This window comes from Macaca thibetana, chromosome 4, assembly GCF_024542745.1.
Source record: "Macaca thibetana thibetana isolate TM-01 chromosome 4, ASM2454274v1, whole genome shotgun sequence".
In the NCBI taxonomy this organism is placed as follows: Eukaryota; Metazoa; Chordata; class Mammalia; order Primates; family Cercopithecidae; genus Macaca; species Macaca thibetana.
Window position 1 is genome coordinate 135,085,091 of NC_065581.1, and position 288,358 is coordinate 135,373,448.

The 288,358-nt window shown below is 39.3% G+C and overlaps 2 protein-coding genes across 5 annotated transcripts; one reads left to right on the forward strand and one right to left on the reverse strand.

Annotated features, from left to right (window-relative positions):
* The first annotated feature begins 21,556 nt into the window (after positions 1 to 21,556).
* Positions 21,557 to 87,176, forward strand: SAMD3 (sterile alpha motif domain containing 3). Of its 2 annotated transcripts, XM_050786371.1 has the most exons (11): positions 21,576 to 21,724; positions 21,897 to 21,996; positions 22,668 to 22,857; positions 28,188 to 28,295; positions 47,115 to 47,300; positions 47,553 to 47,637; positions 54,628 to 54,795; positions 76,342 to 76,542; positions 85,306 to 85,477; positions 86,062 to 86,144; positions 86,687 to 87,176. In XM_050786371.1, the coding sequence occupies exons 2-11, from the start codon at positions 21,918 to 21,920 to the stop codon at positions 86,969 to 86,971; spliced, it is 1,557 nt and encodes a 518-aa protein (XP_050642328.1). In that variant the 5' UTR covers positions 21,576 to 21,724; positions 21,897 to 21,917; the 3' UTR covers positions 86,972 to 87,176. The 2 variants fall into 2 exon arrangements, with proteins under 2 accessions (XP_050642327.1, XP_050642328.1); XM_050786370.1 differs by having other exon boundaries at positions 21,557 to 21,996.
* Positions 87,177 to 90,018: 2,842 nt separating this feature from the next.
* Positions 90,019 to 214,037, reverse strand: L3MBTL3 (L3MBTL histone methyl-lysine binding protein 3). Of its 3 annotated transcripts, none has more exons than XM_050786367.1 (23): positions 213,926 to 214,037; positions 210,280 to 210,358; positions 189,714 to 189,830; positions 183,177 to 183,288; positions 182,742 to 182,816; positions 181,161 to 181,320; positions 179,586 to 179,718; positions 177,637 to 177,721; positions 175,062 to 175,153; positions 172,743 to 172,847; positions 166,387 to 166,522; positions 164,447 to 164,538; positions 161,695 to 161,846; positions 154,236 to 154,312; positions 149,781 to 149,866; positions 147,198 to 147,308; positions 140,331 to 140,445; positions 138,823 to 138,925; positions 128,766 to 128,915; positions 111,904 to 111,983; positions 97,888 to 98,057; positions 97,605 to 97,667; positions 90,019 to 91,857 (listed from the first exon to the last, which is right to left on the reverse strand). In XM_050786367.1, exons 3-23 carry the CDS (start codon positions 189,813 to 189,815, stop codon positions 91,714 to 91,716), a joined length of 2,343 nt encoding a protein of 780 aa, XP_050642324.1. In that variant the 5' UTR covers positions 189,816 to 189,830; positions 210,280 to 210,358; positions 213,926 to 214,037; the 3' UTR covers positions 90,019 to 91,713. The 3 variants fall into 3 exon arrangements, with proteins under 3 accessions (XP_050642324.1, XP_050642325.1, XP_050642326.1); XM_050786368.1 differs by lacking the exon at positions 213,926 to 214,037 and adding an exon at positions 211,922 to 212,188; XM_050786369.1 differs by lacking the exon at positions 182,742 to 182,816 and having other exon boundaries at positions 213,926 to 214,036.
* Positions 214,038 to 288,358: the final 74,321 nt, after the last annotated feature.

A 288,358-nucleotide genomic window follows, 5' to 3' on the forward strand; every position in this document is an offset into this window, starting at 1 on the left:
ATGTAATGCAAATGGCTGAATCTTTTCTTAGTTTTCTGTTTGTAACTATATGAAGTTGATACAAGGGAAAAATCTTTCAAAATAAAAAGCCTATAGTCAAAAGGAAAATTATAAAACATAACAGAGAAAGTTAAAACTTTAACAGACTAAAATTCCTGGATTAATGCAAATGACAAAACGCCAATATTTTCATCTAATGAAATAGACAAGTAACCAGAACTACTAATTCCATAATATAAACTGGCCATGATAACTTGGGTAATATAAAAAGTCAATCATGGCCTGTCACGGTGGCTCACGCCTGTAATCCCAGCACTTTGGGAGGCCAAGGTGAGTGGATCACGAGGTCAGGAGTTTGAGACCAGCCTGGCCAACATGGTGAAACCCCATCTCTACTAAAAATACAAAAATTAGCCAGTTGCAGTGGTGGGTGCCTATAATCCCAGCTACTTAGGAGGCTGAGGTGGAAGAATTGCTTCAACCCAGGAGGCGGGGGTTGCAGTGAGCCGAGATCACATTGCACTCCAGCCTAAGTGACAGAGCATGACTCCGTCTCAAAAAAAAAAAGTCAATCATTTTCTTGCTGTTTTCTTAACTATAATTTACTTAGGACAGGGAAAGTGACCTGAGGTCTAACTTCCACTGTCTTTGTCAGTTCATTCTGTACAACAAAACAGCACAGACTATTTTGCAGAGATTAACACATATGTGTAATCCACCATATTTAATCAAAACTTCCACAAAATTCCTTTTAAAATTAAATAGTTTGAAGTGTTTTGCTATTAAATAAAATTCATAAATAATTTGTATACAAAGACTTGGAGAAATAAAATCAATGCACTCATTTAAAAATCTGTAATAGATTTATCTAATCTTTATTAACATCTTGATAGTATTATTAAAATCTAATGATTTAATAATTTGTTAGGTTATGTGTATTGGGTGTTTGACCTCTAGGTTCAAAAACCAGCAGCTTTCTTTATTAATATTAAGTTGTTTTTCTACATCTCTGCATCTCAACTACAGAGGGAACATAACAATAGTGCTACCACACAGAGGAGTAAATGATATAATATCTGTAAATCATTTGCACAGTTCTTGAGACATATAAATTGCTCAGTAAATGTTACTGTTTTTATTCTCATTGTACTTAAATACAAATTGAAAAATTTAGCCTCTACTACATAATTTGAACATAAAACCATATGTTATACTTACTTGTTTCTTAAACATTTTTGAATACTGAGAAGCAATTACTCTATTATAACTTTTGAGGAAGCAATTGACTTAGACTCAACACAATGTCTTTTTACCTAAAGTTTGAGAGTCTAAAAGCATATCATTTTAGCTATATGTTTTGAAAACCTCAGGCTGTGATCCAGGTAGAAAATCTTCCTTTTAGTTTTTTTAACTGCTGATACTTTGTGTTCAATCTAATAACAGTGACCTTATACTTAATGATCTAGATTTCCAATCTATGAAAAGGAATTTAAAAGAAAAATTACATCATTGAAGAAGCCACTATCAAATTCAAAACTCACTACAATGCTCAAGCACTGCAGGGAATAAAATTATTATTTTCAAACTCAGTGCAAAGACTTGGAATTGATTTGTAAAAAAGGACTTGCAAAAGTAAGTTTTACATTAGAGTTGAATGATGAGAGTACTACACACAATATCATTTAGTTGTGCCAGAAGACAATATGATTACATTTAAGCAAGTTACATCAGAGAAAAACTTAATTGTTTTCATATTACCTTATAAAGTCAAAATATAAATTCAATTTGTCAATTTAAAGAACTACAATTTCCCTATTTCCTTTTTTTTTTGAGACAGGGTTATGCTCTGTAGCCCAGGCTGGAGTGCAGTGTCACGATCACCACTCACAGCAGCCTTGACCTCCCAAGCTAAAGCGATCCTCCCACTTCAGCCTCCTGAGTAGCTGGGACCACAGGTGCACACCACCATGCCTGGCTAATTTATTTTTATTTCTAGTAGAAACAGGGTCTCCCTATGTTGCCCAGACTGGTCTCGAACTCCTGGGCTCAAGTAATCCTCCCAGAATGCTGGGATTACTGGCATGAGCCATGGTGCCTGTCCCTCTATTTCCTTTTAAAGTTTATTGTGTATTCAAACAGTTTAGAAAAAATGTATAAAGATTAGAGTGTAAAGAAAAACTAGTTTTCAATTTTTGACATGACAAGTGAATATTAAAACATGGATCACCCATTTCCTATCTGTAGGGTAGGAAACCAGTGGTAGGCTGAACTCTGAACAGAGCTCTGTATGTGGTCAAGGACAACCATCATCTTACACATTAGGTCAAATTTGCTATGCAGATTTGGCAGTGATCTGGGACATGTAACTTCTGGGGTGATGGAAATGTTCATTATCTTGATTATGATAATCGTTTTATGAAAATACAGATATAGATATATATGAATGGATAGCCATATATTCATGGATATATACGTGTGTGTCAAAATGTATCATATTGTCCCCTTTACATGTGTGTCATTTGTTGAACATGAATTAAACATTAATTAATTAATAAGAAACCTCTTATTGATATTGGGAAGAAATAGTCAAACAACCTAATAGAGAAATATGCACTTTATATAAAAATAAATAATTGCACTTCAGCCTGGGTGACAAGAGTGAAACTCCATTTCAAACAAACAAATAAATAAATAAATAAATAAGGATTTTGAACATATGAAGAAATAATTAACTTTACACATAAGAGAAGCAAAAATTAAGCCTCAGCTAACTACATACGAGTGACAAAAACTCCATAGTTTGGCGACTTCCAATGAATGACAAGGAAGGATGAGAGTTAGAAACCACTCTTCTACGTTGCTAACAGCAGTGAAAACATAAATGATAAATCCCTATGGAGGGCAGTTTGGCAGTATCTACCAAAATTTCTGCAAAAATGACAAATGCATTTAATTTTAACCTGGTGTTCGTTCTCTGGGAAATTCATTCTACAAATTGTGATACTTGTAATAAATGACATATGCAGCATTGTATGGGGCTATATTCAGGTTGCAGAGGTATATGAAAAGATTATCCATAAACCTCACTTTTTAAAAGGAAGTAATTTGGTCTTAACTGCAAAAGCCACTAGTTTGTATTAGAGAGAATGTTTCATAAGATTAATTTTTAAAATAAAGTTGATTTCTACACCTTGAACACTAGATTAATCTTATAAATTCAGCCCATAAGCTTCCACGATGATAGAATTCAAGTGATTCTCCTTCAGGGTTTGGATTTAAAAAGAGAAACCAACTTACCCCCAAGAACAAATATCGCTTTTCAGCCTGTCTTGTTTTTTAAAGTGATTCCTTCCTAAAAAATCGCTGTTGAATGGAAGCTCAACCAGACGCTTGACAGTTTTTCCTCCATTCAGCTGGGGTTCCTTGATGACCTCATTTGCTTTTCATTCACATTGCTGGACTGCTGGGAGGACAGTGTGAAGCTTCTGTTCATCTGAAATTTAAATCAAATCCTTTCCATTTTTAGTGTGAAATCCAAAGCCTCAATGATCACTAACAATCAAGGCAGAGAGTTAAAAGTTGTCTAATAAGATTGATGGGTGCAGCAAAGCACCATGGCACGTGTATACCTACGTAACAAACCTGCACGTTCTGCACATGTATCCCCGAACTTAAAGTATAATCATAACTGTGATAGTAAGTACAGCACTTAAATGAGCTCTGTGAGTCTTTCTGGTGAATTATTGGACCTAGGGGGGTCATGGAAATCCACAAATTTGTAGCCACCCAGCTAGCCAGAAGTAAGGGTAGCCCTGGAGACCCCTGAACTTGCAGTTGGTGCCTGAAGTAGGGGAAGCCCTATGGGAGACTGTGCCTTCAGACTTTGCAGTTTGGAAAACTCGTTGTGCTGTCCTTCCTGAAGGACAGCCAGCCTTGTCTCTGCCGATCAGAAGCTTGGCACAGTAATCTCAGCTTGTGTCACGCAGCAAATGACCTGAAACTTGTGCCATATCTCTGAAATGCTCCCTTTATCTTCCCACTGGCCAGTTCCTTCAAAAAGCATCTTGAAAAATATTGTAATTTTTTCATTAAAAATACTGGTTTCTCAGCAAATAATATCAAGTGCCCCTTTCAAGTCATACCATTAGTAAAAGAAATAATAAAGGAGCAATAAATGCTAAGTACTAGCATTTGCTAATAGCTTTTTTGTGATACCTCAGTTTTATGAACCAAGTACAGTTATGATCTTTCTTTTCGCAGATGAGGAAAAGGAGGTTTAGGTTATGTAACTTGTCCAAAGTCATACATCCAGAAAGGAGGAAAACCAACATATAAACCTCACTTTTTTTACTCCATCACTTGAACTTGTAAGCTGTATACTCTCAGAACATAGTGTTTCCAATTGTGCTGACAGGTAGATGCATTATTGGAATGAGTAGCACTCTTAATTTTGGTTTTCCAAGAAGTGGATCCTGAGAGACCTTGGATGCAAATAAATACTAGGAAAGGAACAGAAAAATGAAACAGGATAGTAAGACAGCCTGTAAAGAGTGAATTAATTAGCCCATTAACGCCATCGGTAACTGGACTCAATCCTGCTTGGGAACTCTCAAAGTCTGAGTAGAAGTTGTGCCTCTGAGAAATCTATAATGGCCTTGTCCAATCCTTTGGGGTCTTTTAAACACCAATCAGTCTGATGTAAGACTGTTCCTTTCCAGCCTATCCTGGGCAGCATGGTCTCTAGTTGCAATGGAATCCCCCAGACAGTGGACAAAGGCCTTTCCTACACTGTATTGGCTAGGCCTGTGAGGCTGTGGGTGGACACTGACAAGTTCCTGGGTCACTATCGATCCAGGAACTGTCTATCTGTAATGTCTACTACAGTAGCCACATGTGGTTATTTGAATTTAACTTAATTAAAATTAAATAAAATTAAAATTTGTATCCCCAATCATATTATTCACATTTCAAATGCTCAATAACCATGGGGTAGGAGCCACAAAACTGACTAATGCAGATATAGAACGCTTCCATCAAAACAGAGAGTTCTGCTGTTCAGTGCTAGTTTATGCTATGTAGGATCATTTTTGGAACGTTCCTTCAAGAAAACAGTTTGGAAAAAAAAATCCAAACTATAATTGTTCATACCCTTTGAATGAATATTCCTGATCGCTAAAGGAAATAATCCTTGAACTACCTATGAGCCGCCTATGAAAAACGGGGATCAGCATAGCATTGTTTTCAATAACACACATACACACACACGGAAACAATTTAAACACCCAGCATTTAAAAGGGATATCTAATTAATTCATACTTCTGCAAATTGAAATGCTGTCACTAAAAATTACTTTTTTATTTCTATTTTTTTTATTTCTTTTTTTTGAGACGGAGTTTCACTCTTGTCACCCAGGCTGTAGTGCAATGGTGCGATCTTGGCTCATGGCAACCTCAGCCTCACAGGTTCAGGTGGATCTCCTACCTCAGCCTCCCCAGTAGCTGGGATTACAGGCACCCATTGCCACACCTGGCTAATGTTTTGTATTTTTAGTAGAGACAGGGTTTCACCATGTTGGCCAGGCTGGTCACGAACTCCTGACCTTAAGTGATCTGCCTGCCTCAGCCTCCCAAAGAGCTAGGATTACAGGTGTGAGCCTCTGTGCCTGGCCTAAAAATTACATTTTAGAAAGTTGAATAATGTGTGAAAAAATTTTATATCAGGCAAAATAACAGAAGTATGAAATAAATATAAATTTAAAAAATAAACTGTGTATTATCTTAACCATTAAAATATATGTTATAAGATTTAAATATTTTTCCTTATATATTTTCCATATTTGCTATCATGATAATGTTATTTCTATTATAATTAAAAATATGTTGTACCCATGCACACAATTTTTAGGTCTTTGAAACCTTTATTTTCTTATTTAAGTCATTAATAGCACTGTTGAGCAGAACATGACTAAAGGCTAAACTGAGGGGCAAGACACTGAGAATCTTCCCCCAGGTGAAACGTAGCTGCCTCAGAACTTTTCAGGTGTAAGTATTCAACCAATTTTAACTCTTCCTTACTGTCTTAGCACCCAACCCATATTTCTTCATCTTGACTACAAGATGTTAATAAGAGTTCTGTAAGCATGTCTGAATATGTTTGCTCATTCAATTTATTCAACAAATATTTATTGAGGAACCACTCTGTCCCAAGCTAAACAGGAAAGGTCCAAGGACTGTGCATAGAAGAGGCGAAGAGGCTGGGCGTAGTGGCTCATGCCTATAATCCCAGTACTTTGGGAGGCTGAGACAGGTGGATCACCTCGGTCAGGAGTTCAAGATCAGCCTGGACAACATGGTGAAACCCATCTCTACAGAAAAGTACAAAAATTAGCTGGGTGTGGTGGCAGGTGCCTGTAATCCCAGCTACTCGGGAGGCTGAGGCAGGAGAATCGCTTGAACCCAGGAGGCAGAGGTTTCAATGAGCTGAGATTGTACCATTGCACTCCAGCCTGGGAGACAGAGCAAGACTCTGTTTCAAAAAAAAAAAAAAAAAAAAAAAAAAAGAGGAAGAAGAAGAGGCGAACAAACCTAGCCTTACCTTTAAGGACAGCAGACCACCATGTTCTGGGCATGAATTGAACAGCACAACCAAGTCTCCCTGCCCAGCAATTACTGCTGGGCTTCCCAACCTGCTGAACATTCACATTATATACTTTGGATTGTGATGTAGACCCTCTAGGTGCAAAGAGTTCCAACGTAATACCATTCTCCTGATAGGCTCGAAGTAATAGCTTCAATTGTTTAGGAACTCTTAAGGGCACTCTGTGCAAATAAATCTATGTTATTTTCTTTAACCATTTTATCATCAGACCTGTTCTGCACCACAAATTATATTACATAAGATATAATACTGTACATCAAATTTGCTGTAAAACATCTTATAATATTTGTATGAGCAGGTAATTGTTTTACGAATTATGACTGGAGAAAGATAATTTCTCCAGCTGTGAAAATTGCCTGTATTTCAGAGTCTGTAGTTATCTGTTTGACAGCCATTAAAACTGGTTGCTGTGGTGAGGTTTGCTGACTCTCTTTTGCTTTGAGCTTCCTTCCCTTCCTAGCTCCTCCCTATGCAGTTCATTTACTCATTATGAATTGATGACTTCCTTCGTGCCACTAAGCACTAAAAATACAAAGTTGGATAGGAAACAACCCTTGCTCTCAAATAACACAAAGTCTAATGGGGGAAAACACAGGTCTGTAATCAATTTTATTCCTAGGTGACAAATGTCATAATGGAAGCATAACATGATGTTATGGTGCACCTAATTCATGTTTACTGGCCTCCAGTTTCTCTTAATACCTTATGACTTACCTCACTGTTTAAGAAAGTGTCAGCACACAGGTATAAATCTCAGTCCAATAGCTCAGGAGCACAAGACATGAATCTTCCACTGTTCCATGGGAATTTATATTCCCATGAATACTAAGTTCATGGCTCTGAGCCCCACTTCCACCAGGGTAAGGAGAAAGATAAGCAACCTCAGTCCTTCCTGGGGATCTCCCGCTCTTACTTCCTAGGGCTGTGCCATGAAGTCTACGACATGGGCGCTGCTAAGGCATTGGGAATGAATGGGTGCTCTAGTGGGGAATCTTGCCTTTGGTCATCGGACATGTAGTTTTCTATCAAAATATCCACTGTCCCTGTCGACACAGTCCTCAGGACCAGAGGCTCACTACTACATCTGGGCCATGCTTGGGCACAAGAAATTGGTCAAGGCCTCCGGGGCTCCCGTTTGTGCAAACTCACAGCACAGCATTGCTTTCTTGGGCATTGCTGTCTTCTCAGCAGTGCTACCAAGAAGGCAGGCCAAGGTCCTTCTCTCTCAAACGACTTTCTCTCCGGTCTAGGCCTCCTGTCTTTATGTTTCACCAGAACACACTCTCTAAACCTGGGAAGCACCTACATTTCCCTTAAGGCTCAAGCTTTTGTTTATAAAAACCAGAAACACCTGTAATAATTTATTGTTTCCACACTGCCCTGTTCCTTCCCAATGGCAAGGAGCCCAGAGCCCACTTGGGAGAGAGGTGGCAGTGAGGAAGAAGGAATGTGGGCTCGGGAATGATCCCAGACACACATAGAAATCCCTCTGCCCAGTACTGTCTGCTTACAGCTCCCACATGCTGACTTCCATCAGGGTCCACGTTGAGTCCATTGCATGCAGTTCAAGAGAAGACTCAAGAAGGAGGAACACGCATGAAAACATCTTTCCTTGTTTCTGGATGTCTGTTTTCCTTTCTGCCTTGCTTAACACCCACGGCTCCCAGCCCTGACCACACATTGGAATCACAGAGGAGAGCTTTAAAAAAATACCTATGATCCACCCTCTTGAAATGCTTATGGAATTGGACTGATATGGAAGCTGGATATCAGCTTTTTTTAAGCTCCCCTGGAGATTAACTTGCAACCAGAAGTATGAATCAAACCATTCCTGTGTCCATCCGTTTCCGGTTCTCCCAAATTCCATTGTGTTAGCCCAGCCCTGCATTTTTTGAACTTTCAGGTTCATCATGACATGCAGGAAAAAACAATTTTTAATGCACAGTGGGTTAAACAAGTGAGGCTGCTTGAAGCCTCTGGACACGTCGAAGAAGCTCTAGCTGCAGCAAAGAGAACAATCAAGTTATCACAACCCGTCAACAGACTGGAAGTCACCAATGTGCTGAGACACTGGAGTTGTGAACTCTTTGTTAAGATATCCATCTGGCTTTGTATATACAACATGTATATCATATTATAATGCTCAGCACAGGGAATACAAGGATGGAAACACACAATTGTCATCATGCATGGGCTTCTGGTTTATATTAAGATGAAAATACCTTATAGGCTGGTATCCTTAAGTATAACTAGTTTTACTTGCTTTGCTAGACCTGATTTTTTTTACAAAGGGTATCCTTATTCAACTAGCTGTGTGTCCTTGGGCAAGTCACTTGGCTTTTCTGAAATTTCTTGTTCCCATTTAGGAAATGAGAGGATTTTACCAGATGTGGAAGATCCACATAGGTCTCCGTGTCTGCTGATGATGCAGCAGGAAATCAGAGGACATTGAATGATTCCTTCGATTTTTCTTTTCTTTTCTTTTTTTCTTTTTCTTTTTTTTTTAGATGGAGCTTTGCTTTTGTTGCACAGGCTAGAGTGTGGTTGCACAATCTTGGCTCGCTGCAACCTCTGCCTACCAGGTTCAAGCGATTCTCCTGCTTCAGCCTCCCAAGTAGCTGGGACTATAGGCACATGCCACCATGCCCAGCTAATGTTTGTATTTCTGGTAGAGATGAGGTTTCACCATGTTGGCCAGGCTGGCCTTGAACCCTTGGCCTCAAGCAATCCACCCACCTTGGCCTCCCAAAGTGCTGGGATTACAGGCATGAGCCATCATGCCTAGCAAGATTCCTCTGAAATTTTGAACTATCAAAAGCAGATCACTAAAGCAGAGATTTGAGCAGCTGCTTGCACACCCCTATGTTCATATCAGCATTATTCAAAATAGTCAAAAGATTGGAAAAGCCCAAATGGACGAGTTAATGGGTGCAGCATGCCAACATGGCACATGTATACATATGTAACAAAACTGTACGTTGTGCACATGTACCCTAGAGCTTAAAGTATAATTAAAAAAAAAAAAGAAAAAGCCCAATATCCACTGTCAAGTGAATGAATAAACAAAATGTGGTATGTACATCAAAAGGAATATTATTCAGCCTTAAAAATGAAGGCGGCCGGGCGCGGTGGCTCAAGCCTGTAATCCCAGCACTTTGGGAGGCCGAGACGGGCGGATCACGAGGTCAGGAGATCGAGACCATCCTGGCTAACACAGTGAAACCCCGTCTCTACTAAAAATACAAAAAACTTAGCCGGGCGAGGTGGCAGGCGCCTGTAGTCCCAGCTACTCGGGAGGCTGAGGCAGGAGAATGGCGTAAACCCGGGAGGCGGAGGTTGCCATGAGCCAAGATCGCACCATTGCACTCCAGCCTGGGTGACAGAGCGAGACTCCGTCTCAAAAAAAAAAAAAAAAAAAAAAAAAGAAGGCTATTCTCACACAAGCTACAAGATGAATGAACCTTGAAAATATTATACTGAGAGAAATAATCCAGATATAAAAGAACAAATATTGTATGATTTCACTTACATGGCATACCTAAAATAGTCAAATTAATGGAGATAGAAAGCAAAATAATGGTTACCAGGTACTAGGACTGCAGGGTGAATATGGGAGTTATTGTTCCATGAGTACAGAGTTTCATTTTGGGGATGATGAAAAAGTTCTGGAAATGGATAATAGTGATGATTGCACAATAATGTGAATATACTTATTGCCACTGAATTGTACCCCTCACAAAGGGTTAAGATGGTAAATTTTACATTATGTATATTTTTGCACAATTTATTTAAATGTAAAAAGATCAGGTTACTGTATTTATTGTACATCCTTAGCTTTATGAAAAATCCTTGTAAACACAATATTACTACATTAATTTCAGTGATGTAAACAATTTTTTTTTTTTTTTTTTGAGACGGAGTTTCACTCTTGTCACCCAGGCTGGAGTGCAATGGTGCGATCTTGGCTCACTGCAGCCTCCGCCTTCTGGGTTCAAGTGATTCTCCTGCCTCAGCCTCCTAAATAGCTGGGATTACAGGCGCCCACCACCATACTCAGCTAATTTTTTTATTTTTAGTAGAGACGGGGTTTCACCATGTTGGCCAGGCTGGTCTTCAACTCCTGACCTCAGGTGATCCACCCACCTTGGCCTCCCAAAGTGCTGGGATTACAGGAGTGAGCCACCATGCCCAGCCCCTCATAATTATTTTTTAAGGTGTTATACAAATTTATCAAAGGTATAATTTGCGCATAGTGACATTTGGGGATGATTTGCAAACTTTGACCTATAGGGCTCTGTACATTGGAAATAAATCATAATAAATCTTTCAATTGCTCCTCAAACTTGGCTGATCATAAGAATCAATGGTAATGATTAGAAATACTATGGGAACTCACTCCACCCACCTGAATCAGAATCTTCTAAGAAAGGACTTAGAAATCAATATTTTCATGAAGTACACCCGTTGCTCTTATATTAGGTAAGTTGGAAAATACATTTTTAAAAATCAAATTCTGAATTCTGAGTTCAACAGAGAGAAACACAGGAGATCAGCAGCAACCTCTGCACCCTTCAGTACCACTTCAAGCTCCAATCTGCCCATCAGGCCCTCCAGAAAGGTAGAATGACAGCTTCACTAATGCCCTTTCCTGGGAAAACCTGTGCTGTCCTGAATTACTGCAGATACTTCTGCAACAGTGGATAGAAAACTGTACCAGAAAGAGAACAACTAGATGAGATAACTCAACAAGTGATCGGATCAATTCGATAAGAAGGGTGATGTGATCAGAAGACAATGGAGCCAGGATTAAGCCAACAGCAGGCTGACCGCTCAATTTCCTTAGGCGTCTCTCCTTCGCACTTTACCAGGAACAAGTGCCCAGGCAAGCATTTTTCAAGCTGCCAAATGCCAAGGAGTTTGAAATGACAAGTTAGTTTTTGGCCTGGTTATAGAAATACTGACTTTTCTCATATCTTAAGCTTTGTGGATAACCTAATATATGAATAATTTTTTTTCCTCTTCTTCCAACTTATCTTGGTGTACCACATTTGTTCCCAAATGTAATCAAAGAATGGTAGCAGTGAGTAGGCAACAGTTAAGATTGAAATGTAAGGATTTTTAAAAATAAGTTTACCATGGAACAATCTAAAGAGGAAAGCTATATGTTTTTATAATCCTTACGGTCTTTATTTCTAATATGCCTATCTTACTGAAACTGATCCAGTCATCCCATAGATAATTTTTCTTAATAAACATAGAAATTAACCCTTCTGGTTTTAAAGCTTGAAACTCACCAGATCCAGACAATGAAATACCAGCCTCTCATTCATCTACTTGCTCCCTTACCCCTTCCACATTCCTGTTTTCCCATACATAGTTAACATTTCTCCCCCGCTATATAGACCTCTAATTTTAGTTGATCAGGAAGAGGGATTTGAGACTGAGCTCCCATCTCCTGGACTGCAGCACCTGATTAAAGCCTTCTTCCTTGGCAATACTTGTTGTCTCAGTCATTGGCTTTCTATGCAGCAAATAGCAGGACCTAGACTAAACCCCTTGTGTTTCGGTAATATTATTTTTTACTTGTTATCATTCACATAACCTTTTCCTTTCCTCCTTACTTTCTTCCCCATGCGCATTCACTCTCTTGCTCAGTACTGCTCTCTGTCTCTGTCTGTCTCTCTTTATCTCTCTCTCTCTAACACACACACACACACACACACACACACAAATTCAAACACACAGACTCATATTGAATAATGGACTATAGCCTACAAATTGGTATGAATTTTACCTTTTGGGCAAACTCTAAAAAGAGTGCTTCAGGCTGGGCGCGGTGGCTCATGCCTGTAATCCCAGCACTTTGGGAGGCCGAGGCGGGCAGATCATGAGGTCAGGAGATCGAGACCATCCTGGCTAACACAGTGAAACCCCGTCTCTACTAAAAATACAAAAAAAATTAGCTGGGCATGGTGGCACGCGCCTTTAGTCCCAGCTATTCAGGAGGCTAAGACAGGAGAATCGCTTGAACCCAGGAGGTGGAGGTTGCAGTGAGCTGAGATCACACCACTGCACTCCAGCCTGGGTGACAGAGAGAGACTCCATCTCAAAATAATAATAATAATAATGATAAATAAAGTGCTTTTGTAACAACAAAAGTTTGAATATTCTGGCCTGTCCTCACATGAACCTAGGGCCGGCAGAAGCATGAGCATTTGTCACTCATGAGAAACACAGGGTCCCATGCCTTTTTTTGTCTCCACACCTCCCATCTGTGCTTTTGATACGGGAGGCGGGCAGGGAAGTGCTGCGTAGAGAAGAGTGGGGTCCCTGGCTCCACCCTCGGGCCTGTACCCATGGACATAAGTGAGGATGGACACTCCTATTTTCATGCCAAAATATTGAATTTTCCAAGAGCACCCTGGCCCACCACACCCCCATCCTGTGCCTATAAAAAACCCTGAGACCCTAGTGGGCACAGACACAAGTGGCTGGATGTCAAGAGGAACACACTGGCAGAACACACTGACAGACTCTGGCAGGCCGTCGATAGCAGTACGATGTGGACCACGTGGAATTTGGGGATGGCTGGGGACGGTTGGAGGAGAGTCGGGCCACTGAGAGGCCTGACTCCAGGGGAAGACCACCTTCCCATCCCATCCCCCTTGTAGATCCCATCCATCTGCTGAGAGCTACTTCCACCATTCAATAAAACTGTGCACTCATTCTCCAAGCCCATATGTGATTCAATTTTTCTGGTACATTAAGGCAAGAACCCTGTGATACAGAAAGCCTTCTGTCCTTGTGATAAGGCAGAGGATCTAATTGAGCTGATTAACACATGACACCTGCGGACAGCTAAGCTGAAAGAGTGCACTGTGACACACTCCCACTAGAGCTTCAGGAGCTGTAAACACTCAACCCTAGGTGCTGCCATGGGGTCGGAGCCCACGCTCCCCATGACCTACCCATCTGCATGCTCCCCCTAGGGGTTTGAGCTGCAGGGAACCAAAGAAGGGAGTCACACCTATCGCCTGATCTGTGAGGGCGTGTCCAAGTTTCACTTTGAGTCACACTGCATTAAGAAGACCCACTACCTTGTGTCCTCTTCTTCCTGTAGAGGTCTACAAAGTCAGACCAGCACTTAATGTAACAGATTAAGAGAGCCCAGCTTGACTGTACCAGCTGAGCAATATAGGCGGATACAGAAATCACCTTTCATGTGTTCTAACAAATGAGTACGTCCAAAAAAAAAAAATAGTTTAATAGCTGTAATAGTTTAATATTGTAAGTTCTTGCCACCACTCAGAGCTATAAAACATTCAACTATCACCTGCACTATCACGTACACACTGAGCTATGTAACAGGAATTACATTCAGTCAATGTGTCTGCTAAATAAAGGTTTGTGCATTTTAGTTCAATGATGTAGCTACAAAGAAAATGAAGCCTGGAGACACTAGAACCTTCTGAGATACAAAGCTTTGAGTCCTTGACTTTGAATTCAACGTCTAAATTCCAATACATTATTATTATATCTGCCTTAAGATTGATATAGCAAATTTTTTTCTGGTTAGTGTTATTTCTTCTAGGAGCTTCAGAAAGGTAACTAAGGGAGAAAAAGATATATTATTGTGAACATATATGTACATACATGGGTATTTGTCACACTTGTCAGAACCTTCTTCCTTTGAGAGGTGCAAACATTAGCTGTCTGAGATCTATCCTGTTTCAAACTTACCTTATGTGTACTGTGAGGCTCCCAGTCTCGCTGCCTTTCAATGGGGCAGCCACTACTCAGTTGCTGCCATTGAGAAATATGGACCCAGTATCACCAGAACTTTTGATTTTTCAAGAGAAACCAAGATTCCAGATTTGTAGGTGATATCTTCCATTTTTCAGATAAAACAAAGTAACCAGAACCATACCCACTAATCAGATTTGCCTGGAGGAGGAGAAGGTGCTCTCTCCTTTGATCTTCTGATCTCGAAGAGATGGACCAAAAGCCTCTCCAGCAGTAATCTGTAAATATCACTTTTTACCTTTTCTCTATAAAACTCTAACTTTTCTGATATTAAGATAAAATTCTTTCATTGAGAAAAATTTAAGAGTAGCAGATTACAAACAAAAAACATTAATTCCTCCAAATAGAGGTTGCTACTTCTGCCATCTAGTACATGCTTTCCCAGTCTTTGTGTAACTAAGCATTTCATTCTACTTTTATTTTATTCTTTCCACAAAACTGAATCATACTGTTTTAAATCTATTTTCATTTAACCACATCCATGACTGTTTCTCTCTATATTGTTATTTTTCTAGATAAAATTTTTAATTACTACATAGTATTTTATTTTAAATATAAATTACTGTATTTCATTGGCCAATTCCTATTGTGGAAATTTTGTCTGTCCAATTTCTTCGCTATTCTGACCATTGCTATGGCAAACATCTTTTGTGTTCATTTCTGTTAATGTCTCTAGGCACATTCTTAGAAATGCTATTTTGGGGTCAGAATGTAGAAATATTTTTAATGTTTTTGGCTTGCATTAGTACCCTTTGAAGTTGGATAGATTGGACTCAAATCACTTTTGCCTTTACAAGCAAAGGAACCTTAGGCGAGTTACCTTGTAAACTCCAGGACTTTCATCTATAAAATGGGAATAATATGACAGGGCAAGTTGTGCCACTTTATACTCCCCTTAGTAATGTGTAAGATAACATTTGACCTTGCACTCTTGCTAATTTTCACATTTTCCAATGGAATAAATGGAGATGGTATTTAATTCTTTTTATTGCAAATAATGTAGATTTTCAGATACTGGTTTAAAATTTTGTGCAAGGGTTACCTATTCCTATTTTTTTCTATTGGTATATTAAATTTTTAGTTGGTTTTATGGATTATAGAGTTGACCCTTGAACAACATGTGTTGGAACCTCTCAGGTTCACTTACATGCAGATTTTCTTCTGCCTCTGCCACCCCTGAGACAGCAAGACCAACTCTCCTCTTCCTCCTCCTCCTCCTCAGCCTACTCACCTCAAGAAGACGAGAAGACGGGTGTGAAGATCTTTATGATAATCCACTTCCACCCACATCGTAAATAGTAAATATGCTTTCTCTTCCTTGTTATTTGCTTAATAACATTTTCTTTTCTCTAACACATTTTATTGTAACAGTACTGTATATAATACATATAACATACAAAATATGTGTTAATTGACTATGTTATCAGTTAAGATTTGGATCAGCAGTAGGCTATTAGTAGTTAAGTTTGGGGGTAGTCAAAAGTTATATGCAAATTTTCAACTGCATAGCGGAGTCAGCGTCCCAACCCCTGTGTCGCACAAGGGTCACAAGGGTCATGTGACCCATGAGTTTTTCCTTTTTAGTCAAATCTATCAATATTTTATTTTATTATGTAATCTTAGATTATTTTAAACCCTTTTTAATTTTTCATATTTACATATTTAACTTATCTGAGGAATTTATTGTGTAGGTGTTATAAGACATTTTCCCAACAAAATGTATTGACTAATCCCTTCTTTGTCACCAATTTTAAAGATCTTTTCAGTACTTCCATATGAATATTTATGTTTCTAAGTTTCTATTCTGTTTCAATATCTGTTCTCTTTTCCTCCAGAACCATGCTGTTAATAGTATAACACTTTTTAACGTCTGGAAGTGCAAGTCCTTTTGCCAAGCATTTTTAGTTATTTTTACCTATTTATTCTTCCACATGAAAACTAGTCTCATAGTAAGTAAAACATATAACCATGCATGATTATTAATTGGAATTTATAAATTAATCCAAGGGTAAATGACATCTTCAAACTATCAGGACTTCTCAGTCACACATCCAGCTTTTGATAAAATTCAATAGCACAGTTCACAGTTACCATCTCTGGCAAAACCCCCTAGGATTGTTATCTGTGTTGCTGAACCATAAGCTTTGGCTGTCAATGAGGCAGAAGCAGGGATAAACCATAAGTTTGACTCAAAGGCCAAAACACCAGGGCGTTTGTGACTCAAAGGTTCCAGAGTTCTGGGACTCTGGCTCATTGCTATTTTTGTTCATTAATTTAACTAAACCCCCCAGGTAAGTGGCTGTTTAGTTTCTTTGAAAATACGAAAATTGGCTGGGCACGGTGGCTCACGCCTGTAATCCCAGCACTTTGGGGGACCGAGGCAGGCAGATCACAAGTTCAGCAGTTCGAGATCCGCCTGGCCAACATGGTGAAACCCCGTTTCTACTAAAAACACAAAAATTAGCCCAGCATGGTGGCACGCCTGTAATCTCAGCTACTCAGGAGGCTAAGGCAAAAGAATGGCTTGAATCCGGGAGGTGGAGGTTGCAATGAGCTGAGATTGTGCCACTGCATTCCACACTTCAACCTGGGTGACGGAGCGAGACTCCATCTCAAAAAAAAAAAAAAAAAGAAGAAAGAAAGAAAAAGAAAAAAAAAGAAAAATATGAAACTTAAGTTACTATGACTGTGCTCACCACTTTTTCCTTCAAATTTATTGGAGGTGTTGTGAATTACAGACAACGCTGGTAAGTCTTGCTAGATAAAAAGAACCAACAGAGACACTAATCTTTATAAAAGTAAGATTTTAATAACTTAAGCCATAGGAAATTACTGATCTTGAATTCTTATATGTACAAAAATGGCTGTTTCAGCAGAATTCTCAATTGCAAAAATGTGGGACCAACCCAAATCCCCATCAATCAACAAGTGGATAAAGAAACTGCGGTATATATATGATGGAATACTACTCAACCACAAAAAGGAATGAATTAATGGCATTTGCAGTGACCTGGATGATATTGGAGACTATTATTCTAAGTGAAGTAGCTCGGGAATGGAAAACCAAATATCATATGCTCTCACTCATAAGTGGGAGTTAAGTTATAAGGATGAAAAGGCATAGGAACGACACAGTGGACTTTGGGGACTTTTGGGGACTCAGGAAAAGGTGGAGAAAAGGGTGAGGGATAAAAGACTACAAATTGGGTGCAGTGAATACTGCTCCAGTGATGTATGCACCAAAATCTCACAAATTACCACTAAAGAACTTACGCACATAACCAAACACCACTTGTTCCCCAATAACCTATGGGAATAAAAATTTTAAAAAAATAAAATAAAAATAAATCCTTATAATTAAAAAAATGACTGTTTCATATGCTTTAGCATAATGGATACAGACAGCCCCTTTTGGTGTGTTTCACCTGCTTGGTGTCTGCAAGCTTTATAGATGTCACTCCCTTTCAGACCAGGATGTATGAAAAAAATTAATAGTTTTGTTCCTTAAATGTTTAAAACATTAATATAAATATCTATGTTTTCAAAAACGAAGGAAAATTGGTGCATGTATGAATGTTTAGTAAAGGCTAAGGCCTTCCATCTCATACACAATTTGCTTCAAGAAAGAATGCTTTTCTGTCATTTATTTGACTCAGCTGCCTAAATAATCTTTCCAAAGCATGGAACATACTCTCAGTTCAATGACTCTCCCAAGCTTAGGCATATCTATAAACTCTTAACATTCTAAGCCTTTCTGCAATCTTCAGACCCTGTCTCCTGTGGTTCCCTACCATGTGGTGCCTATTCCAAGCAGCATGGTCCTCCCTGAGGTTCCAAAACATGACTCGTTTATTTCTGGTTTTTTACTTTGAGTTCATTACATTGGTCCTGCTTTCTCCAGTTTTTTTGCTATCTAAACTATGTCCATTATTTAGATTCCAAATCAAGATCCATTTGCTTCCAGGACACTGTGGGAAAATCCAGCCCCAGGGTGCTTTCTAAAGCATCCATCATAATTGGCTGTATATCATATTCTGCTTATCTATGTATCTTATCTTCTTAGTAAGGCTTCTAACTTCTTTAGTGTATCATCATCCACCCCACTTTGGGCTAGCTATCTAGTCAGTAAACATCTTGGTGACTAACATATGCAAAGTATTTGAGTTGAATATTTCAGTGTTTATTTCATGTGGTCTGGCGATGGTTGGAAGAACATCATCAGGCCATAGTGGATGAGATGTTATGTTCCATTGGAACATCATGCTGCTATTGAGACACCGGAGTACGAAGAGGTCCCTGGAGAACCTCCAACCAGCCTGCGCACTAAGAGAATGGCATGGAGCCACGGAAGTTCACGCAGTTTGCAGCAAGGAGGACCTGGCCTCTCTTATCCTGGTGTGGGAACTTGGAATTCAATCTGTGAGATGAGAAGCATATACTAGCAGGACTCTCGCTCTGCTGAGAGTCAGTTTCCCCTTATTTTCCTTTTCGCCCAATAAATTCCTTTTTTCTCACCCTTCAAAGTGAATGTGAGCCTTATGTTTCATGGCTGTGTGACAAGAACCCAACTCTTAGCTGAACTAAAGAGAGAGTCCTACAACACTATCACCTCCCATGGTAGCAAGGCTGCTACCCAAGAGAATTGCCCCGACATTGTTGTATGTGACAGCCACATCCTTATTTTTGTACCTCAATTTTCCTTCTTTTATACACGCGCAGCCTGGAACTGATTTTTGATAAATGTTTCGTCCCTTCAAGTTCAGCCATGGTAGGAGATACTTTTTCTCAGGGCAGAATGAGGTATTGATCCAGGAGACGGCATATGCTGCCAGCAAAACTTTTAGGAATCTTTTATTGTCTCAGCTTTTGGACTTCAGAGGAATAAAACTAAAAATGCAAATAGAAAGAAAGATGACAAAAAGTGTTCATAGTTTCTTAAAAAGTGCTCTTTGGTGGTTGATGTTTTTATGTTAGATTGCCCCTTGAAGATTATAAATCACATTCACAGCAGATGACCCTATAATCTTCCTTTGTAGTTTTAACAAATTTATTAAATAAAGCTTACCCATATTCAGGCTGCTTTAGCTAAAGTCTTACCTCTTCTTGGCTTTAGTTAGATGAAGCCCTGTAATATTTAATACAAATTTATTTTCTTGATTTTTAATTCAATCAAATAATGGAATGGTTTAGCAGGAGCATTCATACATAATTCTTCTTAAAAATTATTAATTTTTAATTATTAATTCTTCTTAAAGAATTATTAATTCTTTAAGTATTAAAGAATTATTTTATTAAAGAATACTTTAATTAGTAAAGTATTATTAATTCTTCTTAAAAATTATTGTGCCTTCAACTATTTAGGGTTAATGCTTGCCTTCACATTTTGAAATATTTTCAGATGTTTCTGAAGCTCAGAATAAAGCTACCAGATATATCTTTTCTCATTTGATATATAGTTTATGCCTTCATGGTGTAGAAGATCATAAATAACATATCCATAATTTATGTGAGAAGAAGTTGTAACATTACTACTCAAAAGATGTTACATTGTTTAGTCAGTGATACCGTTTTATAAACTCTCCAGAAAAACTACTGGGCAAAAACTATATGCTTTTTAATGTTATTATGTTTGTATGACGTTATAATTTAACCTGTTTTCTTTTTCCCAGAAGTAGAATTGTGGTAAAAATCTGCAAATTTAAAAATACGTGACCATTTCCAAGTACTCATTTTATTTTCAAATCTCCTTTTATCCATAGATGACTATAAGGCAGTATCTTCTGCTCTGCATACCTTTTTATCGTAGAGCTTAGAGAATTGTTTTATTTTTTCTTTATTTTCTATTTTTTCCCTAAGTCCTAATCTTCGCAAGGAAGCCAGAAGTGTGACAGAAAGGTGTGATTTTTAATTTACACCAGAGTCTCGCAAATAATGACTTTTCACACCCTGCTATTGCTGCTTAGCCTAGGGGAGGAGTTCTATGGCTACTGTTTGTCATAGCAAATTAAATCCACTGCTGAAATTCAGAAAGATGTTCTTCTATATTTAACCCTTGTTTTCAATTTTTCAAGTTGGTGTTTGTGAATACTTATGAGTATGAGGCTTAATACTTTGAAGTCTACCTGTTTTCTAGGAAATGATTCTTGAAGACTATCTTTCCAGCTTGTCACATATGCAAGGTAAACATCTTTCCCCTTTTCCACTATTTTAACTATAATGTTCGTAATTGTAACTTATTTAAATATACAAAAATGAAAAATACAACAATAGTTCTATTTAAAACTTCCATCAATAAAATTTAAATTCACGACTAATAAACATTTTTATCTTTCCTTATGATTCCATTTCTCCAAGAGTAGCTTTTTCCTTGGTCTTTATAGAATAGTCAGTATCTTAATGTACAAGTAAATCTATATCATTTAGATTGAGATTTCAAATTGACAAGTAATGATAAAAGGTTAAAATGTTTTAAATTTATTTCAGTTCCCTCCCCACCCACCCCGCCTCCAAGTCCATCAGAAGTCCTTTGGATTTAATTACAAAAATCAGAAATAAGCTTCCTTAGGGAAATAGCTTTAAGTTTTCTAAGTGGTTGGAGACAAGCGGCATGCAAAAATAACTGAAATAGTTAAAGAATGTATCTTGCAAACTTTGCCTACGCTTCTTTCACAATAATTATTAACATATTTAATTATTTTCCAATTTTGAATATGCCCAATTAAGTAAAAAATTTTCAGTCAGAGTGGTAGTTTATCCTAGTTATCTCACCAATCATAACAGTGTCCAATAGAGTTCTAGAACTCAGAGGGATATGTAAGAGTAGTATTGGAAGGAAGGACAGAAACATTCAGATTCTCCTGAGAAATTTGGGTCCTACTTCCTCCTCTTGCTAAAGGAAAACAATGAGAAGCAGTAAGTTACAATCTCCTTCTCCTAGCTAGGAGAAGCAAGGGGTTAACCAGTCTTGGTTTACTAAGTATCTCTGTCAGGCTTTTATCTGATCCTTCCTCCCTTCCTCCCCTGCCCCCCCCCTTCTGTAAATGTCAACCACTTCCTGAGGAGCCTGGTACTGGTGAATTTCACACCTTTCTTTTCTTTGTGAAGAAACCTGGGTGTTAATGGTACAGGATTGGGTACCATTGTGTGTCTCTGGCTGTCTGTTAGTAAAGCTTAGGATGCCTGTGGAAAAAAAGTAGGAGAAGGTGAAGAAATCTGAGAAATGAGATACTAGGAAATAGTTTTAAATCAGGTCTTATTTTTAAAGTGAGTGTGTGTTTTGTTAGCAATTTTTAAATGTACATTGTAAAAATCGTAATTTTTAAAAAGCTTAACATTGAGAGTATAAAGGAGTCTAGCAAAGGAAGAGGCTATTAAAAAAAATTAAGGCACAATCAGAAAGAAAAGCTGGAGAATTCTCTGACCTTTTGCTCTACAGGTGTATTTACAGGAGACAGCAATGGAAACTTGGTCAGTTGAGCAGGTCTGCAGTTGGTTGGTGGAGAAAAATTTAGGCGAGCTAGTTCATAGGTTTCAAGGTGAGTTTTTTATACTTTCCAAAAATTTTAATTGAGCAACCTAGATATTCTGATGTCCTCTCTTACTGAAAATTACTTTTGTTGCCAAATGTCTGTGTGCATGTAAATGTGGATGTGGGGTTGCTGCAGTAGAGAACTTTACATTTCTTTATGGACTGTAGCAGAGTTTCCACTTGAAAGTAACATCCACAGGAGAATATAGTGTTTCAAGAACTCAAATAAAATAAAGTCTTACGGGTCATTTAAAATACATATTTGATATATGCATTTAATATTGCTTTTGTTCTTAAGTAATACAGTATGTACTTTTTGTAGTGTTGGGTTTATAAGGTTGAATACCGGCTAGGAGGTATTACGAAGAATAATTTCCTAAGGTTTTTTTCTTTATAAAAACAATACCAGTTAGAGAGAACTAGAATGGGGAGGGTGTTAATGTGGAAATAATAAGTTTTTTATTGTGATTCCATGTTCTGGTGCTTTCTTAGGACCAGGCATTGATTTGGAATTATGCAACATTGGAGTTCTGTCTTTGTCAAAAATATGGATACATTTATAATGGCAGGGGACAAGTTTAGATGATCCTTTTATCACTAGAGGGAATTTTGCCTCTTCAGAATGCCTGTGTTTTGCCAGAAAGCCATGTAGAAACTAATTTTTTTTCTTTTTCCCAGAGGAAGAAGTAAGTGGGGCCGCTCTTCTCGCACTTAATGATCGGATGGTTCAGCAACTGGTAAAGAAAATTGGGCACCAGGCTGTTCTGATGGATTTAATTAAAAAATACAAGCAGAACACTCAAGGACTGAAGTCCCCAGAAAACCCCAAAGAGGCAGCCCTGGTCATGCAAACAGAAGCAGCCCGAGAGTGAGTATGTTCATAAATGGCCTTAATTTTTTTTTTTCCCAAGTTTTCCCAATGGTGTCTAGAGCATGACGTTTGGGTTTAAAGCCCTTTGAAAATTGTGATCATTTTCTGCTAGACTGTATGTACAGTATTTCTAATATTTGAGCAAAGGACGTTGTAAAATTTTAAGAGTCAAGAAACTTTCTTATACACCATTTTTTAAACACTGATTCCAATCATTAGGGAAGTCCTATTAGCAAGGAGTTTCTATGTAAAATGCTGTGGAACAAGCAGGTGAAATAGACATGTAACAGAAGGAGAAACGGATCCTGAAGCTCTGGTTTTAAGATCAGGCTTTGGAAAAGGCATCTTGATTGCTCCTTTGCTTTTCCCAAAACTGTTTATTTATTAATCTAGTTATTTATTTTCCTAGGATTTCTTAGAGTAATGAACTTATACTCTCCTCTAGTTGCCTTTACGATGTAATTTGCTAAACACATTATTGTCACATGAGTTTTCTAATTTTTTAAGAGTATCCTTATGATAATGAATACTATGAAACACTCCAAAAAATCATGTAGAAAAAGTAGTGGTGGCAGATAAAAGCTCTGAAGTTTGGGGATGGTTTTATCTGTTTGTTTTTTAATCACTGACTTCTGCAATGGAAAGAAATGATAACAGGATTTATAAGGCTGAAATTTTCATTCTACACATCCATCTATGCCCTGGGATCATTTCAGCCATTCTGATTTGATTTTTCCATTTTCAAGATTTTTTTGTAAGGTTTCTAAGATTAAATAAATTTTAAAGATTTTGATGATTGATAAAATCTATTCTATGTTTTTACTTTAATTTTTTGAGATTAGATTGGTAATAATAAAGATTTCTCTCTTTCTCCTTGATAAGTAATATAATGGTAGAGACCTGACATAAGCAAGTTTATTTCTAGAATATTTGAATATTTGGGACATGGAGGGGAATAGGTAGCCTTGAAGGGATGGTATAGAGCTGGACTGGAAATTCTACTAATTGATTTTTTTTAAAAAAAAGCTTTTTGGTTTTTTTGGAGATGGATCTCAGTCTGACCCCCAGGCTGGAATGCTGTGGCAGGATCATAGCTCACAGCAGCTTCGAATTCCTGGGCTCAAGCAATCCTCCTGCTTCCGCCTCCCAAGTAGTTGGGATTACAGGCACTCAACACCATGCCTGGCTAATCTATTTTTATTTTTTTAAACAAATGGTGGTCTCACTATGTTGCCCAGGTTGGTCTCCAACTCCTGGCCTCAAGCCATCCTCCCACCTCAGCCTCCTAAAGCGCTGGGATTACAGGCAAGAGCTGCTTCGCCCGGTCCCCAGCTGATTTATTTGAAGGATTTCTAAACATTGTTTTGGCATATCTGTGTAAAAGAGGACACTCTTGAACATGTAAGTTTTGATGAAGTTCCCATTGCAAGCTTTTACTCCTTCCCAGCAAGGGAAGGGTAGGAACCTGAAAGAGAGATCAGGGTAATTTCCTTGTATTTTGGGATGAGTAGGACTTTTGAGCTGGAAGTTCCCTTCCATTGAGTGGAATCTTGATATTGCCTTAGGCACAGCTTAGAAGAAAACAGGCAGTCTTGTTTCCACTGCAAATCAGTTTGTAATGTTCTCAAGCAAAAGAGAACTGGCTGGACTGCCAGGAAACCTGGGCTTCCTTCCTCGTTCTACCACTGACTTGGATTGATTATATTAAATGTTGGCATTCCTGCTTCTTCATCTGTACATTGTGAAAAGTAATATGGTACTTACCTCCTCTTTAATTCACACTGATGTTAGGAGTATCACAATCTTTGAGCAAATCTGTCCTTTTTCTCCTAGACTAAAATAGTCCTGTGTTAAATATGAAACTTTGTTAACCGGGTTAAGAAAGCTAGTTTCAAACATGGCCAAGACTGGGACCACTGTTTGTCTGGGGATTTATGAGTGGGGACTTTGCACTCTACCCACAAGCAGCTGACTCACCTTAGGGATTTGTTTGTCTTGTATTTAGATTAAATTCTTCTGGTGCAGAATTACAATTGCATGTGAGAAGAGAAAACTTACTGCTTTATATTTGATTAAAATGCTTGTTGGTTGTATTTGCTTATTGTCAAATATATTTATTAACTATGTTGTCACTTGACAATCATCAAGTGAGAATGATAGTAGAAAGAGGTATGAGAATACGCTGTGTAATTAAACCCCCTTAGAGAGTGTTTAATAAAGATAGGAGACTTGGTGTACAGAAGAACCCTGAAGCTAGCTATCAAGACACCTGATTTCAACCCCCTGTCATGATATTAGCCCTTCATCCAGCCTTGGAAATTTGTCTGACCCCTTTTAGTTTTAGCTTCTTCAATTGTAAAATGAAGTAGGTAGAATAAGTGATACTTTAGGTCCCTTCTAAAGAGTCTGTGATGGCATTCTAGATCTGAGATAGCTGATAGGTTTCCGTTTGAGTAGATTCCCATTAATGGCTAGTGGTTGCCTGTGTGAACCCAAAAGTCTCTGAGACAGGTCTCAATCAATTTAGAAAGTTTATTTTGCCAAGGTTAAGGATGCATCCATGACACGGCTTCAGAAGGTCCTGATGACATGTGCCCAATGTAGTCAGGTACAGCTTGCTTTTATACATTTTAGGGAGACATAACACATTAGTCAGTGTAAGATTTACATTTGTTTGAACTAGAAGCACAGAACAACTCAAAGCTGGGGCTTCCAGATCACAGGTGGATTTAAAATTTTTCTGATTGGCAGCTCAGTGCAGTGGGTCACGCCTGTAATCTCAGCACTTTGGGAGACCAAGGCGGGCAGATCACTTGAGGTCAGGAGTTCGAGACCAGCCTGACCAACATGGTGAAACCCCGTCTCTACTAAAAATACAAAAATTAGCCAGGCATGGTGGTGGGTGTCTGTAATCCCAGCTACTCAGGAGGCTGAGGCAGGAGAATTGCTTGAACCTGGGAGGCAGAGTTTGCAGTGAGCCGAGATCATATCATTGTACTCCAGCCTGAGTGACAGAGCGAGACTCTGTCTCAAAAAAAAAAAAAAAAGCCAGGGGTGGTGGCTCACGCCTGTAATCCCAGCACTTTGGGAGGCAGAGGCAGGCGAATCACGAGGTCAGGAGATTGAGACCATCCTGGCTAACACGGCGAAACCCCGTCTCTACTAAAATTAGCTGGGCGTGGTGGCGGGCACCTGTAATCCCAGCTGCTCAGGAGGCTGAGGCAGGAGAATGGCGTGAACCCAGGAGGCAAAGGTTGCAGTGAGCCGAGATCCGGCCACTGCACTCCAGCCTGGGTGACAAAGCAAGACTCCGTCTCAAAAAAAAAAAAAAAAAAATTCTGATTGGCAATTGATTGAAAGAGTTATTATCAATAGAAATGTCTGGGTTATAAGGGGTTGTGGAGACTAAGGTTTTCTCATGCAGATGAAGCCTCCAGGTAGCAGGCTTCAGAGAGAATAGATCATAAATGTATCTCTTTTTCGTTTGAAATGGAGTCTTGCTTTGTCTTCCAGGCTGGAATGCAGTGGTGCTGTCTCGGCTGACTGCAACCTCTGCCTCCCAGGTTCAAGCGATTCTCCTGCCTCAGCCTCCTGAGTAGCTGGGCTATAGGCGCCAGCCACCACGCCTGGCTAATTTTTTGTATTTTTAGTAGAGATAGGGTTTCACTGTGTTAGCCAGGATGGTCTTGATCTCCTGACCTCGTGGTCCACCTGCCTCGGCCTCCCAAAATGCTGGGATTACAGGCATGATCTACCATGCCTGGCCCATAAATGTTTCTTATTAGACTTAATGTCTGTGTTGATGTTAATGCTGGTCAACTTTTCCTGAATTCTAAAAGGGAGGAGGGTATAATGAAGCATGTCCAACCTTCCCTTCCCATCATGGCCTGAACTAGTTTTTCAGGTTAATTTTGGAGTGCCTTTAGCTGAGAGGAGGGGTCCATTCAAATGGTTGGGGGCCTTAGAATTTTATTTTTGGTTTACACCTGGCTTTTTTTTTTTTTTTTTTAATGGAGTTTCACTCTTGTTGCCCAGGCTACAGTGCAATGGCACGATCTCAGCTCACTGCAACCTCCACCTCCCAGGTTCAAGTGATTCTCCTGCCTCAGTCTCCCGAGTAGCTGAGATTACAGGTGCCTGCCACCATGTCCAGCTGATTTTTGTGTTTTAAGTAGAGACAGGGCTTTGTCATCTTGGCCAGGCTGGCCTCAAAATCCTGACGTAAGGTGATCCACCTGCCTTGGCCTCCCAAAATGCTGGGATTACAGATGTGAGCCACCATACCCGGCCTGGCACGTTATTTTAAAAAGGATTTGTAGGCCACTTCTGGGCAGGATATTTAGCATCTTGTTGATACCTCAGCAAATGATGGGGATATGAAATAGGCGGGCATATTTGCAGTTGCTTTTTGGTTGTTGTTCTTGTTGAAACTGGTAGAAAAATCATTGGTCAGGAAGGTGAAAAACTGAGTTCAAATCCTGGCACTGCTACTGAGTAGCTCACCAGGAGTTGCTTTGCCTTCTAGGCTTCAGTTGCTTTACTTGGAAAATGAGGGAGTTAGTAGAGTGTGTTTCTAAGATCATGAGGTTTCACAGATAATAAAATGTCTCCCAAAGTGGCAGAAAGCAGAGTAGGGATCTGAGAGTTTACCATTTAATTTTGCCAGACAAGAATATTAGCTAAAAAAGAAACATTCTACAATCACCATCATTTCATAAAGGAAAATATTGTCTTTTTTTTTTTTTTTTTTTTTTTTTTTTTTTGAGATGGGGTCTCGCTCTGTAGCCCAGGCTGGAGTGCAGTGGTGAGATCTCGACTCACTGCAAGCTCCGCCTCCCGGGTTTATGCCATTCTCCTGCCTCAGCCTCCCGAGTAGCTGGGACTACGGGCGCCTGCCACCACGCCTGGCTAATTTTTTGTATTTTTAGTAGACTCGGGATTTCACCGTGTTATCCAGGATGGTCTCGATCTCCTGACCTCGTGATCCGCCTGCCTCAGCCTCCCAAAGTGCTGGGATTACAGGTGTGAGCCACCGCGCCCGGCTGGAAAATATTGTCTTAATGCCATTTCAAAATAGGATAGATCGGTGAAAACAGCATTATGAACTGGCAGCAGTCTGCCTCCTGGCACGTAGAACCAATTAATTAAATGACGCCAGAGGGGCCTTCTTTCCGTTCTCTTACTCATGAGTCTAATGTGGAACTTGGAAGTGGACACAGACCATGATATTTACTCTGGGCTGGTGCTACCCTCTGAACTGCTGTGAGATCAATGGTCATGTCAGCTGTTGAATAGTGCCTGACCCACCTCTTCTTTCTTCGTTACAGGGATGAAGAGTCCTCTAGTCCAGCCAGCCATGGGGAGCGAATGCCATCTTTCTATCCAGCTGAAAACTTTGATAATGGACTAATTGACCAAAGAGTGTTGAAACAGAGGTGGGGATACCAACTTTAAGACAGTTTGAAGCCAAATAACATTCTTCTCTATTTCTTCTTGATAAAGTTTCATATGTTTAGATGTATTTCTAATTTGAAACTTTTTGTTTTCCTGGAAGGGAATATATTTTTATCCAGTGATAAAGATATTTGGTAAAAGATGAAGATTAAATTTCCTGATCTTTGTACTGTAAAAGTGAAGTTTTAGAATGATAGTGTACATGTTTCAAGTGTACATTTTTAAGGAAAAAGAGGATTTCTCTGTGATAAACTCTTCAAGGTGATTGGCAGTAGTCACAAAGATGAAATTTATTCAGTGAATAATGTTCTATAGAGTATCCCTTGGTGGAGTTTGAGTTTTGAATTTTGTAGTTGTTGCTTTAACTTGACTCTCCCGTTAGGGGGAGGTACGCATTTGCTTTATATTCCAGTTGTTTTGGTAAACATTTCCTCCATGTTCCTACACTGGGTTTTACATAGTGTAATATTTCAATATATGGATTACAGCAGAACAAAGGAAAACGGTAGACTTAGAGAACCACATGTAGGATTTGGTGCTGAGATGGTCATAGGTAAGATGTGATACGGAGGTCACAGCATCCCCTAGAACAGTGGTTCCCAATCTTTTCGACACCAGAGACTGATTTCATGGAAAACAGTTTTTCCGAGGACTGGGGTCAGGGGGATGGTTTGGGGATGAGTCAAGCACATCCCATTTATTGTGCACTTTATTTCTATTATTATATTCTAATATATAATGAAATAATCATACAACTCACCATAACATAGAATCAGTGAGGGCCCTGAGCTTATTTTTCTGCAACTAGACAGTCCCATCTTGGGGTGATGGGAGACAGTGACAGATCATCAGGCATCAGATTCTCAGAAGGAGTGCGCAAGCTAGATCCTTCACATGCACAGTTCACAATAGGGTTTGCGCTCCTATGAGCATCTAATGCTCACTGATCTGACAGGAGGCGGAGCTCAGGTGGTAATGCCAGTGATGGGAAGTGGCTATAAATATAGGTGAAGCTTCGCTCGCTCACCTGCTGCTCACCTCCTGCTGTGTGGCTTGGTTCCTAACAGGCCATGAACCAGTACTGGTATGTGGCCTGGGGGTTAAGAACTCCTGTCCTAGAGCATTTCACAGCCATCCCACCCAGGCAATCCGTGCATCCATAACTCAGATTACCTATTGTCTCCAGCCACTAACAAGCAAATGCAATGCCTTAAACGTAGTTCATTGAAAAGAGAGACTGTCAGCTTGCACAGAAAGAATAATCGGGCAATAGACAAGAAAGGATGTAGTTTTCACAAACCATTTACACCATCAGCTCGTTTTGCCCACACAGCAGTTCAGAAAGGTGGGCATTATTCTCTCCTTTTTGTAAATGAGTACAAACGAGATTTAGAGCAGTCAAAGGGTTTCTAGCTATTTTTTCGAAGTGGGCTGTTACTGCCTCAGCACAGGACCTAGCCACCCTCAGCATGAGAGCTCAGGGGACTGGGCAATAACCTCTGACTCAGGCCTGCAAGGTCCCAGCAGCCCTATGAGCGCAGAGAAGAGCAGCAGCTTTGATGAGGAGCTCCTGCAAATGGGCTTTGGCTCTGGGCTGTCCTTTCTGCTCTCTTTCCCTCTCTTCAACCTTGGACCCCACCTCCAGCCCCATAGCCTCGGTGCCTCAAGATCTCCCAGTGTAAGGGCCCACTGACTCTTGTTTGGGGTGGCGACGAAGAAGGTGGAAGGGCATGTCCTACGTGTGAAATTCATTGCCTTGGTCTTCCTGGATTGAACTACGATTCAGAAAGTGGAAATCCATTTGTAAAGTGGCTTCATTCCCCTCCTTCCCACTCATGGGTGCTTGCTGATTCCTAGAGCTTGCCTGTGATTGGCTCCAGGTGCACGGAGTAAGCCATGAGCTCTCCACTACCCCTTCCAACAGGAAGCTGCTAATTGCAGCCAGTCCACATGTCTACAACTGTGGAAGTGTGAGTAGAGTTGGGGAGAACTGTGATTAGCCCCAGTGCTACCTACCCTGGTAGCACTGTCTCTGTATCCTCATCTGCAAAATGGAAATAATAATGATACTTTCTCATGGTGCTGTTTTGAGCATTAAGAATAGAGAATGCCTGCCAAGTTCCAAGCAGAGTGGAAGCACACAGAGGACACTCGGTGTACAACCATTTCTCCAGCCCTGCTCCTGGAGGTGTTCCTACTTTCCTTAGGGTGTCTTTTCTCTGCCTACTTAACACAGCAGATGAGGATGCAACCTTCTATACCTGTAGTTCTTCTTTTTTCTTTTCTTTCTTTTTTTTTTTTTTTTTTTTTTTTTTTTGATGACATGGGGTCTCACTCTATCACCCAGGCTGGAGTGCAGTGATGCAATCAGGGCTCACTGCAGCCTTGACCTTCCAGGCTCCGGCAGTCCTCCCGCCTTAACCTTTGGAGTAGCTGGGACCACAGGTGTGCACTACCAGGCCCAGCTACTTTTTTTAATGATGTGTAGAGATGAGATCTCGGTGTGTTGCCCAGGCTATCTTTCCTCCTTTCTAAGCCCTCTGACATTTGGTCCTCATCATGCTCCTGTGATACTGGCTGGGCAGGATTATTCCAATTGTTTTCACATGGCTCACTTAATGGCATTTCACATTCTTCATAACACCTGGCAAGGGGGAGGAGAAAAATAGGACTGGCTAAGAAATTGAGAGAAGTAGAAGGGTTTGGAAACTAGAAGTGACACTCCCCTATCTTTATCTCTGGTCGTAAAGTCTCTCCTAAGCCCTTTACTTCTCTGTTTACCACCAGCTGCCCATCTCTGCATGCTGTACCTTGGGGTTAATGTTTCAAAAAGTAAACTTATCTTTCCTGCCTTCGTATGTATTTGGCAGTAAGAAACAAAATTCCTCTCACAGTAAAGACAACGGGAGTTTATGGTAAGCAAAGCATTTCCCAGCGTCTAAGGGCAGAACAAGTAAGTTCCCGAGCATGAAGAAACAGGCGCTGGAAAGCCAGGCAGAGAAGTGGTCCCTTCCTTTCTCACAGGTCGTCTCTGTCTCCATTCTGCTTCCCTGTCTAGTCGGCCTCATTTCCTTGCTTCTCCCTACGAGGACAGATTTATCATACTACTTCTGGCTGTTCTGCTTCCCTCAAACTGCCTGGCATACGACTGCCTTGCCCTAGTACTAACTCCAATGGAAATTCTCCCTATAAACAGCTCAGGTCCTCCCAGCCAACTGACTCTGTCTTTCAGTGTTGCTTTGTTCATGGGCCCAGCTTGAATCAAGTGTCCTCTCCTGGGCAATCAGCTGTGTGGGAGGAGTGGCCCATAAAGGCAGGGTGAAGTACCTATTTTAAATATTTCCCCTGTGGCCCTGCCGTTTATCCAGGGCTGTGGATTGAGAGGGGGCAGAAGATTCTCTCCCCTCCAATGTCCTATCTCAGATGGTGGCTCCACCATCCAACCCTGTGAGCCAGATTGTTGGAGCCACTCTTGGTCCCTTTCTCCTGCCCCTCTGCCTAGGGCACTATCCAGTCGACAGTTGTTGATTAAGGGCCTCCTGTATGATTTTTGTGTCATGGTGTGTAGTTCCCTTCCTCTGCTCAACATCCTTCTACAGAAAGCCTCTGGTGACATTCCAGGCCAGGCACGGAGCCCTTCCTCTGTGTATAGTACCATCTACTTATCTCATGCTTGACTTGTAAACTAGCTAATGAAATTGATCACTTTAAAGTTTGTATTCTCTCATTAGACTATAAGTGCTTCAAGGACAATGACCATTTTTTTGGCTATTGTAAACCTGGCATTTAGCTTGGCTGCTTGCACATAGAGGCTCAATAGGAGCTTTAAAATGGAACTTGGGGCCGGGCATGGTGGCTCATGCTTATAATCCCAGCACTTTGGGAGGCTGAGGCAGGTGGATGACCTGAGGTCAGGAGTTTGAGAGCAGTCTGGCCAACACGGTAAAACCCTGTCTCTACTAAAAATACAAAAATTAGCCTGGCATGGTGTCGTGCACCTGTAATCCCAGCTACTCAAGAGGCTGAGGCAGTAGAATCACTTGAATCCAGCAGGCAGAGGTTACAGTGAGCTGAGATCATGCCATTGCACTCCAGCCTAGGTGACATAGTGAGACTCTGTTAAAATAAAATAAAATAAAATAAAATAAAATAAAATAATCTTGGGATGTGTGAGCCAATGAAAGACTGAATACACTTTCATAGGAAGGGATAAATATTTGAATAACATCAATTTTTTTAGATATTTTAATACAATCCATATGTTAATTTTTTTTTTTTTTTTTAACAGAGCCAAACTCCAGGGGTCTATAAGCCATTCATCCATAACAGGCTAGAAATCCGAAGGTGTTTGACCACAGGGCTTTCTTGAAGCCAGCCTTTTTCAAGAGGTAGAGAGGGATGGGGAATAAGTGCCAGCTTTTGGAGTCTCACATATTGGGTTCAAATCTTGACTCCTCCATTTGCCCACCAAATGGTTTCTGAACCATGTCTCCTGAACCTCAATATGTAGTCCTATGAGGTCCCAATGATAGAACGTATTAAAGCACCTGGCAGCTGTTACCACACCTCACAAGCTGGCAGTTACCATTCTTGTGGGGTTTTTTTTTCCTGTTTTCCCTGAAGTGAACATGTCCATTCCATCCAGATTGTTTGCTGACCAAAAAAAAAAAAAAAAAAAAAAAAAAAGCCTGGAAACTCACCTGACTCTAGCTCTTGGAATGGCTCTAACAGTAGTGCAAATGAGATGTGTGTTCCAGTGGGTGAATTGGGTGTCCAAGCAAACGCTAGAGTGCTGTGGCACATTGCATTTTTCTCCAGTGACAGCAGATACTGTGCTCTTTTAAAAATTTTTTTTGATACAGGGTCTCACTCTGTCACCCAGGCTGGGGTGCAGTGGCACTATCTCAGCTCATTGCAACCTCCACTTCCCAGGCTCAAACAATTCTCCCACCTCAGTCTCCTCACTGCAAGCATGCACTGCCACACCCAGCTAATTTTTGTATTTTTTGTAGAGAGAGGGTTTCAACATGTAGCCCAGGCTGGTCATGAAGATACTGTGCTCTTTACTGAATTGCTTAAATGCCCTTTCTGGAAGAAGAGATTAATAGGTCCCATATTCATCATGTGCTGGTGATTTTTGGGAAGAGCATTTTTTTACAATGTTATTCTTTGTTTTTTTTTTTTTGTGTCTATCCTATTTGAAACTGTTCACCTCTCTTTTATAGCTAATAAGGCATGAAATCAGATAAACAGGTAGAGGCTTCCTAAATGCTACTTTCAAGACTGCTCACTTGAATTTTAAATATATGTGTCCAGATGTTTTGCTTCTGTTTTTGGGTATAATTATAAATTAGTCATGGTTTCATGCATATGTAAAAATTATTTTAATGACAAACTTTCTTTTTGTTCTCGGTCTGGCCACTGCAATGAAATGGTGTAGAATAAGCTAATCCTTCTGCCTTTGCTCAGTGATTAAGGCAAATGTCAATGGATTTCAACACATCTGATGTATTGTTTGCAGGCTCTTCCACACGGGTAGTTCAGGCAAGAGGCCACACAGTTGGGTGTGCATCCAATACCAGTGTGCAATAAAGGGAAGCTGCAATGAAGTGTGCCAGCCTAGTTATGGGTTCATTAATGCAGGTTCCAATTAGATGTGTGATTTATCTACTCAATTCCTACTCCTCAATTCCTTGGTCCCCTAGGCCAAGAGCTCTGGGTGAGGGAATGATGAGAGGAACCAGTCTTATTCATCTATCCAGTCCCTGACACAGGTGATCAACAAATGTTCATTGCATGAAGGAACAGATGTATTGAGCATTTTCTGTAGGCTCTTGTTAATTGAAATATATGTGACCACAATAGATAATGCAAGAGCCTTGTAGGAAGACACGGGGGTGAGATGCAATATCTTGAGATCCATTGTCACTCATGGTGATTCAATTATAGAGCTAAAGGGCAGATGGTCTGGGAGAGCAATAAGTATAGATATTAGACCAGGATGTCAACCTGCTAATAGCCAGGGTTGGTAAGTCTGGAGATGAAGATAGGCAAGTATTTGAGTTTAGTTTTAAACCCTAGCTCTGTCATTTACCAGCTGAGTAATCTTGGACAAGTTATATAACCTCACTAGGTCTTACTTTTCTTATCTGTAAAATAAATAGAAGAATGAATTAATTTATGAAAAAAACTTAGGAGCTCATTAGTTTTACCTATTGTTGTTCTTGTCTGGGCAGTCACTAAGACACAGGGTCCAAAGAGATTTAAAAAAAAAATTCTGCTCTCAATTCTAACAAGTGGTGCCAAAGCAGAAGCAGCTCTAGGAACGGCAGGTAGACCAGCAGTATCTGGAAGCCTTCCCAGGACTCGGGGCTCCAGGCAAGAGGAGGGTATGCTTCAGGCCTCCCAGAAGGCCTGGGACACCTGTTGGTTGTTGCTGTAGAAAACAAAACAGAAACAAGGTCTATGAACCAATATGTACCATGAGGTGAAGAGGGAAGTTTCAAGAATCTGATTAGAGAAGCCAGTTACCACTGAGACGGTGGGGTGGGGGGGGGGTGGGCATCAAAGACCACACAGGTGTTGAATTGACATGTTTAGATCTGAGTCCCAGGGCAGTGGAGCAAGGATCTGAGAGTGAAATGCAAGATCCCATCATTTTGTACCACTTGCATGTGTATAACCTTATGCCTAAAGGTTCTGTGTTGTGGAAATATTACATACTAACTCTATTCCTTGATTAGAGATTCCCAGCATACAGTAATGTAGTAATGTAGGCTTTGAGAAGTCCTATAGTAAAGCAAACAAACAAAAAAACCGACTTAACTTTGTTTAACCCGGGATTCTCTTTGTGTAACATCTATTAACATTACAACAAAACACCTTAGGAAATACTTATTTAAAGATTCCTTACCTAAATCAGGATTCATTCATTCATTCAATATGTAAATCCTTACTGAGTGCTTACTATGTGTGAGGCACTGTTGTAGGTACTGAGGATACAGTAGGGAAAAAAGACTGACCAAGCCTCCCACTTTGCAGAGCTCACCTTCTAATGTGGGGAGAAAAATAAATAAATATAACATGAGATGATAAACGTGCTTAAATGCTATGAAGACCAGTGATGCAGAAAAGCAGGAGTAGGAACAGAGAGTGAGCAGTGTGTGTGTACATGTATGTGTCAGTGTCCAGGAGGGCTCTGTTTCAGATGGGGTTCTCAGGGAAGTCCTTTCAGCTTTGACTAGGTGATATTTGAGCAGGGACCCTAATGATGTGAGGAATATTGGCTTTGAGCTAGAACCAAACTTTCTCTCAGGGGAGGATATCTGTGGACCCAGCCAAACAGGAATTACAGAATCAGGGGAGATTGGGCTGACATGATTGATAAAGAACCCTGACTCCTGGTCATTTCTGTTAAATGTATTATTAAGTCTTTATAGAGGTCCAAAATAATCTTGATTTCTAATCCTGTTTTTCTTTCGTTCAGTCCAAATTACTGACTATACCCCATGCGCTAGGTACTATGTAGACATGGAGTTGGGGGTGGACACTTTATTCCTTTCCTTGGGGAATTTAGAGTCTGGTAGGCAAGACAGATATGTAAGCGAGTACCTGCAACACAGAAAAATATGCCGAAAGAGAAATGCAGACGTAACACAGAGAGAGGGAGAAGTAAGACTTTCTGGGAAGTAAGCGTGGCAAAGACCCTTGGGGAAAGGCCCACAAATACTGAAGAGGGATTTTGAAAGATGATTAGAAATTTATCTTAAGGAAAATGAAGCTGTTGAAGAAAAGGATGTTTACAGTATGTGCAAGGTTACAAACACCTGAAATCGCATGGAGGATTCTGTTTGGATTATTTTCAGAATGTGACAGAGACAGAGAAAATGGAGTTGCTGCAAATGGTGATATTTTGATAGAGAGGTAAGGAGGGGAGTTCTATGCCATGCTAAGCATCTCTTAACTTTGCATATTAGATTCATCTAGTGGACTTGCAGGAAAAATACCAATGCCCTAAACTGATGATTCTCAAATTCTAATGTACTTATAAAACACGGAGGAATCTTGGTAAAACACAGACTCTGATTTAGTGGGTTGGGGTGGGGGCTGGGATTCCACAATTCTTAACGCCAGTGCTGTTTTAAGACCATTTTTTGTTTTTGTTTTTGTTTTGAGAAGAAGTCTCACACTTTTGCCCAGGCTGGAGTGCACAAGAATTGATGAAGGTCTAAACTAAGATGGTGGTAATGGCCATAAAAAGGATGCTTAAATATAAAATCAACAGGACATGGTGAGTCTGTTAATGAGGAGAAGGGGAGAGTTTGCTAGGTGGTAAACTTTCTCCTGTACTTCTGGCTTGTGTAACTAGCGGTGCTATCAACCAATATGAGAAACCAAACATGAGTATAGCATTGCGAAGAATATGACCAACAGTTTATTCAATAGAACTTAGTGGGATGAAAAATAGGGATTCTGATAAAGCTACAGCTTCTGCTCACTCTTTTCCATATTAACATTTCATATAAGAAAACACTCAACAGAGTAAGTCTAAACAGTTCAATAATGCCACCACCTCCCAAAGAGAGGCCCTCATCATTTTTGTTTAAAGACCCAATTTTCTGTATTCCTCAGTAGCTACCAAATGTCCTTGCTCACTTTGATTGTTGGTGATAAATTAAACACATTTTAATACTTATGAACTGCAAAAATAGCACTACTGAACCATTTTGCAACAACTGAGTATGTCATGCCTCATTACTTTTTTTTTTGGCGGGGGAGGTGTGGGGACGGAGTCTCACTCTGTTGCCCAGGCTGGAGTGCAGTGGTGTGATCTCAGCTCACTGCAACCTCTGCCTCCCAGGTTCAAGCGATTCTCCTGCCTCACCCTCCCAAGTAGCTGGGACTACAGGCATGTTCCACCAAGCCCAGCTAATTTTTTTTGTATTTTCAGTACAGATGGGGTTTCACCATGTTAGTCAGGATTAACTCTATCTCCTGACCTTGTGATACACCCACCTCGGTCTCCCAAAGTGCTGGGATTACAGGCGTATGAATGAGGAAGAAAAAAGGAAAAGAAGGACTCAGAGGTGATAGCTCTGTGAGACTTGTTGATATATGTGTCATGGTGGTAGATAAGATAAAGGCTGAGTTTCTGAAACTTTACATTTCTGTCAATACCAAGAGGAATTGGGGAATGGGAAGATTTTTTAAAAACTTTTCTTTTTTTAAAAACTTTTGATTTTTGCTTCATTTTTGATGAAGAAGGGCTTGTGGGACTGTCTAACCCGATGGTGCCTGATGCTGGTCACATCTCTCTTTTCTTTGGGCTTGATTATAGATTCATTTGAAGTGACACTGTTCAATATTTTCAGAGACAGCATCTCACCTTGTTCATTGGCATGTGTCTCTCTATTGGGCTCTTCAAAACTTCTTGTTTACTTTGTTTTTTTAGCAGTAGCTACTCTTGCCAAGGTAAAGCAGGAAATTCCCAGGTTACTGGCATAATTAACTCAGAAGCAGAATTTCTGGTTCATCTGTAATTTGGTAAAATTTGTTCCCTGTTTGGAAGGGGTGTGCACCATAATATCTTCTGTCCTAGGATAAAATGACAGCAAATTCTTTAAATAGATATCTAAGCCTCCACTGGCTTCTTCCTATTCTATGCCCCCAAAACATTTCAGGTTTGGGATGTTGCAGAGATCACATGCCATTTAGCTTCAGAGTTGATAACATAAACTGGGTATCCCAATCTATACCATTTTCAGTGTATAAAGTCTGCATTTAGAGAGGAATTAAATGAAAATGGGATGCCACAATACACCTACTTGTGGGACACAATTTCTTTCAGTTCAGTCCCTGGAGAGCAGCATAGTTTCACTGCTTTCTCTCCCAGTGGTGGGAGTACTAATAGTACTGCAGGTGGCACTTGAGATGAGAAGACCAAGCCCTGTAGCCAGGATGTGTGTTCTTCAAGGCAAAGGATTCTGCTCGTCCCTTATTCTCCTCCCTGGAGGACCAGAAAGCAATACCATTTTACAAGACTAGGAAAGTATCACAGTTCCTCAAAGCAGGAGATTGTCTCCAAGTGGGTGCCCTTGGAGAAAGGTACAATTTGCGCCCCGAAATTTGGGAAAACAGGGATGATTTATGAGCTATGACTCTAAAGGTCAACCAGGGTTCAGCTGAGTGCGATATGAACTCTCTCCTGGTTCCCATAAAGCCACATGGGGTGCGACTGAAGCCTGGTGAGATGCTGAGAAAACAGCTTTCGGAGGGTTTATTTTTGGTGTGTTTGACCTTTTTGTAATTCTCCACAGTCACAGTCTAGTTCTCAGATACCTTTTGTGTTTCCAGAGGATTCCACCTCAATCCCCAGATCTGCCTCTCTAGCCTGCCTCACTGGTTTTCGTATCTCAAATTTATGGGCTTAGTGACCTGGCACTTCTCTTCACTCACCACTTGACTTGGTGCCTTGCTAGTGAGTGGTTTCTTTGTCATGAGTGGGCTGTTTTAGCATAACAGAGAGCTCCTTTTTGAAAGGGAACAATATTACGTCTGAAAACACAAATTTAGGCTAGATGTGGTGGTTCACATCTCTAATTCCAACACTTTGGGAAGCCAGGGCAGGAGAATCACTTGAGGCCAGGAGTTTGCGACTAGCCTGGGCAACACAGCAAGACCTCATTTCTACAAAAACAAATTTAAAAAATTAGCTGGGTGTGGTGGTGCATGCTTGTAGTCCTAGCTACTCAGGAGGCTAAGGTGGGAGGCTCCCGTTGAGCCCAGGACTTTGAGGTTACAGTGAGTCATGATTGTGCCACTGCACTCCTGCCTGGATAACAGAGAGAGACCCTGTCTCTTAAAAAAGAAAAGAAAACACAAGTTTATAGAACTACAGACTATCTTTATCAGTCATAGAATGTTTTCTTTGATATTTTTTATCTTTCTCAAACATTCTGAAATCTTTCTACAATATTTTTGTCACAGACTATTTCATTCAACAAGGACATAGGAAAATCAAGACAGATAAGGAGACTAGATGTATTGAGTGCTCACGGGGCCAGCATTGGACCAGGCCAGGTCGGGGATTCAGATGAGGGAACCACATGCATGGCAGGAGTGTGGCAGTGAGTAAAACCCAATGGAGAAGAAGGCTTGAGATAAACCTAGAAGAATGAGGGCAACTGAGGGCATTCTAGGTAAGTGAAGCAACAGCGAACACATGCATAGTGCATTCTGGAGATTTAGTAAGGCTTGTGTCTGGACTGGATCTGATAATTCACAGTGTGTAGTAGATGATAATAAGAGAGTACAAAAACTCCTAATTAGTAAATACGAAGAATTCAAATTTGGGATTTTAAGAAATTACAGACCATTGAATTTTATTTTTCTCATAGAATTTTAAAATCCTATCACCTGTTTTATTTGTAGAAGTAAAAAGAGAAAGAAAAAATTCCATTAAATTTAAGTCGATGAAATTGGAAGCACCAATTTCAACAAAGCAAGAAACTGTGGCTCTGTAAAAAAAAAAAAAAAAAAAAAAAAGGAAGGAAACAACAGTTTTAAACTCTTAAGCTTCCTCCAATTCAAAAAGAAATGCTGAAGCTTTCTGGTTTGGAAATTGAAGAGCTTACTTTTTCCCTAAGGCAATATTATCCACTTTCATGGGGATTAAATAACTGCCAAACACTGAGTAGCTCCAAAAGGGATTTAAATACAGAGAATGGACTCAGAGTTTTCCTTCCAAATGCGAATATTTACATCCAAATATGTCAACAAATCATAGTTATTTTCCTCTTCCTGGGGAGCCCCAGGAACCCAAAGAGATGATAATTAAGGAATGAGCCTGGCTCAGGTTACCCTCAGAAATAGGAAGCCGTAACTCTCCTCTCAGGGAGACCACATACTGAAGATGTTATTGGTCAAAGAGACTAACATAGTAAACTCTCACTGCATAGTAAACTCTCACGGTGTCTAATTGCTGGGGATAGAGGAATCCTGAATCACCTATGTCGCTCAATACATATATGGGTTACATTGTCCGCACACAGGAAGATTATCATGCCTATGACAACTGGAAAATGTGAAATCGTGCAAAAGGCAGATATCTAGTGTAGTCAAGTGCTGAATGTGAACTTGCAGATCTTCTATATACTTGATCTTTAAACTATGGACTTATAAATTTGAAGTTATAGTTCCACGTTGGTTGCCAGTGATGTTTCAGTACCAGGAATAGTGTTTGAAGTTGGACATGATTATGGTGTCAAGCAAGATTGGCTTATTTTGCTTGGACCTTGGACCATGTCTTGGTTCCAAAAGTAGCCCTGGAAGCCATTGGCCAGTTCTACCTGCCCCCTCCACTGATTAAATCGGTGTTTATGTTAAATTGGATGATGGATCAGAGAGGAGAAGGGTTTATGGCTGTACAGGGGGATAAATTGTGAGAACCTGAAATTAGAAAAAATGAGCTACTTATTTTTTTTTAATCTCTTTTCCCCATGTTTTTCAGGTTGGATCATTTCTGTTGATCTGTCTTCAAATTCAGATGACTACTTCCTCCTAAATCTCCATTCTGCTATTAATCCTATCTAGTACAATTTTCAATTTCAAATTTTGTATTTTTTTCTTCTAAATTTCTATTTGTTTCTTTTAAACAATTTCTATTTCTCTGCTAAATTTTCCTGTCATTTCAGTCATTCTGGCATGTATTCCTTTAATTCACTGAACATTGTTAGAATAGCTGCTTTAAAATCCTTGCCAACATCTGGTTCATCTTAGCATCACATTCTAATGATTATCTTTACTCTTGAGGATGGATTACATTTTCTCGTTTTTTTTTGGTATATTACATAATTTTGGATTAAATATGAATGTTACAATGTGGAGTCTCTTGAATCTGTTGTGTTCGCCCAAAGAGTGTTGACATTTTGTTCTAGGAAACAACAAAATTGGTTGGACTCACGTGGAAAACTCAGTCTCCTGGGTGTCGGTTAAAATCTGTTGAGTTCTTTTATCTTTAGTCCAGTTATGCATGTGTGTAGTTCAGGATCATCCAGAGATTTGAACAGTTTATATACAGATTGTGGAGTTTTTCCCTCATTAGTTCATTCTTTTCTGGGGTTTTCCTCTTCTTTTCCACATATGCGGTTGCCCGAAATTCTGCCCCCAAGTCTTCGCGTCCAGAAATACTACAGGGTTTTCTATTTGAGTTTTGGCAGCACATGGTGAGGCCTGCCTCCAGGCCAAAAGCCATGAAAAGGGAACCTCATCAAAGGCCCAGTGTCTTCCTCTTGTTCTAAGTGTAGGCTTCTTTTCAAAACCTGCATTCTGTTTTTCACCTTTCAGTGTTTTCAGTTAGTTTTTTAAAAATGTGTTTAATGTTTATGGTTAATGTTTGCGAGATAGCTGGTCCAGTGGGAGCTCATTAAGCCATTCCAGCAGAACTCTGCTAGGAGACTATCGAAGCAGTCCACATTTGAGTGGCGAATACTTGGATTAGTGTAGTAGCATGAACCATGGATATAAGTAAATAAATACAGAGATAAAATATAGGGAAAATTTCATGACACTTAGGAGTGAAAAATGAAGGTAAAAGAGACATCACGATGTTAAACCTGAGTTGCTAAGAGAGACGGGTGCAGTAAAAGAAACAAGGAAATTGGAATTCTGTGTGTTAATCCACACATACCGTAGACTTGGTAACCTAAACACAGATGTTTATTTTTTGGTGGTTCTAGAGGCTCTAAGCCTGAGATCAAGGCACTGACCTCTTCCGTTTCTGTTGAGGACCCTCTTTTTCACTTGCAGATGGCTAAATTTTCTCTCTGACCTCACATGGCATACAGATCTTTTAAGAATACTAATCCCATCATCTCAGGGCCCACCCTTATGATTTCATTTAACTAAATTACTTCCATAAAGGTCTATCTCCAAGTACAGTCACATTGGAGGTTAGGGCTTCAACATACAGAATTTGAAAGGAACACAGTTCAGTTCCTAGAACATGAGAGCCTAGTTTTGGGGGGTTTTTTGTTTGTTTTTTTAAAGATTATTAATTATTTTTGGATTTGTTGAGTATAAGATAAACAATGTACAAGTTGTTGTTGGAGATCTAAGATGGAGCATGGAGAACAGATTATTGATGATAGATTTACAGTGCATCAACATAGAGCTCAGAGCTGAGGTCATGGGGCTGGGTGAGTCTCTGAGGAAGAAAGCAGAGAGCAATACAGAGGATTAAGCGGGCAGGAACCCAGCCATGTGCAAATTCTCACAGAAAGTAAAGGAGGTATAAATCAGCAAATAAACAAGTTGTCAGAGAGAACAGAAGAGAGGCAGGAAAATGAAACAGTGTCAAGGAAGATAAGGAAGAAAAGGGGTGTGAGGAAGTGGTCAATAGCACTAAATGCAGTTACAAAGGTCTTATAAAAGGCTGTGGTCAAAAGGCCCTGCATTGGTCAATTAGGAAATCATTATTGACTTTTGAGGAAGCAGTCCAGGTGAGGTGATTGGGAAGAGAGTCAGGTAAGAGAGGTTAAGGAAAAGCAGAATGAAAGTGATTTGAAAGACATGCCTAGAGCATAAATGGGTAGCCAAATCTACAGGGTAATGAATGCAATCACGGACCAGTGAAGTGTCCATATCTTTGCCCAGACCAAATCAAATTCAGCCCTGCTTAGATAGCTACTTCTTTCAGATGTCTGGTTTATTCTTTCAACAAAAAATCACTGTATTATCAACTCTGCTAAACAATGTTATATACACTGGAGATTAAACAAATAGTCCCCGCCCTCATATAACATCTGTGTTTCTTCTGCTCTCCACCAACTGCTGTTTTGTGCATTCAGATTTTTCTTTAGAGAGCTGGTGCTCACCTGAGTCCGTTCTTAACAGAGCCATCTTTCCTACCCTGTGTGAGCCTCATCAGAGTATACCATATGCTCTTTGGAAGTAGGGTAAGAATTGGATATTTTTTCACTCTTACTAAAGTTAGAAAATGTTGGAGAGTCAATTAGCTTTTTCATGAAAACACCATCTAATCATTTTTTAAATTAGCACCTAATACAATAATGATATGGCCAATTATCAAATGTGTTGTCTTAACTTTACTGTAAGTTTTATTTTATTACAAATATAAGCTCTACATATAAGCTGAGAGTTTAGTAAGCAGTGAACTCTGAATCAGTTAGCCAGGGGCCAATTATAGGCATTAACATGTTTTAAAAGCTTCCTGGTTGATTTTGCCGTGCACCCAGGATTGAGATACTTCGGGCTAGATATCTGTTGTTTTGTGGTGCTGATTTTGTCAAAGAGCCTGGTTCTGAGGTGGGAACAGTAATATAACCGGCCTTTGGGTTGAACTGCCGTCTGCTCTCTGCCCTTACTTTTGGCTGACTTATTTTGGTGTTCTGCCCAACTCCAGCTTAATAAAAATATTATTATGAATAATCTTAACCCCACAGTAAAGCTTTTTTTTAATCCAGTGCAAATATAATTTTACAGATGAGAAATGATTTTGCCTGCAGTTATCTACTTGCAAATTAGAATGTATTTTTAATTTCTGATGAATCACTTTTCTTGTGTAATACTCATTTTGACTGGCATTAGGTGGCATGGGTTGGTTTTTAGTCAATTCCAGAGTATCTTCTTACATTGTTTTAATGTAAAGAAAATGAAAATTTGATGCTTCTGATCTTTCCTAATACATTACTCTATTTAGAGCAAGATGGAGTATCTGTCTTCTTGGATCCTTTATGCGTCTAGCTACATTCTGGATGTTTGAGAGAAATAATAACATGCAGTATAGTCTCTGCCCCGACACACTGAAAAAAAAAGGGGGGGAAGTATGTAGAATAAAAAGACAAACAGCGTAACGAGCTTTATTTTATAACACTGGAACATTGAACTTATCTGTTGAGGTGGTACTAAGTAACATAACAACTTCAAAACCTGGACCTGGCAGGCAGCTAATTTAGCTACTTGAAAATTATTAGGAAAAAAGAGATAGATGTTAAGATTACTGAAACCAGCTTAACACCTGCCAAGTTACATCACTTTTAAAAAAATGCTAGGAAGGGCTGGGCACGGGGGCTCACACCTGTAATCCCAGCGCTTTGGGAGGCCAAGGTGGGCGGATCACGAGGTCAGGAGACTGAGACCATCCTGGCCAACACGGTGAAACCCTGTCTCTACTAAAAATACAAAAAATTAGCCGGGCATGGTGGTGGGCGCCTGTAGTCCCAGCTACTCAGGAGGCTGAGGCAGGAGAATCGCTTGAACCCGGGAGGCGGAGCTTGCAGTGAGCTGAGATCGCACCACTGCACTCCAGCCTGGGCGACAGAGCAAGACTCAGTCTCAAAAAAAAAAAAAAAAAAATCCCAGGAACGCACAAAAGACATCCAACAAAACTGGCCATTACTTTATATTCCTTGGTCTCAGTAGATACAGGAGGGGTAATTTGGCCATGGGAGAAAGAAACAAAGTAATAGAATATGGAAGAAAATGAGGATTGTGAAAGAGTAATTGGCGTTTAGTAGACCCCCAATAAATGCTGGTTGAATGAATGAACAAAATGAAAGAGAAACATACTGGAAAACAGATTGGGCTACAGCAGAGACTTAAATCTGGAAATTTCCTGTTGTGGTATTAAGTATTAAGTTATTGGTGTGCTTATCTTAGCCAGGACATAATTTCACCACTGATAGAGTGGGGACCGCCGAAGGGGGGAAAAAGGAAAGGGAGCTTGTCATAAAAAGGGATGTCAGAGTGCTTTCTCCTGTGTGCTTGATTCTCCATATCGCATTATAGCTCGTGCATTCTTATAAAGGATGACCTAAAATGCTAAAAGAACCCTAGCCTTTCAAAATTCATCTGAATTTTGGGCTCCATGGATATCTGAAAATTAACCTACTTAGGCCAACTTAGGAAATCTTCCTGTTGTCTTCTACTTGGCTTGCCTCTGTTTCTTTACTTCCACCACAATCAATCCTATTTATAAATGGGTTAAGAGCTACGTAGTGCCTTTGATTCAATGTTAGTTGGATACTTTATTAATATTATAGAGTCTTCATTTTGCACACTCAGTGGTCAGTCACTAACTTTAAGGCTTGAATGTTGTTCTGATAATTTTATAAACAGTGTTATTGATGTTTCATTTACATAGCATAAAGTTCACCCATTTAAAGTGAACAAGAGGCTGGCTGTGTTGGCTCATGCCTGTAATCCCGCCACTTTGGGAAGCTACGGCAACAGGATTGCTTGAGCCTAGAGTTCGAGATGAAACTGGGCAACATAATGAGACCCCACCTCCACAAAAAATAAAAAAAATTAGCTGGGCATGGTGGCACGTGCCTGTAGTCCCAGCTATTCGGGAGGCTGAAGTGGGAAGATTGCTCGAGACTAAGAGGTCAAGGCTGCAGTGAGCTGTGATTGCACCCCTGCACACCAGCCTGGATGGCAGAGCAAGACTCTGTCAAAAAAAAAAAAAAAATTGGCTGGACGCAGTGGCTTACGCGTGTAATCCCAGCACTTTGGGAGGCCAAGGTGGGCAGATCACGAGATCAGGAGATTGAGACCATCCTGGCCAACATGGTGAAACCCCATCTCTACTAAAATACAAAAAATTAGCCAGTGTGGTGGCACAGGCCTGTAGTCCCAGCTACTCGGAAGGCTGAGGCAGGGAAATCGCTTGAACCCGGGAGGCAGAGGCTGCAGTGAGCCGAGATTGTGCCACAGTACTCCAGCCTGGCAACAGAGTGAGACTGTCTCAAAAAAAATTATAGTTAAAAAATAAAGTGAATAGCTCAGTTAATTTTAGCAGCTTTATATGCTTGTACAACAAATAATCACTACCCATTTTACCCACCTTCAGCCCCAGGCAACTCCTGATCTGCCTTCTGTAGTTCTAGTTTTTTTTTTCTTTCTTTCTTTTCTTTTTTTTTTTTTTGAGACCGAGTCTCGCTCTGTCGCCCAAGCTGGAGTGCAGTGGCGCGATCTCGGCTCACTGCAACCTCCACCTCCCGGGTTCAAGCGATTCTCCTGTCTCAGCCTCCCGAGTAGCTGGGACTACAGGCGCGCCACCACACCCGGCTGATTTTTTTTTTTTTAGTAGAGAGGGGGTTTCACCATGTTAGCCAGGATGGTCTCAATCTACTGACCTCGTGATCTGCCCGCCCTGGCCTCCCAAAATGCTGGGATTACAGGCGTGAGCCACCACGCCCGGCTGTAGTTATAGTTTTCTGTAGCCCTTCATAGAAATTTCATCTGGATGGAGCTGGAATATCTGTTATTTATATTTAATTTAGAAACTAAGTTCACCTTATCAAAATAGGCAAAGACCAACTAAATTAGGTGGATCTTGTATTTCGTTATAAACAGCAGCAGAATAAATTAATTAAAAGAATTTTCTTAACACGTGCTAAGACTTTATGGCAGGCCTCATTTGCTTTGCTGAATTGCAACATATTTTCTTTTTGTCAAGTATATTGTCTAGTTTTGAGCTATGCATTACATTTTCTCTTTAAGAAAAAAGAATTTGTATGCATTTCAGCTTCAGGCTTTATTCTAAAGTCTATATTATTATGACTTTTTCTAAAGAATAAATATGTGTTGTGTGAATGGACAAAGACACTTAATGAGCCTTCAAACATTTGTGGATGGATGAATGGATGGAAGATAGCTTGATGACTTCCATATATTTGGGTCTCGGGAAAGTTGTTTATTTCGTAAGTTCTCAGGATGTAGCAAATTAATAAATTGCATATATTTGGAATAGAATTTCATTCTTTGTTTTTATTTCACAGAAGAAATGTGAAACATATTCTAGCTAGAAGCAAAGCATTACAATGGACGAAGTCCTATGTTTTACCAGAGTTTCCCTATGATGTCAAATGCATGTTAGCAGAGCAGAAGTGCCCGGATCACAGCATGAGGATAAGGATCATTGAGTTTCTTCAGGCCGACATGACTAAGTATCTGGAAGGCTCACTGTGAGTGACAACAGGACAGGCTTGCTGCTTTGGGAAAGGGTCTGTTTCGGAATAGAGTAGAATTCACGTGGAATCAACTCTCTTCAGATTGTGGATGACATATTGGTAATAGGTCCCAAATTGCCCAATATTTGAATCTCTTTTTGTTATGTAGAAAAATGTGAAGAAACATGAGTGTAATTTAGACTCATCTTAAAGGAAGGAATGTGGGCTGCTTGAAGTGAAACATATCCTTCTTGTTTTGGTGAACAGGTACCCCAGCACCCAGCAGTACAATGACGTAGTTAATGCCCTGCTGCAGGCCCACCCTTTCCTGGATGAGGACGGCTGTGGCTTTGTAAGTGACCACCTGGGACCATTCTGTTAATTTCAGACTATCTTAAAATAATAGCCTTGTGTTGCCCAGTAATTTTATGCTTCATCCATCTTTTCTTGATCTCTCTCTCTCTCTCCCTCCCATTCTATGTATCTACGTCTATCTGTTTCTATTTTTCTGACTCTTTTTTTGTCTCTTTGGTCTCTCTCCGACTTTGTTTCTGTCTTTCACTTTTTGTTAGTCCATGCTTCTTTCTTGACTTCACGCGTGCTCTCTCTCTCTCTCTCTCTTTGTCTGTCTCCTTGTCTTCCCTTTTTCATAACTTCTTGGTCTCTCTCTGTCCTGTGTTTCTTTGTCTTCTTTGTCTCTCTCCATCATCATATTGCTGCCCTCTCAAAACTTGAAGCTCAGTGTAACAGAGCTGATGAAGAGTTGCCTAGGGCTGAGGGTGGCCAAAATGGACAGTGATTATGGTTGCACAAGCATATAAAGTTGCTAAAATTAACCGAGCTGTTCACTTTAGAATCTTAAGGGTTTTAAGGGTTAGGAAGGGTCTTTAGGAGATGTGACACCTAGAAAGAGAAAGACATGGCTGCACCTGCTTCAGAGCTGTCATCAGGTGTTTCTTGCCTTCTCAGACCCAGTGGAGCTGTTGTCTGGCTTTGAGGTCCGGGCCTCCAACCTTACCTGGCCCTGTCACATCTCTACTGTCCTTATGAAAACAGACCCCTAGGATACTTTGGGGCAGCAGTTCTTTGTTTTTTAGTTTAGTTTTGTTTTATTTTTTGAGACAGAGTCTCGCTCTCTCACCCAGGCTGGAGTACAGTGGCGCGATCTCAGCTCACTGCAACCTCTGCCTCCTGGGTTCAAGCAATTCTCTGGGGCAGGAGTTCTAACCTCTGGTTGCACATTAGGATTCCTAGAGATTCAGGTTGAATTAATTTGAGGATGGGACACTGTCATTAACATTTTTTAAATTTCCCAAAATTATTCTAATGTACAACCAGGGCTGAGAACGACTGCCACTGACATTTCAACACAAACTTTGCTGTTTGAACTTGCCTATCTCCTGGATTTCAAAGACCAGTGTCTTCATTGCACAACAATGTAAATATAATTAACACTATTGAACTGTACCTAAGAATAGTTAATAAAAAATTGATTTTTGACGCTGTAACTATATGAGTTAAGGAACAATTACAAAGAGCTATAGCTATGTATAGGTAGCTATGTAAAGGTAGACTGTCTGTTATTTCCTGTATCTATATGTCATGTGCATACACGTTGGTAGTCATATCTAAAGAAGACAGATGTCTTTTTGTACTTTACTGTCTCAGATGTTTGTGAAAAGATATTTTTTTGCTGTGCTTTCTTAAGGACATGGAATTTCAGCAATTAATTCCAAGAACAACAAAGGATAAATGCCAATATCTATGCATATAAGGACACTTTAAGGTCCTTCCCTCCCTCCCTCTTTCTTCCTTCCTTCCTTCTTTCCTTCCTTCCTTATTTGTATTTACCCCTCCCTCCCTCCCTTCCTTCTTTCTTTCCTTCCTTCCTTCTCTTTTTGTATTTTAAAGAAAAGGTTCATTATATATGGAGAGAATCACAGAATTTTCTCAATGGGAGAGGCCATTAAAGCTTTTTTTCACCACTCAGACTGAGGAAAGATGTTGTATACCATGTCTGGAAAAATAGTAATTATTGAAGCCAAGATTAGAATTCAGGTATTCTTGCTTCTAGGATGACATCCTTTCCAAAATATGCCGCTGCATATAAAGCATACTACAGAAGAAATTGAATTTTCTCTAAAAAACAAAACAAAACGAAACAAAAACAACAAGGCAACGACAACAACAATACTAAACAAACCTGGCGCCCCAACATTGACAATCATGTCAATATGGCTGACAAAACTGAGTCTCAGAATTTCTTCCACACTCGAGATACATCTACCGACTTAATATCTAATCAGTGTTACTGTGTATAGAACTTGTGGGGTTTTTTTTTTTTTTTTTTTTTTTTTTTTTTGAGATGGGGTTTCGCTCTGTCGCCCAGGCTGGAATGCAGTGGCGCTATCTCAGCTCACTGCAAGCTCTGCCTCCTGGGTTCGTGACATTCTCCTGCCTCAACCTCCTGAGTAGCTGGGACTACAGGTGCCTGCCACCACGCCCAGCTAATTTTTTGTATTTTTTAGTAGAGACGGAGTTTCACCGTGTTAGCCAGGATACAGCTTGTGTGTGTGTTTTTAAATTTACATTTATTGTTTGAATAAATTACATATTTATATAGTTCAAAATTCAAAAACTACAAAAGGGTATAAATAGAAAAGTTTCCTACCTGTCCTTGCTTCTCCAGCCACCTAATTTTCCTCCCCAGAAGTAACCAATGTTATTAGAGTCCTTCTAGAGAATCTTTGCATATACATAAGCAAATCCATATTGATCTAATACCGTTTGACCTTTAGTTTCATGGTTATCAAAGTGAGACACATACAAAGTAACAAATACTGCTTTCTTTGCTCTTGTGCGCATTTTATCCACATCTGTTCCCAGTGACATTCACTAAAGACCAGTTAACTGATAAAGAGACGTGTGCAAAATTGCTTAGCAGATTAGGGCTCAGATTTGCCTCTGGTGCCTGGATGGATGTTTACCCAAATTCTCCCTGCAAAAGTGTATGAGGTTGTGTTTCTAATGTTACAGTGGAAAATGTACAAAATTTCAGAGAACATTAATGGGAGGCAGGGGTGGAGAAAGAAAAAGAATGCACAAACTTGGTTATTTTTAGGGCTAAGTTTATTTTTAACTCTTTATTTTGAAAAATTTTGGGCCGGGTATGGTGGCTCACACCTATAATCCCAACACTTTGGGAGGCCAAGGCGGGCAGATCACCTGAGGTCAGGAGTTCGAGACCAGCCTGGCCAACATGGTGAAACCCCATCTCTACTAAAAACACAAAAATTAGCTGGGCATGGTGGCAAGTGCCTGTATTCCCAGCTACACAGGACGCTGAGGCAAGAGAATCACTTCAACCCAGGAGGCAGAGATTACAGTGAGCCGAGATTGCACCATTGCACTCTAGCCTGGGGCACAAGAGCGAGACTTCATCTCCAAAAAAAAAAAAAAGAATAAGGACAATCTCTTATATAACCACAATACCATTTTTATACCCAAGAAAATTAGCAATAATTGCATAATATATACAATCCATATTCACATTTCTCCAATTTTTCAAAAATGTTTTAAAAACAATTTTTTGCCATGATATCTAATTGAGTATTATACATTGCATTGGTTATTATGTCTCTTTAATTTCTTTTTGCCTAGACAGTCTCTCCAAACCCTTTTTTATTTTTCCGCATATTTGCTTTTTAGACAAGTCTAGTCCAGTTGCCATGTAAGGTGGTCCACATTCTGCATTTGAATGTGCAAAGGTCTGCTGGTGATGCTGTGGACTGCTTCATATGTCACAACAGGAGGTCTGCAATTTCAGGGTCATTTTTTATTTCAGAGTGGTTGACAGAGAGCTGTCTTCATGTAGAACTTTCTACACCCTCTCTAGCTGGAAACGTGAAGGAGAGGGATGATTATTCTGTAACACAAATATTTCCTACTGAGTCTGCCTACCTGAGGCATCTGTGTAAGTAACTCACGGTGTCAGGCGTATAGCAGATGCTCAGTAAATACTCATTGATTGAATACTCATGTGGAAGATTGTATTTGATTTGTCCTTTTTCTGTTCCTATCAGACAGTTAATAAAGAGAGACAGGAGAGCCTAGAAAGAAGAAATTGGCAATTTAAAAATGTCCTAGTCGTTGATTGCTGTAATACCTCCCACCAGGTTCAGCATGTTTAGACACCCTTCAGAGCTGTAGGAAACACGTGGGAAAAAAAATGTACTGTACTTGCACTAGTTCATATTTCATGGCTAAGAAAAATACAAGCCGTTCTTTTTGTCTGTTCTGTTGTAAAACAGCAATGGTAAAGTCCAAGCTCGCAAGCATGCCTGTGGGAGGTGATAAGGCATCTCTGACTCATGCATACCCGGGAGCTTAATCAGTGCTGCAGCCGTACTCCAGCCCTCAACCACTGCCTTTCTTACTAGGGCTGTTGAAGGACTTTACAAACAGCACTTGAGTTTACAGATATCTTCAATGAGTAACTACTCACTTGAGTCTCCCAAAAAGCCAGTGCACTTAATAGGACATATCTTATTTTTCTGTTTTATAGTTGAAGAAACTGAAATTAAGAGGGGTTACTTGGCTAATATGTATTCAGGCTAGCTACTTGGACCTGCAGTCTTCCCAACTTAGGCTATGGTGCATTCAGGGATTACTCTTATTGGGACTTACAAACCATATAACCAGGAATAGCAAAATCTAAGTGCCAAACATTTGGCTAATGTTATTTTGGTGGCATCCCATTTGACCTGTGAAGAAATAGAGCTTAGAAAACATGCCCAAAGCCACTCAGTGACATACCACTCTCTCTCATGGCCAGGGCTCAGAGGGAAACACAGGCCTATATGCCTGCAAGGGTTTTTTTTTTTTTTTTCCTTGCCTGAACTCACTGTGGGGATCTATTCAAGCACATGACATTGCAGGGGAGATGAGCAGCAGAAGCAGTCCTAAGTCACTGACTTCAAGAAGGGTTGAGCCAGCTGGGTGTGGCAGCTCATGCTTGTAATCCCAGCACTTTGGGAGGCCGAGAAGGGTGGGTCACCTGAGGTCGGGAGTTTGAGACCAGCCTGACCAACACGGAGAAACCTCGTCTCTACTAAAAATACAAAAAATTAGCTGAGCGTGGTGGCGCATGTCTGTAATCCCAGCTACTCAGGAGGCTGAGGCAAGAGAATCGCTAGAGCCCAGGAAGTGGAGGTTACAGTGAGCCGAGATTGTGCCATTGCACTCCAGCCTGAGCAACAAGAGTGAAACTCTGTCTCAAAAAAATAAATAAATAAATAAAAGAAGAAGCAGCGTTGGGCCACCACTCATGCAGTGAGTTAGTTACCAGCTAAGCACTGCCAAGACTCAGAGTCTTGCTTCTGGTCTGTCCTGTTGACATCTGCATCTCCTGCTTCATAGAGTATTGACACAAGGTATCAAACATTTATAGTTTCCAGCATGCATGAAGCACTATGCTGGACTTGGTGGGCAAAGCAGGCATGAGCCTTTCTTTGTGTGCTTATAGCCTAGAGGGAGGGAGGGAGGGAGGGCGAGAGGGAAGGAAGGAAGGAAGGAAGAAAGGAAGGAAGGCAGGCAAAGGAAAATAAAAGAAAAAAAAAAAGAAGTAGAAATAAAAACAGACAAAGTGTCACATAGATGAGGGTAGATTACCACTGTGGTAAGTGCCAGTGAAGAAAGGGGAGCTCCAATGCCAAGCTGTTACAGAGGCCAGAGGAGGCTTCCATGAAGCACAGGCTGAGCTGAGACCTGAAGGCAAAGCAAGGGTCAACTACATACCAGCTAGGTGTGGGAAGAGAGGGATAAAGCTTTCCAGGCCCAAACTGAAGGCCCAGCAGTGGAAGAGATGTTGGCATATTGAGGAAGAAGTCCAGGGGTGCTTCCTAGGTGTTGTCCATGTCTCTGGTCTCACAAAAACTCCACATGCCAGATAGATCCTTCCAGAGCTCAAATCTGACCATTCACTCTCCCAACTCAACATGGCCTAGGAATACTTCCTATCCTGGCTGTTCTGATGAATTCTCTATAGAGCTTTAAAAAATACAGACATCTGGGCTCCATTCCCATCTCCCGAACCAGCATCTGTGTAGTCTCGAGCAGTAGCAAGCAGCAGCATCGCATGGGAACTTGGAAGAAAAGGACACTCTCAGCCTACCCCTGACCTCAAAATCAGAGACGCTGAGAGTGGGGCTCAGCAAACTGTGCTCTAACAGGTCCTCCAGGAATTGATTCAGGCTAAATTTTGAGAACCATTGCTTTAGAGGAAAGACCAAGGGCAAAAGTTGCTATGAGGTACTAATATAGCCTGTCTACAGAGACAGATTTAAGATCTGGTTCAGGATTACACTGAGGCTCCTTAATGGGGTGACCATGGCCCTTGATGATTGGGCTGGCTCCTCTCTCCCACCTTACTTTTTACCCCATCCTCTATCATTCCCTCATCTCGAGCTCTGTGCTCCAGCCTCTCAAAACTCTTGGTAGTTCTCCAAAGGGCACTAGCTCTCCCTCCATTCCATTGCACATGCAGCTTCATCCTCCTGGAACTTCTGTGCATCCACCCAACCGGCATTCCCTGATGCTATCCCCATCCCTTCATGCAGTTACCTGACCCTAAGACCTAAGCCTCAGTTTCGATTCAAGAACTTCCTACAGGAAGGCTTTTATGATCTCCTAACACAATGTAAATGAATGATGTATCTTCCCCTATTATAATAGTTTTCACTCTATATTAAAATCACTCATCCCTCTGCTACACTGAAAGTGAGGTCCACCTACACCCTTCTGCCTCCCAGAGTGGGGACTTGGTCTTTGTGTTTGAAACAGTAGAGGCGCCACAGATACTTAGGGAGTGCATGCCAATAGTACTCACCAAAACAAATTTCAAAAGGTGACAGAAAATTATTTTTAAAGAAAATGCATCAATCCATAAGCCACTATCAGGTCTTTTCTAGAACCCACTAGAAAAATGGAGTTGGTTGTGGAGACAGCAGAGTCTAGCGGAAAGTATCACTTTTGGGAATTAGAAAATCTAGTTCAAGAACCGATATATTTACTCAATAACCATATGACACTGGGGAAAGATTTCTATTTCTGTGACTTTGTCTTCTTACCTATAACTTAGGGCTTATAATTTCTGTAGCAGTGTCACAAGATTGCTGTGAGGGTAAAAGGAAGGATAGATAAATATTATTTCTATTACTATGATGTGAAAATAATTTCAAGCCCAAAGATGATAGGTATGTGTTGTTGTTGTATAGGTGTATTTTTTATATAGGATTATCTCAATCTCCTTGAAGATTAACTAGCCTGTTGTGTTATTTTACAGTTTTTATGGAAACGAGCCCTCAAAGATCGCTTTAAATATGTTCGAAGACCCATAGAAGATGATGAGCAAGTGATTAGAAATAAGTGTAAATTTGGACACCGAAGAGGCCAGAAAAGGAAATCTCTTGCTGATATAAGATTTGATGAAATTAAACTTGTCCAGATAAAAGTAAGATTGAATTCATAAATGTTCTGATGACTTGATGGATTGATATATTGATTAAGGAATAATAAATACTACCGTTTAAAATAATTAAAACAAAATGAGATAACTTTTTAAAATTTGAAGTATAGTCAAGAACCAAGAAAGTCTGTTTTGCATGGCTAACAATGAGCATGGTATTTCCAAGAAAAGAATTCCCAAAGCAATTACTGAACATCTCATGTCCAGTTTTTTTTTTACAACCTTCAAAAACGTGGAAAAACCCTTAAGTTCCGAGTCCTTGAATGATTTTTTTTTTCTCTTATCCTAAAATGCATCTTATGTTCTTGATGCTCTTATTGCTACAGGAAGTTTTTTAATACTCACATTGTCTGACTTAGGTAGCCTCCGGTCTCCAGGTTTCAGGAAAGAAATAACCCACATGCATGGATACAAAACTCCATCATGGCCTTCCCTTCCCTGCTGGTCCTGAAGCCTTTCCACCCAACCCAGAAGTGGCTGTCGGGAGCTCCAGGCTGAGGGTCCCTGGGAGGGCCTGGAGATTCTTCCCTCAGCAGCTGGGAGGTCACGGGAATTCCAGTTGTCTGAGATCCTGTACATATTCCTTTTCTACCTCAGAGCACCGAAATATCCTCAGAAACAAAAATTTCCCCTGCTATCAAAGTAGATTGAACTCTTTAAGAAGGATGTCTGAATTACCAAATATGAAAGTGAAATCTCTTATCTTCCCAATTCTGTTTCTATCTTAACCCCGCATGAATATGTAAATCCTAACTCTTCACCACAAACATGTTTATATTAGTGAATGTACTTGGTGTAAATATTCTATTTTCTTTTTCATCTGGTGTATTTATTTGACAATAAAAGGGCAAATCACTGAGTCACCTCAGTTTTATTAGTGCTAGTTATAAGATCCATAGGATAGGAATATTTTAAATATATTTTGTAAACCACTCATCCCAGCATCATGCATAATGCAAAACTTGGATGAAAGTATGTACTTTAAATATCTTATTCTAATTTTCAGTGAGGCTTTCAAAATGATAGGTCAGTTAAGATAACACAATTCTATAACTGTTCTTTGACAAAAAGACAAGACAGCTGAAAGGTGCCCTAAATTTAGTAGTGAAACTTTTTAGAAACTTTGCAAAATTCTAATTACAAACTAAAATTATAAGATAGAATCATATTTATTTTGAAATATTTTATGTTCTTAAAAATCACTTTGTGAGAGGGACCCAGATGGCCGAATAGGAGCAGCTCTGGTCTGCAGCTAGCTCCCAGACAGACCAATGCAGAAGGTGGGTAATTTCTGCATTTCCAACTGAGGTACCCAGTTCGTCTCATTGGAACTGGTTAGGCAATGGGTCCAACGCACAGGGGGCGAACAGAAGCAGGGTGAGGCATTGCTTCACCTGGGAAGTGCAAGGAGCCGAGGACCTCCTTCCCCGGGCCAAAGGAAGCCATGAGACACTGTGCTACCTGGCTGGGTTACTACACTTTTCCCATAGTTTTTGCAGTCTGCAGATCAGGAGATTCCCTCGTATGCCTACACCACCAGGGCCCTGGGTTTCAAGCACAAAACTGGGTGGCTGTTTGGGCAGACACTGAGCTAGCTGCAGGAGGATTTTTTCATACCCCAGTGGCGCCTGGAACCCCAGTGAGACAGAACTGTTCAGTCCCCTGGAAAAGGGGCTGAAGCCAGGGAGCCAAGTGGTCTTGCTCAGTGGGTCCCACTCCCATGGAGCCCAGCAAGCTAAGAACCATGGACTTGAAATTCTCACTGCCAGCACAGCAGTCTGAAGTTGACCTGGGACAGTCGAGCTTGGTGGGGGGAGCGTCATCCGCCATTACTGAGGCTTTAGTAGGCAGTTTTCCCCTGACAGTGCTAAGGAGGCTGGGAGGTCTGGGCTGGGCACGGCAAAGTGGCTGTGGCCAGACTGCTTCTCTAGATTCCTCCTCACCGGGCAGGGAATCTCTGAAGGAAAGGTAACATCCAAGCCAGGGGCTTACAGACATAACCCCCATCTCCATGGGACAGAGCACCTGGGGGAAGGGGCAGCTATGGGCACAGCTTCAGTGGATTTAATCCTTCCTGCCTGCTGGCTCTGAAGAAAGCAGCTGATTCCTACAAGAGGGATTCTCCCAGCACAGCTCACCAGCTCTGCTAAGGGACAGACTGCCTCCTCAAGTGGGTCCCTGACCCCCGTGCCTCCTGACTGGGAAAGTCCTGCCAACAGGGGTTGACAGACACCTCATACAGGAGAGCTCTGGTTGGCATCTGGCCAGTGCCCCTCTGGGACGAAGCTTCCAGAGGAAGGAATAGGCAGTGATCTTTGCTGCTCTGCAGCCGCCACTGGTGATACCCAGGCAAATAGGATCTGGAGTGGACCTCCAGCAAACTGTAGCAGACCTACAGAAGAAGGGCCTGTTAGAAGAAAAACTAACAAACAGAAAGCAACAACATCAACGTCAACATAAAGGACTCCCACACAAAAACCCCATCCAAAGGTCATCAGCCTCAAAGATCAAAGGTAGATAAATCCACGAAGATGAGGAAAAACCAGTGCAAAAACACTGAAAATTCCAAAAATCATAATTCTTCTTCTCCTCCAAATGATAGCAACTTCTTTCCAACAAAGGCACACAACTGGACAGAAGATGACATTGATGACAGCTTCAGAAGGTGGGTAATAACATACTCATCTGAGCTAAAGGAGCATGTTCTAACCCAGTGCACAGAAGCTAAGAAACTTGATAAAAGGTGGTCGGGCGCGGTGGCTCAAGCCTGTAATCCCAGCACTTTGGGAGGCCGAGGCAGGTGGATCACGAGGTCAGGAGATCGAGACTATCCTGGCTAACATGGTGAAACCCCGTCTCTACTAAAAATACAAAAAACTAGCCGGGCGTGGTGGGGGGCGCCTGTAGTCTCAGCTACTTGGGAGGCTGAGGCGGGAGAATGGCGTGAACCCGGGAGGCGGAGCTTGCAGTGAGCCAAGATCACGCCACTGCACTCCAGCCTGGGAGACACAGCGAGACTCCGTCTCAAAAAAAAAAAAAAAAAGAAACTTGATAAAAGGTTACAGGAACTGCTAACTAGAATAATCATTTTAGAGAGGAACATAAATGGCCTGATGGAGCTGAAAAACAAAGCACGAGAACTTCGTCAAGTATACATCAAGTATTGATAGTGGAATCGATCAAGTGGAAGAAAGGATATCAAAGATTGAAGATCAACTTACTGAAATAAGGCATGAAGAAAAGATTAGAGAAAAAAGAATGAAAATGAATGAACAAAGCCTCCAAGAAATATGGAACTACATGAAAAGCGCAAACATACGATTGATTGGTGTACCTGAAAGTGACAAAGAGAATGGAACCAAGGTGGAAAACACACTTCTGGATATTATCCAGGAGAACTTCCCTAACCTAGCAAGACAGGCCAACATGCAAATTCAGGAAATACAGAGAAAACCACTAAGATACCCCTCAAGAAGAGCAACCCAAAACACATTGTTGTCAGACTCACCAGGGTTGAAATGAAGGAAAAAATGTTAAGGGCAGCCAGAGAGAAAGGTCAGGTTACCCACAAAGGGAAGCCCATTAGACTAACAGTAGATTTCTCTGCAGAAATCCTACAAGCCAGAAGAGAGTGGGGGCCAATATCCAACATTATTAAAGAAAAGAATTTTCAACCCAAAATTTCATATCCAGCCAAACTAAGCTTCATAAGTGGAGGAGAAATAAAATCCTTTACAGACAAGCAAATGCTGAGGGGTTTTGTCACCACTGGGCCTGCCTTACAAGAGCTCCTTAAGGAAGCACTAAAAATGGAAAGAAAAAACTGGTACCAGCCACTGCAAAAACAAACCAAAATATAAAGACCAATGACATGATAAAGAAACTGCATCAACTAATGGGCAAAATAACCAACTGGCATCATGATGACAGGATCAAATTCACACATAACAATATTAACCTTAAATGTAAATGGGCTAAATGACCCAATTAAAAGACACAGACTGGCAAACTGGATAAAGAGTCAAGACCCATCAGTATGCTATATTCGGGAGATCCATCTCATGTGCAAATACATACATAGGCTCAAAACAAAGGGATAGGGGAATATTTACCAAGCAAATAGAAAGCAAAAAAGAGCACGGGTCACAATCCTAGTCTCTGATAAAACAGACTTTATGCCAACACAGATCAAAAAAGACAAAGAAGGACATTACATAATGGTAAAGGGATAAATGCAACAAGAAGAGCTAACTATCCTAAATATATATGCACCTAATACAAGAGCACCCAGATTCATAAAACAAGTTCTTGGAGACCTGCAAAGAGATGTAGACTCCCACACAATAATAGTAGGAGACTTTAACACCCTACTGTCAATAATAGACAGATCAACGAGTCAGAAAATTAACAAGGATATTCAGGACTTGAACTCAGCGCTGGACCAAGTGGACGTAATAGATATCTGCAGAACTCTCCACCCCAAATCAACAGAACATACATTCTTCTCAGTGCCACACAACACATATTCTAAAATTTATCACATAATTGGAAGTAAAACTTTCCTCAGCAAATGCAAAAGAATGGAAATAATAGTCTTTCAGACCACAGTGCAATCAAATTAGAACTCAGGATTAAGAAACTCACTAAAAACTCACTGTACAACTACATGGAAATTGAACAGCCTGCTTCTGAATGACTACTGGGTAAATAATGAAATGAAGACAGGAACAAAGATGTTCTTTGAAACCGGTGAGAACAAAGACACAATGTACCAGAAGATTTCAGGCAAATATTCCTGACAAACAACAATGCAAAAATCTTCAATAAAATACTGGCAAACTGAATCCAGCAGCACATCAAAAAGTTTATCCACCACAATCAAGTCAGCTTTATCGCTGGTATGCAAGACTGGTTCAACATATGCAAATCAATACACATAATCCATTACATAAACAGAACCAATGACAAAAACCACATGGCTATCTCAATAGATGCAGAAAAGACCTTCAATAAAATTCAACATCCCTTGATGCTAAAAACTCGCAATAAACTAGGTATTGATGGAACATATCTCAAAATAATAAGAGCTATTTATGACAAACCCATAACCAACATCACACTGAATGGGCAAAAGCTGGAAGCATTCCCTTTGAAAACCGGCACAAGACAAGGATACCCTCTCTCACCACTCTTATTCAAGATGGTATTGGAAGTTCTGGCCTGAGCAGTCAGGCAAGAGAAGGAAATAAAGAGTATTCAAATAGGACGAGAGGAAGTCAAATTGTCTCTGTTTGCAGATGACATGATTGTATATTTAGAAAATCCCATCATCTCAGCCCAAAATCTCCTTAAGCTGATAAGCAACTTCAGCAAGTTCTCAGGATACAAAATCAATGTGCAAAACCAACAAGCATTCCTATACACCAATAATAGACAGACAACCAAATCATGAGTGAACTCCCATTCACAATTGTTGCAAAGAGAATAAAATACCTAGGAATACAACTTACAAGAGACATGAAGGACCTCTTCAAGAAGAACTACAAACCACTGCTCAAGAAATAAGAGAGGACACGAAGGAAAGGAAAGACGTTCCATGCTCATGGATAGGAAGAATCAATATCGTAAAAACGGCCATACTGCCTAAAGTAATTAATAGATTCAATGCTATTCCCATCAAACTACCAGTATTTACAATAGCAAAGACTTGGAACCAACCCAAATGTCATCAATGATAGACTGGATAAAGAAAATGTGGCACATATACACCATGGAATACTATGCAGCCATAAAAAAGAATGAGTTCATGTCCTTTGCAGGGACATGGATGAAGCTGGAAGCCATCATTCTCAGCAAACTAACACAGAAACAGGAAACCAAACACACCGTGTGTTCTAATTAGTAAGTTGGAATTGAACAATGAGAACACATGGACACAGGGAGGGGAGCATCACACACCAGGGCCTGCTGGGGGTGGGGGACAAGGGGAGGGAGAGCATGAGGACAATTACCTAATACATGTGGGTCTTATAACCTAGATGACAGGTTGATAGATGCAGCAAACCACTGTGGTACATATATACCTATGTAACAAACCTGCACTTTCTGCACATGTATCCCAAAACTTAAAATGAAATAAAATAAAAATCACTTTGTAAAATAACAGCATTACATTATGCATAAGTTGCTTTCCTCAAACATTTGATTTTCAGTAAAATAAAGGTGGAGTTCCTTTCAATTCAGTTTTCCCTCTTTTTCTATGAGGTATTCCCCACCAAAATTCAATGGAATTGATGAATGGTAAAATCAATTGTCCCCAGCCTTAGAACTCAAGGGTCAGTCCGTGGGATCAGAGGTCACACCCCTGGACACGAGTCTAAATGCAAACCCCCCTCTTGTGTTGACACATCATCTTTGAACCAGCTTGTACACTCACACTTTCTGTCCCTTCTTCATGGAACTACACTCTTCGTGGTTTTTCCTTTCTAGCCCCCAAGACATGCTTGAATCCTAAGATGAACCCTGCTGTGGTCAATCCAGGGCCCTTTGCTACAAAATGAACAGAAAATTGAATGTATTGAGGTTAGCAGTTAAAGGGCAACGGAATTTAGTTTTGACCTTCCTGCCAGCTAAGACTAAAAAAAAAAAAGATGATAGGGTGGTCATTGTTGACATCTGCAGAGGCAACATTTTTGCTGGCAAACAAATCTAATTGGTAAGGATTTAACTTTTCTCCCCCTTACAAATAGTGCAAATTGCTGATTCTTTGAAGACTATAGCCTCTCCGTTTATGCTCTCACGTCTGTAAAGCAAAAAGGTTTAAAGGTTGTGAAAACTATTGATAGTGGAATATTACAGAAACACTCTGTCTCTGTATTTTGTATGCTACATGGGGATTAAGCAAATGTACAAACGCTAAGAAGTGTGTTTATTGGGGGGGGCTCCATCCTTTGAATTTATCTCATATAATTTTATTTTTCAGAGTGATTACCAACATTATTTTTAATCTCTGGTTTGAAGTTCTTCCGTTGATAGCTCCTTTGTAATGTCTTTAAGATTGCTGAGCCAGGCACGGTGGCTCACGTCTGTAATCCCAGCACTTTGGGAGACTGAGACGGGAGGATTACTTGAGTCCATGTGTCGTATATATTGAAAGCAGCCTGGGCAGCACAGTGAGACTCCCTCTCTACAAAAACTAAACAAAATTAGCCAGGGGTGGTGGCATGTGCCTGTAAGTCCCAGCTACTCGTGAGGCTGAGGTGCGAGAACTGCTTGAGCCGGGAGGTTGAGGCTTCAGTGAGCTGAGAATGCACCACTGCACTCTAGCCTGGGAGACAGAGCCAGACCCTGTCTCAAGGAAAAAAAAAAAAAAAGATTTTTGAACATTAAAAATGTTTTAAGACACACTTGGGTAACTCTCATGTTTTAAAATTTTTTAACTGGGCATAATATTTTTATAACACAGAAAAAAATTATTTCCTATGCTGCAGAGATGGAAAATGTTGATGCAGGCAAGATACAGGGGTCTGGCCATTCACTCAAAGGCAAGAAAGTGGGTGTGGCTAAACTGGAGGAAGATCTTGGGAAGGGGTAAATAAAGGAAGAGATTTTCTTTTGTTTTGCTTAATTTTGTTTCTGTTCTTTTTTCTTTGGTTGTCTGATGGAATTTACCAAAGAATTGAAGGTAGACGTCTCAATGAAAGAAGGCAGATTTTTTTTTTTTTTTTTTTGAGACAGTGTTTCACTCTTGTTGCCCAGGCTAGAGTGCAATGGCGTGATCTCAGCTCACTGCAACCCCCGCCTCCCAGGTTCAAGAGATTCTCCTGCCTTAGCCTCCTGAGTAGCTGGGATTACAGGTATGCACCACCACGTCCAGCTAATTTTTTGTATTTTTAGTAAAGATGGGGTTTTGCCATGTTGGGCAGGCTGGTCTCGAACTCCTGACCTCAGGTGAGCTGCCCACCTTGGCCTCCCAAAGTGCTGGGATTACAGGCGTGAGGCACTGTGCCCGGCCAGGGTGGATTTCTTAGTCCCATCACATGGGCTTCCACAGGTAGACCAGAGCTGCAGAACTTGTGCAGGTCTGAGCAGAGGGGGCAGATCTTTTGTCCCTAACCCTCCACCCACTGCATTCTCCTATGCCATTTTAGCTCTGCTTAAGCTATGTTCTTTGGCTGCAAAACTTGAAGCATCTGCAATGCCCAAGCACCACCTGTGAGTCAATACACCTGAGTTCCTCATGTCCCACTGCTAGAAAGACTTATCATCGTGTTAGATAGATATCTTTGCTTGTCAGAATCCCACATTGTGTTCCCAGACCAGTCTTGCAAAATGCTGAGTATTTTGCAATGCTTAAAAATGCATTTCCAATCTCAGTACCTCATGTGGCTACATGTATGGTTGTGCAGTCAATGCAGCAGCTGTGCCATCTCTTCTTATGCATCTTTTAGTTTTAGGTCCAGAGAGTGTATAGCCCCATGAATTGATAAATCGGCTTTCTTTTCTTAAGTGTCTTTTACTGTACCTCATCGTGTATTTATGAACAGATATAATTAGATTCTCAAAACAGTACACTTAACTGAGTAATTTCATAAGTTGCTGACAGTCTCTTGTTAAAATGATGAAAATGTTGGATTTAAAAGCTTAGAGGAATTGTGTGGAACTGCATGGCAAAGTAAGATTGTACTTTATACAGTAGTTTTTTTTTTTTTTTTTTGTCATAATCCTTAAGTGTTAAAGTTGAATGAATCAAACTCCTTACTTCATGGCACATTATCACTGTTGCCCTGTGCTGGATCTTTCTCTGGTTTTATTATTCCTTTCTGTCCCCATTTCTATCTGCCTTTCTCCACACTTCTGACTGTAGGGAACCATTTTAAAGCGTTTCGTATGTATTTTTTGTTTGTTTGTAAATGTTCCAGAATGTGTTCTGTCTTTTGGGATTCATGTGTATTTGATTTAACATAAATGGAGATTCTTTACCTCATTCAATTTCACCTTTTAAACTGACACTCTTTTAAAGATTCATTTGTGTATATTTCAAGTCCATTGATTTTAACCATTATAGAGTACTCTTGCCTCAAGTCCTGTTCCCACTACAAATTGCACCGCAGAGAACACTGTTATACATACCTGGTTATGAAGCTGTGTGTCCTTTCTTTGGGTTGCACATCCAGAAGTGGAACTGATGGGGCTCAAGACACGTGTGTACTTAATTTGACCAGTTGCTCTTCAAAAGGACTTTGCTAATCTCACTCCCACACCAGTGCAGATCCCTGTATTCCAGCCAACGCTTACCATTATCTAGCCTTCAAAATGCTGCCAAGACTAATAGGTATAAAGTATAATTTCATTCTTGTTGTGATTTACATTTCCATGGATTACTGAGTCTGGGCATCTCTTCACGTGTGTGTTAGCCTTTTGCATCTCTTCTAGAAAATTACCTCTTTAGATCCATTGCCTGTTTTCGAATGGGTTTGCATCTTTTTCTTGTTGATTTGTAGACTGCAGTCTTTCCCATGCCCCAAGTCACAAAGTTTCTCCCTTATTCTTTCTTCCATTATGTTTGTAATTTTAACTTTCATGTTTAAATCTTTAAGTCATCTGCAGTTCATCTTTGATAGACCAATGGAATAAGAAAGAATGCCCAGAATACACCCATGTCTATTTGGGAACTTAATGCACAATAAAAGTGGCACCATAAACCCATGAAGAAAATGGGCTGTTTTGTAACTGGTGTTGAGAAAGTGGTTCATTATATGGAGAACAGCATATACAGCCTGTTCTTAAGCCATTGTATATTGCATTTTCCACTAGTGTTTATTACTTAGTACCACTTAGTGTAGAGACATTTTTTGTTGCCCAGTGGAGGATATGCTGTGCCAGGGGAGTCCCTCAGTGGAGAAGATTCTGTGTGGGTTCATCCTCATTTTCAGAAGAAGGAGAAGAGGGAGTCCTCTTAAACCATCCCCCAGGACCCCCTTGTAGCATCTGCCCTCTCACAGAATGACATCCTGGGCTGTGGTGCCACAAATGGAGGGAGTGTTGAACCAAAAGAAGGTTCTGAGCATCGGCCAGCACAGGGAGCACCAGGACAAGCTCTGCCTAGCTCTTGGGGGAGTATCCTGCTGTAACTGGATGGAGATGGACTGGTGGAAGGATCCTGCTCTTACTATCCTGACCTTAGGATGAAGGAGGTCGTATCTGGTCTACATGGGGCATGGGACCTTGGATCCCCACGTCATCACAGCTTGATGTTGCTCCTTTCCTTGGGGATCTCTTCATCAAAAAAATTCCCTGGTGGTCCTCTTGGCCTCTGTCAAATGCCCCATTTGAAGCATCAGGATGTAAACATACTTACCGAAATGCTTAACTTCTTAATACTTTCTTGACTAATGCATGCATTTTCTTTTCTTAATTACTAAAGTTTCTTTCAGCCAGTAGAGCTATCAGACTATTATCATAAACTTTTTGGCCATGAAAAAAAAAGCTGACATTGATAATAGCCAGCGATTCTTTAAAAATTTTCTGAAAAAAATTTTGACTTGTACTGTATAGGTGTCTAGCTCTTTACATTTATGGCTGATCTTTTCAACTACTTTGAAAAGTTTCTTCTCTGTCTTTATGGGGTAAATTCACTCTAAATTTGATATTTGGTGAAAATAATTTTGTTTTCTTGAAGCAGAATACAAAGGATGTAAATACCATTTACATCTCAGTTGGAGCTTTTGCTTATCTCTTTCTGTGTTTTTTGTTTGTTTTTGTTTTGCTTTGTTTTGTTTTCTAACTGCAATGGAGTTTTCTTGATTTGGAGGCTTTTAATGTTACGTGGGTGGATAGATTATTTTATCTTTGTCAGTTAGTTTAGTCTACATTTGGTTTCTATTTTGCTTTAAGAGTTTTAAATAAGTAACTTAGTCCTATTAGTTTCTTCAAAATTTCTTTTAATGTCATCTGCTGAGAGGTCTACATTTTATGATGTATTCATTACTTCTGATTTCAAGTTCCTACAATGTATGTTGTCTTCTCCAGAAACAACAGTTGTTTGAGGTTTTTAGCTTCTTGTTTATCATATTTCTAGTAGTTTTATTTATCATTGAAAGTGAAGTATTGAAGTCTCCAACTATAATTCTGGAATTGTCTATTTTTCTTTTCAGTTCTGTCAGTTTTTGTCTCATGGTTTTGGGGGCTCTGGTGTTAGGTGTATATAAGTTTATAATTGCTATATCTTCCTGATGTAACCCTCCTGGCCCTGTTACTTACCAGTGTAACCAATTCTTTCCCTTTGTACAATCAGCAGGATTGTACTTCTCCACCCCCTTGAAGTTAGGTGTGGTCACAAGGCTGACCAATGAAATGTGAGCAGATGTGACATGCGCGTTAAAGATCCAGCATACAATTCCTCATTTACCTCTTTTTTCAGTGACAATTGACAACATTCTAGATGATGGAGCCATGTCCTTGGGTAAGGAGGATTAGGAGCAGGGCCCCAAGATGGGCATGTCACATGTGTGATAAACTTTTGTCACTATAAGGTGTGGGGATTGTCAGGTGCAGCAGCGTAATCTTGCCTGTTGCAGATAATACCAGGGACTCCAAACACACTATGTCAAGCATTGGATCCACTTCTCTGTGATTCTCCTGTGCCTGTGCTGGCTTCATGAAGCAATGAAGGCATTTTTTGAGGATCAGGCTAGTCCTGCCATCCTCCCTTGTGAGTTTACAATCTATGTCCTTGTACCATCTTTAGCATGGGGAAATATATGAGAGTTATTGCCATTTGTTATAATAAGAACACTTAGAACATAGGGAAAAAATGATTTTGTTTTAAGTAAAAACACCTAATTTTCATTTTTACAGCTAATTTATTTGAAGGTTCTTTCTAGGCCCTCAGTACTAGGAATAGATTGTCTCTTTTGTGAATTTAATTTTAAGGACATTTCTCTAAGTCTGAAACATAGAGGAAAAAATACCTAACATTTTACCTCATTCTGATATGACATATTCTATCAAATATATACTGGAACAACATGGCAATTTCTTTAGAGAGGATAACTTGTGCCTCTTATTTTTTTTTTTAACCTACTTTATGTGTAGGATACTGATGCATGGATTTGATAAATGCTTTTAGGATGTTCTTGTATTCCATACTCTTCCACATATTTGCTAAATAAGTTAGTTAATTAACTACTAGGTGTTAAATTATTAACACTATACCTATAATTCATTAGTCTCTTAAAACATTTTATTTTCCTACTTATTGGGTACATATATACCCTATAGCTTTGAAAGCTATGAAATAGCTTTGTGTGTTAGATTTCTTTGGCTTAGAAATAAAATATAATTAAAGTTGTTCAAAAACTACCTAGTGAGTCAAATGTTAAGAATATTTACTAAGTTTCTTTGGATTTATCTTATGACAGTTACTGTTGCTTTTTTACTAGGCCTGACACATAATGATTTATTGTATAAATACTAATTATTTTATAGCCTTTTCCACAGATGTTTCTCTCATGATAGAAAATTGAACAAGACAGCAAAAGTTGAAGAAAAATCTTGACACTTAATTTCATTCTACATAGAGTGCAATTACTGTCATTAGCGGGTGGCATATTTACTAATACTGCAAAATTTTACAAGTAAGCTGCACACTTGGAAACATGGGGCAAGGTTGCGTAGGTGAAACTCTGCCTGCTGATTGACTGAGACACATGCCTGAATGCTAAGCTAAGCTACTGTTCAAGTTCCATAGGGGGTACATCATTTCCAAGTCAACACTTGATGACAATAGAATTGGAAATGAGGATGACTGGGATTTGGTATGAGGAAATCCCTAGTACCTAACACCACACTGTCCAATAGAAATATAATATGTGCTGCTTATGTAATTTTTAATTTTCTAGTAGCAGAAACTTTTAAAAAGTAAAAAAAGAGGCAAATGGAATTAATGTTAATAGTAGATTTAACTCACTATATGCAAAATATTATTTCAACACGTAATCATTCTAAAAAATTGTTAATGAGATATTTTACATTCTTTTTTTGCATACTAAATATTTGAAATACAGTGTTTGCAGCTTACATTTCAATTTGGGCTATCTCTGGCGGGGGGAAAAAAAGCCAGGTTCAGTGGCACATGCCTGTAGTCCCAGCTACTTGGGAGGCAAATGCAGGAGGATTGCTTGAGCCCAGGAGTTAGAATCTAGCTGGGCAACAAAGCAAAACCCAGTCTTCTGTTAAAAAATAATAAAAATGACAATAAAAATTGTTAAAAATTAGAAATATCAATTTGGGCTAGTCACATTTCAAGTGCTCAGAAGCCACACGTGGCTAGTGGCTGCCATACTGGACAGCTGAGACAAATACACCCTTTGGGTAGTTAGAGAATGAGTGAGATGACAATCTACAGAGAACATTATAGTCAGTAGGGAGTATGTCCAGTTATTTGCTGGTGATGTTCAGAAGCTACAGTCCACAGTCTTAGGTATGGAACCTTGATTTACATAGTGCCTTTAAAGTAGATTTTTCTTAGGGTATTTACAAGAATTATTCAGGGACCAGATGCAGTGACTCATGCCTGTAACCCCAGCACTTTGGGATCTGAAATGGGAGAATCCCTTGAGCCCAGGAGTTCAAGACAAGCTTGGGCAACATGGCAAGATACCTTTTTCTTAAAATATTATTTTAAAGAGAATTATTCAATTTTCATAACACGATACTCTCTTTGTAAACTTATTCAGATTGTGGGATATAGAACAAAGTTATCTTTATCAAAGTCAAGATGAGTTTTTATTCATTTCTGGGAGATAAAAAAAGCTATAACTACATTTTTAACTATGCCGTCTTACTACTTCAAAAGCAGTCTCATTCTTCCGTTGAAATCAAACTTAGAAATATTCTCCTCCTTATTTCTGTTCCAGCTGTCAGCTTAAACTAAAAGTTGGCTATTACAACCAACTCTCTGGGAGCTTAGGTTGCTGTGGTGTTGGAGTAGAGAGACCACTCTATGTTGCCAAAACTGGTGTGGTAAAGGAAGCGTAGCATACACTCGTTATACAATTTGTTTGGCTGTAACTCAGGTTAATGTTCTGGTTAATTTATGCTGATTCCTCTAAAGTCACACATCTCACAGGTGAGTCCTACATTTCCCTTCAGTGTATTTCTTGGCCTGAAGTGATCTCTTCCCTGCTTCATGTCTTCTTCCATTGATTCTTCCTTGAGCACGGCCCTCCATTAACTTTCTCTACTGAGACAGACATCTTGAAGTCAACAGTCAGCAGCTGTTTCCAGCTGCTGTTCTGTGAGATTCAGACATTTCTTACTCACTAGTTCCCTCATTTCAATGTGCACTGTTAAAGAAATCAGCCTGTTAGAGAAGTGGGGAACTACCCTAACAGAAACCTGAACACCTGGGCATCTCTGTGCTTGGAAAAGTCACTTCCCTTTGAGGTTCTCAATTTGCCCATCAGTAAAGTGTGAGGCATGGACTAGGTGATTTCTAAGTTCTTTCCAGCTTTAATAATACATAAATCATTAACAGTATATCTAACAATATATAAATCTAATAATATGTAAATCATTAAAATGGTGAGAATTTTAAATTCTGATGTAGCCTTCTAATAATTAGGAAAATCACTTCGGTCTAGAATACAACCCACCAACACTGTGTTAATCCCATCAGTCTGATCAGGTGGAAGCTCTCTAGAAATGTTATTTTCATGATTCGGTAAGAGTTTTGGAGGAAGTAGTACATTATATACACAGTAGTATTTAAATGTCAGTATCAGCAATTATTTAACTTCTGTATTTCAGTAGATGAAAGAAAGCTGTTTAATTAAAACATTTTTTCTGTACTTTAAAAAATTAGAATGTTTTCTACTTAAGAAATTGTCATTCTGTGCATTTGAGACATACAGAAGAAAAAATATATATAACATATATGTAGTTTATGAGACAAAATAAACACTGTTAATCCAACATTTAACTTTAAACTAGAACACTGCCTGCACCACTGTGTGTGCCTGAGTTTTCCTCCCCTCTCTCGTTACCTGCCTCTCCAACACCACCGGCCTCTAGAAGTAATCACTACTCTGAATTTTATGTTTATCGTTCACCTGTTTTTAAAATAAATGATATCGTCACATATGCATGGATTCTTAAGGGATATATTGCTTAGTTTTGCTTTTTTCTTTCAAGCACATATTTTATTTGAATAAATCCTCTGAGGTCCTTTTTTTTTTTTTTTTTTTTTTTTTTTGAGACGGAGTCTCGCTCTGTCATCCAGGCTGGAGTGCAGTGCCGGATCTCAGCTCGCTGCAAGCTCCGCCTCCCAGGTTTACGCCATTCTCCTGCCTCAGCCTCCCGAGTAGCTGGGACTACAGGCGCCCGCCACCTCGCCCGGCTAGTTTTTTGTATTTTTTAGTAGAGACGGGGTTTCACCGTGCTAGCCAGGATGGTCTCGATCTCCTGACCTCGTGATCCGCCCGTCTCGGCCTCCCAAAGTACTGGGATTACAGGCTTGAGCCACCGCGCCCGGCCGTGAGGTCCATTTTTATGTTCAACAGTTTAAAACATATACAAACAAAACTTGAAAGTAGATGAAGATCTGACATATCTGAAACTTAAAGTTTTTTTTTTTTTCTTTTCACCACCTTCCACATTTTACATTTGAAACTCCTTGGCTTCGTTGACAATCCATTATCCTGGTTCTCCTGCTCCTATAATTTTCTCCCTTTCTAGAAATCTAAATCTAGATAATTTATAAGAAATATCAAATCTGTATCTCTGCATTCACAAGTTTCCTAGCTATTCTTCCAACCTCAATTAAAAGATTTCATTGCCTTTAAGTCCCAGCTTTAAACCCCGGCCCTCTATGGTTTTCCACAATCTTCAGATTCGCTCTACTAAACTTTCCCGTAACATGCTCTGCCCTTCCTGTCTCTCCACCCAGAACTGTCCTTCCTTCTTTCAAATTCTATTACCCCTTAAAATCTGATCAGTTCCTCATCTTCCACCAATTTTCCTTCACTACTCCAGCCTAAAACAAATTCTAGTTTTGCTTGTTTTTGAGGTTTACAAAATGATATGAAAACTATATGTTATCTTTGATAAGTTCCTTTTTTTCGCCCAATGCAATGTCACTGGAATTCATCCAGGTTGTTCAGTTGAGTGTAGTTTATTCGTTTTCCTGTTGGTTTAATCTATTGTGACAGGCAACCAGTTTATTTGGCTCTTCTCTTCTTAACAGATATTTGATTTGTTTCCAGTTTTGGCTGTTATGAACTATGCTGCTGTGATTATTCTTGTATGTGTGTCTTGAAGCATATGTGAAAGCTTTTTTCAAGGATTTATACTTAGGAGTGGATTTGCTGGCTCACTGGCTCACAGGGTGTGCAGATATTCAACTTTATAAGACAGTGCCAAATTATTTTCCTGGATGATTAAGCTCCCTGAGCAGCACTTGTTAATCATCTGATTTCTTTTCCACTCACCCACCCCCATGCAATGCTACCACCCCACTTCCAATCTATTGGGAATAAAATGGTACCGTGTTTGGTTTCCATTTCAGTTATGTATGAGGGTGATCATCTTTTCATATGTTTATGAAATATTCATGTTGCCTCCTCTGTAAAGTGTCTGTTCATGTCTTTTGCCTATTTTTCTATGAGGCTGCCCTTTTTTTCAATTTACTTGTAAAAATCCTTTGTATATTCTGTATTCTACTCCTTTTCTAATTAAATCAGTTCCAAATATCTTCTCACAGTTTGTGCCTTGCCTTTTAAATTTCTTTCTGGTGTCTTTTGACAAGGAAAGACAAGGTTGCAATTTTAATGTAGTTAGAGTAATCAGCCATTTATCTTATGATTAGTGCTTTTGAGGCAGGAGAATAGGGTCTGGAGGCAGGAAGCCTAAGGCCAATTTGCACCAACTTCCTAGAACTGAATCAAAAGAAAAACCCCAATTTACCATGCCCAGGTAACAAAGGGGTCAGAGGCTACTCCCTTTGCAACCTCCCACCCGCCTCTGTGTGGCAGATGAAAAATGGAAAGTCATCTGTATTAGTCTGTTTTCACACTGATAAAGACATCCTGATAAAGGTATCATGATAAAGACATCCCTGAGACTGGGCAATTTACAAAAGAAAGAGGTTTATTGAACTAACAGTTACACTTGACTGGGGCGGCCTCACAATTATGGCAGAAGGCAAGGAGGAGCAAGTCACATCTTCCGTGGATGGCAGCAGGCAGAGAGAGAGCTTGTGCAGAGAAACTCCCATTTTTAAAACCATAGGATCTTGTGAGACCCATTCACTATCATGAGAACAGCACGAGAAAGACTTGCCCCCATGATTCAATCATCTCCCATCTGGTCCCTCCCACAACACCTGGGAATTAGGGGAGCTACCAGATGAGATTGGGTGGGGACACAGAGCCAAACCATATCAATCTCTGATTGGTCCCCTCTTGCAACCAATCAGGCTGGTAGCAGGCCTAGTCTTCATTTGCATTGGGATATGACTTTGTTACTTCACTTCAGCCTCTGGTCCCTTCCCACAACCAATCAGACATTTGCATAGAGTGTAACTTTGTAACTTCACTTCAGTCACTGATTGGTCACCTTCCACAACCAGTCAGACTGGTTGTGGGCCTCTCCTTTATTTACATAGGGTGTAAACTGAGTCACCAATGGGAAACCACTAGAGACTATTTAAAACCCAGAAAATTTTCTTGAGCAGCCAGCTTGAGCCTGCTCCCACTCCATGGAGTATACTTTCATTTCAATAAATCTGTGTTTTTGTTGCTTCTTTATTTCATGGCTTTGTTATGCATTTCTTCCAATTCTTTGTTCAAAACACCAAGAACCTGGATGACTTGTAGTCAAGGCCCTCCACTGGTAATGCTTTTAAAAAGGAAATCCTTTCTTACCTTGAAGTGATAAGAAATATTTCTATATTTTCTTTAAATTTTTTTAAGTTTTTGCTCTTAAAATTTAACTTCTTAAGCCATATGGATTTTTTTTTTTTCTTATGGATAGAAAATTTTCTTGCACCTTTTAGAAAAGAGTCCTTCTCTTCCTCAGATTCGTGATGCCATCTCTGTTGTTTCCTTGGCTCTGTGTCTATAAGCTCTGCTGTTTTCCACTAGCAAAGTCATCTATCCCTGCATCAATACCAACTTCCTTACTTACATAGCTGTAAAATGGCTTGATACTTTCCCATCACTGCTTTATTATTCTTTAGGAATGCCTTGGTTATTCCTGAGGTTTTTAATCTTTCAAGTGAGTTTTAGAATCAGCTAGTCAAGTTCTGATTTAAAAAAACTTGTGGTTTTCGATAGGTTTGGTATTTTGACAGAAATATCGAATCAACAGCTCTACTTGGAGAAAGATGACTTTCTTACAATATTGAATCTTTCTAGCTGTAAACATAATAGACTATCCATTTATTTAAGTCTCATTAATATTTTATAGTTTCATAATTTTCTTAAAAGTCTTGCACATTTTTTGTTAGTTTTATTCCTAGGTATCTTACAAGTTTTTTTGCAGTTTAGTTTTTTTTGCAAAACATAATTGTACAAAATTTTATTTTCTATGTTAGTATGTGTTAGAATATTTATCTTGTATTCAGTTGCTCTGAAAAACTCAGTTGTAACAAATCACATCTGCATAATTTTAAGTTTTCTTTTGAACAATCACATAATTTATGAATAATGACAATTTTATTTCTGTCTTTTCAATTTTTATACCTTTTATTTACTTATCTTACTACTCTGACTGGAATTTCAGTACAGGCTGAGTAAGAGTATAATAAATCATCTTTGTGTTGCTTCTGATTTTAAAGATTATTCTTTTAAAATTTCACCATTAACAATCATATCTGTCAGGCGCGGTGGCTCATGCCTGTAATCCCAACAATTTGGGAGGCCAAGGTAGCAGATCACTTAAGCCCAGGGGTTCAAGACCAGCCTGGGCAACATGGCAAGACCTGTCTCTATAAAAAGCACAAACATTAGCCAGGTGTGGTGGCAGGGCCCTGTAGGCCCATCTATTGGGACGCTGAAGTGGGAGGATCACTCGTGCCTGGGAGTTTGAAGCTGCACTGAGCTGTGATCACTCCACTGCACTTTAGCCTGGGTGACAGACACAGTGAGACCTTATCTAAAAAAAAAAAAAAAAAATTATGTTAACTATAGGTTTTTAGGTATATAACTTTATAGGTTTTGAAAATTTCTGTTATTTTGACAAAAGTGTTTTTCTTTAATCATAGATGAATATTATATAAGATACTTTTTCTGCATTATTTGAAATGGTCATGTTTTTTCATCTTTAATTAATGCAGTATATGATGTTTACACGTGTTTAGATAGTCCAAGTAAAATTACAGAACTGTTGTAATTTTATTATTATCCTTTATTTGTTTATTGAGACGGAGTCTCACTCTGTTGCCCAGGCTGGAGTGTAGTGGCACGATCTCCGCTCACCACAACCTCTGCCTCCTGGGTTCAAACGATTCTCCTGTCTCAGTCCCCCGGGTAGCTGGGATTACAGGCGTGCACCACCACACCTGGCTACGTTTTTGTATTTTTAGTAGAGACAGGGTTTCACCACGTTAGCCAGGCTGGTCTCAAACTCCTGACCTAAGGTGATCCGCCCGCCTTGGCCTCCCAACATTTATTATTATTTTTGTAGAGATAGAGCCTTGCTATGTTGCCCTGGCTTCTCTCAAACTCCTGGCCTCAAGTAACCCTCGGCCTCAGTCTCCCAAAGTATTGGGATTACTGGGTGTGAGCTGCTGTGCCAAACTATTCATACACCACATTTCTCAAAACCTACTCTTTTCTGCCCCGAATCTTTCTCTAACAGTGGCCCCCAAATTGAGATTTTAATATGACAGTATGTGAAACGTAATGGGTAAATCAATCATCTTTTCTTTTAATTTACTATAGTTCCCTTGCCAATTTCAAACCACCCTTGAGTTTCTGAGGTATAATAATTCAAGTTAGTTCTTCCTTGTTTCTAATATCTGCACCTTTGTTCATCAATGAGAGTGACCTGCACTTTTCCTCTCTTACACTGTTCTTTCAGGTTTGGGGATCAATGTCATAGAGGTTTCGTAGGATGGGTTAGAGAGTATTCCTTTTTTTTCTTCCTTTTTTCTTTTATTTTTCTTTCTTTCTTTTTTCTTTTTTCTTTTTTTCTTTCTTTCTTTTTTTTTTTTTTTTTGAGACAGTCTCACTCTGTTGCCCAGGCTGGAGTATAGTGGTGTGATCTTGGCTCACTGCAAATTCCGCCTCCCGGTTCAAGCAATTCTCATGCCTCAGCCTCCCAAGTATCTGGGATTACAGGTGTGTGCTACCGCGTCCAGTTAATTTTTGTATTTTCAGTAGAGGTGGGGTTTCGCCATGTTGGCCAGGCTGGTCTTGAACTCCTGGATTTAGGTGATCCTCCTGCCTTGTCCTTCCAAAGTGCTGGGGTTACAGGTGTAAGCCACATGCCTGGCCTCCGTTACTTTTTCTTGAAAATTTTTGCATAAATTTGAACATTCTGTTTCAAAAGTTAAGTATATTTTGTGTGTAAAACCCTCAAGTCTTTCTTGATATTTTCTTTGTGGAAATACTTTTATCTTCCAATTAAATTTATGTAAGATTATAGGAACTTCTTCTTAATTTTGATAATTTTATTTTTCTAGGAGTTTGTTCACTTGGTTTAGGTCTTGTTAGTCATTCTGTGTCCACAGAAAGTAGATCTACTGAGGCTTTCCTATGTGCTTGTAAAAGCCTTGATATAAGAGGACTGTAGGTTCCTTATCGTCTTTTTCATCCTTTATAGGTATCATCTGTTCGCATTCTGGTCAGCTAGACGGCTGATCAACTTTCATTTATGTGCAGTTCAGCTGACTGTCCTCTTAACTCATATTTCTAGAAAGATATTTTTCTTATTTCCTCAAAGCTGATTGTCTTAGATTTTCAACAAGAATAAGTGAGGTGTTTCTTAGCTGCCCCCACCCCGCCCAACTTACCCTGTTGTATGGTGAATAAAGTTATTAGTTTAATGATTTAGCATCAGAAAATAACCAGTTATTATTTTGAATTTGGATTATATGGCGTGGTACTGCAGCTATAAAAAGTCATTTAAAAAGAAAAAAGATAAACAATAGTAATAACAAAACCTTAATACTTTTAAAAATATCTTCTTAACATTTTATCTTCTAAAATTTAAATGCATAGAAATGAGCAACATTTTATTCAGTGGGAACCTTCTGGATAATCTATCTCCATATAAAAGGTTAACACAGGAATTAAAGTAATTCTTTTAGATCTTTCAAGAGAATAGATTATAATTCCATGATAAGTAATTAACTATCTAATTTATTGTCATTAAAGAGTGTCCATTTATTAGTTATGTTCAATGTCAAGTGTAACCAGGCATGGCGATACTCATCTTAGGAATGAGCTAAGAGTGTGCAGTAACAGCCTGAAATTCATGTTTTCATAGAAACATGGAATCCATTGATACGTTGAAAATGTTTTGCAGGAAGAAGCTGTTTGTTTCGATTCTGAGCTGGATGAACATATTAAGTGGTTCCAGCAAGAATATGTGAAAACAGAAAAGGACTGGAGAGAAATTGACAAGAGAATGAGCCAAACTTTGGAAATAAGAAGAAAGATGATTGGCAGCCAAACACCTCTGAAGGACATTCTTAAACTGTTTCCTTTCTTGAAGTGCCCTTATCAGGTATCTTTATTCACTTTATTCTCTCTCTATATAATATATATAGTATATATGTGTGTATATATACTATATATATATTAAATATATATACACACACATACACACATATCTATTTTAATATTTTATAAATATATATATATATATTTTTTTTTAGACAGAGTCTTGCTCTGTTGCTCAGGCTGGAGTACAGAGGTGCGATCTCAGCTCACTGCAACCTCTGCCTCCCAGGTTCAAGCGATTCTCCTGCCTCAGCCTCCTGAGTAGCTGGGACTACAGGTGTGTGCCACCATGCCTGACTAATTTTTGTATTTTCAGTAGAGATGGAGTTTCACCATTTTGACCAGGCTGGTCTTGAACTCCTCACCTCAGGTGATCTGCCTGCCTCGGCCTCCCAAAGTGCTGGGATTACGGTGTCCAAATGGATTTTTCCCTCTTTCCTCTTGGAGTGGTAACAGGACAGCATAGCGAGACAGTGGGGGTGAATCTCAGTGGGATGTGAGGCCCAAAGGGCTGCAACCAGAGTCATTTGATAGGAGTTTCAGGAAGCGGACCCTCCCCACCCACCCTCGTTCCTAACCCTGAAAAAGGAATATTAAAAAAAAAAGAAGAATTTCAGTAAGCATATCCAGATAATAGGCACCGGCTGCCTTCAGAACTAAAGAGTTCTCTGTCATTGGACATATTGTGGAGGCTGGTGGATCATCACTTAGGGGCATTTTGACAATGTGAATCATTATCCTGTCATGCTTTTATATAATCAAGGGAGTTTATTAAGGAACTGTTATTATGCATCCTTACTAAAAATATGTTTCCTTTATGATCCCACATAATTTCATAAGTGTTCTTAAAAATACATGAAATTTAGCGCCGGGCATGGTGGCTCACGCCTGTAATCCCAGCACTTTGGGAGGCTGAGGTGGGTGGATTGCTTGAGCCCAGGAGTTCAAGACCTGCCTGGGCAACCTGGTAAAACCCCATCTCTACTAAAAGTACAAAAATTACCTGAGCTTAGTGGTGCATGCCTGTAGTCCCAACTATTCTGGGAGACTAAGGCAGGAGGATCACCTAAGCCTAGGGAGGTCAAGGCTGCAGTGAGCCACGATTGGGCCACTGTACTCCAACCTGGTGACACAGTGAGACCCTGTCTCAAAGAAAAAAAAAAATTATATACATATATATACACACACACATATACATATATATATATATGTTTATGAAATGTAATGGGTGAATCAATCAAATACCCTTCCATTTAGTTCACTTAGAGTGGCCATTCAAAGGTCTTTCACAATTTTAGGGTAATTTTTGGTGGTGGTATATAATGAAAGATCATCAAAGGTTTTACCCGAGAACATATTTCATGGAGAAATTCTATGTATTCAATTAACCAAATTAAACATGAAACATCTACATATTTTTCTTCTGAACAAAGGGAATTAGGAATTGCCTGTAGGTATTATTTTAATAGTGACATAAGTAGCAAATGTCTGAATGCTCCTCTGTAACAGCATGTTCTCAGTGCTTTCCAAGGATTAATCTACCTAATCCTCTCAGCAACCATACGGTGGCTTTCGCTTGTTTCCCCTTCATCTTCGGGTTATTAGGAACTGTAATAGCCAGTTGCCTCTGGCTGTTAGAAAAGTATGCCAAATGGACACAGCTGCAAAATACAGTCTTAAAGCAAAAGCCTGTCAAACTTACGGTCTAAACATTTCTTACATGTAGAGAGCATGTTTTAATATTAACAGTTCCCAAAGTGCCTAGCAGAGCCACACGTGTGACACAGCAATGTAATCTTGCTGTTTTGAATGCTGAATGAATTAGTGGAGGTTGGTAAGGCTGTTGTGATCACTAATGTCGCAGCCTTAGGGGTCTTCATTGGAGTGCAGCCTACAAAGTCCTACTGATGAATATAAATGGACTATGTTAAGCAGCTTTTTATTTTTTTATTTTTATTTTTATTATTATTTTTTGACACGGAGTCTCCCTCTGTCACGCAGGCTGGAGTGCAGTGGCCGGATCTCAGCACACTGCAAGCTCCGCCTCCCGGGTTTATGCCATTCTCCTGCCTCAGCCTCCTGAGTAGTTGGGACTACAGGCGCCCACCACCTCGCCCGGCTAATTTTTTTTTGTATTTTTTAGTAGAGACGGGGTTTCACCGTGTTAGCCAGGGTGGTCTCGATCTCCTGACCTCGTGATCTGCCCGTCTCGGCCTCCCAAAGTGCTGGGATTACAGGCTTGAGCCACCGTGCCTGGCCAAGCAGCTTTTTAAAGAACCATTGGTGACAGTAAGGTGGAGGTCTGTCACAGCTTGTGTGAGGAGCAGAGAGATTTCAGACCTGAGGCTGTCCCCTGTGCTTTGTTAAGGCCTCCCACTGTGGCATAGGTGTATCTTCTGCACCATTCCTCAAGTATTTCACCCTTTATATCCAAAATATGGAGTATGGTTTTTGTAATGACTGTACTTATTGAATAGAGTTGCCTAGTGACTGTTTTTATTGATTGATTGATTGATTGAGACAGAGTCTTACTTTGTCACCCAGGCTGGAGTGCAGTGGCACAATCTTGGCTCACTGCAGCCTCTGCCTCCCAGGTTCAAGTGATTCTCCTGCCTCAGCCTCCCAAGTAGCTGGGACTACAAGGTGCACACCACCATGCCTGGCTAATTTTTATATTTTTAGTAGAGATAGGGTTTCACCATGTTGGTCAGGCTGGTCTTGGAACTCCTGACTTCAGGTGATCCACCTGCCTTAGCCTCCCAAAGTGCTGGGAGTACAGCCGTGAGCCACTGCACCTGACCTTATTGATTGTTTTAAACAAAAGAACGAATCATTTTCGGTTTTTCCAGGAAGTACCTCCCTAACTCAGCCCTATGCAGCTGGGATTTCCAATTTATAAAACCCTCGTGTGCTTCCTAAAATAAAAGCAAGTTTGACCTTGCAAATACTAGTTAACAAACAATCCCATAAGAAGACAGTTGTCCCTGCACCAAACCACCCCCACCGCCTGTTGCTCCTGCCATTGTGAAAACACTGAGTGCTTAGGGAGCTGGTGGAGACAGGGTGGCAGAACACTAGCAGCTGAGGTGGGGGGTGGTCCTGACTGTTAACACTGACCCTCCATCATCTCCATGCTCATTAACCTCCTTCCTCAAAACACTTTCTTTCAACAGAATATTTAAAAATTCAGAATGTAACAATTTATTAGATTATCTAAAATATTATCAACTAAGAATGTGTTACTGGGATCTATTGGATGTTGCACAAGGCAAGTAGGAGGGAGTTGAGAGAAGGAAAATACCAAACACAAACTGAAACCCTTCCCCAAATTTTCCAAAAAATCCTTTCAGATGTCATAGTTTCTGCTTTCCTGAGAAACAATTTCAATCACCATCTCTTTAAGTGAAGTACATGAGAATCGCCCGCTAATAACGTCTCAAAAAATTAAAAAAATAAAGAATCTGAGTTTGGTTTTGGCCCAAATGGAGTAACTGGTACTGGCCTAGTCTTCCCACTGTTAACATGGATAAAGCTGGAAAAAAAAAGTATGTATGAGGCAACTGCACTCAGGCATTAGGCAACAGGCATTGCAGGACCCTGATCCTTGATAACAGGGAAAGACATAAGATGTGCCTCAGTTTTGTGCATGGGTTACTTTCTAGCTCACTGTACAGAATGGTGGGAGTCAAGCAGAATGCGGAGGTCTCACGGAGCTACACAGGAGGAGATCAGAGTTGAGGAATGACGAAGCAGCTGGCCTTTGTCGGACAGGCACTGGAGGAAAGTGGGCTAGAGCCGAAGTCTACACACGGATGCCCTGGGGATCCTTGGCTGAGAGCTGAGACTTCACACAGTTTTGCTAATAAGAATTCAGGCCAGGTGTGGTGGCTCACGCCTGTAATCCCAACACTTTGGGAGGCTGAGGCAGGCAGATCACTTGAGGTCAGGAGTTCGAGACCAGCCTGGCCAACATGGTGCAACGCTGTCTCCACTAAAAATACAAAAATTAGCTGGGTGTGGTGGTGCACACCTGTAATCCCAGCTAGTTAGGAGGCTGAGGCAGGAGAATGGCTTGAACCTGGAAGGCGCAGGCACAGTGAGCCAAGATCATGCCACTGGACTCCAGCCTGGGCGATGGAGTGAGATTCTGTCTCAAAAAAAAAAAAAAAAAAAAAAAGAAAGAAAAAGAAAAGAAAAAAGAATTCTGTTCCAGTGTGTAGAGACCCTGCAGAACACCTCGGGCATTCATCTGAGACTCCAGAAAGCAATGCCTCATGAGTGAGAACCATGCCTAAGTTTGAGCCAGGACCTTAGCTAGGACTAAGGACAAACAACAAAAGAAAATTGCCCAAAGAAATGATAAAATCAAGTCTGACAGGACCAGAAGATCGACCAGTAATTTATCTGCCTATCAGAATAAAATTTAACACCCTTTAAAGGAACATAATTTAATCCAGACTCCCCACTAGTGGACCATTAGAGGTTACAGTGAGCACTGCCATTCCCATTTCCACCTCTTGGTTCCTGGACCCATGAATTCTGGCTGTGGAAGAAACTGCACCGTGTCCTGGATGCCAATTCAGAGCTTATACAGCCTGGGGGAACCTTGTCCCAGCCCCACAAGGTATTGCCACCTAGTTGGTGCTGTAACTGAGTCTTCAACAGGCCACTCCACCAGTCTGGCAAGCCAGCTGCTTCAGGACAGGATGGTGGGGAACGTGATAAGACCAGTGAATTCCATGTATCATCACTATAGGGAATCTCAGCAGAGAAATGAAATACATGCAGCAGAGAAATGAAATACATGCACACATGTGCACACACACACACGCACACACGAACCAAACTGAAACTCAAACCTGAAAAGAACATTTATCTGAAATGAAAACATCACCATGTGCATAGGCTTAAGAGCATATTGGAAAATGAAAAGAAAGGAGCTGTGAATCTGAAGATAGATTAATAGGAATTATCCAATCTGAGTAACAGAAAGAAAAAGGATTAAGACGATTAATTTGTAGGACATAATCTGGGGTTGTGAAAAAGTGGGCTTTTTTTTGTTCCAATGTTTATTTTAGGTTCAGCAGGGGATACATCGTGCAGGTTTGTTATATAAGTAAACTGCATGTCGTGGGGGTTTGGCGTACAGGTTATTTCATCACCCAGGAGGTGAGCATAATACCCAATAGGTAATTTTTTGATCCTTACCTTCCACCCACCCTCTAATCTCAAGTAGACTCCGGGGTCTATTGTTCCCTTCTTTGTGTCCATGTGGACTCAGTGGTTAGCTCCCACTTACAAGAAAGAACATGCAGTATCTGGTTTTCTATTCCTGCATTAATTTGCTTAGAACAATGGCCTTCAGCTGCATCTATGTTGCTGCAAAGGACATGATTTCATTCTCTTTTATGGCTGTGTAGTATTCTGTGGTGTACGTGTACACTTTCTTTATCCAGTCCGCTATTGATGGGCATCTAGGTGGATTCCATGTTATTACTATTGTGAATGGTGCTTCAGTGAATATATATGTGCATGTGTCTTTCTTTATATTCCTTTGGGTATTTACCCAGTAATGGGATTCCTGGGTCAAATGGTAGCTCTGTTTTAAGTTCTTTGAGAAATCTCCAAACTGCTTTCCACAGTGGCTGAACTAATAATTTATATTCCCATTAGCAGTGCATAAGTGTTGGAGAGGAAGGCTTTTCTGTGGCTGACCATTCACAGCTGAGAACTTGGCTACACAGACGTTTGTGCTCATAAGTAAATACATTGAGATATAATGGGAGCCAGGTATCTCACTGTTGAAGAGAGTTAGAAGCTTGGGAAGGGGAAGGTTAGGAAAAGCCCTGTGGTATTGGTTTGGATGTGAAAGTATCAATGTGAACTCATGGTTTTAGTCTTTATGTATGGCTATTTAATATTTACATATAGATATATAGTTATTGATATTTCTGGATCAATGGGTGCCTGTGTTTATGTAAATTAAAACATTTCCTAGATTTCTTCTAAGAGAAAGTGTAGAGCAATAATATGTCTGTAGCAAGTAGTACACCAGGGCTGAAATATTTTTTTTTTTTTGGTTGGGTATTTTTTTGAGAGAGTGTCTCACTCTGTTGTCCAGGCTGGAGTGTCATGATCATGGCTCACTGCAGCCTCGGCCTCCCAGGGCTCAGGCGATCCTCCTACCTCAGCCTCCTGAGTATCTGGGACTACAGGCGTGTGCCACCATGCCTGGCAAATTTTTGTATTTTTTGTAGAGATGGATTTCGCCCTGTTGCTCATTCAGGTCTCAAACTCCTGGGCTCAAATGATCCTCCTGCCTTGGCCTCCCAAAGTGCTAGGATTACAGGCATGAGCCACAGTGCCTGGCCTAAAATCTTAGTTTTTAAAGATAATTCTTCATGAAAAGGAATCAGGGTTCTTGGAGAAATAGCTCACTACACGGGGGCAAAACAAAAATGAAAACAACAACAAACCAAGACGAGTTTGAAATACTGTGTAATGCCAGAAATGAAGGAAATGCTTGCACACTAATAAGGATATGCCAGGAGGGGATGGGAATCCATTTGAAGCGGCTCCTACTGGCCAAGCCTGGGCAATTCGAGCAATTCTATAAGCAATGAAAGGATCAGATTTGTAACCGTTTGGGTAAAATGGGAATTTATTAACCTGTAGTGATAGAAATAAATAAGTAAATATATGTGGAAGAAAAGAAACTATCTTAAAACAGAAAGCCAACTAACCCATGTAGAAAGAATGGAATTAGAAAAGTCGCCATTTGGCAACTATTATAGTAGTACTTGATTCAGGCAAGAATCATTAATGGATGTGGAATCTGATGGATCAGAGTTATACAAAGAACAAGATATTTAAATAAACTCAAGGTATTTCCTTATAAAATACAACATATATTAATTTTACAGTGGAAAAACCTGGTGAATTCCATTTTTAATCAAGTAATAAAAGTTATTATCTCCAATACTGGAACCAGTTACCATTTTGTGCTTCCGGATACAGTGAGAAATGCTAACATTCTTGCCAGAAATGCACATCTGAAATATCGTAAAACTGCCAGGGAGAAATGTTCTACAAAGTAACTGGCCTCCACTTTTCAGAAACTGTCAAGGAAACTAACAAGTTGTTTGAAACTGGAGACTACAGAGACTGTGGTATCTAAATCTCGTATGTAATCCTGGATTAGATCCTGGACCTGTTAAGAACATGACCAGAACAACTGGCAAATTTGAATGGAATGTGTAGTAGATTTTCCTGAATTTGAGTGTCCTTGTACTTAGGAAATACACAATGAGGTATTAAGGAATAGTGGGGCATTATGTCTATAGCTCATTTTCAAACGGATAAGAAATTGGGGGAAGTTGCACAGGGGGCGCTTGTAAGTTCTATTTACTATTTCTGCAACTTCAATGTAAACTTGAAATTATTTCAAAACAAAAAGTTAGAAAACAAATTCTTAGGCTATGAGCCCAGAACAGTGGAGTATTCACCTTCTTCGTCCTTCACTTCACATCTTCCTGCTGAGAAAACAGGTTTCTAAGGGTATTAATCTAGATTAGTGGCCCACTGTGGGTTGCCTGGTAACAAAGACACTGTGCCTTATGCATTCCAGCTTTCTGACAACTTAACTTTCAGACCTAATCTCTGGGCAATTTATAGTCTACCAAAGCATTCAAGGAACAATGAGGCCCAGTGGGTAGTATGTGATTGTTCTTTATAGTTTTAGGAAAAGCAATGACTAAATTTAATTCATATGAGTGTGGGTGGCTAACGATCTGATAATGCCACTCTGTTAAAAACAAGAGGGGGAGTGGTGGGGGAATCCTCTGAGGGGGAAGAATTCAGACAGTGGTAGGAAGGGGTAGTTTGAGGAAAGGGGCTTCCATAAAGTAAACTGGTTTTGCTTTGACCTTGTAGTCCAATCTGCACATACATTGTTTCTTTTTCTTTCTTTTCAAGACAGGGTCTCACTAAGTTGCCCAGGCTGGAGTACAGTAGCACAGTCTCAGTTCACTGCAGTCTCAATCTCCCCGGGCTCAGGCTATCTTCCCACCTCAGCCTCCTGAGTAGCTGAGACTATACACATGTGTCACCATGCCCAGCTAATTTTTGTGTGTTTTGTAGAGACAGGGTTTTGCTGTGTTGCCCAGGCTGGTCTCAAACTCCTGGGCACAAATGATCCTCCTGCCCTGGCCTCCCAAAATGCTGGGATTATAAGCATGAGCCACAGTGCTCGGCCATATATTGCTTTTCACTGTTTACCTCTGTCTACTCTTACAGTGTTTCTAAAGCACTCTCCTTTCCCTAGATTTAGGATACTATGGTTAGGTATTTTTCAGGGGTTGCTTCCTAAAATCAGTTTTGTTCTTTGCTGCTTGTTGAACAAGACGTAACAATGTAGTTTACCTAAAGAAATGTAAGCTCTTAGAATCTTAGCTGGGTAACCCAAATAGCCTACATATGCATATACCCTTTGAAGCCTCAATTTAGTTGAGTCTGCATCCAAAGTTTTAATTCTGTAGGTTTAGAAATTTGCCATGCCCATTATTTATCATTTCACATTCATTTCACGCTTTCATTCTTTTCTCCTCCCTCATCCTAAGGCTTTAATTCTCCACTAAAACTTCTAAAATACCGAGTACTTAGTTTAAACCAGCATTCAAAGCTTAATTCTAAAGGTTTTATGTCTTTACATTCTATATATTAGCTTTTCTTTTGATCTGATGTATGCACTGCTTTCTTCTTTTGTCAGATATTCAGAGAATTCCAACTTCTTACAAGAACAGATATTTATAAGAAAACAAGGCACATTTTGGAATCCTATTCAGAAAATATATTGACTTCTTTTTCAGTGGTGGACAATCCAATCAATATTCTATTGCAAGAAAAAATGAAACATTACACAGATGAAGACATGTTGAAATGTTAGTAAACCTTGTGGAGCGGCGTGATTTTGTCTGCTATCTGTCAGGATATCTAGAGAAGTTATGCTTTGGTAGTCAGTAAAATTCAGTAATTTACATTTATTGAGTTTAAAAATATATTTAAAATTATTTTAAATTTACATTACTAAAATATATTTAATAACAATTTTCAATATTTAAGTAATAAGTGAAACTGGTGGGGAGAAAAAAAGTTTCAAATTAGGGGAGGAGGAGAGCTATAGATTTGAAAAGTATACTGGATATTGTAAAATTATATTTAGGGAACTAGTAGCCTGTTAATTTTACAATACAAATCACAAGGGGCAGTATAAAATCTTCCTGGCTGATGGACAGACAGTACGAACTCTTGTCTACTCCTGGCGGTGCTCTGGAGGGCAGACATGAGGTTCTGAATGTTTTATTAGAAGAGGGTGTGGTTTAAAAAGGTGTGAAACACTGATCTAGGAAGGTTAGTTTGTTTTCTGTCCAAGGTAACAAAAAATCCAGATGTTTCAATACTAGCTTAGCTTACAACTGCTAAAAGCTTATTTTTACTTCAAATGTTAACGTATTTGCTTTGACAGACATGAAGCTGACAGCCACATGTTTACTCCTCCCAGATGTTTTTGGGGATGATCCCAGTCTTTTTGTCATCATGAATGAACAGGTGTGTAGTATGTGAATAGCCACTGGTTTGACATTTTACATCTTCATGCGATTATTTATATATTTAATTAATTTATTTATATTTTTGAGATAGAGTCTCACTCTGTTGCCCAGACTGGAGTGCAATGGCGTGATCTTGGCTCACTGCAACCTCCGCCTCCCGGTTCAAGCGATTCTTGTGCCTCAGCCTCCTGAGTAGCTGGGATTATAGACATGCACTACCACGCCCAGCTAATTTTTTAATTTTTAGTAGAGATGGGGTTTCATGGTGTTGGTCAGGCTGGTCTGGAACTCCTGACCTCAGGTGATTCACCTGCCTTGGCCTCGCAAAGTGCTGGGATTACAGGCGTGAGCTACCGAGCCCAACCGCGATAACTTATTTAAAAGCAAAGTTGGTGGCCTATTTTGAAGTATGCTTGTCGTATTTACAAATATGCTACATTGCAACAAGCCCATTTATTGTAACACCATGATTAAGTTCAGGTCTGTTTTATTATTTAGCTATTTTACGTATCACAGTAATGACTCCATTCTTTTTTTCAGGTGCAAGTATCCACACCTGTGTTGGAAGTTAAAAACCCTTTCAACATGGAGGTCTGCGAATTTTCTTTATATTTAGAAAGGGAGAGGCTCACAAAGGTGGACGACTGTGTTACAGCCTTGGCTGCGCTAGTAGCTGCCTTTCACGTATTTGGGATTGAGTGTCCAAGAAGACTGTCCCAAACCTTCAACTTCCTAGAAACGTTGATTTTTGATATGCACAGTCCCTATTTTCCTTCTTTGAAAGAAAAGGAAAAGGAAGTAGGATTTCAACTCCCAGTCACTTAATAGCATGCCAAACATTGTACTGGAATTTACCTCTGGGAAAGCTGAAGCTTCATAAAAAATTGTTTTGATTTAGGGTTGTGGTAGAGGTAGGTATGAGAAAAATAATCTTGTATCATAGATGCTAATGAATTTCAATGCTTTCTGTCTTTACACTTAGATATTAAGTTCTTTGTGAAATTCTGTAATAAAATTCTACTTCATTAAAGAGCTGTCGATTTATTTTGAGTTTTTAGAAATTCCACGGTTGAAGTTATATTTCCAGAGGTGCCTCGGTTTTTTTTGAAATACACTGTACTCAAATCTTTCAGCTTAGAGAATGGCCTTGGACTGAACTCAGTGTGCACACTTTATGCCCAGGAGCTGCACATTTGCGGCCGGCCTGTGGGCTGTCTCTTTGGTCTGAACATCACTTGGGAACATTTTGAACTTGCACATTTCAAGAAGGGACACATTAACTCTTCTCTCCCTCAGGGGATCTGCCTTGCCCCAGGAGATCTGGTTGTCTTTAATCGCTTGTTGGGAATAAGGGCTGCGGCATTTTTGAGGTCTCCTCATTGCTGGCTGATCTTGCTGGTACAGGTCCTCATGTCTGTGACCTGTGTTCATCTGCTACTGCTTCTCGCCTTGGAGACACAGTGACTCATCCTGCATGCCCAACTGGCTACTGCCCAGAGTTCAGTTCTATCTGTTCTGCTTTTAACAATGGCTGCATAAGTACCTTTTGGGTCTAACAAGACTCAGTGCACTCTCCCTCTTTCCAACTATTTGACAAGGTAAAAACTCTAAGGTGCCCCTTGATGTTGTTATCAAAATATCAACATTACTTATTAGCTTTGAAAGATAGACCAGGTCCTTTTGGGAATAGAAAAGGGATTTAAATGTGTTAAAATACCTACACAGCATAATGGGATTAGCATTTCCCGGGTTACATCATCAAATTAATTTTTTTTAAGTTGAAGAAAGGTTCATGTGGGCTGGGCATGGTGGCTCATGCCTATAATCCTGGCACTTTGGGAGGCCAAGATGGGCAGATCACCTGAGGCCAGGAGTTTGAGACCAGCCTGGCTAATACTGTGAAACCCTGTCTCTACAGAAAAAACAAAAATTAGCCAAGTGTGGTAGCACATGCTGTAGTCCCAGCTACTTGGGAGGCTGAGGCAGGAGAATTGCTTGAACCTGGGAGGCGGAGGTTGCAGTGAGCTGAGATCATGCCACTGCACTCCAACAGGGTGAGACAACAGGGTGAGATTGTGTCTCAAAAAACAAACAAAAAACAAAAGAAAGGTTCATGTGAACTATTGAAGAAATAGTTTTACACTACCCATCTCTGGAAATACTGCAAAGTATTTATTCTATCACTGAAATGTCAACAGCCTGCTAGATACCTTTCTCTCTAATAAGGACTGTTCATTAACATGCTGAAGCCAGTGAGATAAAAGAAGTCAAAGAACAGTTGCCCATTTCTATAATTATTAATTAACTACTTACATCAGGCAGAGTAAGTAACAATTTGGCACAAGTCATTTTGCCTAACCTAGTTCCTATCCTCCAGTACTCACTTCTTCCCTTTCACTAGAATGTACCTTTAGTTCCTTGCAAACTTTCCTTTATTTCCCCAAATCACTCCTTCTTCCTTTTAGTCCTTTATTCCCAAATAAATTTACCAAGTTCTTACAGATTCTTTTCCTTATAAGGTACACACCCCTATGGCTAAAGTTGAATGACAGCCTCTCTCAGGCTGGGACAGGATGACAAGGTAGCTACAGGGAAACTGCAGTGAAGTTTGGCTCCAAGCATGACACAAACATGGGCTAACCTTGAAGGTAGATTCAAGCCGATTTTATTGTCTATCTCAATGGTGTATCTATCCCCAGTGCCCAGCACGGTCCTGACACTTGCTAAATTCAACATTGCTTGACCAACATACCCTATTTTATTTAGGGGCTGAGTCTACTGAATCTAGAAGTTGCAGAATGGCAGCCTGAGGACAAATATCAACCTGCAGAAAGGTTTTATTCGGCTTGCACAGTGTTTTCAATTAAAAAAAAATACCTTTAGATGGGAAAGTCCTATTCAAGGTGTATATTTCTATTCCTCCCTTTTCTCTCTCTTTTTTTTTTTTTGATATGGGATCTTGCTATGTTGCCTGGGTTGGTCTCGAAATCCTTGGGCTCAAGAGATCCTCCTGCCTCAGCCTCCTGAGTAGCTGGGATTACAGGGTTGAGCCACTGAGCTTGGCTTCCACCATCTGTCTTACCCCAAGCCTGCATCTCTCATTTCAGAGATCTCCCTACAATCATGGTGCCCTATATTCTCTGTTAAAACTTAGACTATATCCCAGGGATGGAGTGGTGAGAGTTTTCACCTTCTTGAGGTACAGTGAATTCTGCACCACCCTATGGATGCTTAATGCCTTGCCTCTAACATGTAACAACACGCTGCATAGAATGAGTGGATGTCTTCAATAAGATTTTAAAAATCAGCTGGGAGTGGTGGCTCATGCCTGTAATCCCAGAACTTTGGGAGGCTGAGGCAAGCAGATGACCTGAGGTCAGGCGTTCAAGACCAGCCTGGTCAACATGGTAAAACATCATCTCTACTAAAAATACCAAAATTAGCCAGCCGTGGTGGTGGGCACCTGTAATGCCAGCTACTCAGGAGGCCGAGGCAGGAGAATCACTTGAACCCGGGAGGCAGAGGTTGCAGTGAGCCAAGATCACGCCACTGCACTCCAGCCTGGGGGATAGAATGAGACTCTGTCTCCAGAAAAAAAGAGAAGATGTTTAAAATCTCATGATTTAAATTATGCTTTAGTTCTATGCTTTACACTTGAAAAGAAAAATTCCCAATGGGGATGAATTGTACTTGACCTAACAATATAATCTTTCAGTATTTTTGTCATCATCTTGGGACACAGTTTGACAATTCTGAATCCTACAGATTCATTACACAACTAGTAATGTCCGAATACTTGATGCTCTTCCTGCTCTTGTGCTGCCTCCCCTATTTGAGAAGCTTTCTTAAAAATCATACATATGTAAAAAGCATCTGCAATTAAGATTTTATTTCATTCATATCAGATATAACAAGTACAACTTGAATGTACAAATTCTGAACAAAACATAAAAAAGAAAAAAACAACAACAAAAAACTTATTTAAGCAGATTCATGCAAATAAATGACTGGGACACTGTAGATGTCACTGACCCTGTTTTACCTTGAATTGACAAATGCAAAGGACTGCTAATGGACTTCCAACAGGGACATCAAAGGAAGTCCTACATCATAAAAAACGAAAGCAACTAAAGAAGAGGTGGAACTTCCCCCAGAATTCAGACAGCATGCTACAAACTTACTTTCTATTTTTAAAATAGTCCTTGAATAAATATCCAATCCTGGAATCAGAAAGTACATCAAAAGACGGACAAAATAATTTACCTTTTGCCTTAGAAATGCATTCTTGCAAAAGAAACACTACCAGCTATCAATTTATAATCAAGGGTTTTCATTTAAAGTGCATCTGTATGCTTATATTTCGAGGCAAAGTATTCTACAGAAAAAGGAATCCTTCCAAGATGGAGGTTCTTGGCTAATTACTTTGGGAAATCACCTCCCTGATCTGTGAGAATTTCAGATTTTGTGTCAAATGAAGTTGCTCCTTCACACCTTGCCTTTTCAGTAAAACCACGACACTCGACACTAGCTCTTCAGCCAACCCTGAAAAAAACCTTTGGGTTTGGAGGACAATGCATGACCTGAGACAGGGCTCTTTACAGATTAGTGTTTCTGTTGACAGAATGAGCTCTCAGTCTCTGTAAAGCACCACAGTTTCCTCAATGACAATTAGAAGCTCAAGATCATCTCATAAATAGTTCAAGACCCTCACAAACATCCCCCCAACCATAACTGCATCCAACTGCATACTCCTCTGATATCATCTGGCTCTTGTAAACACGGGGGCACCAAGATGCGTGAGACTGATGCCACTCAAATACACTACCTAATTTATTTATGTTTATATATTTTATTTTTCAATTCCATTCTTTTATATACACGTTTTTGGTAATTATAGTAAAGATGCTGGTGAAAAGTAATTTGTTTAACATTTCATAATGCGTGCAAAAGGAAAAACACTGATTCAAAGAAAAGTCACTCTTACAACTATTCAGCCCTGACAATTATGACAAGCAGTTAGGCAATATCATGACTTGCAAAGTTATACTTAGCATAATGTTGCAATTCAAAATATGGCACAAAATTAACAATACAGATAACAGTCCTACCGGCTACACTTAGCCAGGTTTTGACTAATTTGGTTTAAATTGAAATTTGATTATATAAAAAGGTTTCTGAAAGTATTGAAAAAGAAACAGTGTACATGAAAGAGAATTCAACAATGTTTACAAAATGCCAAAAGTTCTTACTCTGCCCCCCCATTACCATAAATAATTAATGAAGTCCCCCTTTCCCCCCGCCCCCCAGACTCAAAAAGATTTACAAAGATAAATTTAGCTCAGTGAACAGAACCAAAAGATGACTGTTGTTAGACAGTACCTGGTTAAAAGCTCAAGCACTTTCATAAGAATTCATATATATTGTCTCTTGAGGAATATAAATAATCCGATAGTGTTGCTCTTTTGAGTTTTGGAGACTTCCCATTTAGGAGTTATAACCGTCCTTGTGCTTTGAATAAAACATGAGCTTTAAAGCAGAATGCTGATGGTATTCAGAATTCACCATCTTCAAAGTTCATTGTGAGAATTCTTCTCTGCAGCTTTGAACATCAGGATGGAATTGAAAATTTTGAGAGCAGGGCCCAGTTTAATGCTCATAATTTTAACAATGTCTGTTTGAGTCATAAGTAGAAATGCTTCTCCATCAATTTGCTAAAATGGGGGAAAAAACAACAGAATGTGGATTAACAAGATGCAGTGCTGTAGAAAATAGTCAAGGTTAAATTATCAGCTGTCTTCTACATAGCAATGCTAAAAAAGCACACACAGAAGTTCATGTGTGCAATGACATTTCTTGATATATGGACCTTTTTTATCCACAACGACACACCCAAAAGTGGACTGGGAACAAAGTAAACTAATTCCCCTGAAAAATCAGCCCACAGGAAAATAGAAGGTACTCATACCTTCCTGCGATCACTCTGAATTAGGTGTAGAGTTAAGAAGAATATGGAAAAATTCAGGGTGGCCAAAGTCTAGTTTTTATCATGGCAGTTTTTAAAATTAGAAGAGGTGACAGGTACATGAATGTTAGTGGACATAAAATAATTCAGAAATACATATCAGCTAATTCCAACTTTTTTTTTTTTTTTCCAAAATTAGCCTTCCACCATGAAGAAAATCAGAAAGATAACACTTATTTCTAGTGTGGCCACAGTTAGTCTTTACACACTGAAGAAAAGCATTTACTAACAGGGGCAATCAAACAGTGAATGTGAGGCTGGTGTTGAGAGTCACTGACTTTAAGGTGGTTCTTCTAATACTCGGGTAGGGTAACCATGAGAAAGACCCTTCCTCTCTCTGGGCATCTTCTAAGACAAAAGTCTATGCTTCTGAAAAATAGGCTTCTATTCTCTGGAAGTTCAAAGGTACAACACATCTTTTAGGTTAAAAGATAAAATGCTATGAAGAAGATGTCTGGCTTACTGGGCAGAGCAAAGAAACAGTCTTTCAGCTCTTAGGTAACTTTGTCACCTTAAAAAAAAAAAAAAAGTTTCCCTTTCAGTTTTCCCACCTTATACAAAAAGTCAAATGCACGTTTGTTCTCTGCCTTAGAACATCAGAAACCTTGACAGCAATGCACTCTGTTATGGGATGAATGGTGTCCCTGTCACAAATTCGTATGTTGATGTCCTGACCCCCAGTACCTCAGAATGTGACTTTTATTTGGAAATAGGGTCAAGGCAGAGGTAACTGGTTAAGCTGAGGCCACACTGGAGTAGGCTGGGTGCCTAATCCAATTATGACTGGTATCCTCATAAAAAGGAGAGATCAGGAGAGACATACATAGAGGGAAGGCAATGTAAAGACCCAAAGAGAGACTACAAGAGACACACATAGAGGGAAGGCAACGTAAAGACCCAACGAGAGACAACCATCTACAAGTCAAGGAGAGGCTACAAGTCAAGCCCAGGAGAGATCCTTTCCTCACAGCCTGCGGGAGGAAGCAACTCTGCCAACCCCCTGACTTCTAGCCTTCTTCAGATTCTCAGCTTCTAGAACTGCGAGACAATGCATTTCTGCTATTTAAGCCACCGGTTTGTGGTTGGCATTGTTATGGTGGCCCTAGCAAACTAAGACAACTCTAAATGCCGCTAACAGTTCTCTAAACAAAGGCTGATATAATTAAATAGCTACTTCTTAAGATTTTCCTCTCTCCTTTAAAAATGAAAGACTTGTAAATATAGACTGCCTAAATGCTTCATCAGCAAGAACTGGAGTCATCTTAGACAACTTCTTCAAGTAACAATTATATGGAAAAAGTGTGCTAATTTCAGTAAAAAGACATCCTGCTGTTGTAAACTAGAAGGAAAAATTGTTCCAATGTTAATCTCCAAGTGCAACACCGTTAAGCGGCAGGTATGAGAAATGTTCTCCTGTTTTTTGGAAACATTTCGTCTGTTCTCATTTGCTTGTGCTATGACAGCCCTCTGATAAAGCAAGGTCAGGAAGAAAGGCAGATCTATTAACATTTTGCTCAACCAAAGCAGACCTTAGTACAATGGATAGCCTGTAGAAGTCTTCTAAGTCATTAATGAAAGTGTCCACTGACATTCCCAAAGAGCCCACTACAAAGACTGATTGGTTTATTATAATCTTGGCCCTACTGAAGGCTTGCGGCAGACACCAAGTCTCCTTCTGAAACTATGTAAGAGTATAACACAACAGATGACTGATGAAAAGAAACATTCAGAGAACTTAGTGGCTGGGATTTGAAGTTAAAAGTGGGACAGGAAGGATACATTTTGGTAGGTTGTTATTTATAAGGTTACATACACTAGAAAGAAAAATCTTGAGGCTACTTCTAAACTCTTTATTACATACAGGTTGCTCTGACATGTGGCCATAAGAATAAGCCTTTACTGGAAGGAAGTAAACTTTATTCAAGAAAGTAGACCCTAAGAACAACAGTGACCACTGCAATGTATTACAAGGCTTACTTTTTTTTATTAGCTTCTGCAATGCATATATAATGCTATAATTCCAGACCCTACGTGTCTTGCTAATGGCCCCAAACGAGGGAGAGGGATATGGAATTCAGGAGCTCTTGCCTTCCATTTCACTGCCCTTTTCACTGTGCACTATTTGTTCTTTTCCAATGCCTTAACTCGAAACCACAGTGACATGCTCTGTCTGAATGAGTCTTTCTCAGAGTGTAAAGGCATGAGTGTATTGACTCAATAAAAAGATACTGAATGTCTATTATATTCCATACACTCTTCTTGGGCCTAGACATATGGCAGGGAATAAAACAAATAAAACAAAAACAAGCAAGCAAAAAACTTTTTGTGCAGTTTACATTCTAGAAGTGGTAGACAGACCATAAGCCAATAAACATACTAAGTAAGCCAATTAATCAGTAAGTTAGAAAGTGACTCATGTTGGCCAGGAGCAGTGGCTCATGCCTGTAATTCCAGCACTTTGGGAGGCTGAGGTCAGTGGATCACTTGAAGTCAGGAGTTCAAGACTAGCATGGCCAACATGGTGAAACCACATCTCTACTAAAAATACAAAAATTAGCTGGGTGTGGTGGCGCGCACCTGCAGTTCCAGCTACTTGGGAGGCTGAGGTATGAGAAGCACTTGAACCTGGGAGGCAGAGGTTGTAGTGAGTTGAGATTGTGCCACTATACTCCAGCCTGGGTGACAGAACGAGCCTCTGTTTCCAAAAAAAAAAAAAAAAGGTGATTTGTGCTATGATTAAACAGAGCTGACTAGGAAGATGAATGGACAGCAGGAGCAGGGATGCATGTGTGGCGCCAAGAAGCAATTTTTAAGTCAGAAAGTCAGGGCAGGACTAATTGGTAAGCTGGCATCTGAGCAGAAGTGAGCCACATGAAGATCTGGAGGAAGAGCGTTCTGTGCGGAAGGAGGAGCGGAAGCAAGCCTGGACAATCAGAGGAACAGCAAGGAGGCCAGCGTGTAGACCCGTGAGGGGCAGAGCAAACAAAGAGCCAGGGGCAAGAGAGGTAACGAGGTATCACACTGCAGGCCCTTATAAGGACTTCTGCTTTTATTCTGATTGAGAGATGAAGCTATTGGAAGGATCTGAACAGAGGAGTGACATGGTTTGACTTAGGTTTCAGCAGGGTCACCTTGGCTGTGCTGGGAATAGACTGCAGAGGAGCAAAAACAGAACCAGGAAAATGAGTTTGGAGGTTACTGCACTCATCCAAGTGGGAGAGGATGGCGGCGCAGACCAGGGTGGTGGTGCAGTAGAGTGATAGGGTTTTATATGTTTCAAAGATACACCGAATAGGATTTTCAACAGATGAGATGTGGCGTGTGTAAGAGAGAAGTCAAGGATAATTTCCAAGAAGAGCCTATCTGAATACTTGTACTTTGCCTTTTAGAGATGATTTATAAGACTTCAGTTAGATTTGTCCTATGGTTTACTTGTAGGACTCAAAACCCAAACCCACTGACTTTGTGAGACACTCGAGAACGAGGATTGGGTTTTACTATTTTCAAATCATCCTTCTCACAAGAGCATGACACTAAGTAACATACACATGGTCGGAATTTAACAAATGTGCACAAGATGAATGAATGACGGTGTGAATGAGTGAGTAATAGATATCGACAGACAATATTAACTATCTCACTCCTCTAGAGAAGGATCTGGCTTTGAGGGTATTTGGTAACTGAGGAACATCTCCAAAGACAATTTGCCATGAATAAAAAAATTACTCAAAGAAATACCGTATCATTTTGAATTTAGACTTGAATCTTACTTAAACTGAATAATAGAGCAAACCTATATGGATTATCTAGATATCAATAGAATAAAAAACAGAAGTTATAAAAGAGATGCATTATAAATTTATTTTCAAAAATGCTTTCTTATTTTCAAAGGTAATGACTACGTGACACTTTCCAAGACAGACCAACAGCTCCCTATGTGGCTCTATGTCCGCTAGCGATAGAAAATGAATTCAGGCTGAGCATAGTGGCTCATGCCTGTAATCTCTGCACTTTGGGAGGCCGAGGTAGGCAGATCACCCGAGGTCAGGAGTTCCAGACCAGCCTGGTCAACACATGGTGAAACCAAGTCTCTACTAAAAATACAAAAAAATTAGCTGAGTGTGGTGGTGGGCACCTGTAATCCCAGCTACTTGGGTGGCTGGGGCAAGAGAATCGCTTGAACCTGAGAGGCGGAGGTTGCAGTGAGCACTCTAGCCCAGGCTAGAAGAGCAAGACTCCATCTTGATTAAAAAAAAAAAAGAGAGAGAAAAAAAACAGAAAATGAATTCAGAATGTCAGTGAAGACACTTAGGACTCAGGGAAAGAAAATCTGAGTAACTGCCAATTAAAGATCGAATAGAGAGAAAATAAAACATTTGCACAATAAGAACATAAATCAGAAAAAGGATGTTGGAAATCAGATCCTTGAGCATTTTAACAGGCTTTCCTCTAATGCATAAATTATACCTCACAGTATAACAACACTGATAACTGGTGGCTGGATTGTTAGCTGTGTCTACACTCCTGCCATACAACTGAAAGTGTGCTGTTCTTAACAGTTGAGCTTTACACATAGGGGCAAACAAGGTGTGTATGCGTGTAACTGTAGACAGCAGATGTTGGAGAAAACCTTCTGAGATTACTCAGTCTACTTTCTGCCTTCTGGCAGGAGTAGACAGAGCCAAAATCAGAGGGGTAATTGACTGCTTTACTTGGAAGAGATGACAGGCAAGTGGCTTATTTTTCAAGGTCTCTACTGAATAAGGGTCTCCTGCTGTATGCTTACAGAATTAAAAGTTCGAAACCAGATTCCTTTTTATTCTAGTGCTCACTGCTGTAAGTGATACCATTCTTAATCACCCCTTATACTGAAGTTTTGGAGAGGTAGTTGAAAACAACTAGTGAAATAATCTTCCAAAAGTAGACTGTGATAAATATCTTATTATAAACATTACTGAGGAATGTATATGACTTAAGGGATTTTTTTAGACATAATGCTAATATTACTTATTATAAACCTCAAATGGAGTCAATCATGTTGTTAGAATGATGTTGGAAAATAAAATAATGGAAACTAATTTCACTTTATTAAAAAGATAAAACATTGCTTATTTCTTTCCTTGGCTTCTTCTTCTGTACTATAAACTGTATAAATGCATGCTATTAAGTTCTGTGGGTTTTCTTTTTAGAAGGAGCCTAGTGTTACTGCTGTGGGGCATCATAAAATGGTACTCACAAACATTCTTTTGCATCTCATCTTATACAAAGACATTTTTATACAACTGATTCATACTGCCTGTTAGTATACATCAATTTGTCAATTTCAACACAACCCATCTCTTTTTGACTCTGCCAGTTCCACACATTTCACCATCCACTGCATTTCAGTGCTTTGATCCCATTAAGTAACATATTGCAATTTAGTGGAACACTTACTTCATCTTTAAATACCTTTCCATGTTCTTCACACCCAGGTAAGCTCTGTATAAATTCTGACACCTGTCAAAAGCAATATCAAAATTCCCAGTTAAAAAACATAGTCAGAATCTAAATGCTACAGGTTCAAAACATGTAACCCATATGCGTTAGTTATTTCTCTCAGAATGATTTCTTCTCTTTCAGAAAAAAAAGACTAAACGCTACCTACATTCAATGTTCCACACCTCTTAAGCCAGTACTCCTGTATCTGGTGTCTGGCAGCAAAGAAAATAAAATATACCTCGTCGGTGCTCCATTTGGAAACTTTACTGGCAGGGATTCCAGCGACAGTTGGAAGAAGTTTGCTTTGCTGCTCCCAGCGCAAGGGCAGACATGGAATTGGGGACTTAAAGGACAGAAAGACAGCTGACCGACGCTGTGCCTGCTGGACGGTGGGTTCTTCCCGGGCACCTGGTCAATGAAAACAAATGGGCAATCACTCTCTGAAAGCAGCAAGCCCCAAATGCCATGCATCTCCCAGATAATGAGACTGGGGTGGGGGTGGTTAAAGCATTGGTTCCTTTCAGCATTATGCTATTGAATAGGCTCTTCTTTGTCTTTACTGAAGGTCACTATAAAAAACAGCCTGTAAATTCAACTGATATTATTTGCTACAGCACTCATTGCTAAAAATATGCTTCATTATGTTGTTCAATGTTGTCTCTTTAATGCTTCAGATAAGAAACAGGCCTCAAAGTTTTTAATGAGAAGGAAAGTTAGTCTTATCCTAGGAAGTTGCTTATTTGTTCCCCTTTCTGCTTTGGATGTTGTAAGGGTAATAGCCAAGTTGCATCTCACGTCCAACACCTGTGTTTACCATGTATTCACAGTTAGCGTCCTTTCTCTCCTTCTGTCTCAGGGCTTGCTTTGGTTTCTTAACTTCTTATTTACTAATCATACTGATTTCTTAAATAGCCAATTTAGTTTTTTGACAGGGATATGAAATTATTGCAATAAAAATAAAACAGCAGAAATGCAAATGCTTTTGTCATTTTTTAATTTGTTCAGATCAAAATTAAAACTATTAAGTATTCTTACTATAGCCTGGGCTACAGGACAAGGTCCCATCTCTTAAAACAACAAAAAAAACCTACTGAATATTCTATTTTTACGTTAGAGCTTCTGAATCCAAACCTAGTTTTATGGCTGCTTTCCTAAAACAGCCATTCTCTAGCAAAGGATTTTTGCCCTCTGGACGCTTGACTTAGAGCTGTCAATCGTCATCTCCTTATGGTCCTTTAGAACAGAAATCTTTTCTGAAAACTAGGTATTCAAAGCACCTAAGAAGAAAGGCACCTCCCCTACGTTTCCTCTCTGCTCACACACCAGCTCAGTTACAAGGACACCTCAATTCTATCACAAAAGCCTTGCTTTTGTATTTCTATGATCTACAGAAAGATGTAGAAATCACTAAGTGTAAAGCTCACTGAATTTTCACAAAGTGAACACACCCATGTAACCAACACCCGGACTGAAAACAAAACGTGGCCAGCACACACTTCCAATCACATCTCACCTGTCAAGCAAAGGTGACCACTTCCTTGACTACTAACACCATAGATTCATGTACCCTCTTTGGAATTGTATTTAAAATGGAAACTTGGGTATCTGGCTTCTTTCTCTAAACAGCATGTTTCTGAGATTCATTTGCATTGTTGTGAATAGTAGAAGTTACCTTCTCTTTGTTGTATGGTTTTTCGTGGTTGTGAATACTCTGTAATTCATTTGGAGATCATGAACAATGAGCATCTGAGTTGTTTTTAATTTGGGGCTATTACAAACAGTGCTATTACAAACATTCTTGTACAGATTACTTTGTCAGAGGCATTTGAACCAGAGCAACTCCATCTTGAGCAGGAGCTGGGTAAAATGAGGCTGAGACCTACTGGGTCTGAGACAACTGCATTCCCAAATGGTTAAGACATTCTAAGTCACAGGATGAGACAGGAGATGGGGACAAGATACAGGTCATAAGGACCTTGCTGATAAAACAGGTTGAAGAAGCCAGACAAAACTCACCAAAACCAAGTAACCTCTGGTCATCCTCACTGCTACACTCCCACCAGCGCCAGGACAGTTTACAAATGCCATGTCAACATCAGGAAGTTACCCTATATGGTCTAAAAAGGGGAGGCATGAATCCACCCCTTGTTTAGCATACCATCAAGAAATAACCACAAAAATGGGCAACCATTTGGAGTAGCCATTCTTTATTCCTTTCCTTGCCTAATAAACTTGCATTCTCACTTCACTCTCTGAACGTGCCCCAAATTCTTTCTTGCATGAGACCCAAGAATCCTCTCCTCAGGTCTGGATCAGGACCCTTTTCCGGTAACAATTTCTTGAACATATGTATGTATTTCCATTGCACATATACCAAAGAGTGAAACTTTGAGGTCAGAGCATTTGTGTACACTAAGCTTTGGGAAATCCTGCCAGCTTTCCAAAACAACTGCACAATACCTACCAAGAGCATACGACAGTTCCAATGGCTTCACTTCCACACCAGTGCTTGGTATTGTCTATCTTTTTCTTTTTAACCATTATAGTGGGTATATAGTGGTATCACATTATGGTTACAACTGCATTCGATGACTAATGATATTGACAATCTTTCCCTATGTTTATTGTCCACATAGAGAGGCTATTTTGTAAAGGGCTTATTCATGTTTTATGTCTATCTTTCTATTGAGCTGTCTTCCTTTTTTCTTAATGATTTATACACGTTGTCTATATATATTCTGGGTAGAAGTCCTTTGTTGGAAATATGTATTACAAATATCTCCTCCCACTCTGTGCCTTCCTTTTTACTTTCTTAATAGGGTTTTTTGAATAACAGAAGTAAATGTAATAATGTCTAATTTATTAATTTTTTCTCTTATGGCAAATATCTTATATGTCTATTAAAGAAGCCTGTGCTTACCCCAAGACCATAAAAAGAGTTTTCTCTGCTTTCCTCTAAACACTTTATGCTCTACCTTTCATGTTTAGATCTACAATCCATCTGATATTTATGTCTTGTGTATATATTAGGCAAGAATCAATATTCATAGATTTTTTCCATATAGATTTTTAATTATCCAACCATGATTTACTGAAAAGACTATCCCTTCCTTTCCCCACTGTGCTGCAGTGCTAGTTTTAACATACATATCAGTGTCTTTCAGATTCCATATTTTGTCCCACTGGTCTCTTTATCCCAATCCATAGCTTTAATTACTATCACTTTGTAAGTATACTGACGTCTGTGATGTAGGTCTTTTCAAGATTGCCATGGCTACTGCATTTGCATTATCAATTTTACAATTCGCTTTAAAAAAAAAAAACAAAAAATACCCGCTAAGATTTAGATTAGGCTTTCTATCAAACATATTTCTACTAGACAAATTTCCAATAGATAAATTTGGTTAAGAAATGACTTCTTTACAATATTGAGTCTTCCAATCCACAAAGAAGCAAAATCCCTCGATTTCTTTGGCTCTTCTTTAATGTCTCTCATTAACATTTTGTCATTTTCAGGTAGAGATCTTGCACATCTTTTGTTAAACTTATTCCTATGTATCAGATGTTTCCTGAGGCTGTTATAAGTGGTAAATTTTTTAAAAATTTATTTCTTACTGTTCTGTTACAGTTTTCTGATACATTTATTCTTAAACTAGCCTAATCTGAAATTTGAATTGCTCTGAATGCTAGAAAGTCACTATGCTGAGTCAAAAATCTGTTTTATTAGAGCTGACACCCCTGGTGCTGGTTCTACCTCATTGAGCTCATACAGAGAAATTCTAGTGTCTGCTCCACATGAAACAGTTCAAATCTTCAAACACGTTTTAAAAAGCCATCATTATCCCTCTTTCCACATTTCATCCAGCCAAGCTCAAAGGTGTAGGTCCTCATCCTATTTTATTGAATATCTATTATGAACCAAATATATAAACCAGAAACAGTTTGTTTTTATTCTCTTTTCCTTTTGGAATTGCCCAGAGTTTAAGCAACTTTTGTGTAGCAAAATACAAAGTAACTTAAAACATCTTTTTAATCTCGGGTATTCTAAAGAGCTTAGCTATTATTTGAAATATAATATTTGTACATATTTCATAAGACATTTTTATATGAAATGGTAAGACTTCCAATTCTACACTACAGTAAAACAATAGGGCTGACTTTATAATTTGTATCCTGAGTGGGTGCCATATAATTAGTCTTTTCCAAAACTATAGTCTTTGTCCTATTACTGTTTATGTTCTATTAACACTCAGCAGTGTTCATTCTATCACTGCAGATCTACTCTATTTTCATTTTATTTTCTGCTAAATGCTGTATTATTTACAATTCATTTCTAATGTTCCGAACATTGTTCCTCAGAAAAATAACTAACCCATTCTAAGGAAATGACTAAAAACACCAAAGCCCTTATGTTTGTGGTCGCCTCTGCATGTCTTTAAATCTGATACTATAAATAGGCCTAGACATACATGCTTTTCCAATCTTAGTACCAACTCTGCATCCTTCGCATTAAGACTGTCCTTCCTTTCGCTGAGTCTTCGGCACTAACTGATGTTATCAGCCACAGAACATGCCACCTCCTATGATTTTAATCCAAAAGGAATAAAGAAAGCAGCTTCATTTGAGCAAATCTGTACTGCATTCCTTGAACTGCCAGAAAAGTGACTCCAGGTTTTCATTTTAACATGTTATGATACAGGCTAAAATAAATGCAAATACATTCTGGCTCCAGCAGCTGGTTCAGTGCCAAGAGTGAGGAAGGGTAGGTTTAAATGTGCACAATGAGACTCAGGAAACATAGCCTACTGTTCTAAAGACATTTCAGCCACCGTCCTTTGCCTAGGACCCTATTTCTTGCCACCCTCCTCTCAAATCATTGACATGCATGGAAAAGAAAACTTTTTAAGAAGTTTTCTATATTTCTGAAGTTTCCTGTGATGAAAATTGACCAAAGGTATGTGACCAAACTCTTTTCTCACTCGCCCCACTTGGTTTCAGGTTGTGTGCCTCCACAATGAGTACAAATATTTTAGGCTGACTGGGAATAACTAAAATTACCGTATGGAAGGAATGGTCATCCTTCCTGATTCTTGATTCAACAATCTGATACATTTTATTTGTAGAACCAAAGCTGTCATCCTCAACAGTGGAAAGATAAGAATTAAGAGAAAAGTGACAGTACATTAAAATGGACACAGTATACTGCAGAGAAAAATAATAACATTCCTTATGTTTATGAACAAATTAATCTACTCAGTCTAATGTTTAATCAAATAATCACATTTCTTCACAAAAATTTTCTCAGTGAGGCCTATACATATGTATGAGAAAGAGACAGACACTAAAGACCCTCTAGTCATTCATAAGAGGCATAAATACCAATGTTTTGTTGAAAAAAAAGATAAAAAGATTTTTATGTGCCAAATTTGAAGATCCAAGTCTACCTACAAGTCAGACAGGACCAGCTGAAAAGTGGCTTCCAGTCTTGGAACACGGTACCACCAATATCCCTGGCCCTACAAGCCATGAGATACTGCATGGTATAAGGAACGTACTGTTAGAATCTCTTTTATACTCAAATTTCAAATATTCACTGGCAAAGTCCCAGTAAGAGGTGCCTCTACCGACCCTGCACCTGTGCACCTCCATCAGGGTCAGCTGATGCTCTCTGGATAGACTGGATGGATGCTACCTTCCAGTGAGATAAAAGAATGTTTCCTATTCTTATCTTCATCATGCACTGGTATGCTAAAGAAACCACAAAACACTCCAAGGAAGCAGCTTTGGGCAAAAGTTTTTTCTCTCACCTGGAAAAGATTCCTTCTGAGTTATCATCCACTGACTCCACGATTCCAAGTTTAGAAGTTCATCTTAAGAAAATAATGAAGCATGAACGCCAACAATCATCTCCAAGCCAGTTACAGTGGAAGGTCTCTGCCACGTATGTAACTGTACTCTGACGAAGACTACATTTCCCAGCTTCCTTTTCAGCTAAAAGTGACCACATGACTAATGGACATAAGCAGAAGTGGAATCTACAATATCCTATGAGTTCTGCTAATTGGACTTGGAAGTGCTCTTAAAGGCTAAGAGCACACCCACCACCACTCCCCCAACATGTCCCTCCTTCCTGCTGGGTAGAATAGTACTTTAATGGCTAGCCTTCCAGCAACCACTTCTAACCCGTGATATGGTGTTGGGAATAGGTACTCTGCAAGGCAGAGCAGCAAGATAAATGGAACCTGATTTCCTGATACCGTTAAGTACCATTTCAATCCTGGACCAAGCTCTGTACTTCCTTTATGTGGAAGAGAAATAAGCCTCTTTTACCTTACATAAGTCACTTTTATGTGTTTATATTACACACACACACCCCCTACGATTCTAATCACTACTAAAGTTTATTGCAAAAACATTTATAACAGAGATACAAAATAACTAGCCTAGATGACCCAACAGTAGGGGATTGGTTTGTTAAGTGATGCTACATCCATCCATAGAATATTTAATATTATGTTGCAAGAAGTATAAATACTTACGCAAACTGCAGGTTACAAAGTAATTTATACAACACTTCAGATAGAAATAGTCTAAAATAGTAGGTCCCCACCTTCAGAAAATGGTATAAAATTACATGTAATTTTGATTTCCTCCATTTTGCTTCCCTGTATTTGCTAATTGTTCTATAATAAACATGTATTATTTGGATAATAAAAGTTATATAAACCAACAGCTGGTATCAAATAAACTACTTAATGTTACTAAAAAATGACAAAAAAAATGGAAGTCTCACTTTGGTGACTTGGAAAGCAATTTAACGCATTTGTGGAAATATATCATTAAAACAACATCAATTGCTGGGTCTCATTAATATCAGAAGAAAATGACAGATGGGAGTAATAGTAAGAAAAATAAGTTTGTGGATCTTTGACTTCATTATTTCATCCCTCTAAAAACACAGAAAACAAGGGATTTTTTTTATGTTGATTCTTAGTGATAAAGGCCTGCTTCTATTGTTTACTGTATGAAAGTTGTTCATTCAGCAATTATTTATTCAGCACTGTGCTGTATCAGAAACTCGACAGCTATATAAATACAGCATGTACTTGCAGACTTTTGTTAGGCTACAGAGGACAATGACCCAAAATGTGGCACTTTGGCATGCTAAATGCTCTGAATTAAAGGAAACTGAAAGGCCTCAGAAGTAAGCCTCAGAAGCAAGGTCTCCCTCTGACCTTCCCCCATGCCCTGGTCTCTCTGATCCCTTCTTTCCCATGTGCAGAGAGAAACTCTTTATCTGACTAAGAAAACTTCTTTCCAAAAGAAATGCAATTGCCAGCTTAGAAGTCTCATCAAATAGCCAAGAAAGACTTAACCACTAAAAGTCATCACCATGCCCAGAGAGACTTTTCATCTGTTCTTCTCAGAGCAGCTCCAAGACATTACCCAAGAGACATTATCTACATAATAAGACAACATTTGTTCACAGTGAAGTTCTGCTCCTTGCCTTCCTGCAATCTCCCACAGAATTCAGAGACACTTTGTCCCAGGCCATAGTTCTTTGGGCTCATTCATTTCTCCTGAAAATTATTTACTACACAGTTGCCTATACCAATCCCACCCCCACTCCCCTTTCCTCTATGAAAAGCGGTCATAAGCTTCAACCATTGGCCCTGAGTCTCATATTTGCAGGACTCCCACGTTTATGCACGTTAATATATTCTCTTTCTCCTATTAATCTATAGTCAGTCATCTCAGTGAACCTTCAGAGAAGGCAGAAGGGAAGCTTACCCTCTGGTCCCTACACTTTTTTGAAATGAAGTTTAATAAATAATAATGTTGTTATCCAAAGTATAAATTTGCAAATCAAATCTGCTCACGTGTCTCTCATTTCTGATTGAGTACAGGTATTAAAATTCCTGATTTGGCTTAGGGTAGAAGAAAGTGATGCAGAGAAAATACCTTTGTAAGAAGACTTTTCAGATAAAGATGATCCTGAAATAAACATCCTCTGGTGTTTCAGGAGAAACAAGACAATAAATCTTCAATATAGGCAACACTATCTAAACCAAATATGAGGTCTTTTGGTGGAAAGAAACATCTCCACTACCACGGAGGGTAAGAACCTGCTTCTACTAGACTGTTCCCATTAGGGCCCAACAGAACCATCATGTGGTAGGCTGACCCAGGAGGGCAAGTGCCAGACAAAAGGAGGTACACATTATGCTCCTTGCCGCTTGCAAACTTGGATCCCAATCTGCTCCCTACTTCTCCAAGCCTGAACGATGCTAAGTCGACAAGCCGCAGCAGGAGCTACTGCTCACCACTTGTTCTGACTCATTTCTGTTCCTCTAGGCCAGTGGCAAAAGTGAAACCAGAATCTCCAAATGCCTTGTCTCAGTCTAGTTTCAAAACAATGCTTTGAGGGAGCTATCACGAAGATGAGGAAACGGAGGTCCAGCCCTGACGTGCTCAAAGCCACACTGTGAGGCGGCAGCAGCACCAGGAAGTGATCCTCAATCGCCTGCCTCCTAATACCAAATATAGGGTTGTGGTCAAGAGGGTCAGTTTTTGAGTGTGATAAACCTGGATTCAAAGCCCCACTCTGCCACTGACCAGCTCTATATATTCCTGGCTAAATCAAATTAACAGTATTGTAGTAAGGATGACATGATATTTCTAAAATGCTTACCCCAGCATCTGGCATATAGTAAGCAGTTGGTAAATGGGAGATGTTATTCCTCTGTTGAAAGAAAGGCATATAACTGGGAGTATATTGGGTATAAAATAGTAAAAATGAAAATGAGTCAATAACTCTCTTAGGCTAACATTTCATGAATCTATAAAATATGCTTTCAATATGAAAGGAAAAAATAAAACCAGAAGAAATGGGATATATCTCTTAATATTTTTACTAACTGGTGACCAAATATAAAAGGATGAACAATAAAAGTGTTTGGGTAAAATAAGTGAATTCACAGCACGAAGGAATATAGATAAAATTAACTTCCAAGACACTTAACTCAGGCATGAACGATAACTGTGGATCACTTCAAGGTTAATAATCAAAATAAACCAATGGCTATGGAAGCAAAAAGCAAGCCTGACTTTTTACATGAGAATCTGGCATGTTATAAAATAGAATTCAGTTCTCTCCACACATGAGCCACCCAGGAGAGTGAGTGGTTGCAGAAGAGAAAACAAAACCATACCTTTCCCAGGAATACAACAATTTAAATTTGAAGGTCAAATCATTCAATTCTTTACTAATGGGCCTTCCATAATGGTAGGAATGAGCTACTTATTCAGGTAGAGAAGACAGAAGCAAAGAAAAGAGAGGGAGAGAGGGAGGGAAAGAGGAAAGGAGAGAAGGGAGGTAAGGAGGGAGGGAGGGGAAGAGGTAAGGAGGGAGAAAGGGAGGGAAGGAGGGAGGGAAGTACTGAGTTAAAGTCCCCAAAGATCAAATTCAGTAGCATAGCAGGAATCACCCCCCAAAGCTCATAATTACACATACTCTACTGAACTAAACAGAATTAACAGAAGAAATGGATGGGGGAGGGAAATATCCTTTTTTAAGAGGGGTGTGTGTTGCGTGTGTGTGTGAGTGTGTGTGTGTGTGTGTGTGCATGTGTGCGTCTTTTAAATCAACTTGCTCCTAGACTCAAAATAGGCCTCATGGGCCTACTGAGTCTTAAACCCTCTTGACACTGTAAAGCAACTTAGCGTGGTTTCTCAAGTCTCCTCTACAATAAATGCTACCCACACTGCAAGGGGCGTTCTCTCCCACTCCCATGCCACCCCAGCCAGGCTAGGTTTGAAAGGGCTGCTTCTGCCACTGGAGGAGTGGAAATGAGAATGAACACTGGTAGGCACCTGTAGGTTCACAAGAGGGCTCCGGAAGGGAGCACATCTACCCGACCTTCAGCCTCGGGTTTGAAAGAGGAATTGTGCCAGGACTCAAACAGGAACATTAAGCGTTTACTGTTCTTCACAAAAGACCTTGGGAAAACTTCTCGGGATGCAAAAATGATCAAACAGAAAACAATTACCATGGGACCTCTCATAAAAAGTTCTAGAAAACATCAGAAGAAGAGCACTGAGTTATAGACAGAAGAGTTTCATGATGTTAGCAATGCACAAGGGGAAATAACTCTAAAAAACAAAAATAGGCTACGAAAAGAGAACAAGCCAACGTAGGAAATCACAGGAAAATAAGAGACATTGCTGTTAAAATTCATGTTAAAGGCAGTAAATAGCACACTTGACAGAACGAGAGACTGAGTGAGTTATTTCAACTTGAAAAACATGTCGACAACATCACAAAATGCCGAAGTTGGTAAAATAGTAAAATACTTTCATATTGGTTGGTAATAGTTACTTCCCACCATGTAGTCAGTCCCTTGTGGGACTTCTCCAAGATCCAGCATCTAAGCGTAACTTCTGTTATAGCACAGAGCCTCCAGGACCCCGCTCCAGTACTAAGATGACCGTTTAACTGTCCTGTGCTATGCTGGTTACCAAATGAGCTGTTAAGTATTTTTAATATCATTCCTTGGGTCTAGCCCAAGAAGAATAGGTATTACCTTCCAGAAAGAGACAAATGAAGTAGAAGTATTAATAATAATCAAAACTCTTAACTCTAACTTAAGGAAGCTTTCTGGATCTAAAGAAGACTGAATCAAAGAATCAAAAAGGCTCATGACTTCTCAGGCAAACATCACAAAAGAAGGCTCAATTGAAGAGCCAGGTTCATTTTCAAATCCAAGAGAGTGGACTGAATTTAGCTGGCCTAAGCTCACATAGTTAAAAGGATATTTTGGTTTGTTTCTTTTGTTCTGTTTGATTTTCCCTCAAAGAAGAACAGACCAAACATCTGGCTGAATATAGTGAATCTGTGGTGGGCCATTCTTCGCGCCCTTCAGAAACAGGGCTTCATTCTCCTCCCTGTGGAACGCAGATGCGCAGAGCTGCCTCCCTCTCTGGAACTGCCCAAAGTCAAAGGGAGCTTCCTTGCCCAAGGATATGTGCCCCTCCCAGCAAACATCCGAGGATTGGTCAATTCAGAGATACGAAAGTCTGGTTCCCTCGCCTGAATTTGGGAAAACTCTGAACGGCCACCTGCACAACTTGTGAGATGGGCTAAGGCCTCTGCTGTAACTACATCACAGCTCAGCTTCTCGGTCTGCCCAAACCTGCTTCTTTCACTCTCTCACTGGTGTTGCTCCCAAGAATACTCACCAACAAACCTCTTGTACAAAGCACTCTCAGCATCTGTTTAAAGGAAATCCAATATAAGGCACTCAGCCAGGGCTCTATTAAGAACTGAGAGGCACGAGGAAACCCACTGACTAGGCTCTGAGAGGTCCCCAGTGTTACTGAGAGACGTCTTCAGATGTTATAAGGCCTGGTTTCAGACAAAGCTCCCTGATTTTAGGTGAAGACAACCAGTAAACTACTGGACGGTGCTATCCAGTACTGGACAAAGTGCTATCCAAATCTCTTTCATACAAAATGGTTCTTGAAAAACGATTTCAAAAAGATAAAAAAATCTAAAGCTAAGAAAGATGTTAAAAGGAAGCCTAGAATTGTAACATGATTTCACTATAGATACATTTTATGATACAGTCTTATTCAAAATGTTTCAGAAATGTGAAAAAGAAGAAAAATTATATTGATTTTAGGAGGCTAAAGCCGGATGAGAAAGTAAAGGAGAACATTATAGACCAATCTCACCTATAAAAATATGTGCAATAATTCTCAAAAAACTTACTTTATAAAGCTCTCTTTCACAAACAAAAAGTAGGACAATAAGCAAAAACATGCACATTGAACTACAGGTTTTACAGGTAAAAAACAACAAAAATAAATGACTTGAAAAATTACAAAATTAAGAATTATATATGAATCCTAGCAATGGTTCCTTGAAAGGAATAATAAAAACAAAAACTTAGGCAATTCAAATCAAGAAAAATAGAAAGAAAAAAATTAGAAAGACATAAAACTACCAAGAAAAATAAGAGAATACCATGCATAGTACATGTTAATAAACTGGAAATTCTCCATTACGCAAACAATTTTCAGAAAGAAATTATGAAAATTGGCCCAGCATATAAAATGTTAAATAAACACTGAGTTAAAAAGATCACTGAGAAACTAAAAATGTTATCAAATTATTACTCCCTGAACAAGCTTAAAGCCTAGAAGATTTTATTATCAATCAATCTGAACTTTTAATGATCAGGTAATTCCATACAATAGACACTTATTCCACAATACTACTACTATTAATAAGAGTGAATACTCCAGCCACTGATGCATTTAATCCTCACAATAATCCAATGATATAGATGCTATTACTACATCCATTTTACACAAGACGAAACTGAGGCACAAACAGGTTAAGTACTTTGCCCAGAGCTAGCCACACAGCTAGGAAGTGGCAAAGCTGAGACCTAAATGAAGGCCACGCTCTTACCTCCTCTTATAAACCACCATTCACAAAGAAAGGCCGAAGCTTTCGTCTAAGAATTCAAAATAGCCCTGATAACAAAACCTTCATAAATTAAATATTTTTCTACCTTTTCCATAATCAGAAACATTTTAAATAATCGAATACTTGCACAGCACTGTTCTAAGCAAGCTACAAATGTGACTGTACTTCATTCTCATTATGATCTGATGAGGGAGGTATACTATCATCATCCTCCTGGATAGATAAAGAAACAGAAACACTCACAGGTGTGTGATGACATGTCTAAGATCACAAAGCAGCACGTGGCAGAGCAGAGATTCCAACTCTGGCCATTTATAGGGTTTGTACACTGTGCTACATAAACACCATAAAGGGTGCTGAAGGCAGCACTGACTATAACTTTTAAATTAATCATAAATGATTGCTTTATGAAAATCAGATATGGAAATCAAAGCATCACCTATGAAATAGGTCACTGCAAGAAGTCATCAGGTGCCATTCTCAAATCTTATAATAATCTAAACCAGACTTTTTACATGAAAAGCAAAGTTCACAGGGACAATCAAAATCACAATCAGTCATTTTCTTACAAAAATAAATAATTACTGTTATATTTGATTTATAAATAAATACAATCTATACTATGACTAACAGTTATTACAACTTCATGGCTTAATTAAACCATTAAACCACTGCATTTTTTTTTTTTTTGAGACAGAGTCTTGCTCTGTAGCTCAGTCTAGAGTGCAATGGCGTGATCTCGGTTCACTGCAACCTCTGCCTCCGAGGTTCAAGTGATTCTCCTGCCTCAGCCTCCCGAGTAGCTGGGACTACAGGCATGCACCACCACACCTGGCTAATTTTTGTATTTTTAGTAGAGACAGGGTTTCATCATGTTGGCGAGGCTGGTCTCGAACTCCTGACCTCAGGTGATCCGCCTACCTTGGCTTCCCGAAGCGATATATTTTTAACAAAGATGTAGGACAAATTATTTCCTCCAATATAACTTAAAACATTGTTCAAGTAATTTTTTTTCATTTTGTGATATTAGATTAAGACAGTATCTGGATTTCAAAACACATTCTGAATTGAGTTTTAAACATAGGAAGCAAATGACATCAACAATACTAAAGAAAATGTGTGACAAGGTCCAAAGAGAATGTCTTACCAAACTTTATGTACAATACTGTACCAATATGTGAGACTGTTAATACAGACCATAAATGAATCTATATAAAAAATTACATACTATATTGATACTGAACAATAAACTTTTATTGCCTGCAAAAAAGAATAAGGTAACCAAACTTAAAGTTCATCTTTTGCAGCCATAAAAAAGAATGAGATCATGTCTTCTGCGGGAACATGGATGGAGCTGCAGGCTATTACTTTCAGCAAACTAATGCAGGAACAGAAAAACAAATACCGCACGTTCTCACTTATACATGGGAGCTAAATGATGAGAACCTATGAACACAAGGAAAGGACAGACACTGGAGTCTACTTGCTGGCGGAGGCCAGGAGGAGGCAGAGGATCAGAAAAGGTAACTATTGGGTATTGGGCTTAATTCGTGGGTGATGAAATAACCTGGATAACAAACCCTCATGACATGAGTTTACCTACGTAACAAACCTTCACATGTATCCCTGAACCTAAAACAGTAAAAATAAACAATAAAATTCATTTTTAACATAAAAGAGACTGTTGTATTCCAGTTAAGGCTATGATTGTTTCATATTAGCAGTAATACACATCAGTAATATGAGAATTATTATGGCTACCTCTGGCTTCATGTGATGTTCTCATTTCACTTTCTGTTCTCTCTTCAAAGTCTTCTTTGACATCATCAGCATGCTGGTCTCTGAGAAAAACAGGCAATTCAATATTTTACAAGAGAAACATTTTTTAAAAATGGTTCAGAACTGCATCTCAACAACTGCTTTTCTTAATTTTAAACTAAAGGATGCTACTAAAGTGTTAGAAAGGATATACAGTTCTACTACAAGGCAATTAATTAATAATACCTATAAATGTCCATTTTCTTCGTTATCAATTTTCATTTCCTATTCAGGAAGAAGATTTTAAAGCTAAGGATAATAAAATGAACTATTCTGGAAAATGTAGCTATTGAATATTTCAACTACAATTTGGAACATGTATTCATGTGGAATTTTACTTACACAGTTTGGTAAGACTTCTATTTAAAGAACGAAGATGTTTTGAAAGTCCACACCATTTAACTAAGTCACTATACACTACTCAGCACCAGGATTCGGATGGAGGCTAAGATTGGCTAGGGGGAATCAATCCCAATTCTAGGAAGCTTTTCCTGGTTTAATCAGGTCAAGTTCACCAGCTGAAGTGATTTCACCTCTTTCTGACCGGGAATAACCTAATGCTAAACTAAACATGCCAGAGATGCTGCAAAATGGAATAGACCCATTACAATCTTAATTCAGAGCTTTACTCCTTATGTCAGGGGCAAAAATGTTTTTTTTTTTTTTTTTTTTTTTTTTTTTTTTTTTTTTTTAAAAAAAAAGGAACTACTTTTCTTAAATTTCAGGGATTAAAAATTCTTCACCCTAATGTATTCCATTCTCAGGATTCACAATAAACCCCATTTTGCAATTTCTTCTATCCAGAATATGCTATCTGGCCTACACACTTCAGTGCTTTAAAGTATTCTGTGTTTATGATGTGCTATTGTTTCATACATGCTGTTACCATTACAAATACATGAGAGTTTCTTAAAGATCCAGAGCATAGTTCTGTTCAGTTTTAATAACGGCAAATACATTTGAAACAAAATATCCCAACAAATATAAAAGGAGTTCTATAGTTTTAATTACAAAGGCACTAATTGAGTCTCCATTTGAAAATATAATAACACAATGATACTAACACAGTAAGCATGCAATAAATACATTTTCTATTTTTATTGCTATTTTTAAATTATTTATTGTTTATTATTAATCATCCTGTGAGGAGATATTATTTTTAAGAAAGATCATTTCCAGGAGCAAATGTGAAATTTCATTTGAATCTGAGCTCCCTGGCTTAGTTCATGCTAAAAACAACTTGCTACAACTGCTGAAGTATACTTGCTCTTTTGACAATGGGGGAGAATCATTATTTTTTTTCCAAGAGAAACCAATTAAATGGCAACAGGGTCTCTTATGCCATAGAAAGGAGAGGGATGAAGCTATAGTAAAAACAAATGTAAGAGTATCACTGATAACTGGAGAAAGAACATTAGTTGAAGTATTGATAAAAATTGTGTTTTCTCTGTAAAAATAATGCTGCAGTTATGCTTGGTAATTACAACATGTTAAAATTAGCTTACCATGCTAAAATTAACTTCTATGAACTTCCAAATTTGTTTTATATTAAATCGGAAATAATAGTGCACAAATTCTATCCCAGAAAGTACTGTGGTCAACAAGTAGTTTGTAGATGGCTATATTAATTATTATTAAAAACCATACTCTACAGCGAGATAACTTAAAATTGGCATTTCCCAAATAAAATAAATGTCCAATTATTGTGGTTTTTCTAGAGGCTCTGATGAGTAGTTGATTTTTTTTTAATAGAGAAACGTCATGAGTCCAAAAGCTAAAAAGTCAAAATTTTCTGTATATTTCAGTTTTCAGGATCACAATTATCCATGATAATCTGCAGTTACCCTTTTGTGGTTTTACTAAAGCATACCATTCCTTTAAAGTAAGCTTTGTTAAAATAAAGATAGAAGACTTGAGCTTTGAGAAAAGTTCCCTTGTTTTCTTTTTTTTTTTTTTGAGACGGAGTCTCGCTCTGTTGCCCAGGCTGGAGTGGCCGGATCTCAGCTCACTGCAAGCTCCGCCTCCCGGGTTTACGCCATTCTCCTGCCTCAGCCTCCCGAGTAGCTGGGACTACAGGCGCCCGCCACCTCACCTGGCTAGTTTTTTGCATTTTTTGGTAGAGACGGGGTTTCACCGGGTTAGCCAGGATGGTCTCGATCTCCTGACCTTGTGATCTGCCCGTCTCAGCCTCCCAAAGTGTTGGGATTACAGGCTTGAGCTACCGTGCCTGGCCAAGCTCCCTTTTCTTATGCCTGAATACAATGACAATTACTTATTTCCTGAACTCCAAGAAAAAGATCACTTTCCAAGAGGGAACAGAGATAGAATAAGGAAGTAAAATCTTTGACCCAAAAAACTTCCTCATGCCTGGATCTGACATAACCTATCCCAAAAGAGAAGCAGAGTGGAAGCTATGTACTCTTACATAATTTATGTTGCTTCATTCTAGAGGCATGTTCAGTTTTCACTGCCCCAGTTTTAACTCATGACACTTCATTAAACTGGAGCCATACAAACCTGGGAATATATAACCACAGATATGTATTTTTACCAAACGGGAAGAACTCCACAAAAAAATGTTTACTGAATGTTTTATTTCAGATTAATGTATTGATTCTGCCAATTCCTTCAAATTAAAAGCACCTACGCTCCTGTGGCTCTATGTGCTGTTTCCTTTAGCTAGAGAGTGGAAAGGTGGAAGACAGGGTCAATCTGCGCAGTCTATTAGAACAGGCATTATGAAACAGATGGGTGAATAGAACCACTGGAGCGAGCAGAATCTTAATCGAGCACATCCAGACATGTGGAAACAGTTAATATTAATAAGAAAAGTTCACTTCTTAAGGACACAGTATGAGCCAAAGACTGACTGAGCTTTTTACATGCCCCATATTTCATAACACGTATTGAAGGAAGGTTTATTATTATAGCCACAGAAATGTAGAGACATTAAGACCAAATTCACAGGGCGAGTATAGCACCCGTTCTTTTTGACACCAAAATCTGCAATTGGATTCAGTTGTTTTTTATTTTTACACTTGTGCTTTTCCAAAATAAAGTATGACATAAATAAAGTATGAAGTTAAAGGAAACAAGCTTTTTGTGCCATAAACTTATTCTCCAAATTTTCTTTCATTGATGAGGTCAGGAATGAAGAGCCTGACTCCGTATTCTCATTTGTTTTACATTTTATTTAAAATAAAAATTGAGGCCAGGCATGGTGGCTCATGCTTCTAATACCAGCACTTTGGGAGACTGAAGCGGGAGGGTTGCTTGAGTCCAGGAATTCAAGACGAGCCTGGGAAACACAGTGAGACTGTGTCTCTACCAAAAAAAAAAAAAAATGTCAGGCATGGTGGCATGCACCTATAGTTCCAGCTACTTGGGAAGCTGAGGCAGGTGGATCACTTTAGCCCTGGAGGTCAAAGCTGCAGTGAGCCATGATTGCACCACTGCACTCCAGCCTCGGTGACAAAGCGAGACTGTGTCTCAGAAAGAAAAAAAACAACAACAAAAAATTGTTTATTCAATTGGACAACCATTATTTCTCTCTACTATAAGGTTAAGAATTTCATTACGCAAATTCTGGCTGAATATGTACTGTGATGAATCTTCCTCTACACAAAAATGAAATCCTTGTTCTAGAATTTCAACTTCCTAAGCAAAATGTTATTTTAGCTACATAGTCTTCCAATTACAGATAAAATATGATTATATCAGAATGCCAAAACTCTGGGATAACGTTACAACACCCTCTGGAACATAGTAAATGATACGCTTCTTGACAGATTTTTTTAAATGACAACCAGAAATATTTTCAGGCTATATTTTAATATCACAATTATTGTCAACCTAAACATTTCCTGACCTGCTTTCCTTGATCAACATTTTTCACTATCAACAATTTCCTTTCAAAAGAGGGTACAAGCTGTTTAGGCACAAGTGTGCGATTTTTTTTTTTTAAAGAGACAGGATCTCACTCCGTTGTCCAGGCTGGACTGCAGTGGTGCCATCATTAGCTCACTGTAACCTCAAACTCATGCTCAAGTGCTTCTCCAGCCTCAGCCTCCCAAGTAGTGGAAACTACAGTCATGCGCTACCATGCCTAGCTAATTTTTAAGTTTTTATAGAGACAGGGTCTCACTATGTTGCTCAGGGCTGGTCTGAATTTCTGGCTTCAAGTAATCCTCCTGCCTCACCCTCTCAAAGCATTGAGATTACACACATTGCAGATGGGTGCCTGAATCTTAACATGGAGGAAGCAGCCCAGCAATAGTGGTTACACATGTGGTCTTAGGAAGTGAAGAGATCTGGTTTAAATTTCAGTTCTGCTACTCACTAGGTTTACGTGACCATCAGCAAGTTACTTAATTTCTCTAATTCTCAGTTACATCATTGGTAAAACAAGGATAACAAATCCTTTACCTCAGAGGGGCATGTTAAGAATGAAATAATGTATAGAAAGCGCTTAGGACAGAGCCAGGCACTTAAGTAGGAGCATGATGCACAGCAGCTATTCCTAGATTATAAATTACTTATATTTTAGGATAAAATTATCTACTGATACCTGTTTTCTTTAACCTTATTTCTTCAACTATTAAAACAGCTTTTAGAGTAATGGTTCCAAGCACAGACTACAGTCAGACTGCCTGGGTTATAACTCAGGTCTGCTATGGACTAGCTATGTGGCCTCTAACCAAGAGGTTCCATGTTTGTAGAATGAGGATGTGATGATGACAACTACACCACATAAGGTATTATGAAGATTAAATAATAGGCACCGACATAGGTAAAAGCACCTGCAAAATAGCAATTTCTCTTGGAATTTCAAAATTTTCAAGAAGCCATTTACTGCAACATTTCTTTAGTTGCAATTCAATTCAATTCAATTCAATACATTTCAGTTGCATTGAACTGAAATACAATCATGGTGAAATCTTAACAATACTTTTGGCTTTTAATTAAGATAGTGGAATCCACTTGAATGGAAAAATGTATTCTTTATGACTCAGCAATTTCTTTTTCTCTGTAATTATGTGTCACCTTTTAGAGGTCTTACTGTCTTACTGTAATTATGCTTTGTGATGAATATTAGTAAAACAGACATTAGAATGGTAAATGCATAGGATGGCAGTTGAATATGTGCAGCTGTATTTCTTCAAGTCTGTTTATTTTTCATATAAAAACAATTTCTAACCAATTATGTTTCAATTAGTCCCAGTCTGTTAAAAAATACTGAAAAACAAATTATTTTGCCCCAATTTAGGGATTTATTGATTTCAGTCACTTCTTTAAATCCAGCATGAAAGGAGGCAGATGCAGATTGCAACGTAGATTGAAATATTTGCCAACCGGGTTAGGAAGCTCGGATTGACAGTTATTGTTGGCCCAGCGTCAGAGACATGGCTATCTTGCCGTAGCTCAAGTGTAAAAGCTCACTCCTTAGTTTGGTTTGGTTTAAAATAACCTCACCCTTCTCTTTTCAAAATAGCTTATTCTAGTCTCATGGGGCCTTTGCAGAACCGAAAGAGACTTGTACTTCCCCAGTAACAAGCAGGGATGCTGACTACCAGAGAGCTGTAAGAAAATGTAGTTTTTCTGTTTTGGCCATCAAAAGAATGTCTCTTTGCATGCTCCCAGCATTTTTTTTTTTTTTTTTAAAGTTTCTGAGCTGTGACTCACTTGCAGGTAAAAAGATCAGGGAATGAGAATCTCAGGGGTTACACTCTACAGAAACTTTAAAAGAATACTTGAACTGCCTCCAAAATGCCTCGTACAAATGAAGAGCGACTGTACTTGAGCTTCAGGTCAAGGAGGTCACCACCTTCGAAGGGATTCGGAAAAAGATGGCAAATAAAACCAGTGGGGCAACTATGAGCTACATTCAAATAAACAGCTTTTAAAATTCAATTCCTTTTGACAACAGCAATGGTTTTACTGAATTATGTTTTCATAAACACCACCCAGGAGAGGTAAACATGGTTTACTGTGTATCTAATGAATAAAAACATTTTGGTTAACAGGCCTATTTAATTATAATTTAGCATAAGGACCATACGCCAGTGAAAGAATACAATAAAAGGAATATAATTAATACATAAGGTGGGTATTACCAAGATAACAAGGAAAAATCCTCCGGAAAGATTCAGTCAGCAATTAATCCTCTTCTTAAATGAAAAGCCTTAACCAGTAAGGTGAGGTTTGGGAAATAAAGATGATGTCTCTTAAGAGTGAGACTCTATTACTTTATTGTTGTTGTTGTGGAAAAGAGAACAGATGTCACTGCCTTTCTACTCTACAGAAAAGGGTCTCCTGAGTCAGAAATTGGTGATATTCAAGGAGATAAAATAAGATCCTGTTACAATATTGTTCCAACAACTTCACAGGCATATAACAATAACACACTCATCCTATCCTTGCATTTTGAATGGTTGCCTTGGTGTCACAGTGGCTGGCATCAGAACTGTGAGTGATTTAACTAAACACTGAGCTACTCTTTGGGGTACATAAACAACTACACAGATTTAACTCAGGCTCTGAAGAGCTGGAATAGGAAAACACTTCCAGAGCTCCTAATTCATACCTGGAACCCATCAACAAAAAGGGAGAAGAGGTTTCACAATAGCCAGAGCATGCCTAGTCATTGAAATTACTTCCAGCAATATTCAACATCAAGCTCTCGGCCCAGAAGACCTCAGGGGGCAAAAAACCAACTTCCCAAAGTTTACTAATTAACTTTGGTAATCTTTTAGAATGGTTGGCTCTAAATTGATTTTATTCTACTTGATGTGATAGTTTTGCAAAGTAAATAGATTTATATATGCTCATAGCTTCATACTTTATCTTAGCTTGCTTTCCTATCTGTTTAACTGGGTACAGACTTGGCTTTCGGTGTGACTAGCAAAATTGGATTCGTGTTAAAAATATAAACCAGATTGATGGCTGCAATTCCAGCAACGCTCTATGTAGTTCTCGTAGTGGAAACACTGGTCTTACAACTTGAGAAGCCATTTTAATGGCCTATAATGAACTGAACAGACTGATTTCTGCCATTGGATCAGTTAATAAGCAGTGGGCATTTGCCTTGCAAGATAATCTAAGCATTTGGCAGGCATTTTAAAGATGCTTTATTGGTTTCTGTAGTTGATGTTTAGCAGGCTTAAACAACATGGGAGCTTAAAACATTAAGTGATTTTTAATAGAGATAGTACCTAATTTAGAACACAATTACAAACAGCCGTAGAACAGATTTCATGAGAACACGGCTATGTGGGATGGATGCCCGATGTTTCCCAACTGATAACACACTGTGAAGTATTACCCCTGAAAAGGGTATCTTCATTCAGTAGAGATTCCCAAAGCCTGGTTTATAGACTACTTGCATCGGTCACCTGGGAGAGCTTGTTAAAAATGAAGATTCCTGGGCCGGGCGCGGTGGCTCAAGCCTGTAATCCCAGCACTTTGGGAGGCCAAGACAGGCGGATCACGAGGTCAGGAGATCAAGACCATCCTGGCTAACACAGTGAAACCCCCGTCTCTACTAAAAAATACAAAAAACTAGCCGGGCGAGGTGGCAGGCGCCTGTAGTCCCAGCTACTCGGGAGGCTGAGGCAGGAGAATGGCGTAAACTCGGGCGGCGGAGCTTGCAGTGAGCTGAGATCCAGCCACTGCACTCTAGCTTGGGCGACAGAGCGAGACTCCGTCTCAAAAAAAAAAAAAAAAAAAAAAAAAAATGAAGATTCCTGTGCCTTCATTTTTATGAACACAAGAATTCCATTTCCTGAATCAGTACCTCTGGGAGCAGTGCCTCAAAAGCCACATTTTTAACAAGCATCTCAAATGATTCTGGTGCAAATCAAAGTGTGAGACTCCCAGTTTTCTTAAGATATATAGAGAAACACATATATTGTTTTGCTCAGCTGTAGACATGCAGGGATTTAAGTAATCAGTCCCTAGGAAAAAGCTACTCCACTCACTGGTAGAGCCCATGCCTCAACATTTTGCCTCTAGGAGCAGCGTGAGGGCAGAGATGAGCTTTCACTGTCCAGAGCGAAGAAAGCGTCTTTTCACAGCAAGCACTGGCACGAAAGACACTCCTCGTACTTCCGATGAATAAATGGATCGCTGGGATAGGATTGTATACTCACATTTCTATCTATAAGTACCACGTACTCACATTTCTATCTAGAGCCACTGGGACTTCCCTTCACTCACATCCATTTGACAAGTCTCTGTAGGAAAAGAGATCCAAGCATTCAGCATACCTACAGGTGGACTCCGGGTGGGACCATCTTAATATCGGGCAGAGCTTCCTGATGAGGATGTCCTGAATCCTAAGGTACAAGTGTTCTGAGATATTGATCCCCGCAGCCCTCTGCACCCCTCTCTGGTGACCGGGAGGCAGCCTCATCCATTTCTTTGGTGTTTGACACAAACATTGTCATTTCTGTGATATCATTTTCTGTGTCGGCCAGGAAACTAAACAACAACAGTTTGGGACATCCCACCCTAATTAATGAGAGAGTGCAGGTGTGTTTGGGGGGAATTTATCTCATCATTTAATAATCACTCCTTACATATCTGGTGTGGTGATCTCACAGTTCAAAGTGTAGGAGTTTTAACTGAACAGAAAGGTTATACAGCTATTGCCTCTTAGGCTACATAACTGATAGCTGTCCACGGAAGACGGATGGATAGTTCGAGGTCACTACGGCACACAAGGGAGTGTGCTCAGGTTAGGGCAACTTGGAGAAGAAGAAAAGACATGGCCCCTGCCTTTATGGAGCATCTCATCAAGCAAAGTACACAGAGGTGTTTACCCAAGAACGTCAATGGCATTGGGTCGTGTGATGAGAAAGCATGTAATGAAGGACTTGGTCCAAAATCTGGATGAACAGATAAAGCTTCCCTGAGGAAAGGAGAGTGAATCTGATGCCCCAAAATGAGAGATTAGCTAGAAGATGGCACAGAGAGGATCTAGACAGAGGGAAAAGGGGTATCTCAGCACAGGGTGGCTGAAGCATAGGTTGAAAAAAGAGCCTGCAGAGACAAAGCAGGAGAGTTAGGCAGGGGCCAGATGACACAAGGCTTTGTAGGCCATGCTGAGAATTAGGGTCTTAATTCCAAGAGTAACGGGAAGTCGCTGAACGTTTTGAGCAGGGGGATAGATGCTCACATAAATATTTGAGTCCGGACTCCAAAGCTCTAGCCTGGAAGAATGTGGTGGGCTGAGATAGGACCTCAAATCTGAGTTTTAAGGAAGTCCCAGGGGATCTGGTACGAAGCCAAATTTGGGAATGAGTATGATGGAACATTAGCTGCCCATGGCTCTATTCTGAGCAGGTGACCTTTAAAATAATGTTATGATAGGAAAAGGACATTCATTCCTCACACAGTTAATTTATGCTAGTCCTATTATATAAGCTCTGAATCAAAAGCAATGCTAGCACATCACTCATTCTGGGGACTGCCTGGCATCTGGAATAGGTAATGGGTTGGTGCCACAGCCCCCAGCTTCACTTCAGCACACACTAGCCTGATCCACCTGTCTTGCCTGCACTGATTTCCTGCAGGACTTCCCTGGGCTCTGGCTGCTTGGCAGGGGGGATGTGCCGGGGAATTAACATGTACAGTCTCACTCTGTGGTTCAAGGGAATTGGTGTTTCAATAGTTCAGCTCCCTCATCCCTATGGTGGGCTAACTCTGAGATGTGTATTTACAAGAAATCCCAGAGTTTTCCCAGCAGGTCTGTGTTCCTGCTGTCTGTGGTGGTAATCGGCGTGACAACAAAGCTTTTTCTGGCTGCCTGCCCTTCCCTGCATCACTTCCTCACTTGCCTACTGATATTTTCTTGACCTCCCAAGTAAACCACTTGCAATTAAATCCTTGTCTCAGAGTTTGCTTTCAGGGATGCAAATTGTCTCTTGTGTGGCAAAGTGCATTAAAAAAAAAATAATGTCTGGCAACCAAATTTTAGTAAATTCTTAAGAAAAATGCAAAGAGAATTTGTTAAAATCTAAGTGGGAAATTACATCCAGGTGAGTAATGTGGTATTATGGGAATCATCCTGCTTGAGCAATCTATTCAAAGTTTAACTTAAGAACAGCAAAGAGGCCAGGTGCAGTGGCTCACATCTGTAATCCCAGCAGTTTGGGAGGCCAATGAGGGAGGATCACGAGATCAGGAGATTGAGACCATCCTGGCTAACATGGTGAAACCCTATCTCTACTAAAAACACACACAAAAAAATTAGCTGGGCACAGTGGCGGGTGCCTGTAGTCCCAGCTACTCAGGAGGCTGAGGCAGGAGAATGGCATGAATCTGGGAGGCGGAGCTTACAGTGAGCCGAGATAGCGCCACTGCACTCCAGCTCCAGCCTGGGCAAAAGAGCAAGCCTCCGTCTCAAAAAAAAAAAAAAAAAAAGAATAGCAAAGAAAACTAGGTATTGATGGAACATATCTAAAAATAATAAGAGTTATTTATGACAAACTCAAAATAATAAGAGTTATTTATGACAAAGCCAATATCATACTAAATGGGCAAAAGCTGGAAGCATTCCCTTTGAAAACTGGCACAAGACAAGGATGCCCTCTCTCACCACTCCTATTCAACATGGTATTGGAAGTTCTGGCCAGGGCAATCAGGCAAGATAAAGAAATAAAGGGTATTCAAATAGGAAGAGAGGAAGTCAAATTGTCTCTGTTTGTAGACGACATGATCGTATACTTAGAAAACCCCATCGTCTCAGTCCAAAATCTCCTTAAGCTGATAAGCAACTTCAGCAGTCTCAGGATACAAAATCAATGTGCAAAAATCACAGGTATTCCTATACACCAATAATAGACAAACAGAGAGCCAAATTATGAGTGAATGCCCATTCACAATTGCTACAAAGAGAATAAAATACCCAGGAATCCAACTTACAAGGGACGTGAAGGACCTCTTCAAGGTGAACTACAAACCACTGCTCAAGGAAATAAGAGAGGACACAAATGGAAAACATTCTATGCTCATGGATAGGAAAAATCAATATCTTGAAATGGCCATACTGCCCAAAGTAATTTATAGATTCAATGCTATTCCCATCAGGCCACCAGTGACTTTCTTCACAGAATTAGAAATAAACTACTTTAAACTTCATATGGAACCAAAGAAGAGTCCATATAGCCAAGACAGTCCTAAGCAAAATGAACCAAGCTGGAGGCATCACACTACCTGACTTCAAACTATATTAATGTTACAAGGCTACAGTAACCAAACATCATGCTACTGGTGCCAAAACAGATATATAAACCAATGGAAGAGAACAGAGACCTCAGAAATAACACCACACATGTACAACTATCTAATCTTCGACAAACCTGACAAAAACAAGCAAGCGGGAAAGGATTCCCTATTTAATAAATGGTGCTGGGAAAACTGGCTAGCCATATGCAGAAAACAGAAACTGGACCCCTTCCTTACACCTTATACAAAAATTAAACTAAGATGGATTAAAGACTTACATGTAAAACCCAAAACGCTAGAAGAAAACATAGGCAGTACCATTCAGGACATAGGCATGGACAAAGACTTCATGACTAAAACCCGAAAAGCAACTGCAACAAAAGCCAACACTGACAAATGGGATCAAATCAAACTAAAGAGCTTCTACACAGCGAAACTATCATCAGAGTGAGAAGGCAACCTACAGGATGGGAGAAAATTTTTGCAAGCCACCCATCTGACAAAAGTCTAAGATCCATAATCTATAAGGAACTTAAACAAATGTACAAGAAAAATTAAACGACCCCATCAAAAAGTGGGTGAAGGATATGAAGAGACACTTCTCAAAAGAAGACATTTTGTGGCCAACAAACATGTGAAAAAAAAGCTCATCATCACTGGTCATTAGATAAATGCAAATCAAAACCACAATGAGATACCATCTCATGCCAGTTAGAATGGTGATTATTAAAAAGGGGAGCATTAGCACAGTTAATGCATGTGGGGCTTAAAACTTAGGAGATGGGTTGATGGATGCAGCAAACTACCATGGCACATGTACACCTGTGTAACTAACCTGCACATTCTGCACATGTATCCTACAACTTAAAAGTAAAATAAAAATAAATAAATAAGTAACAAATAAAATCTTCCCCCCACCAAAAAAAAAAAAAAAAAAAAAAATAGTAAACAAATGGTCCAGTAATTGATTCGCTCCTAAGGAATAAAGACATATAATGAAACAAAGTAATCTATTCCTCTTTCAACAACACCAATAAAAACTAACATTTGGCCTGGCACGGTGGCTCACGCCTGTAATCCCAGCACTTTGGGAGGCTGAGGCAGCAGATCACGAGGTCAGGAGATTGAGACTATCCTGGTTAACATGGTGAAACTCCATCTCCACTGAAAATACAAAAAATTAGCCGGGTGTGGTGGCACGCGCCTGTAATCCCAGCTGCTAGGGAGGCGGAGCCAGGTGAATCCCTTGAACCTGGGAGGCGGAGCTTGCAGTGAGCCGAGATCCCGCCACTGCACTCCAGCCTGGGTGACAGAGCGAGACCCCATCTCAAAAAACAAACAAACAGACAAAAAAAATAACATTTATTGAAGGCTTATGACTTATTAATCATTATTCTAAGAGCTTTATATTTGCACTTTTCATCTTGTGTAATCCTCATAAATTATGAGATTCAAAGCAAAAAGCTATTGAGTAATTCATCAAAGATCATAAACCTAGCAAATAGGGAAGCCGAGATTTAAATTCAAGCAGTGCCCCATGTTCCTAATCACCACATTCTGCTGCTCTTTTCTGGAGGAACAGAAAACACCATGGTGTGCTCTTGCTGTGCTGGGTTTCAACTACTTACTCATTTCTTCCTTGGGTCTGCATCAGAGACAGAACTAATCTTCAGAGCTACATTAAGAGCTTAGATGGCCTTGCATGCAGAACAATGGCAAAAAGCCAAGTGTTAAAGTTGCATGGGAGGAAAAAAACCCCTAAGAGAGTTTAGTTGCATCAACCTACTACCTCCAAAGTTTTAGGGTCTCTCACTGGTTTATGTACCTTAAACTATAACTAAGACAGTACTAAACAGAAAAAAGGTTGGCAACCTCTTTGTATACTGCTGATTTATCCAAGGTGGAACTGACTGACTGCATCTTGGTTATGTGGGAAGAAGAAAGAAAAAATATAAAACTCTAAATAAATACTCGGAAAGTCTAAGTTGTAGCTCTTTTACATTTCCTACATATTAAAACTGTAGTTTTGGCCAAAGCTGGTACAGAAAGTGAGTCAAGAAGATGCAGTTCAAGCCTATGAACACCTCTACAGAGCACTCACCTCTGAACCCTTAAGAAAAAGACTCCAGGGTATCTAGGGAGAGGTATAAAGTCATGACACTAGGACAAACTGAGTCCTACCACTGCTTCTCACTCCTGGCTGATCTCAGGCCAGAGGAAGGTCACTGCTGCTCTGCCAGTATCTTCTCAAAGGTTAGGTAGACGTGGACACCTCTGATCATTTTCACAATAACCAAATGAGACACTTTGAAATGATGGAAGACACATGCACACACACAATTCAAAACAGAAGATTACTAGTAACGTGGCATGCTCAGGATTTTCCTGAAAAGAAGGCAATCCACTGGGACATGAGTGGAAGGGTATTTCTTTACCTCTTAAAGATATGTTTCAAGCCTTGGGTTACACTCAAAGTCAAGGTTTATAAGAGACAAACAGGAAGGGAGAAGGGCTCTTTGATCTCTTTTTCATCTTTTTGATCTTTTTTGATCTTTTTGATCGAGACCATCCCGGCTAACACAGTGAAACCCCGTCTCTACTAAAAAACACACACACACACACACAAAATAGCCAGCTGTGGTAGCACATGCCTGTAGTACCAGCTACTCGGGTGGCTGAGGCAGGAGAATCACTTTAACTCAGGAGGGGGAGTTTGCAGTGAGCCAAGATTGCACCACTGCACTCCAGCCTGGGTGACAGAGTGAGACTCCATCTCAAAAAAACAAAAAAAAAAGAGTAAATATGCAAACATAGTTCTGTGTATACATTTTATGACCTTTTAAAGGAACACATCTTGTACAACTTAAGTAATTTAAATCAGAACATTCTACTATATGAAACTGAGGTGTATGCATGCATGTGTGTGAATTCACATAGGCAAAAATGCTTTCCTGGAAACACATAAGGACAAACCATTAAAATATTAATAGAGGTAACTGTAGTTCACTCTAAACTTAAAAACAAGCAGGTATTAATGTATAATTTGGATAATTCAAAATAAAAATAATTTTAAAAAGCATGAAGATTTTCATTTCTGAAAAGAACAATAAAGAGAGGCTGCGTGTTTAGAAAGAACGGAAACGTGGTGGTGGCCTACAGGGCAGGTCAGTGGATGGAGAAATCTGTCAAGTACCAGGGGGTGAAGGAAGCAGCTGTTTAGGAAGCCCAGTGATTAGAATCCTTCTTTTCAGACAGATCAGAGATGAAGCAGGAATTTGCCCTTAGAGAAAACAGATTAGAGAAAGGGTATCTTTTTTGTTATGGGGCAAAGAGTAGCATCAGCAGATGCCCAATAAACCAGTCTCACAATTTGGGAGTTTTGTTTATTCATTTTTGCATTTTTTAATAGTAGCAAAATATACATAACATAAAATTTACCATTTAATGGCATTTTGTATATTCATACTGTTGTGTATTTGGTATTTTCACATGCAATTTTGTATTTTAAAAATGTGTCAAAAAGCTATTTTTTTCTCTTCGACTGAATTATAAACACCCAGGAAAGGAGATAGATGGCTTGATTCTTTGCCTCATATTAAGAAGTTGGTGGTACCACAGCAAAGGCTTGGAATCAACCCAAATGTCCATCAGTGACAGACTGGATTAAGAAAATGTGGCACATATACACCATGGAATACTATGTAGCCATAAAAAAGGATGAGTTTGTGTCCTTTGAAGGGACATGGATGCAGCTGGAAACCATCATTCTCAGCAAACTATCGCAAGAACAGAAAACCAAACACCGCATGTTCTCACTCATAGGTGGGAATTGAACAATGAGATCACTTGGACTCTGGAAGGGGAACATCACACACCAGGGCCAATTATGGGGAGGGGGGAGGGGGGAGGGGGGAGGGATTGCATTGCGAGTTACACCTGATGTAAATGACGAGTTGATGGGTGCTGACGAGTTGATGGGTGCAGCACACCAACACGGCACAAGTATACATATGTAACAAACCTGCACGTTATGCACATGTACCATAGAACTTAAAGTACTAAAAAAAAAAAAAAAAAAAAAAAAAAAAAGTCGGTGGTAACGCCTTACACCACTCCTTCCAGGGTACGTAACCAGGAACCCGCTGTTGTTCACTGGTTCACTGTTAATTAATCAGATCTCTGATCATGACCAAAAATGGTGGTACAGAAAGACAGACTGATAAACTGGGAATTCTAAAGGGATCCTCACACCATGTTAGATGGTGATAGTGGCAAAGAAGCAACTATGGCAATCACTGGCCACTATTATTTTGTAAGCCACAGGACAAACAAAGGAAGGCGGAATACAAAAAAATCTTCCAGGCAGCACTACTTTTGGGGTCATGAAACCATTAATATCTCGCTTTCTTTGTGTTTTTTTTTTTTTTCCTGAAACACTATCTTGTTCTGTTGCCCAGTGTGGAGCGCAGTGGCATAATCATAGCTGACTGCAGCCTCGAACTCCTGGGCTCAAGCAATCCTCCTACCTCAGTCTCACAAATAGCAGGGTCACCTGGATGACTTTTAAAATTTTTTATAGAGACAGGGTCTCACTATGTTACCCAGGCTGGTCTTGAACTCCTGGGCTCAAGTGATCCTCCTGCCTCAGCCTCTGAAAGTGCTGGGATTACAGGCGTGAGCCATAGGTGTCCAGCCAATACTTTGCTTTAATGCTTCATGATTTATGTCAATGCTATTCCACCTTCAAAATAGTACTGGAAATGAGTCAAGACAGAGGCTTTCCTCCCTTTAATATATGAGAAAACTCGGGGAGTGGATAGGACTTGACTTGCCTATTACAGGAATGACTGGTTCTCCTGAGTGAGTAAATGATCAGACACTCTAAGTGAGACACTGTATCAAGGAACTGGAGACAAACTTAAAAATGAAACCAGTTGTTCCAATAGAATTTGAATCTCTCCAATCTTGCAGCTTACATGCTGCAGGCTACATTCAAAAACAGCTCCTAGTAAACCCAGGACTCACCCTCTCTCTGTGGTAAAGGCAGTCTTCATTACTCCTGTAAGTGTCCACTAAGCAATCGCCTACTGCGCAGGGATACTTTGTTTGATGACCGTGTCTTTTCATACCAGGAGTGGCCATGGCACCTTAAGTAGTGATGTACTCAGAAATACACTGTCTTGATTATGAAGAAGCCATCTTCTTTTTTGTTTGTTTTTTCGAGACAGAGTCTCGCTCTGTTGCCCAGGCTGGAGGGCAGTGGTGTGATCTCTGCTCATGGCAAGCTCCACCTCCTGGGTTCACGCCATTCTCCTGCCTCAGCCTCCCGAGTAGCTGGGACTACAAAGTGCCCGCCACCACACTGGCTAATATTTTGCATTTTTAGTAGAGACGGGTTTCACCGTGTTAGCCAGGATGGTCTCGATCTCCTGACCTGGTGATCCGCCTGCCTCGGCCTCCCAAAGTGCTGGGATTACAGGCGTGAGCCACCGCACCTGGCCAGTCAGGTATATTTTCAACAGTCTCCAAGAAAACATTGCTATAGGAAACAAAACATCTAATATTAGCTCTTTGATTACCTGATTTCAGGGGATGAAGAGCTTTCATTTGCATCTGTCCTTTTATTTCTTGGAAATGACGGACTAGCCGGAGGCATCTCACCACTTAAGCGGTCTGGAAAAATACGGTCTTTATTCAAATTGATTTCTGAATAGGGACAGTTGGCAGCACTAACAGATTAAAAGAAAAAAGAAAAGAAAAAGAACATTGAACATTTCCATTAGGCCATACTTCTTCCAATTAAAATGACAGGCTACAGAATATAAAATTCTAACATTTAACTGAATATGTTAAATTGTTATATTTTATAATCATACATACAGCATATTTTATCTTTAAAACATAACAAATATATACAAATAGGAAATGGGTTTTTACACTAGACTTTAAGAAAGAATCTGTTGCAATCTTCAGAACTGAGCAAGGGTCACTGAAGGACTCCCTCTGTGTGTATCTCTGGAAACAATCAGCCCCAAGAAAGAAACGCTTAAGACATCATTCAGGACAGAGGTGGGAGAGAGACTGATTGATTGGTTAATGGAGCAGATTTGCTTCTGCTTCCTAAGGGGATCCTCCAGGCCCAGGGCAGTCACAGGCTATTTAATTTCCTTTTTTAATAGTTACTACACTCCAAAGGAAGGAGGTTTCCTCGTGGGCTGTTCCTGTGTTCAGGTCTGGACCTATGCCTGATGTTCTAGAAAATACATGGGTCAATTTGTAGCTAATCTTGTTCCTAATACGAAAAAGGACCAGAGGCCAACTTGGATAATGATGCATCGAGCTCATTTCCCTTCCATTTGTGACTACCAGTTGGTCTCTCAGGTCTCATTTGGTGATGATTCCTGAAAGGAAATCGAGGTCACTCATTGTTAACTCATCATTAGTTAGTATATTCCTGTGCCCAGGCCTCAGCATTCCAGTCTCTGAAACAACTGGGCAACTGCTGTCTCTCAGACCCCAATATACATGGGCCTCTCCCAATAACTGCCTATCGTGCCTCTCTGCTTTTGGGAAGCATTCTTAAATCTGGAAATGGTTTGGGCCTTAGGTAAATTACATCAGAATCTTCTATGTTCTTTTCTTCAGTGTAGAAGACAGAGAGAATGTTGATAATCACCCAGCGAAAATTTTTAAACAGTGTCTAGCTACCCTGCACCAAGAGGATCTGAGACACCCTCCTAAGAAAAGGAGGGAAGAGTTTAAAAGGGCTGCCAGCCAGGTGATTCTGATAATGGCCTATAAGATTTATCACAGATATCTGGTAAGCAAAAATTCCAACTTTAGTTTCTTTAAATACTGCTCATCTACACTGGTATCTATGCAAAAGAAGAAAGCAAATAACATGTGATCATGTGCTGACATAAATTTATATAATGTCAGCTTAACATCAACAAAAACAAAAACCAGTGACATTTATGGAGCACTTATGATACATCAAGCACTGTGCTAAGTGCTTTACATGCAATACTTTATCTTGCCAACATCCTAGAAAAAGGCATTTCATACAACAAATTAAAGCTTATAACAGTTAAGTAACTTCAGTCTTTATTTCATTCATTTATTCACCAAGCACTTATCATGTATCTATTGCGTGCTAATTACCTTTCCAGGCACTGGAAACTCAGTGGACAATAAAAAGACAAGAAACCAGCTCTCTGGTTTCATGGAGCTGATATTCCAGGGGGAGATCAGCAATACACAATTATACACATAAATTAGATAACTTCATATGGTGATACATGCCATGAAAAAGAAATACCATGATATAAAAGAGGGTGTGAGGATGCTATGATGGAGTGGTGAGGAAGGTCCTCCTTGGAGCAAAGCACCCGAGCAGAGCTATAATAGTCAGGAAGTAGGACCTGTAGGGAAACAATGTGGGGAAGAATGTTCCAGGGGATGGGAGGAGCAGTGCCAACAGGAAAAGCTTGACTTGTTTGAGGGAAAGAGAGACCAGGTTGGCTAGAGTGTGATGGAGACGAGATGAACTAGGAGAAGCAGGCAGGCAAATATTATGTAGCACCTAGCAGGCCAGTCAGGACTTTATACTTTTAGCAAACGTTGTATCTGAAGCTGATGGAAGATATTCAAATAAGAGAAAGACAAAGTTTGATTTACAATTTTAAGAATTACTCAGGATGCCTTTGGGAGAGAAGATTTTAAAGGCAGAGAAGATTTCAAGGGACGGAACTGGAGCTTGCTTAAAAGTTATTTTTCTCTTTTTGGAGAGAGGATTTTGAAAGCAGAGAAGATTTCAATGGGACTAAATTGAAGACAGAAAAGTTGTTCAACAGGTAAATATATGATGTAACTTGGATTTGTGTGGTTGAGATGGGGCAAAAATGAAGAGGACAGTCATGGTATCCTTTGTCATCCCAAGAAGACCTGTGGATGGATGGGAGATGGGAAGCAATGGAAAGGAAGAGTTCAGGAATGGCCATTTGGTTTTTGGCTTGAAGATCAGGGTGGTAACAGAGAAGCTTTTTTTCTTTTTTTTTTTTTCCTGAGACGAATGACTAAGGGGAAGATTTGGGGGTAACATCAGAAACTGTGGAATTTGTTTATTACATCCGAGCAGAGATGTTACTTGCCCAAGGTCACATAGCAATGAAGTAGCTCAGCAAAATGAACACACTATTTCACGCATCACCTTGAGCATGGGGAGATGGTAGTACTTCATTTTATTCATTTAGTAATAATGTGAAGGAAAATCCATTCCCAACTATGATGTCTCTTTTGAACACCAGCCCTTTATATGCTTCACGGGATCCTAATTCAGAGTTCATGAATGCAGGTGACCAAAACCAGTTCTGCCTAGCTTGAGCAGAAACACTCACTGGAAGGGCACTTGACAGCTCAACAGGAAGGCCAGAAAAATCCGGCTTGGGTAGGGAGCAGGGTACAAGCAACACACTCCCTCAAAACGATTTGCACAGGAGGAGGCTGCTGCTGGGCATGTGGCCCTCACGTCACTGCTCTCAGCCCCCCTGCCCTTTCCAGGCCCTGGTCTAGTCCTCAGTTCCATGGAGGCTGCAATCACAAGGTCTGACCTGCCTTCACCTCATTTCTCAAGATGGAAAGCCGGATGGCAACATCTGATTGGGGGGTGTGGGATTCCTGCCCACAGTGAAACTGCTAAAGGCCTGAGAAAGGGAAGTCTGGGTCCCTCGTGGCTCCCTAGTAAGAGGTGTCAGACCTAACACTCATCTTGACCTCAAGGAAAATACAAATGTTCACTAAACATTTCTACTCAGATGCCTTAGGGTCACCTCACAATAAACATGCTTAAAATCAACTTTATCATCTTTAACGAATCATGCCCCTCCACCCAAAAATGATTAAAAATTCACTCTCCTAAAAGACAAAAAACACAACCAGCTCCTCCTGCTGTTCTGACTCTGTTTCTGACAAGATAAATTTATTAACCCAACCCCAGGTCTTCACCATCTTTGACTCCACTCTATTATTTGTTCCTTATACTGTGTGTTTTTGTTGCAAATTTATCTACTTAAGCTTTGTGACAGTAAAAAAAAATAACAATTCAAAGACAACTTCTTAGTTTCTTTAAATAAACCGTATGCAGCTATTCCTGGAATACCATGACCAGCATTTCATTCATTGTTAAATACCTGGCCTTATAATTATTAAATAACTGTATATATATTAAAATGGAAATTTAACTGGATATGAAGAAAGTGACAGGTTCTCTTCTTTACCTCATCCACCTCCAAAGATGGGAAGACTCGCAGGATTCTTAGATGGTCTGGGTCCCCAATTTAGCACTAATTACGGTTACAGTGTAGACAATTTATATTCTAAGCCCTAGGAGGGCAGCATCTTCACCTATTTGTTGAATAAATGAAAGAATATCTCTCGAAATCACCATATGTAAACTTGGAAAGCTCAAGAGAGAGGTAAGACTGCTGGCCAGAATGAGACTTACCATTTAAATATCTTTTTTTTTCCTTTTTTTTAAAAAATAGATTGCTAGGACCAGAGAGTAATTTCAATTTCAAAACCTCAACCTAAAGCAGGGAAAAACATTCACAGCCCTCACAGCAGTGATTTACTAATGATCTACCAAGGGTAGCCTATCAGCTATCGATTTTATGTTAACCCCCTTTCTTTGAACCCTGAGAAGAGTCAAAAGGGTCAAGAAACCTCCCATTTTCACACCTACTCTGGGGTAGAGAGGAAAGCGGCTGGCTCCTGAAGTGGGAGCTGGTGACGAAATGAAAAGTCACAAAATGCAAAAGGAGCTCAGGTGACCGGACATGCATGGAGGGGGGCATCAGGGAGCCTCATTCTGATCCTGCTCTGCTGCTTCATCCTCCACTCAATAATGAGCAAGCACAGGCTCCGAGATTCTGTTTCATCTGTAAAATGAGGATGATAATAACAAAACTGACCTCGGGTTAAGTGCATTACCCAGAACAAATGTTTACATTACCTATTTAATTCTCACAATCCTAAGAAGTAGTTCCTTTGGTGCTTAAAAAGGAATGTTGTTCAGTGTCATTCAATCGGTTCCTGATGGAATTACATCAGGAATTGTGGCTGTCTCTTAACCACTGTATTATATGGGTGAATAGTACCCTTGCACATTGAAGAATTTCCTTATTCCTAACCCATGACAATGAACTTGATCTGAGAGTACCATCTTCTAGCAAGATGCTACTGCCTGCTGTCTGTACTCATAGAGCTAACGTGGATTGTGTGCTTACTATGTGTCAGGCACTGTTCCAAAATTAACTTCTTTACTTATTACACTATTCTTTTTAAGCAGATACTACTGTCACCAATTATTTTATAAATGAGGACACTGGCACAAAGAAGTTAAGTATCGGCTCAAGGTCACAAAGCTTTGTAAAATAATCTTATCTGATGGCTTTAACCACAAAAGCCAACCTATAGAACATGGATCAAGTATTTCACTATTTTATCTACTCCCATTAACAAGCTCTTTGTATAAGAATTAGAGTAAAATTCACAAGTAATCATGTTTTTGAGGAGTTGGAACGACTCCTGTGTCATTTCAAAGAACACAAGTGACATATGTGATCTGCATCATGTTAGAAATGTTGCCTTTTCTTTTCCATATTTGTTCTGTTATGTACAGATACAAAGTTGTTAACTTCTAAAACTGCATATGAACTTTAAAAAACTCACCAGTGCTAATTAAACATCTATGGAAAAAGTTGGTTCTCACTAGGCTTATAGACTTCTAATTTCTCACATACTAAGTTTCTAGTGACAAAACTTTAATAAGGTGTGGCTTACCACATAACGTGTATATATTCTGTCATGGTTAGACACGTGCACATGTATATATACAGCTCTTTACGATTATGCAACTCCTCAGCAAGCAGAAGGATAGAGTCCCATAGGATGATACTGTTCTCTACTGTAAGTACTTTATTGAGGTGCATCCTACACTATTAGCACATTATTTCACATATCAGCTAAATATGCAAATACTTGCCCCACTGGCTCCTCTAAGGAGAATCATTTTCACACTCTGTCCTGACAAAAAACATAAAAAAAAAAAAAAAAAAAAACAACCCACAAGGGGGGCTCTATCAGGACACTGTGCATTGCATGAATGCCCAGCAGTTAAGAGCAGGGACTTAAGTGCCTGACAGGCCTGAGCTGAATCCTGGTTCCACCAATGTACAATCTCAGGCACTTACTTCAGCATTTCAATTCTCTGTCTCCTCATCTGTAAAACAAGAAGAACTAGAAAAGTGCCGAACGTTCACAGAGTTCCTGTGAGGACCAAGTAAGATCACGCATGTTAAGTCCTTGAAGCAGTAACTGGAACATAGGAAGTCATCAATAAATCCCACCGATTATTATTATTTAAAAAGAAGAGTGACATTTAACCCCTATTGTGTAAAAAGAACAGCAGCAAAAAGTAAACAGCAATAAAAACTCCGTAACACACCTCGTTATGAATGCTCTGCTTCCCTCATAAAAAGCTGATGCTTCTCTCTGAGCGCCACTCCACTCTTGCCTCTAGGAGAATCTGTTTACACCAGACTGGCCTCTTTAGAAGGAGGGACCCTCTCCCCTATACAGCCCCTCACCTAACCCAGCAGGTGACACAAAGGTTTGTTCATGGATAGATGCATGCTGAATTAATACGATGTTTACAGCTTGCAGGGTAGCATACCAAGAGTTACTACTGTTTAAAACATTCCATGGACTTCATTAATATCCTTTATATATTGCTGAAAACATTGTTTCCTCTTTTCTCGTTTCATTTCTCCAAGACTAAAACTTACATAGAAAAGATTCAGTTCTGAAGGCACTCGATATGTAGAATGTCTACTTTTTTTTCTGAGATGGAGTTTCGCTCTTGTTGCCCAGGCTAGAGTGCCGTGGCGCGATCTCGGCTCCCCACAACCTCCGCTTCCTGGGTTCAAGCGATTCTCCTGCCTCAGCCTCCCGAGTAGCTGGGATTACAGGCGCCCGCCACCATGTCCGGCTAATTTTGTACTTTTAGTAGAGATGAGTTTCTCCATGTTGGTCAGGCTGATCTCGAACTCCTGACCTCAGGTGATCCACCTGCCTCGGCCTCCCAAAGTGCTGGGATCTCAGGCGTGAGCCACTGCGCCCAGCCAGATGTCTACTTTTATATAACTTTATTTCCTTTAACATCTTCCCATTCCTTACCCTCTCTCTTGGTAGGCCAAATAAATGAAGTGACAAAGGGAAACACTGTGACACAACCAGTATTAATGTTCCCTTGCTAGAGAGTTGGAATTAAGCAATTTGGCTCCTGAATATCCCTAAAGATGAGAAAACCACACCCACATCCAACCCTTTCACTGATCATTTATATTTCACCATTTTAAAAAATGTTAAATTATCAAGCTTCATTGTTTAGACACATGTTTTGTTTTAACACTTCTTAGATCAAATTCAAACACTGTAATCTTCAGAGAAGGTAATAACAAATGCTAGTCAAAACAATGTCTCTTGCTTATGTGTTCGTTAAATTGGTTATTTTTGCTAAAAGAGCAACTTTCTTTGTTATCTATGCAAAGAGTGCATGTTTTGATATATGCAGTTTCTCAGCAAATTAATCCAAAGAGAATTTTCTCATTATGTTTTCCTAAACACAGCATTCTTAGTAAGAACAAAAATAAGAGCCAGTGAAATGAACCTTTCAAAGAATATCCATAATGCAACAAGCTCCTCCACAAGTCTACTAATGAAATGGAAAACAGGCTGTGCCAATTAAGGATTAATATCCTGCCAGAAAATGAGCTTTGAGTGTTGTAAATAGGACAGCATAGTCAGGGAGTCTAAGAAAACCCAATTCAAAGACTGAGAAGGGATGTTAGCACTTGGGCAGAAACTGGGACCTCCAAGAGTTCTGTGAATTGCATCCCTTGGTCCAGAGGGCTTGAGTCAACCAACAACTCTGCCCAAGGCACAAAATCTGCTAGTTATGCTCTCTATATGTGACAAGAAAATGAATACAGGTTTTTTTATCAATGCTTTCCTTTAAGCCATCAGGTGTACTTCTGCCTCTCCTTCCAAGAAAATGAGTCATTCTCTATTATGATTCCAATTCCACTGGGAAGGGTTCCTTACCACGTTTCTCTATAAAGTCTTCCACTAATCCTCTTAACAAGCACAACACTGCATCTGTGAAGAAATGCTCCAAATATAACGACTGAAACTTGGTGAAATGGGTGTGGCCCAGCTGAGGAACCCTCAGAGGTCCACCTGCACACTTGGGGAAAGGCAGTGCTGATGAATGGCTGGGCCATCAAGGAGGGGACACAACCGTCACCACGGACCTTGCTGTGAAAGACAAACCTCTCCACTCAAATGCAAAGCGGCCCTAAGGAGACCACGGACACTGCCGTAAGGTGTGTCTTCCTTCCAGAAGACCAAAAAAAGTTTTGTTTAATCTTCAAATTGCACCTCAACAACATATTGCTAGTATTGACTCATTTAAAAATTTTGTTTTTTTTCCTCTTTGCTCCAACAAATTCTCTTTGCTCCAACCAACACTTTGTACAGCAGAAAGGGATGTGTGCCAAAGTTCTGATATTATTTTTTATGTTAGGTTTTAATTAAATTATGTACAGCTTTTATAGCTCCACCAGCCTGTGAATTCTTTGAAGGTTGGGTCTGTGACTAATTTATGGAGTAGTGTCTTGAGAGGCCATTAGAGAGGAGTGGTCCAGAGCACAGACCCCTGAGTAACACTGGGTTCCCTTCTCCGCAGCTGTGAAGTAAGGCCAGTTACTAACCTCCCCAGTACCTCCGGTGGCCTCACCAAAACGTGGGGGGAAAACCAGTTCTTACATCATAGGGCTGTTATGAAGAGTATCCAAGATATGTAAAGCAATTACAGCAATATCCGGCACAGAATAAATAAATGCTCAATAAATCTTAGTGCTTGTTGAAAAAAATGCTGCTCGAAAATATTTACTGAATGAGTTTCTAAACATATTGCTGCAGTTTGAATACCTCCTCCAAAACTCATGTTGAAATCTGACTGCCACTGTGACAACACTGAGGTGATCAGGCTCTGCCCTCCTGGATGAATAAATGACATTATCGCAGAAGTGGGTTCGTTATCATGGGAGCAGTTGTTATAAAAGCAGGTTTGGCCCTCTCTGGCTCTCTCACACATGATCTCTTGCCCTCTACCTTCTGCAGTAAGAAAGCCCGTCGCCATATGCTGGCCCCTGGATCTCAGACTTCCCAGCCTCCAGAAAGTGAGAAATAAATTTCTTTTCTTTACAAATTACCCAGTCTACGGTATTCTGTTATAGCAACACAAAACAACTAAAATAATATTGGAAATTTAGTGTGTTCATGAATTATTTCGGGCATCTAGATTTACATAATAGCTGAAAATCCAGCTGCCTTCACTAGGCAATATTTAATAACGTCTAAGATGTATCATATTAACTTTTGGTTTGCAGTCAGAAAAGCAACAAAAAGCATTTGCAAATGGAATCATCATCTTGTCTATGCTCAGACTTCTCACTCTGGAACATACTGAACCTCATAAAACAGAACGGAGAATGTTGAAAAAGGAAGCTAAGAAGCATTCAAGGTCGCAGAGATGAAAAAAAGGGAAAACCATATCCAGATGAAAATAATCACACCAATTTTGCAATTCCTATTAACGTTTGGAGGAACAGGTACAGTAATCTTCAAAATTTTTAAAGACCTAGATTCACAACCTGTACAAACTAGATAAACAAGGAATCATTTTTCTTACTGGGCAATCCAATTACTAAGTAGTCAGAACATTTTACCGACAAATTATTATTTTAAAATATACCTAAATAGGTGATATGTTTATTCCTTAAAAATGCCAGTTGAATGACAGAAATTTCTTAGTATTTCAGTAATTTTTTTTTTAAGAGACAGGATCTTGCTATGTTGTCCAGGCTGACCTCGAACTCCTGGACTCAAGTGATCCTTCCACCTCAGCCTCCAAAGTAGCTGTACTTCAGTAATATTTTTAACTCTCTACAAAGATCCCCAAATCACCAAATACATCACATTTCAAATGTATAAATTTGGTTTCTTTTTAAAGTTACTTAGGGATAAGATAAAAATATTTAAAAAATGTGTTTCGGACCAATGCACTCTCATGTTTGACTATTTATATTGTGCCTTTTGTGATCTTTGCTGCTAATCTACAATAATCTCAGCTCTCATTATTCAAATTATTGAGTCACTGAATCAGATAATATTCTACTAAATGATATCAACAGAGTCTCAGTTCTTCTCATTATTAATGATCAATGCAAAATAACTATTGCAGAAATTAAGTATCTGTAAAACTAGTCAGGTTGCCAAGAAAAGTCAAAAGGCTAGAGTAAATCCATTTTAAACCGTGAATGCATTTTCTCCCAGGAAGATTTTACTATAGATATTCCCTTCATTTTTACATGATCACCATGGTAACCACATTTCTTATGGATCTGAATTTAAAATTAGTTCACATCAATTTAGTATACATGAAATTCATTATATATACATGTATATGGAACAGGTACCCTATATTAGACCACGTCAGTGACAGCTACCACATACCTGTGAGGGCCCAGATGTCTTGCTCTCTTAAAATGGCCAATCCCTTTACATCCCGGGGTTGAGCATCCACCGTGTTCTGAAGCTTCCATTAATTCTAGGGGGCCTATGAAAGAGCAAAGAAAAGAAAGAAGGGGCAAAATATTAAGCAAAAATCTGTTAAGAGTCAAATGTCTGGGATCAGAATAAGGAAGAAAAAGACTCCCTAAAAATCCAATTTTTGAATCAACATACAACATATATAAACAGAAAAAGCAGATCCTATAAAAATGAAAAATATTTTAAAAGACACTACGTTTAAAGGTTTTTCCTTATGACTGTTCACACTAGTTATCTTTCTTCAACAACGAAATGGTAAACTCTGATCTAACAATCTTTCAAAACACCATAAAGTCCAGAGATATCTAAATATGAATTAACAAGAAGAGTCAAACACCTTTTATTAAATAACATAATTAAAGCATGACTACTCACATACCGTGAACACTTCAAGTGCTACAGAAGAATCCAGAATGACAGTTCCAGATCCCTCCATGCTCTTCCTTCTACATTGCAGAGACCCTCCCTCATTCTGACCACTGAGGTTAGTGTGGGCTCTCCTGGAAACTGTTCTAAGCATTCAGACACATTCGGTTTTGTTTGACTTTGCCACATAAAAGGCACAACATAGATGTTTTATTTTGCCACATAAAGGCCCAATATCCTTCTTTGGTTTTTAACTTCTTGTCTTACAAATTTTTCTGTTGCAATACTAACATTCTTTGTGACTACTGCATAGTTTCTACAGCACAGTACACCACAATTTATTTAACTAATATTTTCCCCCAAGCTTTGTTATTCTAAACATGCTACACTGAATGCCATGTACATGTGCCCTTATGCAGGTTGTATGGAGCATCCAGAAGTGAAGTCACTGGATACAGGAAGTACACTAAATTTTTAAAAAACTTGATAGTAATTTATTGTATTTCCTACATATTTTTTTCTATAATGTATACATTTTCCTCCAAAATTAAGGTCGTGGTATGTTAAGTTCTCCATGTGTCTTTTCTAAAATTTGAATTTAACTGAGATTTGTATTAAGATAATTATAGATTCACAAGCAGTTGTAAATAATAATACAGAAAGAGATCTCTTTTGCACTTTGCCCAGTTTCTCCCAATGTTAACATTTACCAAAGCTATCATATAAAATTACTATCAGAATGCTAATATTGAAACAATAAATTTTGAAAGTCTCACAAATTGTCTTCCGAAAATTTAACATGAATTTTAAGAGGTGATATTTACTTCTAAATAAAACAGAATGTCTATACATGCTTTACTTTTTCAGGCATGTTTTTTTTTTATATTTCTGTGACTATGGTAATTAAAATGTAGTAAAAGGAAAGGATTACATAGAGAAGAAACATCAGTAGAGAGAGGAAGAGAAAGAGAAGGGCTAAGGATGAAATCTTAAGAATGTTACTTATGGAAATGGAAACACTTATACAAGCTATTTGTGTCTCTTACTCAAAGGAGGCTGAAGAGGATGTCCTGTTTTTGAACACCAGCCTACAGGGTGAATATCAGGAGAATCCGCATCTATCCAGTAATCATAGCAATTATTCCAGCCATCAAAGTGAACCTGGATGACACAAGGACATTAACAGTACAAATTAAGTCACAAAAATTCCTGTAATCAAAGTTCTGCCCACAGCATAACCATTTTCATTTTAACATATATAGTAGGATTTAAAACCCAATAAATCAGTTCAATTATTCAAAATACTTCACTCATAATGTGAAAAAAAAAGACATCTTTGAATCACCTTCAATGTATTATATAACCAGTCATAAATGCTCTGCCAATAGTTCTACAGACATATTATGTGTATTTCTCAACACCATGAGCAACATGAGAACAGGAACTGTTACAACATCTTCATATGATCAACATCAAGCACCCAATAAAAATGCAGAAGGAGTTAAAAATTCGGGTAAGGGAAGGAGGGAAGATGAGAGGGGAAAGTGGAGAGGAAGGAGAGGAAAGGAGGACATTTCAAGTACATGTCAAGCCTTCTGGATTTGTGTTGAAAAAGACTTAAAAAAAAAATTCAATGCCTGCTAAACACACATACAATTTACAAAATATCCCTCCACCCAGTGTTTTTAGACATCATTTTTTTTCCTTGCGAATAATTACAGTTTTTCTCAAATATGTGTTCTATTATTGTTTTATTTTAAATTATTATGGGTATATATTTATGAAGTACATGTGACATTTTGATATAGGCATATAATGTATAATGATCAAATCAGGGTAACTGGGGTATCCATCACCTCAAGCTTTTGTCATTTCTTTGTTTTATGAATATTCCAGTTCTACTAGTTACTTAAAAATATATAAATTATTGATAACTGTAGTCACCCTAATATGCTACCAGATACTAGATCTTACTCATTCTATCTAACTGTATTTTTGTGCCCGTTAACCACCCCCACTTTATGTCCTGCTCCCTGCTATGCTTTTCAGCCTCTGGCAACCCTTATTGTACTCTCTTGTCCTCATGAGTTCAATTATTTTTAGCTCCCACACATGAGTGAGAACATGCAATATTTGTCTTTCTGTGCCTGGCTTATTTCATTTAACATAATGTCCTCCAGGTTCACCCATGTTACTGCAAATGACAGTATTTCATTCTTTTTTATGGCTGAATAATATCCATTGTGTATATATACCACATCTCTTTATCCATTCCTTCAACTGGTGGATACTTAGGTTCCTTCCGTACCTTAGTGAGTGTGAAAAGATATGTCTTATTATAAAGCAGTCACTGCTTTATATTGGGTGAAAGAGCAGTTAGTCTTCTAGTGATGGTCACTAGGAATCGATTATGTTTCTTTTAGGTTATTATACATTTTTTACCTTTTAGGAAGAAGGGATATACTGAAATGCTTTAGATATTTTATTTTTAAATCAAGTTTGCTAGTTATATCCACTGATCACAGAGTATTAACAAAACAAGTCTGCCAGTTAGATTTCTTTTTTAAAGTCTACGAACCTCTCATTCCTTAGAAGACAACAGATGCCAGACGGATAAAAAAAGTCAAAACACTAAAAACTGAACAATAAACATTTGAGAAGAATGTGTGAATGAACTTATTTGTAGTCACAGAGTGGGTCAGCCTTTGTAAGCAAAACACCAAACTCAAAAGCAGTAAAAGACTGATCAATTTGATTACATGAAAATTTAAAGCTTCAGAATGGCAAGTATTATAAACTAAAACGAAAGACCCACAAGAAACTCCCCAAAATGCATTTGCAACACCTGTGTCAAGAACTCTGCTCCTCAATTTATAAAAATATGATGTAACAGCACAAAAAGATGAAAAATCCAATGGAAAGATGAAAAATGGATACAAATAGCTCATTATCTGAAACATAAATATAAATGCTTAGTAAAGATATGAAAAGACAATAAATTTGAGGCCAGGCTCAGTGGTTCATGCCTATAATCCCAGCACTTTGGGAGGCCAAGGAGGAAGGATCACTTGATCCCAGGAGATCGAGATCAGCCTGGGCAATTTGGCAAACCCCATCTCTCCAAAAAAAAAAAGAAGAGAAAAGAAAGAAAAACCTAAGTGTAGTCCCAGCTACTCAGTAAGCTGAGGTGGGAAGATCACCTGAGCCTGGAAGGTTGAGGCTACAGTGAGCCAAGGCCGTACCACTGCACTCCAGCCTAGGTGACAGAGTGAGACCTTGTCTCAAAAAAAAAGAAGAAGAAAGACAATCACTTTCACTTATAATTAAAAAACTACAAATTAAAATCACAAGATGCAATTCTTCTCCTATTGGCCTGTCAAAAATGTTCACATTTTGGTCATTCCTACAGCTGATTAAGAATGAGAATAAATGGGTGTTCTCATAGACCACTGACAGGAGCGTTAACTGCTTAGATATTTCTGGAAAGCTACTGGGCAATAACAGCTGAGCACTTAAACGACATTAATTTTGACTTGATAATCTCAGTAACTCATTGTTTGTATTAGAAAACAACTAGAAGTTACCACAGTGCCCATCATCAGGAGACTGGTTAATAAATTATGGTATATTCATATAACGAAATAGAACATAGTTAGTAAAAGTATATATATGTGCTTAAAATAATGTTCTTCGCAATGAATCTACTTTCTTAAGCTTAGAAATAAACTAATCCTAGAATCAAAATCCCACAGAAGATATGAAAAGATGTGTGTCAGCAAGATAAGAGGATAACCCAAGAAAAACAAAGTATGTGATCCAGGAAAATGAAACACAACCTAGTCTGTCAGTAAAGAGAAGTGTCAGGATGAAAGCTTTGTACCAGGCTTAGAGTATTTCCACCCAGAGTGGAATAGGTGGCTGCTGACTATGAGAAGGAATTCGAGAAAAAAAAAAGAGTATTGATGTAAAAATTTTCTCCCATTCTGTAGGTTACCTGTTCACTCTGATGGTAGTTTCTTTTGCTGTGAAAAATGCTCATTATCACTGGTCATCAGAGAAATGCAAATCAAAACCACAATGAGATACCATCTCACACCAGCTAGAATGGCGATCAGTAAAAAGTCAGCAAACAACAGATGCTGGAGAGGATGTGGAGAAATAGGAACACTTTTACACTGTTGGTGGGAATGTAAACTGGTTCAACCATTGTGGAAGACAGTGTGGCAATTCCTCAAGGATCTAGAACTAGAAATACCATTTGACCCAGCGATCCCATTACTGGATATACACCCAAAGGATTATGAATCATGCTACTATAAAGACACATGAACATGTATGTTTATTGTGGCACTATTCACAATAGCTGAGACTTGGAACCAACCCAAATGTCCGTCAATGATAGACTGGATTAAGAAAATGTGGCACATATATACCATGGAATATTATGCATCCATAAAAAAGGATGAGTTCATGTCCTTTGCAGGGGCATGGATGAAGCTGGAAACCAAAATTCTCAGCAAACTATCTCAAGAACAGAAAACCAAAACTGCATGTTCTCACTCATAGGTGGGAACTGAACAATGAGAACACTTAGATACAGGGCGGGGAACACCACACACTGGGGTCTGTCGTGGGGTGGGGGGGGCAGGGGGACGGAGAGCATTAGGAGAAATACCTAATGTAAACGACGAGTTATTGGGTGCCGCAAACCAGCATGGCACATGTATACCTATGTATCAAACCTGCACACTGTACACATGTACCCTAGAACTTAAAGTATAATAATAATAATAATAAAAAGATAGAGTATTGAAAATACACTGAGCTTTTGACTCAAAGGCATGTGAGATCCACTGTCACACTTGTAAAAATTTAAGAAGACAACAAAACTAAATTATGAACAAATTACTGACTCCCAGAAAAACAGTCACAAGGAAAAGATTACTTTGCTCAACAGTGAATGAGAACCAAACTATGTAAAATAACTGCTGAAAAGGTAAGGGGAAGGGAAGAATAGCAAGATCTAAATCTCAAATTACCACAACATGAAGAAAATAAACCATATGTAAAGTTGATGAGCTGAGAAAGAGTAGAATATAGGTAATATTTTAGAAAATGACAGATAAAAAGGTCCTAAGCAAGAGCTAAAAGAGCCAACCGTTTTTGCTTCCGGGGAGCCAGGTTGGGGAGTGGGAAGGAATGAGGCAGGAATAATCTTCTGTTACTAAAAACATAAATGAGAGCAAAACCATTCTGGGCCATTTTTCCTCAATGGCATCTGATCAAATATAGAACAATTTTAAATGTTTTACTATAATAGCTCAAGGTGTGAAATATGTAATCTTAAAAGATGATTTTACTCAAGAGTTGATTTTATCACTGAAAAACTTAAAATATTAAGCTACACTAATAACTTGGTCTACATTTTCCTCTTCTTCCTTCTTCAAAAAGATTAGCTTTCCTGCTGTTTAATCTCCCATTTATTAAATAAACTCCTACTCTTGCAAGCTTTTTATATTCTCAGAAGCTTCTGATGAATTCTGAAACTTAGTCACTGACCCTTGTATACAGGCCTTTTAAAGACCTCGTAAATACAAAGATGTTTGTTCCGTGGTTCATCTTCAGCTACGAAATTAATTCCAGTAATCACCAAAAGATAATTGTCAACTGTAGCCCTCACAGCCAGCTATTTCTGGGGTGTTAAGGACTGACCAGGATGTTGTATTAGAGAATCCAGCTAGAAGTAAGAGGTGGAATCTAGTCTACACTTTTCCTGTTAACTAACTGAACTACCCACTTTAGCATACTTGACCTCTCTGGGCCAAAAATTTCGCACGTGTAAGAGAGTTGATCTACGTTTTTAATTATAAAAGTAATCTACATTCTGGAAACTAAACGATTAAAAAACCTAATCATTTATAGTTTCAGCACCCTGAAAGAAGCACTGTCATTACTTTGGTAGGATTCTTTCCAGAATTGCTTATATATGTATTCTTGTAAAAATAAACGATAGCAGATACCAAAACATAATGTAAACCTGAATTTTTCAATTGCTGATATTAAATAGTCTTTGAAAGTATTTAATTTTACCATCATGTAGATATAGAGTAATACATTTTACCCATCAGCTACTGCGGTTGCTTCCAATGTTAAGTACTATAAACAGCACTGATATATTTTCCTGGGAGTTTTCATTTTTGCATATTCCTTTTGGCTATTCCCTTAACATTCTTAAATGAAAGGATAAACAACATTCTACGATTTTGTTAACCTATTGCCAAACTGCTCTTTGGAAAGGCTGACACATTTTATATTCCCACCAGCCATATGTGATAATTAAATTTTCATGCACTCAAACCAATATATTTTTTTTCAATTCTGAGCAATCTGATTTATAAAAGTAATATTGTGCTTAATTGTAAATGTATTTGATTACTAGTCTAGATTTTATTTTAAAAAATACTTCTAGTTCTAAAATACTGACTGCTTTATGACTTACTTTACTACCAAATATAGTAAGAAAATGTACTTGAAAAAATGGTAAGCACAGGTCTTGCATTTATAAAATTTTCTAAAACGCTACATGATTCTATAATCTTAACAGTGAATTAAATGTTAAAATTTCTATTCTATAGAAACACCACATTTGTGTAGTTTTTCATGTTATTTTATAATTTATTTTCTTATATACTATCTTATTAGAGACAGTTGAGAATGTAATTTTTTTTTTTTTTTTTTTGAGACGGAGTCTTGCTCTGTCGCCCAGGCTGGAGTGCAGTGGCCAGATCTCAGCTCACTGCAAGCTCCGCCTCCCGGGTTCACGCCATTCTCCTGCCTCAGCCTCCTGAGTAGCTGGGACTACAGGCGCCCGCCACCTCGCCCGGCTAGTTTTTTGTATTTTTTAGTAGAGATGGGGTTTCACCGTGTTAGCCAGGATGGTCTCGATCTCCTGACCTCGTGATCCGCCCACCTCGGCCTCCCAAAGTGCTGGGATTACAGGCTTGAGCCACCGCGCCCGGCCAAGAATGTAATTTTTTTAAAAAGAGCATAAACTTAGACTCCTAGAGCTTAGAACTGAGATGTCATTCTGCCACTGCCAGTAATTAACAACTCATTTAACCTTTCTGAGCCTCTGCCTCATCAATAAAAGTAGTAACAATGTACACTTCCCACAAATGTTGAATAACATGAGAACAGAGTTACCCTGTAAAACATCATGTACATTTAAAGTCTTGCTGTTGTAACTATTATTCTTCCTAATAGGAATTCCAAACAATTGTATGAAGTAAGTAGAAGAGGCATTGTTCCGGTTTGAGGGTGAAGTTAATGCTTAAGTCAGAAACAGAGATGAGTTCTTCCAGCTCCTTTCCTGAAGTCCACTTCACTTTGTCATGGCTGGACATAACAAGCTGATCCCATCTCCCTAAACACTTGCTTATTTTCTAAGAGGCATCTGACTTTTCCTACTCTAATTAAAATCTGATTTTATTCATGAAATTATTCACCTTTACTTGGCCTATATTAAGAGACAGGATGTTCCTCTGAAAAGACTACTACTAATCTACCCCACAAAAACATTAATCTTTATTTTTTTTAAAAAAAGGGCATACTATCAGAGAATGATATATCTTTTCTTCTGAATATAATACTACTTTAATGTGTGGTATCTACTTTCTTTCTCCCAATACATACTCAAAATATTGAGTCATTCATAATTAACGATAAATTGTTTTACACAGATTAAAGGATAAACCTGGAAGAATGCTGATTTACAAAGATGCACAGCCAATTATTTTGCATATTCCTATGATTTTGCTAATTACAGGACTTCACAAGTTTAAGTATCTACCAAAGTTTTTATCCAAAACGTCTATAACAAAAGATAAAGCCAATCCACCATACAGAACACTTACTTTTACTCGGTGATCATCTGTGTCTGCCACAGTTGCTACTCTAATAAACATGGGGTTCCTTTTGTCTACGACCTCAAGCTTCATTTTTTTCTGGAATCCATGAGGAGGTTTCTGCCGTAACAAACAATTTTACACAGTGAGATAAAGAGGAAGAGAAGGTAAACTTGATGTTACAAAGGAGAAGAAGAAGAAGAAGAAAAAGCAGGCCGGGCGCAGTGGTTCATGCCTGCAATCCCAGCACTTTGGAAGGCTGAGGCGGGTGGATCACTTGAGGCCAGGAGTTTGAGACCAGCCTGGCCAACATGGCTGAACCCTGTCTCTACTAAAAATACAAAAAGTAGCCAGACATGGTGGCATGCACCTGTAATCCCAGCTACTCGGGAAGCTGAGGCACAAGAATTGCTTTAGCCCAGGAGGTAGAGGTTACAGTGAGCCGAGACTGTGCCACTGCATTCCAGCCTGGGCAACAGAGGGAGACTGTCTCAAAAAATAAAAATTAAAAAAAGAAATAGCTGAGCTATTTAGAGAATGATGTCACAAAAGAAGACAGAAAAATTTTAAATGGTTAGAACTTGCTGTCATTTTTGAAATAAAGAAAGAAAATAAGAGAACCAGCCTTTCAAACTCTCAACTTCCCAGAGTAGCTCTGAACTTCACCCTGTCTGTCAAAAAATTCCAACACAGATGCATGAGCAAGGGAAATAGCAAAGTAAAATTCAAAATACTGTAGTTATTTGATTACTCAGAGGGAAGACAAGACATTTTTCTTATTAGTTGGAGGTGTACTGGCAAAAATCTACAAGCATAAAATTTGTCTTTAAAAAGAGAAAGGAAGAACATTAAGGTGGTTGAGATGAGACACCAAAATTAGAAGTGGTAATGGGGGCAAAAAGCAGAAGATATCTTTAAAACAGAAAATTAGCAATCAAACGTAAAGGACAGAATCGGGAATGGGTTGGGGGAATCAACAGCTACCTACGCCTCAGTACTCAGCAGAAACTTATAAGCCTCTGAAAAAGTCACAGACTGTGGAAGATAAGGTGATTGTCTGACATGACGTTAGGCAAATCAGTTAATTTTCTGAGCTGCAGGTCTCTCTTCTGTAAAGTGGGTATAAGTGTTGCTGGGCAGGATACAGTGGCTCATGCCTGTAATCCAGCACTTTGGGAGGCCGAGGTCGGTGGATTGCTTGAGCTCAGGAGTTTGAGACAAGCCCAGGAAACACAGCAAAACCTCTTCTCTATGAAAAATACAAAAATTAGCCCAGCATGGCGGCATATGCCTGTAGCCCCGACTACTCAGGAAGCTGAGGTGGGAAGATCACTTTAGCCCGGGAGGTGGAGGTTGCAGTGAGATGAGATGAGATCGTGGCACTGCACTCCAGCCTGGGCAACACAGCAAGACTCTGACTCAAGCAAACAACAAAAAAAGGGTTGCCATCAAAATTAAGTATGTTATGTAAGTATCACAGAGCAGTCAATGCAAGACACCTAAAAGACCAAACTAGAAAAATCTGTTTTCTCTCTGTTGTGACACTAGATATGTAGGCTGATCCTAATGTAATTGTATTCATTTAAAGTGAAGTGTAATGCAGCTCTGCTTCCCATTAGACAAGAGTTTAAAGTTAAAGGGGGGAGGGAGCGTGGATAAAAATTCATAAATATGGCATAACTCTAAACAGTTTTCTTTTTTAAATCTTCAACTTGCTATCAGATGAAATTACACACATTTTTTGATACAGTTTCTCTTCATGCCTTATGGTTTTGCTCTTAAAATTTTTTATGTTCTTTCTTCTAAATTTGGACCTATACCTAATAATTAATTCTAACATTAAAAATCCTAGCAATTTATACATAAAAGGATCACCTAAAGAAAATTATTTACCATAAGCTAATCATGACACATTTTAAAAAATAAACATTTGATATATTTTTCTCTTCCATTAAATTCATGAGAAATACAAATTATAAAGCAAGCTATTTGAGATGAAAAAATAAGAAATATGTTTCACTTCTTATTCCTTCCTTGCATAAAAATGAGGTTCATTTGAATCTTAATACTATATTTATATGCAAGAAGCAATGACCCTGGGTTAGAAAGATACTGTAATAAAAGCGGATGATCTTGCATTTTGGTAATTAAACATGCTGATCTATAGCAATAAAATAAAAAAAAAAAACCAGCATCTCAGCTTGCCATAAACAAATCCAAATAAATTATCAAATGGTTTTTATTGGAAAATATTTTCATGTTCTGTTCTGGTCTTTTAGAATATCTAGCTAAAAAGACAAGATTGCTATAAGATTTCAACAACTGGCCCCACATAGTATCAAGTAGAATTATTTTCCAAGGAGACTTTAAAGTCCAAAATCAAAGCATTTTTTTGGATGACAATAACAAAAATCCCAGTAACAATTTTGACTTTAAAAACTGTAAAAATTCAAAAATATCTTATTTGGTGCTCTATTTTTTTCTCATTCCTGTTCTGGTTTACTAATACCACTTGTTCTGTTCTTAAATTTCAATAAATAAATGATCTCATCCACACAAATTAATCAAATAGTATAAAATGTATCATCTTACCACTTTGAAAGCTCTTGCAGGAGCAGGTAAAGAATTGGTTTCTTCTAAGTATTTATCCCAAGAAAAATGTTTCACATTTGGATAACCTATGAAAGAAAAATGTAAATCCTATGAGGTTTAACCAAAATGACAGCAAGAATAACAAATTGTCCAACAAAAAGTATAAAATATTATAATCTAGAAAATTATGTTCATATATACCTGACAACTTTACTCACACATTCACAGCTATTAGTAATAATGAAACTGTTTTCATCTTGATCATTATTTTTCTATTACTTTTAAAATGAAAATTTTATAGATATATATAATTTATATTTTCAGATGAGGATAGTCTTACAAGACAGACACACAAATACCCTTTAGCAATTTTGTTTCTATGAATCTAGAAAAATCTGACATATGTAATAAAGGCAACACACAATTGTTTGTAAATGTGAAAATTAAGTAAGTTAAATGACCTTCAATATACAAATATGCAAAAAAGTGTACATAAGCAGAAAGTACTTATTAAAAAGAACACGGTAGATTTATATCTATTAATATGTGAACAATTCCAGATATAACTTCATATTGTTAGTTCCAACAAACCCGCACAAATGATGTAACATTATTCATAGAATGTGTAAAAATATCTTCTCCTTCCTCCAGCCCTCTTTTGTTCCCTCCAGGGCCCCAAATCCATTAGGTAGGCATGAACAGGAATAAACAGTGGTCCAGTATGGTAGGAAATTAGCCACATAGAGGGAATTGAGAAAAGCAGCAAATATATTGGAGATAATGTTAGCCAGGTTTGAGGGAAACTGGAATGAAGCTGATGCGTTGGATTTGAATTGGAACTAATGGTATAAATTCACAGTTTTCAATATATGAACAGATACAGAAATAGACATAAACATACATTTTTGTATATATGTATACACATGTATTTCCTAGCTATATTAGCTGAAATGCCTGGAAACACCAACAATCTTGTAGTAAATAAGAACACTTAGTGTTCAGATCTTAGTTTCTAAATATCATTCTCTACTAAAAAGAAGCATGGAACCTTGAAGAAATGGGTGACTCTACGGTGGGGTCAGGGAAAGTATGAGATAAGCCTAGCTGTGCCATAAAATAAGAAGTTCTCAAAAAATAAGAACATTTCAAAAGGACATGAAATGTGCCTAAAGGGGTTATAACTGGTTAATATCTGAGAAAATCTGAATATGAAGATAATGCTAGCAATCGATTATAACTCACTGATAAAAATAGTAATCTATGGGTCTACCCTGATATAGATAAATTGAACAAATAAATAGGAAGATAAGAAAAGCTATTCTTTGCAGGAAAATATCAACTAATTTTGTATAGGAAATGATAGAATAAGAAAAATTACAGTTTAACACTGTCAGAATAATATAATTCATGCTAGAAATGTCAACAGATGCTAAAACTAGCAAATGATATCGGGACGAGATACACAGTCTCAAAGTGTCTCTCCAGAAAATACTTATTAGTTACAGAGAAAAAATAACTCCCTTAGTGGACAAACCGAGCAAACACCATCTTGATCCATCAGTGGTAAAAGCAAACCAGTAAAGAGACAGACTGACATCATGAGCCACCTGAGAGAAGGCAATGAGAACACAGCACTATGTCTATGATATTCCCGCCAAAAAAGCACAGCCTGCGTATGATCGTGAGGAAATACCAATCCGACTCAAATTAAGTAACATTCTACAAAATAACAGATCTGGAATCCTCAAACTTATTAAGGTCACAAAAGTCAAGGAGAGCCTAATTAACAGAAGCTGGAGGGATCTGACAACTGAGATCCTTTTGCTAGGAATGACATCACTAGGACAACTGGCAAACATGACTGGGTCTCTGAGTCAGGGAAAAGATGAGTTCTGCACTGTTCTTGCAACCTTTCTGTACATTCAAAATTGTTTCAAAATAAAATGGTTAAAGAGTAAAGATGCAGCCGGGCGCGGTGGCTCACGCCCGTAATCCCAGCATTTTGGGAGGCTGAGGCAGGCAGATCACGACATCAGGAGATCGAGACCATCCTGGCTAACATGGTGAAACCCCGTCTCTACTAAAAAATACAAAAAAAAAAAAAAAAAAAAAAAAAAAAAAAAAAAAAAAAAGCCAGGTGTGGTAGCACGACTGAATTCGACTGAATTATAAACATCCAGGAAAGGAGATACATGGCTTGATTCTTTGCCTCACGTTAAGAAGGTGGTAACGCCTTACACCACTCCTTCCAGGGTACGTAACCAGGAACCCGCTGTTGTTCACTGGTTCATTGTTAATTAATCAGATCTCTGATCATGACCAAAAATGGTGGTACGGAAAGAAAGACTGATAAAAAACTGGGAATTCTAAAGGGATCCTCAACCATTTTAGATGGTGATAGTGGCAAAGAAGCAACTATGGCAATCACTGGCCACTATTATTTTGTAAGCCACAGGACAAAGGAAGGTGGAATACAAGAAATCTTCCAGGCAGCACAACATTGGGGGTCATGAAACCATTAATATCTTGCTTTGTGTTTTGTTTGTTTGTTTTTCTTGAAACACTGTCTTGTTCTGTTACCCAGGCTGGAGCGCAGTGACATAATCATAGCTGACTGCAGCCTCGAACTCCTGGGCTCAAGCAATCCTCCTGCCTCAGTCTCACAAATAGCAGGGACTACAGGTGCATGCCACCTCACCTGGCTGACTTTTAAAATTTTTTATAGAGACAGGGTCTCACTATGTTACCCAGGCTGGTCTTGAACTCCTGGGCTCAAGTGATCCTCCTGCCTCAGCCTCCGAAAGTGCTGGGATTACAGGCGTGAGCCATAGGTGCCTGGCCAATACTTTGCTTTAACCCTTCATGATTTACGTCAATGCTATTCCACCTTCAAAATAGTACTGGAAATGAGTCAAGACAGAGGCTTTCCTCCCTTTAATATATGAGAAAACTCGGGGAGTGGATAGGACTTGACTTGCCTATTATAGGAATGACTGGTCCTCCTGAGTGAGTAAATGATCAGACACTCTACGTGAGATGAAACCAGCTGTTCCAATAGAATTTGAAGCTCTCCAATCTTCCAGCTTACATGCTGCAGGCTACATTCAAAAACAGCTCCTAGTAAACCCAGGACTCACCCTGTCTCTGCGATGAAGGCAGTCTTCATTACTCCTGTAAGTGTCCACTAAGCAATCGCCTACTGCGCAGGGATACCTTCTGTTTGATGACCCTGTCTTTTCATACCAGAAGTGGCCATGGCATTTTAAGTAGTGATGTACTCAGAAATACACTGTCTTGATTATGAAGAAGCCACAGAATCTGTTCTTTTGTTTGTTTGTGTTTTTTTTTTTTTTTTTGAGAGAGAGTCTCGCTCTGTTGCCCAGGCTGGAGTGCAGTGGTGTGATCTCTGCTCACTGCAAGCTCCACCTCCTGGGTTCATGCCATTCTCCTGCCTCAGCCTCCCGAGTAGCTGGGAGGCTACCACGCCCAGCTAATATTTTGCATTTTTAGTAGAGACAGGGTTTCACCGTGTTAGCCAGGATGGTCTCATTCTCCTGACCTGGTGATCTGCCCGCCTTGGCCTCCCAAAGTGCTGGGATTACAGGCGTCAGCCACTGCGCCCGGCCCAGAATCTGTCCTTTAGCACACAAAAGAAACTCAAAGTGATATAAAACAAGGACACTGTTTATCAGCAGTTACACTGTTCCCGGTTAAAGAGACAGCAAAGGAGCTGAGAAGGCTCTATGGCCAGAGGCAGACAGCAGAAGCGCCTGAAAACTTCAGCGAACACAGAGGCACTACTGGCATGAAGGTGCAAAATCTATTCTAGAACCAGGAATCACGACGGAAAAAAGAAAAGTGAGCGTGTGAGTTATAAACTAAGTAAAAAAATCTAAAGCCTCAATTTCTCACTTAAATGTGAACATTGTACTTCTGTGAGGACTGATGCTGACATGAAGTCTGTTCTCCAATCTACACACAACTGCTGTCCCTCTTATCCATTTTTCTGGACTTGTTCAAGCCTTAGACAATTTGCTTCTATGGTTAGATAATATATTTAAATATATACTAATATAAAGTCTAGAAATGAATTTCAAGTTGAGACGTGAAAGATTTTTTAAAACAGAACTTATTTTTTTTCCGAGAAAGACAAAATTTGAGACTCTGTTATGAACTAAGGCAATACTTAACATAGTTGAAAGTACATCGGGGTGAGCAAACTAACACCTGCAGGTCGGTTGCCTGTTTTTGTAAATAAACTGTTACTGCAACACACCCACGCACAATGGTTTACCTATTGTCTATGGCTGTTTTTGCACTACAATTGTTTTGAGTAGTGGTGACAGGAACTGCATGGTCTGCAAAGCCAAAATATTTACTATCTGGCCCTTTACCGAAAAGTCTGCCCACTCTTGAAGTCTATGAATAGTATTAGACACATTAAAAAACACACACCTGGTGGAGTAATAAGGGTTCTTCTATGTTCTTTACACCAACCAACTGGATGAATGTGTGGACTGGACGCTTCACACCTGTAAGTTATACAAGTTAAAAAACTGCAATTATCAGGACAAACTCACAAAAACTAGTAAAATAAAAAGAAAATTAGAGATCATGAACACTTTACAGAGAGTTTCATTTATTACAATCAATCTAATTTGGAAAAAAATGCTAAACCAAAGAACTTTTTAATATATTAATATCAAGTGGATTTTTATTAGATAAATATTATACGGATTTGACACCACGCAATTTTCTTTTCCCCACAAATTTTGTTATATCCAGTAACTTCAACTACAGCAAAAATGCAAACATAATATCATTGAAATCTATAATTTAGATTCATTAAAATCATGTGGAACAATAAACTTAGACTGTGTGTACATAGGCAAACCAAAATTATTTCAACATCACTAAGGGTAAATGCACAAAGGCAGGGAGTGTGATCATCCTTAATGACCAACATGTTATTTCTGTTACCCATTAGAGTAACAGAGACCAGGAATTAAGACAAACTGTTACTCTCTTTTCTTTACCTCTTTTTTCTCCTTTCTGTCATCTCTATTACGGTCAAGTATCTATTTTTCTAAAGTCTCTTTATCAGCATGTGTACCTGGTACATCTAATTCCTTGCTCCTACTCACACTTTTGCTATATAAGTTTTCCTCTTCTCAACATGCAACACGTTTCAGCCTGTTAACATCATATGGAACCCGAGTGTTCTGCAGAACAGAGTCTGGAAAATGTTGGTCTAAAAGATGCCAGGAGTCCAGTCTTGCTATATTAACTAGGAGGTCTGTTGAGTCTATACTGAGATCAGGAAATCTCAACACAGCCCTCTTGATGGGAAACTAGAAGGCAGAAAGCCAGGAAGGTAATGGTGTGGCTGGAGTTTCTAGGGAAGAAGGAAGTCTTATGAACAGCGAAACAAAGAATTTTCTACAAAATGTCCTAAGTGGATGAGATTAGCACACAGTCAACCAAGCCAACCTTTCTAAAGGCATAGCCTGGGACAATAATACATGGTGAGTTCATGTAACCACTACTGAATGCTGATTGTTCTCAGAACTCACTTCAGTAGAAAATACCTTTTTCTTAACACTTAAAGGCTTCTTCCTTTATTCAGTTGTTATCTCATACTGTCCCTACCACAAACTATTTTTCTTGTCATTATTTTAGGAATATGAAAAGAAAACAAGCACTGCTGGGTCAATGCCAAGTTCATGCTGCAATTACTATATTTCTTACAATACGTATTTTCATAGAAGATATTTTAATACACAATTCATTAAGATGTACTTTTATAAATCATACAAACAAGGCTTTGGGGCTCTATTTCCAGATACCATAGTGTTTTCCTTAAAAAATCATTTTGGTTATGGATTATTACTAATGTCTTACTGCCTTTATTTTAGGAAAGGATGTTAATTCATAGGTGGCATCATAAAAAATGAAAATATACAATATTTGTTTAACTTTTTTCCTTCTCAATCTAATATAACTTAGAGAGTAGTTTTTATAATTATCTGCCGGACTCACAGTGTTTATTTTAAAGTAGAAACATTGAACATGACTCTGTTGATTTTACTGGATATATAAATTGCAATTAAGGAAAATATTGCGGCCTCTTAATGGTCACTCATTCTTGTACTATCTGAATCTAATATAAAGTTTAAATAATATCCAGACACTGATCAAAGTCACCACTTAAAACAAAGAAGCTGTCTCAATAGAGAAGATAAAAATATTGCTGTTTTATCTATTTTACTTATATTTTCTTAATAAGTAAACAACACTTCACTCAAAAGTTGGAAGGCTGTGATAGCCTTTCTGCTACTATTGTAAAACAAGTCATCTCTTAGTCCCATCTAGTGTTCAAAAGTAGAAATGTAACTGAGAAGAAATATGAAGAACAACTAAAGGTAGAAAGCAAGACAAAACATTGATTGCTATACTCTTCCTTTCTTTTGGGTTTTTATGTATATCATGAAAGAAGTTCATTTCAAAATTTTTGAAGTACATTTCACATATAAATGCAAATTATTCATAATGACTGCTAAGACCCAATGAGACTGAGACAGTAAATTCTCAAAGGGCCAGAAACCAAAGAAATAACTTATTTTAAAAAAATCCATGCTTACGATATAAGGATAAAGTTAGGAGACATGAAGATCCTCATTTTACGGAAATCAAAGAGGTTAAGCGATTTCACCAAGCACTTGGGTAGAAAAGAAAGGGATTCTGGGTTTTGTCAGTCACAGCCAAAAGTTAAGCAAAAACTAATGCACACACACTGGGCTCTGCAGTTTCAGACAGAGTCAAAGGAGAACATTGCAAGACACTTACTTATGGAAAACATCAAAGTCTCTCCATTAAGCAAGAGTGGTTTAGATTATTTGAAGAAATACAGGACACTTGGCTTCTCCACTGCCTATAACCCAGGGCATGATGACTCTGCCAATTTATTATCCAGTACCCAACTCTCCTGGCTCCCCTTATATGTGAACTCTTCAGGGCCTCCACTACTCTACACTTTACTACTAAACCCCAAACCTCATCAGCCTGAGTCATCAAGTGATCTTCTCCATCCCTAATTCATGTTCAATTCTTTTACCCACAGCAGCTGTTTGAAATATTATTAATTTGCTTCAAGCTTAGAATCTTTCATTAACACAACGAATACTTGGAAGAGATAAAGGTGATAGCATCTCATCACCCTCTATCAATTTTTCCTTTTACTTCTTCTTTTTTTCCAGGCTGAGGGGAAAAGAAAGTTTATTTCTTCCTGAGGCTAGCTGCTCCTAGGAGACCTGGTCCCACCAATAACCCACAGTTTCAGAAATCACCGCTCTCTCCCTCCACAGTGGCCTCCTGCCTTCTACCTAAAAACCAAGCTCAAAAATGCTCATGGTGCAGGGAACCCTCCCTAGAAGTCAAGGCAACTTCCTCTTAAGCAGTGATCCATTTGCCTTCAGCACTAAACTTCTCTGCTTAATATCCCTTATTGCTCTTCAACTTTTTACAAGTCAGTTTCTGTTCCTAAAACTCTTATTTTAATCCCCACGACACCTGATGGGACAGGTATTATTATTAATCCCTTTCAGAAGACAACTGAAGTTTAAGAGTGTTAAGTAATGCACTGAATAAACTGGCTGCCATTACCCAAACACACTCTACCCCTGGGCCGAAACACAAGCAAGTGCTTTCCTTAGCCAAGAATATTCCATCCCAACCTCTAAGTACCCAGTCCTTCTTAGTCAAGCTCAAATCCCCGTGTCTTCTAAGAAGCCCTCCCCAAGAGCCCTCCAGTGAGCTTGAGTCAGTCCTTCCCTCCAAGTGCCATCACCCCTCCAAGTGGTTGGTTCTAAAAATTAAGCACTAACCACCATCTAACCCTGCAGCCAAGACAGTGGTGTTTAGTTTCTCTCCTTCCCCAGACCGTGAGACCCTCAGAGCTGAAGTTCAGAACAGCCCAGGTTCCATTCATCTCCACGACCTTCCCATCACCACCACCAACCAGAGCTTCCCAAATTTAACCAAATAGTGACAAGCCTATTAACTGACACTGCTCTAAGTAACTGACAACTTTTCAACATGATTTTAGGGAGACACATAAAATTACTACTGCTCTTAATCTGTAAATGTAAAAGAGATTCATCTCTTAAAAAAAAAAAGTTTACACTACACTTACAGGCAATAAGGAAAAGGCCCACTGCTATATTTGTTCTAATTCACTAACAACGCTTTTCTTTTTCATAATCTTTTTGTTGCTAATTTTTGCCCTGACTCCACTGGGACACCAAAGTACAATGGAATCAAAAATCGCTGAAGCTGCAACCTCATTCATTCAGGCCTTCTACTAAACAATGGGCCAAATCCTGTTGTCAATCCTTCCGGATCCCAAAAGATAAGGGTACATGAAAACAATATTTTTTAAAAGAAAGGTTCCTTCCTAGTGCCTGGAAGAAAAGAGGAGGTGACTGTTCTCATCGTGTTCTGCCCCAGAGCCCAACCTTCAGGCAGCGAGAACAGAATCAGGAAAGAGGCTGCAGTGGTGGGAGGGCAGCAGCCCCCTGGAGCTACTCTCCCCATGGTACTGACTACCTTCCTGGGTCCCTAAAGTCCTTTCTAGTGCCAATATTCTATTATATCTAGGATTATTCCTAAATCTAACCAACTGTTAAGGAGATAGAATCAAACAGCTACCAACTATCAGTAACAAAAGCACAGAAGAAACCCAGAGGTAAAGCCATTTTTATTCTAGTATATGCTATTTTCCTTTCATAGAAGACTACTTTTTAAATCCTACATACATTTTTATCATGTTCCTCTTTGGAAGTTAGAAATGTTTTATTGCAACTAAACATGTAGTAACACAAATGTATACAGACACATATATATTTTCAAATTCCCACTAATGTAAACAAGAGATATAGAATTACTATTCAATTCAAAGCAAAAAATATCTCATTTCCAAACTATTTTAAATTGGGAAAGGCAATCCAATCTGTAACCTCAATTACATACCTAAGTAATTTATGCAGATAAAAACCATTCCAAAATTCAAAGATCAAAGAGCATAATATTTAGTAAAAGTGGAGAAATTCCAGAGCACTTAAGCAATTTCCACTGTGCCTTAACTGCATGTTGAGGAAGAGAACACACTGTTTTCATTTTCAGACAATTAACAAAATATGATTCCGTGTCAGTAGCTGGAAGTCTAAGTAATTCTTAAAGTACATTCCATCCTAAAAATAATTAGTTTGTGCTCATAAAAGCACAAAACTCAAGTTAAAAGAGATCAATTTTTTTCTTTTCTTTGTATTTTTAGAACCCAGGATCTTTTTAGAATCCAGGATCTTTTCTAGAACCCAGGATCTTTTCTGTTTGTTTCCTAGACGTTTGGCATCGAAAAATGAATGTGGCGAATTCTTCTAGACTCTCCCCTTACTTTTTTCCACAATAATGTTTTCAAAGGCAACGCATCTTATGTCAAATTGGCAACTTATACCTCTAAAACACTGTAATACTATGAGACCACAAAAATTAAACTGACATTCACCTATTTTGTTTAAATCAGTCAAAAGCTTTAAAAAAATTTTCCCCCAATGAACCACAACTTTAAAAACAAAATATTCTCATTTCAACAGATTCTAGTTATTGGTTTAGAATCATTTATTAAGAAAAGGCCTGGAGCCCAGTTATCACCCCAGTAGTGCCATCATCACAGTCCACCAAGCACAGAAGGAGACAAACAGGTTTGATTCAGGACAGATTTAGACTATTTCCAAAGTTAAAGTTTTCTCATGCACTCACCCATTCAAAATAGGTATAGAAAATTTTTTTTGTTTTCGAAATTTTTGTGTAGAGTCAGGGGTCTTGGTATGTTGACCAGGTTGGTCTCAAACTCCTGGGTTCAAGTGATCTCCCACCTTGGCCTCCTAAATTACTGGGATTACAGACATAAGCCACCATGCAGGCCCGACAATTTTAAATAAAACCAAAAGCACCAATTTACAGTAAATAGGAGGAACAGAAGAACACAGTAAATAAGATGAGGTTTCAATGAGGAAATCAAACTGGGAGACTCAACAGCACAAACGACCTGGTGTCTTTAACAAAAGCCATAATCAATGAGGAAGAAAGGACAGAAATAGGCATCTGTAAATCAAACGAGGTCAAGCAAGGCAATCACAAAGTGTATACCTTATGGGACCTAAAACCATCAAGCTAAAAACAAAAAAAAACTCACTGAAACAACTGGAAGAAATATTTAAGTATGTTAGTAATATCATGGTTATTATTATTTTTTAAAAAATAAAACTAATTCCTCTCTTTAGAAGATATATACTGAAATGCTCTGATATCTGTAATTGATTTCAAAACAATTGCAGAGTTGGGATTTGAGGAGTAGGAATACAGAAGAAACATACTGGATATAAGTCGATAATTGTTAGTGCTGAGTAAAGGCTGCAGTAGGGCTGCTCTATTATTCTACTTTTGTGTATGTTAGAAACTGACTGTATTTCAATGAAAAACTTTTATTATAAACTGAATATAAAGATGTCCTACGAGGAAAAATTATGCTCTGCAGAAAAAAGCTGGGGAAAACAAACAAAATACTCGAAAGCACAGTCATTCCTTGGTGTCAGCAGAAGATGGTTCCAGAAGCCCCTTTGGACACCAATATCTAAGGATGTACAAGTCCCTTTTATAAAATGGCATAGTAATTGCATATAACCTACATACATCCTTCTGTTTACTTTATCTCCCATATACTATAAATCATTTCTAGATTACTTATCATACCTAATACGATGTAAATGCTATGAAAATAATTGTTATACTGTATATTTTTATTTGTATTATTTTTATTATTGCATTGTTATTTTTCTTTTTTTCATATTTTTGAACTGCGGATGGTTGAATCGTGGATGTGCAACCCACAGATACAGAAGGCCAATTGTACTTGGGTCTGTATAATCTAATCATGGAACTAATGGTCTACATTTTAAAAAAATTCTGCAAAAAGCGTAGGTAACATATAATGTAAAGCATTTCAAAAATATGAATAGCAAATGAATTTCAACATCTCTTCTTTTTTAAACAATGCAAGCAAAACTTATGAGTATCTAAGAATCCCATCTGAGAAGTAACGGAAATTATCGACGTGTCTACTGAATGTTTAAATACACGGATGCTAAAAAATAAGGTCAAAAAACAAACTTCCCTGACATTTAGCAATATTTACATAAGTTAATATTTACTTATCCTATAACATGAGCCATATTTTATATAAATATATCTGTTACTTCTCTAAAATGTTCTCAATTCAAGTGTACTCTAGAAAGAACTAAACACTTTAGAAATGCCTTTTACCAGGAAACTGAATTACAGCAATCAATGAAAATGAATTTGTTATGAAAAATCCTTATTCCAACTATTTAATCAAAATATAATGGCTTTATTATAATTATTTTATAATTACATAATTGTAAAATATGTTGCTTTTACTACTTTGTGCAGGATATCCAAAAACTGCAAGGATTAAAAACAATATTCTTCAATATATTTTGTAGTCAGCTATTATGAATGTTTAAATTAGCTGGTGGGCATGAAAATAAGAAGGGAAGATTAAAATACGTGTGAACATATGTCGGGAATGTGGAGTGTGCAGACTGCACTTCCATAGTAGGAAGTCAACTAAAATACCAATCATAAAGTAGAATTAAAGGATGCTATTTAAAATATATCCCATATGGAACAGGTAAAAAATTAAAAATCTGTAATAGGAAAAAGTGGGGCAAAATATTGGTTTTTTTTGTTATAAGCTTTGCTTTATTACTGTTTTTAAACCGTTTACTTTGATAAACATTACATTTTTAAAAGCACACAACAATGGAAAATGTCTCACCAATAGTCATAGCTCTCATCCCAGTTGTCAAAATGTACCAGGAAACGATTGTCCACCATATCTGTTACCGTAGCAACACAGATGAATGAGGGATTCTTTTTGTCTACTGCCTCAAGCTTCATACCAACTCGAAAGCCCGATGGGATCACTGTCTATGGAAACACACAGATTTAATTAGAGATAAGCACACACTTAACAACCGCAAGAACTGCACACTCTCTGCACCTCCTGCTCAAAGGCCCAGCATCCACTGCTGTATTCACATAATTTAAAAATCATATGCCAGTTTCACAGCAGGGTCGCTTTCCAACAAGCAGCAATAAAAAAATAAAAATGCCCTACTGCTACACCCAATTAGCTATCTGGGTCTCAAAATGAAAATATCCATCACCCCACAGAGTTTAAAATAATTAATTTTAACATGTGTTTTGATGCCTTAATTAGAAAACTATAATAGGTAGGCAAGTTTTATTCACCATACAGTTCATATTTTGTCCTTCTTTTCTTGATTACAGACTTAACAATGAAAATTATTCACACAAAATATGCACTTAATCTAAGTTAAAAATGTGCATGAGTCAGTACAAATTCACTCCCACTTCTGAAAATATCTCTCAAAAGAGTACTCTACCGAAAGTAGGTCATCTTCATATATGAAAGGCTGCATATTATTACAACTTTTACTCAACACTACAGATACATTTTATTCCTAATAGCAGCAAAAGAATTGGCTGTTGATGCACACAGCTATTCAAAATAGTTGGTAACTTAAAGAAATCCACAGATAATCAGTCATTCAGAACATGGAACAAAAACAACAAATGTTCTGTAAGAGTGCTTGAGGTTCAGTAATATATAAACATCTCTTACAATCTTTTGTGACGAATAATATCTTTATCTATCTGTCTCTACATATATATTTACATATGTACACACATATATGTAGAGAATTAAATGTCTTCAATTCTAGGGCTCAGAATCAAGCTTATTTGTCTGCAGATATATAGTATACCTAGATACCAATGATGCCAATCACGACACACTACAAGTCATTCCTTCCCTTTAAAAAAAAAAACTTCTGTTCAGACTCAATTATACAGATATTATTCTAACTACTTAGGCAAGATAGATGCTATCTCTCATTTTAATATGATTATACAATCATCATTGTAAAAACGTAGACAGCCGTGTATCTGAAAAGGTTAGAATAAGTTGTGTCTGAATGGATGGAACAGGCACTAATGCTATACAGAAGTTTTTACTAAGGATCTAAGTACTGAAATTTATCCAAGTTCTGACCATAAATTGAGTATTCTGAGGTAGAGGAATCTAGAAGTGGAAAAAGTGTCTCTTAGATACGAAATGGAGAGCCCAAGAGTAAGTTGTATGCTAGCAATGCATAATTTAGGAAGACGGTTCAAGGCAGTTCATCAAATCCCTGACCGAAGTCATCATCAGAGAACCAGACAGGGATTCGGAAACTTGGAGCAGAGAGGACACCAGGCTGCTAAGTCTTCCACCGAACTGACCTTCCTCCCTGGGATAAATTTTGACAGGGAATACCAACTGACAATGCACCGTTACACTTCGGCAATTACACTACCCTCTCAATTAAGATGTTTTAAAATAATAAGCTGGCCCATTAACACTATTAGTAACCTAAACACACACACACACGCATGCACACAAACACAATTTGTCAGTTCTCTAATTCAACCTGGTTTGCGTTTGATTAAATCAGAGAACATTTCAGCCATTAGACTGATGCTCTCAAACCAACTGGTTAACAGTGTTTCCCAAATGGAAGATTTTTGGAGTGAGGAGGTTTCTCCTGCCCTTGATATTTATTTATTTCCATTTGGAGGGAATGCTGTTAGTGAAACATTACTGCTTCTCTCCACTGTCTCACTCACTGCTACCTGCCTGGTGACTCTGGGAAGCAGGAACTGATCATACTAGAGAGAAAGCTGAGCTGCAGGGTGCACAGCTTCCACTCTGCTCTTTAAGAATCCAGTGTTCCCTGGGCTTGGGGGATAGGGGTGAAAGGAGAATGAAATCTCTTCAATTCTAGGGCTCACAATCAAGCTTATTTGTCTGCAGATACAAGCCATGCACGTTCTCCAACTTAGCTCTGACCATTTGTAAAGACGGCATTTTGGTTTTCCACTGGCTTGCCCTTTATTCTTTCCAATTAGATCAGAACTTGGGAAAAGAAAAATGTCATGGATCAAGTCTGCCAATGGAGGAACATGTTATGGAAAGTGGGAATACAGGTCAAGAAGTAGAAAAGACACACACATCCAGATTTTGCTTTTGTTTACTGTAAACAAAGCTATAAACTACAGTGAAAATACATCACAGTCTCCAGTGACCTCCTACATGTAAACTGAAACAGGGCCACCTTCATCCGGCTATGTGAATTCCATTTGAAGAGCACTCCCATATAAGTGATAATAACAATAAAATATCTCAGCCAATTTAGTTTTTTATGCATCTTAATTGTAAATCTCACCTGAATCTTATACTACCTTGTCTTCTACTATGCAATAAAAGAGGCAACCATAATATGGCTATAAAACATATTTATTCATGAAGATTTTAAGCTAATTTTAAACTTTAATTAAGATAAGAGTACTCTATTTACCAAGGCAATATAATTTATTATAGTTCCTTGTTATCACTTGTAACTGATCCTATGAGACACTCAAAAATCTTCTTCCTTTGAAAGAAAACATGCTTTGCATGTACTTACTATATTCTGATTTTCAAATAATGACTTAGGAGCAGCTTGAGCTTTACATGTCTTAAGATAGGTCTGCCAATTGAATTCTTCTTCTTTATACCCTAGAGTAAGCACATATGAACAGACTGATTCAAATATCAAAATATTTTACACTTAGTTTTCCAGTCCCACTTTTATCTCTAACTCTAACATACCAAAATCAATCAAATGACTTTTTAAATAAACAAAATTTAACTCATAATTCATAACTATGTATATTTAGACTACATTTATTTTCAACAAACTGTATTATTATTTTCTAATTCTGAATGAAAGGTAATGGATATAAAGAAAAGGAATAAGGAAACAAATATGTATTATACCCAGGGCACTTATTATCAGGGTATTTCTACCAGTATTTGGGTAGAATTCCTCAGCAGTATAGATGCTGAACTAGAATAGTCAAAATTCTTTATTTTTCTCTCACCTCGTCTATTTTGGGAAGACTAACTTATAGGAACAAGTGGGAAGTTGGAAATAATAGAAATGAAACAGGTAAAATCTTTTTGGCCTATCACTTCAAAAAGGACAATTAAAGGTTTATGAAGTAAGGATGCTGGCAAATTACAGTAAGGGAAATGTCCTCCCTTAATTTTTACAATTTCATTGAAGTTAACGTTTCTTTTAAAAAGGAAATTGAGCATCTTATTTTATCTGCGAATATGCTTTCTTTTACATTCATTAAAGTCCAGAAGGCAGCATGAAAAAAACAGCTAATAATTTACCATATATAAAAGATCAATTCGTGAAAAGGCTTACAGATTTTCTTTCTCACCCTCATCTTTTCTATGCGATTTTGTTTAATCCTTCAGCTATCTGAAAATACCACTCTGCCATTATTTTTTCACTTCAAGGGATGGCTAATGCACTGAAGTCCTGAGATAGGCCAAAAATATAAACCTAGTAACCTTAATTTTTGACATAAAGTAAACAAAAATAAATGTAATGACTGAAAAAGAAGGGAATAAGATATTACTAAATATGGCCGAGCACGGTGGCTTACACCTGTAATCCCAACACTTCGGGAGGCTGAGGTGGGCAGATCACTTGAGGCCAGAAGTTTGAGACCAGCCTGGCCAACATGGTGAAGCTCTTGCTCTAATAAAAACACAAAAATTAGCCAGGCATGATGGCAGGTGCCTGTAATCCCCGCTACTTGGGAGGCTGAGGTAGGAGAATTGCTTGAACCTGGGAGGCAGTGGCTGCAGTGAGCCAGTATCACACCACAGCACTCCAATCTGGTGACAGAGCAAGACTCCATCTCAAAAAAAAAAAATTAAGGAATACTTTAGGGAGACAGTGAAAAAGATGATATCTGTTATTCTGGAACTTTGATGTAAACATGAAACAGGAAGATCACTGGGGGACTATAACATAAAGAACTCAAATAGAAGAAAAGTAATTGCTATGAGTTCAACCCCCCACCTAAGCCAATTTTTAGTGTTATAGTCTTCTTGCCAATCTCCTAAATATTAAGATCTAAACGGTCATGCATAATTTCTCAGGATTTTCTATATAATGAAAAACTGATTTGAAAAATTAGTTTAAACCAGTTTACACTAAACTTAGTTATGTAAACTAATTTAAACTAATTTTTCAAATCAGTTTTTTCAAAGATATATGTATTTAATAACAGAAATTTGCAGGTAAACATTATTTGCAGCCAAAGTTGAGTATCATGCAAATGTTATTTTACATGAAAATAAGCATATGAACATACTTTATTTTCTTAAGTTGGAGTATACTTTTATTTATTTTACTTTAATAAATGTGGTTTCATCATGAACAATAAGGTTAAATTTGCGCCTATCTGAATTTTCATGAAGTCCGAATTCTTAACAATTTTAACGTAGCATGTAAGAAAATGAGTTTTTACTGAATTTAAAATATGAAACAAAAAGTGACAAAACCTTTTGGAGGATGGAGTTTGTGGCCAGTTTTCTCACACCACCCAACTGGGTGGATATCCAGAGCGTCTGCATTCACCCAGAAGTCATAGCAATCAGAATACCCATCAAAGTGAAGCTTTATCCGGTATCCACAAACCTGAAACAGGTAAAACAGGTTGAACTATTTTTTTTTGATCCAGAATATTCATATATATATACAAAAATAAACATGGACACCAGGCATGATACAGTCTTAATGTTAATCAAACCACCCACATTAACAGCAATAAAACAACTAAACAAATATCCAGAATCTAAAGACAAAAGCTATTACATTGGGAAGAGCTGAGCTGCGGCATTCTGGCAACATTCTCAGTCACATTAGGAGCACACGGATAGGGGGCAAAGCATAATATCCCAAAAGTGCAGGTCCTTTCTCCACTCCCTACGTTGTACCAGGATGTGTCCCGGAGGTAAGCTGGAAGGCACACCAGCACAGCACACTCAGCTCTAGCATGGCCCCAAAGTGGATGCTCTGCCCTGCACTGAATGCTGCAGACCACAGCTGGTGCATATGCACAGAAGTCAAGCGTTTCTTCTCCACCAAAGCTGGGTTGGAAGGAAGAAAGAAAAGCATCTCTCCTGGTTTATTACTTGGATGAGACAGGCTCCTAAGAATGCTAGTAAGAATGTACTCTGTATAACACATGCCGTACATATGCCTACAGGGCCCCACTTAGGGACATTCTGAGTTAGAAGGTCATATAGGCTTATGAGACCTGAGCCGGATCATACCCTCCCCCTGGGCTTTCAGAGAGAAGGTTCAGCCCCTCGGACTTCTTCCCACTAACACAAGCAGATGTGTTCAGGTAGAAACACATACCACACCAGACCTCTACCCGCTCCGTGAGCATCTGTCCTGCAGAACCCTGAATGATGGACTTAGACCAGAGTGCAGAGCCAGGACAATCAATCCTCAAATAGTGAGGCAGCTGTACAGTTACTGTCATGGCAAGTTCTCTAAAACATATTGCTAAAATTCAAGTGGCAGAACACGTAACAGAGAATGAGTTAGTTTATGAGAAAATTAGACATGTGGGGGTCCACATGTATATTTATGGGTATATGATTATGTATACATATATGTATTGTGTGTATACATATATATAAGTATATGCATTTATATACATACATTAATATACACACATATGCATATATACATAAACACACAGTAAAAAGAAGTCGGGATGAATATTTGCCAAAATGTTAATAATGATTTCTTCTAGGAAGTGGTAGTAAAAAGTAAAGGGCAAAATGGAAAGATGGACTTTTAATATTTTCTTATATGAGTATTTTTTCAATTAAACTGTATTGATACACCACATACATAAAATTTACAACTAAGCGGACTCCCCCCAAAGAGAACAGTCTCTCCATAGAACTCAGACTGGAATCCTTGGGAAATACAATCTCTCAAGAAAGGCAGGAGATACCGCCACTCCCTGCAGCCACCTCATTCAAAGAAGGCTGCTTCTCTCCTCTGACTCACAGTCAGCTGTCTCTGGCCGATCCTAAGAGCTCAGCCCTTCAGTAACTTACAGCCTCTAGTTCCTCGTGGGCACACAGTTCTGAGCTTCTGCTCCCTTGAGCCAAGCTCTCTCTGTTCTCCCCACAGTCTCTATCTCAGGCTCACTGGAAAGTTATGCTTTGAGAAACAATCTCCCACATCCTCACCCTCCTTGCCCACAGTCATACCTAGCTCGTCCTTCTCAAGCCTTTCCCCAAGGCTGCTCATGTTCCCAACTCTACCTCCTGCAGACACAGGAGGGGTTGCTGCGTCCCACCACACCATGGATCCTAGGCCAGTTCTCCTCTGAGGCTCAAGCCACACGGCTGAAGCAACTCTCCTCCTCTTCTTCGCCCATGCTAACCACCCAAACACTTAGCCCTGGCTTATTCTTTTCCTTTCCATCTGAGTACTTTCATCATCCATACGGATGACTTATCCAATACCCTGGCGTTCTGGCTCCCTTCCTCTCTACTTCAAGCCCTCACTCCCATGAATCTAGTCCCCAACAAGAACTGCTCTGCTTCTTAGTATTACATTTAAAAATCCGACCCTGGGACACATACTCCTATTCCAGTCTATGAACCCATTTACCCCCAGCATGCCTCTTCCTCAATCTCAACAGAAACTCTAATCTCACACTGATCCCTCTACTTCCTCCCTAGCAGCGCCCCTCACCCCAAGTCTTCCTTTTCTAGCAATACCTCAAAAAACATTTTCTTGACAACATTTTTAAATTTCTGCCCTAACATCCTTTGCAAAATATTTGCCTGGTGACAATCCATCATTTCAGGTATCCATCTTGTCTCCACCTAACCGAGTCTAGTAAATGCTGCTGGGAAGGAAAAAATGACATACCGCCAGTCTTTATTATTCGCATATTGTATTCCACATTTGTGAAGTCATCTACTTGATACAATTTATTTGTAACCCCTAAATAATACATTCTGCAGTGTTCGTGGACATGCACAGACTGACAACACTTTTGAGTCACTCAACATGCATGTTCTCAGCTGAAGTCAATCAAGAAGGCGCTTTACCTTCTTGTTTCAGCTCTCATACTGGGAACAAGAGTCTTTTGTGTGGTCTATTTCGTGCCACATGTTCTACATTTTTGTGCTTTTCTTGGGTGATGCTGCTGTTTAAAATGGCCCCTGACACAGTGCTGAGGTGCTGTGTAGTGTCCCTAAGTGCCAAAAGGTTGTGATGTTGCCCTACAGAGAAGAAACTTGTGCTAGATAAGTTTCATCAGGCAGGGGTGATAGTGCTCGCTCTTGTGAGTTCAATTTTTAATGAATCAACAATATATATTTAAAAGAGGTGTGTTTAAACAGAAACACACATAAAACAAGGTTACATACTGATCAGCAGATGAAAATGTGACCAGAGGCTCACAGGAAGCTAACCCTCTACTTCCCCTAAGAGCAATGGTTCCATACTCGGTAATTTGTGGAGCATAATTACTGCGAATAATGAAAATGAACCAACAAGAATCAACTCCACCTGAATGCTGCGCTCTGCCACTGCCTAGCAATTCTCCTAGATGGTACTGTCCAACTCCCTCTCCCATTCTTCACTGTGGTCTTTTCAAATCCTCTTCCTTCTCCTTCAGCTTCTAATCCCACTTTCTCCATCCTCACTCTCAGCCAGTAATTTGTCTTCTAACCCAAAGAAGATGTCTCAAATGTGTGCCTCCAAACAGACAAGCTCCCCGTACCCACAAGCCCTACTTCTTTGACCCTCCTTCCTGTTATAAAGCAAGAGACTCCTCCGTCTGCCTAAGACTTGGATCTCCACACATATTGTGTGGGTACCATCTTCTCCCAGGCCTCTTCTCTGAACCTTCCAATACTCTCCTTCCTAGTGGCTTCTTCAGAATTCAAATACTATGTTATCTTACCATTACATTGCAAAGGGGCGAAAAAAAAAAAAAAAAAAAAAAAAGGCGAGAAGGGAAGAAGGGAGGGAGGGAGGGAGAGAAAAAGAGAAAATTAGTATGAAAAGTAGCAATATGCATCAAAAATTTAAATGTAATTTATATGTCCATACTTTTCACCTGGCAATTCTAGAGATAGATCCTAGACCTACTTACAGATGTAAGAGGACGCTCACTGGACCCTTGTTGTTTTAAATTTTTTAATGAAAAAAATGAAGCTCACTCAGTTGTTCAATATGAGAGCAGTTAAATGAATTAAAGTCAATTCCATAACATGGAGTACTATCCAATGGTTAAAAAGAATATGTATGCCAGGTGTGGTGGCTCATGCCTGTTATACAAGCACTGTGGGAGGCCAAGATGGGAGGATTGCTTGAGCCCAGGACTTCAACACCAACCTGGGCAACACTGCAGGACCCCATTTCTAAAAAAAAAAAAAAAAAAAAAAAAAAAAATTATCTGGGCATCAGGTGGTACACGCCTACACGAGAGGTCCCAGCTACACAAGAGGCTGAGATGGGAGGATCGCTTGTGCCCAAAATGTTGGGGCTACAGTGAGGCCATGTTCACGTCACTGCACTCTAGCCTCAGTTATAGAGAGAGACCCCGTCTCAAAAAAAAAAAAAAAAAAGTGAGTGTGTGTGCGTCAAAAACAAAATGCAGTACATACTATTATACACAGAGAAAACATCTGGAAGGCACACAGTCAACTGTTAAGGGTCATGCTCTCTGGGATATGGAATACGAAAGGAAGGAAGGGGGATGGGAAAACACTCTTACACTATTAATAGCTGAAGTTTTCAGAATGAGCAAACATTACTTTTATAATAAAAAATAGGGAAGGTAAAATAAATCTGCAAAAACCAAAAGCTGAAAAACAGACATATATCATAAAAATTCACTCTCTCTTTTACAGTTGAACTTCTCAAAAGCAGTCTATACTTACTGCTTCCTCACAATCATTTTGTAAAACTCAATTCTGTTCCCAAACACTCCAATTGCCCTGGCGCAAGACACAATTCCCTCAGGCTCCTTGAGAACAATTACAGCTTCTGACACCACTGCTTCTTCCCCACTTCAACTGCCCAGTCTCCCTGGTTCCTACTGCAGGCCCCTCTCCTGGTTCCTTTCTCTGCCTCTCGCTGTTCCTTTTCAGGATCCTGCTCTATTCTTTCTCCTGCACCATTCTCTTACTTGATGGTATTCTTCAGGGATAGCGACTCACGCCTTGTCCTCTCCCTGGGCAATATCATCCACTTCAAAGGACAAACACAGATCATCCACCAAGAAACTCTGACCCTCCCCTTCCAACTCAAAAGGGTCTAACAAAAACTCGAGTCCAGGAAGGAGAGAACATACAATGTCTGATCAAGTTTGAGAGTGACAGTATTCTCACTGTAAATAAAATCTACAAAAATGTTCCACAACAGTTTTCTGATATGAGTAAGAGAATCCAGTTACTTCCTTTCACTACATAATACACGATTACAAGCTGCAAGTTCCTTTAACACTCAGTGCCTCAAGTTTCTCATCTGAAAAATGGGAGGGAATGGGTTCTACCTCAAAAGGTTGTTTTGAGAACTAATAAGAGCTAACAGATGGGCCAGGTGCAGTGGCTCACGCCTGTAATCCCAGCACTTTGGGAGGCTGAGGCAGGTGGATCGTCTGAGGTCAAGAGTTCAAGACCAGCCTGGCCAACACGGCGAACCTCATCCCTACTAAAAATACAAAAATTAGCCAGGCATGGTGGCACGTGCCTGTAGTCCCAGCTACTCGGGAGGCTGAGGCAGAAGAATCACTTGAACCTGGGAGGCGGAGGTTGCAGTGAACCGAGATCGCGCCACTGCACTCCAGCCTGGGTGACAGAGCGAGACTCCATCTCAAAAAAAAAAAAAAAAAAAAGAGCTAACAGATGAAAAGTACTTCGATTAGCCGCAGGCACATAGTATACCCTATGTAACCGTACGTTATCATTGACTGAGGCTGCCATGATCCAGCTACCACATGGTACTGCGTTCTGCAGAAGCCAAGCTTCTTATAAGTTCATTAGGTAATTAAACAATAGTATGATACCTAAAACTAGTACACAAGACTATCTTATTCTTTTGGGAGGAATTTTTTAAATAGATAGACTTCTGGCTCAAGGGAGGGAGCAAGGAGGAGGCTAGCATAGGAGGAAACACATTTTTTAAAGTACTCTCAGTAACATATGTATGTATAATTGACTTGGTCATTTTTTCCTGAAAAATTTCATACAGATACCTTAAAATACTTACATATATGTGTGTGTGTGTGTATATATATATAAAAAACTATCTGTTGGTCTGTTCCTTATGTTAAGGAATACAGTAAGGCAAAGGAAAGGCTATAGAATCAGACAGACCTGGGTTCAAATCCTGGTTCTACCATTTTGAAGCTGTGTGGTCACAGTTTTTAAAGCACTCTCAGTAATATATTAGACTGAGATCTATATTTACATATTTGGCTTGGTCATTTTTTTCCTGAAAAATTTCACAGAGATACCTTGAAATACTGAAAAAGAAAACAAAACATAAGTATCTGTTGTTCTGTTCCTTATGGCAAAGGCTATGGCATCAGACAGACACTGGTTCAATTCCAGGTTCTACCACTTTGAAGCTGTGTGATCTTGTATCTATTATTTCATCACTCTGAGCCTCAGTTCCCTAACCTACAAAACAGAGCTTGGGGAAAACCACAACGTGCACAGGATTCTTATAAAGATTAAACGAAATAATGCACACAAAACAGTAAGCACCGTGCCTGGCATGAAATACAACCAATGGCAGTTTTTCCTCATTTTAAATCCCCATAATCACCATTTTATTTTAAAAATAAAGATGAGGCAAAGCTTACCTCTGCCACGGTGAGGACACAGTACACAGACTGATGCTCAGGATCCACGCCTTCTAATTTCATGCCAACTTTGAATCCATTTTTGTTATATGGAAAGGACTGGTGCTAAAATGCAAAATGACAGCAGCTTTAGTCCCTTATCCCAAAGGCCTAGTTAAAAATGTAAATAGTTACCATTTTAAAAATAAAGACTAACCAAATACATAATTTCTAAAAATCCACAGAAAAAGAATAAAAAACCCAATGAAAAAATGGACCAAGGCCATAAATAGATCCTAGGAAAGGAAATGTAATGCCATATACCCTTTGTGTTCTACATATTTGAAAAGATGTTCGACCTCATGCAGAAGAGACATACAAAGTAAAATTACACTAAGATATGTTTCACCTGTCAGGCTGATAAAGATCAAAAAATTGGACAACACTGTGTTGGTAAAGCTGTAGGAAAACAGATACATGCACACATCACTAGGAAGAATGAAAATTGGTACAACCTTTAGCAATTTCGTAATATCAATCAAAAAATTCTTTTTGACACAACAATTCTAATTCCAGGAAATTACCCAAGAGATACTCACACATGTGAAAAATGACTGGTATAGAAGACTATTCACCAAAGCATATAGCAAAAGATTTGAAAGTATATATGTATGTATGTGCAAATCAATAGGGAGCAACCTAAATTATTACAGAACAGGCCTAAGATGGAATACTATGTATTGCTATAAAAGAATGGCGAAGAGATTCATGACTCAGGATGGAATCATCCTCAAACTGTCAAGTTAAACAAAAAAAGCAAAGTCCAAAAAGTATACAACATATGTTACCATTTGGTTTAAGACAGAAAGGGAAGGATCTGTGTGTGTATATATATATACACACATACATTGCTTATATGAACATATAATTTTCCAGGAAGGGAATATAAGAACTGGTAACACTGGTTACTTCAGGAGAGGCAAACCTGGTGCCTGGGGGACAGGGCTATGAGAGACATTCTTTATACTATCGTAGTACTTTTATATTTTGAATCACATGCATTCATTACTGATTCAAGGAATTAGCTACATTTAAACTTTTTTTTTTAATGTAAAAAAGTCTATTCTCTAAAGGACCAAAGCTACAGAAAATAATTACAGAGAACAAGTTTATATGTAATTACTACTATATTTAAATCAAATATTCTTAATGTAGATGTATCATCCTAACATTTACTATTCATCACTTTTTAAAAGCTTGCTATGTTCGTACCTACATAAAAATACATCTATGGCCGATTAATTACATACCATGATTAAATATAATGAAATAATTTAAACCAAGGGTCAGCAAACGCCAGTCTGTGGGTCAAACCCAGCGCACCATGAGTTTTATAAACAGTCTTACTGGAACATAGCGATGCCCACTTGTCTAAATATTCTCTATGGTTGCTTTTGTGCTACGACGACCTGAGTTGTTGCAACAGAGGCCACATGCTCTGAAATGCCTAACATATTTACTACTATCTGACCCTTTACCAAAAAAGTTTACCAACCCTTGTTTTTTTGTATGTGTGTTTTTTTGTTTGTTTGTTTTGAGACAGGGTCTTGCTCTGTTGTCCAGGCTAGAGTACAGTGGCAGGATCGTAGCTCACTGCAACTTTGAACACCACGCTCGGCTATATTTTTATTTATTTATTTTTTTAGAGGTAGGGTCTCACTATGTTGCTCAGACTGGTCTCGAACTCCTGGCCTCAAGTGATCCTACTGCCTCAACTTCCCAAAGTGATGAGATTGCAGGCAGGCGTGTGCCACTGCACCAGGACCCCAACCCTTGGTTTAGTCCAAGGACATCGACTGCTACTCAGAACTACATCTGATATCTATATTGTTAACTGATTTTAAATCACTTACGAGAAAACACTTTTATTGTAGCTAATATAGTGACTCATATTTAGATGTTTTGTTGTGATAGTATGTAAATTGAAGTAACTCATTTTTCATCTCTCAAAGCCACAATCTTGTCGTGAAATTTCCTAAGATTTTTTTCTTCATCTGCTAGTTTTTCATGGTAGTATTAGTACCCTGTTAAAATTCATGATTGCAAGCTCATAAAATGCTGAGAGAAAAGAGCACACATGTGTCAGTGTGCACCCGCATGTGGCATGGGGAAGGTACACACACGTCAATGTTAACTGCCCTCCATATAAACACATGCATGAAAAACCGTATGCTGAAAAAATGATCTCAAGTCAAATTTCAGTGGAAACAACAATCCTAATTCAGGCTGGTATCCCAGCTCCTGTGCCCTTGCAGATCATGTCTCTAGAAGGGCCCATACCTCCTTGAACAGCTTCGCGGGCACTGCCACAGCTTTCTCCTCTTCCAGATAGGATGCCCAGCACCACGCTTTCTTTCCTTTAGGAGGCAGACCTGAAAGGCAAGCGAAACTGAAATGACAGAATTTCCAAATCTAAGCCAGCAGGGCTTCATCTGTGAACTCACACTTCCCTGACTGATACTTTGCCTGGCTCTTCTCTGCCTTCCAGGGCTGGTATCTCTCAGTCTCTCTTCCTGGCTCCTCTTCCCAAGAACCAAGATAAAAACCAAACTGTGGTTTGCACCCTCAGTGAGGAAGGTAGGAGATGGAAGTGGAAGAACTTAGAATAAAGGAAGATGACAGCAGGAAGTCAAGACAAAACACTACCACAGAAGCTACAGGAAGGGGGAGCTTCTAGAAGTAGGATGCTCAAAAAATTTTCCCTAAGAGATCAAGAAGTTGAGGACTGTGGAAAGGCCAGTGCATTGAGTGGCTGCTAGTCTTAAAAAGGAAGGAAAACAATCAATATAGTGAGAGGCAGATTTTTAGGTGCAAAAAGAATGCGTAAGTGATAAAAATAATGGAGGCACTTAATATTCGTTTTATATATTTTGGATTAATTAGAAAAAGACTGGAAATGAAGGAAAAATATAATAGCCTGATGGGGAGCAAAGTTGAGAGAAAGGTACTTTGGGGATGAGACTGGAACAGGCTAAGGTAGAGTACACAAAGAGAAGAAAAAAATCGGAAAACTTATGGAAAAAATGTGACTGAAGGAACAAGGTCCCAGAAGAGCCAGGGGCCTGGAAGTTCATCCGGGGTAAAAAAGAAGGGCAAGAGAAAGGATGGCCAAAGAAACAGACATTTCGAGGCAGAGCGCGGAGGAGCTGAGGAATTTACACCCTTCATCTCAGTGACGTAAAACAGAAGGTCAGCTCTGAAAAGACACAAAAGTTAAGCTGTGTGCCTGGGGCAGGTGGGGCTATTTCCGATTTTTTAAGGAATTAACAGAACAAGGCTAGAATGCACCCCAGCACTGAGGAGGAGCGCCTGGTCCATGGCCCTGGTTTGTCGGGACAGTATGACTGTGCAGGCTGTGAGCTGAGGCAGGCAACGGGATAGAGCCTAGCGGGGGACACCCCCCAGGGCCTCTATGGAAGTGACCCAAGGTCCACAGAGAATAAGCAGAAAAGTACATCGAGACAAATACTAAAGGGAAGGGCTTCAGGGCCGGCTTCCTCCTGGAAATAAAATGCTGCATGAGGAACAATGGAACAAACAAAAAAAAGGGCCAGGGAAGGTGGCTCGCGCCTGTAATCCCAGCACTTTGGGAGGCGGACCGGGCAGATGGCTTGAGGTCAGGAGTTCGAGACCAGCCTGGACAATATGATGAAACCCCATCTCTACTAAAAATACAAAAATTAGCTGGGCGCGGTGGTGCACAACTGTAATCCCAGCTACTTGGGAGGCTGTGGAAGGGGAATCACGTGAACACAGGAGGTGGAGGCTGTTGTGAGCCAAGATTGCGCCATCATACTTCAGCCTGGGTGACAGAGTGAGAATCCATCTCAAAAACAGAGGGGAGGGGAAGGGAAGGGAAGGGAGGGGAGGGGAGGGGGGAGGGGAGGGGAGAAGAGAGGAGAAGAGAGCAGAAGAGAGCAGAAGAGAGCAGAAGAGAAGAGAAGAGAAGAGAAGAGAAGAGAAGGAAAAAAACAGGTTCCATGCCAGGAGCTCATATTTTGAGAGGAAACATTAAAAACCTAAAACTGTGGGAAATGAACAAGAACAGAGGTTTTAGTAAAGACGCAGAGGCAAGAAACACCTACTTGATGAGGGGGACAGAGAGAGAGAGGGAGAGAGGGAGAGAGGGAGAGAGGGAGGGAGGGAGGGAGGGAGAGAGGGAGAGAGGGAAGGAGGGAGGGAGGGAGAGAGGGAGGGAGGGAAGGAGGGAGATGAGGAAAGGGGGACAGAGGGAGGCAGGGAGGGAGAGAGAGAGGGAGGAGGGAGGGAGGGAGGGAAAGAGCGGAAGGGAGGGAGGGAGAGAGAGTGAGGGAGATGGGGGGGACAGAGGGAGGGAGGGAGGAGGGAGGGAGAGAAGGAGGGAGGGAGGAAGAGAGGGAGGGAGTGAGAAAAGGAGGGAGGAGGGAGAGAAGGAGGGAGGGAGGGAGTGGGGGAGGGAGAGAGAAGTAGGGAAGGAGAGAGAGGGAGGGAGGGAAGGAGAGAGAGGGAAGGAGGGAGAGATGGAGAGAAGGAGAAAGGGAGGTGGGGGGGGGGGGAGGGGGGAGGGAGGGGGCGGGAGGGAGGGAGGGGGGAGGGAGAAAGGGAGGGAGGAAGAGGGAGCAGGGGAGAGAACAAGAAAGGGAGGGAGGGAGGAAGGAAGGAAGGAAGACAGTTCTCATGCTTACCCTGAAACCACTTGAAAGTTATGAATTTTCATTTTTTTCCTTATCCTCAAAATCTCAAATCTTTATTGACAAAACTAAATCAAAGAAAATCCTGAAGTAATACTTTAACTGCCATGACTAAAATTTCCACCTGTGTGAACCATTTTCAATTCCATAAAGTTACAAGTAAGTCTTTATTTTCATCAGCTCACCCTGCTTTAATACAGCCGAATCCCCTCGTCTTTTCCTCCGCGCTCTCTGCGAACCCCTCAGGATTCTTACATCTTGTTTGTTCTCCTACAAAAAGAAAGGAAAATTATGACTTTACAGTTCAAGATATTGGCACCAGTGAATAGTTAGCTGTCAGAAAGCACTTTTTCTGTTGTTCTTTTCTTCAATTTTACCTTATAACTTTTAAGGAAAGTAAGAATAGAGTTCATTTGAAAATTGTGTTGCTTTTTGCCTGAGGTTATTATCAACTAAGACCGTATCCATGTATTACCCACTGGAAGGGCATGGACACCGCTCCCTGCTCCTTGAAACAGTTCCGCCCTCAGCTGCGTGACCACTCCGCTCTGATTTTCCTCACGCCTCACCGGCACCTCTTTGTCTCCTCTGCTGATGTCTCCTCCAATCCAGTTCCCTTCTCTACCCTTTCTAGTCCCTTTCCCTGGGTTTTCAAGGTCGTTTTATAGGCCAGATACTCCCAATCCACATCCCCAGCTTCCTCTTCCTGACTCCATGGGGCTGTACACAAATGCCTACTTGGGCTCTTCATCTGGATAGTTAATCAGCATCTCAAACCCATCAGGGCCAAAGGACTCTTTGTTCTGCACTCCACCCTCATCTTCCCATTCTCAGTAAGAGACATGATTATCCAGTCAATTGTTAAAGCCAAAATTCTAAGCGTTATCCCTGATTTTTCTCTTTTCCTCACACACTCTGACAACCCTACCTCTACTGATTCCCAAATCCACAGACTTCCATCTTCTTTAGCCTTCTTACAGGTCTGGTGCAATAAACTCCTAACTGGTTTCCCTGATTCCACTCAGGGCTACAGTGGTCATTTAAAACATACATCATATCAAAGCATTCCCTTGTCTTAACTTTCCAGAGGCTTCCCCTGAAACTCAGAATACAATGAACACCCATGACTCTTGTTTACCATAAAACTCTACATGCCCTGGGCGACACGTACCTCTTCAACTTCATCTTACTCCATCCTCTCCTAAACTACAGTGACCAGACTTTCTTTTATTTCCTCGAACAGAACATGCTGCGCAAGTTCTTACCTTGAGGACTTTCCTCTGGAAGTTCTACTACCCACAAGATGCCTCACCCTTAACTTCACATAGCTGGCTCCTCTTCATTAATGAGATCATGCTGTTCATGTCATTGTCTTTGGGAGGGCTCCCTTACAACCGGACCTAGAGCAGTCAGCCTATCCTAATGCCCTATTTTAATTCTCAACGTAGCACTTATCACTAGGTGACATTTCTCCTGTTCACTTTGTTTGTAGATTAAATACCCCCTATACAAGAATGCAGTGTCTCTGCCAGGAGAGACTCTGTCATCTATCTGTCTTATGCATCCCCTGTATTCTCAGCTCCCAGCACAGTGACTGGCAAGTAACAGTTGTACAGTACTGATCTTAAGGGAAACGCTTCCAGATCTCAAAGTTCCCTTTTCCTATAGGACCATTAATAGATGCTTTAGGAATATGATATTTATGTTTTAATTCACACATTTTGAATGGCTTTTCCCCCAAATATACCTCATATTTATGTGCCCTTTTTTAACCACTCAGATAGTTTTATGAGATCTGTCTGCAATTTAATGAAATTGGATTGGCATTTTGTTGTCAAGAGGAATTTAAGATTCATCTACAAGATTGAATGTGTTTAAACGTTCCCTTTCACCCTAGCACTAAATTTCAAGACATCCCACTTTTTCACCCTGAGAGAAGGATACTATGTTTATGATTCGCATTTTGAGATCAAGACAGCGAGGTGCAGAGAGGCCACGTAACTTGTTGACAGTAACACAGATAGTCCTGGAACCCACATGTGAACTCAGTGGGCTCCAGAGCAGTGCTTGTGACTGTGATGCTACCCACTAAAGACGCATCCCTGCACTCCTGGTGTCAGGCAGAGGCACTCACCATTTCATCATCTCTCTCTTCTCCATCCTCCTTGGGGTCCACTTTCAGAGATAATTTTGGTTTTTTCTTCCGACTACACTTAGGATCTTCTTCCTCGTTGTCTTCTTCTATGTCCCTTTCTTCCTTCTGATCTCTGTTGTGTTTATAAACCCAAAATAGTGACAAGAGACAATACCTATCAAACATCTACTTGTTGATCATCAATGCAACAATCATTAAAAAAAAAAAAAATCACCCTCCAAAGGAAAATTCTTTAACTATCAGGAGAAATCTGTAGGCATGAGACTATCATATATCAGGAACACTGAAAACCACTATCACGTATGACATCTGTCAGGGCAGAAAATGAAAATAACCCTGTATATTAATTTCAAAAGGGGGCCAGCGATATGTATGAAATAGGTTCTAACAAGTTATTTGTCTGTCACATCTACCATCTATACTAATAAAAGAATTATTTAGAGATACTTGTTTTCAGGGTCAAACAAGGATCTAGCAGTTATTAAGAATGAAAAATCCAACCAAAAACAGGCGAAGTGTAACTCTGTGAAACATCAGTTAGCCAAGAAAAACAAGACAGTTCCAGCTGGGTGAGGTGGCTCATGCCTGTAATCCCAGCACTTTGGGAGGCCGAGGCGGGCGGGTCATGAGGTCAGGAGATGAAGACCATCCCGGCTAACATGATGAAACCCCATCTCTACTAAAATACAAAAAACTAGCTGGGTGTGGTGGCGTGTGCCTGTAGTCCCAGCCATTCAGGAGGCTGAGGCAGGAAAATCGCTTGAACTTGGGAATGTGGAGGTTGCAGTGAGCCAAGATCACGCCACTGCACTCCAGCCTGGCGACAAGGTAAGACTCCGTCTCAAAAAAAAGAAAAACAAGACAGTTCCCAAGCCTGTGCTGATTAAAATACATGGGAAACGCCACTGAAATATAAATGTCCAGTCGTTTCTTTGTAGTATACAATGATATGCAAGAAAAACACCTGCTTGGCAGTAAGCTGAACTTTGTCAGACAGTCCCCAAGTGGGAAGGTCACACACCACTGCCAGTCACAGCTGATGCCGCTGTCTCATAATCCTCAGTCCACCCCTTCAGATCATCAGTGACACAACTCACTACTACACTCTTCCCTATGGCCATTTCCACACCGGTGATTACAAATCAGTGGAAGCTTTATGCCATATGTGGAGTTTTAGCCGAGTTACCTAAGAATTCCCAAAATATAAACAAAACTATGGTTCTATAAATGTGTCATCAAAACGTGTATGTAGCCCAGAAAAAACTAAATACTCTTAGCTGAAGAACAATCAAATGAATGGAAACAGAAGACTGAAGGCAGGGGCAGAGGCTGTTTTGCAGGCAGAATGTTAGTAATACAACTCAGACCAGGCACGACAGACGTCACCAGGTCCCATATAGGGGTTAGGGCCCATGTGGCCCTAAAGGAAAAGTCTCTGGGAAAAAGGTATCAAAAGGTGACCAATGTCAGAGAGCATCAAACTTCTATATTCTCAGGCACCATGACTTTGGACTCTAAAACTCATTTTATAGATGGAATGGGGAAAAAACCTACTTATCTTTGATGTGCCGAGCACAATTCTGGCTGCAATAGTTTCCTCCAGAAAGACACTCATCTACGTTGCCATACTGACAACAGTTCTCACAGAACTGAAGCCCTTCTACTTTCACTGGATCCTTCAACCTGAAAGGCACCCCAGTCTTCTCTGAAAAGACTAGAAGATGAAAAGAAGAAATGCAAATTAAAAGCATGACAGAAGACATTCTAAAATACAATTAAACTTTTTCTTCTAATAATTTTGTTAGCAACACAATAAAGAATAGTGTTTGTTGAATGAATGAATGATCAAATGATAGTGTTTTTGCGGGGTATGGGCTCTGTAAAAATCACTCAAGTCATTCAAATAATGAAAAAATATTCTGCAGAAAGGATAAACAAAAGCTTGCCCAAGGCTTTTCTACAGAGTTCAAAGTAAAATGAAGAAAATTTCATTAGTCACTAAATTCAGAAGACGCATATATCGATCTATAAAATCCTCTTCTATATTTGTATCTTTCAGAAAATTTCAAAGGATCATCTTTTATTTCACATTTATAATCTGTTGATGAATGATTTTGTTTCACTTAATTGGCTAAATCAACATCTCATCTATTACGCTTTCAATGTAGTACATTTCCTGAATCATAGCTATCCAAATTGTGCAGAAACTCACATCTCCTTTTGCCTGAATTGTTAGGCTAATCATTCATTCAGCCAACAGTTATTAGGCACCAATTTATTCTAGACATTAATAATGATAGTAGAGACCTTGCCCAAGAGAGCTCACAGTCTAGAAGAGAAGAGAGGCAAGAAAACCAGTATTTATAATAAAATGTGATACATGCAATACTAGAGGCATAAACAACGTCCAGAAGTAGTACAGAAGAAGTGATCCATTCAGCCTGGGGTAAGGTCAGAGAAGGATTTTCTGATAGAAAGCCTCAACAGGGTTTTGAAGGCCAAAGAGGAATTTACCAACTGGACAAAGAGAGAAATGGCATTTGAGCCAGAAAAAGCAGCATGAGTAAAGGCAAGAAAGCATGAAACCACATGATGTGTTGGGAAAATTACACATAATTCTGTGCTGCTGGCACTGCCAGGACACAACATACAAAGAAGGAAATGGAGACTGAGGAGACAAAGCGAGCAGGGAGGTGCACACAGCACCCAGATCTTTGTATGTTCTGCTAAAAAGGCAATGAGAAATCAGTGAAGTGTCAGGTAAGCAATCTATGTAAGTTCCTCTGGCTTCAAGGTGCAGGACCAATTGGAAGGGGATAAAATTAGAAGCAGACTGACATCTGCAATAGCTCAGATAAGAGTTGAGAAGAGCCTACATTAAGGCTGTGGCAAAGATGATAGGCAGAAAAGGCCAGATCTGAGACATATTAGGAAATAAAAATCAAGAGGTATAAGTAACAGGATATGGGGATGGGAAGAACAAATTCAGGATGACTCCTATATTTCTTTCTTGTCCACTGGGTGGATGGTGCTATTGTCAACTGAAATATGGGTTAGGGAAGAAAGAGCAGGTTTGTGGGGAGGGGAGAAAGAAATAGAAAATGAATTGCATTTCAGACGTGGAGTTTGAGGTACCTGTGGGACATCCAGGTGGAGATGTCCAGTAGGCAGGTGGAAATACGGGCCTGGAGCTCGGGGGAGAGGTCGGGGCTGGAGATGTAGATTTAGGAGTCATCAGCATATAGGTGTTAGTTACAACCATCGGAGTAGATGAGAAAAAAAGTGGCAGGCTTTTGGCTAAATCACCTGTGTAGGCTACAACATGGATTTACTTAATTTCCAACTAACCTTGTGCTACTACAGATCTGGCATTAGGAAAGAAGACAGTTTATAGTTATTTTAAAATATAAAAGCTGGCTCCTATCAGTTTCATTATAGAAATTTACCTAACAACATGAGGGATAAAAATTACCCGGGGCCTTCAAAATTCCAGCCTATTATAAAATTTTTGATATTCTTATTTCGAATCTTTCAAACGCAAGAAATAAAATGCAGATGACCCATCCTTACCTTCTTGAGCAGTTGGTACCATCCAAGTGGTGGTAGCAGTTGCTTTTTTAACATTTTCCATCTCATTCTCATCTGTAATAACTTCCAAGGCTCCAAACTCATTTACCCGAAACTAGCGACAACAGAGCAGAAAGGCAAAATTTACAAGAGTGCTCAGGAAAGTCATTAATTATTTAATGGCTGACACATATAGTCTTCAAGCAAATTAATTACATGTTAAAAGTTAATTTAGACAATTATATCCTGATAAGCCTCCCAACAATACTAAGACCTTTGCATTTTACTAGTTTTGGAATTCAAGGAGGAGAACAGAACAAAGCAGCAAGGTCTGCTGAAGGATATCAACAACCCTGCTCTGCCCTGACCTATAGAGTTGGCAGTTTACTTGATGGGCTATCATTTCGAACACACTTTGTGTGTGTTTGTGTGTGTTAACTAATTCTTACGTCATATTTTTGCTTATTTAAAAATCACATTTAGTAAAAGGAAAATGACTCTTTTCCCAGGAATCAATTTGTCTTGCCCAAGCTCACCCAGTTCGGAGAGAAGGAATATCCCTATGCCAGAAATAATGACCTGGACATCCTTTTCCTTATAATCCAAGACGTGAGCACAGAAGGCTGAAGCATGAGCCACATAACCCCAATGCCAAACTTCCTCTTTCTTCCACTGCTCTTTAGAATTCTGCATTATCTTCATTTATAGTCCTCTAAAATAACTGGAAATTTCTCTGGGAGCTGAACAAGTAGTCTACCAGCTACACGCCGATTTTATCACTAAAAAGCAAGAGCATCTTGATTTCACGGACATTCCCATTTCAAATACTGAAAATTTCCTTTCACCTGAGAGCAAGCTTCAAACAAAATAGGTTTCTACAACGACCTGTTTGTACTGTGTGTACGCATTGAAGGCTTAGCCATTACCTACGTGTGGAGACCCTGTTCTCTCTGAAACAGCGAGGTTTACTCACACATTCATGAGTTTCAAGCAGTTTTCTGTATTCCTTCTGTTTTTCCATAAAACAGAATAACATTAAGGACCCACTAATTTTAGCAGGTGATGAAAAACTAGAAAGCTCAGAATTCAAAAGGATAGTAAGATGTTTCAGAACTTTCAGAGAAATTATGAGTATGCAAATATGTAGTGCTTAAGCAAGGCCCTCCATTTGCCAATCCGAAAAAAATCGACCTGGACAACATGCCAATATAATGATTTATTTAACTAAACTACATTCTGACTGCAAGTTGGAAAACTCTTAGGAAAAAAGTATCAATAATTATTCTTTCTATCAGGTGAAAACAGCACCTTAAACAATGTTCTCTGTATAGTCCACAACTATGAAATGGTTTCTAGACTAAATGTGTGGAAATGATTAAGGATTGTGAGAATGTCTTCTCCCTACTACGTATTCCAGATACAAGTTCCCAGGTAAAATGTGAGTACTATACCAAGTGCATATACCAAAATGTCAACGTAGGAAGAGGCAAAACTTTATTTAGAAGGAAAAGAGCTAAAAATAACTTCACTTTTGGAAAAAGAAATCTTTAAAAAAATGTTTTTAATGATTACTCTGAAGACAGAATATTTCAAAATAAGGCTGACAGTACCATCTGCTGGGCAAGAGCAGAAAGAACAAGCTACCATGATAATTATTAATTAATGACATTAAATAATGTGATAAAAATCAATTTGAATTAAAATTCAAAAACAATAGGCACAAGCTTGACAATGCACTTCAGGTAATTTTGCTTTTACCTTATGTCACCGATGTTAATTTATGCTTATTTGACAAATACAAAATGTAAGAAATAGCATCAAACATTTACATTAAACAGAAAGTCTCCCATGGCTTAAGTTTTCAAATTGCTGTAAAACAGCAAACCACTCTCCATTTCAAAGACCGAGAAAGAAAACACCACTGAGTGAAATCTCCAAGTAGAACTCAGACCTCTGACATCTGGAAGCTTCAGGTTCAAACACTTTCAAAGTTAAAAGGAAAGATTCCCACAATGCAACATTCAATCCCAGTCAGTTTTTCTTTCTCCTAAAATTTATTGCCAGTAACTGACCTACAGTCTAAGTACAAAGTAAAGATGCAATGTCACTTCGGGGCACAGTTCACTCTTCTAAGCCAAAGATCCACAAATGGACTTTGAGGGTTGATTAATCCCATAAAATAGATGCAAAATTATGATATGTGCATATACAGCTTTCTGGGGATACGATTCATAGTTTTCAAGGCATGTTATAAGCCTGAAAAAAAATGAAGAATATCTGCTCTTACCAAAGTTGCTTATCTCAAAAATACAATACCTCAAAACATTTTCAAAATATCCTCTCATATGCAAAAACATATAGGGATCAAATTTTTCTGTGACTTCTCAATTTGGGCTTACTGTGTCTTCCACAACATTGTTATCATAGAAAATGTTAGACCACAAAGGTTGATAGGTCCTGCTAACATTACTGAAGTCCTACAGACAGAATTCCAGAAAGACTCATACATTTCCTAACACTATGTTTTCCAATAAAACACCCAGGTTCTGAAATTGGTGATGCTTTCACAAATGGTTTTGGAATGATGGAAACTTCACATTTGTTTATATTTCTTTAAAATCATTAGTTCTTTTAACCTAGAGAGCTAAAATATGTATAAAAACTTGCCAAGTGGCTCCATTCTACAACGAAGAAAGTCAAAATTATAAACTTTACAAAAGGGATTTAATATTAAGCAAATAAAACACATCTGCTGACTTTTTCTGCATGTGGATATATCCAGGTCAATCAGAAAACAATTATGCCTGAAATATATAAGGGACTGCACATGTTTTGTTTGGCTTGAACTACCTTTAATTGATTCAACTCTATTTTTTATTTTTGATTGTAGAGTCAAAGGATCTTTTGCCTATATTTGCCTGATTTAATAATAAATCATTAGAAGATGCTGCTCAGGTTATTGTTTTCATTTTATTACCTTCAATGTTGAGGTGTGAATAGACTTACCAGTGTGTTTTAAGGGCAAAGATGTTTGATAACTAAATTGTTTTCAACGTTAACCAAAGCAAGGCAAAAACCGTGTATTAAGAGTGCGGTGAATTTTACTGTTGGGTTTCTGCCTGCTCCTGCAGGCAGGGTCTTGCTCTTGGCTAACTGGCAATTATTCTTACTAGATAAGATGCTGTCCTCTCAGAAGTGTATCTGCGTTTTACCGAGAGACCCTGAAAGACATTATGACCCAGAGGAACAATTGTCTGTGGATAAATTTCAGACATCATTAGAAGTTCAGGTACGGAAACTGCTCAGGTATGGGAAGCCCTACCACGTACCCCTGCACTGCCACTTAATCACCTCCCTGTTCTTACAGCTGGCCCTGAGACACTAATCTACAAATACTAATTTGCATTTTAAAAGGACAAACTAGGCATCGGTAAAGTTTCCAAAGCTTGCTTAGGCAAAAGTGTTTTAATGACTATAATATTTTCAAGAATGTCAGTGGACACTTGCTGTTTCTCCCTTAACACTCTGTACCTTCTTAAGCTACTCCCTCTTCCGGAAGCCCTTCTCCTTCCCTTCCTCCCTAAAGTATTCATGGAGACTCCTACATATTTCCAGGCACCTGAAGCTCAAATGACATCTGCTTTTCAAAGCCTTCCCAATCCCTCCAGCTGAAATAAATTTTTACCTCCTCTAAATTCCTGTAATATTTTCCTTGCATCTCTTTTGATATGAAAGTGTTTCCTCTCTTTAGACAGCAGTATAGCAGTGGTAAGATAATCCACTTTAAATATCAGAAAAGTCTGGTTTTAAGAACCCTACCAGTAACTGACCTAACCAAGTGAATTAGCCATCCCAGGCCTCCATTTCCCCATCTGTAAACTGACAAGAGAGACAGAACTACCTTTAAAAAGGTAAAATAAAAGAATTAAATAAAAAGATGCAGGTAGTGTTCAGCAGAGAGTACGTTCTCTATTCTTTCCCCTACTGCACCCAGAGAAGACGTCTGTGCTCTGTTTATATAAGCGTTCAATCGCCCAGTGTGGAGAAAGGATTCCAGCAACAGGGAACAGTAAAAAGGGCCCAGCATGTGAAGGCTTCAACTAGTGGTTTGGGCTGCGTAGAAAACAAGAGTGGCAGTGGGAGTGAAATGAGACATGGCCAGAGAGGAAAACAGAGGCCAGACCACCAAAAAACTCTTGTGGTAAACTTAAGGGGCTTGAACTTCACCAAAAAGATTCCGGCAACTGTTAAAAAATGTTAAAAAGAAGGGCGTAACTTGACTGGATAACAATCATAGGGCTTTTACAGGAAAAGTTATTTTGAAACAGCAAAAATTGAGGCATATAAAAACCTGTTCCCATGATAAGAAATAGACTTCTATAGATTTGCTGACTATATTACCCACTGAAACACAGAAGCCTGGGTAGGATAAAATAGGCAAAGAATGATGTGAGAGAGAACATTTCATGACTCATTGAAAGTTCTTTCTAATATTCTAATTTTGTGAAAAATCAATTTCTTAATCAGATTTCTCAAGTAACTTGGATTTTAAGTAGGAAGCAAGTGAATTAGAAATCTTCAGTAATATAATCAATTGGGTCATCTCTGAATCTCAGATAAAAAGGGTCATAAGGTAAAAAAAAAAAAGACATTTAAATTATTTTTAAAGTGAGGCATCAAACTGTCTACAGTACATGAATTAGATACATGGCAATTACCCAGATAATAAGATGGGTCTGAAAGTTATTATCAAATAACCCAGATGATAATACCTGTTAAATGGCTTAATTACCTGATTACCTTAATACAAGTAATAGGTTAATTTTTCAAACTCATTGCTTAGAAAACCTTAAAGCAATCCAGATTTCTTAGGGATAGAAACTTCTCTCTATTATTAAAAGCTAACTGAACAAAACTTACAAATTTCATCATCCACGTGACAGTTTTTTTAAAAAAAGTCATTGAGAAGAAAAGGGATAAAAACACACAAGGGAAATAAAGGAGTAAAGCAATTAAAAATGGCACTTTACATAGTAAGTCATAAAGCCAGAAAAAATACAATTTGTTAAGTGTTCTGTAGCCATTATTTTGTTCAGTTCTCAAAACCACCTTATCACATAGATTCTCAGTTTTACAGATAAGGCTTCCAAAACTTAGGCAATTGAAATAATTTGAAAAAGCTTGGGTAGCTATTATGTAGTTGACATGACCAGTTTGAGAAACAGTTTTTCTTTCTCAAAAATGTTCAGCAACCTTTCTCTGTCATATGCTTATCCAGATGAATATTTGGAGAATGTTAGCGCAGGTAAAATCCTTAGCATTTGTTTAATTCCTAATTTACTGCAGAGGAAACTTGACCCAAAGAGATTAACTGGCTTTTTCAAGGTTATACAGAAATAAAATTGAAAACCCAATCTCCTCTCCAGATTCTACTAAACCTCAGTGCAACATTTTTGTTACACTAAACTCAGAGATGTTGGCACATTACACTTAATTAAATAAAACCCAACTAAAATCTAAGTATTTTTCCAATGACAGGCAGATTGTCCAAATCTCACCACTGAGGATGAGCTAGGGCAGGCTTGGCTAGGATAGTTGTCAAGCAGCCACTAAAAGGGATTAGATTCCAAGAGGCCTAAATTAGGGAGCAGGAATTTCTATTCAAGATAGCCTAGAATACCAAACATTTGAGAGGCAAACCAAGCAATGGCCTGTTGGGGAGATGGGAAGTTCAAATACCTGAACGATCAAGTGCAAACACAAAGTCTAAAGGGCCCCAGACAGGTTCAAGGTTCCAGAGATAGGATCAGAGCAAAAGTAAATTAGAAATGAGAGATGGGGGTAGTTGGTTTCCCAGATGGGTGCTTGCACAACCATGTTTCATGGGACAACAGAAGTGGTCCTGGAATAGGTCTGGGGTTACTGGGAAAAGAAGGCAGGGCAAGGTTATACAAAAGCAGCAGATGGAAGTATTGCTCTCCAAAGAGTTCTCATCTACACTAAGGCAGACGGATTTACAGGAAGAACCTGATTTTTAACAGGTCCCTATATAAAAATCCATATTTACAGTATAATTTAAGAGAGGTGAAAAATCCTATTTATTCAATACTTTAACGTTATCCAGTTTTTAAATGAGAACTCTAGGACACAGAGATTGTGGCTATTCATTCAAAGTTACAAAGCCCATTACTACAAAATCAAAAAAAGATAGGTCTTCTAAGTCAGTCATTTCTATATTCATAGGCTGCCACGATAAGAGTCAAAACTGAGATGATCCTTCTTGAAACTATAAATCAATTTGTGCAAAATAAGCACATACTGCAGAAACAGTCCTTACTCCCCTAATCCAAGTGACAAAGGCTCTGCCATTCCATCAGCATTTCAAATTGTCTTGCACATTTATTGTGGAGGTCTAAGCATCATCTAAAACCCACACTATGATTAATGCCTTTAATTTTTATTTCACATATGTATCCAATTTTAAGTAAGCATGCACACAGATGCACACACACATAATTGTATGTAATAGAGAGAGCTTACCTTTAAGTCACTTCCTGGTAACGTGCCCACTCCATCTTTCCAGTCCATAACACTGAATACATCAAACTCTTGACCACTTGTGCTAGAGGCAGATTCAGTCATGATTTATTTTTTAACCTTAAAGGGGAAAAGAAGGCATATCACTAAATATTCCACACGGAAATCTGTTTTTAATTTAGTACTCATTAGTTCAGTTCCCCTTAATTACATAATTTTCTTCATCACAATATCCCATATTCCTAGATCTAAAAACAACTACTTCAAAAATATTAACACTTTTTTCCTAGTACAATCCTTGGAAAAGTATAGAGAAAAAATATTAATAAAAATTTCTAAGTTAAAAAATGTTATGGTAAACATTTTCTATTCACAAACAAAAGAAATGCATTGATTCAAGGCATATTCACTTAAAACAAAAAGTCATAATGCCATATGGATAGAATTCCTTGCCTGTAAGTAGTCTGTTTTCTGTTTTAAGACACTAGAAAAAAGTAGACATGGATAAAGGATAATCTGCCAATTTATTATTCTAGGAAATTGGAAAACAGTCTCAAATGTACAGCAAACACCCATTAAAAGTCTCTGTTAAGATAACCAATTTGGCTACCTAAACTGTGACAAAATTCCTAATTTTCATTTTCTAAAAAAATTGGAAAACAAATTTCCATTGATTGTAGTATTGATATTGTTCTGAGACTGTTGTCTGTGTAACATGAGAAAAACAAACAAGTAATTATGTTGGTATCATAGACAACTGAAGAAAGATTGACGGGTCCTAAATTTGAATGGAAGTATCAGTATGAATTCATGATGTGTTTTATCTTTAGAAATATGTGTATTTTCTAGTTTTGTCCACTGAAACAATCTAGAAACAATCATCAATCAACAGTAATGAGCAGCCTAGCTTCAACTGTGGTGTCTAAATACCATTTCTCACAATTCTCCCCATAGAAGGAGCTGACTTTTGCTAAACAGCAGGAAATGTCCAAGATGAAAACTTAAACATCTTGTCAAACAAGAAAGCAAAGAAGCTATCAAAGACAATGGAAGTCATATCCAAAGAACTCAAGAGCCAACCTGAATAGGCCCCTTCTGGCCAAAGAAAGACAAAGTAGCATCCTTACTATCCTTACTAATTACTAGCTGCAGTGAACTGAAACACATCAGATAAATGTAAATCCACAAGTTCATAATGACATTCAAAGCAAACAAATAAACCAAGAACACCTCATTGATCACCTTTTCAGGATTCAAGAACACCAACTCACTATTTGGAAAAGGAAACACGGATTTATCCTGCCTTTCCAATGTGATCTGTATGTTAGAGTAACCACATCGTTGGGCAGATAAAGTTTCCCCTTAGAAAGAATTCCAGCTAATAAATGAAGAAAGAATGATAGAATATTATAAGTTGTAACCTTTAATAAATTAATGGTTCTAGGCAACGACTATCAATGGCTGCCAGGAATGTAAACCCAACACCATCTATGAAGTAGCCTTGCCAGGAAAAAACAAAATCAAACCTAATCTGATCAAGTCTATTTATAGAAGCTAGCAGAGAAAGAAAGCCTGTTAAATCACACCACAAAGATATAAGGAAGAAAATCCAGATTACCAGAAACTCTTTAGCAGCATTTCTCAAAGCATGCATTCCTCAAGGGTCTCTGAGACCCTTTCAAAAGGTCCAAAAAGTCAACTATTTTCATAAAAATACTCACACATTCTTTGCTTTCTTCGCTGTGTCGACATTTGCACCAATGGTGCAAAACCAAGAGAGGATAAAATTGCTGGTGCAATGGCAATAACTGTAGTAGCAGCCATTGCATTCTTCCCCGCCATGCATGCACAGTAAATAAATGTCAGTTTCACTAAAGACCATTATTGATGAAGTAAAAATAATAAATGTTATTAAGTGTTGATATCTGAATATACATCTTTTTAATATTCTGTGCGATGAAATGGGAAGTACTTTGACATGCCAAAGTACCATGGATGCAAGCTCCTGATTTTTAATGGAATGCCTTTTTTACTTAACAAGCTATATTTATTCAGGTTTGGATGTCTGGTAAATATTTTGTCAAAAATTAATGAAGTGGGCCTGTCAAATGAAGGAAAACACTAACAGTATTTGCAGCTAACAATTAAATTTGAACCTTCAAGAGAAAAATCAAAATTTTGTAAAACTTACAAGCATCACACCATAAGCTTGCCAGCTTCCAGATGGCTAAAGACTTTTCTAAGGCAGTGGATGGGCGGTGATAGTAATGGATATGATTTTTAAAATATTTCATAATGAAATATGTCAACACTTGAAGATCTGCCCAACTCGGTTAAGCAAAATTTTCAAAATGACCAACGCATGATGGTACAAAATTATGCATAGGTAAATGATCCATTTAAAGTGCAAGATGGACCAACAGATTTTATTTATTTATTTATTTATTTATTTATTTATTTAGAGACAGTTTCGCTCTTGTCACCCAGGCTGGAGAGTGCAGTGGCATGATCTCGGCTCACTGCAACCTCCACCTCCTGGCTTCAAGGAATTCTCCTGCCTCAGCCTCCCGAGTAGCTGGGATTACAGGTGCCCACCACCACACCTGGCTAATTTTTTGTATTTTTAGTACAGACGGGGTTTCAACATGTTGGCCAGGCTGGTCTTAAGCTCCTGACCTCAAGTGATCCGCCTGCCTTGGCCTCCCAAAGTGCTGGGATTACAGGCATGAGCCACTGCACCTAGTCCCGACAGATTTTAATGTAACAGATCATGATTCATAATTAATCAGGTTCATTGGTAAGGTTTCAAACTGCACACTGCAACTAATCTTTAAGAAACTACCACAACCTGTCAAGTTTTAGTGTGGTAACTAAGAATGTCCACTATTAAATGAAAAGGCTATTAAAATATTCCTTCCTTTCCCAACCTCATACATGCATAAAACCAGATTTTCTTCATATACTTCAAGCAAAACAACGCAATGCAACAAGAATGCAGAAGCAGATATCCAGCTATCTTCTATTAAATTAGACATTAAAGAGATCTGCAAAAATGTTTAAAAATGCCATTTCTCTCATATTTCTTTTATTCTGGAAACTGTGATTATATTTCATTAAAATTATGCTTATATATGCTATCATGTACTGGTTTTACTGTTATTTTTAAATAGTTTAAACTATTTCTAATATAGCAAATATTGATATATATATATAAACTATAAAAACAATACCTCTTTGAGCTTTCAACCATTTTTAAAAGTGAAAAGGAACTTGAGACCAAAATGTCTGAAAGCCAATACTGTAAACTACATAAAAAGATGGGCAAGGAAATATGAAATTTAGATGAAAAGGGATTTAAGAAACACATCAACCAATCACAATATTACAATTCATAGATATTCTGTGGACCTTGATTTAAACAAAAGATTATTAGACAGGAAGGAAAGTATGAATGCCAAATTGGGTATTTTATGATATTAAAGAAACACCGGTTTTTTTTAAGAGAAATGACAACATGTACTTTTAAAAGAGGAGTTGTTCCTTGTATTTTAGAGGTACAAATTGAAATGAAAAGATGAAATGATGTAATGTGAGAAATTTGCTGTAAATAATGGGATGAAGTGGTAGTAAGACTGGCAATGTGTTGCTAATTGTTAAGATGTGTAAAGGGTCCGTGATAGTTTTTATTCTACTACATCCTAGTTTTGTATATGCTTGAAAATTTTGTTCAAAAATTCAGGATTTTTTTGAAGTGCAGTCCCCTTACATATATAATATACACTCACTTTTAAATAGTCAATAGGAAAAACTTCTGTTTCTTTTAATTACAGCTAATTTCTACTGGAATTTACTAGATGCTTCAGTATTTTTTCTTCTGTTTTCCCCCGTAAGTAGAGAAAACATCAAATATTAGACATATTATTAAGCCTACTTCTGATCATTTCAAAGCTTACACAATCTAAATTTGAAGAAGAATCAGATTTTACAGACCTCAAAAGCACAAGCCACAAAAGCAAAAATAGACAACTGGGAATATATGAAACTAAAAAGATTCTGCACAACAAAGGAAACAATCAACATAGTTAAGATAAAACCTACACAGTGGGAAAAGGTATTTCCAAACTATCCATCTGACAAGGGATTAATATCCAGATTATATAAGAAGCTCAAACAACTCAGCAGCAAAAAAGCAAATAATCCAATTTGAAAATGGGGAAATGATCTACATAGATATTTCTCAAAAGAGGACATATAAATGGCCAACAGGTACATTTAAAAAAACGCTCAGAATCACTAATCATCAGATAAATACAAATTAAAACCACAAGGAGATATCATCTCACCCCAATTAAAATGGCAATTATCAAAAATGTAAAAGAAGAAATGCAGGTGAGGATGCAGAGAAAGGGGAGCTCCTATATATATTGTTAGTGGGAATACAGAGTAGTATGGCCATTACAGAAAACAGTATGGAGGATCCTCAAAAAATTAAAGACAGAAATACCATATGATCCAGCGATACCACTACAGGGTATATATCCAAAGGAAAGGAAATCAGTATAGCAGATATCTGCACTCCCATGTTTATTGCAGCACTATTCTCGATAGCCAAGATATGGAATCAACCTAAGTGTCCATGAGTGGATGAATGGATTTTAAAATGTGGTTTATATACACACAGGAATATTCAGCTATAAAAAAGAATGAAATTCTGTCATTTGTGACAGCGTGGATGAGCCTGAAGGACATTATGTTAAGTAGGTAGGCACAGAAAGACAAATATCACATGTTCTCATTCATATGTGAGAGCTAAAAAAGTCTCATAGAAGTAGAAAATAGAACAGTGGTTACTAGAGCCTGGGAAGGGTAGCGGGAGGGAGGGAATAGACAGAGGCTGATTAACTGGTATAAAACTACAGTTAAATAGGAGAAATAAGTTCTAGTGTTCTATAGCATAGGGGGTGAATATAGTTAAAAATAATTTACTGTATGTTTCAAAAGAGTTAGAAGAGTGGATTTTGAATATTCCCAAAACAATGAAATGATAAGTATTTGAAGTGAAGGATATCTCAATTACCTTGACTGGATCACTACACATGGTATGCACGTATCGAAATATCATATGTATACCATTAATGTGTACAATTATTATGCATCAATTAAAAGTAATTCTTTTAAAATAAGATTTCACTACCATTTAGATTGTGCCTCAAAACAGGACCTAGGATGTAAAGGGCTGAGGAAGAATTAATCTAATCAATAATAGAAACATGAAATGAATTAAGACTTAGTATGACTTCTCTCTCACTAAATAGGTAACAACCAGCAATGATATAGACTCCCTATGAAGTGATGTTTAAGGGTGGTAACTTTTTTTTTTGATAGACAGTAGAGTGATAGAGTATCTTCCCCCTGGTGGATAAACTTGGTAATATCCAAGTGATCCTTTAATAAAAAAAAGTTTTACTGTTCTTTCTGGTAAAATCTCTAGATAACCATTTCCATTATTTTCTTTGGCAAGTACACTTTAAGGAAATTTAGTGAAATTATCTTATAGTATGAAATTGTCAGCTGTGACTATCCTGGTTATTACAGTTTCCATAAATATAATAGCATTTGATAATAGCATTTGTTCACCAGATACTAAGTGTCAGGCACAACACACACTTTTGTAAGTTTGATTCAATCTTACCTTCTTTCAGAAAAGGATTCAAAGTAGCAATTTACATATATTATTTCAATAATTTCTTTTTCAGAAAAAGAGGGATTTTATCATCCCTCTAGTCTACACTGAAGAAACTGAGGTGCAGAAAGATTTGGTAACTCAACCAAAACCACAGCCGGTAGCATGGCCAGCATTTGAACCCAGGTCAGTCTGATTCCAACAGTGAGTTTTCTTTGTCTACCATTGTTTAACATTTACAGAGCTTTGTCCCCCTCTGAAAATCTGGCAAAATCTACTTTCACCAGAATATGGTACACCTCAGAACATGACAAAACTAGTTTACTGGGCCAAAGTTCTTAATATAAATATCAAGTCCACATCAGTGCAACATGTATCTGATAAAGTGCCTTCAAAGCACATGCTTATTAACAAAATGTCAGTAAGACATACAGATGCCACAAATAGATTTTTAGTCTTTTTCTACCTAAAAACCATATATGTATAAAATTCACAGTAGCAAAATCCTGTCTGACAGGAGGAACAGAAAGTAGCGGATATCTAAAAGCTAGCACGATACATAACCTGCAGTAAATGTTCACGTTTTAAGAAATACTCAGAATATGCCTTTGCCATATGAAACAGTAGTAACGTTACACAATGTACCCTGCCTGAAAACATGTATCTAATATTTGTAAAAATTGTTTTCACCCATATTTTCATTCTGAGGTTTGTAGAGATTCTGTATACAGTATTATAGCATAAAAATATTTACTATGTTGTCTTTCTCATCATCTAATTTTGAAGCCTATGGGTACTTTCATTATCACAAGACGACTGAATGGCTACAACAGATTGCTTTTCCACCATCTATCAATGAGGTAGAACAGCCAGCAATCAATATTATTTTAAGAAAAGCGGCTTCTAAGACACCCCAAGTCTTCCTCCCTTGTTGTCTCTCTCTGTAAATGTGTACACTTGCATACAAACATACAAAGTCCTTTACTTCAACAATTTGTGTTCCTAAGACTCGGTAAATTTTTGCAGTACTTAGAAATGCTCTCATTGTGTTTTGTTCTTGTAAGTATCACCTGGTGCTACACCGTAATCCACCTGTATTCCACAGGCCCACACACACACACACACAAACAGGTAAGAGAGTCACAATGCAAGTCACAAACACTATTTCTCCTTCTGCAGAAAACCCCATCACAATTTTTTTTGTTGTTGTTAAATGGTGCTGAGATTTGCTAAGGAAGTATCTTAAAAGTACACCCTGATGGGTCCTCTGTGCTACCAGACAAGATTCAGCATTTTCCTCCTCATCTCCTCTAACTCCTATTGGACTCCAGCCACTACTAATGTCAGAAGAGCTAAGTTTGGGGTTCAGATGTCCACCAAATGCATCAGAGCAGCTTCTGATTCCCACTAATACGTATATGTCATGGCTGACCATGGCTGCAACCAAAGGCATTGATACCCAGCGTGCTGCTACCACTGCCCACTGTGGATGTCATGTCAAGGAGCCGATGACTACTGAAGACAGAGACCACTACTGCTGGCACTAGTGCAAAAGTATTGCACTCTGAAAGTCCCTGCTTTGTGAAACAATTTGCTTTTATTACAATGTTCTTCCCCTCAGCCTCCAACAAAAGGGCTGGAGAACAGACTAAATGACATATGACACTTTCTTCAGAATTACCTCCCATCTCTTTCCTATACCACTCCTCATCTCCAAACCAAAGTTGTAAAACCTGACTCTCCCTTGAGATATTCTATCTCCTGGATGAACCTCCTCACTCACTCATGTAAATAAATCCCTGGCAGCCCCGGTCTACCATGTACCACTTACATCAGGTGGTAATTAAACTAGTTAATATCTGATATTCAAAAACCCCTATAACACTTTCTCTTCAAAAACCCCTATGAGGAAGCACACCACTCATATATTGATGCTGGCTCCTTTTTCGTGTCTGTTGAATGTTTAAATAATTTTTTTAATGAATAAAAATGAGTTTTTAAATCCAGTTTCATGTTTATTTCAAAGTGTATATTATAAAAGGCATGTCTTCCCATGAAAATATTTGTTATTAATGCCAACAACTGAAGCTACAGCACAGACGTCACGAAGGAAAATCCAGTTCCACAAAGCTCTCTGGTAACTTAACTAGTACTCGTTAACTATATGTGCACATTCATCAGCTCAACAGAAGGATGAGAGGAGGAGGTGTAGGGTTCACTCCTCCACCACTCAGGTATGCATTCGCAGACTGTGTATTTATGGTTCCTACCATTCCTGAGTGACACCTGGAAGTTGCTGTGACATTTAGTAATTTGTCATTTTGCAGAGACATGATTCTGAATCACACATGCCATAAAGCTGGGGCAAGGGCAAGTTGTCCAGCCTGGCTGAGACCCAGGCATGCTCTTAGTCATAGTGCTTAGTCTCAGTGCTATGAACACTGTAAATAAAGTGATAAAAACTGTATCTTTTTAAGAAATGAAACAAAATTAACTGCTGGTTGAGTCTAGTGTTGATGACAGAATGAAGGGAGTATGGGGATGTTTATGAAAGCGATAGGCTAGCCACAAAATAGAAGTTTCAGATAAATTAAAGACTGAAATGTCAAATGCAATGATGACTCAGACACATTGTGTGAACAAAACTACCAAATGCTCCAAAAGGAAATAAGTAGAAAGGATGTGTGAATTTGTTTCAATAAGTGCTCCAGACAGTACACAAATCAGTCATCAAGTGACATAAGTATTTAGGGGTCCAGAGAGACCATTTAAATTTTTCAATTCTTCTTTAGCAATTTTATGGAAGGAATTATGTGCTAAAATGATTTTTTTTTTCAAGTTGAGAATTGTGACTGGCTTCGGACATCGACCTCACAAATGTCAAGAATCTACTGTATCTCATTTTGACTAGCGATAAACAGTTTGTGTGTCCTTCATAATCTTTCCTTCCTACCACTTCTTTGCTCCTATCTGCCAGCAGTGGATAAAACAGAGCTCAGAGTGAGGAGCAGGGACTCCTACGAGCTGGGTTCCTGCAGCATATTCAAAATAAAGAGCCTGCCTGGGGCTGAGATGAAGGGAAGATACCAGTCCTCTGAGATATAAGCAGCACAACCTAGGAGGTGCACAGCACAAAGCAAAAGAGCGGGCCCTGCCTGTAACCCAAAAGTCTGCACCTGCAGATAAGGGAAGAAATACGGATTACTGAGAAAGGGTATTGACTGTAGTCTGACCATTCCTGGTCAAACCATTGTTCTCCAAATATTGTCTTTAAAAGAATGGCTAGCTAATATTCCTCAAGACCAGTTAAATAGTTTTAATAATCTTACGGTTGCTTTTTCTTAAGAGCTGCATTTTATAGCTTCATAGTTAACAATTACATTTTTCAAAAATAAGGTATAGAGATGCTATGGTTATGAGTTGAGAGTGGTTGTAAAATGAGAGTAGACATTACCTTAAAAGCAGCATCTGAGAATCAGATTCAAATTCTGTCATTCAGATAACAGGCCTGAGATCAGTGCCTGGTGTCAAGGAACTGAACTTGCCAGTTTTTGGTTAAAAGGGCAGTGTATCTTTTGTAAACAGTGTGTCAGGAATACTAACCCTAAAATCATTACTATGAACCAAACAAAAATGACAACTATGCTGAGGAGGAAGACAGCAATGAGAAAAGCCAACACCCACTGTAGAATCCAACACCTTGTTGCTATGATGCCTACTATGTAACACCATCAACTCAAGATGATTTTTTGTTTACTTTATAGAAATCATCTTTGGTCGCTAATCGCTAACTGTCGAACCTGGTGCAGAATGACATACTCAAAACTCCTAAATGTCATTCTTCAGTAACATCATCTACGAGTCTCCCCACTGCTAATCACCTTATGAATGCAGCATGTAAAACAGCTTTGGGCCTCCCCACCCCACTCACCCAGCTCCCGTCATCCTTTCATAGGTGCAAACCAAATGCTTCATTGATTATCCTCAAGATTTGCTGTACGTACTCTTACAGTTCCTCTTTCCATCCCCTACCCTTCCCTCAGCTACTTCCTTCTTTTCCTCCTCTTCGTATCACTTTCCAAAGTTTGACAATTACTCACTCCATGACTTCCAACAAATCAATCTCTCATTTTTTGCACATTTTTGAGACAGGGTCTTGTTCTGTTGCCCATGCTGGAGTGCAGTGGTACAATCATGGATCACCGCAGCCTCAACCTCCTGGGCTCAAGCAGTCCTACCACCTTAGTCTGCCAAGGAGCCAGTACTACAGGTGCATACCAGCACACCCGGCTAATGTTTTAAATTTTTTGTAGAGATGGGGGTCTCACTATGTTGCCCAGGCTGGTTTCAAACTGCAGGCCTCAAGCAATTCTCCCACCTTGGCCTCCCAAAGTGCAAGGACTACAAGTGTGAGCCACCATGCCTAGCCTGATCTCTTAAAGTCTCAATTTCCCCATGTGTAAAATGTAAAGAATAACAGAACCTTTCTTCAAAATTCATTGAGTAATGGTGAAGACAGATGAGATAGGCCAGGTAATAACACAGCATAGTACTTACCAGATACTAAACAGTCAATAAAAAGTTAGCTTCTTGTTATAATTATCTGGTTTAACAATTATTCAAATTCATGAAAGCCACTCAGTGACCTTAAAAAAAAATTACGCAGTGGCTTGCTTATTTATTCATAGAGACAGGATCTCACTCTGTTTTCCAGCCTGGAGTACAATAGCACAAACATAGCTCACTACAGCCTCAGCCTCCCAGGCTCAAACACTCCTCCCACCTCAGCCTCTAGAGTAGCTGGGACTACAAACACACAACAGCAGACACTACTCTAGGTTATTTTAAAAAATCATTTTATTTGAGTAACATCTATGGTAGTAAGCCATCTGTGTTCAAACCTTTGTCACAAGATGTGAAGATCACTACCTAAAAAGTAGATATGATCAAGTGTGGTGGTTCGCACCCATACTTTCAGCACTTTGGGAGGCTAAGGCAGGAGGATTGCCTGAGGCCAGTGGTTCAAGACCAGCCTGGGCAACATAGTGAGACCCCATACCTACAAGAAAATGCAAAAATCAGCCGGGCATGGTGTTGCACACCTATGGTCTCAGCTACTCCAGAGGTGGAGCAGGTGTGATTGCTTTGAGCCCAGGAGTTTCAGGCTTCAGTGAGCTATGATCACACCACTGTACTCCAGCCTAGGTAACAGAGTGAAGCTTTGTCTCACCAAAAAAAAAAAAAAAAAAAAGTAGATACATTATTTTTATTTAATACTATTACTATAATAGTAAAATTTATTTTTATAGTAATAATTCCTCATATTTATATGGCACCAGAAAAGACTGCCAATTTCTTTATAAAGCAACACATCTGAAGTGACAGTGAAGGCTTAGCCACATGAAGAAGGTACTGGACCTGAAGCTCAGGCCCTCTTTCCAGAGGATACCCTGTCCTTGGAGGAGCCTAATGAATGGTCACCATGCCGGTCTGACTGCACTTAAACAAGACTAAAGGCCAGGGCAACATTCCGCAAAGTCTGCTCCCCAAAACACAACTTTTCAAAGACCATTTATTCATGTCCCCTGAGAAAGGGGTTTGTGGTAAAAGAAATGTCTAATACCCTACGGTCTTTGGGAGATGTCCAGGGCACACTGATGTGCAACCATCTGTGGAGTGCCTTCCCAGCCAAAGTTTCCCAGAGTCACTGAGTCTTGGCACGATTATCACATCACATCAAGTTCCATGGGATCCCTCATTTGGAAGGCACTGAGCTACAGAAAACAAATTCAGGAAATCACATGAAAGTAAGGTACTGTTTTAGAGGATAGAGTTTATTCATCTTCAAGTTGGATTCAACTACAAGGATGCTACCTTCTAATCTAGCTCCCAGTCTGAACCTGTTTGTTGGTGCAGTGTCTAATACCAGGGAAGGTCCTCAGGACTTGTAAGTACTTTGAGTCCAGACTTGAGAAAGTGATTCTGAGAAACGTATGGCCCCTGCCTCCTAAGACCTCCCTATAGCTCTCAGATTTAGTTTGTGATGACCTTCTTTTACCTCCATGACACCAGAGAAATACAGTCATTAATGGAAGGACTCATGTATCCACAAATACAAGGTCACATGGGGTAATCGTACAAAACCCATAAGCCTAACAAACATGAAAGGGAAACAAACATGGTGGGGCACATGAGTTTCTTCAATGCTTTGTCATTTTTAAAGGGTATCGTCAATACCAGCCTATTTGACCCTCATAACTACTTTCTTAAGACTGATAAACATTATCATCCTCATTTCACAGATGAGAAAATTGAGGTCACCCAGCTAAGAAACAGATTTTATCTTCCAAGACGTTGCCAACACATTGTATTTTAGTCAACCTAGAAGACAACTTAATGTAATGGAAAGCAAAGGCTTTGGAGCCCCAGTGCCTGGGTTGAAATCGTTGAAATCTTTTTTTTTTTTTTTTTTTTTTGAGACAGAATCTCGCTCTGTTGCCCAGGCTAGAATGCAGGGGCGAGATCTCAGCTCACTGCCAGCTCTGCCTCCCGGGTTCACGCCGTTCTCCTGCCTCAGCCTCCCGAGTAGCTGGGACTACAGGCACCCGCCACCATGCCCGGCTAATTTTTCGCATTTTGTTTAGTAGAGATGGGGTTTCACCGTGTTTAGCCAGGATGGTCTCGATCTCCTGACCTCGTGATCCGTCTGCCTCGGCCTCCCAAAGTGCTGGGATGACAGGCGTGAGACGCCGCACCCAGACGGGTTTAAAACTTGCTTCACAATTTACTAGCTATATAATCGTAGCCAGGGTACCTAACCTTTCTTGAGCTTTAGCTCCTTCATCTGTAAAATGGGTTAGGTATATTTACTCCATCGAGGTGTAAACACTTTTTAAAAAAAAAAAAAATATGCACACTAGAGTGCTTTGCACATAGTGAATGCTTGGTATATAAAAGTTACAGTTATTCTAAAGAAAAGACAAGTGGCCGGGAGAGGTGGCTCACTTCTGTAATCCCAGCACTTTGGGAGGCCAAGGCAGGCAAATCAAAAATGGTCAGGAGTTCAAGACCAGCCTGGCCAACATGGTGAAACCCTATCTCTACTGAAAATACAAAAATTAGCTGGGTGTGGTGGTGACTGAAAATACAAAAATTAGTTGGGCGTGGTGGTGCACGCCTATAGTCCTGGCTACTGTAGATGCTGAAGCACGAGAATCGCTTGAACCCAGGAGGCGGAGCTTGCAGTGAGCCAAGATCACACCACCCACTGCACTCCAGCCTGGGCGACAGAGTGGGACTCTGAGTCAAAAAGAGAAGGGCAGGGCAGGGGAGGGCAGGGGAGCAGAGGGGAGGGGAGGAGCTCTCCAGGGTACACATGACCTCCAAGCACCAGTTTATCAGATCTCTGAAGTCTCACAGGGCAGAGGAATGAAAACTGTACCAAGGCCAATACCTTTACATCGAAAAAGGCCTATTTAATTTCTCAGGAGTCCAGATATGAGGATAGGGAAGGTGGGCAGCAGGGCAGTCAAAAACAATGATACGACTCAGGTTTCACGGACAAGTAGATTTCAAAGTGAATTTGGGAGACTGATATAAGGTCAATAGCTGTTAGTTTTGCCAAGTTCTTATAAAGAAAAAAAAAAATGTAACTGCCAACAAAATAAAAACGACATAATTTCTGAGAAACTACTCAAGACTAAGCCATTGGCAATCTTACTATGACGTTTTTGCTGAGGAGGCATAAAAACGTCCTCACATACCAAATGTGGTTCCAGGACCTGCTTTCAAGAGAGCTGGTACAGCGGCAAACAGAAAGTGCTGTGAGAGATTAAAGCAAGAGGCCAGTACAAAAAAGAGAGATGAAAGCTCCGGGTCATCATCCCCAAAGGGGCTACAGTGGGAGTGTTTCTCTATAGGAGCACTGGAGTATGTATGTGCAAGTAAGACGCCAGGACCAGGACATAAGTGGGCTGGGAGGACAGAATCTATACACTGATTATAATGCTCATGACATTGTATCTTGATCATCTACTTACAGGAGGTTTTGAAGCAGAGAGACCTTGATTTACCCATTTTGTTATCTCTTATGAATATCCTTAGTAGGTACTGATAAAACTTATCAAATGAATCAATAAAAGAGAAGAGGAAAATACAATACACTACTGGAGGGGAATGGAAGGGGCTTGGGGACAGGAAAAATCAGAGAAAGACCTTCATCTGTCCATCTAGCTCATATTCTCCAGTGAAAATTCTAACTAGGCTGCTAAGTATTTGTTTACCTCTTTGGCAGAAGCATAACATCACCACTCCAAGAAACTCTCCTTATATAAGTGTCAGTGGAGAACACATCAAAAGAAGTTAAATTCAAACCTCTTAAACAGACTTATTCAATAAGGATAAGAGAAAAATCTAAACTCACACTTAAAGCATCTCTCAACAAACACACATTGCTATGAAGAAAAATATTCCTTTCAAATCAAGCATGACAGAGACCAGCTTTGATATTCTACTCACACTGCCTGATAAGAACTCTGAATCACACACATATTGGAATTAATGTCTGTTGTGGAGAGATGTGAAATCTGCCCTAAGGACCTAAGTTCATAGATTTCAGGCAGGAAAAACTCTAGATCATTATTACAATGTGAGAACTGAAATCTTAGCAGCATCAAGAACAAATCCTTGAGAAGCTGGGTCTTCCGTTCTCATCCATCCCTGCAGAGGAAACACCTGAGTGTGAACTAATCCATGCTGCTTTTAAACATGAAATCAGTCATTACAGCGGTTCCACCTTATTGATATTTTCTCAGAAACGCTGTCCCTTTTTCTCCTAGTCATATTTTAATGTGAACGATCCTATTTATAATGTCGCTATGGTCTCTCTGATTTGCTACCTTGTCTGCCATGGAGATCATATGCAAATGGTAGTCACCAAAGGCAACCTTTACAAAATCTCAACTTCCTGCCCTTCTGTGTTACTGTAAGAAGGACGAATTATTTGAGATTCTGTGGCCTAACCTACTTACTTCCTCTAAAGAAGGAACAGAAAATGAAAAATGCCTTTCAAGAAAGAAAAAAAAAAAAGGTACACAGAAAGTGAAATCACAAACTGACATTAACGGGCCTATGGCATATTTAATAGACTCTCATTAAATGCTTTTATTTGAAATTCATGTTCAACGTACAGACTATATCTCAATTTGAGCCAGAAATATTTTTTAAAGTGCTATCATATCATCAACATACTATACTAGAAGGGTAATAATAGAAATTTTACACCCATTAGAGGGATTCAAGGGCCATAAAAAGAACAAAAACCTGACACAGATATTTCTATGCATATGCTAAATATGCATGAACTGAAATTTAAAAAGAAAAACTAAAAGTACTCTCTTGTTCTTTTTTATTTTACTTCATAATTTTTAATGCTAAAAGTAGTATCATCTTTTTTCTTATTTTGCTTCATATTTTTATAGAACATAAAGCTAAAATTAAAAGATTTACACTTGATTTCTCTTTTGCATGTAATGAATTAGATTTGGCTAGATTTTTTTTTTCTTTCACAGAAGTCTACGGGCTTATCTCGATAACCATTTGTAGCCAACCTGCTTATCAACAGACTGAACAGCTAAGCCTCAAGTCCACCCAATTAGACCACAAACCAATACAGTTAATTACTAAGATCATTTAATAACCAGACCAGATTGACCACCTAGGAATTTCAATTCACTATTCAGGGTTCAACAGTGTAATGGATGGAGAAAAATAATCAACTGATTTTGGTGCCTGAGCAATCATACCCAAAATGTTCTGGTAGCTAAACTAGCTTAATTCCACAAAATTTATATAATATAAAGATATGGTCCAGCCTTTAAAAGGTCTGGTACACAGTATATGCTCAAAAAATGTATTAAATAGAACTTCAACAAAAGAGAAGCAGCCCATTACCTTGTAATCAATGCCCACAATGGCATCCTTCTAAGTCAAACTGAAGATCTGCTTGATCCACCGTAACTCATATAACAGAGAGATATAATTCCTATTGCAATACAAAACCACCCGATGAGTCAAAATAGACTCTTCACCTCATTTTGCAAACATGGGACATACTCTTTTGGTTACAGTGTATAACATCAGTAATTATAGCACTCTTGCTCAGGATCTTAGTCATATTCCCTGTTTTCATCTTTTACTTTGATTCTAGGACACATTTCTACCACACCACCCCTCCATTTTCTCCCTACCATTGTCTCTCTTATTTTAATTTTCTTCTTTCCTTTTACAATCCTGGCTTTAGAGTAAATTTCATAACCTACTGAGCCTACCTTGGTAGATTCAGGTCCCACTCTTTCATTGACTGACTGCTTTATATATTTTTTTCATAACTAGTCCTACTACCTTATTGGATCTCTTCCTACAAAGAACAAAAGAAATCTTTATATAAATAAGCCCAGTGTTTCCCAAACCTATTCTGAGTAATGTTTTATCAACAGTTTGTGATTATTTCAAGGCCATGGGCTAGACCAAGGTGTTCTTTTCAGAATAATTCAATAATTGGTCTTTTCTCAATTCTTGGTTTTGAAAAGAAAAAAAAGAAGAAAGTAAAGCCAGTTTTTCTTCCCATCTATTTTTCTTATACCTGTTCATTATTGCTCATCTTAGTAAACCAATGTAAAAGAGCACATACATTAATCTGGAAATGTGTTGTTTTTAAAATATTCTGTGTGTTACTATTTTGAAAATCAAAAACCTAAAGATATATCAATCATATGCCAGTATCATTTTCCCTGACTCCACCCCTTTCAAACTGCATGATATGAACAAGTTACTAAGTAACTCTGAGCACCAGTTTGCTCTAAAAGACAAAAAATAATACCCAGTGCTCGAGGTCAGTGAAAGTATGAGAGGTAACAGTCAGTGCCTAGAACAGTACCCATATAGAAAGCACTCGAAGTATTTTTGGATGAATAAATAAATATAAAGCATCTAGCTTAATGCTTGATCTTCAGAAGGCACTCGATATACAATTGCACTTAACATTGTATATCAACACTTCATAGTGTTTTGCAAAGAGCAACCCCGTCTGCCGGGTCCTATCACAGGAACACATTTCCCACCACATCCAGAGATGCCATCACAGTGTCTACAGCATTTATCTACCATTCACCCATACTTAACCATGGCTTTGTTTTGTTAATTGCCATCATATGTGCATGGGTTATCTCCCCAACTAGATTAGGAACACACTGAGCCCAAGGATTGATGCTCGATGTCTTTGTAGCCCCAACACATACATTCATTCAACCCTGCTGTTAATTGTTGATTTTGTGAAGCAGTTCACAACAGTAATTTACACAAAATAGAGGCTCAATAAATATCTGTTGGTGGAACACAAAACACTGATTTACAGTGTATATGGGAGAAAGAATAATAAGGCAGAAGACATTTTACTGTTACATATAATATGCATGCCATTCTTTTAATAACCATCCAACTAATTAATTCCAAGTCTACTCAGAAAGAAACTACAGCTTATGAAGAAAGTTCCCTCATCCAAGATCACCCAACTTAACTTTACTCAAGTTCCTCTCAAAGATCCTTGTTCATTCCTCCAAACTATCTTGTCTCCCAAATGGGAATTTTCTAAAGGTCTTCCCCAATTTTACTTCATAAATCAAGCTTAGTTATATACCAAGGATACCCTTTCCTGGTGCTTCTTTTCATTCACCCACTGCATAGCTGCCACAGTCAATACAAATCCGTTCATAATTTCCCACTATTGATTTACATCGACAACCATCAATGAAATAATTTAATACAGTAAAGAGATAATCTGAGAATATTCCTATTAGATAATTAAGCCCTTTACAAAATGTATCTTCCATGGATCCACTGAACTTCAAGCTGTCACGTATAAATGTGCACACATATGAACGTATAAATAGTTCTCTCTAAATACAGTATCTTTACCTATGTTATAAGCATCCCCAAATCCTTGTAAGGAACAAATCCCTCAATAGTAGCAAGTGGTAACACTGGAAGACAGTGTAGATCTTCACCAGAAAGTCACCTTGCCAACACACTGGTCAAAGAAAGAATCACCTCGATCCATCTTGCTAGACTCTTGCTAGACACACAAATCAGGCATTCCTTGACAGTGGGTGAAGGGCTTCTTACTCATTTCTGAAGACGAAGCACTAAAAGAGGAATGCATTATATTGTGCTATGTGTATTGGATAATATGCCATTGTTCTGCATCAGTTAGCCCAGAAATCCATGTTTCCTGGCTCAACAGCTCCAAAGAGTGCTGGAGCCCTCATCCTTTCCTACTGGTACCATGTGAAACTGTTACACTATTATTAGAAGAGTTCATTATGTCTACTCCCAGAGTAAGGATCTCTAGAACTCCTCAAGAGCAAGGATCTAGTCTTTTAAGTGTTCAACACTGTAAGAGCTCAGAAAGAAACTGGTTAAGTAACTAGCAGAAACAATACTGCAGGGATCACTCAAGTTACCCATCCTTGGGATGCCAACGGTATATCCCACACACCACATAAAGTAAGTTCTCTCACAAATTCTCCATCCTAACTGCACTACTATAAACAGCACTGGCTGAAATATGGAATTCTTAAAAATAAACTACCAGCCCAGTAGAAATTCTTTAAGAACCAACTCACAATTACTCAGGGACTAATTAAACAGGATATAGACTTCTTTTTTCCTCCCCTATTGGGTTTTTGGATTCTTAGAACATTGATTGGATAATCTCCAAAGATTGGAGATGAAATAAAACTAAAACTTGTCAGGGTTTATTTTGTCAGGTTTAGTAGAATCAAATCGAAAATAATAACAGATAGTACTTGCAATTTTTTTAAATCTAGATTTTACATAGTTGGCTATAATTAGATTGCAGCCAAAGAGGTCTAGAAAACAAAGAGGAAAAGCCCTACTTGGACCTTTCCTAAATTCAGTCATTCGGAGGACTCATGTTCTGGCCCCTATAGTTAGTTTAAATCATTACTACTCCACTTACCTATTTTCTCATCCTCATCTCCCAGCAGACTCATGCAACTAAAATATTAATTACAGTACATTAATTCCCCTCACACCAACCCTTCTACTTTCATCACCCTACCATTTTCACAATTAGGCATCATTTTAAAGTATTTCTTTCATTTACTCCTTCTACTTATTCAATGACTAGTTTGGGATAAATAAATTTCAGGTTTTATATTCTGCACCATGTTAGAGCATGGTCTCTTCCCTCAAAGAGCCAACAGTATACAAGAGAAACTACTTTTTTCTCAAGACAAGATACACTCCTAGAAATATTCTGAGAAATCCGTATCATACACACATCAGAAACCAATCTAAAAATTTTAGCCAAGAGTTAAATCAATATATTCTGACTTAGACAATCTACCTCCAGCCCTTCACAAAGCTTGACAAAGGTAAAATGATATGACCACTATACATCTGAATAACTCTTTATGGTTCTCAAAATCTGATTTTATTTGATTCTTTTAACAAAAGATACGAGGCAAGTATTGCTCCCACTCTGCAGATGAGGAAATGGAGGTTAAAGGAGGTAGAGTGACATATACAAGGTGATATATCTAGTTATTGAATTTAGTCTTCTGATTCCTATTCTAGCATTCTATCCACAGACCCAGTGACTTCCCAAAGAAAAACAAGCAGTGTCTTCAAATCAGCACATTTAAACATGAAACTCACCATCTTAGGAAACAGATTTTACTCCGCTTGAACTCTACTTGTCTGCATGACCCTCCTATAGCTGTTCTTGCCCCATTGTCTCTGCTGCATACTACATGGACCACATCTACTTATTTTGCTAATTACACAATTCAAAGCGATCCACGAGCAGCAAAAGACAATAAACTCCTGTCAATCATTTTTATATCAATAATTACTCATTTTGACTTCTAGATTACATCTGGCCCAATGAAGGTTGTTAGTTCTGCTCTAAAAAGGTAGGCTAATTTTGGTTTTCTTTTGTTTTTGCCAAACAAGATTTAGCGACCCCTTTATTACTCAAGACAGGGCAGAAAAACAGGCAGAAAAGGAGAGGGGAAGATTAAAGGAAGAAAAAAACAAAAACAAAAAAGGTATAAACAGTAGAAAGCACTGGAGTAGCATAAATGTACTGAAATGTTCTACCCCCAGAGATGGCTGCCCCCTCTGCCTCAGAATGACCTTTGCCCTAAAAGGAGGTCCTGGAGTATTGGAAAGAAGCCAACACCCTCCAAAATTACCAAAGAGGTATTGGTAGACAACAGCTGTATTCCCTTTGGAGGTATGTTCAAAAGTTGCCAAGTCTAAGCTAACACACTGAAACTCACACTCATAACCGTGCAACATGGTACTTGGCACAAGTCAGCCCATCTTGGATTTAAGCCATAGAAGTTATGTGACAAATACCCCCAAAGCACTCAATGTAAATTTCATTCACAAAATGTTACCACTGGCCCCCCCAAGACATTTAGAGTTCCAGAATCTTCCATATCACTGTATAACGATGTAACACACATAATAATTTACAACCCTTTTGTTCCAGTTTTTCTACTTTTTCAACTCCAAAGAATAAGACAATTTACTTTCAGTAGAAAACAGGTGCTAAAATCCTAATTAAGAATCTAGTAAGTAAGCCAATACAAAGATTATCCAGGACAATCTCATAACTTCCTAATGTTTCATTCAAACTACAGTCACACTTAGTGTCAATACATTCATGCATTCAAAGCAGTCCCACAAAATGATGTTTTTCTGCCAAGCCCTTCTCATACTCTCCTTCCTGATCTCCAAATGCAGCTTTTTAACATTTGCAGGTATGTCAAGCAATTTGTTTCAACAAGTGGGTCTTACCTTTCGGCGGTGATAAAACACAGAACTCTCTGGCGATCTTCACAATTGCTGTCCACTCTCAAGATTTCTCCTAAGGGTTCTATCATTCGTTTAAAAAGAGGGAAGGTAAAATCAAAACACTGTCATCAAAAAGAAACCTTCAAATCCACAATCCCCAATTAAGAAGTTTACATTCTGAATCACTTAGGCATAATTTTACACCATGCCAGTCGGTAAATTAAAATAAAATAAGCTGGTTCTAGATGAGTTGAAATGGATTTTAATCATTCCTATCATTCCCATGTCCTAAATTCACCCAATAAAGTGTCTCCTATTGTATATTACAGGCAGGTGAAAGTTACAATGATCATTTGAGTCAACTTTAATTTCCCTCACTGTTTTTATCTTTAAAATTAAAGATATTTTACAGAATACACACTGGAAAAAGAATAGATATTATATGAACAGTTTTAACCCATACGTTTAAGGACTTTAAATCACAAATTATACAAGTATTCAGAAACAATTTCGTACTCAGTGAAACAAAATTACAGTCTTAGAACCAAAAGGGACTACTTATTCGGACTATACATAACTATACAGCTAAGAAACTACATAAAATTGCCTTATATTTATCAGAGAGTAAAATGAACAGCTCATATAAAAGGCAAATCTCAACTAAAGGTCTTTTCCATTTCTTCAAAAGTTTTAAACACATTTCAACTTCGCAGTTTTATTAACATTCAAAATGAAGTCATCAGCTGAGACTCATAATTAAAAATTGATCAGAGGTACAGACACCGATAAATGCAAAAGCAAACAATTGTTTCCAATTCAGGGAGCGATCAATCTCAAATCCCAGAATAAGAGCAAAGTGTTTTTCCCACATAACTCATGTCGGATGGAAGTTACAGGGTCTGAGTCCTCAGAATTCATTGCTCCGATTTACTAAACTTTCAATTTCTGATCAAGCATCCTTTCATACAACATCTGGCTGCTCGCTCAGGTCCTCTAATTACTTCCACGTCTGAACGGACTACGTAGCTACAAGTAAAGGCCAAACTTTGCTCTCGGCCTTCCGAACTTAAAGACGCGTTTAACCACTAGAGGTCTCCCCTTGGCCAGTTTTGCACGTTCGCTATTTTGCTGCACTTGAAACTTTCCGGAGAAATGCTCTCTACTCGAGTCAGTGTTTTTCTAAAAACTTGCGCAAAAATCCACGCGACCGAGATAGCCACCACACAGCCTCTCGGACTCCCTAAACCAATAAAGACATCACAAACAACGCTCTAGGAAAACCAAAAGGAGAAATGGACGCACTTGCCCCGGCCGCGCCCCCCCACCCCAAAATCTTATTTCTCATCTCAGTTCCCCCTAACCTAACAATTAAAAATCTATTTTTGTTTCTATGCACTCTGAATGATCTCGAATGCATTTTTCTGGCGGTGGCCCCGAGGTGGAGAAGAAGCGGGCCAAGGGATGCGGGGCGTTGGGGGTGGGGGCGGTGAGGGGGAGGGCCGTGCTCACAGTGCCCAAGGAAGTTGCCTAAGGAAAGGGACTCTGTTTTTCGGGTCCCCTCAAAAAATCGGCGGGGAGGGGGAGGAAAAGGAAGCGGGGTGGTGGCAGCAGGGGGACTCAGAAGGGAAACCGAAGCAACGTTTACCTCCGTCTCCCGTGGAAGGGTGGGGTAGAGCCGCGGTCCCCGCGCCCCGGAGAGCAGTTAGTTACCCCCACCTCCCTCCGAGCGCAGGCGGACAGACCGACGCCCCCAGCCCTCCGCGGGGACCCGGGAGGAACCCGCCCGCTTTTAAACTTTCTCTCACGGTCGCGCTGCGGGCCGTGCTTTGACCGGGACGGGGGGAGGGGGGAATCGCAGGGCCTTTTTTTTCTTGAAAGGTAATTAAAGTTTTACCACCAGTCCAAAAGTTGCGCCCTCCCCCCGCCCGTGCCACCGTGCCCTCCTCCCCCTCCAGGGCTCTCAAGTTTTCCTCCCTGCCCGCCGGCCCCCACACTCCACCAGCTCGCGGGGCGCGCGGCGGATGCCTCGGCTCCTGCGCTTCCCGATCCCCACCCCCGCCGGCCTCTACTTCCCCCCGCCCCGCCGCCGCGGCGCGAGGACGGCCCGCGGGGCCCAGGACGCGAGTGTGCAAAGCCCATTATTCCGGAACGGCACACGCACGCGGCGCGAGGCGGGCGGCGGCCCCGGCCCCGGCCCCGACCCCTCTTTTCCTCCCCAGGATAAGGCAGGCGTAAACAAGTTGCAGGAAAAGCAGCCCCGCGCCGCCCCCACCCTCCCCCCCCAGCCCGCCGCCCCGGCGCGCGGCCGCCGCCGCCGCGACCGCCGCCGCCGCCGCCTCCCGACACACGCCCGCGCCCGCGCCCGCACCCGGGCCGGCGCGGCGCGGCACGGCGCGGGGCGAACGCCGCGACGGCGCGGGCTCCCGGCCCGGCCCGCGGCCCGCGCCCTCTCCCGCGCGGACGGCCGCCGCGGGCCCGCGCCGCCTCGCTTCCCAAAGCACTTTCCTGCCTCGGGCAGAAATAAACCGGAGGGTTTATTTTTGTGCAACTTTCCCAAAATGGCGGAAATTGGAGCTGATCTATATGAAATTCTCACACACTCGGTCGGGAAGAGGGAGGCGGCGAGGAAGCCACGCAAACTCTCGGCCGCCGAGCCCCGCCGCGGGTCCGTGTGTGTGCGTGCGTGTGAGTGTGCGTGTGCGCGGTGGGAGTCGGGCAGGCCTTTCCGCCGCGCACACACACAGCACACGCCGGGGAGACGCGCCTGCACATTCAACCAGTCCATTCTCCGCAGCCCGAGAGGGGAGAAAGTGGCCCGGCCTCTTTTCCCACTGCCTCGGTCTCCCGTACTTGTACTTCTCGCGCTCGCCCGCCCGCTCGCTCGCTCTCCGGTGCGCGCCCGGCACAAAGGCCACACGGGCGGAGGGGGCCGCAGGGGCGGCGCGCGGGGCTCGCGCCTCCCGCCGCACCGATCCGCGTCCCCGGCCGCCCCCGCGCCCCCCGCCGGCGCCCCCCGCCTCGGCGGCCGCGCTCGCCGCCCGGGCTGCGGCTCCGCGGCGCCCACCCGGACACGCACCCCGGCGGAGCCCGGCGCCGCCGCGCTCCCCCACCCCGCGCCCGGTGTCACGAAAGCGACCAAAGTGACAAGCTCGGGGGGCGCGGGGGAGGGGGCCACACGCATCCCGCCGCCTGCGCGCCAGCCTGAGCCCGACGCGGCCGCCTCGCCCCGGCTCCCTTCCGCACGGCCCCCCACACCCTTCCCCGTGTGCGCGCAAAGAAAAAAATACAAGTCTCTCCTCCCCCCATTTTTTCCTTTCTCTTTTCTCTCTCTTTTGTTCCTCTTTCACACTCGCACTCACTACTTCAGAGTGAGATGCCCAGAGACTCCCTCTCCAGCCGTTTCCGAGTCACTTGCCCACTTTTTTCCCCGGGATTAAGTTTTCTCCTCTTTCCCAGAGGCGCAGAGAAGTGGGGGAGAAACCCCTTCTGTCCCTCCCCTCCCCTGATCTGTTTCACAAGACGAGGGTGCGCTTCCTTCCCTCTATAGGGCTCTTAACTTTCATCCTCACCCAGAAAAATAAATGAATGGCTTTTGCACGGACAAATCTTCAGATTAATTAGAGATTAGATCCGATCAACCGCTTCTTACCCCCAAATTTTCTCTTTTTTTTTTCTCCGTCTCACGAGTAGTCCTGACAAATGGTCCAGGGCTGCGGGCGCAGTGCGCATGTGCGCGTAGAGTCAGGGCTGGGGAGAGGGGAAACTGCGCTGGTGCCGGTGCCGCCGCCGCCGCCGCCGCTGCCGGGGAGGCTCGCTCTGGCTTCCCTGTTACTGCTGCTGCGCCTTCGCCGCTGGAAAGCAGCAATAAAGCCGGGTGGCAAATGCAGCTGCCCGCAGATCCTGTTTCAGGTGCATCTTTTCAATAGCCCGGTCACCGCCTGAGAGCTGGTTCAAGAACAGTCCAAACAAATAGGAAACACTGCTAAGGTTCCAGATTTCTTTGTCTATTTTTCACTTTACTTTTTTTAAAGGCAATTCTCAGAGCAGCGAATCCACCATGTGCTGCGAAATGTATGCATTCAGCCATTAAAGAGTGGGCCTTAGTCTTGCACAAACATTACCCAAAGGCTAAATACATGCTACAGGTCATGAAAAGTAACAAAGTTGTAAGCTTTGGGAGAGTACAATCTTCCCCTCTTTGATGGCTGGAAGAATGCATAATAAAGAAAGTGTGCATATAAAACTTGTGCCTTCTTTCCGCTTCCAAAGTGCGGATCTTTATTGACAGCTCCAACATGTTAGGCCTCTGTCGAGTGATAGGCTGAGATTCCTACAGTAACTTAGAAATCACTGTGAAAGTCCCTTGGCAATAAGCAGGTCCAGGACTACCCTCTTAACGTATTCAGTCAAGATGGCTGAGCGGTCCTAAATGGCAAAACCTGTCTTTGTTAAAGCGTCAAAACTAGATCAAGAGAGTATTACATTTCGGTATTGACAGCTTTCCGCGCATTGACTGCAGGCCGCCATTTGGACAGCTTCACCGGTCTTCTTTTCTACTGAATAGGAGTACTTACAAAATAATTCGAGTAATTAAAGTTTTAATAAATATTTTGATGTCAATAGTAGAGTTTCTGTGTGAAAAAAAAAAAAAGTAGCATGTGTGATTTTAGGAATGAGGGAAGCATGTCTTAGATTTCGCAGGGGTGGGGAGGTAAGGGGAAATCCCCATCCGCAGAGTAGACTATTTATTTTGCATCTAATAAAGGGTAAAGGAGGCCCTTTTCTGAAACTGCTGCCTGAGGCCTAGAATTTAAATATATCACAGATGGAAGTTTTTTATTAAAAATCCTTCTCCAAAATGTAGGGAATATTATTCTTGATTGAAATTTTTCACTTAAGGAATGTTTCTTGAACCAGTTTCAGAAAATAAACTCTTAAATTCTTTCCTTAGGACCATGAAATTACCCTATAGAAGCAGACCACCCGATATATCTAATGTTGGTGTGCTGACCAAATTCTCCAAACCAAAAATCAGGACATATGCCTTAACAGGTACTCCAGAACAAAGGGACAAATCCTGTGAAGCTGGAATGAACTTATAAAATGCTTCATATGTTGAACAGCCGTTGATTGAGGGGTGTGAAGTAGAGAAGACTGGGTAGTGAGAGCTATAGATGATCTCAAACCACCAGTTCACTATTGATTTCACCCACCACCACATTCAACCCTTTTCAGAGCTGTTCCCAAACAGCTTAATTAACTGATCTGAATTTCAGCTTCTCTCCTTTTCTCTCTAGCCCTTGAATAATAAGCAGTGAAATGGCCAAAGGCAAACTACAGGAGGAGAAAGAAAGAAAGGGCATGAGCTATGTACAAAACTAAGACCTTGCCCCCAAAGAAACTAAATTAATTTTAGATTCCTTTCTGAAAAATCCATTTTAGATTCCTTCTCTCAAGAAAATTTCTAGATGATATTTCTGTTGTACATATGTTTTCAGAGATACTGGTTCAACAGTCTCTAAATGTGTATTAATGGCCTACCTGTGCTAAGTGCTCTGCAAGGTGCTGGGAATAAACAGGTGACCAAAACTAGGCGCCAGCTACAAGGAATTCAGCCTCGTGAGAGAGACATTGTAGTAAATTGGGCATTATGTTACAGTAATGTTATATGGAAAATGTTATAGCAGAGGTATGTAGAGCAAACACAGCTGAGCACCAGTGGCAATAAGGAAAGGCTTTCCAGTAGAAGTGATGGCTAAACTGATTCTTGAAGGATAAACATCCAGGGTACATGATGCCATCCTTCTTCCCAGAAGGTGTCTGGGAACATGAACCAATCAGAAAAGTGCTTCAAGAGCAAGGCTTGCCTAGAAAGTGTACTGACAGAGGTTCACTAATAGAAATAAGAATGACTTGGGGCTCTCTACAATACACTGTCTTTCTCCTCCGGAGATCATTATTGAAACCTCATCTCAATTTTTCTCAAGATATGGTTCAGGATAGTAAAGATTTTGAAAGTACTCACTTATAGGAATAATGACTTTAAAGGCTGCTGTCAAAGTTTTCTACAAAGAATCCTTTGGTGCCACTATCCAAAACAGAGGCAAAACACATTATTAGAAGCTAGGTAACATGATTTTATTCTTCACGTAAATGTGTACTATTTACTGGACCTTTCCCATCTGTTCACTAAATGGTAATATACTAGCAGAGGCTTCTTTGCCATCCCTTCCACCTTCCGCCATTCACTCGCTTGTTAATGATTCATGATGAATGCCTTCTTTCCGGCATCATTTAATCTCATCATCCTCTACCACTCTCCCACCTTCTCACCCCACCCTCCTCCACCCTGCCACATGTAAATACCAAATCCATGCTTCAGGTTCAGGTCTATAACTTCCCTGACATCGCACACTCAGCTATGAGCTCACTCCTTTATTTTTCTTTATATTTATTTGTTTATACCCAAACCTGTCCACCCCAAAATGATTTCAGGTTACTACATTCCCAAATATTCCGAAGCTAAAGTCATTTTACATAGAAAATGTTTTAAACCAATCACTGTACTCGCTCTCCAGAGAATTTTTTAAGCTTCTCATCACCCCATCTCCCACCCTCATGGATGTCATTCAGAACTTCTCACTGTACTCCATCCTGGAATGTCGATGCTGCATGAACTTCATTTTAGAAACCTTAGCTCCTGCGGGACGTGATGGCTCATGCCTGTAATCCCAGCACTTCAGGAGGCCTAGGTAGGTGGATCACCTGAAGTAAGGAGTTTGAGACCAGCCCAGCCAACATGGTGAAACCCCGTCTCTACTAAAGATAGAAAATTATCTGGGCATGGTGGTGAACGCCTGTAATCCCAGCTACTTGGGAGACTGAGGCAGGAGAATCCCTTGAACCCAGGAGGCAGAAGTTGCAGTAAGCCAAGATTGTACCATTGTACTCCAACCTGGGCAACAAGAGCAAAACTCTGTCTCAAAACAAACAAACAAGCAAACAAACAAACGCTTAACACCCTTTCCCTAACACTATGCTTGTCCTGCATTGATAAGACAGGTCCCTCATGTCCTGGAGAAATTCAAGGATTACATTTTCCATGAGCCAGCCCTTCACAAATTGAAAGTGCCCAGGAGTGAAGTCCAGGAGACTAGTGTTCTAATCCAGTTCTGCCACTACCACTGGGAACCATTAGGCATGGCACCTCATGTTTTAGGAGCTTCAATTCTCCCCCTACTTAGACAAAGTAAACAGAATAATTGATTTTTTCCCTTTTTTTCTCCTTTTAATTGGCCCTGCTTCCTGGAGTTTTTGTTGTTGTTTTGTTTTGGAGACAGTGCCTCGCTCTGTCACCTGGGCTGGAGTGCAGTGGTGCAATCACAGCTCACTGCAGCCTCGACCTCCCACGCTCAAATGATCTTCCCACCTCAGCCTCCCAAACAGCTAGGACTACAGGTGCATGCCACCACGCCCGGCTGATGTTTTTTATGTTTTGTAGAGATGGAGATCTCGTTATGTTGCCCCAGTGGTCTCAAACTCCCGAGTTCAAGTGATCCTCCTGCCTCAGCCTCGCAAAGTGCTGGAATTACAGGAATGAGCCACTGCGCTCAGTCTGATTTCTGAAGTCTGTTTGAAAGCCATGTATCTCCCCACCCCTTCTCACATAACAGCAACATAATCACATTTTATTTCAAATAATATGGAACCGAGAAAGGGATTTTTAAGTAAAGAGTAAAGGCTCATCCATCTGTTAGGTATCATAATGTTATCAATGAATAGCTCATTCAGGTTGGCTTAAGCCTGGTACTAATGAGATGAAGGTCATGGGCTTCATTCCCTAATGGCTAGTTAGTTTTGATCTGTTTCATAGCCACAGACTGCTTTCCTAACCCTGGTCCCTCATGTTACAATGTGTGCTATTGGTCACAATTCTGTCTTAAGGTAAAATTGAATCTTTCTATAGAATTTTTCTAAAAGAACAATTCTTGAAATCATCCTTTTAATGTATTATCTTACTGTTACATGTGAGTCAAGTTATTGATTTTTTTTAGCCTATGTAATTGTGTGCTCTATGTTTTTCCAACTATAAAAATTATCTTAATATTGATTTGGCCAAAATTCTTATCATTGATATTTTTAAGAGCTGAGTTTGGTCTTCCTGTTAATGTTCTAGATAACACTGAAATGTTCTTATAGGCCTTTTCAGTTGAATACCAATCTCTTGCTTGTGATACATCTGTATCCAACACTCAGCACAAAGTTTGTGATAGTGAAACGTAATTGAAATGCTGAGGGGGGGAAAAGGGGTATAGTACTCATCAGGTGAGGAAAGGATTATAATATGTATCACATTCTAAATATCATAAGGAAATTAAATATATAAAGATGTGATGTGAATATATATTATCATTTCATTTAGATATGAAGAAGGTAAGATGGAAATATTGCAGGCATATTCAAAAGAATAGAATAATATGGGATTGTCAACTGACTTCTAAATTAAAAAGAAAAAGTTTATAATTCTTCATAACACACTCACTTAAAACCTAAATTCAGAAGCCACATTACAAACAATATTGGAAGGAACAAGCCAGACTTCAGAACATGCCTGTGACAATAGCCCCCAGTACAGTTCGATCCTGGTTCTAGAATGTTCTTTCCATTTGACCTGGTCTCCTGGCCACAGCTGATTGGTCCAGGATTGGACATGTCATCTAAGGACTGAGTAGAGTAGCAGGGGTGGCCTGTAAGTCAGCAGGGAGTGTGCTTCCCCATATGAATTCCCAATTATATTCTCACACTTGGCCACATTAACTGAAGACACTGGGGACACTGGGGATAAAAGTTAGTTGACAGCCATTACAAAAATGATTAATAAACAACTCAGAGAGAAAAAGCATGGGTGTATTAGCGATTAAACAGTAGAAACTGTGCATAAGTAGAATCCATAAGTCAGGGAAAAACAGAGATAGGTGGCAGGAGGCCCAAAAGATAAAGGTGCCAGAACTGCAGTGGACGCTGCATGTCGTCTTATTCCCAAATGTCATTCCAGTTGTGTGCGGCCTGGTCACTCTGTGGTTACCAGAAGAGCTACTTGTAGAGCAGGATTCCTATCTTCACTGGTATCCCAACAAGAACTCCTCATCACTTATGGAAAATTGAGGCATTTTTTGAATGGAATAGAAAAACCAAAGACCCCAAGCAATGTGTATGACTCATTCTCTTTGGCCTTACAAAATTAGAGAGGACCAAATTAGACGGTCAATTTAGTCAACCCAGTACCCAGTCATTTTTTCTCATTAGTGGAACATTCAGGCTGGATTTCAAGGTTCAAATCCCAACTCCACTACTTGCTAATGTGTGATATTGGACAAGTTATTGAAACTCTCTTGCCTCAGTTTCTATATCTGTAAAATGGGGATACTGACACTACCTAGCTCATGAGGTTGTTATGAGGATTTAATGGATGCATCCAAGAAAAATCCTTGGCACTTGGTTAGCAAGCAATAAATGTTAACTTCTTAACTTTTTCCTGCTTTATTTTTATTGAATATTGACAAATTATAATTATATATATATTTATGGGGTATAAAGTGATGCTATATGTATACAATGTAGGATGATTGAATCAAGCTAATTAACATGTCCATCATCTCAAATAATTATCATGTATTCCTCCTGTCTAACGGGAACTTCGTACCCCTTGACCCGATTTCCAGCCACTCCATAGCCTCTGGTAACCACCATTCTATGCTCTCCTTTTATGAGTTCAATCTTTTGCAGCTTCCACATATAAGTAAGAATATTTGGTGTTTCTCTTTCTGTGTCTAGTTCACCTCACTTAGCATAATATTCTCTGGGTTCACCCGTATGGTCACAAATGGCATAATTTCCCTCTTTTTAAAGGCTGAATAGTTTTCCATCACGTGTATATGCCACATTTTCTTTACACATTCATTGGCTGGTAGACACTTAAGTTGTTTCTCTATAGTGAATGATGCCACAATAAACATGGGAGTGCAGATATCTCTTCAACAGGCTGATTTCAAATCCTTTGGATATATACTCAGAAGTAGTATTGCTCAGTCGTATAGTATTTTTATTTATAGTTATTTTAGAAGCCTCCATGTTATTTTCCATAATGGCTGTATCAATTTACATTCCCACTCACAGTGTACAAGGGTCCCCGTTCCTCTACATCACTGCCAACACTTGGTATCTTTTTTTTTTTTTTTAATGAATAGCCATTCTGACAGCTGTTCAGTGATATCTCATGGTGGCTTTAATTTGCATTTCTCTAATGATTAGTGATTTTGAGTAGCTTTTCATGTACCTATTGACTATTTGCATATCTTCCTTTGAGAAAGTCTATTCAGGTGCCTGGCCAGGCTTTTATCTGTTTTCTTCCCTGTGTACTCCTAGCACCCAGAATTGTACCTGCACATAGAAGGCATGCAAAACACACTTATTAAATGGCTTAAAGAAGTATTCTTATGTGAATTATTATGCTGCTCTTTGAATTGTGTCTTTCCTGGCTGGTTACTGGACCATAGGTATTGTATCAGAGTTACGTTCATGGGCAACATCCTCCTAAAAGTTCCTAAAAGCATGTAAACAGAGAGTGTTAATGGAATTCATAGGCCCTATTTCAAAGGAGCCTGCTGTTCAGAATATATTATCTTTATTTAGCATTTATATTACACTTTTACATTTTCAAAGCCCTTTTCAGGTTTTTAACTAAATATTTGTTATAACATTCCTATGTTATCTTTCATAAGGGAGATAACTGAAGCATGGTTCCAATTGCTAATACCTATATCTAGAATTGAATTTATCACATAAATACAGTAAATGTAACTATATATTTAAAAAATCTGGAACACTACTTTGTTCACGTAGAATGCCGAATGGAATGTCAATGTAAGAGAAGAAGACAATCTGTTACTTTAAATTATACTAGCTATGCCTTGCACTGGTTCTATTTCAGAAACTAGAATCAATAGAAAGGTTTTTAAACTGAGGTTTCTCAATGGGTTTGAAGTCTTTAATGAATGAAATTTTGAAACTCAATATTGAAACATTTCACCATGTCTCAGTAATTTCCCCATACTTTTCTATGACAGTCTCTTCAAGAAAGTAGTTCTCTCCCAGTGCCAGTATGTTGGGGGTTTCTGCATGTATGCCCTTAGAATTTGTTGACAGTGAAAAATAAAACTGGTAACAATCAGCATGCCATCAATAAAATCGGCCAAGAGTTATTTACCTTAAGGGTCTATAAATAAGGTTAAGGAGATTTATGAAATACCCAAACTCAATCAGGCAACTCTGTATAGTTTCAGGAAAGTCGGAAAATGTATCAGTGTGAAAGATACTGAGTTTCAGTCACTCTTTCGATGGGTTGCCTTCACGGTAGAGTAAAATCATCCTAACTCAGAGGAGCCCTCTGAGTCAAGCTAGATAATCTACTCATTTGACCCTATTTGACTCTCTTTTCCTTAGCCCAACCAGCTGTTTACCAATCTTGACACCAGAGCTTCCCACAGCCTCACAGTGTTGCCTCTCTATCCCAATGTAACTACTTCAAGCCAGGTGTGGTGGCTTGAGGCCATGAGTTCAAGACCAGTCTGGGCAACATCGTGAGACCCCATCTTTAAAAAAAAATAAAGTTAGCTGAGCATGGTGGTGCACACCTGCAATCCTAGCTACTCAGGAGGCTGAGGCAGGAGGATCGCTTGAGCCCAGGAGCTCCTAATTAGTGTGAACTGTAATCTCACCACTGCTGTCCAGCCTGGGCAATAGAGTGAGACCCTATCTATGAAACAAAACATGAAACAAAACAAACCAAAAAAAACCCACCAAAAACTGTCAGCTCTTCCTTTCAACTTGCAAACTCTCTTTCTCTCCTCTTCCTAGGGAAAGAATATTCCTATTTCTCCCCGACCCTCACTATCCCTTGAAATGTGCTCCTGATCACAGCCTGTCTCTAGTCCTTCATGAATTTCCATTATTTTCCCCAAATTTTCAGTTGACTATTCTCCACTAGCTTTTTCCTCACAGCCAAAAAATTATGCTCCTATCTTCCAGGTCCTCAAAAAGAAAACCTTTCCTCAAATCTGCATCACTTCAAACACTGTGCCATAATTTCACCTTTCCTTTGCTCCCAAACTTCATAAACAGGAAGTTTACACTCACTTTCTTTGTTTCCTTACTTCCTATTCATTCCTCAATCCACAGACACTGCTATATGTACTTTCTTCTCTGTAAATTGTCCAATGACTTCCTAAGTGTCAAATCTAGTGGCCACAGTCTATTTCCTATTTAAGGTTTTAGAAGCACTTGAAGGTGTTGACTAATCCCTTCTTTGAAATGGCCTTCCCATGCAGCATCTTTGTCAATTCACTGTTCTGGCTCTTCTCTTATTCCTCAAACCCAGTCCCACTTTCTCTTGTCACACAATAGATACATGTGCTTCCAGAATTAAGTTCTGGTCTTATCTTCTGTCATGACAGTCTCTCCTGAGTCAGCTTATTTATGTTCTTCCTCAGCATCGCTTTAAGTCATCTTTGTGTAGAGATGGACTATATTTTTATTCATGAGCATTTAACTGAAATTTACATTGCCGAATTTTTGAGAGATGAGTCCACATGGATATTCCATGTGTTTGAAGACAATGGAATAGTATGGTGTGTTTTTTTGGTTTTTTTTAAGTTTGAATTTTGCCATTAGATCTGGTTGGAATCCTACTTCCACCCCTTTACTAGATATTAGACAGTAACTTATTCTACGTAAACAGGGTATCTTCCCATGTACAATAATCCATACTTCACAAGGTCATTATCAAGATTGAGTGAGATAATGCGTGTGAGGTACCTAACACAAAAGAGCTCAATAAATGGTAGCTATTGTTTTTGCCTGCTTCTTTTTCCTCTGCATTCTTCATCTCAGTTTGTAATGTCACCATGCTCTCAGGCACTGACTTAACAACAACTTCCTCTTCCTGCCACCCACATCCAGTTGGTCAACAGCTCCTATTAGCAGTTCCACTATAATATCTCTACTCCCAGCCAGGCACAATGGCTCACGACTGTAATTCCAACACTTTGGGAGGCTGTGGTAGGTGGATCACTTGAGCTCAGGAGCTCGAGACCAACCTGGGCAACATGGTGAAACCTGGTCTGTACAAAAAAATACAAAACAAAATTTAGCTGGGCATGGTGGGGCATGCCTGTGGTCCCAGCTACTGGGGAGGCTGAGGTGGGAGGATGACTTGAGAGGCTTAGGTTGCAATGAGCTGAGATCATGCCATTGTACTCCAACCTGGTGACAGAGCCAGACCCTCCCTCAAACAAACAAACAAACAAACAAACAAAAGAAAAATAATTCTACTCCCTCCTGGTACTATTTCCTCTGCCACTGCCCTACTTTGTCTCCTGCCAAGATTATTACCCTGTATTTCTAACTACATCTTTGCCATTACAATTATATTCTTCAAGTATAGTGTTGGTAATGTTGCTTACCTGCTCCAACCCCTTTTAAATGGTTCCTAATAACTTCAGAAAAACTTTATCTCCTTGGTATGGTACTTAGCGCCCTGCAACTTCTGGAACGGATTAACCTTTCCATGTGCAGCCCCAATCCATGAGTAAGCCACACCAGGCAAGCCTAATGCATTGTCATTCTTCTTTCCTTTTGTTCATGCTATTTCCTGAACTTGAAATGCCTTATTTCTGACCACTCTTGATCTATCTCAATTTCTAACTCATTTGAAAAGGTATTTGTACATTCATGTTCATAGTGGCATTATTCACAATAGCCAAAAATGGGAACAATCCAGATATCCATTGATGGACGAATGGATAAACAAACTGCAGTTATATATATCCAGTGAAAAATTTATTATTTGCCCTTAAAAGGGAAGGAAACTCTGACACATGCTATAACATGGATGGACCTTGGTGACATTTCAGTGAAATGGGCCAGTCAGAAAAGGACAAATACTATATGATTCTACTTATATGTGATAACAAGAGTAGTCAAATTTATAAAGACGGAAAGTACAATGGTGTTTGCCAGGGGCTGGAAGCAGGTAAGAATGAAGAATTATTGTTTAATAGGTCCTGGACTTTCAGTTTTGAAAGATGTAAAAAGTTCCTTAGATAGATGGTGATGATGTTTGCATAACAATGTGAATGTACTTACTGCCACTGAACTGTACACTTAAAAATGGTTAAAATGGCAAATTTTATGTCTATTTTTCCACACCTCAAGCAATTTAAAAATTCATCTTTAGTGGCATCTATTAAGTACCAGGAACTGTGCTGGGAATTAGGAATACAAAAACAGATAAAATGCTCCCTGTTCTAGTGGGCATATGATTAAAAAGGGCTCAAATTCAACCTCTATATGAAAATTTCAGGTAAGCACACTTGAAATCTAAAGCTTTCTTCTGTCTCTATATCTATTTTAGCACTTGTCACATCCTGCTCTGTATTGTGTCTGGTCCTTGTAAACGTTTGTCTCTCTTTTGAGATAATAAAATACCCTAAGGTCAGGAGCTCTGTCTTATCTATTCATTTTTTAATCTATCAAAGCACTTAATACAGTTCATTGCACATAATGGGAGTTCAATAAATACTTGTGGAGTAGAATAGAATGGAATGGAAGTGAACTCCAGCCATCAGTGATGTTCTGGGCCCAAAATGATACCACCTGATAGACAGTTCTTCCTCAGAATGGTTGTACTGACCAGTGAATGGCATTCGTCAACAAAAAGATCAAAGGAAAGCCTCACTTCAAGAACACATCTACATCACTCAATACCAAGTACACACAGATATTATGGATTCTGTTCATGATCCTCAGTAAACATAACCATCATCTCATATCTGAATTAATTTTCCAAAATTTCAAATTTAAAGCCATGATTTAAGCATGGATGGATGGATGGGCTTAGGTACCATCCAGCCCACTTACAATCAAAGCTGTGAGCCAACCATTAAGAGTTTTGTGTGAACAGAAACAGCCCCAATAGTTGGCTGCTGTCTGTGGCCCACTGGAATTTGGAGTAGTATATCTCGTAGCTGGTTTGATTTTGAGTACATAGCAATAATCAGCACAAATAGCACTTTGGAATCTATACTTTTCTAACCTCTGATAACCCTTTGATGATAAATCATCTAGGTAGCAACAGGCATTTAAGCCTGTCTTTTTGAGTGTCAGGGATTCTTCCCCCCTTATCAAATTGGGATTTTTCTCTTCATCTTCAAGAACAGAGGTCTTTCTTTTGCTTTCTAGATGAGGCATAGGCCCCTGACGCTTAATAATTATAAAGTGTATCGAATGACTACTGTGTGCCAAGAACCATGCTAAGCATTTTACATGCTTTATCTCATGTTTTTCCTTGACAACCCTATGCAGTAGAAAAGTGGCTTTCTTTTCTGTGTGCCTGTCTCAAATCCCTCTCCTTTGTTTTCCTTAAGAACATCACATTTTCCCTTTAGGAGGCTTCCTTCCTCCTTCCACGTGGTCTTGGAGTCTGTCCATTCTCAAGCTTCCGGACATCAAGGAATAGGCAGGTGATGAGAATGAGGCCAGTTAGAGTCTGTCAGGAAAAATCTGACTCATGGGATAAGGAACAAGCGTGGATGTAGGCAGATTATTTCAAAGCCCATCCTCAAAATTCCTCAGTGACACCCTCACAGTCACCTTTGTGCCTATTATCCATAAGGCCTGATGGTTTAGCTTTTCCTTCAATTCTGTGACATATCAAATTTTGATCCAACAAATTCTACCTTTTTTTTCTATCTAACATTAGCTGGAAGCAGTTTCTTATAAACTATACATCTTCCCAATAAAGCAGTATATTGTTTCCCATTGCTATGCAGCAAACTACCACAAAGGTAGCTACTTAATGCACATTTATGACCTTACAGCTTCTACAGGTCCAGGCTCTGGACATAACTAAGCTGGGCCCTCTGCTCAGGGCCTCACAAAGTTGCAATCTAGGTGTCAGCCAGGTCTCCTGAGAGGTTTGGAGCCCTCCTGGATGGTGCGAGAAAACCCAAGGTTGACCCTGAATCAGTGCATTTTCTAGAAGACACAAGATCAATCCCAAAGGGAGGATCATGTATGGGAAAAGAGTAAACGAGTTCACAGAAGAGGGAATAATAAATTCTTACCAAAACGAGAGGGTGAGAGATGAAGTCTTCCCAAAGGAAGTGAACAGGATTTTGCTTTACAGAAAAGTGCGGAGTTGCCAGGGAACATGGAAGAAGCTTCCTGATGCTCTAATTTTTAGTGTGGGGGGTCCCCAACCCCTAGTCTATAGCCTGTTAGGAACTGGGGCCCAGCAGGAGGTGAGCAGCAGGCAGGTGAGCTAGTAAAGCTCCATCTGTATTTACAACCACCACCATTGTTCATATTACTGCCTGAGTTCCACCTCCTGTCAGGTCAGCGGTGGCACTGAATTCTCATAAAAGCATGAACCCTATTGTGAACTGCACATGTGAGGGTTCTAGGTTGTGTGCTTCTTATGAGAATCTAATGCCTCATGATCTGTCACTATTTCCCATCACCGCCAGATGAGACCACATCTAGTTGCAGGAAAACAAGCTCAGAGCTCCCCTGATTCTACGTTATGGTGAGTTTTATAATTATTTCATTATATATTACAATGTAATGATAATAGACATGAAGTTGACAGTAAATGTAATGCACTTGAACCATCCCAAAACCCTCCCCCACTGCCCTCCTGACCCACAGTCTGTGGAAAACTGTCTTCCACGAAACCGGTCCCTGGTGCCAAAAAAGTTGGGGGACTGCTCCTTTCATGAATTCCTCCTCACTTTTTCCTGCTCATTATAAGCTGACACATAAGCTTTTTTATAATTAAGAGATGGTGATAAATTACCCACACGTTGAAATTCCATTTTCTTTGGTTGGCCTAAGAAAGTTTGGAAACCAAGGAAAAGAAATACATTTTTGTTCTAACTGTAAATCCCATCTCTACTAAAAATACAAAAATTAGCTGGGTGTGGCGGCACACGCCCTGTAATACTAGCTACTCGGAAGGCTGAGGTGGGAGAATCGCTCGAACCCAGGAGGTGGAGGTTGCAGTGAGCCAGGATCATACCACTGCACTCCTGCACTCCAGCCTGGGCAACAGAGAGAGACACAGTCAAAAAAAAGAAAAGAAAATAGTACCTTAATAGTACCAGTAGTGCCATCACTGGGCTACATCGTGTATTAACCAGTTTATTGATCACTAATTTTCTTATGTGATTAATCCTATTGCTTCTTGGAAAATTAATTCTTTCTGTTAGGCCAAAGGTGCCATTGACGGCCAACAAGGCAAATAGCATCAAGGTCATGGGAGAAGCTAGAGAAAACAGAGGAGAAAATAACATTGTACATTTTATCAAACCATAGTATATCTACACCAGAAATACTATGTGTATTAGTATTACTAGAAATTGTATATGAAACAATAAAACAAATAATGTGAAGATAGAGCTGCTTAATGTAGTTGCTAAGAGATTTGGGATTTTTTTTTTTTCTTTTTGAAACAGAGTCTCATTCTGTCACCCATGCTGTAGTGCAATGGTATGGTCTTGGCTCACTGTAACCTCCGCCTCCCAGGTTTAAGCTATTCTCCCGCCTCAGCCTCCGGAGTAGCTGGAACTACAGGTGTGTGCCACCACAGCTGGCTAATTTTTGTATTTTCAGTGCAGACGGGGTTTCACTATGTTGGCCAGGCTGGTCTCTAACTCCTGACCTCATGATCCACCCGCCTTAACCTCCCAAAGTGCTGGGATTACAGGCATGAGCCACCACAGCTGGCCAAGATGTGGGATTTTTAAATTAAAATTGTTGAGATTCCTAGAGCCCATATGCTAGCAAAAATTGTCCTTCTATTTTTTATTAATTCAACAAATATTTATTGAGTACCTACTATATGCCAGGTACTAAAGTAGGTTCTGAGAATAAAGCATTAAATAAGACACATAGCATCACTCTCTTTAGGATGTAAAATGTAGTGGAAATATTGTCAATAAGCGGGCGGTTATAAGACATCATTATATATCCTATAGTAGATAAAGTTACAGAGTCCTATGGGAACATGAAGTAAAAAAAGGTTGTTGCATATCAGGAACCAGGCGAGGTATTCTGGAGGAGATGGCATGTACGTTGATATGTGAAGACAGAATAGAAGATGTGGGATACCCTGCAATGAGCCAAAAAATCAACAAACACCAAGAAAACTTGTGAGGTTTCCCTGGGAGCAGGAAGAGGGGAATTGAGGACTATCATTTTTTAAATTGTTTGAAAATGTTAACATTCTTTTAAAAATTCATCCCTGCACACAAAGATGCTTAATGATCTCATATTTATGAGCTTACAAGCACTTCCCTGCACATCTAAGCAAGAACTCAAGAATTTGTTTTGCTTTTCCTTAACAGTCTTTGCCTGGAATCCATCTCCACTAGCTCTGAAGTCTTGCCTTCGTAAGGATGGCCACTGTGAACTCGGAATTTGAAAATGCTGGGGCCTCCTATTCATTAGTGCAGTCAGTGCCAGCTGCTTCAGGCCGTCCTACAAAGTTTTCAAATTGTTTCAACCATGACCCAGACAAATACCAAAAACTTACTACTTCTCCCAAATCACATTGATATAGGATAATCAACAATACATTTTATCTATTACAATGGACTTTCCAACTTAATTTTCATTTCAATATTTTCAAGTTTTAATCAGTTAATATTAATTTTTGATTGCAAACATGTAAATTGTGTAGGTGTATACATACTCAGCCCTCAACTCTGCTGTATTCATGTGAACACAGATTATGACACTGATGTAGCCTATTTGTATAGAGCTGTAATACATACCTTACTTTCTTAAAAATAACTATAAGCTTATACATTGTACAACATATATGGAAATTACAAATGCACTTAATCTTTGACTAGCAGTTCTACTTTTGTCCTACAGATCTTACCACACATTTGACATGATATGGATACAAAGTTATTCAAAGTAGCAGTGTCTGTATAAACAAAATAATTTTAATAAATCATCAGCATGACGTTGTTGTAAAAATTACATAAATTCCTGCAACGAGATAAATAATTATATAAATTCTTGCAAAGAGATTTATGTAGCCATAAAAAGAATAAGGAATCTCTGTATCTCTTGATATGGGTCAATTCTGAAGACGTGTTGTTAAGTTAGGAAAGCAAGGTGGAGCAAGAGTAAATGCAGTGTGTTTTGTGTAAGAAAAGAATACATAAAGGATATGGGCCTGGTGCAGTGGCTTACGCCTATAATCCCAGTGCTTTGGGAGGCCAAAATGGGAGGATCACTTGAGGTCAGGAGTTCGAGACGAGCCTGGCCAACATGGCAGAAACCTCATCTCTACTAAAACTACAAAAATTTGCCAGGTGTGGTGGTGCATGCCTGTAATCCCAACTACTTGGGAGGCTGAGGCAGGAGAATCACTTGTACCCTGGAGGTGGAAGTTGCAGTGAGCTGAGATTGCGCCTCTGCACTCCAGCCTGGGTGACAGAGTGAGACTCCATGTAAAAAAAAAAAAAAAAAAAAATATGTATATATACACACACACACACACACACACACACACATATATATACACATAAATAATATGGATGTAGCATAGATATGAAGAAAGTTAATATATGCATAGACAAATGGTTCTTGGTCTCAGGACCAGTTTACACCCCAATGGGGAATTCAAATAACTTTTTTCACTTGGTTTGTATTGACCAATGTTTACCATATAAGAAGTTAAAATAGGCTGGGTGTGGTGGCTTATGCCTGTAATCCTAATACTTTGGGAGACCAAAGCAGGGGGATCACTTGAGCCCAGATCTTTGAGATCAGCCTTGGCAACGTAGGGAGACTCTGTCTCTAGAAATAATTTTTAAAAAATTAGCCAGGCATAATGGCATGTGCCTATGGTCCCAGCTACTCAGGAGGCTGAAGTAAAAGGACTGCTTGAACCCAGGAGGTTGAGGCTGCAGTCAGCCATGGTCATGCCACTGCACTTCAGCCTGGACAACATAGTGAGACCCTGTCTCAAAAAAAAAAAAAAAGACATTAAAACAGAAAAAATTTAAATGTTTATTTCAGAATGGCAAACCCATTACATGTTAACACAAATAACTGGGTTTTCCAAACTAAAAAAAAGGTTGAGTGGTATATTGTTATATTTTTGCAAATCACTTGAAGGTCTGCCCTAATAAAATACATCTGGATACTTACACCTGCCTCTGCATTCAATTTATTGTGCTGTGTTGTCCTGGTTGAAGTATACAAAGAAATATTCATGCAGATATGAGGCTAGGAAACAAAGAAGTATTGTTAGAGTCTTTTCAGGTAATTGTGGATGTTCTTTGATATTACACAAAACTTGACAACTAGTAGTTTCTCAAAGGTTAGTTATAGTATCTGATATATTATCAAGTACTTATTCATACTCTGTTACATTAAAATCTATTGTTCCCTTCCACTTTGAGTGGTTCTTTTACCTATGCATGATTTTTTACAGATCTGGAAAATACCGATCCACTGAGTTACATATCTTCCAAATATTAACACATTTTATTCTACGATATCAAAAAATTGCGTATGTTTTATCACTATCAATTATGACAGAAAAGTTTTTAGGTATTGAGAGCTGTTGAGCTCAAAGTGGTAGATAAAAGCTTTCTAAAATTCTAATTTTACTTAAAAGTTCAAATTTTATCATTTGCAATTCATACTATCATTCCTGTCTTCCAAGTAACAGGCTTATTTTATTCATTTTTGAACAAATATTTGCCAAACAGTCTCTGACTAACCGTGGTTTGCTTGTCATTCTTTCAAGTAAACATGGTGCTCCATGAAGTATTTGGCTATTTGAGTTTGCAAGTCAATCACACAAGTGCTTTTTCTTAAGTTGACCACAGTACCTTCCGTATGCAGCAGAAGCGCTTCCTATGTACTTTGTGTAGCATCAGACAGAATATTCAGAAGATAGGTACTCAAGAGTCAAGATTTAATAAAATTATTAGCTTTTCCTGTACCATCAAGGATATTCTTAAGTGAAATTTGAATGTTTTCATCAGTAAGTGTGTATCTGTTACTGATCTAAGAATAAAATTACCTCTGCTACAGTTTCATGCCACTCTCTTGATATATGTCAATGTGCCAGTGGTTTCTTGTTTGTTTTCCAAAGCAAAAGAAATTAGTGCATCATCTGTGCAAATGCCAACACTGATAGTGGCAACTGGTGTCTTATTATCATTGTGAAAATAGTTTTGATTTCATGGACCACTTCAACGCATCTTGGGGACCTTAGAAATTTACAGATCACACTGCTTTTTTTTTTTCACAATCATTTATTTATTTATTTATTTATTTATTTATTTTATACTTTAAGTTCTAGGGTACATGTGCACAACATGCAGGTTTGTTATACATGTATACATGTGCCATGTTGGTGTGCTGCACCCATTAACTTGTCACTTACATTAGGTACCTCTCCTAATGCTATCCCTCTCCTCTTCCCCCACCCCACAACAAGCCCAGGTGTGTGATATTCCCCTTCCTGTGTCCAAGTGATCTCATTGTTCAATTCCCACCTATGAGTGAGAACATGCAGTGTTTGGTTTTCTGTTCTTGCGATAGTTTGCTGAGAATGATGGTTTCCAGTTTCATCCATGTCCCTACAAAGGACATGAACTCATCCTTCTTTATGGTTGCATAGTATTCCATGGTATATATGTGCCACATTTTCTTAATCCAATCTGTCACTGATGGACATACAGATCACACTCTGAGAACCATTCACATAAAACATTTCTGTAGCAATAAAATAGAAACTGGTTACATTATTTGCCTTCGATGAAGAGCCCTGGGTAATAGGGGTCAGGAGTGGAGAAAGACATTTCTCTACATATGCTTTTTACTTTTTAAATTTGAATCAAGGGAATGCATTAGTCATTCCGAAATTAATTTTTAAATGATTTTAAAGAGCATAAGAAACTTGAATGCTAGACCAAGAAAAGTGAGGAGACAACATATTTTTATATATGAATAATATTCAGCATGGCTTCAGAGTTACAAAGCGGCTGACTGGTGCCATACTCCGATGACTTTGGAACCATGGCTCACAGGATGCTTAGCCTAGAGACATTCGTTAGGCTCACACACAAACTGCCTGTTAGCACAGTTCAGGCATGGACAGTAAACAAGGGACTTGCAATAAATCATACCACCATTTGATAACAATAAAACTCAGAGAGGAAAACCGGAAACTATATGTGACTGCAAATGATTAAGGACATCCAATAATCCCTAATTACCATTGACTTTTCTCCCTCTGACAGTCCCATCTCCATTTCCAAGCAATAAATCTGCACAACAAAGGTAAGTACTTATCACATAGAAGGAGCTGCCCTTTTCCATAAACTGTCATGCTTTCCTGCATCCTTATCTTGGTCTACCTGACTCACCTTGCCCTTCTATTATCTATAGCAACAGTCATAAACTCGGTGGCTCACAGGTTCCCAGCGGATAATATCAATGAATAAAGCAGGCCACGGAGAAAAGAAGCGAGTGGCCCTCCATGTGGCTTGCATATTTCTGCTTATAGCAGAGGTAAACTGTAGAAAATATGTCACATTCCTCCTCACTCTATCATAAGAAAAACAAAAAGTTCAGGTGTGATAAGAAATGGGAACTGACACATGCCCTCTGAGTCAGAAGGATAAGAACAACTGGTGGGGATGATGGCAAGCTGGGTCAAGAGGACGCCTGCTCCTCGACTCTCCTTAGCAGCTCTGGATCTGGCGTTGCCATTGGAAATGTGCACTCGGTGTGATGGTCATATCTTTCACTTCACAAGAAAATATGGAAATCTGTATTTTTATGGTACATTTTCTAACTTTTAAAAATCAGCAACTACTTGGAAAAAAATTCTTCTAAAAGACTCTGCAGTCTTTGTCTACAGGCAAACACTCTCTTTGTCAAAGAAAATGAGCCTAGGGGCTGATTTCAGACCACAGGCATATAGCTTGACATCTCTGATCTAAATTAACTGTCTAATATCTTAGTGAATACCAGCTGAGCCCAAAGAGAATTTCAAGGCAGCTGACCTGTTTCTCTTCACCAGGACAGTTTATTCCAGCCAAGGCTAACCTCCCAGTGAGGGAAAAAGAACTATCGGCGATTAAAGGTATCTTGGCTGTACACTAAATTAAAGAGGCTCTGCACACTGGGATAGGTGCACACTTGAAGGCTGTGAGTAGTACAGGCAAACTTGAAAACTGTTCACATCTGAGGAGGTGGGCTATGTTGTCACTAATGAGAGAGAGGAACTCAAACAATCACACAGACACCCTGCTCTATAAGCCACAATACCAGCCCATCACAAGGGATATTCCAGTGCCAAAACTTTGAGAGCTTTCAGCCTCAGTCAGATTGAGGGAAGGTAATCCAAGGGAAGCCAACCAATACCTATATGCACAGCACCTGGGCAGTATTCAGGGCTGTCTTACGGTGGCCCCCAGTGGAAGGAGGCGACCTAACCAGCCCTGCCAGATCTATTTCTTGGCATCAGACGCACACCCACAAATGCTGTGTTTCTTCCATACTGGGCTGTTGTGGTCCACTGAAAACATTTAAAATGGCCCTTGGGAATTTCTGGTGACTCTACCCTTTCATGTTAACATCCAAAATGCAAACTCCTATGTCACATGCACATAGGCAAGACACATCTGGGAAATAATTACTTCAAGCCCTCTTGAGCTCCAAGCACCTCTGAGATAATAACACCCCGTATTTTATCACTGGCTTCTCCCCTTTTCCTTCTGAAGATACAATATCATTCTGGCGGAAGTAGGTGCCCTCAGCAAAATGACATGCATAAGCTCTGCATGGGAGGCCCAATGCTTCTCTATTCATCACAGAAATATTTTACTTCCATCCATTACTAGCCACGTTGTGTACCCACTCTAAAAAGATTTCATTTAGACATTTAAATCCATTTATCTACCTACAGTAAATAATAGACCAGGCAGAAGAAATGCAAAACAAACAAACACCTCATCTTCCCAATAATACACCTGATCTACCACACTTGCTATATGCAGAACTCATTGCAAATCTCCACCAACAGCATTATCCTCTATAGCAAAAAAAAAAAAAAATCCTACTCCTGTAACTTCTTTGCATCACCATCTTTTTAGAGACTGTTGAGTGCATGGAATCACTTCAAGCTACCCAAAAGGAGTTACAGGACTTGCTTGAACATGACAAGGACATAAAACCAAAGATATTGGACCTAGAAGACAAAGTCAGAATTGGAGGGACCATTTGTCATTCTTCTCCAGGCACATTCATTCTCTCTAGCTTTTCAAAGTTGTTAGAAGACTATTTCTCAGGACTGTCAAAATTGTGAGAGTAATAACTGAACCTCAAATGGTCATAAAATAATTAGATACGAACTGCTCAGCCCTAAGATACATCTGGTTGACTTACTCAACTTGAAAGTATAAAAATAAATTACTCCAATATCTGGACAGAAATCAGATCACCTCCCAAAAAAAAAATTGGCATCACACTTTTCTCCACAGCAGTATTTAATGCCAGAGATGATGGTAAAATGCAAAAAGTATTCTAAAGTAAAGAAAGTAGGACCAAAGAACGTTTTCTCAGGCCTACTGTATGTTAGTAAAAATGAACATACCTAAGCAAGAAAGACCTCAGGGAATATAATGCACCAAGCTCTTCTTGCAAAGAAAAATAAATTCGATGACAAAATCCAGTTGATAAGAAAATGAATCAAAATTAGAAATTGAGGAATAGATAAATAGTGGCAGAGTGGCCGGGCGCGGTGGCTCAAGCCTGTAATCCCAGCACTTTGGGAGGCCGAGACGGGTGGATCACGAGGTCAGGAGATTGAGACCATCCTGGCTAACATGGTGAAACCCCGTCTCTACTAAAAATACAAAAAACTAGCCGGGCAAGGTGGCGGGCGCCTGTAGTCCCAGCTACTCAGGAGGCTGAGGCAGGAGAATGGCGTAAACCCAGGAGGCGGAGCTTGCAGTGAGCTGAGATCCGGCCACTGCACTCCAGCCCGGGAGACAGAGCGAGACTCCGTCTCAAAAAAAAAAAAAAAAAAATAGTGGCAGAGCAACACATGGTGAGCAATTAATCCATTTCCATATAGAAAACTACTGGAACATACCCAGCTTACTGGGTATATAAATACAGTAAGTCTTGACAGCATACAAATAAAACAACTTGCAAACACGGCAAAGTTGAGAGGCAGATGACGAGAAGCATGAGTGCCGAAGTCTTCATCTTTCATAGCAATGAAGCAATTGATATTGTCTAAAAGCAGAGCACTTAGTTGAAAAAAATAACAGCTTTGACCTCTTTTTTTAAAATAAACTCTTTTAAGCTTTCTAAATTTTTTACAATTTTATTTATTTATTTATTTATTTATTTATTTATTTATTTATTTATTTATTATTTTAGAGACAGGCTCTTTCTCCATTGCCCAGGCTAGAGCACAGTGGCATAATCATGGCTTACTGCAGCCTCAAACTGCTGGACTCAAACTATCCTCCTGCCTCAGCCTCCCGAGTAGCTGGGACTACAGGTGTGCACCACCATGCCTGTATGGATAATTTTTTAAAAACTATTTTTTGTAGAGATTGGGTCTCACTGTGTTGCTCAGGATGGTCTCAAACCCCTGGCCTCAAGCTGTCCTCTCACCTTGGCCTTCTGAAGTCAGGCAATTATACGGGGTGAGCCTCCGCACCCTACCGTTTAATTTTTAAAAAGAAGAAACAATGGGCCGGGTGCAGTGGCTCACACCTGTAACCCCAGCACTTTGGGAAGCTGAGGTGGGTGGATCATGAGGTCAAGAGATTGAGATCACCCTGACCAACACAGTGAAATTGCGTCTCTACTAAAAGTACAAAAAAATTACCCAGGCGTGGTGGTGGGTGCCTACAGTCCCAGTTACTTGGGAGGCTGAGGCAGGAGAATCACTGGACCTGGGAGGCAGAGGTTGCAGTGAGCTGAGATTGCGCCACTGCACTCCAGCCTGGTGACAGAGCCAGACTCCATCTCACAAAACAAAACAAAAAAACCCCAAAAAACAAAAAACAAACAAACAAAAACAGAAGAAACAATGTGTTTTGTGGTGAAGAAAAACATTTGAAGTCTAGCAATTCTTTTCATTTTTCTTCTATTAAATAAAATTAAAATTGTTATTTTTCAAATGAGATCATTTTACAAAAGTCCATCCTTCCATCCATCCACCCAGTTGTCTTTCTTGTGTGCTTTCTATGTGAATAATGGTGAATACCGGAGGGGTTGCTTAGTGGCAGTTCAGATGCTTCCATTTGTATACATGCATGGAAGGGTGGTTAGAATAAAGTTCCTGTAGTGTTAATGCCTATTTCTTGGTGGTAGAATCTGTGATTGTTTAAACCTTCTTCACATTTTTCAATATTGCTCAAAAATTTCCAAAAATCCACTCTTTTAACAAAAATGGGTTTTTTCGGGTAAATAAAAGCAAAGAATTCAAATTTAATTTATATTTTTCAAGTCTTCCTCACATAGCATTGAGGAAATAAAATATTTAAGTAAATGAACGACTTAACCTTGAATACTTCCCCATACACAAGGCGGCCATCCAGAACCTGGGCTTGCTTGCATTGTTTTGCTTCAGTTCCATCTCCTCAGCTACACCCTCTTGACTCTGCAATCCCAAACTTGAGTCCTACCCTCGGCCTCTTCATCCCCAGCGTTTGACACCTTATTTCCCCCTATGGACTCCATTCATTCCTGGAGGGATCCATGCTGCAATTTTAGTTCCCTCAAGACAACAGTGTCTCCTCCCTTCTTTGAGCCTGATTTCAATCTACATAGCGAGCGTTTATTCTACTCAAATTAATTTAACAGAACCCTAGGGTTTGTTCAAAATTGTAATTTATGACCTACTAGAAATTATTCTGACTTTCCGCTGAGTATCAAGATTCTAATACATTTTACCATTTTAGTAATACTATATACAATATTGGATAAAATTAGAAACAACTTTTTTTTAATTGGCTGTCCAGCATCCAAACCCCTGCCTTTGAGGGATTTTCCAAGGTATGGACCTTTGCTTCACCTGCTTTTGGATACTGACAAGTTGAGAAGTCTGTATCTCTCTTTCTCTCTCTCTCTCTCTCTCTCTCTCTCTCTCTCTCACACACACACACACACACACACACACACACACACACACACGCCCCATCTCATGTACATCCAGACCTAGACATGCCCAGTCACTTGAACCAGTTTAAGATTAGAATCTGGAGGGAGTGAGTGAAGCAGAGAAATAGGATGAGTGGAAAATTCATTTTGATGGCAGCAGCCGTAGCAATAGTCACTGGATGCAGTGCCATCGGCAGTGTGCGTGTCCTGTGCTGGTGGAGACAGGTGGGTGAGCTGCAGCCTCTATTGTTCAGCTGTGGCTATGATTCTAGCTGCTTAGCCTTCCTTTGTTCCTGCCTGTTTTCAAAGCCTGGCAATTTTAGTCTTCCTGGTAATTCTGTGGGCTATTGAACAACCTTTCAATAAATTCCTTTCTGTTTCAAGCAGCTTGCATCAGTATCTTTTGCTTGCAATTAAAAAGCTTGATTGATACTGTACTTGTACTCTGTGTATATATGTATATTTTAAATTATTGGCTTAGGACCTCCTACCTTAAAGTCAAATTCTGATAGTTGTCTGTATTGCTAATTCTGCCTATTCTTTTGACAACCTATTTATCTGGTTTTTGTTTGTTTCTTTAACTACGGATTCCATTTTTGTTTTCTAGTAATTCATTCACATTGCACTCAGTGTTGTGCTGCTACATAAGGATAAAGAGAAAAATGACACTCTGTCTGCCATTGAAGCGTTCAAATTCTAGTAGGGGAGGGTGGGCTGGGCACCGTGGCTCACACCTGTAATCCCAGCACTTTGGGAGGCCCAGGCAGGCAGATCACTTGAGGTCAGGAGTTCGAGACCAGCCTGGCCATCCTGGTGAGACCCGCCCCCCCGTCTCTACTAAAAATACAAAAATTAGCCAGGCGTGGTGGTGCATGTCTATAGTCCCAGCTACTTGGAAGGCCGAGGCAGGAGAATCGCTTGATCCTGGGAGGCGAAGGTTGCAGTGAGCCAAGATTATACCACTGCACTCCAGCCTGGGTGACAGAGGCTCTGTTAACAACAACAAAAAAAATATTCTAGTGGGGAGGATAAACAAGAAATTAAATAACAAGGTGATAATCATGAAATAGGGGTGGACCCGAGGTATTATAGAAGCGGAGAAGAAGAGTTCAGAGGAGTGCACCTCAGGAGTCAGGAAACCCCACCTTGTGAGGGAACTTTGAGGGATGAGTAGAGATGAACACAGGGAACCAGTGCAGGAAACACTGAGGTAGTGCAGTATGTTCAGGAATCCTCTCTGAAGTTGGGTTTCTGAAGTGACAAGTAAAATGGGTGTGTTTGAGGGCTGAGTTCCCAATCTTATGTGATCAGAAGAATTACTCGGGGCTTGTAAAGGTGTAGATATCTAGGGCTCCTCCTCCAAGGTATCTGACTCAGTAGGGCTGAACTGAGGCCCCAGGTGACGCACATGAAAGGGAAAATGTCTCAAGGAATGAGGCCAGAGGCAAAACTCATGAAGGGCTTTGCATGCTAAGAAGTTTGAATTTTATCATAAAAGCAAGGACCCATTGAAGAATTTTAAGAAGAGTAGTGACAAAATCAGACCTGCATTTTAGAAAGTTCATTCAAGCAGCATTAAGAGTTTAGGAAAAAGGAAATTGGCTAAGGAGGGCCAGTTAGGTTATTAGAAGTTCAACACTCTGGCTGAGAGGTAATAAGTGCTTGAATTAAAGCTGTAATCTGCAAAACAGAATCAGCAGATGGAATTACCGTCAGAGGGGAAGAGTCTAAAATGACAGTTAGCCTTAGGGTTTGCACACTTTGTGGATAAGTTTGATGTTAGCTGGATGACATAGAGAAGAGAAAAACAATACAAAATAAAATGAAGAGTTCGATTTTGGCCATGTTGAATTTTAGGTGCGTGTGGGATGACCATCAGTCAAATGTCTTATGAGATCTTAAACACAGGAGTCTGGAGCAGAGAACACGCATCTGCAAAGAAGCAACAGACCAATTGTTTTCCAGATACAGATGAAAGTTGTCAGTGCCATTCAAAGAGCTGAAAAGAAGGCCATGGTGTCCCGGCCAGAAAAGTCCACTCCAAGTTGCATACATGGCGATGCATCCCTATATCCATTCACCTAGAGACTTATGAAAAGTGAAAATTCCTAGGCCATACTGACTGAGTTCTAAGGTGAGACCCAGATATCTGTATTTAAAGAAACTGGAAACTCCCTAAGTGATTTTGTTGAATAATTGGGTTTCAGAACCCTCATATAGAATGGTAGTTCCTGAACGTGCTGCAGATTAGAATCACCTGCTGCACACTGGCTTTTAAAAAGCCTAATGTCTCAAGTCTTATCCCATACCAATTAAATCAGTATGGCTGGGGTGGCCAGGTGTTAGCTGCTCTTAATGAACCCCAAGTAATTCCAATGTGAAATAAAATTTGGGAACCACTGATGTTGATTACTTTAGCTAGATTAGGCCAAGTGAAGTGTTTACACACAGCAGCTGACAGACATATAGTCAAAGTCCTAGGCATGATGATAGCCAAAGAGCAGGGCCGGACCAGAGCTGAAGAGGCAGCACCAAGCATCAGACCTACTGTGAAGAGGAGGCAGATAAAGCTGACCCATGTGACCTACATAAAAATAAGTGTGGGACCAACACTCTATGAGTGCTATAAGATTAACGATGTTCTGGATAGAAACAGGGAAATAAGTAAAAAGGTCCAGGTTCTCTTATTTCTGTAAATGGATAGCTGAAAGATTCTAAGTAAATTTCTTTGAGATTGTACTGGAAGCAACTGGGAGAGGATTAAAGGATGCTGAGCAAGCCCTGAGGTACAGGATCCTTTAAGAGGCATCAAAGAAAGTGATATCATTATATTTAGGGGAAATGGAAAGGCACACCAGAAAGTTAGAAGGAAAACAGCAAGGGTGATATTGCAGAAGTTAATGGCAGAGAGAATTTCAAGGATGGAATAATCAGTAGGATCCAGTGCTGCAGGGAGAAGTGGTAGGAGAACTAAAAAATGCTAATTGGAAGGCCTGTAATCTCAGCACTTTGGGAGGCTGAGGCGGGCAGATCACCTGAGGTTGAGAGTTCGAGACCAGCCTGATGAACATGGAGAAACCCTGTCTCTACTAAAAATACAGAAAATTAGCCGGGTGTGGTGGCACATGCCTGTAATCTCAGCTACTTGGGAGGCTGAGGCAGGAGAATCACTTGAACCTGGGAGGCAGAGGTTGTGGTGAGCCGAGATCGTGCCATTGCACTCCAGCCTGGGCAACAAGAGTGAAACTGCATCTCAAAAAAAATGCTCATTGGACATATCCCTTCATTTATGTTAAGAAAAAAAAAAAAAACTGGAGTATAGCATGCCTTTTCTCTTGCATCCTACTTGATAACAACTATCCTAACCTCATGGAATTGGTACATTACTGAGGGATGGAGAAGTACTATTTGAACTGCATAGCCCATTCACATCATCTTTTCTTAAAGCCACGTTGCACAGGAATGATCACATTTCTAACAGAAGCATCCCGAAACAGGTCCCTAAAATGAAAGGAAAGGAATACTCCAAGCACTGTGAAACCAAGAAAAAAAAAAAAAAAAAAAGAGGAAAAGAATAAAATGCTGGCTGGCTGTGAGCTCTGACTAAAAGGAGTCAAACGCTTTAGTTTAGAGAGGTAAAGGCTGAGGGCTGTGATTGAAGCATCCAATTAGTCATCAAGTCTTCTCTACTCTACCTCTGCGACGCATCTCATTTCCATCCACTTTATGCCATTCTCACTCCCACTGGCTTTGTCCATTCTCCAGTGAACAACTCTGTTACTAGTCTCTGGGCTTTAGAAGCTGGTTCATCCTACCATGTCTCACACTGGCTGGGCTCCTGCAGCTCTTTCCTCTTAGAATGTACTTTCTGCATCCCATTCCCTGTCTGACAAATCAGGAAAGGACAGATGGGCTCTGAGTTAGATTGTCTAGGTTTGTGTTCCCTGCCCTGCCATCTACCTGTCGTGTGACCTCAAGCAAACAATGTAAGCCCTCCGTGCATCATTTTCACACCTGTAACAGGGGCAATGACAGTGCTTACCTGATAGGAACGTTATGAGAATGAAATGAGCTATACGTGGAATGTGTATGAAGAGCAGTGTAACATTAAACAATTCATCTCACTCAGATTGTTTTCTCATCTATAAAATGCCTACAAAAATCATATCCACCTTATATTGTTATGGAGGTTAACTTAGAAAATGCACCTGAACCAAATCAGCCTAGTGCCTAGTACATACTAAGCATCAACAGATAGCAGCGGATGTAACTGTTAGATCCCAAGTAAAACAGCTATGAATGCTCTCCTATTCCAATTTAAAGAAATCATTTCTTACTCCATATTCTGCTCTTCATTTTTGTTTTAGTATGGCCTTTATTTCTGTCTTTAAAAAAGTTTAAAAAATTTTTTTTAGAGACAGGCTCTCTGTCACCCAGACTGGAGGGCAGTGATGCAATCATAGCTTACTGTAGTTCAATCATAGCTTACTTGAACTCCTGGGCATAAGCAATCCACAGCCTCCTGAGTAGCTAGGACTACAGGTGTGTGCACATCACGCCCAGCTAATTGTTAAAAAAACTTTTTTAGAGACAAGGTCTCTCAGTGTTACCCAGGCTAGTCTCCAATTCCTTGCCTCAAGCAATCCTCCTGCCTCCACCTCCCGAAGATTTTTTTTCCTTTTGTTAATTATTTATATCTGCATCCTCCCCTCCAGATGATTAGACTGAGGACAGAGAACCATATTTTGTTAATGTATGGTTATACGACCATGCCATGATTTTTAAAAATTCACACAGTAGGTTCTCATTAACTGGTAGGTGAATTACTTTACTTACATTTTTATAATTTTTTTTCTTGTAAGTTCGTATTGTAAATTTTCGTGATGCTCAGCAAGGATGCAATGATAATATGGGAAAAGCCTGTAGGTTGCAGTGCAAACTGGAACAATCTTTTGGAAGAAAACATGGCAACCAGACTTTCCAAAAACAGGAGACTGATTAAGTTACGGTGTATTGATATGATGGAATAATATAGAATATTACCTATGCCATATCAAACAATGGATATATGTATATATGGTAGTATGGAAAAAAGTCTAAAATGTATCATAAGAGTAATAAAAGATATGTAACAATGGAAATTGTTTCCTTTTGTATAAAATTAAAGATAGATATGATAGGCATAACTTTATGCATATTTATGCTTTTTTTAATTGGAATGTATGATAAGTAATTGTGTACTTGGAGAAGGTGGTAGGGCAAAGGAAGAAGGGAATGAGGCCTTTCATTTTCCGTTTTGTAGCTTTTTGTTTTGTTTTTGAGACGTAGTCTCGCTCTGTCGCCCAGGCTGGAGTGGTAGATCTCGGCTCACTGCAAGTTCTGCCTCCCAGGTTCACGCCATTCTCCTGCCTCAGCCTCTCGAGTAGCTGGAACTACAGGCGCCCGCCACCATGCCTGACTAATTTTTGTATTTTTAGTAGAGACGGGGTTTCACCGTGTTAGCCAGGATGGTCTCGATCTCCTGACCTTGTGATCCACCCTCCTCGGCCTCCCAAAGTGCTGGGATTACAGGCGTGAGCCACCGCGCCTGGCCTCCATTTTGTAACTTTCTACACTGTCTAAATGTTTTCACCATATACATGTGTTATTACTCTTTTTTTAATGTTGATGAGAAAGATTAGGGCATACACTTTTTTGGTTGTTTTATTCTTTGTACCTCAGTGTATTTTTTTTAAGCATTGCAAAAATTTCCCCATATTAAATGCTTTCCAAAATCATATTTTAGTAGTCCTGTAGCATTCTACCATGTAACACATATAATGATTTATTAATCCCTTTTGTTAAGTATTTAAATTTATAATGTTTTGGCAGTTGTGATACTAAAATGAGTATCTGATGATATCTTGAGATAAGTTCTGGAAGTGGAATTGCTGAGGCAGTAGTAAAATTTTGCCATTGGTAAACCTTCTAAGAACAGCAGGTCTTGGAGTACTCTCCTGGGTACCTTGAAAGGTTTGGTATCAATTCTGGAATTAAAAACTTGAAAGAGCTAAAATGCTCTGTGCAACACAGAAGAATTTTGAACCCCCAGAGGCAATGGTGGGGGAAAATAAGGCAGGGAAATAAGACATAAGAATGTGTGCTTCAAGGATGCAGGATGTGGCCTCCTCCCTGTGAGTGGATTTCTATTGGAGACTTGTGAAGAAGCTGAATTGTTACACAGAGAAACAAAAACAGCATACAGCCTGAGGCCAATTACACCACCAAGCATAAACCTGGGAATTAACAGGAACCAGGGGGAGGACTTGAGAGTGTCACCAATCAGGGAGCTGGGCGTGGAGTTGAGTATCACTGACTTGCTTTCTCAGGCCAGACTTTCCACCTCTCTTTACCACACACACTCCTCCTCTGAGGACCTCTGTTTTACAGGTTGGTAAACTCTTGTGATCTATATTACCAAATTGCCTTTGGGGGAGCAGGGGACGTACACATTTATGCTTTCACCAGCCATGGAGAAAGAGGCCTGAGACACCCCACCATCACCAATAGTGGGTATTACAGTTTTAAACTTTCAGCAATTTAACGGAAAAAAATTGTTTTTCTCATTGTTTACTTATATATGATTTTACGTTTTAGAGAAAGGTTGACAATTTTTTCATCTTCACCTCATTTCTTGGAGAAAATGGAAGCCATCAAACAGAACCCTATTTATCAAAACACACTGATATAATAGACACCACCTCTATGGCATTTGGTATGTGCTGGACATGGTTTAAGTGCTCTTATAAATATTAACTCATTTAAAAATTCACATAACAAATCTACAACATAGGTAATACTTTCTCTTCATTTTGTGGGTGAAGAGCTTGAAGTCTAGAAAGAGTGTAACTTGACTACACTTACAGTAAGTGGAAGAAGTTGGATTCCAGCCTGGTTCCAGCTCCTAAACTCTCTGACATGCTACCTCTTCTTTCTTTCTCCATCCTTAACAACTTACCTTCATCATGTCCCCGCCACTGCTTTTAGGCCCTTTCAAATGTCAAAGGCCAATCCTTCTGTTCTCCTTTGATAGCCAGGTGCTCCTGCCTTCTAAGAGCCCTCCATCCATTCTCGTCCTCTCTCTTGCTCATCTTCAACATCCCTTCAGTCCCAATATCACTCACCTTAAACAAAAAATAAAAATGAAACAATCACAGTAAAAAGGAAACAACAACAAGAACAAACCTGTCAAACCTATATTTCCTTCCCTCTACCACAACTTTCCTCTGTATGATTATCGGCACAGTCTCCAGGTTTTCACCCTCCATTCCTACTCAACCCACTCCAACCTTGTCTCTGCTTCAACCAGCCAGCCCACTAAACTGCATTTGCCAAGTGCATCAATGATGTTAGTTTTTTAATATCCAAGGGATTTAAAAAATTTAATTAGATACAGTGGACCATTCCCTCTTTCTGATATACTTGATAGACTACACACTTAGGGTTTTTATTCTATGCTCCATGTAGCATCTCAGTGTTCTTTGTTAGCTCTTCTTCCTATGCCTAACCTCTAAATCTTAATTTTCATGAAAACTTAGACCTTTGATCTCTTTCCTTCTCACTGTACTCACTCTCTCAAGTTGACCATATTCAGTCTCATGGTTTTAAAAACTATTATCTAACAAATGATGCCTCCCTAATTTATTTTACATGCCAGTCCCACTGGGATATGTCTCAGGCATCTCAAACTTAACCTACCAAAACTGAATTATTTATTTTCCTACCAAATCAGAAATATTCTTTCCTACCCCCTACACCTAATAAATTCCATGATGTCAGGGGTGAAGTTTGTGTTGATGTCTAGAACCTAGCATAGTTTCTTATATAATATATAGGTGGTGCCAATCAATAAGAGTTTAATGAGTGAATGAATGAATTGAAATTTTTTGTTTGAGATAATTCAGAATTATCTTTATAGATCTGCATTATTAACCAATTATAGATCTGTAGGTCTATAATTGTATAATTGTAGATCTATAACAAATCTATAATTGGTTAACAATGCACACTCAGATCTATAATTGGTTAACAATGCACACTCAAAATTAATGAAAGAAACAATAACCTACAGATCTACAATTGGTTAACAATGCACACTCAAAATTAATGAAAGAAGCAATATAAGTACTGAATGATTTTGAAAATTAGAAAGGGACTTTAGACATTTTTTAGTATACAAGGTCTTAGAATTGAAAGGAAACGTAGTTCAGATCTCTTGTTTTATAGATACAGAAATTATTGTTAGTTAACTTACTTGTCCAATATGACATTAGTCTTGTTAGAGCTGGCATAGAACCCTCGAGTCTTGTTACAAGATGGTATATTGTCTATAGATTCATTATACTTAATTTGTGTGTGTATATGTCTGTATATGTGTGTGTATGTACGTGTATGTGTGTGTGTGTGTGTATAGTTCATACAATGAATTCATACAAGGATTTTCTGTATCACTAACTGAAAACGTCTTAGTTATTTTCTACCTATTCCCCAACAGTATCCCCAGGGCCTAGAAAAGTACCTGACACAAAATGGATGGTCAAATAATATTGTTGACTGAGTGATCTGCAGACTTTTAAAAGTTGGTAACAACTGAAATAAACCCTAAGCTTGTTTCTTTATAAACATAGTCACCTATTGTCTAAGCAACAACAACAGTGGAACCCAAGATGCATGGTATGAGAAGTATGAATGAAATTACAGGTAGATAAGACATTTGGAATTGAGCTTGTGTTTTAAAATCTGGGGTCTGTAGTTCTTCTAAAAAGAGGACTAACTACTTCTTACAAATTTTCTTTCTGTGTCAGGTATTTTATAAACCTTGTCTCATTTCATCCTGGCAGCCCAGCTATTAATAGATAGGTGTTATAATCATTTTACATATAAGGAGACAAACTCCAAAAGAATAAATAATTTTCCCAGAGTTGTCTAACAGGTAAATATCATAGATGCAGTTTAAATACAAATCTGAAGTTACAGCGTAGGTGATTTCACCTCTGATAGGCTGTCTTCTCCAAGACTGAGAAAAACTGTTCTTTTACACTTATTAGACTACTAAGTTTTCACCTCTGATAGGCTGTCTTCTCCAAGACTGAGAAAAACTGTTCTTTTACACTTATTAGACTACTAAGTTCACATTAATTTTAGGTGGGACAGGGGAGGAAGAGAGGAATTATGCCTGTTTCTTTTTTTCATCTAAAAGAAACCCCAACGAGATAAAAACAAACAAACAAACACACAAAAAAACAAAACTTGAGAGTTCGTGAGAACCAAACTCTAACTCAAGCTTGTCTACGCTGCACCCCACGGGCCGCATGCAGCTCAGTAAGGCTTTGGATATGACCCAACACAAATTTGCAAACTTTCTTAAAACGTTACGTGATTTTTTTTCCAGCTGTTCAGCTATTGTTAGTGTTAGTATATTTTATATGTGACCCAAGACAGTTCTTCTTGTTCCAGTATGGCCCAGGGAAGCCAAAAGATTAGATGTTCCAGCTCTGACTTATTTTTTCATGTTTAAATCAATTTTGCTGAGGATGATTTACATAAAACAAAATGCAACCATCTTAAGTTTATAGTTTAATGAGTTTTGACAAACATACAAACCTGTGTAGTCATCACCCCAATCAATAAATACAACATTTCTATCACACAAAAAGTTCCATCACCTCTTCCTGGCTCCAGGCAACCACTGATATGCTTTCTGTCATTTTAAATTAGTTTTGCCTATTCTAAAATTCCATATAAATGCAACCATATGGCTTTTTTGGGTGTGTGTTTGGCTTTTTTATTTACTTAGCATTATGTTTTGATAATCATATAACTGAAAATGTCAGGAGTTCACTCCTTTTTATTACTCGGTAGTATTATAGTTAATGAACATGCTATATATGTTTTTATCCATTCACCTATTTTCAAACATTTGGGTTAGCTCAAGGTTTGGGGTAATATGAATAAAGCTGCTGTGATTATTCAGGTATAATCTTCGTGTAGGCATTTGCTTTCATTTCTTGTATTTAAATATCTAGGGGTAGAACTGATAGATCATATAGTAGCTATATATTTAATTTTACAAAAAACTGTCAAACCATTTTTCAGGATGGTTGTATCTTTTGTGTGTGTGTGTGTGTGTGTGTGTGTGTGTGTGTGTGTTTTGAGTTGGAGTTTGTCTCTTGTTGCCCAGGCTGGCATGCAGCGATGTGGTCTTGGCTCACTGCAACCTCCGCCTCCTGGGTTCAAGTGATTCTCTGGCCTCAGCATCCCGAGTAGCTGGGATTACAGGTGCCCACCACCATGCCCAGCTAATTTTTGTAGTTTTAGTAGAGACGAGGTTTCACCATGTTGGTCAGGCTGGTCTCAAACTCCTGACCTTAGGTGATCCATCCACCTCGGCCTCCCAAAGTGCTAGGATTACAGGCGTGAGCCACCGCACCCAGCTGGTTGTATCATTTTTACAAGAGTGTTCCAGTTGCTGTATATCTTTCTCAGTGTTTGGTACTGATACATTCTTGATCACTTTAGACATTCTAGTGTATGGATTTGTAATCGTACTGCGTTGTAGTCTCATTTTGCATTTCCCTAGTGACTAATGATGGTGAGCATTTTTATTTGTTTAGTTGCCATCTTTATATCTTTATTGCTAAGTAGTCTTACATTGCATGAAGATACCATGAGTTATGTATGTTGATATATTTTGAATTTCTATTATTAGGCACACACCATTTACTTCTTTCTAAGCAGTTGTCCCTTTCATCATTGGGAAATATCTTTCTTTATTTCTGGTAATAAACTTTGTCTTAAAGACTACTTATTTGCTGTCAATATAAACATCTTGGGCTTCTTTTACTTATTCTTTGAACAGTATATTGTTTTCATACTAACTATGTTTTTATACTTAAAATGTATCCCTTATAGGCAGCATATGTAAGGGAACTTCAAAAAGTTTGTGGGAAAATGGAAGTAAAAGATAGAAATATAAATTTTATTTCTCAATATAAACTCCATCAAGTTCAAGACTTTTCTAAGTAATGACACCAGCTATTTAGTCCATTCTTACAGAACTGAGAGTTCTGGGAATGTAACCGTATCAGTGCAGTATTTTTTACGTTATTCACTGGAAAAAAAATGGATTTCTTTTACAGATTTTTTTTTTTTTTTTTTTTTTTTTTAGTTTAGGATACAAAAAGAAGTCAGAAAGAGCCCGTTGGGACTATATGGTGGATGCTTAATGATTTCCCATAGAAATCTTTTCAAAATTTGCCTTGCTTGAGAGAGGAATGAGCAGAAGTATTGCTGTGGTGAAGAACTCTCTGGTCAAGACTTTCTGAGTGTTTTTCTGCTAAAGCTTTGGCTGACTTTCTCAAAGCACTCTTGTCATAAGCAGATGTTACCATTCTTTGGCCCTCCAGAAAGCCAACAAGCAAAATGCCTTGAGCATCTCCCCAAAACTATTGCCATGACCTTTACTCTTCACTGGCTCACTTTTGCTTTGACTGGACCATGTCCACTTCTTGGTAGTCATTGCTCTGATTGTGCCTTGTCTTCAGGATCACACTGGTCAAGCCACGTTTCGTCTCCTGTCACAATTCTTCAAAGAAATCCTTCAAGATCATGGTCCTACTTGTTTAAAATTTTCATTGAAAGCTCTGCTCTTGTCTGCAACTAGTCTGGCCACATCGGTTTTGGCACCCACAGAGTGGAAAGTTTTCTCAAATTCAATTTTTCAGTCAGAATTGTGTAAGCTGAACCAATTGCAATGTCTATGGTGTTGGCTATTACTTGTGCTGTTAATTGTTGGTTTGCTTCAATTAGGGCATGAACAAGATGAATTTTTTCCTTGCAAATTGATGTGAATGGTCCGCCACTGAGGGCTTCATCTTTGATATCGTCATGTCCTTTCTTAAAATGAGTTATCCATTTGTAAACTGTTGATTTCTTTGGGGCATTGTCCTCACAAACTTTTCATAAAGCCTTGGTGGTTTCACCATTCTTCTACCCAAGCTTCACCATAAAGTTGATGTTTAATCTTGCTTCAATTTTACAGAATTGATGTTGCTCTGTTAGGAGCTCTTTTCAAACGGATGCCTTATCCTTCTTAGTGCCTTAAATTAGATCTTGTTCAGATTTTATAACAAATTAGTGAGTTTACTTTGGTGTATAAACTTTTTGAAATTTATGCATAGTTTTTTGATAATACACATTTAATATGAATTTTTGAAAACCCTTGTAATTGGAACTGTTTTGTTCAATTTGATAATTTTTTTTAATTGGGATGTTTAGGCCACAGTTAACATTTAATACAATTATTGATATGGTTGAATTTAATAATCAGTTTATTACTTGTTTTCTGTTTTTCCCTCCTCTTTTTTGTCCCTCTCCTATCTCTTTCTTACCTAATTTTAGATTATAGTATTTCAATATTTATTAGTATTTGATTTTAATGTATCTACTATAGACTTTTAAGATATACTTCTTTGTATTTTTTAAAGTGGTTGATCTAGGGACTTATATACATATATACACACATACATACACACACATACTCTTAATGTATACTATTCTTTACACTTTAAATTAATATTGTACTAGCTACTTTATGTACATTATAAAAATCTTTCAACAGTGTAGATTGCTTTCCTTCCTCCTGCCATCCTTTATTTTGTAGATGTCACATATATCTATGTACATTGAAAACAACATGTGACAATATTGTAATTTTCACTGTAGAAAGTTAAATATATTTTAAAACACCCAAGAGGAAAAAATAGATATTTATATTCATTCAGATATTTATCATTTCTGATGCTTACTATTTGATCCCGAAATCTCAATTTCCCTCTAGTATCATTTGCTTCAATCTGGAAGGCAATTTCCTTTAGCATGTTTTATAATGCAGGGCTGTTGGCAACAAATTCTTTTAGTATTCCTTTATATGAAAGACTTTATCTTGTTTTAAATCTTGAAGCATATTTTGTCTGGCTATAGAATTCTGGGTTGATTTTTTTTTTTTCTTTCAGCGCTGAAGATATTGCTCCATGTCATCTGGCCTCCATGGTTTCCGATGATAAATCTGCAGTCATTAAAATCATTGTTACTCTGTGTGAATGTGCCATTTTAAGAATGACTACTTTTAAGATCTTAAAAAAATCTTTGGTCATTTAGCAGTTTGATTATAATGTGTCTAGGCATAGTTTTCTTTGAATTTATCCTATCTGGAGTTCTTTGAGCTTCTTAAATCTGCTAATTTATGTCTTTTAGAAAACTGAAGACTTTAAAAATCATTATTATTTTAATTTTTTTTCTGTTTCCATCTTTTTCATACTTCTTGGAAATACTTTGGAATTACATGGACATTAGACCTTTTGATATTTTCCCATACGTCCCTAAGGTTCTAGCTTTTTAATTTTTTTCCTCTCGATCCTTCAGATAGGAAAATGTCTACTGATCTAGTTTAAAGTTCACTAACTTTTTTTTTTTTTTTTTTTTTTGATATGGAGTCTCGCTCTGTCGCCCAGGCTGGAGTGCAGTGGCGCGGTCTTGGCTCACTGCAACCTCCGTCTCCCGGGTTCAAGCAATTCTCTGCCTCAGCCTCTGGAGTAGCTGGGATTACAGGCGCTCACCATCACGCCCGGCTAATTTTTGTATTTTTAGGAGAGACGGGGTTTCACCCTCTTGGCCAGGCTGGTCATGAACTCCTGACCTCGTGGTCCACCCGCCTCAGCTTCCCAAAGTGCTGGGATTACAGGCGTAAGCCACCACACCTGGCCTTCACTAACTTTTTTTCTCTGCCGTCTATATTCTGCTATTGAGCCCATCCAGTGATGTTCTTATTTCTGTTGTTGTATAATTCTAAAACTTTCTATTTGTTTATTTTTATATAATAGGTTTTCTGATGAGATTTCCTTTACTTTATTTATTTCAGGTATGTTTATTTTTACCTCAATGAAAGTTATAATAGCTACTGTAAAGTCCTTGTCTAAAACCTCAACTATCTTAATAATCTCAGAATTAGCATCTATTGATTGTCTTTTCTTCTTAGAATTGGTCATATTTTTCCAGTGCTTTTTATGACAAGCAATTTTGGATTGAATCCTGGACACTGGCACTCTTATGATGTATAGATTTGGGGTTCTGTTGTAATCATCCAGAGAATATTGATATTTTTGTCTTAGTAGTCAATTAACCTAGGCAGGTTCAGATGATAACCTCCTGTTGCCTTCTTTGAGTGGTGGTCCAAATCTCAATTTATTTCTTTGAGTTTTGCTATTTTGAGTCTGTTCCATGCATATGTGGTTCTGGGATTGGCAGAGTTTGTGTTCATCAACAGAAGTGGGTGATGAAAATTTCTGTTGATCTAGCTTAAAGTTCACTAACTTTTTAAGCAAGAAGGCAAGAAAAGGTTATATCACCTCTTCATCATTATGTTATCCTTCTGTTCATCAACAGAAGTAGGTGATGAACACAAACTCTGCCAATCCCTAGAACCACATACACATGTAACAGATTCAAAATAGCAAAAGCTCAAAGAGATACAGATTTGGACCACCACTCAAAGAAGGCAAGAAGAGGTTATCATCTGAACCTGCCTAGGTTAATCAACTACTAAAACAAAAATATCAATATTCTCTGGATGATTATAACAGAACCCCAAATCTATACATCATAAGAGTGCCAGTGTCTAGGATTCAATCCAAAATTGCTTGCCATAAAAAGCGCTGGAAAAATATGACCAAAAGCACTGGAAAAACGAAAAAATATGAGTTAATTTTTGTATTGTGGTGTGAGATAAGTATCTAATGAGTTTTAATTTTGCTTAGTTTTTAATTTCTAGAAACTCCATTTGGTCCTTTTTCGAATCTTCAGTATCACTTATTACACCTTTCTCTTCTCTACAGATATCATCAAGCTTGTTTTATTTCTTTAAACATAGTGAGCATTGTTGTTTTGTATTTCGTGTCTGATAATTCTAACATCTGATATATTTGTGCATCTGTTTCTGTTGTTTGTTGTTTCTGTTGGGTCACAGTTAGAGTTTCATTTCCTCATTTGCCTCTTTATTATATATTGTGTGTTGGACATGGGTTTGTGGAAATAATGTAAGACCTGTAATGAAGGTAACATCCAGAGATGATTTACATTTTCTTCCATCAGACACTTGGGGGCACTGCCCGACTAAGACTATATTAAAACAATTCAAGTAATTTGAACTTGGGCTGTAATTCTACTTCAGAGTTTTGTTTTAACTTCTGGATCATCCTCACCTTGATGGTATAGCCCATTGGGGTTACCCAGCTTATTGTAGGGAGAGCTCCTGTCTTGAATGAGTTTAGGGTTTTGATTTCCTTTCCCCTCATCATGTGGGTTGTCAAACTAAGGTTCTACCTTTCATAGGTCAGAACATGTTCTCTGGGTAAAGGGTCTTTTGTGTAGATGAAATTATCTGGGTTCTTATTTTCTTTCAGCTTTGGCCTATAACTGTTTTTCTCATTATCTTCTTTGCATTTAGGAAGATATTTTTTGCATTTTTCTTTAGGCTCTTTGGTTGTTTCCACTAGGAGTTGATCTGAGTTGATCTGAATAACCCAGTCTGCAATGCTGTTTACAAGTTTGATTCCCCGCGCTCCACCCCTAACCAATGATTAACCACTTGCCTAAAAACATTTGTTGAAAAACATAGGTCACATTTATGTTTTACTCAATAAATATATTGGTCTGTTTCTGACCTATTTTTTTCGTTCCATTCATTTCTCATTATTCACTGTGATTAATGGTTAGACACCACCACAAGAAGGCTAAATATCCTCATTTCCTTTGTTGGCCTCTGTAACTAATAGCCTTGATTTTCAAATGGTGACCTAGAACATGCTCATGCATTGCTCATGGGATTGTAAAATACTGCAAGCTTTATAGCAAAAAATTCAGTTACATCTTAAAAAAACCTATTTATGCATTTATCCTTTAATGTAGAAATACAGCTTCTAGGAATTTATCCTGAAGTTACACCACAAAAAATCAAAATTCATACATAAATATTATTTATTACAGCATCTATAGTTGCAAAATATAGGAACAAACTAAATGCCTAGGAAATTGGTTAAATAAACATTATACATTTACACAACAGAGCATTGTGAAGCTGTAAAAAAGAGTGAGGAAGATGCATATGAACCTATAAAGATTTCTGGGAAACCTAGTTAAATGAAAAATGTAAAGCGCAAAAGAGTTTGTATACTATACTACCATTTGTATAAGAAACAAGACTACACATATGTATCTGCTTAATTTTGCAAAGAGAAACACAGAAAGAATAATCCATAAACTTATAAAATTGGTTTCCTTTAGAGGTTGGTGGGAACAGGGCAAACCATTTAGTATTTTAAATATTCAAAATGTAAAATTAAATATAAAAAGACAAGAAGTGATCCATTAACATAAGCAAACCAAATGTGTATTATTAAGAATTATACAAATTCTTAATAATGCACAAGTTTGTATGAGAAACAAGACTACACATATGTATCTGCTTAATTTCACAAAGAGGAACACAGAAATAATAAACCATAAACTTACAAAATTGGTTTCCTTTAGAGGTTGGTGGGAACAGGGCAAACCATTTAGTATTTTAAATATTCAGAATGTAAAATTAAATATAAAAAGACAGGAAGTGAACAATTAACGTAAGTAAACCAAATATGTATTATTAAAACAATAAAATAATCACTCAGAAATAATATAATACAAGTAACTTTGAACACAGTACTCTGTATAGCTCCAGTAGGATATAGTCTAAGGAAAAAGAACTGTAAAGGATTCTTGAATTTACTCAATAACCAGTTGTTGCTGCTAGTGGTAGTAGTATGGTAAATCTGAAACTATATTGTTGGTATTTATAGAATAGAGAAAATCAGTAAATATCTTAATTTTATTGGGAACCAGGGTTCTTACTGTAGGAGAACAGAGGCGTAAAATATGACATTGGGAAAGGAGAGAAACACATAGTCCCAAGATATTTTTCCTCAGATTACTTATTAATTACATAGGGGGAAATAATAACTTTATAGGGAGAACCTGACTGACACCACTTTAATTAAGGGATCAAAGTCAACATCACCAATATTAGGGCAAACTGACATCATGTGCTTATAATACAAGGCACTGAAAAGAACACAAGATCATTTCCGTGATATTTCTGCCAAAAATGCATGGCCTGCATCTAATAATAAGGAAACATCAGACATACTGAAATTGAAGAATAGTGTACAAAACAACTACCTGTATCCTTCAAAAATATCAACGTCATGAAATGCAAAGAAGCTGAGAAAGTTTTCCAGGTTAAAGGAAACAAAAGAGCCATGATAAGTAAATGCAAATTCATAGCCTATCATAGATCCTAGATAAGGGGGAAATTGGGACAATTTAAATATTGATTGTATATTATACATTGAAATTTATTATTATTAAATTTTCTCTACTTTATAAATGAACTGTACTATGATCATAGAAGTTCTTAAGTTATGCACACTGAAATATTTGGGGGGTAAAGGGGCAATGATGTCTACATCTTATTCTTAAGTGGTTCTAAAAATAATATATGTATGTATATATTGACATTATGTCTACATATACATATATACATGTATGAAGAGAGTTTATATGCTAAAGAAAGTATGAGACGATGTTCACAATTGGTGAATCTGAGGTTTCTAAATTGTAGGCCATAGGAATCTGAAAGAGTGTAACATAGTAATCAGATTTGGGCTTAGAATATTTATGAAGAAAACACCTTACTGCTTCAAGGTACTTTGAGTGGCACAGTGTCCTGATAGTGACCAGTTAAAGCCTAGAGGAGCCAGGCCTCTGGCTGGTATAGCAGAGCACGGTGCAGACAATGCTTGAGGAGACTGGTCAAAGGGGGCTCAGGATCAGGAAACACCACATTAAAACTTCCAGGAGATACAATTTCAAACTCATCAAACAGGCAACCATTAAAGACCTTCTAATTCAAAGGATTGACGGAATGAAAACTCTCACACACTGCTGGTATAAAATAGTGAATTGGTATCATCATTTTGGAGGTTAATTTCGTTATGTGTCAGTCTGAGTCCAAACAGGATACAGAAACCTCACAGTTATTTTAACAGAGAAAGTTCAATGAAAAGAATGATTAATTCCAACAGAATATTACAGTAACAAGGGATCAGTAATAAGAAATGAACTCTAAAGAACGCAGAAATAACAGATAAAAGCAGTAGCCACTATCTTTGTGGCTTAGATAGATGCCCATGGAAGCGCTCCCTACCCTCAAGGCGGAGATCCCGACCATGTTGGAGAGGGCATGGCGTGGCTAACCAGATGGCAGATAATTGTGATGTCACACTAGTACAACTTGCTGAAAATCTTCCAGTGAGTGGAGGCTGCTGAGGAAACCTATTCACAGAGAGGTATCTCACCAGAGGCACTTTGTGGCAAAACCACCTAAAGGGTGTTCAGGGGCAGCTGCCGGCTGCTGTGCACTGCAGAAGCCTAATGCTACAAAAGCTGCATATGATGCAGAAGCCAAATGCTGGAGGAGCTGTGCCTGCTTCAGAAGCTTTGTGCTGGGGAAACTGTCGCAGTGTAGGGCTTTCCAGGCTGACACACCAGCACCAGCAAGCAAAACCCTTTCCTTCTGCAGCGCTTCTCCATTGCCCTCAACTGCTATAGCTTCACATTGTACCAGCTGACAAAAGAAAAATATTTAAAGGGCCCGAATGCATTTTCATGGAGCTGGCAAAAAAATATAAATTTAGATTTAAATTCTAATAAAGAAACTGGCATACGTTATACCTAGGAAGGTTTCAGATGTGTATACCTTATTATTGGGAGACAATTTTCTACAAAGGAATTATCTCAATGCCTCCTGGGTCTAGGAAGCAGAACTGTTGGAGACTGTCTTTTGGGCCCAACCAGGGGAGAAATTGGCATCATAAAACCTTAGGTCACTTTATCAAAGAGCCAAATTCCTGGGAGAGAATACATGATTGGCCTAGCGTGGGTCATATGCCTACACTTTGGTCAAGATACCATAATTCATGGCCCCATTATGACTTCAGGAAATCGAAACCGTGGTAGTTTCCCTCCACCATCTCCCCCAAAATGAAGTTGTATTTATGGGACAGTGAAATTGATTTTGGGCATAGGAAACTAACAGATTCTCTTTGGAGCAGGAGCTGGCAAACTAGTGTTTCTGGGCCAAATCTGGCTCAACATGTATTTTTGTGTGACTTGTGAGCTAAGAATGATTTCTACATTTTTATTTTCTTTTATTATTATTATTTTTTGAGACAGACTCTTGCTCTGTTGCCCAGATTGGAGTGCAGTGGCATGATCTCAGCTCACTGTGACCTCCACCTCCTGGGTTCAAGCAATTTTCCTGCCTCAGCTTCCTGACTAGCTGGGGTTACCAGCACCTGCCACCATGCCTGGCTAATTTTTGTATTCTCACTAGAGGTGGGGTTTCACCATGTTGGCCAGGCTGCTCTTGAATTCCTGATCTCAAATGATCTGCCTGCCTCAGCCTCCCAAAATGCTGGGATTACAGGCATGAGCCACCATGCCTGGTTGATTTCGACATTTTTAAATGATTGAGAAAAAATGAAAGCAAAGTTATATTTTGTGACATGTAAAAAATCATATGAAATTCAAATTCTAGTCTCCACAAATAAAAGTTTATTGAAGCATAGGTACACTTATTTATTGGCTATAGCCTTGTGCTTTCATACTACAATGGCAGAGTAGTAGAGTTATGACAGACTGTGTGGTCCCTGTAATGGTTAATATTAGGTGTCAACTTGTTTGGATTGAAGGATGCTTGGATAGCAGGTAAAGTATTGTTTCTGGGTGCGTCTGTGAGAATGTTGCCGGAGGAGATTAACACTTGAGTCAGTGACTGGGAGAGGAAGACCCACCCTCAATCTCGGTGGACACCATTCAATTGGCTGTCAGTACTGCTAGAACAATGCAGGTGGAAGAAGGTGGGATAAGCTGGCTTGCTGAGTCTTCTGACTTTCATCTTTCTCCCATACTTGGTGCTTTCTGCCCTTGAACATCAGACTCTTGGACTTACACCAGTTGTTTTCTGGGGGCTCTCAGGCCTTTGACCGCAGACTGAAGGCTGCACTATTGGCTTCCCTACTTTTGAGGTTTTGGGACTCGGACTGGCTTCCTTGCTCCTCAGCTTGTAGAAGGCCTATCCTGGGACTTCACCCTGTTATTATGTGAGCCAATTCTCCTTAATAAACTCCCTTTCATATATACAACTATCCTACTAGTTCTGTCCCTCTAGAGAACCCTGACTAATATAGTCCCCAAAGTCTAAAATATTTATGATCTGGCCCTTTATAGCAGGGGTCCCCAGTGCCCAGGCCACAGACCAGTACCTGTTGGGAACCCTGCCACACAGCAGGAGGTGAATGGCAAGCAAGTGAGCGAGGCTGAGCTCTGCCTCCTGTCAGATAAGCGGTGGCATCAGATTCTCTTGGGAGCATGAACCTTGTTGTGAACTGTGCATGCAAGGGATCTAGGTTGGGCATACTCCTTATGAGTATCTAATGATAAATGAAGATTCTCATAAGGAGGATGAATCATCCCGAAACCATTCCCCCACAACTATCTGTGGAAAAATTGTCTTTCATGGAATAGGTCTCTGGTGACAAAAAGGTTGGGCAACACTGCTTTATAGATAAATGACCACATTCCTCTCTCCCTGCTCTAGAGTCTTTCTATGCCAAGTGTAGTGCGCAGACCAGCAGGCAGGAGGCGGGACTCCACTCCAGAGCCACTGAATCTACACTTGCACTGGATTCCCAGGTGATTCATCTGCGCAAGGAAGTTAGAGAGACACTGCTTTAGAGAAGGGAAGTCTGAATCCTGGGAGGAGCCCATTTTGTTACTGTTTTTTACCATTTTTGACCTGCCAATATGTGTGAGGCATTGTGATTTTCTGCCATTGTTCATCAGGTCCCTTCTATTTTTAAAGGTCATGCATATGTTAAATCTACCTTAGACCACAGAGGTTTATTGTAAGAATATAAAGGAAGGAAGGAGGGAGAAAAGGCAGGAAGGAAGAAAGGGATGGAAGAAGGGAGGGAGGAATGTCAAGATACTATGTCAGCTGGCCTCCCTCCTGAGGATCTGTTGGAGGCATTGATTTCAGTTGAAACTCCAGCAGTAGCCCTAGTGGTCCCCAGAAGCTGTAGTGATTGAAAAGCCGCTGTAGATTGACACGAGCTGGGATTATAGGTGCCTGCCACCATGCCTGCCTAATTTTCATATTTTTAGTAGAGATAGGGTGCAAAAAAAATTGTATTTTTAGTAGAGACTAGCCATGTTGGCCAGGCTAGTCTCGAACTCCTGACCTCAGGTGATCCACCTGCCTCCACCTCCCAAAGTGCTGGGATTACAGGTGTGAGCCACTGCACCCAGCCAATTTTTGTAATATTCTTATTTCAACATGGTTTATATGTCTTCACCAGATTAGATTTTATCTCAAGAAACCACTTTCTTTGTTTGTCCATAAGAAGCAACTCCTCATACTTTAAAGTTTTGTCAGGTTGCAGCAATTCATTCACATCTTCAGGCCTTAATTCTAATTCTGGTTCTCTTTTTATTTCCACGACATCTGCAGTTACTTCCTCCAGTGAAGTCTCAAACCCTTCAAAGTCATCTATGAGCATTGGAATCAACTTCCAAACTTTGTTAAGGTTGATATTTTGACCTCCTCCTATAAATCACAAACGTTCTTAATGATATCTAGAATGATGAATTCTTTCCAGAAGATTTTCAATTTACTTTGCCCGGATCCATCAGAGGAATCACTATTTATACTATAGTCTCATGAAACTTATTTCTTAAATAATAAGACTTGGAAGTTGAAACTACTCCTTGATCCATTGGCTGAGAAATGGATTGTGTAAGCAGGCATAAAGCAACATTTATCTCCTTGTACATCTCCATCAGAGCTCTTGGGTGACCAGGCTGATCATTGAGCAGTAAGATTTTGAAAGAAATCTTTTTTTGAGCAGTGGTTCTAAATAATGGGTTTTAAATATTCATTAAACCACACTGTCAACAGATGTGCTGTCATTCCAGCTTTGTTGTTTCATTAGTAGAGCATTGGCAGCGTAGATTTAGCATAATTATTAAAGGCCCTATGATTTTCAGAATGGTAAATGAGCCTTGGCTTCAACTTAAAGTCACAAGCTATATTAGCCCCTAACCAAAGAGTCAAACAGCTCTTTGAAGTTTTGAAACCAGGCATTGACTTCTCTTCTCTAACTATGAAAGTCCTATAAGGCATCTTCTTTCAATTTAAAGCTGTTTCATCTACATTGAAACGGTTTAGTGTAGTCACTTTCATCAACGATCTGAGCTAAATCTTCCAGAGAACTTGCTGCAGCTTCTGCATCAGCACTTGCTGCTTCATCTTATATTTTTATATGATAGAGATGGCTTCTTTCCTTAAACCTCATGATCCGACCTCTGCTAGCTTCCAGTTTTTCTTCTGTGGCTTCCTCACACCTCTCAGCCTTCATAAAATAGAAGAGAGTTTGGCCTTTGCTGTGGATTAGGCTTTGGCTTAATGGAATGTTATGGCTGAGTTGATCTTCCATCCAGACTACTCAAACTTTCTCCACATCAGCAATAGGGATATTTTGCTTTACTATTATTATTATTATTATTATTCATGTGTTCGCTGGAGTAGCACTTTTAATTTCCTTCAAGAACTTTTTGTTTGCATTCACTACTTAGCTGTTTGGTGCAAGAGGCCTCGCTTTCAGTCTGTCTTGGCTTTTGACATGTCTTCCTCACTAAGCTTAATCATTTTTAGCTTTTGATTTAAAGTGAGAGCTGTATGACTCTTCCTTTTACTCAAATACATCAAAGCCATTGTAGGGCTATTAATTGGCCTAATGTCAATATTATTGTCTCTGAAGGAATAGAGAGGATTGAAGAGAGGGAGAGAGAAAGGGGAGCAGCTGGTCAGTGGATCAGTCAAAACATGAGTAACTTTTATCAAGTTCTTATACAGGGGTGGTTCATGGTTCCTAAAAACAATGACAATAGTAACATCAAAGATGACTGATCACAGATCATTGTAACAGACATAATAAGAATGAAAAACTTTGAAATACTATGAGAATTACCAAAATGTGACACAAAGACACACAGCAAACACAGGCTATTGGAAAAAATGATGGCGACAGACTTGCTCAACAAAGGGTTGCCACAAACCTTCAGTTTGTAAAAAGTGCAGTATCTATGAAGTACAATTAATGTAAAGCACAATATCTGTGAATAACAATAAAACAAGGTATGCTTATGGTTAGAATAATTTGAAAACGCTAAGAGACCATCAAGTCTAAATCCATAAAGGTCTGTCTTATCACACAGACTAACTTTCTAGATTATCTCTCACTATCTCTGGGATTCTTATCTGCATATGACTCTCTAATTTGGCCCAGTCTTCCACCCCTCCTAGCCCAGTTACCCATTTTGCATTTTGACACTCATCACCTGTCTCAGTTAAATACTCTATGTCTTTGAATTCTTCTCTAAACCTTTTTCCTCTCACTGTAGCCAGACTTTCCCTTGAGGGTTTTGCTTCCCTATGATCCTTACAACTGATGATTGTTATTCTCCTGCATCCTACAGAATATTTGGTCTTGGGATGCAGGAGAATAACAGTCATCACTTGTAAGTCTTCATCCATTCTTGCCATTGCCATTCCTAGAAAAAACTCCCCTTGTTCCTTAAAATAAACAAAAACACAAAAATATTGGCCAGGTGTGGTGGCTCATGCCTGTAATCCCAGCATTTTAGGAGGCCAAGGTGGGCGGATCACTTGAGGTCAGGAGTTTGAGAACAGCCTGGCCAACATGGTGAAACCCTGTCTCTACTAAAAATACAAAAAATTAGCCAGGCATGGTGGCAGGCGCCTGTAATCCCAGCTACTTGGGAGGCTAAGGCATGAGAATTGCTTGAACCCGGGAGGCGGAAGTTGCAGTAAGCTAAGATCGCACCACGGCACTCCAGCCTGGGCTACAGAGCGAGACTCCATCTCAACAAAAAACAAAACAAAACTAAACAAAATCAGAAATGGCTTATTTTGGGGGAAACAAATGCCATCCTCTTCAGGGCTACCATGCAGTGATGTGGAGGCAGAGCCTATAGAAGCCTGTATGGATGCTGGCTGTGACCAGAAAAAGGGTTCCATTTTCTAATTTGCAAAGAGATATAAGCCATTTTCCAAGCAAGTTTGAGCAAGGCTGCATTCATCCAGAGGGTGATTTTCTATGACTTTCTGTTAAGGTACTCACTGTAGGAAGGAGCAGCCACCTTGATAAGAATATACCACCTTCTTATTGTAGTCATCTACAACACTCTCTTCATTCATGGGAGGTTTTATCTCTGATTTATTACCTTTCTCCCCACCACTACCTTGGTCTTCATTCTTGGTGACATCAATATCAACACAGGGACCAATTACCCATAATGTTACCACTTTGAAAATGTCAATTTTGCTGTTGTGATAAGGTAACTGAGTGGTTAAGTTGATAAACTGCAGAATTTCAATTTCAAGCATATTACTGCTAAACTCCTCCCTTCTACCTTTTCAGATCATACCCCTACTATAGAGATTTCAGCAATTCTTCAAGCCCACCATGATTTCCCTTCAGCATTCTCACCTTGAATGAAACCCAGCCCCTAGTTAAGTCTAATTTTCTGCTTCTTCTCCTTTTATGCCCCTGTTGCCAAAAGTGGCTAGAGAAAAATGAATGACTATACAGGCCATTGGCACTCTAGAATTATGTCCAAAAATCTTCACATATGCCCCCGGTATGACTTGGCAGAACTATGTCAAGGACTGAATGGTCTGAGATTTTACCGCATATGTAAGCTAACAAGTTAGCCTAACAGGGTTTCATGAATGCTCACAGAAGACACAAGACTCCTGGGTCAGAGACAAATAACTGTATTATTCATTGCACAGAAAGCAACATGAGCACCAGCATATTTGCCATCCTTTCCCACTCCTCCATGTCCCTGACAAGTAAGCCCCAATGGATCCTTGCCGATGCCATAGGCTGTGTTCAGAAGAAGAACTCTGAGACTAGGGACTCAAATCTTTTATGATGGGCAGAGAGCAGGCCTCCTCTTTGCTCCAGAGGGAGACAGGATCTCTATCTGCCAAGGCTATTTATTATACTAACATCTTTGAAGAGGTACTTGGAAATAAAAGGAATCAGTGCCTCTGTTCACGAGATATGCAAAACCCTGAGAGGTCCATGGAGAATTGTCTGTTAATATTACTTGAATCTGGACCACAGTCACAGACTTTTTAAAGCTCCTATACAAATTTTTCACTTGTTCATTGAATCTCCTTGCTTTTTGTCCACTCTTGTGTTTTCTTTTCTTTCCAATATTTTATCTCTGTTGGGTTGCCCACATCATCAACAACACTTAGATCCTGTAATAATTTTCATTGTTTAAAAAATGCAGAAAGGAGAAAACTCTTCACATCTACCCCCAGCATCTGACCCATTTCTCTTTCCCCATGAAAAAGTCACCTACACTATCTCTTTCCTCAGTCTCACTGTCTACTCCTTCCATTGTCTTTTGAATCTACTCCAGTCTGGTTGTGTATCCACTCTTCTACTGAAAGGGCTCTTGTCAATGCCAGCAATGACCTTATGTTGCTTAGACCAATGCTGAATGCTCAGGTCTCATCTTAATTGTTCTGTCAGCAACATTTGACACTGCGTTAATTAGTCTCACCTTCTCAAAACACTTTCTTTGCTTGACTTCAAAATACTCCTGATTTCTCCCCAATTCACTGGCTACTTCTTTCACTGGGTGTCCTTTACCCATTCCCAAGGTGATCTCATCCTGTCTGATAACTTTCAATACCATCCATATTCTGAGGACTCCTAAATGTATTTCTACAGCCTCAGCCTCTGCCCTGACCAATGAGTTTTATATTGACTGTGTAGTCACCTTTTCCTCTTAGGTGCTTAAACTTAGGTACTAATTCCCTTTCTGACACTCTCCTCAAGGCCTTATACTCCCAGAGTCATACCTTTTTCAATGAAGGGCACCACCATTTAATAAGGTATACAGGCCAAAAACCTTGGAGCCATCTTTGATTCTTTCCTTTTCTCATATCTGCATATACAACCCATCCATGAATCCTGTGGCTTTTACCTCCAAAATGTATTCAAAATGCAATCATCACCTCCACCATGAGTATTCTAGTACATGCTGCCATCAAGTTTCCATGGACGATTGTGATAGTCTCCTACCTTGCTGCCTACTGTGTTCTTCAGGCAGTATTTAGTGTTGAAAAATCCCCAATGACTTTCCATCAAACTAAGACTAAAATCCAAAGTCCTTGCCATGGTCTCCCAGGTCTCCCATAATGTGTATGTACCTCCACCACTACCTCAACTAATATCACTCTCCCCCTCACTCACTGTGCTCCAGCCACAGGAAACTCTTTTTTATTCCTCAGACACTTCATACATTCTCTCTCCAGAACGCCTGCCTTTGCAGTTCTTCTATGTGGAAAAGCCCTCCCCCAGACATCTGCATGGTTTACTTGCTCACTTCTTACATATTCCTGCTTAAATATCTTTTTAGTAGGAAGGTGTTCCTTGAACACCACATCTGAAAACAGCATAATCTGTCCATTACTCTCTATCTCCTTACCTCCTTTATTTTATGGCACTTAGCATGGACATTATATAGCTACTGAATTTCATCAGTTCTGAGATGTTATGAGTTGAAATATGTACCATTATTTTATACACCCATTAAGAGAAACTCTGACAAAATTGACATCATCTTTCTTGTCACTTAAAATTTTTATTTTATGCTCATTGACAAGCTCTTTTAGACTTATTTAGACATGGTTTTTAAAAAGTCATATCTCCTTCCCATAAAAAGGGAAATGTAAGCAAAATAAATCAATTTAGTTATACACAAAACATCTTTACATTCAGGTTAATCTTCTGATTCATTTCTCAACTCATACTTGTCAATGTCCGTGTTTTTCCACACAGTATCTCACTAATAAAATGCAATACAGCTTCATCCACTTGTGAGTATCTACCTCTCTTAGTATTGATAAAGGAAGAAATATAAACTTGTGGTCATTCTTCAAATGGTATACTTGGTATTCTAATATCAATTTATGTCCCATTTCTCTATTTCTGAGACTGGCTAGTCTACATTTTCTTTTTCAACCACATAAGAATACTATCCTTTGAAGGCGTTTTAAGCCACCAGTATTTAAATTCTAGCAATGCACATAATTTAATTGTGTTTATAAACAGTTATGTCTAAGTTCACATAGGAAAATAACTGGTGTGCTTGTAAAATGCCAGTGACTATAAGATGTATTACCTTTTCCAGAGATCTAAAAGTGTGAAAAGATGTGTGTCTTTGAATCAATTAAAAATAGTATGTGCTTATTGTTTTATCTCCCACAAGAATGTATGTAAGCACTAGGAGGGCAGAATATTCGTTTGTTTTCCGTGTTAGCTATTTGTCGTCTTGTAGAAGAGTATTTGCAAAATAGTTGAGACTTAATAAGTGTTTGTTGAATAAATAAGTGGATGACTTTCTGCCTGCATTAGTAACAGTTGACTCTCTAGTACTTCATACTTGAAATCCCTGTTCAAAGGATCTAGTTGGCTAAGTCAGTCACCATCAAGGATAATGTGCCCCTACTAGGGGGAAATACAGCTCCAGGCACCTCACAGACTATTGACTAGCTGCCTAGTCATTTACACAAAATGGCCATCTACAACATCAGCACCTACCTCAGAACCTTGCCCGTGGTAACCATGGCTTCTGGGGAAGCCTAGAAAAAGACAGACAAACTCAGCTGTCAGAAATCTGTGAGATTTTATTACAACTGTGAAGCCTTCAAAGGGGACCATGGACAAGTGAAGCATGTCAAGGTCTCAAAAAAATGTACAGAGGAACTGGAAGGAAACTTGCCTGTTCTGCCTAATAACCATTTGTGTTTTTTCATTTAAACCCTATGACAACCTTCTGAGACCTAAAAAAAAAAAAAAAAAAAAAAAAATTCCTTTTGATATTTTAAAGATAAGAAAATGAAATCAAGAAAATCAACAGGTCTCCTATTCCATGCAACACAATGGAAGATTCTAATGGAGAAATTATGCATTTCTACTTTACTATGCACCTTCTAGGTGCCAACGGCTAGACTAAGGAATTTAATGGTGAATAAATACAACCATGGGTCCTAAACTCATTGAACTCAGAGACAAGGAATCCTAGCCCACATACCCAGGGTGCAACAAATGTCATCATTCTTTAAATCTACTTAATTTTACTCCCAGCATCAGTCCTACTAGGCTTAGTCTCTTTGGTGTCTCTTTTCCTTGACTACACGTATTCATGCCCAAAGTTGTATAAAGATTTGGGGGTCTTAGATGACACCAAAGCACATGAAAACCGGTTTCAGTCATTAGGCCATATTGGTTTTTGTTCAAAATATTCATTATTCCTGTATATATGGTTCCATTCTCTTCAAAAGTTCTTCTCTTATCATGGATGAAGTAGGCACCTTTGCCTAAACCAGAAAACCATGCCTGAAATCTCTCCTTCCGAGGTACACCTTGCAAACTCTGTTTCTTCAGACTTTCACCTCCTCTGAGAAAACTGCTAGGGTCCCACAGGCCCCTCACTTCTCCACAATTTATAGAATTCCCTGCTTCTACTGTTAGCCTTTCAAAATCACTCTCCTCCTACCCTGTAGTCTCACCACAAAATTTATTCAATGGGTGTTACTCAAAAATTGTTGACCTCCAGTGTATTCTGCCAAGATCCTTCATGGAGGAAGTTAAAAGCCTGGCTACCTGTATGAGATACAGTAAGAGAAGAATACAGAAGAACAAACAAATTAGTATGTCAGTATATTATTCTGCCAGTCTTCCCTGTCTAAGTATCCCTCAACCAAGTGGGATCTAGGACAGTGTTTCAAATTTGGTTCTTCACATTCTCATGCTCAAAGCAGCACCTGGCTGGAGACTAATGACTTGACTTTGATTCCTAGCTGCTCAGGTATGAGGCCGCCTTGCCCATTGCTTTACTTTCCTATGGGGCATGGATATCCCCAGAAGTGTGTAACAAAGTCAGAGGAGGAAGGCCAAGGGTACAAGGGCTACCTTCCATTTCCTATAATTCTCACGTATTAAATTAAGTTTCCTACAATCCATACTAAGGCAGAAAAGGAAATATATTTTAATTTGAGTTGGTTTATAAGTTGCCTGATTTCAAAAGGAATTTAAGGCAGCTAAGGAATTTAAGGAAGATATTTAATAACAAACAGTGAAACAGAAAGAGGTTGCTGCTTAACCTGAAAATTCAATTTAGCAGAGTAGTTTATTCAAAATATTCCAATTAAGCAAGATTTAATTATGCTTTATGTTTGTATTTACTACTACAACATTTTGTTCTTACTCATACAGTGGAACAAGTTTTTGAATGAGTTGTCAAACAAGGGAGAAAGAAGTTTTTGTTGTTCTTCTTTTGCAATGAGATGATTAGCATTCTCCTGTTACTTTTCTAAATTTACAGTCATTTACCAAGCTATAAAAACTATAGGGGGAGTGGAGAGGCAGGCAATTATGGTAGCTCATGATTTAAAATATATTACCCGGGTCAATCATTTTTAAAACAATATCAACTAGTATGTTTTACTTAAGATGGAGAGAATTCATGTTAACAAGTTAAAAGGATTTTTAAGTCTGACTTTTGGTTGAGGTAACAAAGGCCAACAACAAAATGGTTTCCCCAAACCCTGATGTTTAAAGAAGAGGTGCTAGACCACCACTATAAAAACAGAATACTTAAACCCCTTCCCGTTTTCCTCTCAAAGGCATAAATTTAATGAGGTTAAAGATGTAGAGTAAGAGAGAGGATTTCTTCGGAGTGTGTTGTTGGAATACTTCGGGGTTTCCCTGATCACACCTTGTTAGGGGAGGGGCTGGTGATTGTCAGTTCTCCGTCACCTTAAGCCAAGCTAGAGAGGGGCTTCAAGAAAAACACTCTGAGAGCTTGACCTATGCTTCCTGAAGTTGGGGAGCATGAAGGCTGGTGGAGAAGTTCTAACTAGAGCAGCCCAAGATGGCAGAGCAAAGGAGTGGGAAAGGTCTGTACTGTTGCACTGCTTGTTCAGCAAGGGGGGCAGGAGTGTGTAGTGGTTCTTGGACTCAACTAGACTTAGGCCACATAGGAAGAATCTGACTTGGAGCTTTGTTGAATCAAGTTCAAGAGCACTGCTTGGAAGGGAATTCCAGTGGTGTGCAGGGACAAAGGGATAAAGTATATGTAGCCTACCAATTAGACGCATTGCTTATATCTAGGGGACTGCAGAGGGAGGCCTCCAGTGAGGAGTGTCTTTAAGGAATCCAGGAAATCATCCCATCAGAAGAAGAATCAGCACTGGGAATCTGCCCCCAAACATGGGAACCAGAGCCTGATGACTTCACTACTGGTCCAACAGGGTCCACCCTGTCCCTTACCTCTTCTACCTCTCGTCATTCCCAGCCTGCAAGTTAGTAAGGGCAAAGGAAAGGAGAAGCAAGGCAGGAGATTGGAAGCCTCTGTGACCCAGTGGGCCCAGGCTGGGGTCGGGGAGAAGTTCTAACTTTAAATGAAGCTTGGAAATGTATTACATTGAACTGCACATTTTGTTTACTAAAATGGGTTGCTCTGGTGACTCAAAATGACCTGAGTGACAGCAAAAGCCAACAATTGGTTTGAAGGGGCAGAGGAATAGCCTTGTTTTCTGCTCCCACTCAGTGGAATTCTGCTTATACAGACATTAGAATTATCAATGCCTACTGCTGTCAAGACTTAATATGAATCACGCAGAGTCCTAATAGTCAAGACATACTGAGAGTGAACTTTGTAGGCTAGCAGGAAAACATATTCTAATCCCACTCTTCTTTTCATTCATGCCAGGGATCTGACATTATCTCTCTCAATGTTCAGTAGCCTTGAATCACTATGTAACTGCATAATTACTTTCCTTTTTTCTTTTTTCCAGTTAATTGTTTTAGAGTAGCTAAGCTTCCTACATGTATTTCTGTCCTTTGTGGTCCTCAGTTGTATATATTTTGTCAAAAACAACCTAAAGCTTAGATAAATTTTCTTTTTTAAAAATAAACTTTATTTTTTACAGAAATTTTAGGTTCATAGCAAAATCAAAACAAAGTACAAAGAATTCCCATATACTCTGTTAATTTTATATATATTATATATATATACAGGTAAAATAGATATAAGAAAATTTACCATTTTAAACATTTTTAGCAGTGCAGTTCAGTGGCATTAAGTACATTCACATTGTTGTGCAACCATCATCGTCATCCATTTCCAGACTTTCCTTATAATCCCAAGTTGAAACTGTAAACAATAACTCCCATTCCTCTCTCCCCAGCCCCTGGTCCTACTATTCTACTTGCTGTCCCTATGAATTTAATTATTCTAGGCACCTCATATAAGTGGGATCATACAATATTTGCACTTTTATGACTGGTTTATTTCATTTAACAAAATATTTTAAAGATTCATCCATGTTGTAACATGTTTGAATTTCCTTCCTTTTTAAGGCTGAATAATATTCCATTGGATATATATACCACATTTTGTGTATCTATTCATCTGTTGGATATTTGGGTTTTTCTGCTTTTTGGCTATGTGAAATTTTTTGTCGCTAGAATTGATAGTCTTCCACTGACTACTTCACCTAAAATAAAACCTTCTCTAGCACTTTTATTCCTCATTACCCCTATTACTGGCTTGGTTTCTCTTCACAATACTTATCCCACATGACACTTATTTGTTCTTTATTCAGAGCCTATTTGCTTACTTAATCCAGAGAACAAAATCTAAAGCTTTACTTGTTTGAAAAATCCATACATCATAGGACCTAAACCCCAACTGTACATATGAATCATCTGGGGAGGTTTCAAAAAGATATCCATGACTGGACCTCATCCTAGACCAATTAAATCATACTCTCTCTAGGTGGAGCTCCAAAGGTGGACCTAACGTGTGCTGGGGTTGAGCATACCTTGCATTCTTTGTCTGTAGCTACTTCTCCGTCTGCAGCTACTTCTCTGCCTTCACCTTCACCACTTTCTGCCTTGCTCATCTGCTCTAGCCCTCCTGGTTTCCTTGCAATTTCCACTGCAGGGTCATGCAGTTTGCTGCTGCCTCCATTTGAAAGGTTTTTTTCTTTATTTTTCTTTTGTTTTCTTTCTTTCTTTCTTTCTTTCTTTTTTTCTTTGAGACAGAGTCTCACTCTGTTGCCAGGCTGGAGTGCAGTGGCGTGATCTCAGCTCACTACAACCTCTGCCTTCTGGGTTCAAGTGATTCTCCTGCCTCAGCCTCCCAAGTAGCTGGGATTACAGGAGCCCGGCACCAAACCCAGCTAATTTTTGTATTTTTTAGTAGAGATGGGTTTCACCATGTTGGCCAGGCTGGTCTCGAACTCCTGACCTCAAGTGATCTGCCTGCCTCAGCCTCCCAAAGTGCTGGGATTACAGGTGTGAGCCACTGTGCCTGGCCTGAAAGATTTTTCTTCAAAATCCACATCAGTCTCCACCCTCACTTCTTTCAGGACCCTACAAAAGGAAGCTCTCCCTGACCCTCCTAAATTCAATAGCATAATAGATCCCACATGTTCATTCCCCTTACTTTGCTTATCTGCCTTCATGGAACTTACCATATACCTCCAAGTATAGATTGTTTTGTTTATTTTCTGTCTCTCCCTTTTAGATGGTAAGTGTCGGTAGAGCAAGGTTTTTGTTCATAGGCATTTCCCTAGTCACTAAAATAGTGCCTGGCAAAAAACAGATGCTCAATAGATACGTATTGAGTGAGGGAGTGGTTCTGGAAGCTTCAGAGGCAGAATGCCAAACACAATTCGAAGAAGTCTGGGATAGAACGATGTACAGAAATTAATGGCATAACACTGTACACAATGGGCCTTTGGGAAGAAGTCAATGCTTCCAAAATGACAGCCATTGAACATGCCATTTATTCTTCATAGTCTGTAAAGAAGTCATTTGCTGCTTTTCCAGGAGAGAAGGATTCTGCTCTGCCTCACACCATCTGATGCTCTCCAGACCTAACAGCCTGGGTGTGCATGGGTGCTGAGGGAACCCAAAACCATGAGCAGGCAAACAACCCACCTAAGGCTACATTTACTGTTGAGAAGCAAATTAGTAGTGCAGAAATTCCATAGGGAAAAGATGTCAGATCACAGAACAAAATACCAAGAGGTGGAATTAATAAGGAAAAAGAGAAGAGCAGGATGGATCTAGGAGACCCAACGAGGGATTAATTCAACATGTGCAGCTCCTTCTGGAACTCCAGAGGAGGCAAATTGGAAGGAAAAAATTACATCATAAGAGGAAATTCCCCTGAGTAGCGAGAGACTTGAGGATACAAATTAATAGACCTCACCAGATTTTACAAAAGGTTACTTTAAAAGGAGACACACAAACTTTCCCTTCTGGCAATGCTGGAATTAGAAGGACTAGACTTAGCCTCCCACATTAAATAACTAGAAAACTAGTCAACACATGTGCAACAACGATCAGCCCTGAGAGAAAGGAACCAAAGGAGGTGAACTCTGTGAATGTCCCCACTTACTGCCCAGATAGACTTTGGGTATTATTGAAATTCTTGAAGTTTAAGAATGAAAAACTCCAAGACAGAAAGAATAGAGCATGCAGGAGAGTGAAGAAGTAAAAACATTGTAATTTTCAGGTACGGGGAGAAGAGACATGAACAAATAAAATATATAGGATTCAATATAGTTGTTGTTATATTCTGATATTATAATAGATAAGAATAGATTTAACTGTAGATTTAACCACAAGAAGAATTTAAAAGAGAGAAGAAATTTCAAATTACCAAATTTGAAAAAGCAACGAAGAAAAAATTGACATAAGCAGAAGAAGTAATAATGGGAGAAAACACAGCAACAGGATAATAAAATATAATATAATGGAAAGAATAAAATAGAGTATATCAGTTCTCACTACATTTTTTAACCCCGCCAAACTACAAAATGATTTTGAAATGACACATTTACTCATCTAAAACAAAGTAGCAAAGAATTATTGAAAATGAATACATGAGCAAAGACACACAGATTGAGTATCCTCTATCCAAAATGCTTAGGACAAGAAGTGTTTTGGATTTCCTATTTTTTTTCAGATTTTGGAATATTTGCATGTACATAATGAGATATCTTGGGAACAACAACCAATTCTAAACACGGAATTCATTTATGTTTCATGTACACCTTGTATACATCGCCTGAAGGTAATTTTATACAATATTTTAAATAATTTTGTGCATGAAACAAAGTTCATACGTGTCCATACATGTGGACAATCTGTGATTGTCTGGCATCACCATCACTCCTGACTCTGAATGTATATGCTACCAATAAGCAATCATTTTCTTACATTTATTCACAAACAAGTACTTAACACTAAAAAATGTGACATACCATTAATACAGTGAAAAACTAATGTGTTCAGGTAACTAAGCAGCATGGAATACCTGTTTCAGCTGTTAAACAACAGCAACAACAAATTATGGCAGGCTTTCAGTCTGCAACTAAAATGCTGTGTTTTGTTTAAAAGGTTGTTGTACACTGCATTCTTCTTCTGTTTTAGGTGAGAATAAACATCAGAGGCAGGTGAGGGCCTAGAAGTGGGTCCTCTGGGGATGAGGAGGCATTCCGCCGGATGGCTTTTTAAAATGTCTCCTCCAGAGTCACCTGCCTCATTAATAACAGTTTTTGTTTTAGAAGTCTCTTTGATTTTATGAACTGACATAATGTCCTGTTCTCTGTGAATGCACATTTCTCTATTCTTTTAATAAGTCCATCACACATTTTCACCATGTCATCTGTAGGCACTTTTTCTGCAGTGTTAACAATGTCATCTTCATCGTTGTATGACTGTGTTTTGACTGCAACCCATCACATGAGGTCAGGTGTGGAATTTTCCACTTTGCCATCATGTCGGCACTCAAAATTTTCAGATTTTGGAGCATTTCGTATTTCGAATTTCCAGATTAGGGGTATTCAACCTGTACCAGCAAAACAGACAAATAGAAAGCAGCTATGGGCCAGGTGCGGTGGCTCACGCCAATAAGCCCAAGGCCAAAAACATTAAACAGAACTGAGAGAGGTATTGTTTAATGGTGAGAGATGCCGTTCACCTAGACTCAAGAAAGTTTTTTCCCCTAGATTATGCATAAAATTTAATGCACAAAATAGTGTAGTCATCAAACACGTACAAAGGTTCTATAAGTGCAGCTAGATCTTTAAAGAAATATAGTGAAAGAATTTAATATGCTTTTTCTAGAATTGGATAGATCAAGTAGATCAATAATAAATAAGAACATAGATTATTTTAATAGTACAATCTACAAGGTGTATAAAGCTATGTCTTCCATCAGAGAACATACATTCTGTACCGAAATCTATGGAATATTAGAAGAATCGATCATGTTCTTGGCCACAAAGAAAACATTAAATCAATTCTAAAAAGTAGAAACTTTACAGGCCACATTATCTGATAATAATTCAACATAAAACAGATATAATCATCAAAAAATTTAATTCTTTGGAAATGACAATGTGCGATTTTATTTTTTAAATCCCAAATCAAAGAGAAAATCAAAACCAAAGGAAAAAAATGATCTAAAAAGGAAAGAAAATGAGAACTGTTAATACCAAAACCCATGGAATATGTTAAAGCTGGAGGAAATTTTATAAACTTCAAAGCTTTTATTAAAAATTTTTAAAAAGATTAAGTCCAGGTGCGGTGACTCACTCCTGTAATCCTAGTACTTTGGGAGGCTGAGGCAGGCGGATCATGAGTTCAGGAGCTCGAGACCAGCCTGGCCAACATGGTGAAACCCCGTCTCTCCTAAAAATACAAAAATTAGCCAGGCATGGTGGCGGGTGCCTATAATCCCAGCTACTCGGGAGGCTGAGGCGGAAGGCTGAGGCAGGAGGATTGCTTGAACCTAGGAGGCAGAGGTTGCAGTGAGCTGAGATCGCACCATTGCACTCCTGCCTGGATAACAAGAGCAAAACTCCGTCTCAAAAAAAAAAAAAAAAAAAAAAAAAAAAAAATTTAAAAGTCATCTAATTTATATAAGAAACAACAAAATAGATTGAACAAAAGCAGGAAGATAAAAATTTTATGGGAACAGGAACTTTATTTTGCTTATCGCAACTAATTTATTTACTTGGAATAGTACAAAGACCAGTAGACAGATGTGAGGTAAGCCAGATAAAGGAAGAAAAGAGAAAAAATTACACAAAATTAAGAATGACAAAGAAGATATAATCTGAGATAGGGATACAATTAAAAAGATTATAGGTTATACACAATTCTGTTATGGTATCTTCGGGGTGTCACTGCGCCAGCCTGAAACCTCTGTGGCTGGTGCACCTTTGACCGAGTTTTGCTCTGGCCTGCTGAGCTCATTCCGCCCACTCGGCCTGGCAGCCTGCCCTTGGTTCCCGCTACTGGCCTGGGCCCCACTACCGGCCTGGATCCCCCGCCTGCCAAGGGCAAGCCAGGCACGGGGTGGTGAGGGGGTGTGTGAGCCACTGTGCACAGCCAGGCACACTGGCTGCGGAGGGGTGGGCAGCTCCAGGTGCCGGCACAGGCACCGGCTCCCGGGGAGCCTGCAGCTGGACCAGTAGTACCATAAAGCAGCTTCCACGGCTGACACTGGGGAATGCGATTGTGGCGCCCGGAAGCTTGGAGACACCAGGACCCGCAGAGCCCTAAAGAGACACCAGGAACCGCAGAGCCCTAAAGAGCGTGTCACAGCCCTGGGTCGGGGAGTTTCTGGGTCTGGAGTACTCGAAGAGCCACAGCTCTTCCCTCCTTCTTTCTTCTCTCCTTGACACCCGCAACGTGGCAGGCAAAGGGAATCTTTCAGCCTTGTGTTACAGCTCTTTTGGCCCCGCCAAATGGGTCCCAAATTCTTGTCCTGCATCAGGGGAGAATGAGGTACAATAGAACAGCTCAGAGGAGACACGCTCCTCTCCATAGCCAAGGTGTCCCCATGAGTGTTCAGCTCTCAGCAGGGAGGATAGCTCCTCTTTGCAGATGGTCCTCCCATCATCTCTTCAGCTCTTAGCAGAGGGAGTAGCTCCTCTCTGCTGGGCAGGTCCTCCGGATGAGTATCCAGCTCTCAGCAGAGAGGGTAGTACCTCTCCATAGCTGGTCGTTTTGTCCTCTCCTCAGCTCTCAGCAGAGAGAAGACCCTGGGGTGGGCAGCTCCTCTCTGCAGCTGGTCCTGCCATTGCCTTCTTGAGTGTGGCCAAGCCTAGGACTTTTATGGACCTCAGAGGGGAGGAAGTGTGCACCGACTAGTCCATGGGAATCCATGGGCGGGCCCAGAAAAGGCACCACAAGCTCCCATTCTTGTCTACAGGGGAGTAGCGGCCCAGTCCCCAGGCTTCAGGTCCTCCCCGGTTTGAAGGTGGGGCTTCATCAGGGACCTGCCCCCTTCTGCCTCTGTCTGCCTCCTGCTGCTGCTCGTGGTGCCCGGGCTATTTGTGCCAAGGGGCCCCTGCAAGCCAGAGTCAAGCTGCCTTCAGCACCCCCTTGGCCTCTCTCCTGTGCTCACTGGTGCCAAAGGCTGGAGGGGGCCAAGGTAGGTGGGGCCTGGTCTGTCAGTGCTGCTCCCAGTGTGCACACATCCAACCAGGTTGCGGCAGCACCCGGGCTTGGCCTCAACTTTGCTCCATTATCTGAGTGGGCACTGAGTGAGGAGAGGCCAGGCAGCAGTATCTACTTCTGAGCCTTCAGGGCAAGGGGGTACCTTCCCGGGACCCCCGAGAGTGCAGAGATGGCTGGGTCCGCAGCTGCAACCTGGGAGGCTACAGCTATGCCGGGAGGGTAGGGCTCCTACCTTCTCCTGGCTCCCACCAGCTCCATGGGCGTGGCACTGCCCTGGGCCCAGCTTCACCTCAGGGACCCTCTCTGCCCGCCAGTGCCTGACTGCACTGCTCCGCTGCTGGTGGGCAACTTGGCCCAGCCACACTGTAGCAGCTCCCAGGGTGGCATCCCCGGCCAACCTTGCACAAACCAACCACCTCATGCTCCTGGGGTGGGCCCCGCAGCCCCGGCTGCGCCTTCAGCCAGGTGCTTGCGGGTCCCTGGGATGCAGTGGGGAGTGAGGTTGAAGCTGTGGTGGAGGCTCTGGTTCTAGGAGCTGGTCCTGCCCAGCCATGCAAGGGTGGGAGTGGTGCAGCTGGCTGCCTTGGGATGCAGGGCACAGGGGGCCCACCGCCACCACGGCTGCTCCCACAGCCGTTCCTGCCATCACCACTCATGCTTCCCCCCTTCAGCTGGCATGATGGCAGCCCCTGCTCCAGATGGCCCACCACTGTCGTCAATTATATGGCAATGAATTTTAAAATCTAGGAGAACTAGATAATTTCCTGGCAAAATATAACTTATATGGTAGAAAGATGCTATTTCATTTTCTCACTGTTTCTTCTTACGGGCACGGAGACACCTCATTATTAGGCTAAGACCATGAGAAAGAGATCTGGTGAAAGATGTGAGAATATACAAGTGATATAGGGCACTTTCAGGTCCTGGGACCTAAACATAGCCTGCTCGTCCCTTTAGTCCTTTTAAATGATGATTTTAGAATATTCCAGATAGCATAGCTATAAGTTGAAGGATGGCTCTTTGATGACCCATCTCAGACTGTGATGTGAACCAGAAATAAATTTGTATTGTGTTAAGCTTCTGAGATTTTATGTTTTGTTACTTCAGCTTAGCAAAACCCATCCAGACTAACGCATCTACAGCATTTGACCACAAAGAAATAGAAACTTGACTAAAAAACGAAAAAAAAAAAATACCCTTTATAAGCATTTGGAAAGAAGAAAAAACTTAACCATTTAAAAAGCATCAGGCCCATATTGATTTTAAACTGATAGTAACGTTGGAAGAATAGATAATACTTATTTTAATGATGCCAACTCATGGGGGTGGAAAGGAAATCTCCTTAGCTTATTTTATAAAACCAATATAGCCTTAATACCAACACCCAATACAGTTAGTAGAGCAACAAGAACGAAAGCTATGTAGGCCAAATTTACTAACAGATATATATGCAAATGTTCTAAATAAATTATTAACAAATAGAACAGCAGTACATCAAAAGAAGGCTACACAACCAGGTAGGTGGTTCCCGGAATGTGTGAATGATTCAAAACTAGGAAATCTTTCAGTGACTACATCAATAGACTAAATAAGAATAAATAAACTAAAGGAGAAGAGCCATGAATATATCATAGATACCAAAAGTGTTTTGATAAAAAATTCTCCTAATGCTAAACATAAAGTAGAAAACAAAAGAAATTACTCAAATATGATAAAGGCCATTCACCCAAACAAACATGATTATCATATTAATAATGAACTATGAATGCTGATGGAAAAATATGGAACAATGTAGGAATAATCTTAATCAAAAGGCTGGTTCTTCCAAAATCAACAGATATTCTAAAAGCTCAAAATCTTAACTGAAAACAATATTCTTAATGTGGTACTCTTCTAGAAAAAGACTGTGAGTACTTTATATATAGTAAATGTAGGACTTTGACAGCTTTAAAGTACAATTTATTAGTATCCCATTCAAATTGTCTTTGTCAAATTTTCTAACTCATTCTCCTCCCCTGGAGACCTCAGTGTATTTATCTTATATCACGTGAAACTGCTCTTGTGTCAGACATAGTTCCCTGATATATGCAAAAGCATCATTTTCATATTTCATCTTCACTGAGAAATACAAAACAGTTTAATATATTAATAGCTAAAATAAAGACAGAACCACTTCCAGATATGCGAGGGATTGAAAAGACTGGCATAAATAGAAAAAATTTAAGTAAATTATTTTATTGTTTTTTATTGTTTTAGATATTTCTAGCTGTTGGATCTCATATGAATATTTTACTTATTATTATTTATTTAGTTTTTAGAGTCAGGGTCGCAATCTGTCACCCAGGCTGGAGTGCAGTGGTGTGATCATAGCTCACTACAGCCTCAAACTCCTGGGCAGTATACCTTCTTACTTAGCCTCCCAAATCCCTGGGATTACAGGTATGAACCACCACACCCAGCCCCTATGAATATATTTAAATCCATGGTCTCCATCACTATTTTAGTGAATTCTGCTAGGAGATAAAGAAAATTTTGTGAGCCAAATGCAACCTGTACAACAGAAGTTATTTATTATACATTCATATTCCTAGATGAGTCAAAGATATTTAATTATGGACCTATAAACATTTTCACAGAATTATAAAATAATATAGAATATCTGACCTAAAAGGGAATCGAGATTGCATATTCAATATTTTCCTAATAACAGTAGTAAGAAACATCAAATATGCTTTCTCTTTCTTCAGAGTAAAATATCTTAGAGTAATCCCCAGGCCTTCACTGAGCCAGAAACCTGGGACTTTCACCATAGTGATCATAGAACACTCACCAGAAGGTTCTTCAGGAAGGCTCCATCATATCTGGATCTCAGTGGTAGAGATATTTAATCTTAAACTGATACCATCACAACCCACACAGAAATGAGAAAAACTAAAATCACCTATAATAAGAACAAATAACATTTTGATTTATTTTCTTTGGTCATTTTCTGGACATATATACATATATGTGTAATGTGACTTTCTTCAAGTCATCCCATCTGGAGTTAAGCACAGGGTCACTTCGATGGTGTCACCTCTGTTTTACTGGCTTGTGAAAATGTAGGACCTTAGTCCCCTGGAAAATCTTGCCCTGCTCCCAACACGTTTCTGTGGTTTCTAGAGAGTAATGTACAGGTGCCCAGGCACTAGCCAAGGCGGATCCCACATGGCAGGCCCCTGGCTGCTTTTTACAATCAAGAATGGCCCTGACACACTGAAGTGTTCAAGGTTCCAAGCTGGGTGCAGGCCAAAAGAAAGGCAGCAAGGAAAGCCCTCCTCCACATCTGTGTTACATTCCGCTATGGCACACTAAAACACGGTAGTGCTCTGATGTGTTGCAAGTCTTTTGGTTTAAGCAGCTATTCCTGCCTTTGCATACCGTCCTCTCTCTCCCAAGACCAGCTCCTATCCTAGATCCCAGAGGTTGAGCCTGGGTAGATGCAGGATTCAGACACCCCTGGACTCAGAATAGGGTAGTCTCTCATCCCAGGGCCTAGTCTTACAGTCACACTGTTTTCCACAACTCCCTTTTTGCTTAGAATGAGTTATTTTCTAGGAGGTTCCTTCATTCCCCCAAGCAAACTGAGAAAAGCCTGGAAGGCCACCTACCAGATACTTAGGCCTGCCCAGACTTGCTTACATCTCAGAAGGCAGCACACAATCTCAAACTGAGACAGCCCTGCCAGCACACTCACGCTCAGATGCTGTTTATTGTTTACAAAGATGGAATCATGCTATATGCACAATCTTTAGCTTGCCTTTTGAAATTTAATAATATGTCAAGCATGTTTTCCATGGATTAGAAACAAGACTGTTTAATTCCAACATAGAATTCTGTTTTATGAACATACCATCATACATGTATTAACTACATTCTAGTGTTAGACACAGAAGTTTCCAATTTTCCTGTAAAACAGAATTGCAATGAACAAACTTGAATACAAATCTTGTGATTCTCTCTGGTTATTTCTATGGAATAACTACCTAGGAATGGAATTACTTTGTCTTGTACATCAAGTTGCCTCCCAGAATGTTAGAAAATAATTTTTTATTTCCAGCAGTATATAAGGATATCTAATTTACTATGCCTTAGCCAGCACTGATTATTATAATGTTTTAATCGTTTCCAATCTTCTAGGAAAAAAAAAAAGAACATGGAATCTTATCTAAATTTGTATTCCTTTTAGCTAAAACAAGTTTAAATATTTTTCCTAATAGCTAATGGTTAGCTTTATTTTTTTGTTTTATTAAAAAACATGTTTTTTAGGCTGGGTGCAGTGGCTCACGCCTGTAATCCCAACACTTTGGGAGATCAAGGCGGCCTGATCCCTTGAGGTCAGGAGTTGGAGACCTGCCTGGCCAACATGGTGAAATCCTGTCTCTGCTAAAAATATAAAAAAGTGAACTGGACATGGTGGCACATGCCTGTAATCCCAGCAACTTGAGAGGCTGAGGCATGAGAATAGTTTGAACCCGGGAGGCTGAGGTTGCAGTAGGCCGAGATCGCACCATTGCACTCCAGCCTGGGTGACAGAGTGAGATTCTGTCTCAAAAAAAAAAAAAAAAAAAAAACAAAAAAACCACAGACAAGTTTTTCTATTTTTGAAAAATAATTGGAGACAAAATAGTTTAAAAATATCTTTTCATATGAAGGAATAACAAAGATGCACAAAATAAAATAAAAAATAATGTAACCACCACCACTTTATGTTTTGCCCAGCATAAGAAATAAAAACATTAGCAGTAGGGTTGATGTCCCTAAGGACACCTCCTTGATCACATTCCTCTCCTGTCCCTCATGAGAGGTAGGCTTTACACACACACACACACACACACACACAGAGAACACACTTCATGCATTCATGTATCTATGTAAACATATTGAATTATATATTCATCATCCTATACAGTATTACCCTTTTGGTATTCCTCCTGTTATGGAAGATTTTGAACACTACACAAAAGTTGATAGAATAATGAGCCCATCATACATATTTAACAATTATCAACTCATGGCCAATCTTCCTTCAGTTTTACCTCTAATCTACCAACCCCACCCTTGTATTATGTGGAAGCAGATGCCAGATATCATACCATTTCATCTGTAAATGACTGCGAATGTATCTTTAAAAATTAAGGATGCTTTTAAACACATCTACAGTACCATAACCATACTTGAAAAGATTAACAATAATTCTTATTGTCAGCAGATATCGTGTTAAAATTTCCAGTTGTCTTATACCTCTATCTTTTTTTTTTTTGCAGTTTGTTTCTTGGAATCAAGATCCAAATCAGGTCCACACAGTGTGACTGGCTTCATATTCTTTCATTTATTTTTATAATGGTATTTCCATCCTTTTTATTATTTTTAAGAATTGTTTATATAGTATATATATTTCCCTGCTACGTTGTTAAAAAGACTATTGTAGTATTTGCCTTTATATTTTAAGGTTTTTTATTTATAGAAGTTATTTTAAAAATTTTGATAACTTAATTTGCCCTTTTGAGATGTAGGAAATTAAAAAACTAATTGTAGAGTTGATGTCCCCAAGGACCCCTCCTTGATCACATCACCCTCCACTCCCCCATGAGAGGTAAGCTTTACACACACACACACACACACACACACACATACATACACAAACATACACACAGAGAACATATTTCATGCATTCATGTATTTATGTAAACGTATTGTTTTGAATTGTGTATTCATTGCCCTGAACAGAAAGACCTTTCTTACGCCATATCAGATATTCATCTATGCTTTATATTAATACTTAAATAGTTTTACTCTTACATTTAACTCTTTAAATATCTAGAGCTTAAAATTGTATGTTATAAATTAGTGCTCCAACAGAATTGTTTCCTAAAGAGCTTCTTTGCAGGGACACCTTCAATTTTCAGATGAGGAAACTGAACTCAGAGACTTTCTTTTACACAGCCGAAGAAAGCCTAGAATTTAAATCTTCTACATCTTAAGCCAAGCTTATTACTTTTATCTCCTCCCCATTTTCTTTCCAAACCATAAGGAAATGGTTGTGAATCCAGATGATCATCTGAAGAATTTTGAAGCTACAGTGATCTCAAAAACCACTTCTTGAGGGTGAATCTCAAATATTCCTGCCTGAAAGCAAAGACTTTTTTAGAATAAGCATACAGTTTTTATCCAAAGAAACCAAAGGAATATTACTATGTTCTAGATCAGTGTTCATAACAGAGCCAAATATAATACACACACTTTTTTTCTTGTAAACTCTATTTTAGTCTTCAGTAAAACAGAACAAAAGTCTCTCAAAAATCTGGTTAATAATAACTACAATAGTCTTTGCTTATACATAGTTTCTCTTTTCAGGGTTTCAGTTACCCAAGGTCAACCATGGTCTGAAAATAGGTGAGTACAGTACAGTAAGATATTTTGAGATAGAGAGACCACATTCTTGTGATTTTAATTACAGTTGTATTAGTCTGTTGCCATGCTGCTCATAAAGACATACCTGAGACTGGGTAATTTATAAACGAAAGAGGTTTAATTGACTTGCAGTTTCACATGGCTGGGGAGGCCTCACAATTATGGCGAAAGGCCAAGGAAGAGCAAAGTCATGTCTTACATGGCGGCAGGCAAGAGAGCTTGTGCAGGAGAACTCTGCTTTATAAAACCATCAGATCTCCTGAGACTTATTCACTATCACAAGAACAGCATGGGAAAGAGCCGCTCCCATGTTTCAATTACCTCCCACTGGTCCTTCCCACAATGTGTGGGAATTATGGGAGCTACAATTCAAGATGAAATTTCAGTGGGGACACAGACAAACCATGTCAACAACATATTGTTATAATTGTTTTGTTTTATCATTAGTTATTGTTGTTAATGTCTTACGCCTAATTTATAAATTAAGCTTTATCATAGGTATGAACAGTAAAAACCAGAGTATACATAAAGTTCAGTGTTATCCACCATTTCAGCATCAATTGAGGGTCTTGAAACATTTCCCCCTAAATAAATAGGGACTACTGTAACCCTAATTCAGTGCTTATAATGTGCCAAGTACCATTCAGCAGGCTTTACATGCACTAATTCACCAAAGCCTCTTAGCAACTCTGTGATGTAACTTTTTTGTTTTAAATCTGCAATTTTATGCATGAGGCAACTGAGGCATAGAGGAAAAGTAACTTACACACTGTTTATAAACAGATTGCAATCAGTAGAGCTAGGATTTGAGCTTTGTTTTAGAGTTTGTACAATGTGCCTTTTATAATACTTGCAATATGTGGCCACAAGGCAGTGGTCACAGGTGCTAATCTGGCAGAAACAGATTTTGGGGAAATCTTGAGACTTCTGCTCCTGGCAGATGTATTTCATGGTGCCATGACAAGGGGACATATTCCGATTTCAAACGCTATGTCCTAATGCCTAACGATCTATACACATATGCCACTCTCTTATAATTAAACATAAAAAAAATTCAAGGACATCATACGACAACCTCTATAGAAAGCAGATCTCTAAAGAAACCAACCAGAATTTAGAAATCATTAGCTACAAAGTAGATGAATAATGAGAGCAAAAGTGAAGGAAAGGGAGAAGCGAGTGAGATCTAGTGACACATAAAGCTGACAGTTTTCTTGTGACCCTAAGGGACAAAGCTTATTATAGGCAATGAACTATATTGGTTTACAGTTTGAATTTTATTTTGATCAAAAGCAGATATTTTCTCAGGCAATCCTCAGCCACAGCCTTCTTGGCTGCAAAACCAAATGGCTGGCTACTCATGTACTGTTGAATGTCTGAGTGTCTGAGTATGTTTAGACAACTGAGTGCAACTGCAAAAATGTCACAAGTCAGCCTTTTTTTGCTCCTGTATCAGCAGAAGAAATAAGCTTACATAATAAGACCGTGAGATCGATAGGAAGAACCCAAGTTACATTGCCTCAGCCCGAAGCCCCATTTTGCATCATTCCTCTACTGAGCTGGTAAACTAAAAAATAAAAACAAAAACAGAGAGGATTACTTATCAAAAGGTGGGATAAAGCAGTTATTCTTTGTGTAATGCTTTTTAGAACTTTCTAATCGTGGTTGCCAGGTGGCACCCACTGAATTTCAAGCTTGGACTAAGTTGCGTATTTCAGAAGGGTCTCTCTCTTCCCTCCAAAGCCTGTGGCTGAATAATGTGGGGAGGCTCTGGCTGCCAATAGCCACAGAAACTGTGATCCATCAATTTCCAACCTGCCGTTTCATACCGAAGTAGCAAAGCAGTTTCAACACTGGTTCCTCCGTGAACTTGCAGAAATATGCAGTTGCTTGTAGCCAGATGTAAGGTGAAGGGGTGGGAAGTGGGAGGGATAGGGCATCAGATAGCATCTTATTCTTCTTAAAGGAGTGTTCTGGGAAACTCGAGGAAGCCACTTAACTTTTCTGGGTCTTGGCTCTTTACATTCAAAGCAAGACAGTTTAATGAAAATTAGTTCATTTCTATTCTCACTGATGTAGAATAATCAAAGGAATAAAAGAGTAAATTTCCTAGTACGTAATGTCAAGCCTTTGTGTTCTGAGTTTGTTGCCCAAAGAGAAAGAAACAGCTTTATGTGTATTTTAAAATCCTTCTTGAATATATCCCCACTCAGATCTTTGTTAGGAGGTAATTGGTTCTGCCTAAGGTGTCAGAGTTGAGGTCGGTGGAAAAGGATACATTCTAATGCTTGGATATGAAGGTGTTGGTTGGGTCATGACTCAACCCTAGGGAAGAGCTGGATTCCCAGAGGCTGAGAAGGTAGAAAAGTAGTGAGACTCCAAAGTGACACAAATTAGTACTCTGACTTCACATGGCCTCAAGATGTAGCAGGACCTCTGGTGAGGCAGCATGTGGAGTTGTGGGACTGAACCTTAAGGGCTGCTGCCTTGATGACCAAAGCAAGCACCACAGGGGCAAGGACTTACCAAAGAGGGTGAGGATGTTGAGAGCAGCAGAAAGGTTCAACTGTGAATGCAACACATGGCCAGCAAAGAGTTCAAAAGGGAATGTATTAATCAGGGTTCCCCAGAGAAGCAGAACCAATGCAGAGAGATTTATTTTAAGGAATTAGCTCACACGATTGTGGGGGGCTGGTAAGTTTGAAATTTGGAGAGCAGGCCCACTGCCTGGAAATTTATGGAAGAATTGGTATTGCAATCTTGAGTCTGCAACCTGCAGACTGGAAACTCAGGCAGAATTTCTATGTTGCAGTCTGAAGGCAGAATTGCTTCTTCTTTGGGAAACCTCAGATTTTGCTCTTAAGGCCTTCAATTAGATGAGGCCTCTCCATATTCTGAGGAGTAATCTGTTAAAATGCTGATATCTAAAAACTATCTTCCCAGCAACATCTAGACTGGTGCTTGGCTGAACAACTGGACACTATAGCCTAGCCGAAGTGACAAGTTAAACATCCCAGTGACCTTGACAGCAGGACAGAAGACCACTCCCAGAGTTCTCTACACGGTGTATGACCCTGGATTTTTACAGCGTTCAAGGAAAGGCCCATCTTTCCAAATGAGGAAGAACAGATTTTCAACAATCCTAAGAGGTGAGGGCCTAACAAGATTTGATTTGACTCAGAGAAGTTAAGAAACATTATTTATTCTTATGTTCAAGGGTCATGGAGAAAATTCACACCACTGTACATATAAAAGCAGACTAAAAGATCTTCAAAGTAATTTCAATCTGTAACATTCAATGATTTCATGATATGATGCTACTCTGACAAGCCTTATCTGAGACATTGTGGCAGGTTGCCCTGTTTTCTATAGAAGTATTTTCTGGCTAAACTGGAATTGCATATCCTATCTTTTAAAATAGTTGTTCATTTTTTTTTCATGTACAAACCATTCTAAATAGAAACTGGTGAATGCCAATTTTAAATTTTTATTGGCAACTATTTAATTAATATAAGGTAGATATATTAAATTTTGTCAGGACCTACAACCTGAAAACATTCCAGATTCCATAGAAATTATTGTATATAACAATTAACATTTATTCATAACACAAACCTTTTCAGGAACAAACTCAGTAGTGCCTTGTCTATATTATAACAAGTGTTTTGGTAAATAATTCTATGGTAATAATCACCTTTATATTAATCTGTAGAAGAAAAATTAAAGCACAAACTTCTAACACAAAAAAATTATGTTCAGAGTTTACCAGAAAGTAAGAAAACAAAAATTGCAATAAAAGCAAACAAAAATATTTTTGCTAAGTCCAGCCCATCGTTCACATTAGACATATAAGCAGCATAATCACTGGCAAGAAAAATAACATCTATTTACCTGTAGTAAGATGTTGGTGAACAAATGGATTATATCAAAGTGTATTTTAGAAAGGTCTTCTGTGATCACCACAATTTAGCTATTAAGTTCACAGATCCATGGTTACTATGTTGCTAGAACAAAATAGAAAAGGGCCATTTTTCTCTTCTCTGGAAAGAAACAGTCTTATTCTAGGAAACCAGTGGCTTACCAATTCACTATTCTCCCTAACTCAGATGTTAAATTTTTCAAACAACAAACAAATGAACCCTATACACCCATCCTCTCATACCCACACTCACCCACCCACACACAATCTAACTACCATCTTTTCCTTTGCAAAGGCATTAAAGGCCAGAAATGCTAATACACTTTACAACATAATCAGAGAGGAGATATGAGCTTCAGTTTATTACTCTAATAAGGGACACAATAGCAGGTGAAGAAGGGATGGAGCTATTCAGTCTTTATTTTGATCATCACTTATTTGGACTATCGTCTTTGGTTCAGTGCAAACAAACTTTTAAAAAGACAGGCTAAAAGCGGTGGAAGAGTGCACATGTATATACCCTTTCTCACTTCCAAACCCTTAAGGAAATGGCAGAAATGGTTTTATTTATTTGTTTCTCAAGAGTAAATCTATATCAGTGCTAGAAAATGAGAAAGAATGCTCAGAAAATGAAATTTTCTAGGAAGATAAATAGAAACCAAATGAAATCAGGTTGATGAAGAAACGAGGTTAGAGAAAACCTCAGGCTAAAACACGGGTAAGAGAAAATTTTACAGTGTTGAAGGAATTTCAGTGATTATCCGAGCTCAGAGTCAACACATTCTTGAAATAGCTAGGCCAGTTGGGCACCTTATTTCTTTCTCCCTTTCCACTTAGGCTGAGTGGTGGGGATTAGCAGTGTTTGCCCCTGGATAAAATCAGAAAAACCCTCTCTGGAGGGTGAATAATCTGCCATGGGAGGCTGAGGTCCCCTCAGAGAATTATCCTGCCCTGGAGAAGCTCAGCAGAGACTTCCCTGGAACTCCACCACAGATACAGAGGGGAAAAAAAAAGGAACATATGATCAATAAAGCCAATGGGCTACACCCCAGATTAAAGCCCTCTTGATTTTGGTAACTGGACGGGAGAGGTCACTAGCCTGCCTGACTTCTTCCTGCTCAGAATGGAACTTGGCAGTCAGAGTGCCCTGCCGACTTTACATAGCACACAATTAGGTCTTGCTTTGGAGAAAGGACTACTTGGGGAAGAAAAGCAACACAATTCAGAGGAGACCCTATCCAGGTGGATAAGGTCAACAAATCTTTGTCATGTCCAATTAAGAAAAAGTAAAAGAACAGCAACAACAAAATGTGAAAAGACAAAATTACCAGCATAAGAAATGAGTAAGGAAGATTATTTTATATAAAAAATTTGAAAATCTAGATGAAAGGATTTCTAAAAAACACAAATGATTGTGTTTGACTGAAGCAGAAATAGAAAACCTGAATATACCAATAACCACCGAGGAGCCTAGAAGATAGCCAAAGATCAATCTCAGAAAGGCACCAGTCCCAGATGGTTTTATAGGTGAGTTTTCCAATCTGTGGGAATTTTTCTGGGAGGAAATTGGAAAGACATCCACAAAAGACACCCTGTGGAACTTAACTGGAAGATATTTAAGCTCATCCAGAAGAAAAACATGTGAGAATTTCAGGAAAAGTTAAAAAAAGAGAACAACCACATATTAAAACATATATCAAGTTATCATAGCTGTAACAGTATAGCACTGTCATAAGTGTAGAGATAGGTAAGTAGAAAATAAGATCTGGGAGCAGATCAATTATATATGAGAATTTAATTTATAAGAAAGGTAGATTTTCAAATTGCTGGGTAAATATTAGTCACTTATATAAATAAGACAATTGGCTGTTTAGAGTAAAATAGCTTCCAATTTACAATATGAACATACACAAATAATTCTAGATGGTTTTAAAAGCTGGACATTTAGAAAATGTATCAACTTATTTACAAATTAGAGAATACATTATAAACTTGGTATAGTAAAAAACTTCCTAAACATTACAGAACATCTAGAAACCATAAGGAAAAGACTAATAGTGTTGACTACCTAAACAATTAAAACTTCATATGATAAAACACCATGAACAAAGTTAAAACTTGGAAATATTTGCAAAATATATGACAGATCAACAAATTATTCCTACAAATTGATTTTTAAAAAATAGAGTAAAAACTTCAAGAGAAAAAAAGAACATATTAATATATGAATAGACAATTCAAAGAAGAAAAAATATATATGACCAATGAATGTATAAAGAAATGCCCATTCTCACTAATTATCATGAAACACAAATTATAACAAAAGAAAGTTCAGCTATATATTTTTAACCCTTTAGACTGGCAAAAATGAAAAAGGATTGCTGATATCCAAGACTGGCAAAGTTGTGTGGAAATGTGCACTTTCATACACTATTGGCAGAAATGAAATGTTCACAGCCTTTTCTGGAGTATCCTTTTGTAACATTTTTGTTTCTTTGATGTATAAAAATATCCTCATATGGCCGTGAAGGAATATGTACAACTAATTTCATCATCACGGTATTTTTAATAGTGAAAAATGGAA

What these genes read in the sequence shown, in the direction of transcription:
- L3MBTL3 (XM_050786367.1), bottom strand. Translation starts at nt 189,815, where the DNA reads ATGACTGAATCTGCCTCTAGCACAAGTGGTCAAGAGTTTGATGTATTC. An exon ending in AAGAGAGAGATGATGAAATG is followed by an intron (nt 177,722 to 179,585) that starts GTGAGTGCCTCT and finishes TTCTTTTTGTAG; the next exon opens with GAGAACAAACAAGATGTAAG. An exon ending in AGACATCTGGGCCCTCACAG is followed by an intron (nt 128,916 to 138,822) that starts GTATGTGGTAGC and finishes TTAATCTGTTAG; the next exon opens with TGCTGCCAACTGTCCCTATT.
- SAMD3 (XM_050786370.1), top strand. Translation starts at nt 21,918, where the DNA reads ATGGAAACTTGGTCAGTTGAGCAGGTCTGCAGTTGGTTGGTGGAGAAA. An exon ending in GCTAGTTCATAGGTTTCAAG is followed by an intron (nt 21,997 to 22,667) that starts GTGAGTTTTTTA and finishes TCTTTTTCCCAG; the next exon opens with AGGAAGAAGTAAGTGGGGCC. An exon ending in CAAAGAGTGTTGAAACAGAG is followed by an intron (nt 28,296 to 47,114) that starts GTGGGGATACCA and finishes TTTATTTCACAG; the next exon opens with AAGAAATGTGAAACATATTC.